This window comes from Engystomops pustulosus, chromosome 5, assembly GCF_040894005.1.
Source record: "Engystomops pustulosus chromosome 5, aEngPut4.maternal, whole genome shotgun sequence".
Lineage (NCBI taxonomy): Eukaryota > Metazoa > Chordata > Amphibia > Anura > Leptodactylidae > Engystomops > Engystomops pustulosus.
Window position 1 is genome coordinate 40,611,337 of NC_092415.1, and position 288,358 is coordinate 40,899,694.

The window sequence follows — 288,358 nt, forward strand, 5'->3', positions numbered from 1 at the left end:
TGTGGTTTTATCATGTTTTTAATATATTTTTGGAGTGTCTATTTGTCGTATAATATAAACTGAATTTATAATAATATGGTATTTGTCTATTGTTAGTGTTAAACTGAACTGATCCTATATACGGTTTTTTGGTATTTATCTCTTGATAGGTATAGGGATTACATTTGATTGTAGAGGGTATCTTTGTTGGTATTCATCATCAGGAGCATGCCTGGGTTTTGGAGGGAGGTCATACAGGCAGGGCCGGCTCCAGGTTTCAGTGGGCCCCTGGGCGAAAGAGCCTCAGTGGGCCCCTAAGCAGTGAAATGTGGTGGCATTAAAAACGCTGAATCTTAAGATACAAATATTGATATACAACATCCCCCACGGCTCCATTAATTACGTATATACAGCCCCTGGTCCATTAATTACGTATATACAGCCCCCTAGTCCATTAATTACGTATATACAGCACCCCAGGCTTCATTAATTAAGTATATAAAGCCCTCCAGGCTCCATTAATTAATATACACCCTAAGCTCCATTAATTAATATACACCGCCCAGGCTCCATTAATTGATTAATATATAACCCCAGGGATCCATTAATTAATATACACCCCCGGGCTCCATTAATCAATGAGTATATATACCCCCCAGGTTCCATTCATTAATATATACCCCCCAGGCTCCATTTATTAATATATACCCCCCGGGCTCCATTAATTTATTAATATATAACCCCCCCAGGGTCCATTAATTAATATATACCCCCTTGAGGCTTCATTAATTAATATATACCCCCCAGGGTCCATTAATTAATATATACCCCCCCCCCCCAGGGTCCATAAATTAATATATACCCCCCCCCCCAGGGTCCATAAATTAATATATACCCCCTTGAGGCTTCATTAATTAATATATACCCCCCCCCCCCAGGGTCCATTAATTAATATATACCCCCTTGAGGCTTCATTAATTAATATATACCCCCTTGAGGCTTCATTAATTAATATATACCCCCAGGGTCCATAAATTAATATATACCCCCCAGGCTCCATTTATTAATATATACCCCCCCACAGGGTCCATTTATTAATATATACCCCCTTGAGGCTTCATTAATTAATATATACCCCCCAGGGTCCATTAATTAATATATAACCCCCCCCCCCAGGGTCCATTAATTAATATATACCTCCTTGAGGCTTCATTAATTAATGTATACCCCCAGGGTCCATTAATTAATATATACCCCCCTTCCCAGCCTCCATTAATTAATTAAATACACATTATTAGTGGCCAGAAAAAAAAATAAACGCTAACTTACCTCAAGGGCTGCATGCGATTTCTTCTTCATCTCTTCTGGGGCTCTTCTGCTACATCTTCAGCACAGCGTCTACTGTGCAGCAGCAGGGACGCTGGTGGCGTGAAGTCATCACGTCCAGCGTCCTGCACAGCAATAGGCGCTGTGCAGCAGAAATACATCGGCAACGCCGATGCACCTATGTTCTGTGACTGCCCGCTTGCGGTGCCGCTCCCTGTCAGCCGCACCGGCAGTGTGAATGAAGCGCTCCTCTCAATTACATCGGCAACAAGCATGCCGATGTAATTGAGTATGCTTGAATTGGCAGTGTGTGCTGTGGGACCCTCTGAGACCTCTGGGGGCCCGGCACTTGCCCGGGTAAGCCGGGTGCTGGTGCCGGCCATGCATACAGGCGACAGAGCCTCAGTGGGCTCCTTTGGAGTGAACTCATGGCAGCATTAAAAATTCAGAAACTAAAGCTCTCCTGTTCCCTGAAATATTCCCCAGTTTATCAGCCTAAATAGCCGTGTCACGGTCAAGGCTGTTTTAAGGTCATTTAACCAACAGAGCGAACCTAAAAAAAAATTGTGCGCCTCCCCTTTGCCAAGTAATAAAACTGAAGCTTCAACTCAGCTGCTGCAGAACCTCATAATTATCAGGCTAGCTGGTGTGGATCCTCTGGACCACAGCAAATGACTCAAGCCACTACCTGGGAACGGAGTCTAAGTGGTACCCGTTTTTCACCAGAGCCCGCTGCAAAGCGGGTTAGACAAGCTACGGCGTGGTACCACCAGATCGTTGACTTGTCTGCAGTGGCGGCCAAGGTCGAGGTACAGAGACGGCAGACAATCTCGAAGTCAAAGTCCAGGCACAGGGTCAGGGCAGGCGGCAGAGATGCAATCAGAGTCTGATCCGGGGTCAGCAATAGGAGGTCCAAGCAGATGGGTACGGGAACACGGCACACAGGACAGCAGCACGGAGGAACACTGGTACACAGGAACACGGAGGAACTCAGGTAACACAGAAAAAAAAAGAGGGACTCAGGAACACAGGAGACACAGGAACGCAGGAGACACAGGAACACAGGAGACACAGGAACACAGGTAAATCGCAGGAGACACAGGAACGCAGATAAATTGCAGAAGACACAGGAACGCAGATAAATCCCAGGTGAGCTTTCTCTCAGGCTGTGAGGCACAAAGATCCGGCAAGGCTGTAAGGAAGGTGCTGGATTTTTAAAGGGGAAGTGATCAGCCAGTGCACCAATTAGCGGTGCGCTGGCCCTTTAAATTTCCTGAAGGTGCCGCGCGCGCCCTAGGAGACGGGCACGCCCGCAGACGGAACTCGGCTGAGATTCCGGAATGGGGAGAGGTGAGCTGCGAGCCCCGGGGAGCAGGGGTGAGCCCGCGACCCGCGATATGGGTCACGGGACCACCTGTGACAGTAATACACACCTCAGCTGCTGCAGAACCTCATAATACACACCTCAGCTTCTGCGGAACCTCATAATACACATCACTGCTGCTGCCGAACATCTGCTGACACAGAATCCTCTCTCCTTCTCATGTACATTGGAGGTCATTAATATTTTTAGTCTATAAACCAGCAACATTCTCACATGCAGCAAGACATATATACAGGCAGACAGCTACATGTAGACAGGTGCAGCTACATGCAGACAGCTGCATACAGACAGTTGCAGCTACATGCAGACAGCTACATACAGACAGGTGCAGCTACATACAGACAGGTGCAGCTACATGCAGACAGGGGCAGCTACATACAGACAGGTGCAGCTACATGCAGACAGCTACATACACACAGGTGCAGCTACATGCAGACAGCTATATACAGACAGTTGCAGCTACATACAGACAGGTGCAGCTACATACAGACAGGTGCAGCTACATGCAGACAGCTAAATACAGACAGGTGCAGCTACATACAGACAGGTGCAGCTACATGCAGACAGCTACATACAGACAGGTACAGCTACATGCAGACAGTTGCAGCTACATACAGACAGGTGCAGCTACATGCAGACAGCTCCATACAGAAAGGTGCAGCTCCATACAGACAGGTGCAGCTACATGAAGGCAGCTCCATACAGACAGCTACATACAGACAGACAGACAAGCATGGAGGAAAACACACACACACACTGACAGACAGATACATGTAAACAGATACACATGCAGGCAAACACATCATCACACATACCATACACTCGCTATATGGATCAGTAATACAAATCCATACATGTCACATACCATCACACACCCTGTGGTGTCTGCAGCAGCCCTAGTATCACACAGAGGAGTCTCCAGGCTTCTCCTCCTCCACCTCTTCGTCCTGATTTCTTAGCTGATAGTCTTCAATTTTACTGCAGCTCAGTGGGAAGAGGAGATGGGGGGAGGGGTTAACCTATTATGTGCTGCATCACACAGGCCGCTCTGCAGCCTCTACCTTTCCTGTATCTTGTCCGAGTGGGGGAGGAACAGTGCAGGACACAGGATACTTCCACAGGACTCTCAGGAAGTGAAGATGTGCACAGCGTGTGTGGGCCCCCGGCAGCTCTCTGGGCCCCGGCACTTGCCCAGGTATGCCGGATGCTGGAGCCGGCCCCGCAGACAGGCACATTTAGGCCACACACAATGCTGAGCCTCATGTCCTTGTCTTGAGTCATTTTTACTGAACTTGCATCAGCATGAAATTTAATATTCCACTTTGATTTTGAGTATCATTCAAAATCCAGACCTCCATTGGATATTCATTTTTATATTCACCCCTCCTCCCACCCAAGTGATATGTTCTTCTACTGTTGTCTTGTGATGATTTAATAGTTTTCAGATTACAATGTTTAATTACTCGGATAGTCTGTACAAAGCAATTTCCCCAGGGTATTAACCCCTACGGGACGCAGCCTCTTTTGGCCTTAAGGACGCGGTCCCATTTTTCAAATCTGACCTGTGTCACTATAAGTGGTTATAGCTTTGGAACGCTATAAGATATCCAGGGGATTTTGAGATTGTTTTCTCGTGACACATTGTACTTCAAATTAGTTTAAAAATTTGGATGAAATCTTTTGCGTTTAGTTATGAAAAAAACCAAAATTTGGCAAAAATTTGGAAAAATTCTTTATTTTCAACATTCTAAATTCTCTACTTTTGATGCAGATAGTCATAGCACCCAAATAAATTCATAACTTACATTTCCCAAATGTCTGCTTTATGTTGGCATGGTTTTTTAAGATTCCACATATTTTACTAGAATGTTATGAGGCTCAGAATTTAGGTATCATTTTTCACATTTTTTGTAAAATCACCAAAACCCGTACTTAGATGGACCTGCTCAACTTCTAATTGACACCGAGAGGCCTAAATAATAGCGAGACTCATAAATTACCCCATTGTGGAAACTACACCACTCAATGTATGAACAACCACTTTTAAGAAGTTTGTTAACCCTTTAGGTGTTTTATAGGGGTTAAAACAAAATGGAGGTGCAGTCTGCAAATTGTAATATTTTTTCACAATACACTCATTTTGGGTGGAAAATTAAACATTTACAATGGATTAAATTAAAAAAGGCTCCACAAAGTTTGTTACCCAATCTCTCCCGAGTACACGGATACCCCATATGTGGTGGTAACCTGCTGTATGGGCGCACGGCCGGGCATAGAAGGGAAGGAGGTGCCATGCAGATCAGATTTGCTATGTCACATTGTACAGGCTAAAATTTTTTTCTTTTTTTAATGTGGACCTTTAGGGGCTTATTTCTTTTGCCACATGAGATGCACTTTTCTGGTACGTAATTTCGGGGAATCTATAGGCTAATTGGTGAGATTTTATTAACTCTTTGTTGGTGGAGGAAATGAAAATCATCACTTTTTAGGAAGATTTTTGTTTGTTTTTTTTTGGCCGTTTACCATACCATAAAAATAGTATATTATTTTTATTCTATGGGTCGCCACGATTACGAAAAGACCTCATTTATATAGATTTTTTATTTTTTCCCATTTTTACTGAATAAAAAGTAATTTGGCAAAAATGTTGTTAATTTTAGCATCACCGACTTTCATATGCATAACTTTTTTATTTTTCGCCTCACAAATCTGTTTAAGGGCTTATTTTTTGCGAGAAGGATGGTTCTTTTTAGTGGTCTTATTTTAGATTGCATAACATTTTTTAAATTAATTTTTAGAGCATTTTTTATAGGGTATTAATTGAAAATTGTCTTTTTTTTGGAGCTTTTTTTGGGTTTTTTTTAACGGGGTTCACTTGGCGAATCTAATAATGATTCTGTTTTATTATTCAGATTGTTACGGACGCAGGGATACCAAATATGTGGGGGTTTTGTGTATTTTATTCAATTGTACTGAATAAAAACCAATTTGGAGAAAATCTTGTTCATTTTAGCATCACCATCTTTTCATATGCATAACTTTTTTATTTTTCGGCTGACAAATCTAGTTAGGGGCTTATTTTTTGCGAGAAGAGTTGTTCTTTTTAGTGGGCTTATTTTGGAGTGCATAACATTTTTTAAATCACTTTTTAGAGCATTTTTTATAGGGTATTAATTAAAAATTATCTTTTTTCGGAACGTTTTTGCGTTTTTTTTTCTACGGCGTTTACCGTGCGGGTCCAGTAACGATTCGGTTTTATTATACAGATTGTTACGGACGCGGCAATACCAAATATGCGGGTTTTTTTTGTGTTTTTGTGTTTTTTATACTTTATTAAGTGTTTTTATAGGAAAGTGACATTTTAGGGGCTTATATTTTAATGTATTTATTTTTTATTTATTGTAATGTGATAACTTTAGTGTTTTTTACTTTTTTTTACTTATACATACTTGAACTTAAACCAGTGATGCTCTGATCACCGGTTTAAGTTCAATACACTGCTCTACAATACTATTTTATTGTAGAGCAGTGTAAACTGTCTGAGCAAGCTTGCGCATGCTCAGACAGTTTACAGTCAGACCCGGAAGGGGTCTGGCTGCCATGGCAACCGGGCAGCTCCGAGGCACATGCCAGTCCTCGGAGCTGCCCAGAAGTGGATCGGATCCCCCGGTAAGCGGCACGGGGGATCCGATTCACGGCGCAGACACCCTTACACGCCGCGGTCATGCTTGACCGCGGCGTGTAAGGGGTTAACACCCGCGATCGGAGCCGGCTCCGATCGCGGGTGTTAGCGCAGGCTGTCAGCTGTACTAGACAGCTGACAGCCGCTGCTTCTGGTGCCGGCTCCGTTCGCGAGCCGGTGCCAGAAGCAGGACGTTATAGAACGTCCCCGTGCGCTAAGCATCTAGCCCCGGGGACGTACTATAACGTCCTGGTGCGCCTAGGGGTTAATAAAGTTGGATTTCATAGACTAAGAATTGTAAATAGAATCTTTCATTAAACAAAAAAAAGTATTTGTAAAAGTAAAAGTATTGCAGGGAGCACCAGCACCAGGAAGTATAGAGAGGCAGCCAGCACCAGGAGTGTCACATCATTATACAGGCTGTCAGTCATGTGTATAGGAGTATCACATACACACACTGGCTGCAGGGGGCGCCAGCACCAGGAAGCACATAGAGGAGCTAGCACCAGGAGTGTCACATCCTTATACAGCTTATACAGCTGGACAGCTATAGATAATGACTCATTGGACCCATCTCAGGTCATTTGCATACAGCTTTTGGATCTGATTATTTAAAGGGGTATTCCAGGATTCAGCATAATTCATATACAAATGGGTCCTTAAAATATAAGCTAATATGCAATTAGTTGTTTTTTAAAATTTTGCTCTTGTTAGCAGAAAATGCTGTGGACATAGACTGTAATGAAAAATTAAAATGCTACTGGCCATTTAATCAGTCCGTTAATTTCCTCCGCACGGTCCGTTGCGAAGTGGACACAGGACAGAAGATGGCCGCTGGTCACATGTCCACATCACATGTCCTGCACCTGCCTGGGCAGGTCATGTGATCACCACTACGTTTGGCTGTAGTCGGTTGGTTGCAATGCAGCCAGTATGGCCAGTGTTGTGGTGATGGCAGTTACACATCATTACTATGGTAACAGAGCAAGAAAACCTGTTAGATCATCACTGGGAGCAGAGCACAAGAGGGAGGAGGAGTTAGTGAGAACTAAAGGATCTTGGGACTTGTAGTTTCCAGTGGCGGCCATCTTGGTGATCACTCCGCATACTTTAGAGAGACCATAAAATTTTGTGAATCATAAAATCAAACAATTTAAGCTCCATTTTGTGACTAATGTAGTAGTAATTAAGTTTTGTTACATTCATTTATTTATAGCATTATGGGTTTTTGTATTAGACGTTCATATTCCCGGAATACCCCTGTAAGTTAATGGGAATGTACTGGGAGGGGGGGGTACTGTATGTATTATATGGGACTATAAAACATTTAATGCTGTATATATCATATGGGGCCATAATTATTTTATACTGGGGGGAGGAATGCTGTATATATTATATGGGGGCCATAATTATTTTATACTGGGGGGGGGGGTGTATATATTATATGGGGCCATAATTGTTTTATTCTGGGGGGATGCAGTATATAATATATGGGGCCAGAATAATTTTATACTGGGGGGCTGTATATATTTTATGAGGTTATATATTTATATGGGGCCAGATTTCAGCTGGGGGGTAAACAGTATATTACTAAGCTGGGGGGCTGTATATGGGATACAGTATATTACTAAGCTGGGGGAGCTGTATATGGGATACAGTATATTACTAAGCTGGGGGGGGGCTGGATATGGGATACAGTATATTACTAAGCTGGGGGGCTGGATATGGGATAGAGTATATTACTAAGCTGGGGGAGCTGTATATGGGATACAGTATATTACTAAGCTGGGGGGGGGTCTGGATATGGGATACAGTATATTACTAAGCTGGGGGGCTGGATATAGGATAGAGTATATTACTAAGCTGGGGGCTGTATATGGGATACAGTATATTACTAAGCTGGGGGAGCTGTATATGGGATACAGTATATTACTAAGCTGGGGGAGCTGTATATGGGATACAGTATATTACTAAGCTGGGGGAGCTGTATATGGGATACAGTATATTACTAAGCTGGGGGCTGTATATGGGATACAGTATATTACTAAGCTGGGGGAGCTGTATATGGGATACAGTATATTACTAAGCTGGGGGGGGGGGCTGGATATGGGATACAGTATATTACTAAGCTGGGGGGCTGGATATGGGATAGAGTATATTACTAAGCTGGGGGAGCTGTATATGGGATACAGTATATTACTAAGCTGGGGGGGGTCTGGATATGGGATACAGTATATTACTAAGCTGGGGGGCTGGATATAGGATAGAGTATATTACTAAGCTGGGGGCTGTATATGGGATACAGTATATTACTAAGCTGGGGGCTGTATATGGGATACAGTATATTACTAAGCTGGGGGATGTATATGGGATACAGTATATTACTAAGCTGGGAGGGGGATGTATATGGGATACAGTATATTACTAAGCTGGGGGGCTGTATATGGGGTACAGTATATTACTAAGCTGGGGGAGCTGTCTATGGGATACAGTATATTACTAAGCTGGGGGAGCTGTATATGGGATACAGTATATTACTAAGCTGGGGGAGCTGTATATGGGATACAGTATATTACTAAGCTGGGGGGGCTGTATATGGGATACAGTATATTACTAAGCTGGGGGCTGTATATGGGATACAGTATATTACTAAGCTGGGGGGCTGTATATGGGATACAGTATATTACTAAGCTGGGGGGCTGTATATGGGATACAGTATATTAATAAGCTGGGGGGCTGTATATAGAATACAGTATATTACTAAGCTGGGGGGCTGTATATGGGATACAGTATATTACTAAGCTGGGGGGCTGTATATGGGATACAGTATATTGCTAATCTGGGGGGGCTATATATTTACATTGATCAGGGGAGCACTGTATATAAAATCATGTAACATAACAGGGTGGGATATATTAGTTATAGGATACAACAGATTACTTTGCATCATTTAAACCAAATTTTATGGGTCTGTATTAATAAATTAGGGTTTTGTATATTGATTGGTGCTGTGTATGCTATAATTCCAGTAGAAATATATATATATATATATATAATAAAGGAATGTTTTATATGTGGGAAGAGTGCGGTCAGTTGTATTGTGAGGGGTATATAATATTTAGGATCGCAGTGTTGTTATCCAGGAGCCTTTATACCGTAAGTGACTGTGGTATTTTTAGGGACGCCGGGTGGAGATGCTGCACGGAGCTGAAGATATCTGGCCGTGAATCCAGCAGTGATACGTCATGGATTGGAGAACCTGGAATAAAGTCCTCCTGATGGAAGAGATTGTCATCTATAAGGTAGCAGATGCCACTAATGTCTCCCAGAACCTGTAGTCAGTCACACAGTGTCAGGGAGCTGCCTGTGGGGATGTTAATTGTTAGTAAAGTTTTCAGCATTTACTTAACGAGGGGGGGGGGGGGGGCAGCATTTTAATATTCGCCTCAGGCAGCAAATATGCTAGAATTGTCCCTGTACTTAGGGATCGCCTCCAACAAAGTCAGGAGAAGGTCCCCGGGGGCACCCGTGACATATACTAAATTCACTTGTACCAGCGATTCATGCTGAATTCTTTGAAAGTTATTAACCATCTAAAGCTGCTGGAATCTGTTTTGAATGGATTAATCTCAAAGCACAGGATGATTTCCCTGTCTTTAGAACAGTCCATTCCCTTCAAAAGAAAGTGTCATACACAGGATCTGTCAGACAGCAGCGATAACCTAAACCTACAGACAAGGACGGATATTGCGGATTCTATAATGAGGCTAGCAGAGACCCTGTTCCTTCTGTGACAGATGTACATTTGAAGGGTAGAGATAATGTAAAGGTGTATTATTCGAGCTGTCATGCTGCTAATGAGGGGGAGAAGTGTTTAGCATTTTCTTATCTTGGATTTTCTTTTGGGAAAACCTTTATAGATCTGTTTGCCAACAGGGAAATCAGAAAGGAAAAATATTCTCTGTCCATCCTCCAGATTTCCTGGTTAGATGACCTTTCCCAGACTCCGCCTCTATTTTCTTTTCCCTGTATATACATTACACTTAAAAGGAACCTGTAACCTCCAAACTACTAAATAAACCCCAAGCAGAAGACTGTAAAGGTGTCTCAGTGTTTGTACTGTGGTCCATCTACGTTGGTGCTGAGCCCAAAAAACGACTTTCAATCCCCCTTTCTTCTTAAGGAAGCAGGAGAGCTTTCGGATCCAATCAAGCTCCTTTGCCTCTATCATGGCTGTTCTGCCTCGGTTCTCAGCCTTAACACAATCCCTTCTACTCTGCCCCTAGCTCCATGTCACTAGACTGCAGAGTGCCAGCAGTGCATTTGTCAGACCGGCGGCAGCCTGCACATCCACTGCCAGCTGCAAAGATACACCGTGCATGCACCAGTAATGTATGTGCCATGTACTTTGGAGAATGGCCAGCGAGCTTTCACTCACACCAACCTATGTGCCAGTAAAGTGCATGGTGCACCTGTGGAGCCAGTGGTGGAGCGCTGAACTGACAGGCACCAAGCCTACACAGGAATTTCAAACTGCAGTGTAGTGACATGGAGTTGTGGCAGAGCGGAGGGGCGTGTGTTGGTTTTGGGTCCAAAGCAGAGAGGCCGTGAGCAGGATTCAATCTGAGAGCTCTCTCGCCTACTGGACTGGACACCTTAAAGAAGATAGGATAATAATTTATTTTTGGAGCTCAGCAGAGACTATAGCAGAAACAATAAAAAACTGTCAGAAGTCACTGAATTGCTTCTCCAGTGTTCTGACTTGTGAGTCACACCGAGGGCTGTCTCATTGACAGCTGCCTTGCAGAGTCTTGTCCCTGGGAAAGCTGGGTGGTGTCATGTTTGAGCTCAGTTGTGTTTCAATTACTTGCTCCTTCCCAACCCAAGTGTTGGTTCTACTAGTCTCCTGGCACTTGTCGTCCTACTTCTGCTTTGCATAATGTTTTACTTCTCTACAGTGTATCCGATCCTAGCTAAATTTTTTTTTCTAATCTCTTGCTACTCAATACTGTACCTCATCACCATCCTGGATTTGACCCGGTTTGCCTGACCTCTCTTGTCAGTCTATTCTCTGTTGTTAGTACCTCTGTGTTTGGTGTCATCTTTTCTGAGCACTTACTAAGAGTAGGGAACGTCTCCTATTTGTCCTCTTTGCCTTTCACAGCCTGGGCAATCAGGCAGGGAACAGTGTTGTGGGTGAATGTAGGCCCAGCACTCCTTTTTCTGTTGTGACAGACATTTATAAGGTACTGATGTGTTTATTTAGTAGTTGGATGTCACAGTTTCTGTCCAAAGAAAAAAAGATAGTATAGCTTTTAGAAAGTGACAATGCTCTGAATGGCGCACCTTTCCTTCAATGCCATGACGTGAGTCCATACAGCACTTTACCAAGAAACTTTTTTTTTTTTTAATACCCTCAATGAGCCAAAAAAATAAAAATTTTAAAATTGCACCTGATTTTGAACTTTGTTTTACATACAATGAGGGGTGTAGTTTCTAAAATGCATTAATTTATGTGAGAGTCGGTAGTGGTGGACCCACTGAACTACCGCAGGCGATGAGTCTAAGTGGCACCCGGTATTCTCCAGGTGGGATACCACCAGGTTGGTCCACAGGCGCGATTTTGCCCACGGTGGCGGCCAAGGCAAGGTACAGAATCGGCAGGCAGAATCGGAGTTGTCGTCAGGCAGACAGTCAGGACAGACAGGGACATAGCAGAAGGTCAAGACAGGCTGCAAGAAATCTTGGTCAGGAACATAGCAGAAGGTCGCAACAGAAATTACAACTGGAACGCTTTCTCAATGGCAACAAGGCACAAAGATCCGGCACAGGAAGAGGTAGGCTATTTTTTAGGGCAGCCGCTGGCCAGCTCCAATTATCGGCCCTCTGGCCCTTTAAATTTTACATAGTCGGGGACGCACGCGCTGGAACAAGGGAGCCGTCACTGGAGCAAGGACAGGTAAGTGAGCCTATGGCTGGGCTCCTGGGGCACATGGAGGCACACAGGTGCTCTTGCGACCCGAGACATGGGTCGCAGGAGCACCTGTGACAATTTATAAGGGTTTTACTATTATTTAGGCCTCTCAAAGTAACTTGAAATTTGAGCAGGTCCTTCAATAGTATAATTTTTTTAATGAAAATGTGAAAAATCGCAACTTAAGTTCAAAGCCTCATATCATCCTAAAAAAATGAGAGGCACCTTAAAAAATTATTCCAGATTAAATCAGATATTCTGTAAATGTTGTTTTTCAAATTATTTTGGTGGTATGTGTCAGAAAAGTCAAAAATTTTTAATTCCGAAATCGAGAATTGAAAACATATCACCCAAATTTTTCAACTAACATGAAGTTCATTTTGTCCTGAGAAAATAATCTCAAAATCACATGGATATGTCAAAGCGTTCCAAATTTATAACCACTTATAGCGACACATGTCCGATTTGGAAAAAAAAAGCTGTATTAGGAAGGTGCAAAATGGTCAAGTTGTTGGTTCCACAAAACAAGTTAGGCCTTATCCACAGGATTGGTGGGGTTCTCAGTTATGGGACACCTAAAAATCATGAGAATATGGGTCAGATGTTCCCCAGTCAGACCCCAAGATGACAAGAGCAGCTGGTTGTTCATGGTCAGACTGCCCCATTCATCTCTATAAAGCTGACGAAGATTGCCAAGTGCGGCGGTCGGCAATCTTTGTTGCCTCCATAGAGATGAGCAGGGCAGTCTGACCATGTGGTATTGGCTGCACCAGGCATCTCAGGCTGCGACAATGGGTCTGACGGGGGAACATCAGACCCCCATTATAGTGATCTGTGGGGACTGAGACCCCCACTGATCAGCAAGTTAGGTCCTATCCTGTGTTTTGCAGGAAAACCCCTTTAAGGGGTTAAAAGCTATTGGACCCTGTCATAAGGTAGAAATGTCAAATACTGAAGACCGGTTACCTTTCAGAACACCTGACACCTGGACCTCTCTGGCCACTGTGACCTCTGGTGATAAACTCTGTATTCTGATAATTTACTGATATTTAGCCTCAAGCTGCAATGGTCAACTGTAAGAGTTATCGACAGTGTCTTTATTGGTAATCCATGTTCTACCTGGACTTACACTTACCTGTTCTGACTTACATGCAAATTCAATTTAAAAACAAACCTAGAGAAATCTATTTTTAAAAGAAGAAAAATAACAAGCGTTTTGTTAAACAGAAACCTAAAGAAATAATTAAATCTTATTATAGAGCCAACATATAGATTAAAACATTCTTACAGAATTCTTGTACAGGAGGTCCCCAACTTAAGAACACAACCGACTTACATATGACCCCTAGTTACAAACGGACCTCAGGATGATGGTAATATACTATACATTAGTCCTAAGATACAATGATCCGCTATAACTGCTATCAAAGGTGTCTGCAATGAAGCTTTATTGTTAATCCTGATTCTTATAACAACTCAAAATTTTTGAAACCCAATTGTCACAGAGACCAAAAAAAAAATGGGGTTGGGTCACAATGATAAAATATACAGTTCCGACTCACATACCAATTTTACAATCCTTATGTCTATCCTGTATGTAACCTGGGGACTACCTGTACTAGAGTTTTCCTTTATAAAAAAGTACTGACAATCAAATCAAACCATTTCATGCCTCCTAATTATCTAAACACCTTTGAGAAATAAACTAAAACTGTATGAAAAAATTGCTACATGAGGCTACATGAACACAAATGTGGGCTGTTCTCAGGCTGCAAACAAGTGTTCTGTGGTCCCTGTGTCATCGGAATGTCAGGTCTGCTTCCATGCCGATGATGGCTTAAAGGGCTTCCCATGAGGGCTTCCATCATGGATGGAACTAAATTGGCGGCTCGACTCATGGATGTGTGGAAACCACAGCCAAAAACAACATTTGTGCACATGGAGCCAAAGTAGAGGAAAGTAAATCTAACTTGGTTTAAGAACTAGTCTAACTTTACAATTTGGTTAGTTTAGTTTTACTCAACAAAATTTGGTGCATTCTTTTGTGCACAATGGTGCATCTATAACAACTTTCTCTTCACTGAAGCTATGCCCATTTTTACTGACATTTTATCGCAATGTTCTATTTATCCATCATTCTTTGTTTCTGCAAGTTGTATTTTCTATATTGTTGTCTTTAGGATGCCTATTGTATCCAATTTCTTAGAATCTTGTGTGGTCTTTAGGCCTTGTGCACACAAATATGCGCACTTTGTGGGCCACAAGCAGTGGAACATGATCCCGTTTGCAACCCATCTGACTTTGGCAAACCAATCTCAATAGAAAATGACTGCTCTATAATTTACTGCACAGGCAGTCACCCCAGGCACCTTGCTATGATGAATCCCGTATACTGGAAAAACACAAAATGGATAGGTCATGGCCAAAAACACCATTCACATGCACAAGACCTTACTGAAATAATAATGATTGCAAATACAAAGCATTAATGAAAAGCTCCTTCATATCATTTGCTTCATAATTAGGCCATCTGTATGGACATTTCAATAATATTTATCCAGACCATATCACTTGGGTAATACAGGCAGTGACTGGGGTACGTACAAGATAGGTTTCATAGGTTTGTTCTTAAAGGGGTTTTCCTCACAAACTAATGTTACATTGATTGTGAAACGAGGGGTCTGTACAGCCATCCGCTTCATTAGTCTGACAGAGCGGCGATGGAGAAGACACACCTCTCGTTTTCGCGATAAGTGGGGGTCTCAGCAGTGAGACCCCCACTGATCAAAAAGTTAGGCCCTATTCCGTGGATCGGGTCTAACTTTAGTTGGTGGGAAAAGCCCTTTAAGTTGAATTTGTATATTTTATGATTGTAGTTCCAGACAAAAAAATTTTTTGGCCCAGCGACAATTGGAGTTTCAAAATTTTTTGCTGTAATGAGACCAAGGATTATCAATAAAGCTTCATTAGACACCTTACATCTGATCATTGCAATCTGGGACTAATGTAAAGCATCCAGAGATCTTCACCAGAGGTCACAGTGGGCAGAGGGTTCGTCTTTAACTTGGGGTCGTCTGTAAGTTGGGTGTCCTTAATTAGGGGACTAGAATGCAATGAGAGATTACAAAATTTGGGGTTATTCAGGTTAATTAAGCTACCATCACCAAATATAGGGATTCTTTACTGTAATGTGAGACAATGGAACTTTCTGCCACAGGATGTTGTTATGATGGACGTTTGTACATTTTCAATAGAGGCCTGGGTGGCTTTTTAGGGAGCAAGTAAACATATGTTTAAGCTTATAGGTTGGACTTGATGGACCTGCATCTTTTTCCACCCCTATCTACTGTGATACAATGTAGCTAATGACTACAGCTCCCTGTAAACACTGGAGATCAAAATTATGTGCTAGAGAACAGTACATAATTTCCTAAATGTCAAGGTCATTGTGTATTCCTATGTGAATATATCCTAACATGAGTAATTTCATGAATTGTATATATTTTAAAACACAGAATAAAAATGTAAATGAGATAAATGAAAAAAAACACTGATCATAATTGGAGAAAACTTTCAGATATTTCCTTAATAATCTGACAAACTGCAGCCTAACTTTCCAGTTTTCACTGACTATGCAAACGGGGTGACCCTATCAGCCATAGCAAGAGAAGTTGGTCTTTTCAAGTCTGTGATTTCTAAAATATCACATCTTTACAACATCACAAACTCATTCAAGTCCTCCAAGAAAGCTGGTCGCCATCAAAAGATAAATGCAAAGGAGGACAGTATAATGCAGAGAATCTCCATGGGTAATCGTTTCAACACTGCAGCTGGAATTGCTCGCGAGTTCAGCACTGAACAGGGTAAGGATCTGTCTTGTCATACAGTGTTTCAACATTTAAGAGAATTTGGATCGATAGCCCATTCTGCAGTGACCAAACCTTTCATTCGTAGAAAGAATCGAAAGGATAGACTCACCTTTGGCAGGGAACATGCTGTGTGAACAGAGGAGAAGTGGTCCACAGTTCATTTTAGTAATGAAAGCAAGGGTCTCATGGCAAATATAATGTTCAACAAATAACTGGGGAAAGACTGAACGAAAAGTGTGTAAAGAAGTCAGTGAAAGGTGTTGGAAAGTGTCATGGTTTGGAGAATGTTTTCTGCAGCAGGAGTTAAAGGGCACCTACCACCCCGATTCTACCTATAAAGGTAGAAGGGGTGGTAGGTGGATGGATGGGACGTGAGGATAGCCCTTTTTGGGGCTAATCCTCACGTCCCAGGTGTCTTTTAGAAAACTTTATTGTAGCTATATACTAATTTTTTTATGCGGCTACTGGGGCGTGGAGTAGCTGGACATGAGGCTACTAGTTGCGGCTAATCCACGCCCCAGTAGCCACGTTACTCCGCCTACCAGATAATCTTCGGCGCGCAGCTCCTGGTAGCTGCGCGCCCTCGTCCGGGGCCTTCGGCTGCGCACCTCCGGGGCCGGAACTACTGCGCATGCGCAGTAGACGGAGGACTCGGACGAGGGCGCGCAGCTACCAGGAGCTGCGTGCCGAAGATTATCTGGTAGGCGGAGTAACGTGGCTACTGGGGCGTGGAGTAGCCGCGACTAGTAGCCTCATGTCCGGCTACTCCACGCCCCAGTATCCGCATAAAAAAATTTGCATATAGCTACAATAAAGTTTTCTAAAAGACACCCGGGACGTGAGGATTAGCCCAAAAAAGGGCTATCCTCACGTCCCATCCATCCACCTACCACCCCTTCTACCTTTATAGGTAGAATCGGGGTGGTAGGTTCCCTTTAAACCTCTCATTCAGCTACATGACAGAGTGAATACAAATGTGTATCAGGACCTTCTTTAACAACATGTGGTTCCTTCCTTGCGTTCATCATTTACTCAGCCAGCAATTTTCATGCAAGACAGTGCCCTATCACACAGCAAAATAGGAAAGTAAAGCAGTTCCTTGAAACAATGAAATGGCCTGTCCAGATATAAACCCAATAGAAAATCTCTGTAAAATCCTGGATGACAAAGTTATGGCCAAGAAACCCACAACAGTCACAAAACTGTGGAAGAGACTGGATACAGATTGGACCAAAGTCACACTAGAGGAGTGTGGGAGACCAGTGATGTCCTGTGGTTGCAGATGTGCTGAGTTCATTCAAAGCAAAAGCCTGTGTACCTCCTACTGATTGTGACTGTTATAACCTTCAGAAAATGTAGTTATAATCTTTCTCTGTTCTACAGTCATTAGTGTTCTCTAATTATGATAATCATATTTTTTGCTAAATAAGGGTTTGATGTTGATACACTTACCTTATTTTGTAAAAGAGTGTTCAAGAGTCATGGTGTACCCCTTACAAAAAATCCTTCCATTATGGATAAATGGAGATTAGATTATTTCTAAAAAATATAATGATGATACATCCTCTAATTTCTATTACACACCTATGACTGTATAATTTAGCCTCACTTCACACCCCCATGTTGGTAGCATGTACATAGAAGTCTATATTCACCATCTTTTAAAGGTAAATGGACAGACATCAGTATACCATAAGTACTACTCTGTTATTTTGCTAACAGAAGGGAGTAATGTATCCCACCAGCACTGGTGTGAATTTAGCCCTATATTAGCAACTATTTGGGCTTAGTTCAAGTTAGGATCTAAAACTTAGTGTTAGGAGAGTTTGCCACCCTCCATTGGTATGAATGATAGAACTATGTTTAATAGAGCCGTACTCTACATACAGTGGGTATGGAAAGTGTATTTGGCAGTTGATGAGCAGTACCTGATTTTCTCCACACTTAGAATTAACACCAAAAAGGTCAATGTTTGTCTCTTTAGACCAGAGAATCTTATTTCTCATAGTCTGGGAGTCCTTCATGTGTTTTTTTGCACTGAGGAGAGGCTTCTGTCAGCACACTCTGCCGTAAAGCGCTGACTGGTGGAGGCTGCAGTGATAGTTTACTTTGTGGACCTTTCTCCCATCTCCCTACTACATCTCTTGAGCTCAATCACAGTGATCTTGGGGTTTTTCGTTACCTTTCGCACAAAAGCTCTTCTGCCACAATTGCTTAGTTTGGCTGGATGGCCAGGTCGAGGAAGAGGTCACCCCAAACTTCTTCCATTTAAGGATTATGGAGGCCATTGTACTCTTAGAAAACTTTGGCCAGATCTGTACCTTTAAACAATTCTGTCTCTGAGCTCCTTGGGCAGTTCCTTACACCTTATGTTTCTTATGTGCTCTGACATGCACTGTGAGCTGTGAGGTCATATATAGACAGGTGTGGGCCTTTCCTAATCAAGTCCAATCAGTTTAATTAAACACAGCTGGACTCCAATGAAGGAGTAGAGCCAACTTAAAGAGGATCAGATGGAAATGGACAGCTTGTGAGTTTAATATGAGTGTCACGGCAAAGGGTCTGATTACTATGACCATTAATAAGTTAGCAAACATATCTACATTTCTGTTTTTTTGGTTGCAGAGTGTTCATTAATGAGCAAAAAAAAAAAAAAAGAATGTTTTTGATCTTACCTATTGGCTGCAGTGAAACAAATAAAGAATCCTCAAATGGGCTACATACTGTTAACCCTTGCATTGTCGAAAATAGTCTTTTCTTTTGCACTTGGGGCTGCTGTTGGTAGGATGGACTTAATGGGATGCTAATGTGAATGACAGAGAATTGAGATGAGACAGAAATGATTCATTTATACATTTATTTCTATCCTGCATATGCATTCAGACTGAAATGAAGAAAATAATGCAGTCATTGTACAGACATTTGACATAAATGTTCAACAATTACATGCATGCATACAGAATTCATAGGACGATTGGTATGGAGGTAATCCACATCCTACTTATTACAAAGTCACATTTCCTCTTCCTGTAAATCAAAGGCAGCAAGAATGGAAACATTGATAAAAGCGCCATTAGATATGTTTGAGAAGAAGCTAATGCAGATTATGTAGATGAAGAAGAGCAAAAAGAAGTGTTTTGGTTCATTTGGCCGGAAGGATGAAGCAGCAGACAGAAGAATGGCTGATATATATGAAACATGCTGGATTCCAGAAATACACAGCAAACAAAGATCTGATCCTTAGAATTGATAGTTACTAACATTAACCTGAGCTCCTTGTAACGATGATGCAACAATATCTAAAAGATTCTTGTGCTCCTCCTGGAACCATACAATGATGCTGAACACTTACAGACCTACTGACATTTGTTGTGATGTTTGTGTACTCGCTGTCCTTAAAAAATACATTACAAACAATATTGAAACTTTATTGAATCTTTCTATCCCGGGAAGGTCAGACAGTTACTGGTAGATATGTGTGAAGATGCAGTTGTGCTTTTTCATTGTTCTTTGCAGCATTCAGGATAGTTACTGAAACGAATATCGTACAAATATAAATTTATATGTATATACATATATATTTACAGAGCAAAAAAATAATCAAACTATCTGACAACAGAAATAAATATACAGAAAAAAGAGAACTTGCACACAAACTCTGTGCTACTGATGCAGTCAAACATCATCAACACTGAAGCTTTGTGTCGGTGCATTCTAGTCTATGAGTAAATTTTAAATCATTTCTGGTCTCACCATAAAAACCGGGACAGGGGTAAAAGAAAAAGATACTTATCTGGCTTCAACTCCCCCTTCTAGACAGGCTAGTCTAAAATTGGCAGGGATCCTGTGACCTTTTGCTCCTGTGACCTCTGAGAAGTGATTGACCACAGTGATCATAGGATCTCTGACACTTCCTGTCCAGACAGGATATTGAAAAAAAAATGGAAACAAGGAGCCAAAGAAGGTAAGTATATTCTTTTTTTAATTTTACAATTGCCCTGACTTCCAAGGGGTTATGGTGCGCCTAGAAAACACTTTTAACCACTGTTGCTAGGTTTAGAGTTGGATCACTCATTATATAAAAGTAAGAATTATTGTGGCTTGTTACCATGTACTTAACATGCTCCCTATTTATCATTGTGCAATTTATATATATATATATGTTTTTTAGCTCACTAAAATCTCTTTTCTACAGAATAAATAAGATCTATAGATATGTTACAGTTATAGTGAAGTATTCTACAGCAGAAGCAGTAGCTGCATTGTTCAGGGTAAGGACTTGTATAAATATATATCTACATTCAGTCTGGTTTATGTGACCCATCTTTTTGCTTAATTGTTATTGTATTATTTATTTGTGTTGTTGCATAGCAACTGTAGTCAACGAATGAGATTTTTTTTTAGAGGAGTAAGGCTACCATTCTGCCTCATAGTTTCCCTGCTGGCCACCACTGGCACCTGACAAGCAAGCAGTGGTATTGTAACTTATCAAGTAACGTAAGTTGATAAAAAGTCCCAGGTGACTCATGTACCATAGATGGCCTTAATTCAAAGTGTTATATATCTTGGATGTGTAGGATAAGTAAAACAAGTCAATAAGGGAATGGAATTTGAAGTTTTTAACAATTTTGTTATACAGTTTAAGAAATTTGCATCCACAAAACTTCTGTTGTGGAATTTGCCGAAATCAGGATGTTCCATATTCAGATTGGCTGTAGAAATGCCAAAAATTTCATCATGCTACATAGAAAAGGGTTAAGATCCACAGTAAAAAGTCAATAACAAAATATTTTTTTTTTATATATATGAAATTCAAAATTTAGTAATTAGAAAAGAAATTCTGAAATTTTAATTTACACCACATGCCAATTTCCCCAGAGCACGAGGATTAGAATCGTATTCACTTTGCTGTTGCTTTAATTTTTTGGAAATTTTAGCTTTCCCAAATTCAAGTAAAAAAAAAAATTAAATCAGTATTACCCCAATGGTTTTCAAATGCCATCCACAGAAACCAACGATCATCATCATTGGGATGATATGTTATTTATCATTTTTCAACTAGAGGGAACGACACACTCTATAGATCACTAACCACAACTGAACCAGAACATTGAAAAATGATGAGTTCCTAAAAAGATTTTATGTATTTTTCCTGAAATATTATACATTGCTTCACTTGATATCCTTTTTAAGATATGTTCATCAAAAGTGTCCATTACTTGGTCCTTTTTTATGTCAGTATTTTCCCATTTTGAAGAGATGATTGTCATGTATCTGTTTGGAAAAGGAATGTTGTTACATATCTACAAGGCTTTCTAGAAGTAAATGTCATATTCACTACACATTTTCAGACTGTAACCAAGTCAAGGGGGAATCCTCTACACCAGTGGTTCTCAACCTTTCTATTGCTGTGACCCCGCAATACAGTTCCTCATGCTGTGGTCACCCCAAACCATGCAACTCGCAGTAAAAACACAGTAAAATTGCAGCTCCGATGACTTTAGGCGACCCCCGGTTTTGGTCGTTCGACCCCCGCTGGGGTCCCGACCCACAGGTTGAGAACCACTGCTCTACACCTAGAGAAAAATGGTTTAACCATCATCATTGATGAGGATTTTTGAGCCTATGGGACTCTCTGCCACATGTTGATCCACTGGACTAGTTCAGAAAGGGTCTGGATGCTGTTCTTAAATGCAAAAATTGGAACAACATTTTTTAAGGGTTGTTAATCCAGGGATCAATTTTGACATATTTGGAAATGTTTTTACCCTACGATAGAGCCAAAGGTCTATCTTTTCATTTTTTTCTTTTAAGCTTTTCCCTCTGGATCAACACTTTAGGACAATAGGTTCGATTTGATGATTTAATATCCTACAAGTGCTGCACAAGGAATAACTTGTAAAAGGATAGAATTCAATGAATAATACTTCCTACATGTTTTCTTCCCTTAAAATTTACATTTGGGAATTTTAATATCATTTAGTGATCAAGAAACATTCAAATTATTTTTCAAAAGCCTTTGAAGCAGCATGTACCTGAATGGGTTATTTGGTAATCCACTCAACTTTAAGAACATTTCTCAAAGTATTTTGTATTACTGTGTTCAGAACAATACAGGCGGTCCCCTACTTAAGAACACCTGACTTACAGACGACCCCTAGTTACAAAAGGACCTCCGGATTTTGGTAATTTACTGTACTTTAGTCCCAGGTTTAAATAAACAACTATAACAGTTATCACAGGTGTCTGCAATTAAGCTTTATTATTGATCCTGGTTCTTATGACAACCCAACATTTTTAAAACCCAATTGTCATAGAGACCAAAAAAAAAATTTGCCTGGAGTTATACAGTTCTAAGAGTATACAGTTCTTACTGCAGACCTGCAGACCCTATCTTGTACGTAACCCGGGGACTGCCTGTAGTAGTGTTTGCATAGCAGCACCCTAGCTTGGTAGCTTAAAAAGTTTTTATAAAACTTTAAACATTTTTGGTGGATGTTACTGTGTAACTTGGGTGGTTAATTTAATAGTTATGACTGCATTATCAATTAAAAAATACTATTAATCATTATAACAGTAAAATGAGTCAATTTTAGTCAGCTAAGCGAACCACCAATACTTCCAAACCTTATCTCCTTTTAACTAAGCAGTGTGTGCACAATTTATTTAGACTTTTTTTTTTACTTGTTTTGTACAGTATTCTAAAGATTTCTTATGTTGTCTAATGGTTATTATCCACGTGTTTGGAGCCTAAAGTATACCTGTGTCAACTTTAAGTATACCTCAACATTAAGTTGACAATATATAACTTAAAGGGGTATTTCCAAAGTGGAAAACTTTGAGGGATTGATACAGAAAGTATATTGGAAATTTGTATAACTTGTCATTATTCAAACAATAGCAATTACTTGTTGAAATAGGAACACCACTTTAATGTACCACAACCTTTTAGAATACATTAAAATGGTTGAGGGCCTACAAACTTTTTTAGTAGATCTACAGCCGTAAAAGCATTAACATCACCGTTGTGGTACATTGTAATGCTATGAATGTAGCGTGTGATTCATAGAGTTACAGTTTAGAACTGCATGCCATAAACAACATTGAGTGGCATGGAGTGCTGTGCTTATAGTGTAGCTGTAATGAAAATATTTAGTACTTCATAAGCTTGATGGTCAACCACCAGACTGAGAGGTAGTTACTTAACAAAACAACCTGTAGTGCCACAACCAATACATTATACTGGAGAAGTGGGGAACTCCATTATACTGGAGATGTATTTGTACTTTCAAGGGGGTCTCTGTCATACAATGTATCCATATCTGATGTCAGGATGTGATTTGACTACAGGACTACAAAAGGTCTTGTGATTTTTTAGGACCATGGTTAGGATCAAGCATGGAAGCTTAAGTGTAGAAGGCACTGGACAGCTTATACTATTAAAAGTTGTCCTCTTATGACTTACGATGTTCTTTAAATATGCTTCTATTATAGTATAAAATATTACATTTAAAACTTTAATGTCATTTATATTTCCATCTATTATAGATATTTCTAAAAAATAGAAATCAGTTTAGCAATTAATTCTATATTTTTACATGGAAACTGCCTATACATCTATTTAGAAGAACACCAGAACTAAGGCCGCACTCACACGACCATATGGGGGATGTTTGGGCGGCCACAGGCTTGCAGCTGTACTTACGTTCCCCATAGACAGTAATGGCCGCACGTGTGGTACCTCACCGCTCCGTACACGGGAAAATGATAGGACATATCCCATCTTTCCCTGTGTGTATGGCTTGTATGCCGTGCATTTCTGTGTTGAGGGTAGGGGGTCAACCCTCCTCCTCTCCATCGCGCCAGATGTATGCCCGCCTGGCTACAGCCCGGCAGGCATATGTTCGTGTAAATTGGGTATAAAGGACAACTCAAACAACAACAAAAAGAGAGAAATTAAACACTGCCCCCTTAGGCCCTGTAGTAGGCATAATACACGGTATACAAGTCCTTTGTAAAGTGCCAGTTAAGGTAATAAAATAATTGCCCTCTTGTTGGTAGAAAAATTATTTCAACATGTTAAATTTTATTGTATTGTCATTCACATTACAGAGTATGGGAGGATAAATATGTTTTTAATTACTAGTTTTTTTTATGTTACTTTTGAGGTACGATATATTTTTTAATATCAGTAAAAATAGTATTTATTTGAAAATATTGGATTCGACAATCGTCTTGGTCATTGTATAAATTTATGTTACATGTGCAAGAATTTTTTTTTTACAAGAATAAGTATTTCTGAGTTTGGGAAATATGCAAATAAGTTTTCCAGGATGGGACTTACTGGAAAACATCAATGGCTATAAGTCTCCACATGCCTGCAAGGCAGCCTTAATTGGCAAAGTCTAGTCAAGTAAGACTCTTACATCCTGACCCTATTGCTGAGTTTAGCAGACTTTATGTATTGTCTTGAAAATAAATTTTTTATAGGGGTTTTATAGAACCTTCTCAACTTCTCAATGTAAGATTGCGTGATGGATTTTTTAAAAAAATGTTTTTCAGGGTATATTTTGTGAACAACAAATTTAATTACTTAACAAACTAATAAAATATATACAGTCGTCACGACTGCTAGTTGTGTGATCCTTCACTGTAGCTGAAATATGGGTCAATCAGCCTGGTAATATGACATATGCAGTATATATTTTTGGATATCTTCTTGTTAGAAATCATATCATCCTGGGATTTGATGCTTGTTGGTGGATTCTGCTGGTGACATTAAAAACTGTGGCCATTTATTTGCTGGCAGCAGATCAGCGCTGAGAGCCAAGCTAGAAAGCTTTAGGTAATAAGACAGGTCAGGAACAGCTTTATGCCCCATTACAAATGATCTATTTGGGATTTGTTTCACATATACCTTGAATAAAGTGTTTAATGCATTTTAATATAGCAATGCATAATACCATATAAAATCTAATTATGGTAATGAAAATATAAATGTAAGATATTTCCCTTTATCTGGAGTCTACTTAAAAAATGGCTGTATGACTGATAGGATACCGTACACCAGGAGATTATTTGTTTTATAGACACACATAGACACTTGGGTACTTGGGTTATTTGATGTTGGTGGAAATACAAGCAATTGGCAAATAGAGGTTAGCTTTTGCATCTTGACTTGACCTTTATAAATATATATTATGGATATATCTAGATAAAACATACTGCCAATGCAAAATAAAAACTTCTTTTAGATCCTTGTGTGCAATACATTGTAGAGCCTTTCCTTTTTTGCAATTCAAAGAAACAGATATTAAATCAATGTCAATCCTGCCATCATCACAGGACGTTGTCAAATTTATACATACACACACATCATCAGAATTCCCTTTTTGGGGTATGATATTCAAGAAATTTGAGCTACATTCATATGGCTTATTTTTAGTTCTACTTTGGACACTTAGATTTATACTTACATGTGCATATCCTAAATGTAAAACCTGTTAATAATCTACCGTATATACTTGAGTATAAGCCAAGTTTTTCAAGTCAAGAGTTATACCCAAGTTATACTCGAATCAAGAAAAAAAAAAGCCTAAAAGTGTACTCTCCTTCCGACACCCCCCCCCAGCAAAGGGGGCTGCCAGGCTATATACTAATGGGGGCTGGTAGGCTATATACTAACGGGGGCTGGCAGGCTATACACTACAGGGTGGCTGGCTTTATACTTCAGGGGGCTGGCAGGCTATATACTACAAGGGGCTGTGGCCAATGTATTTCCCACCCTCTGCTTATACTCGAGTCAATAGGTTTTTCCAGTTTTTTGTGTTAGAATTAGGGGTCTCGGCTTATACTTGGATCGGCTTATACTCGAGTATATACGGTAAATAGAATTTCTTTTATGCATCTTTATTTTTCTTCTAAGTGGTTAAAAAGTTGACTTTATTTTTTTTATAAGACAAACAAATCTGTTGTTCCAATTCTTGTTTTAAAGCTTCCTTTCAAAAATCCTTTCGTTGTCCCATCTGATCGCTTGCTAGCTATTGCATTCAAGCTGTAGATTGATAGCTCCCTAATCCTACCTGTAGAAATTAGAAAAATACAATCAATATATAAAATAAAACTGTAAACTCAGCAACAGGGAACAAATGTCCACCTCACTGTACCTCAACTTATGCTACATAAGATGTCTGTACGCCAGAACATTGTTACACACAGTACCCGTAATTTGCCACAAACAGCTACAATATTTCTATTTACAAATAAAATAGAAGTTATAGAAAAAATATATCTTGAGAGATGAAAAAAAGAACCCATTACCTTTCTGACAAGTAGAAATGGTATCACTGCCACAAAACTATTATTAACATTGGTTATATGTAGCCTCGGAGACGCAAGTTATAATGAACACAAGTTAGTGTTACTAACTTTTCTTTGATTTTACATGAACAAAAATCACAATTCAATACCAGAATGCTAAAAAATGCAGAATCAAAACTTTAATTTTGTAGGAAACATAGGAATTAAAATCTAAAGCTCATTAAAGGTCTCCCACTTTAATGAGCTTTACATTTTAATTCCTATGTTTCCTACAAAATCAAAGTTTTATTGGTGGGGGGGTAGTCAATTATTTGCCATGGCTAACAAGTCTGTGTAATATTTATCATTGCCTAGTCTTTTCTCATGTTCCCTGTTTAGCACTTATTACAATAACAATTGTAATATAACAATTATTACCCTGTTTCCCCGAAAATAAACTGTAGCATGATTTTTTACCCTTTTTTGGAGCAGGGTTAAAAAATAAGTCCTACTCCAAAAATAAGCCCCAGTTACAGGGGGGGGTGGCACATTCCATTTCATTTTAAAGGAAACCTACCATCACAGATCTACATATTAAGGTATATCCAGTGGCAGATTCATCTACTGTATAGCAGGATACCCCTTTTTAGGGCTAATCCTTTGGACCCCTGTAACTTTTATGGACAAGTACAAGGAGCTGCGCGCAGAAGATGTCTTTGTAGGAGGATCAAAAGAGGCTACTGGGGCGTGGAGTAGCCGCACTGTGTAGCTTCAGCTGCCACCGGATCTAACTTAATAGGAAGACCCGTGATGGTAGGTTTCCTTTAAAGAGAGAATATCCCTTTTGATATTGCATAGGAATATTTTTTCTAGGTGTCACATACATAGACATATCCACTGTTAATGTTAGAGTGTGATTTTAAGGTCTTTCTGGTTATGTGGCATCTAGAAACACAATCCTAGTGATTTAGTCAGGGGAAGATTCTTCTCTTTAAAATGAATTGGATTGTTGGAATTTTGGGTTATGAGAATTTTGATGATGTTCTAGAAGATGATGACATGATTACATTTTAAATAAAAATTACTTTTGTTGTTCAAGAATAAATGTGAATTTTTCTTCATGGAAAAAAAAATAAGCCAGCCACTGAAAATCCACCCTAACCCATTTTTTGCAGCAAAAAGTATAAAAATATAATAGCCTGTCTTATTTTCGGAGAAACACAGGGGAGTTGATGTCCCTAATAACTTAGTTTTCTGTCCAGTTTGAAATGGCCAATTTGTAGAGGATTCCCAGTGAATGATACAATGAATGCTGTGTGTGCACATTATAAACCATGTTTCATTTCTCAACATTCCCAAAAAATGTACTAGTTTGAAGGAGAATTCGGAATATCAACATTTTAAATGTCACTTTAAGAAATGCAACAGCTTTCATTGCATCAGCAAGCAAATAGTGTTTAGAATGTGTCTTCATGCAGAAATGCAAGCAGTCATGCACAATGTATATTATAACAAGAAGTCCAAAGTATCACCTGGTGCATCATATAGCAAAGTCCGAGGGAATGAAATTTTGTACATTTACCCTTTTCTCTACATTCATAGAAATATGCTCTTGTTGTGGACACCTTTTGTAATACTATGCAGATATTAATGACATGTGATAAAACGCTCCGCGGCTGCTTTAAAACTTGCCACTTTCATACGGCCAGCACCTAATTCTCTTTTGATTGAAAAACTGATGGCAGGACCTTTTTTAATGTGCTTTTGTGGACTATTAATGTATTCAGAAATACATGATGTCTTTCACATTGCTCCAAATAAGCTTGCATGGGTGTAGGATACCCCAAAACAGTGCGATATTCGTTTTGTAAGCATTTGCGAAATGAAAAAAAAAACCTGGAGGAATTGTAATTAGAACTGTGCATTAAATCATTATATTTAAAAGTTAGTTATCGACTTTGACAGAAATGAGTCTATATCCCCCGTTATGAAGTTATTATTTAAGAACTTGTACCACAAAATAGGATCCACGTGAAATTACCTGTGTAAATGTCATTATAGTCACCGGCAATTACTCTTTTGGTAGCTTAGAGTTGCAAAAACAATTGTTCATATAACTTCTTAATATCTTTTTAAATTATATAGTTTAGTGGTTTTGAGATATTAAAGCATTCAATAGTATTTCCTCCAAACAGATAAAGGCTAGAGAATTGACACCTAAAATATGTAGGTTTTAGGATGTTAGAATACTCCACTGTGTAGGTGCATATGTTTAGCTCAGCGGAGTCATAGCATTATAATATTTCCCTCTAAATTTAGTACATCATTCCACACCACTGGAGGAGACATTCTATAAGAAGGGTCATTAAAGTAGAGCGATCGTTTTTAGCATGACAATCATTCATCTGACATGTTATGCATAAGAAATGGGTATTGGGGGACACTAAATCCTGAGACCTCCCTGAATTAATATTATAAAGCAATTTGCTTCATCCATTAAAGAGTACCAGATCCCATCAGGACCTCTTGGCCATCTCTTGATGCACTGCTGAGCCATCAATTATAGCGTCCTATCTGCACCTTTTTGACAGTAGAAAAATGAAGAAATCCGACAATACCATTTTGAGGCTGAGTATATTTGATCATGAGCTTTCGAGAACATTATTTCTAAGGAGGAGAACTAGTATTCTCGAAAGCTCAACTTAAATATACTCAGCCTCAAAAAGGTATTTGATGTTGAGCTTTCGAGAATACTAGTTGTCTTCTTCAGAAATCACGTCTTACAAAGACATCTATATTCTTGGAAACTCACCATCAACTATACTCAGCCTAATAAAGGTATAGCCTGATTTCTTTACTGTTCTTCTGCACTCTATGGCTAACATGTCTGCACCTTCTTGACAGGCCAGTAGGAGTGTTTTTGGGACTGGCACTTTAAGATGCTTGTATCTGCTTTGTATTAGAAAACAGTAAGAGTTTCAGCAAACATGCCCCCGTTATGACAACATAGAAATCCTCATACACATTGAGAGAATTGATTATAATGGTCAAGTCCATAACTATATCATGTCAATCCTCTTAACATTATAACTTTTTACTTTAAAGATTATTAGTAGCCAGACACAATATTATGAACGAATGATTCTTCTTTTTGGGAGGCAATTGTTATTTTAGTGCCCCCATGGGGTAGAGAGTACATGGGTTCACACTCTATTTTTAGAATAGTGTTAATCAGTGATGTAGAGAGGATGGTGATCAGAAAGACCAAAAATAATTAACTTTTTTATGGTTGCTCTCCCTATAAAAATATTCCAATACTGCGGTGTCCTTTATTCCTCAATACCCTCGAAAGAGTGGAAAAATACAGACTGCAAGGTGAAAAACATGATAATATCCAACAAATATATTGCAGAAGTGAACTTTTTGATGGCAATTGGCACTATTTACGTGGCGATCAATAACTGTACTTGTGTACTCGACAGTGGGACATTATTATTAATAACATTTTTTGGCAAGTTAACACATTAAATATCAGTCTTCACGTTTGTGGTTGTTTATCTTGCCTGATTTTTTTTTTTTTTACTTTATTTTTTTTTTTTTAAATAAGAAATGCAAAAAACAATCTTATGCACAGCAAAATCTGCAGTGGTTTATAGCACAAAAAATAAAAAATATTCTCTTAATTTAAACCAACAATGATCTCTGAACAGAAAGCATTTACTTCAGTTGCATAACAATTCCAGTTTTGGTGAGCTTTCCAACACAGTATCCATGTTGTAACTCTCCCCTCAGTGTGACCGGACCAGCTAACGAAAAAGGTTGCAATTCAGCAACATAATATAAGTCTGTACAAGTCCTCCATACAGTACACTGTGAAGGAAGTACTATACCTGTGTCCCAGAATAATGGGTTTGTTTTATATGCCTTATTTTCAGTCATCCTAGCTAACTTATATACAGATATAGGCTTTCTTAAAGCTCACGGAACCTCATTTCCCTTTTTTTAATGCATGCGTTGACCCATAATCCTTTCTTGAACAAACTCTACTCTGCTTTTAAATGTTCCAAAACACATCTACAATCATGGATTAAAGGATCAAGAATGTCAGGATTTGCAATACACTGGCTCTTAAGAAGGGCTTTCATTATCACACACTGCCGCTGAGTCATTATATGTTTTGTTACAAAAGGTAGTTCCTGAACTATTTTACTAAGCAATTCTTCATGCCATGCAAAATTAATAGTTTATGGATGTCTTTGAGGCTTTTCCTTTTGAGTTCATAGGCTTTACCAACCTTAGTGCTTTTAAGAAAAAAAGTCCTTATTGCTCTTGCAGCTAGTCACATGCTGGTCTCACGTGTCTGACAATAACCTGTTTCACCAGTGTCTGAGTGGATTTCTGGGACAAATAAATGGTTTTCCACTTTGCTTTCCTCCTGATTACTGTCCTGCTTAATGTCCTCTCCTGCCAAGTATATGTCCTGAGTACAATTTTGATTGATTGTTTTCTGCACGGAGAGCACATCCGTTTCTGCCATAGCATAGTTGCCATCATTCTTTTCCTCAATGCAGTTAGTTTTGATGTCCTCCTGAGTATCATGCTTTGACTCACATACCTGCATGAAGTCATCATCTTCCGTGTCTATTTCTGTAAAGCTGCTTCTCTTCTTGGAAGAGAGTGAAACAATTTTGGGATTTCGAGAAGGTGATGTTGGAGGCCTTGAAAATACACTTGGAGACTCCGTTCCTTTCTGTTTTGGTTGCTCTGAGGATGAATAGTCTTGCAGAAAAAGTGTGCTTAGCTGAAGATGAGTGTACAGTGGATGTTCAATTGTCTTAGCTGGCAGTGCGCTCCCAATATTTGCTGGATTTTGAAGAGAACTCCCCTTTGATGGTTTGAAATTGACTTTTAAAGATCTAGACCTAAGTGGGTTATTTAGTTTCACAGAGCCTTGGAGATCATCTCGCTCAGCACCCATTTGTTCATGGAGAAGTATTTTTGGGGTTCCACATTCACTCCTAGTAGTTGGCTCTGATATTTTATACTCAAAAGTGACATCTTTGGGAGCAAAACCTGGGTATTTTGTACGTTGCTGGAAGTGAGACATTCTACCCTCTCTGCCACTTTCTTCGGGAACGGTATATGACGGGAACCTCATTTCAAGGTTACTTCCTTGGAATGGCGTAAGAGGAGACCTTTCTGCTTCAGTAAAGTCTGTAGCACAACTGGCAAAGCTGTCAATGCTCGAGACACTTCTCATATCAGTAATTATATCTTTTGGGGCAACCAACTGGTTTCTCTTTGTTGAAACATCTTCCATTTCTATTTCTTCTTCATATGCCGGAGGGAGGACTGATTGCTCATGATAGCTAGAGTTCACACTGGGATGTGACTGTGCTTTTGTGATCTCGTTGTACAGTTCCTCTAGTTTCTGGGCACTGAGATGTTGTGGGCTGGAAGAAGAATTGTTTAATAGTTCTTGGGAGTCATGTTGACTGACCTCCTGATATTTATTGTCGAATGATTTATTTGAACTTGTCTCAGACATTGTCCTCCTTGCCCATTTCCACCGACTAGGAGACAAATGATTATCATTAGTGTTCTCTACTTTATTAGTTCCGTCGGCAGACTTATCTACAACAATATCGATCAGCTCCATGCTGCGAGCGAATGCATCTTTCAGATTCATAGACACAATGCTGCCATTCCTCTTAGCTCTTTCAAGTGCTTCTCTCCTCTTTATGGCCTTTTCCTGTCTTTTTTGCTCTTTGTAAAATTCTGAGAAATTGTTTACAATGATTGGAATAGGCAACGCAATGACTAATACTCCAGCAATGCAACAAAGACCTCCAACTATTTTACCAAGTAATGTCTTAGGGTAAATATCTCCATACCCAACTGTAGTCATCGTTATGGTTGCCCACCAAAATGACGCAGGTATACTTGTGAATTTTGTAGCATCTTCATCTTTCTCCGCAAAAAACACCAAACTGGAAAATATCATTATTCCCATGGCTAAAAATAATATCAGTAATCCTAATTCATTGTAACTTCTCCTGAGTGTGAAGCCAAGTGACTGCAGACCTGTTGAATGTCTGGCAAGTTTAAGGATACGTAAAATTCTCATAATTCTGAAGATCTGAACCACTCGTCGGACATTTTGAAACTGAAGAACACTCTTGTTGGATTCTGTCAGGAAAATTGTCACATAATATGGTAAAATGGCCAATAAATCAATTATGTTCAGTGGGCCTTTAAAAAACTTCCACTTGTTCGGTGAGGAAAGAAATCTTAGTAGATACTCCATTGTGAACCAAGCAATGCAAACTGCTTCTACATGTGCCAACTGAGGGTTATCGTTTGGTTGCCCAAATTCATCTGGTTCTTGCAGATCAGGTAGTGTGTTCAGCGATAATGCGATAGTTGAAAGTACAATAAACAGAATGGATATAATCGCCAAAATCTGAAAGACAAGAAAGAAAAAAATACTTAATATTAGTTACCCCAGTTGAAGTAGCAGATACATTTTATGAATTCTTTACTTTGTACATATATACTGTACTGAACTATATTTGGAGTAACTGAAATGTCAGAAACCATTCAGATATTACTATCCTTATGTTTTATTATACCAATGGAGGTATCCAATGCATATGTGCTCCTATCTATCATTCTTGCACACTTTTGAATCAATATAATGAATAGAAATTGTTAGTTTGTGCATTACATGGGAGAGTCATTCATTTCACTGGCGTTGTGTAGCACTTTGTTTTTAATTTTAGCAGCTGGACCATTATTATTGTCACATAGGAAACCGATAACAATACCAGTTAATTATTTAATTATATCAGTAGCAGCAAGTCTAAGAAAAAAAGTATGCTTGATACAAGCCAAACTGCTGGCCAGGGCGACTTTTGGTCATATGGTGTGCCATACACTCCAGGATGGGCCAGAAGTGTCAGCGGGAGAGTTTACTGCTCTAATTATCGCGATTGCTGAGGTCCCTGATTGACTGTAGAAGTCATGTGACCACAAATCATTGACTGTAGATGTCACATGACCACCGCTATTTGTAACCCAGCAGGAAGACATCCAAGAGAAATCCAATCAAAATATCACCATCCACTTACTGTGAAGTGTTTTTCATTTTCAGCTCCTATAATAAATCATCATTGTATAATTGGTTGAAATCAGAGGGCAGGGGTCTTATGTTTTGATCATTCCTGGGTCATGGTCAACCACTAATCATACGCTAACGACCTGCCAAGGGGTTATGCCATGAATAGAAAATCACAGACGGACAATATGGGAGATTTATGAAAGTATTGGTGAATAGACCAGTGCAGAGTTAGACTCCTCAGTCTTATTCTGAGCAAGATAAATCATGCTGGATGACTTATCTAGAGTAGTTTAAAAATGTGGCGTCTACTTTAATCTTGTTTACGATTGAATTTTGTCTCTCAGATTGGACCACACCTCCATTTCCTTGACTAAGGGTCCGGAGACTGCGATTCTGTCGGGTTTCCCGTCTATATCTGTTCTGTGCTGAATCGCACGGGGGACTGGTGGTGGTGGTGGGGGGGGGGGGGTTGTTGTCGGACAACCCAACTGATTCAGACAAATTTAAATTTAAAATTCAAATTGTGTCGCAAGATCAGCACTCACATACACGGAGAAGAAGATGGTGAACTCTGGCAGACCTGAGCGGGGAAGCGACACATTCAAGAAATCGGGCGCAAGCTGTAAGTGAATCGCAGCAGCTCCGAATCCTTGTCGGACATTCCGGATCGGCGGACGCAACGGGACAGGTAAGTAAATGTGCCCCATTATCCAAACCATAAACCACCATTTCCTACTCTTTACAGAAAATATGATGTCACTAACTCTAAATTCCTTTAACTGCAGATACTATTGACATCAATAAATTGCTGTAGTTTTTTACTCCACTGCTGTGTCAGTACAATTCATTTTCTAAAACTCTTAAAATGTCATTCAGAGATTTTATAATAACTATACAAAGGAATGAACATGAAGTATCCTAAAACAGTTACTAATCAAGCTTATATGCAGAGTCTATAGAAGCAGAGACCTCATGTACAGAGATTAATTGCATTATTTACATGTATTATTGCAGTCTTACGCCTGCTGGGGAAGCTTAAAACTTAGCATGAGAAAAAAAGCTAAAATATAAATGGCAGATCAATAGCGTCTACCGGATTTGTAAAGTTTAATAACAGCAGTGTGCACACAAGTTTGACTAAGCATTGTGAAAATATAATTAAATACAGCAGATTCCTTGGTGTTAGGAACATAATGTTAGGAAGAAGGAAAAATAGAAACTTCACAGTTGTATCCTGCATTTTAAGACACAGCTCATAATTGAGAATTCTTTTTTTTTTCTTTTTTAGATTTCTGCCCTTTAAAATTTTGATTAAATAAAAAATTGTATTTACACAAATGCATAAAGATAAGAAACTATATTAGGAAGTGTAATAGAATGCATTTGATTAAGACTATTATATGCAGGGTTGATCCTGAAGGGGGCAAAGAAAAAACACAGTTCACACATACTAACATTTTACTGTAGATTTTGTTGTTGATTACTTCATGCATTTACTAATGGATTCTCCATATGCACTGCATAGAAATAGCAGGTCAGGTGAGGGGTAAATGAGCCCTGATACTTACCCTTCACCCCTGGTTGTACCTGCCTACGTAGTGAGCTCTCTTGTCGACAGCCCCCAACTGGACACCAATTCCTTCACTCAGTAACGTAATGGAAAGAGGCGAGTCAAAAAATTTAGCAATCCGAGTCAAAACAGAGTATACATCAGAACAATAAAAAGAACTATAGTACCAGATGGCAACGCAGTACAAAATAAAGATACAAGGGGTGGTCAGAAAAAAAGCTGAAGGTAGGAAACTCAAATCCAGGTCAGGCAGAATAGACACATAGGTACGTAAACCAAATGACTGGCAAAGAAATCAAGCTCTAAGTAATCATTATGCCCAGTGGCATAACTAGAAGCTGATGGGCCCAAGTGCAAAGTCTGTGCCAGGCCCCCGACTATAATGTATGGCTTATAGTACTAGTCTTCTCATATGGGAAAGTGACAACATAAGGGCCACCTAAACCTCTTGGGCCCGGTTGCGATCGCAACCTCTGTACCCCCTCAAGTTACGCCCCTGATTATACCTGGTTAATTAGATGATTGACAAACAAACTGTTAATGTTTTACTTCTCACTACCACTTGCCATTATTGTCAGGCATTCGACATATAAGGGATCCATGAGCGCTATGATAGATCAGTTTGCAATTAATGCCAACAAATCCTTAATGATTTTATTGATTTTGTGTATTTTTTTGTATTTTTGACAGCAAACACAACTCTGCGGACTGTGCTATACCAATAACCACTTTGAAGAGAGCCTAATTTCTTAAATCAGCTTTACTTAAGAAATCAGTGGCTTTTATTTAAGGAAAATCTACCATCAAATCATTGAAGGAAGACTACTTTCACTTACCTGTGCATTTCATCTTCTTTGTGAAAATGTGTCTCTTATATCCTGGAAAGCCCTTACTTTACCTAATTAGCTAGGGGAGCTCAGGATTACGTTGCCTGAACCCCTCTCAACGCCACTGTGTTTTAATTTATTCATACACTCAATCTCAGAGGCCAATGCAGAGAACCGGTCATATCAGCCACGCGCATGCGCCTTACAAGCTTCATTCTCTGCATGGAGTATAGACCGGAGGCAAACTTTCGAGAGAAGCGAGGTGAATAAATGACAAGGTGGTGGTGGAGCAAAATACACCTGAGATGACATAATCCTGAGCCCTTCCAGTTAATTAGCATATTTTTTAATAGCTAATTTTTGGTAAAATGAGGGCTTTCCAGAAGATAAGAGACAGTTCCACAAACAAGAAGAAGTATCGCACAGGTAAGTGAAAGTAGTTTGCCAGCAGTGATTCTGATGGTAAATTTCCTTTCCAGTACATGATGGATAACCTAACATTTAGCCACCATGGCATAAGATGGACTTATTCATTGGTTTAACATTTGGCAGACTACTGGCTTTAAGCTTAATAAGTGCTGCTACTGATTGCAGCAGTTTTAACCCATTAAATAGCACAGTGACTACAAACTGTGGCATCTACTGTCGGTCAGTCGGATTACTCTCGGTCGGTATTGTTTACATTTAGTTTCGGCATCTGTGTAGTTGCTCTTTTGTTCTCTGTGCTTACAAGTGGGATGACGTCACATGTTACTTTTACCTAACAGGTTTTGCTGATGGTTTATGCGGTAGGGCCTGTTGTGGCCATTGTATACAGGCAGTTCCCTGGTTATGTACAAGATAGGTTCTGTAGGTTTGTTTTTAAGTTGAATTTGTATGTACGTTAGAACTGTATACTTTATAATTGTAGCCCCAGCCAAAAATTTTTTGGTCTCTTTGACAATTGGATATAAAAACTTTCGGGTTGTCGTAAGAACCAGGATTAACAATAAATATTAATTGCAGACACCTTTGATAACTCTTAAAGCTGATAATTGTAGCCTAAGGATAAAGTACAGTAAATTACCAACATCCAGAGGTCTGTTTGTAACTAGCGGTCGTCTGTAAGTCGGGTGTTCTTAAGTAGGGGACCGCCTGTAATTCTTGTCCTAATTTTATAGACACTGATGGTAATCTGTACCCTTTTTAGTCTTTATTATGTAATTTTTTACACTTTAAAATGTTATGTAATTTAAATAATAAAGATGGTGAGATATTTTTCTACTGAAAAAGTGTGTTTTCTAGGTTTTTGCTGTCATACTTATAGGATTTAGATGTGTAATTGGCCTAGCACATATGCCATAAGATACTTTGGTGTATTATATTTTTTGGTTGGTTAAACACACATACACTTTTAGATGTTAGATGTTTATCGTAGACTTCCTTAAAAAGACCAACCACTTATCTAGACCAGACTCTCTGCCACAAAATTTTTATTTCACCTTATATTATATATAAACTGGGGCCCTTTTTGAGAAGATCGTTCTTTAAAAAGATCTTATTTATCATGAACAAACTGGATCTATAATATCTTCTCTTCTCTTTCAGATTCTGTGTAACATTTATAGGGATTTTTGATTAAATAAAATGCGGGATTTTATCTTTTCTAGAAGCCACTTAAATGTCTTATACTTAATAGACAGTAGATGGCACTATCTTTTTAAACTTTAGAGACAACAAAGTATGGTTTGGTGTGTATGTTTTTGAAGATATTGTGGAATATATATTATATATTGCTATTGTGTCTTTGTTAGTCTATATTCACACTACCGTTCCTTCCCTCCATTAAAAAAAGTAAAGAATGGAGGTTTAACAGAGGTTTAACATATCAGTTAAAAATCCCATTGACATCAAAGTAAATTTCCAGTCAGTTAGGCAGAGATTCGTTATCCATGCGTTTTTTTTTTGAGCAAAGGAAAAGTACTTCCGGCCTAAAAACCCATGGATAACGGATCCCTGCCTAAACGGAACATAACGGATGACATAAAATTAACATTGTTGTCCATGGGATTTTTAAGTGATACGTTAAACCTCCATTCTTTACTTTTTTTAATGGAGGGAAATCTCTGTACCCCATCAATTTGTTCATTGTTAACAGATTTGACTTGTTCTATTTAGTTTATTCAAATTAGAATTGTAGACTAGAGAACATTTTTGAAAGTAACATTAAAAGCCCTCAATGAATAGATGAGAGGAGCGTTCTGGGCTGTACTAAGTTCTTGTGAATACATAGAAAACAGGCTGTTCAGTAAATAGTGGCGAGGATTCCCCATGGCTTTGTTCTGCAAGCTGCACAAGTGATGATAGAATTCCCTGGTGCTGTAGATGGAAGGCTCGGTCTCACCTGGCTGCTCGGCATATGCTTTGTTTTGTTTGCTTGTGCAAACCATCTTTACATATTCATTGTACCTCTACGCTTATTTCCCAGTGAAATCATCTGTTTGCCTGTGTTCAGTACAGAAAAGCAATGTTTATTCTGCCCGGTTGTCTGTTTCTGAAATTCAAAACTTTGCAGAGTTTTTGGCATCAGAAACATTGTTTCATTAGCTCTAACTATACTTGGCTGATTCCGAAAAGGCATTTATTATTTTTTTTTATTGGCTCATATACAATAAGTATACAATAAGTAGCTGGGAAATGACTTGGCACTTGTGGTGCAGGAAAAGAATTTTGCGAGAACCAATATTATATTATCCTAATTCTCAAATCCTTATGGACATATTCCATTTTTGTAGATGAGATGTATTTAAACACCACTAGCTATCCCCAAGGCCTTCATATGGGAAAAATAGATTCAGTTATTATATTATTTGTTGTATTTTTTTTATATGTAACACTTTTTCAATAGAATCCACCATACTTGTGTACTCACTGTACTTGTTAGCCCATGAACAAAACTTTCATTTTTAATTAAATTGTGAGTAAGTGAACTTTGTATGGTATTAGAGCAGTATGCTTCATTCTATGCTTAATTTGGCTCTTATAATTCAACCTGCTTACCTCCTGATCTGCTTTGCACTGAAATTTCAGATGGAAATCTAGATGTTCTAGAGGTGTCAGATTATATTTATATAGGTTTCCACCCACCAAAAAAAGAAAGGAAATCAAAATAGAGGTACAGAGTGCAGAGATATGAGCAGCATTGTCCATTATTTATCATTAGGTTTGGCGTCCTCCATTCACCATCTTCTCGTAACCAAGACTTATTGCTTGATGGGCTGAAGAGTAGCCAATCAGGCAGCTTTTCCCCCAAGCAATTAGGCATGGCTGTGCTTAATTTCTTGAATTCTTTAATAATAATAATCACATGGACACATGAAGGACACAGCTGACCACTCACAGCCATGCCTAGTTGCTAGGAGTGCAAAACTGCCCATCATGCAACATGACCGGGTTAGGCGGAGCTGGCGAATGAAGGATGCCAAACTTAAGTTTGGGTCCGTTCATCTATAATCAAGAGGCTGCTGCCTCCTGATGTATCCAGTGGGCAACTGTGTCCATCGGCAGATCTAGATAGGGCTAGATTTGTGCCATAACGTGGGACTGTTGAGCCCTATAGCTAGGGGTCAGGAATGCCCCACACTGGGCCACTCTGCCACCAGGCGTGCCTCCCTTCAAGGGGAAAATAACTGCAATTCCTCTAATTTTACATATTTACAGTGACATAACATTTATATGTAGATTTATTTTTGTTTATGGCTCCTTCAGTTTTCCGAGGCATAAAAGATGATATTTGCAAAAATAAAGAATATATTTTTGAATTACAAAATCACTGATGGTGTCAACCTTCAGATTTCTATCTAAACTTCCACCTCTTAGGAGCAGACATAAGAAGACATGAGAACTGTACAGGGTTCAGACGATCAACATTTTTTTTTCTAAGTAAGTGGCAACCAGCTACGAGCACCTCACATAGTATAATAATGTCAGCTCTATTTGTGAATTCAGTAACACAATGGAGAGTATTGTTTCACTCCGCACGCCATCATCTATTGTGCCGCAATTCTACCCCTGTAGCGAATCATTACAAAGTAACGTAGTTCACAGGGAAAACGACATAGGTTTAAATGCTGCCGATTTCCAGACAAACTGATTTATATTCATATGAGGTCTAAGTGAATTCTGATTAATATGTTTCCTCTGTGATAAGTGTATTCTTTGTAACAGTAAATTCAAAGCCTGTTGCCACTTGGGCTTAGTCATTTTGTGTCGTTCGGATGCGTTTTTTTCTATTCCTACATCCATTTTAAATATTCTCTATGCAAACAAGATATTTGAAGCTATCCTTTGAAATGCTTTGTGTGAGTTTGAACCATTGTCTGTGCAGACGAAGCAGGAGTTATTTTAGAAGCGAGAGATTACAGATACAAAGCACTGGCATCTCCACACATCAAGGTTTTTCTATATAGTGTATGAAGAGAGAAAGTATAAGCTGTTTATGTGGAGAAAAGAATGAGGAAGCAAATTGCATATAGAGATCTTACAGAAAATGCTTGAGACTCCCATTTTCTGACTCACAAGGATCCGGTCTGTTCATATATTACTTAGATGGCCATTTCTCCGTGGCTGCACCTAACAAGCCTGGGTGTCTTGGGAGTTGGGTTACATTGTTGGGCTTGATATTCAAAAAGAAGTAGAACCATCTGACCCTTTCCAAGGTATCCTATCACTTTGACACACGCTCACTTTGTCCCAATTTTTATTCCTTAAAGGAAATCTCCCAAAATAATGACAGCATTGTGTCCACAGTCTGTCCCCTCTATACATATCTGAGCTAATCAGTTAATTCTGTCCTACACATAATCTCCGATCCTCATAGGACCTTCTGCTTCACTCTACAACTATCCTCTCTCCTTACAACAGTCTCCAAGACTTCTCCTGTGCATCCCCCATACCCAGACTTTATCCTAACCTTCCAACGTAACATGGAAACCTACCTGTATAGAAATGGCTAGAATACACAACAACCCAACTGCTGCGCATTTTCACATAGTGTTTCCACCTACTCTCCCATATAGATTGCAGAGAATAGAAAAGGCATAGGGAAGAAGACAAAGTCCTCATAGACTAGTGATTTCTGTGATAAGCCATGGCTTGTGTTCAAAGAGGGTGGAAAGAGGCTCACCGGATTTGGTTGTGCTAGAATGCAAGCACATACGGGAACCATTAGGTATTGCCTTCCTTGATAAATTTTCAAGTCTCAGTAGCCACACACTGGACTGGATCACAATAAGAGAACGATAAATGGAAACGTCTGGTGCACAAAAGTAGTAAGGAGCGAATCTTGTATTTGTAGGTAAAATGGATTTTTATTGATATCTCAAACAGCACAAAAAGTTTTGGAATGGCAAAGAACCCCTTTTTTCAAGTGGATAGAGATTAAAATTCGGGCCAAATGGGGTGTATGCCCAATGCGATGTCACAGGAGCCAGGGACTGTCTCTGTAACTTGTGTATTGGCCACAAACGATCATGGGTATCAGGCTGCTTTACATATGGATGGCAGCTTGACAGCCAAGGAAACCATTAATGCAGGTCTTCCAGGACAGGCCACTAATTAGGTATTTAGGGTTTCTTAAGTATAAGACCTAGCTAACTCAAAACTTCTATGTGTCTATAATGGGAACTGGTGTTCTCCTGTGTCACCCCCTTCACCCCTATAGTCTGTAAGCTCTTACAAGCAGGGCCCTCCTATTGTTCCATGTGCCTATTTGTCTGTAATGCAATATTTTATTTGTATCTGTCCCCTATGATTTGTAAGGCACTACAGAATATGATGGTGCTATATAAATAAAGATTATTATTAAAGCTTTCACTTCTTCATTTTTTTAATCAATTTTGTTTGATCGCTTGCAATTTTTAATAGGTGGTGAAATGGTTATTTGGACATGTGGCCGTTTTTCTCTGCTACAGGGTTCAACACATTAAATCATCATTTTTATATTTTGGTTAGTTTTTTCCTAATTTTTAAAAAAATGTTTTTACTTTTAAATATTGTCTTAGGCCTTTGGAGTCTGACCACCTATAAAATATGCTGCATCTATATTAGAATCTGCCTTCTGCAGGATCTATTGTAGAATGTTTTTAGACAGCAAAAGGTCATACAATTCCCAAAGTGGTATTAATGAAAATCCCAGTTTCCCAGACCAAAGTACAAAAAAAATGTTTGGGTGTCAGAAATGGCAATACAAAGACTTTAAAAATATATAAAAATTCGCCAAATATTGGCCAAAGATTAATTGGGGATGTGTAATTTGCATTCTAAAAATCGTAAAAAAAAACTGTGTATTTTTGTCAATTAGGCCACATTTGGATTTTTTTTTCCAAACTTTATTTTTACATAGGACAGACTATTAATGGGTGCCTCTAGAAATACAGTTTCTTGCATGAAGAAATAAACTGCACCCATGTAGTTCTACTCATATCTGCATAATCTTCAGCACTTAAAATCATAGTGTCACAACATTGCAAAGTTTACATACAGATATGCCAATAGTAAGTTGGTTTTGATATACATTATAAAACAATGGGGCTCATTTACTAAGGGCCCCGCGGACCGCACTTTCGTCGGACATCTCGACGATTTCCATTTTGCGCCGCTGGGACAGTGATTTAAAAGGGGTTTTTGGCGCACACGATCGGATTTTGGCACAATTGCGCCGGCTTTCATGCGACACAAATCGGGGGGCGGGCCCTCCCCTTACATGCACCGAGAGGAATATGGTGAACTCCGACGAAGCTGAGGGGGGAAGCGACAGATGCAGGATATCGGGCGCACAATTTAAGTGAATCGCGGTAAAGTGCATTCTCGATGGACAATGCACTTTCGGGAACTCCGAGGGACCGGGTAAGTAAATGTGCCCCAATGTTGTTTGAAAATGGCTTTGTAAGGAAAAGCAGCTCCTTTTATAATAATAATAATTCTTTTATGTACCGTATATACTCGAGTATAAGCCAACCCAAGTATAAGCCGAGGCCCCTAATTTTACCACAAAAACCTGGTAAAACCTATATATTTTTTACTCGAGTATAAGCCGAGTTTGGGGTTTCAGCACATTTTTTTGTGCTGAAAAACTAGGCTTATACTCGAGTATATAAGGTATATAGCGCCTACAGATTACGCAGCGCTGCACAAAGCATGCCAAATCAGTTATCCTTTGTTCAAATAACTTTTACCCTCCTTTAAAAAAAAATCATCCATAAATGTGGCAATGATAATCATAACTAACAATAACAAAGAACATGTCCGCACATTTTATTAAGAGAGACTTATTACTAACATAACTGGATACAGCTCTGCAAAATGGCCAGTAAAATGCATTGATTTATGTGAGATCTATACATAAATATGTAACACTTGCAGTGTGCAATCTGATTTATTCACCGGTGTCAACTGGAAGGCATTATTGTATTTGTGGCCTATTTTGAGAAACACAGAAACCATGAGGATACTGTTACTGGAACAGGTCTCTTGTTGCAGATAAAAATACTGTGTTAACAAGAAAGTGATCCCAGCAAATCATAATTACCGATTAAAGTCACCTGCATACAGAGAGTTGTGTCCAAGCAGAATAACTACAGGGGTGATTATAGTTTTTGTTATTTATGATCGCTTATAAAATTGCCTCAAGCATCTCTATGCTAAGGGATATGCCATGCGTAGCCCACTGTTTATTGGATCCCTAAGGCCTAAGAATTGGATCCCTAAGGCCCTCTGTTTCCGTCCTGTTTTGGATGGATGAAGATGGATAGAGTGAGCACTCCTCATCCATCCCATCTCCATGGGAGCTAAGAGGCTGGGCCGCAAATTGGGGAAGAAATAGGACCTGCCTGGTGAATGTGCGGTGAGACACATTGGGGTTCATTTACTAAGGGTTGCACGCTCTACTTTTGTTGGACTGTTCACATTTTCGGGGCAAAAATTGCTTGCACATCTATTTAAGAAGTGTGTGCGCTGGGACTGTGTCGCACGCAACCCTTTTTGTGGTGCAGCTGCATTGGCTTCCATGCGACACTAATTGGGGGACGTGCCGTCGGACGGTCCGACTGATTCAGACTGAGCGCAGGATTTAACTTTTAAAATGTGTCTCAAGCCCTAACCCTAAGATGCACCACTAAAAGATGGTGAACTGTTGGACCCGAGCGGGGAAGCGGCACATGCATGATTTCAGGCCCACGATCTTAGTGAATTGCGGCACAGTGCATTATAGTCGGACAATGCACTTTCTGTGAACTCCAGTGATCGGGTAAGTAAATGTGCCCCATTGACCTCACTGCACCATGACATCATGTGCATAATCGAATTCAATGGTGGTCACCAGCTAGCTGCAATTTTGATGCTAGCTCATGGAGACTTGTATTCTCATGTGCATGAGGCCTAAGGTCTAATTGCACACGATGTATGCTATGCATGTTTGGCTGATGCTCATTCCTCCCCTCTATATACGGATCCTTGCAGCCCGGCTGTATGTACATGAAAAAATAGAGCATGCTCTTTTTCCAGTCTATGGTACTGTGTGGCGACACACTTGTGTGCTCACCGTACCATGGTTGGGCATCATAGGCTTCTATCAAATTGGTTAGGGGTGTGAGAACAGGAGCATTACAAGGAATTTAAAGCAATTGCTTTATGCCAATGAATTACCAAAAGATGGTGAAAATGTGAATTTGTCTGCTTTCACTTTTAAGAGGCAGAATCTATGGAATATACATCTTATTCAGAAATGTGATCCTTAAAGGGTTATTTTCCAACAGAAAATTCACCATTTATGTTCAAAGTAAATCTACCATTAAAATCAAGCATGATAAACCAGGGACACTTACTCATAGATTCATACAAGGTGACTGTGGTAATATTCTTATATTTGTTATTCATGGCCTCCTTCCTTCTAAAAGGCAACTTTCAAAATTATGCTAATGAGCTACAATCGCTCTGAGGAGCAGAAGCTTCACAGACACCTCACCTCCCACTTTCTGCTGGAACTTCCTGTGCTGCAGTGAAATTACATCAGGCAGAAAAAGTAAGAAGTGCTGAGTAGCAGGAGGGGTTTGGGGAGACCTGTAAAGCTAGAGCACAGAGTGGCTCTGATAAAGCCCCCCAAAACTCTTCTGGGTCAGTAACATAATTTTAAAAGTTGATTGTAGAAGAAGATTACTACCACTCTGAATCTACTGTATGAGTAAGTGTCCCTGGTTTATCGTGCTTGATTGTGATGATGGATTTCCTTTAATAGATGATGACACTAAGCTTAGGACCGTTGAACGAAGAGAGCTGCACTACTTATGCGCCAAGCTCTACATTTTTGGTCTACCGGGTTGCAGAAGTAAGCCATTGATGTGCCAGGTGGAACTAACTCTTTGACTGTACACTTTGAACTCCACACGGTTCGGTTGTTCGCATTTCACTACAAAGTGGATGGGGCCATGAAGGATATGTCTCACAACACTGTAGTGGCTGTGCAGTGTTACTGCAGGCAAGACTAGTATCTGAGCTGCAGTAACTCAGAGCAGCCACTATTCACAGCATAGAGACACCCGGCAACAGGAGGCAATCTGCTTGTTGGTGCAGGGGTCATACATCAGCACCCACATTGATGTTAAAAAGAACACCTTGTCTAAGTAACCCTTTAACCCTATATGGGCCGAGTCAAGCAGCCGTCAGCCCTGTATAACCCTGCCCTTACCCTCCTTGATCTTGCCCTTGTTTCATCCACCGCTATTCTGTAACACATAAGCGATCACAGAAAGGGTTAACATGTAAAAATGTCCCACAAATCTACTCAGTGTCTTAATTGTATATTATTTTACAGGAATCTTGCAGGAGATGCTCACTGAGGATTGGATTTTTACAGATAAATAGAACTTTCCCCCAGTTCTTGAAGACAACAGGATATGTATGTGTAATGTACTTTTCAAGTTCCTTATTAATTACACTTCAGAGAGAAAAGGAGTTGCTATGGCGACTGTTCTACTTTTAGAATATTATGAGGAAGTGCATCTACATTTTGCAGTATTACATATGATGATCTGTTTGTGGCCGGGCAAGTCTGTTCTGCTATTTTTAATCATTTGTTACAGCGAGGAAGAGTGTAATTTAATGTTTATTTCATCAGGATGATTTATCATTAAAAATCCTCAACCGGATCCAGTTCTTGTTGGAATGAGGGGGAGAGGATACAACAGTTTATGGAGGGCATTTATTACACGGATGTCGTGTCAGTGAAAAAAATACTGCAATATGATGAAGGCATCAGTCGCGGGAGAAGAACCTTCAACAGGATCATAGTATCATAGTTTATATGGTTGAAAAAAGACACTTGTCCATCAAGTTCAACCAAGGAAGGGAAGGGATTGGATGAGGAAGTGATTTATGGGAAACAATTCTATATAACATAGCCATCAATGTTATTTAGGTGTAAAAAGGCATCTAGGCCCTTCTTGAAGCTCTCTGCTGTCCCTGCTGTGACCAGCGCCTGAGGCAGGCTATTCCACAGATTGACAGTTCTCATAGTAAAAAAGCCCTGTCGCCTTTGGTGATTAAACCTTGATTTATCCAAATGGAGATGATGTAAAGAGGGACAACCCTTTATAGTACATAAAGAATTTTTCTGTACGTTTCGGTATTACCCTGTTAACCCTGCACGATCCCTGTACATACACATATCAACACATACAGCAATACTATGTGGTAATATTGTCCTCCTTTGTGTGACACACTATACTGGTGCCCCCAAACAGTAAGGCTAAATTCACATTGCTTTTATTCCATCCATTGTAAACATATGTTAGATGAATTTCAGATGTATCATTACAATGGAGGGCTACAATAAGCATACAGTAGAATACTTTTTTCTGCTTTAGCGCCTCCCTCTCATATACAATATCACCAGCCAGTTACTTGCTGCTGCCGATGATCAGGGTGTCTCCTGAGTGACAAAGCCGTCCATCAATGGGAAAACATCCAGACTACACACTCAGTGGAGGCCTGGGATGGATGCTGTACAGTTGCATCTGTCTCCCATAGGTTATGGATTCTGGTACAGCACTTTCCAAGAGGACACATATTTGGACAGGTTCTTGTTGGATGCAATGTATATTGAGCAGGGGAAGGCTAAAAGGAGGCCTCCGCCTGCCAGTGTAAGTCTATAGGCACATTTAGTTAGTTCTCTGAATGTAGCCTAATAGCATTCCTTTGCTGGCACAATGATGTCAGCACATCAGTTGTCCAGTTTTACTGAAAGGAATTGGGACAACCTATACACATTGGAAGGTTAAGAGGTCCAAAAATTGGGGGTTTAGCCTATATTAAACAAATATGTTTGGACAATTCATTCTCCATGTTTGAATGTTTTTACTTTGATTTTCTTATCTCTTTCTACAATCTAAACATATGATTCTTTACAAATAGGCTTCTGTGTCTGTGTGTGTGTGAGATAGGGAAATCAGATTGTAAGTCTCAATGGGGATGGAGACGGAAGTGAATGACTGCTCTGGACGTGCATCAATCTATGGAATGCAATTTCCAGGGTCGTGGCTTTCATTTACTATAATGCTCGGTATACAGTAGATTGTAAGCGCTTACAGCCAGGGTCCCCTCTCCTTTTGTTCCATTGTTAATCGTATGTTTTTTTTTTTTACATGTCTCATTTCGTATGCTGTGTTCTATGTAAGATTTATAACACTGTATATTCACAAATTTTAACATAACAGAACATTTTATTTTTTTACCTAGTTTTTCCATAAGGCAAGTGTCTACATAACAAATGGCTCCTAACATTCATTATTTTTTCTTCACATCTATTGATTTGGAATTTCTGTGCGCTGGTCCCTTGCGACTCTACAAAAGCCTTGACTTGCAAAATTGACTTGCCCTATGAATTCTGTAATGGAATACTAGTGTAACTCTGACATGTCCTTCCTGCACTTGATATGTGGTTGTATATATTTGACACTTTTTACATGTCACCAGCCGCATTGTCCCTTGTAAGTTTCACGCTGTGGAAAGAAAATAGTTAAAGCGGTATTCCCATCTGGGCATTTACATTTAATTTAGTTCATCTGCCACATGTATGCAGTTCTTCAATGAGCCTAGAGAATTGAGGACCCCTACCACCTGGATGTGGGTCATGCAGTAACTTCTGGACATTTCATATAAAAAAACAAACTATTTGCTTGTGCCATTACTACAGCAGCACTGGTCGTGTCCAAGGACAACAATCTCATTTCTAAAGGCCCCTATACCCACATTTATGAAAAATTATCTTCACACGAGTACATTTTTTTTAAAAACATCAGATGAATTAAATTAAACGTCAATGCCCGGATGAGAATGTCGCTTTAAAGCCACATATTAATGAGGTTTAAAGGGGTTGTCTGTAAAAAAAAGAAAAATGATTTGAAACATCACTAAAATGAATAAAAATACAATAAAACAAGGAAAAAATTCAAACAATTTCTCCCTGCCCCTGCGGTGCAGCCACTCCTGAGCCGTTGTGCACTCACTTTTTATGTTTCTCCAGTCAATACTATGTAACACGAGGAAAATCTGTTTGGGAAACACACAGGTGACACCCTGTAACCACTAAACTTGACTCATCTCATGTGAAAATAATGAGATGAGAAGAGTCATATTTGCCTGACTTTGGGGGAGATTTTTTTTTATAGGCAAACTCACTCCTATTGTTCCATATAAATGTTTGTGCTCTGTATTGTAATATTATATTTGTATATGTCCTCTATGACTTGTAAAGCGCTATGGAATTTGATGGCGCTATTTAAATAAAGATTATTATTCGTATTAGGTAAACAGGTGACATTTCACATAAAAGAGGAAATTCTAGAAAGGACTCTTCATACCTTAGCCGAGGGGCTAGACCTGGTGACACATTCACTTTAACCTGTTAATATCCACAGTCTACAGCTGGGAAGGAACTTAGAATAATAGTGATAATTGTATCAATCCAGCCTAATCATTATTAATATACTACATGGGGTTTGTACATTGTACCTTTAATCTACATATGTTCTTCTTCGGTTTGATACAGTACAGGAAGAATGAAACATTTAGTGGCTGAAGCTCCATGGTTACAGATACCGCTCAAAAAAATCAAAGAAAAAAATATGTATATTAACCGCAGCGCTGAGCCCCAGGCTACCGTCTTATGATCCTTAAACTGAAGGCAACAGCGTGTAATAAATACTACAGCATAAATACAATTACCAGCACTGATACTATAGGGTGGAATATTAAATAGAACAAGTGTTGAAGAAGCTCATCTATCTGGTCAACATAACCTGTCACTAGAAGATGCTTTATGTGCCGTTAATGGCCATTGTAGGGATTTCCTGTGCTGTACATAAATCTCAGGAGATTTTAATCATTTTGCTAGTACTATTGCACACAGCATTGTAATGGATGACAAGTCTGTGTGAAATCTGGAGCAGGTTATTCAGGAGTTTAGTCATAAATTATCTTGATAGATACTTGGCAGTAATAAGGAGGGATTACATTGACTGCAACTATTTTTAGTGGTGTCATTGTTATCATCTGTTTGTATAAACATAATCTAGTGTCAGGAAAATGCCACCAGGACGTTCCTCTGCTCCTCTCTAGTGGTTTCAGTCCAAACAGTTATTAAAAGACAATATCTAGCAGCAGACCTTTGGAACCTCCAAGCACTGAGACCACCCAGTATGGTCCTATATCATTAGTGACATGTATACAATTATACACAAGCAGACGAAAAAGTTCCAGCTACAGTCGTAGAGTCCCATAATGAGAACTCCTTTGCCTTGAAAATATTTTTTTTAATAAAGAGGAACTGTCATTGTAGAACATTTTTAATGCTGTGCAGTGCACATTGTTCTGATATACTTCATTAAGAAATCCTTCTAATGTGTAAAGAAACTTACTCACTTCTCTGTTGTCAAGGTTGAAATATCTACCAGTTTGAAGACATAACTGTCTCTCCTATCCTCTTTGTTTACACAACTCTGAGCAGTGAGTGTTAACCGATTCTGCTCTCTCCCTGGCTGTAGTATGCTATGAGTATTATTTTTATACATCAAGATGTAAGTGAATGGGCTAACCCTCACTGCTCACAGCTGTGTAAACAAACACGGGAGATTAGATTAGACTCATACTTAGCTTCCCATGCATCTCTACTAGAGGGACATTTCAGCCTGTTTCTTTACAAACTAAGCAGAATTTCTTAATAGAGTGAAAAACTTTCACACTCAGACCCACACAATATTAAAACCTATCTCATATGACGGTTACGCTTAAGGACCAATCCAGAGAAATAATATTTACTGGTTCTATAGATCTTTTTATATAAAGAATCTACTACAATCCTTATCTGTATGTAAAAGATCGGAATATCAAAAGTATATTGGTGCCTATACACTGAGGCACATGTATCATAAATCTTGCTTTGTTGGTTTTTTGGGGGGACTTTTCTTGTCTTTCAAGCTGCTCGTATTTATCTTAGACTTTTTTTAAGTCTCCAAAAGTCACAATCAGCTCCAAGGTAATTTCTACACCTGGTCACGGGCAGACGTAGATTTGTGCAAAACTTTTTTGCTAATTTTTAAAAAAGTTTTTCATATATGGATTCAGGTGATAACTCACTGAGCACCGCAGAACTAGACAATCGCAAACTTTGGAATATGTCAAAGAGAGAAAAAAGTCGCAAATGAGCACAAGCACCATGAAAAGTCAAAAAAATTAGGGAAAAGGGAAAGCCAAAAGTTTGATACATGTCCCCCACTGACTACAGAACTCTGATTTCTCACATGGACTACCTCCCTCTTTTTCATGGCACCCTGTGCTTCTAATAAGACAAAGAGGGGGTTGTTCCAGGCAGAACTAGCAGTGTTCCAGGTGCTGAGGACACGCCCCAGGAGCACCAACTGTCTTATTAGAATACGGATTAAAATGGGAATATCTTGGAAACAACATAATGGACAGAAATAATAGAGGTGTGTTGGAAATGGGGCTCATTTCCGTACAACATGCTGCTAGTAGTTTATAATGCCTTGGGAAGAGAGTAGACTCCCTTTAACGTTTTGTCTATTCTTCATGCATGACTAAGAACTAGCAGGTATTACTAAACACAATCCCTTAGAAGCTATCAATCTGAATTATCTGCCTACTGACATAAAAGTTGCTGATAGATTCCCTTTAATGTCTTGCTTCTGTGCTTCTGCACTGCTCTTATTAGCGGATGTTGTCATGGTAAGTAGTAAGAACCAATCACCAGATACAATAATACCTATGTGCCTATGAGGAAACATTGTATTCAGGGATTTGATTGCGCACAAAGTATCCATGACAACAGATGTCTCTCAATAGTTTAGCCTCAGGCTCCAAGCCTGTAAAAAAATAATATGTTAACATAATTACAATATTAAAAAAAATCTGTTTGAAATATAGACTTAAGGACCTATTATTAATGTTTGCTGGCTGCTCTTTAATCTACGACAAGAGGGTTTTCGACTACAAAGCGTCACGTATATATATCGCCATAGTACATTGTTGGTGTGTGTCCTGTAAGGCTTGTATAAGAATACCAATAGTGTGGCTTAGCCGGGTTTCTTGTAGTTATCTGCCTAATTATAGATCTCCCTAGACATTTATGCTCCACAAGGCACTAGATTTATTCTTAAAACTCAGGGAGCTGTAGGCTGCGAGATCTCTGCTGCACTACTTCAAGCAAACTTTGCTTTTATACACTGGCCTACTTAGTGTGAAAGTACAATAATGAGGCACTGGCACAGACATGTCAGCTACCGAGCTGAAGGAAGCCGTGGATAAGCCAAGTATTTTACTTGACAGAAAATGCACCTCGTGGTTTAGTATTCAAAGTGCACAGAGATTACTCGGCTTGTGTCATTGATTTTATGAATACAGCTAAGTACTGCACGGCATGAATACAGAGCACAAACATATCATAATGCACAATGCAATGGTCCCTCTGCCAGCCACACAATACTCTGCATAATTTGCCTTTTCATAATTGAGTCATCAAATGGTTCTTTTTCAAAGTAAGCAAAATTTTCAAGACATCTAATAATACAGGACAGTGTGAGGCCAGGGACTTATGTTTTACGGTCACGGGAAACCAGAAATGGTCACTTTAGTATTTTTATTACTGCTGTGCTGCAATTATGGAATTTTTTTTTTTCTTCTATAGGCACTGGAACTCTTGCTCATCTTTTCTTTTCCATTCGGGTTTGTTGTCAAGGTTTTTACAGAAGAAGTATCATAACTAATGTGCAGTATATATCATGGTAATAAGTGACCTATGTGCAGAAGTAAAGCAATCCATCAATTTATAGATACAAAGATACAAAAAATTCAGCAGCAATCCATGTAGTGAATGAAAAAACAAGTGGATTTGTTTGGAATACATCCACTTGTTTTTTCACTCGCTACATGGATTGTTGCTGAATTCTTTGTATCTATTCACATGGAGGATCACCATACTTTGTTGGCTTGCAACCAGGATTAAGTATTTTTGCAGTGCTGCTCTGGACTTTATTTGTATATACTCGAGTATAAGCCTAGTTTTTCAGCACAAAAAATGTACTGAAACCCCAAACGGCTTATACTCGAATAAAAAAAAATATAGGTTTTACCAGGTTTTGTGGTAAAATTAGGGGCCTTGAATTATACTTGGGACGGTTTATACTTGAATATATACGGTATATATAATTTGTTTTTTTTTATTGTAATCCTTTCTAATACACCACATACGCAAGGTAAAACTTGCCCAGATGTCCAAAATAATACAGACAGAGCAGTCTGTATCCTGGCATGGGTGCTGAGCGGTGGGGGGTGATGAGTATCCCATTTAAAGACCTTTAAATAATATGTCTTTAGTATTTAACTGGTTAATTTTGGCACAGGCTTTAGGGTCCCAAATCCCCTCTTGTAGATACATGACTGGTGGTTTGGGTCCCTAAAAGGTCCTGGAGGCGCAAATTACCTTGGTACTGGTTAAAGTGTCTGGAAAGCCCCTTTCCATTTTCAGGATACACATTAGATATTAGTCAGTCGACACAACAGGAGTATGGCACAACCGGATACATCAAGCAGCCTCAGGGCCTCTTAATGTATTGGCTGGACAGCTGTGCAGCATTTTAACTCTACACCAGGTTCTACCACATTTGAGAAGTCACTGACTGCAGCTAGTGCACCAATGTGGGGACAGGAATCCCCCTATCGCCACACCATGCCACTGCCCGCTGTCCCCTTTCACGTCCCTCTATGTGCTAGCATTTGTGATTACTTTATACATCACTTTGTGTTGTAGAAGTCCTGATAAATACCCTCCAATGATCTTATATGTATGAGTATATTTTGAGATGATGTTTTTTTTGGTATGTTGGGAGCAGATTATCACCCCTCTTCTTGGAGGCTTGGTCATTGTCCAACATTTGCTGTGTTACGATTTCTTGCACAGTGGCCTAACAGAAGCACAGAGAAAGGTTGGGAATGAAATGTCTATTGTCCTCATCGGCAGGGGTGTGGCTGAACACAATATTATAGAGAATTAAAGAGATTTTCGATACGTTGAGGCTGTTGTTTTAGACAATGCTGTAGCTGAAACCTAACTAACCTGGCTTTATCTATTGAATTGGCTGCATGCCAAATATGATGACATTGTACTTATAACAAATGGCCCTTACTGTAACCAAGAAAATAGACAGGTTTTGGATTTCAAGAGTTTGTGTGATTACTCATGACTTTTTCCTTCAAGAAATTTCTCATTTCTTATTTACTGAAATCTCATAGAATTGGGCTGATCTTCAGGACCTTACAGACCAAGACCAAAGGTGGTACTTAGCCCTAGAGGTCTGTCCTCTACCAGATAGTAGAGAGGGCAATGCTATGGGTTTTGTTCTAGGACCCATAAGCTCTGCCAACGTTAAATAAATACATCAGGCCTCATACACAAGATCGTGTAGAGCAGCTGTCAACCAGCCACAAAAGATATGTCTCACCTCTCCGAGACAAAGCCGTGTGGATGCAAAAAAAGAGGCATTCTTTTTCTTATCCCATTCAGAATAACGTATTAGCATTTTTCCCAAAATCTCCAAGTGCAGCATCAATGGCTACAAGTCTCCACACACCTACAAGGCAGCCTTAATTGGCAAAGTCTCCATAAGTACTTTGTGACCTTCACATGTCAGTCTGTCCTTTACCCCACTGTGATCCTCTCCAGCATGTGGTCGCATGACTTTGTAGCATGTTCTCATTAGCAGCAATGATGCACTTCTCCATAGTTTTTACTTTTGTAACATATATATAGTATACACATATAAATATACTACAAGTCACAGCATTACCATATTATTCGAACTATAAGGCACACCTGATTATAAGGATGAATGACCAGCAGGTGGCAGACCTAGGCAGAGTTGAAGGCAGTTGTTGTCTGTAAGTACGGTTCATATATAAGGCGCACTGGACTATAAGAATCACCTTTGATTTCTGAGAAAATCAAGGGATTTTTTGTGCACCTTGTAGTCCGGAAAATACAGTATGTTTTATTACATTAAAGGATTCAATATAAGGAACATGTTTAATTGAAATATTTGGTAAAGTCTACCCCTTCATAGGCTCTATAGAAAGTATCACCACAAATGTATGAAGGAAACATTGCACACAATAGATGTGAGGTATCTGATAAATGGGGTCCAAAGACTGAATGTAGCGTTTATGCATATGTATGACATCACACATGAACCATCATGTGAATATATCAAATCAGATACCCCTAATATAGTCTTTATGATTATATATTTTCCCAAAACAGTTTCTTGACATTATTCTACAACTCCGCTTAGCAAAATCCACTTGAGAAAGCAGCCATTCCAGACCCCGAAACGCGTTGTAGTTTTTATACATTTAAGAAAAATAAAGAGATTTTAAGCACCAAATTCGACCTAACACTTTAGGCAGAGCAGGCTAGAGGAGATATAGATGAGGCAGCGCCCACACGGAATAAAGAATCCGTTGACACTAAAGTTGTGCCTAAGGACAAGCATTTGGAGAGCCTTATTATCCCAGATTTTTAGATTAATGAGCCATAATTTATTAACAGTATGATAACTTTTCTCCTTTTCTCCCCTTTTGCCTCCTGCACATGAACCATTCTTCTTGTGGTCACCTGGGGGGTCATTTCATTCAGACATCCATTGATCAGACATTTAGGGGGTATTTATCACGGCTTCTCTGCCACATCAGCATATTGCTGATATTGCTGGCACTTCCGATTATTTTGCCCTTTCTGCCACCTCCACAACAGGGGGAACTGGCCGCGGCAGGCGGGGAGGGTGCCACCATGGGGCCTGGTGTAGATATAAACGCTGCCCAGGCCCCCGCCAGATACATCAAGGGGCGAGGGCCTATTGATGTATCTGGCTGTGCTGGAGCAGCGGGGCTATCATGCGCCCGCGTTTGTACGAATGATAAATCACCCACTTATCCTCTATTCTGTGTAAAAGCAATATTTGTCATTTGTGAAAGCCTGAAAGTCTTGTGGCAGAGATTTCTGGGTGGTTATGGGTATCTAAATTGCCAGCGGCAATTAAAGGCTCTAGTTGAAATCTTTGCCAGCCCCTTAGTATCATAGATTTTAATTCTTTGGCATGTTGGGATGAGATGCACCAGAAATATAAGGAGAGACTCAGGCCTTCAGATGACTAAGAATGCAAAAGAATGCAACAAAATGTTTTGAAATTCTTTTACTGAAAATACACTGGGGCTTTGTTCAATATGTCTACAAGTAACAATACATACTAGGTACAGTTTCCCTTTGGAGTGTGCAGGGTGTGACAGATTCGTGACTTGTGGTGCACGTTCTTCATGAAACTGGCACCCCCTGTACTGCTTCGACAAAGTGCCAACTTTTTTGGTGCACCTTGAACATAGAGCGTGCAACCCACTTCTGATAACTGCATGATAAATGTAGTGCATGGTCCAGCTGTGCACCAGATTGCCCCTTTCAGTGCAGAAATTTGTGTCACGTTGGGTAAAGTGCAGCTGAGATACTGTATCGAGGACACTAGACAATAAACTGGGGCAGGGGCTTTAATAAATGTGGGTCAGTGAGTTGTAAATATACAAAATATTGTACATGTGCACTATGCCTCCTGTTTCGCCCCTTCCTCCTCATAGATTGTAAGCTCTTGTGAGAAGATTGATTTTTTTTTTTTTTCTGCAAGCATGATTTATGAATTTCAATTTATATTTAAAGTTATGTCATCAGCATGAGGCCAGAGGACGGTGACAGAACAATTACACACTGTATGGATACATGATGAGCATTCAATAGACCTAGACATTAATCCCTCACTTGCTGCCATTGGAAAGCTGTTGATGTTTAATTTACAGCCTCAGCTCGAACACATGTGACTCAAGTAGCTATTTTGGGAGATGAATTAACTTTTCTGTCATGGGAAGCCAAGTAGATTTCACATCAGAGATATTGCGTGATCATGGGTAATAATCATGAAGACATATAAAGCAACCATTAAAACTAATAGGTGGTACATTGCAGATAGAACTTCAGCCGACTACTTAGATTTAATAGAAAGTTTAATATGACAAGAAACCGTCTTTAGACTTCAACTAACTTTCCATCATGTTTCCCTTGTGTTTCCATTTAATGCCCTGATCTCCTTACAAAATAAGCTCTTCTGAGCAAGAATATCCTTGCTAAGAGCATCCATACAAAGATACCCTTAAAAACACATATCAGCTCTGCTTTTATCATTTTAGATATTGTATCCGTAGAATGCATAGTAACTCCTCAAAGGAATGGCTACAAATGTAGTAGACTCAAAATATGCTGATAAAAATGCTTAAAAATATTTTTAAGTTGTATAAAAAAAACCCAAGATATAATTTTCTGACATAAAGTCTCCTAAGGTTAACACCAATCATAATTTTAGTTGAAAGCTACATGCTCAATTAGCTGTCAATTATTCCTCCCACCACCACCCTTTCCCAATGCATAGGTTAGACATTACAACTTGGTTTGGTCAGACATGGCCTCAATAAGGCAAGTAGTGTAACCAAATGATAGGAGGGGAAGGTAACCAGGGGGTTGAGTTTACGTGGCGGGAGTTGCTAGAGGGCCTTAGTAAAATTTGGGGGGGTGGGAGGAGAGAAGCACCATATTGTAAGAAGAAAAGTTGGGAGAGCTTCCTGCCAGCCCTTACTGAGGCAGGTGTGTTTCTTTTTTAAGCATTCATTTGTCACCACAGTGGTTTGGGAAAGGAGGAAAGTCCATGGAGTTGGTAGAAATGGGGGAAGGAAAGGGGGGTGGGCAAAATCAAGGAGTGGTTTTCCCTTTGAAATGTATTGGCTACTGTCTGATCACAGTTTTGGACTCCTGCTGGGTGGGGTCCGGGGAGTGGCGATAAGGAATTGGGTTAGTCATCTGCAGCTGAACATGGTGCCCTTGGATCTGTGGTTCTGATTGGGGGTAAAGATGAAAGTTGGGGCAGATTGGCAGCTTCAATTTTGGAGCTCCAAGGACCTCATTCTGATGGTTTCTATGTGGTGGGGGTGAGGGAGGAGTAGTATTGTATGAAATTATGTTTGTATGTTAATAAATTGGCTGCTCTAGGCTAATTATTCTTTCCCTTGACATTTGTCATGGGTTGCACATTGAAAAACCATACAAATATAGGCCAGTCCAACAAAATTGGTGGGTTGGGCCTACATAATCTCATGTGCAAGGCACCCTTAAAGGTTATCTACCACCTCTGGCACCCGTGCCATAGCTACATAGCTATAGAGTAATCACAACTAAAGCAATATTTTTGTATAACTGTTATAACTTGCATGCATATTTTTGTATAAGAACAACATTTGAAGATCTTAAATATTAAATGTCCTCTTGTTTAGAGGAATCAACAATGGTCATTGTGTCTATATACTTTTCAATGACATTTTGCCACAAGGGAGTGCAGCTTTAATTGGCCCTTTAAAATGGCAACTCTCCTCTTCTTAGCAAAATTACACACTGAGATTATAATTGGATAATACCTTGACTTACAAGGGTGTTTGCAGAAGTGCTTAGACACTTTATTAAATGAAGATCTGAAGTATCAATGTCATTGTTTGAAGGACATTCTACCAATTAATACTAAAAATAAAAGACAGTCATGGCTGGATAAGGTCAGCACATTTAACCACATACCGCAGGCAAACTAGACTTAGAAGTAACCGAAAAGTTCTGAAAACACATTTAACATTAATTTACCACAAAGTCATAGCATCAAACAAGGTTTTAATTGTTCTCCAATTATTCATTGTGTAATACTGAGGGAATACATACAAATTTGTCAGAACCACTGAATGATGGGAAATTTTTTTATTTTCTTTAGGGATTAAGCTAATCTCCTCTTTTTACACAAGAAAAGATATTGTAAAAAATATTACATTTTCTCCTTGCTTCTAAGTCCTAAAGAGGTTTTCCATACATGTGTACATTTTTTTTGGCTCAGTGAACTTTGAGTGTATTTTGTACTTATTGTCACCAAAAAATTGTCATCAAAATAATTAGATAATCTCTTTTTATACGGGCAGACCCCTTCTTAAGGACATCTGATTTACAGACAACTCTTAGTTACAGATGGACCCTAGGCTGCATTGATCAGCTGAAAGAGTTACAGAAATGTCTCTGCAATGAAGGTATATTGATAATCCTGGTTCAGTGACAACCCAAAAGTCAGAAAATCCAATTCATGGCTAATTTTCATTGTATTCCTAGAACATTGCTAGATCCTAGAGTCATGCTCCTCCCTTTAGGCCTTGCACAAGGTATAATTCAATGAATCAGCTGTGACTGGAGTGTTCCTTTAAGATAAAGTAGCAGTGTTCCCGCTGGGGTCCCGTTCTTACTAATGGATGAAGCGACAGGCCAAGCATGCATCCTGCTGCTTCATCTAATAGTATGGGAGCAACGGACTGTGCTCAGCTTGGGTTACATTCTCAATGATGGGTGGAGCGGCAGGTTGTGAATCCTGTAGCTTCATCTAATAGTATGGGAGCATCAGAAACTGGCGAGCACAATGCTCAACTGGGGTCCCTCTCTCGTGATCAGTATCAGCTATCCTGTGGATAAGAGATAATGTAAATAATATAAATAATTAGTACATCCCCCTTTAAGGAAGAATTTACACCATTCACAGGATAGATGTTAAGTTTAAGATCACTGAGTGTCCTATCAATGGGACCCCCACTGATATTGAGTCCTGTATCCCTTGTTAAAATAAAGCAATGTATATATAAGCACGCTAATATTCCTTTTAATCTCGTTGGGAATTATGGTGATAAAATGAATGCAATACCTTTCTATATTCATCATTCCTGTAGACTTTTAATGGAGTGTCAGTGCAGAAGCCGGACCATCGCTCTATTCAAACAGAGGACAAGGGACCCTCATTCTTGTGATCCGACTTTAACTACCTTGTAGATAGCCCCTTTAAGATATTGAGACCGATATAGATAATTGCCATTTGCTAGCCAATAATTATTGAATTTCAATATTATAATAAAGCAAAAACATAGGTAATGCTTGAAGAATTGTCCACCACAAAAATTTGAATGCCAGTTTCAGTTATAGTTTTCTAACTTCCAAGAAACTTCAGGATTATACAAATTCATTTTATACTTTCATTGCAACCTCTTCAGTCAAAAACGAAGCAGTGAAGTCCTGATACATTAAATGTGAACAGAGCCTTCTATTCACTTACATGGTACTTATAGTCATAAAGTTACTTTTGTTATTACACTTTGGGATGCAGTATATCTTATGCTTCTTTGACCATTATCAGATGCATTCCCTTAGCTTTATACAAACTTTTACCTGCTTATATTTCTAAGCTTGAACAAAATTGTACAAGGTCTTATTTTCGGGGATATCCTATTTTAGGGTATGTTCCACAAAGACCTCCAGAAAAAGCATACTTTGTTTCAAAGTGGATATACATACAGGGGACTTTGGACCAGATGAGCGTATTGGCTTCTAGGATGCACCATAAAGCCTGAAAACAAGTACAAAATAAATATTATATCAGGTATTTCAGTGCCAATGCTAGGAAAGGGTAAGCCATTAAACTTTTATTAGATTCAGATTCAGTAGAAACAGGAGCCAATGTGATAAATAAGTAAAGTGACTTGAAAATATGTGACTCTTGCTATAATATACAAAAGAATACAGAACGTACAATCTATTTTCAGGGCTTCAAAAATAAAATGCGCTTCAGTATATCATAGCAGTATAACCTTAGATGAAAGTTGATTTTTCAGACAAATAAAAAGCTATCCTGTTATGACAGCAATTGTGGCGAACCTTTGGCACTGATGCCGGAGGTGGCACTCAGAGCCCTTCCTGTGGGCACCCAGGCCTTCACCCCAACACAGGGTTTGCCAGACAGGACTCAAGGCTTCCTCCAGCGGTCCAATACAGCCCAGGACTTGCCATGCTCTGTGCATTTTAAGCAACATCATTGGCTGCCAGAGCTACACGAGGAATGAAAAGGTGTGGAAAGAGAGATTATTGTTGGATTTCCTGTTGTTGTCAGAACCCCGATTCTTCCTCTTCAGGGGACCCTGGGGGGAAGATACAGTCCAAATTTCTCTATGATTTCTATTGTATTGGTGAACTCATGACGCTAAAACGATTGAAACCTGTGATACAGAAGGAATCAATAAGTTACTGCTTATATTGTCACTTTGGCACTTTGCGACATATAAGTGGTTTTGGTTGTACTTTGGGCACTCTATCTCCAAAAAAGGTCGCCATCACTGATCTATATTGTGGTCAGGGGGAAATGGAGATGTCTACTCATCTATCGGATCTGTAAATTAATTTCCTAAAAACAATGCTGATACAGTGGATGACTCTTACTGTGTCTTCTCTGCCAGTTATTTGCTGGAGAAGGTATGTAATAAGCCCTATCCCACCAGTTTTAAAGCTGTTGAGCAGAGCCGTAGCGGGTGGACAGGAGGGGAAGTGTGAAAACCTGCAGAGACTTTTGCTAAAATCTCCACCAAGACAGACTTGGTGGAGAAGGCTTCCAGATCTACTAAGAACTATTAATTAATGCCCCAAGTACATCTAGCAGAAGATATTTTGTCAAGTGGGGTTACTCATTTTGGATTATAACCTGTTTGGTTAATAATCTGTGAGGAATCCTGGCCTCGCAGGAGAATTAAAGCATTGTACTTCCAGGCATCTTCCCAATTAAAGTCTATAATGTATCATTTAAGGCCTCTTGCAGACGAATGTATGTTCACCCGGACTGGAACTTGAACCCTATCAGACCCCTCGTCTTCGTGATCTGTGGGGGTCTCATCACTGAGACCCCCACCAATCGGCAAGTTAGTCCCTATCCTGTGGATAATTTTGATTTATGGGAAAACCCCTTTAATACTGTCCTAAAAGGGAGTTGGAGCCAAAGCAATTTCCTAAATATATCCAGAACTGTAAGTGAATATATACTTAATGCACATTTAAAAAAATGAAGCTACCAGGCAGATGAAAGATGTAATGATCTTCCAGTTTTTAATGTTCATATTTTGCACGTTGTGTGGGTGTATTAGATGAGCACAAACTCAACAAGCATCACATATTTTAATCTGGGAAGAACAATGGCTGTATTTATCAGGCAGGAAAGCTAAGTGCTTGAATGGGGCGGCTCAGTGTACACATGAAGATTTATGTTCCTCTTCTTTCTGTGTCATAATGTTTCTTCTTACTAATTCGAACCAAAGGTTGGATAAAGCTGTTTTGGTTTATGCCCAAGGCGACAAATGGAAATCTTTAGACTCTTTGCATAATGTTAATATGAACCCCATCAGTCTAGAGAACAAAAGAGCAGAAGCACTTTCTGTACTTTTTCTGCACAGTGTGAGCCCCGTCTACATACTGCACAGGGTACCCACAACACTGCCATTTTGTACATAAAATAAAAGTAACAGGAGGGTGATATAATTCTGCGTAAACCGTGATGGAGCCACAACCTTGGGTGATAGTAACGCAGGTTTCAGGACAGTAAAATTTACATTTTAATGTCCACTGGTTGTAATTAGTTTTTGCATTAAACACACCCAACCCCTTCCCTATGTTAATTTTTATTCGTTATCATAGTCTTCAAAAAGTTTAGGCAAGTAATTTATGATATTGAAAAGCCCCATTTTGCATCTTCTTGCATTCTTTAATAGATTCCCTTCCACCAGAGTTTTGAGGTCCCCACTTCCCTGCTGGTCTCTAATGCCTGGTATCTTGTGAAACATGTCTAGTGTCCGGTATTGGCTGAACATAGTATAGTAGAAAAGTTTGAATCAGGTTGCATGTCCATATATTCCATTTGTGATATGTTAGTGTTGATCGAGAGGAAGGCAAATCCTCAGCTATATGTTATATTTTCCATACTAAGGAAAACAGTTCTCTTTATGGAGACTCTGCCTATTAAGGCCTCCTAAGAGGCATGTGGAGACTTATAGCTATTGATGCACTACTAGGAGATTCTGGGAAATTTCCTTAACACCAAGCATGACTTTCAAGAAGCCTAATTACCTGTGGTTTCAAGTATACCAGTACATCTATTCCAGAATGAACAGATTCCTAACTGTAGATAGCACTGTTTCAACCTAGTTGCATTGCTTCAGTACACCGTAGGGAACTGGTTTGACTGAGTGAGAGACTATTTCCTATGGTCAGGAAGTAAGAGTTCTCCTTATGGGGACTTTGCCATTTAAGGCCACCTATGGTTTAATCCCACATCATGTCTTTAGGCTTCTTGAAAGTCGTGCTTGGAGTTAAGAGGGCTGCCTTTCAAGGTGGCAAAAGGGGGCATTGTTTAACTTGTCCCACCCTGGTAAACATATTTGCATTTTCCCAGAATCTCCTAGTGGTGCATCAATGGCTATAAGTCTCCACATGCCTATTAGGTGGTCTTAATTGTAAGAGAACTCTTACTTCCTGACCCTAGTCAAAAGCCTCTCACTCAGTCCGCTGTGCTGAAGAGATGCAACCACATGAAATACTAGTTTGGTTTAATAGATATACTAGTTTGGTTTAACCCCATATCACATCATTAGGCTTCTTGGAAGTCATGCTTGATGCTAAGGGACCTGCCTTTCAAGAGGCAATGTTTTTCTTGTCCCATACTGGAAAACATATTCCAAGTATGGTAGTCAGAATGTGATGTTTTTAATTTCATGGCCTCTCTTGAACATGTAGAGTGTATGGACCACGATGGCAACGAGTTCTATAGTCACACTAGCCTGAACAGTAAAGAAACCCCTTCTATGGTGAAACTATCTTTCCTTTAGACGAAGAGGATACTCATTGTCAGCTAAGCAGGGCACAGACATAAATATTGTACACAATTGTAGGAGGACAAAGAAGAATTAGAGCAGGCCTTAGTGCAAAATCATCATGATATTGTTCTTGGTGCTCTCTGTTCAAGTATTTGTACATTGTAATTAAATCACTTAATAACCTGTCCTTGTACTCTAATCCAACCATTCGCCTGATTTCCACAGTTGCTGTTTCCTGTACCTGTTCTAGTTGTGCTTTGTCCTCCTACAATTGTGTACAATATTTTAGGTACGTGTTTTCCTTAGCTGTCATGCTTTTTATAGGTGATACATTTATAACCAGCCCAACTTTATTTTTTGTTCAGCTACTAGTCTATTAAGAAGCATCTGCTGCAATTACCCCAGAATGGATATACTCAGAAAGAATTTATGTACCAGGTACCAGTTGGGTTCCTATACCAATCATACAAAGTAGGTACCAAAAGTATTTCCAGTAGTCCAGAAGACTTCAATTTGGCAGAACATGACCCTTGTTCTTAGAATCGGTGGGGTTTTAAGAGGTTGAACCACTATAATTTAGAATATAATGCATATACAGTGGATAGGGGATAACAATTAAACCTTGGACAACCCCTTTGAATCTCCCCTTTTAGTCTGATTTGTATCCCAGCAAAATTGGGTTTAGCTTCTCAATCAAATAAAAACATATATTTGGAAACAGCAAATAAGCTTTGTATACTTTTCATGACATTTTGATCAAAAAGACTGCTTTATTGAACTGCAGGGAAACATCAAGGTACCCTGTCAGTTCAAAAACAAACTAAATATAGTTGGGCGAGTATGTAAGTATAGCGCTGACATCTGTGACAGAAATGCTGGTGTTAAATCCAATCAGAGTCATCTATTTCTGTTGGCAGAGGAAGGAAAACAGCTCTATATGGACTGAGGAGGAAACAATTGGATGCAATCCTGTGTAATGGAGCGTCATATCAAACAAAGTATTTTTGTTGAATAATCATTTAAAGCTTCATCAACCAGGACGATCAATTCCTGGAGGTTTTTAAGCTTGTGAAACAGACAGATATTATGGCTTAACGAAAGGTATTACAACCTGCAGGGTATAATATAGTGTATTATTCCCACTTACAGGGCGATTGCTAAGAAAATGTCTTCCACAATCTGCTTTTACAATGAAATATTTCAACTGAGATAACAAGCTCTTAACCTGAACATATATCACTATAATTAAAGAGGTTTCCAGTTAGAATTTTCGTTGTTTAAAATTGGATCAGACGAGAATAGATAACAATAAAAAAACATGGAGCGATTATAAGTAGGAGAGTCTAATTATTTGTACCGAATTCATCAAATGACGCACAATTGAGGGATGTCCTTTCTGAGATGTTGCTTTACTTTCTACACCAAAGTAATTTTGGAAGTAAGTTTGTTAACTTTGGAACATAGCGGCCTACCAAGAGACCATGGTTTGAAACTTTAAAGTTAGCCCTAGATATTGTAAAGCCCCATTTTGCTACTTTTTGGTTTTGCTGACAATGACCGTCTTATAGATTTCCCGCCACTACAGTTGATGCTCTCTCTCCACTGCTGGTCTTTGTTGCCTGATATTCAAAATTTCAAAACACATAGAAGACAATGGTGCTGATGTATTTGGACTGGCATGTTGTGCGCCAGTCCTAATCATCGGCATACCTGGAGCACAAGACAAGATGCTGGAATTACTACGAAGTTCTGACCTCTTCATATTTCCAGCACTCATGCGCCCGAATTGAAGTCTACCATAGCTCCAACCTGGCTCTAATTTCAGCTATAACCTGCCAGGCATGTATCAGGAATTGTAACATTTTCATGCCATGTACGCCAGGTACACAAGGCATGGTACATTAGGTCCACTGTAACCACTAACTAATTTAGTTGGTATATCCATGTATATGGATGTATACCCTATTCTATTTCCATAGGTGTGTTGTCTTCTTGCTGACATTCTATAGGTTCTATATGGTTACTTTCTGTGGTTAAAAATGGGCCCCTGGTCATGTGATATCACACAGGTGCACACCTTGTTATATCCCCGGTCATGTGATGTCACACAGGTGCACATCTTGTTATATCCCCAGTCATGTGATATCACATAGATGCACATTTTGTTATATCCTCAGTCATGTGATGTCACACAGGTGAATGGCTATATTACAGAGAATAGTCAGAGCTTTATGTCATATATATATATATATATATATATATATATCCACTGGAGGTAAACAATGAAGTATATTGTATATAAGTGTACAACTTTTCATTACACAAACAAAATCAATTATTTGCTGAACGAAGACAACCCTTTTAAGATGATGGAAGCTATTCATTATTATGTCACATCTGGCACCAGCTGGTCAAATTATAAAGACAAGCGTATAATATCTCAGCCCCACGGTATAGAAGATAGACACTAAATTATGACGTGCGTCCTTATCTCCAAATACCCTTCCATCCTATTAACATAAAGCAGCTGTATCCATGTTTCCCATTATGGCTGCCCTTGAATTTTCCATGCCACGCAAAAATGCCATGGTCTACGCTCTATGGAACAGTGCATAGATACATTAAAATTTCAGACTGAGCTTTCGATAAATCAGACCATTGTGGAATAATGTACATCATACTGTGCAGTATTAATCCACATTATGGCCTTAGGCTGATGTATATGTCTGTGAATACACTGACTAGGTATCTCTGATGTATAGAATACATACATCTTTGTTGAATAATAAAGTATTTACTTATAGAGCTATAGTTGAAGTGGTAGATATGCTGGATATCTGTAATAACTATTACTACTGGGTACGGTAACCAGAACCTATCATTTTTATGTAGATGTTAAATTACAAACTTTCTTAGAAATGACCTTGAGATGACAAGACTGAGAAGTGCTACAAGATGCTAATGAATAAGACTTAGCAACAGCTCTACAAAGGATGTATATTTGTTTTATGAAGACTCAGCCGAAGATGTATTTGGACACATTCAGACACACTAATATCCCGGCAGCAATGTCGTAATATTTTGGATGAATACAGGTCTGTCCTGGGACTGGAGGAAGGATGAGAAATAGCATTATAAGAGTGGAAAGGGAGATAAACAGAGCGTCTTGTAGATGGAACAATTGGCCCTTATCTTCTGTCAAATTCTATGTTTCTATTATCTCATGTGAAGAACAAATCACGTAATCTCCTCCGTGGTAGCATTACTTGCAAACTGTTGTATAAACAGGCTGATAGCTGTTATCGCTAAGATCCTGGTAACAGCACTTCAGTGTTATTGTAAAAGAAGCCGAAAAGTGCAATTTACAATTCAGCTGAGGAAGCTAAAACGGAACGCAGCGCCACAAGTATAGCGAAGCCTCGCCTTTGCTTTACTGCTCTTGTCTTGATAAATCTGAAGATGACTACACAGAGTCGGATCCTGAGCCGCCACTTATTGGTTTCAGAGAAGACACTTCAGTTGGGTAATAGCCTCACGTACACTTTTTGACAAGGGCTGGATGCTGGTGGATTAATCTACCGCCACAACATATAAAATTAGCCAGGATCTATGTTTCAGCATTAGAGCTACCACGTTTTGAGGTTATAAACATCTATAGCCAGGGCCGGATTAAGACACGGACACTGGGCTGCAAGAATATTATAGCCCCTACAAGTCTGGAATCACTTCCTACATCTGGTACTAGAATCATCTGCTTGGGGAATGGAGGATGCGTCCCTTCTGCTGCTTTCAATCTGCGGTTTCAGGACCTTTGGAGGAACTTCAAAGGTCCTGAAATGGCTCTTGTGTAAATGTGTATTGAGAGAAGTAACAGATGTACATGGATTTCATGGGTAAAGTATAAAATTGGGTGGGTGGTTTTGGTGGCCATGGCCCCCCTAGAAGGCTTTGGTCCCAGGCTACCACCTAAACCGCCTATATTATAATCCACTACTGTCTATAGCTGATAGTTTAGTAAGTGGGTGCCATTGAATAGTCAAAGACCTCCTTCTGTGTCAATATATGTATCACACCACCAATTCTACAATATAGTCTTGCAAATATGTATGTGATCCACATAATTTCTCCCTTTGCAGTACATCCTGGTATATGTAGTGGCTGGCATCAGAAACCGGCATGCAGTTAGATGGCATTAGGTGGGGAGTTGGCTTTCGATTATTTTTTCAATGAGCAACTATACCCTCCAAAAAGCTTAAAGAGAACCTGTCAGCAGGGAACCCTCCACAAACCACACACTGTACCTTCTAGATGTCTTAATACATGTTTGACTGATGCCTCTATCCATGCGATAGAGCCACCATTATTCTAAAAAAGACTTATTGATGTCCTCTGTACACTCTGTATACCCCAACTCCTCACTGTCTACACCCTTGGAAATAAATGACTATATTTGTAACCGAGTGGCGATTCTCTATATTTCTGCCTTTTTTAATCCTATTGTCCACCTCCTCACTGTCACTGATAACCCACCCCATCTAATGGATGAGAGACATGGGACTCTCTAAAGACAATTCCTGAGGGCAGCATGAGGCTTATTTTTATTAAGATTGCCAGATCTCTCCCAACCCGCACCATTCTGAGGGAGTGGTTTATGATGTAGCATTAATGAATCACTGCTCCCTGTGTGTGTTTCTCTCAACGTTCCAGCAAGGAAATGTGTTCAACTTCCTACAGTCCGTGAAGGTAAAAGTAAAGGGAACTATAAATGTCAGTAGTTTAATATTGGCAGACAGTCCTTAAGTACTAGTTCCATAGGGCAGCAGGTTCTATGGCAGCGAGACCTGTCAATCAGGACTATAGAAGCAGGACAGTGCCGTGAACACTGCATATACAGGACTTCATTACTATTATTGGACTCACATCAGGTGAGTTGCATTTAAATTTACAAACTGATTCTTTAACATTGCAGCCATGGAAAGGAACCATTCAGGGATAAGGACAATACTTTTTAATAATAGATTTTAATGAAGTATTTATTTTGGGTGGGTTAATTTGCATGGCAGGTTCTCTTTGACAAACCATCCATAAAAAGCCATCCTTGTGCCGAAACAGAAAACTGCATGTACTATGGCAACCAGAAACTGACATAGAGACTTGAGGTAGCCACACACATTAGATAGATGACAGTCAATGCCACCAATTCCCACAGGACTCCTGGTGGTAGATGTTTGAGAAACAAGAAGTTTGCATGCTTACTACCACTTCTGGCAGAAACGTACTGCCCTCTTCCTACTGAGAATGCATGCACATTTCGCCAAACCAAGGGTAAATGTACTAGTGGCATAAGGAATAATTGTTATCTGAAGTACATATTTTTAGGCAAATGTTCCTCACATGGTTTGTTCATATAGAGTTAAAGCATTTATTTTGTGCCGCCAGCTCACAGCCTACATAGACTTCTATTGTGCTTGCATGTCGCGCAGTGGGGCATGGGGCAAGACTGGGGCATCACCACACCATGACTATGCCAGGCGGCCACGCCACAAAATATAGAGCAGGTTCTACTCCTGCACAGAAACTCATGGACATCAGTGTCGGGAGTTGCCTTTTTAGCACAAACTTTTGTGTGCATGAGGCCTAAGAACAACCCCCCAAAAATAAAGGGAAACTTGTATGATAAGCCTGTCTTTGTCCGTTTTTTTTTCTTTATTGATTTTTTTGCTGGTCAGATCAGTTTTTCACTATTGCTACATGTGGCGTTTGGTGTTTAGTAAATTTGCAACTTTTTAAAACAAAAGTCACAAAAAGTCTCCAAAAGTCTCAATCAGCTCTAATCTAATTTCTATCTTGGTCAGGGACAGCCATAGATTTGCGGCAAACAAGACAATGGTGAACTTTGAAAGGAGACTGTCTTAGGCACAAAAAAGTAAAAATCAGCTCAGAACAAAGTCTCAAAAATTGAGGCCTAAGAACAACCCCCCAAAAATAAAGGGAAACTTGTATGATAAGCCTGTCTTTGTCCGTTTTTTTTTCTTTATTGATTTTTTTGCTGGTCAGATCAGTTTTTCACTATTGCTACATGTGGCGTTTGGTGTTTAGTAAATTTGCAACTTTTTAAAACAAAAGTCACAAAAAGTCTCCAAAAGTCTCAATCAGCTCTAATCTAATTTCTATCTTGGTCAGGGACAGCCATAGATTTGCGGCAAACAAGACAATGGTGAACTTTGAAAGGAGACTGTCTTAGGCACAAAAAAGTAAAAATCAGCTCAGAACAAAGTCTCAAAAATTTTAGTAAAAGGCAAGCCAAAAGTTTGATACATGTTCCCCATTGTACATGACAAATATGAAGACTGAACAGAAGGTGATTAACCATTCAGAGAAATGCACTCATGCATCAGCATTGTAAAAAAATTTGGACGGTAATGCAGGAAATTGCCCAGAGCATTACAGTGTGCTAGAATAAGGAACAGGCAGCTTGCTATTTAGGTTGTGTACAGAGGCACGATAATCTCCAACCAATATTAGTATCATAAACATCTCAAACTTTGCTTCAGAGTTTCTTCTCAAATCACATCTTTGTAGATTATCATACATAATTCAAAACAACTCAATCCTATGGTCCATTTTATTTTATTTAGGGAGACTGATCACCCCTTTAGGAGGTCTCTAAGCACTGGAGAACTTAGTGATTGCAGCTGTAGCCACTGCCTGGTAAGGACACAGTTACCAGGCAGGGAAGGGGGAGGGGGGGGCAGGAGCACATGGTCTTTTTATATAGCCTTCAGAAAGAACCAGACCTCATAGTCTGTGTGTCTGCGCAGGAGAGTGAGAGACTCCATCTTGGATTCAAGTCTAGTCAGAGTGAGCATCACATGTGAGTGCTGTCACAGCAAGTGTCCTTATACCAGGAACCACAGGTGCCTCAGGCCAGTGCCTAATACTCAGGGCAAGTCAGGAAACCTAAGCCCAGGTCTGCAGCTACTACCAGGCTGCGTGTAACATTCCTGTAGACCAGCTCTCCATTACTCTTCCAGCTTGTGAATCTGCTGCTGAAGCTGCTGTTAATCATTTGGCAGTTGCCTACTGTTGAATAAGGAACTCAAAGTTGATTTGCACAACGTTGCCTCCATCCAATACCTGGATACGGCTGCTTACCACCAAGGGCTTTCCCATCATCACCCAGGGATTCATCCTACAGACACCTCAGGGATTGCCCCAGGGAGAAACCATTGCATCAGCCTCTCCTGCCATATTTCTTGCACACACCACTTGCTGGAGATCTTCCAGGCTGTGGGTCAGCCCTCCGGTCCCCATACCAAGCACCGTGACCACAGCGTGCCCAAGACTGCACTAGCCAGCCCTCCCGGTATTCTAGGCCCCAACTGTCTCTAGGCCACCAAGGAAAGGCTAGGCCCCAGGTGGGGATGTTGCAGTTGTAACAATTGATCATTAATAAGACACAACACATCGAAATGTGTTGATCATTGGGCATCTGTATTTGTTTCATGGATTTTCCTTCTCAATAACGAAGAACCGTTTTGATCTATCCCCCGTGAGGATTTGATGTACCGGGCACGCTTTGTGGACTTCGGACTGCATTGCGTGCAGCACGTGCAGTATGGATTAAGTGACAAGATGTGTATCCAGAAGGAGTGAGCTGTTTGTTTTAAATTAGGAAGTTATCAGCTATATGTAGGACACAGGATAACGAAGTGATCGTGAGGGTCCATCTGCTGGGAACCCTACTGACCATAAGAGCAAGACCCCCAGGAAATGGGAGTTCTGTCCTCACTAATGGGTAGAGTAACAGGACGAGCATGCTCCTTGCCACTCCATCCAATTCTGTGGAGGCAGCAAGGTGCATGTCGCTCCACCTATTAGTGAGAACAATGTTTAGCACATACTGGTTTCATTGTATTATCCAGGGGTACAGAGTGTGGACCAAAATTTGGGACCTCTCATCCTGCCAGATTTACTATAAGCTGTGCAAGAAAACCGATATCTTCGTCAGCTTTTGGCTTATTAAGTAAGAATCTCTTAATAAGTCCGGGACAGCCAAAAATGTGGACCATCGTACAAAGGTCTGAATACGTTTTCCCTAATGAACTTCACCCAAAAAGTTGTGCATTTAGAACTGATATCATGATGACTCTATATGAGCTGCTATATCAGCCATACGCTATATGCACTGTTGTCCTTCCCTTTTACTACAGTGTCTAAAGGTAGTCTTAGACACACCTCCTGGCTTATTGGTTCAGATTACTGCCTTCTCCCCTCTGCTGGAAGCTCTGGCTCCTCACACTGGCGGCTGTGTATAAATGCAGGTATGTTTATGGGACGTCAGTACCAGAGCTGATTTCATTAGGTTCGGCCAACTATTAATAAATAACAGAATACTAATAATTAAAAAAAGTAACTGTAAGTTATTGCCAATGAAATATGTCTTAGTAACTGGGAGCCTGCAAATCCGCTCTAAATAAAAAAATACATTACAGAAATGTGCACCAGATCAGTTCTCAACTGAATGCAAAGAAACATCCAAGAAGAAGCTGAAGAAACCCTTGAGGCTTTTAGGATATACCAGAGCCAATTATTTTCTTCACTCTGTTAGAAGCCGCTGCAGTTACCCGACTAGTGGATGGGTTTTCTATAGGCATAAATCTTTTTTGCTTGTATGTATTGCATTCACAATATATGTTCTATGTCATTATTGTAAAAGTCAACACACTGTAAAGAAGAGATGAGGAAGGAGTTGAAGAGGGTTAGTGTACAATTTTAGCTTTTATATGGGTGGGATTTTAAAGATTTGTACTAAGCTTATCCTTAATAAAAAAAATTCCAATAATAAAAAATCTTTTGTAATCCTAAAACTATATGTTACTGTGAGAAAGCAAGTGATTTTCTTTTCAATTTCCCTGGTGAGGCTAATGTGTATAGGTATTAGGGCTCATCCAGAAGGGTGTTTTTGGCATCAGTAATCTATAGTTTTTTTTGCAAGTAGCATACTGACACACTCATTTCTGTTCACATGTCGTTTTTTTTCACTGATCTGCAGACTGAGAAAAAAATTTGCACTATATTTTTCTTGCATACGGACCACGGACCTCCATGAAAGTCAATGGATCAAAAAAAAAAAAAAAAAATAGACGGCACATGGTTGAAAGCCATATGCAATCCATTTTTTTCTCAAATGTTGCTAGGCAACCAGCAGGGCAGGGCAGAAACCATCCCTTAGGCTAAGGCCTTATTCAGACAGCGCATTCACAAAAAATGCAGATGAGTTATATCTATGAGTCTGTATTGTATTTGCATCCGTTTTTTGCACATCCATATGTCATCTGTTTTTGGAGGACGTGAAAGATATGAATGGTTTTCTAATGTATTTTCTGCCACGCCCAGTTGGTTGCCTAGCAACATTTGAGAAAAAACAGATTGTATATCCATTGACTTCTGTGGAGGTCCACGGTCGATGCGACAATTTTTTCTGACAGTCTGCACATCAGTGAAAAAATGGATATGTGAACTGACCCAAAGAAATCAATGCGTCAATATGCTATCTGCAAAAAAAGACCGGATAGCATACTGATGTCAAATACGCCCGTCTGAATGAACCCTACAGCTACTTTATGACTCCTTTTGGGAAATTAATATATTGCAACTGCAACTTCTAGTCACAACACAATTGAGCGCTGAAGGATTTTTTTTTGCTACTAGAAGTTGCCATCACAATATTCTCAGGGTTCCAGTGTGACTCCATTAACTTACTTTTTGTAGAAATATACAGCAACCAACGATCTTGTATGGAGTGGGCTCAGCCCATACAGCGGCAGCCAATGTGTGACGTACTTTTACATCACATGTCGGTAAGGGGTTAAAAGGTCCCAGGTTAAATGGCCATCAGGTGCTGCCATATTTCTCCAGCAGTGGCCACTGCAGTCAATGGGGGACATTTACATAAAGTGTCGATGTCTGCATTGGCTTTGTTACCGACCTGCTCTCGGAAAGAAGATACACCTTTAATATTGTGGAGCTGTGCACAAACATTTCTGGCCCCGAGACCATTTTCTGTCCCCGGGACCAAAATCTGTACCGAGCACCAGAAATGTCGGAGAACAGGCAACAGTGCAATAGCACTGTTTTGTGTCCCTGCTAGACCAAATCTCTTTTGGTCTAATTTCCGCCAGTTTTCAGCGCCCAAATATGGCTGCGACACATATTAATTGTGTCTGAGTTTCCACTCCGCCAAAGCCACGCCCCTTTGCGGAGAAGAGTCGGAACAGGCGGGAAAAGTCATTTTTTCTGGCACCGCCAGCTAATAAATAGGTTGGAGAGCAGAAGATGCGGTGAGAGAGCCACAAAACTGGCGGAAACGCAGTAGTGAATGTCCCCCAATATGTTTGTCTAAATGTGGCACCCACAGTTTTACCAGTTAGGAACAGCTAAAAAGCACCTCTTCTTCACTCTCCCCTTTCATTTGCAAAGCAAACTTTTCAGAGTGGAATAGGCAACTTTACCAACATGTCTGTTTTACTAAATTCTTACATTCTTCATAACAAAACAGTACTGGCTCATCTTGCCTATAGTAAGGACTAGGTACTGTTGACAGTCCATTCATGCAGATATTACCTGTAGGTATAACAGATCTTATTCAAGTCATATGAACAATAATGTATAACTGAAGCCCTTCTGTATGGTGCAGTGAAGGACACTTCAGGAGTGGCGCCACACGATTGTAGGAAATACATTACCTGGTAGTGAGGGGCTGAAACCACTCAGTATCTGTGGCTCTGCATAACACGTAATGGCTTAACAGTTATCAGATGTTTGTTTACTTCCAGTGCTATGAAATTATTCAGTAGATTCAGTGATGGTCTCCATGTGATGATCAATCATCAGATTTTCTCTAGTTCAGAACATTCATTAGTCATGTGAACCATAGACAGGTCCTTAAGGGATTCCAACAATTCTGAAATAACAACGATGGCATCACAATAATCTGATTTTAAAACCCTTTAAGGCCATTTACTGATTATGTAATAAATATCTGCAGATCTTCTGCTCGGACAAAATCGGAGATACACATCAAACATGGTGAATAGAAGCTCCAGCAGACTTGGGCTGTGTTCACCGCACTGATGTCCGCTCCAAATGCTTTTTCATTAATGATTAGTTAGATTAAATAATTAGGTCGCTTTTCTCTTATATCTACTCCAGGCCAGTTAGTCACAAGTTCACAAGTGCATTCCTTGTAGACTCTCCTATTTTACTTGTCTTGTAGAGGATCAGTAAACTTTATTCCGTTTTATTATATACTTGCATTCTCCATTAAAAAATAACTATTCTGGTGTATAGTCCACTTTGTGCTGATTAGGAAACGAATAATGTTCCAATTTCAAGAGCGACTTAAAGGCATCTTGGATCTTGTCAAAACAAACCGCCCAAAATGAAATTTATTAGAAAGCATTGCCCCTATCCCTCTATCTCTTCAGTTCCTAAAGTTTTCTACAAATGACCTAAGGTGAGTCCAATCAATGGGGCACATTTACTTACCCGGTCCTGTCGCGATCCAGCGGCGCCTTCTCAGAGGAGGATTCGGGTCCGGACGGGATTCACTAAGGTAGTGCGCCCGATGTCCACTAGTTGTCGCTGCTTCACTGAAGTCCACTGAAGTTTGCCAGAGTTCACTACCCTGTCCTGGGTGCAGTTAAGCGCGTGTCAAGCAACACATTTTTAAAAAAAATTCCACGTTTTTTTCGCAAATCGGTAATATTCGGGAAACCCGATGAAAAAAAGCGATTAGGGCCCTAAGTAAATGACCCCCAATGTCTTCCCTGAAGCGGAGTCCGGCTAATTCCCAAATTCATGGTGGAATTCTGTAGTGAATGACAATTTGATCAGAAAGAGAGTGAGAGATCAGAAAGAGCAAAGTAAGTGAAGAAAGAAGAACTAATCTACAGTTTCTTGTGGTTACTTGTACTATTGATTTAAAGTTTGTGATAAGTTGGTGGACATTATGAAAGGGCAGACCTGATGGACGGAACAGTAGTAAACTGCCCCACTGACAAGAAGTTATGGAAGACCAGAGTTATATTGCCAGGAAGAGTAATAAAGTAACATCACATTTCAATACCTCATGTGAATGACTAATAAAGCTGTTTTATAATAAGTCATCTCTAAGATGTCTCTACATTTCCATTTTATACATTATCAGAGAGTGGCTCATATGCTTTAGACATTACAAAAGGCAGGGAATTTATTTTGACTTCTATTTTTGATGAATTTGATGTCATGTAGTTTCATACGCTCATCTTTATATGTTATGTATGTATTCCTTATGTACTGCGAGGTACAACCTGGAAGGCAATCATGCTTTATAGAAAATAGATAAGACAGACCAGGCTTTTTCATATGTTAAATAGCTCCACCACTCATATTAAGAAGCACATTTCTCTCAAACAACCTTTTATATATATTATTCATGTTATAAATGAATAACCAAAACATGTTATTTATGCATAATGCATTGTGTACATGGTCAAATAGGTTATTACTAGGGACAGACGTTCCAAATTAACTACACTAAATGAACAGCATTATGTGCCTGTGCCATGAGAATAACACTTTAGTGTCTGATGGATGCTTTCATTTTGCTTCTCATTCACTGTTTGTATGTAAGAGCCACTATATATATACCCACAAAAAAAGGGAAAACAAAGATGCAAAGAAATATGTAAGGCTTTATGGCACCATATATTGTGAATGACTTTATTTATTGAATAAATCCCTGTGTAGATAAAATAAATTGAAAACTCAAACTTTTAATAGTTTCATCATTCCTGTAGAGCTGATCTTGAGATATACTGTAACTCAATACTTGATCGAGGCACTCGGTTGTCTAGTTGTGTCTCCACATGGTGTGTATACACAGCGACTATAGGGGGAGGGTATTTACCCTTTTTTGGACTAAATTTGTGTCTTTTTTAGGTAAAAGTTGCTATTTTAAGTCCGGTACTCGACTAGGACCATATGCCCAAAAACTCAATCACCCCTGCTGTGTTCTTAATCTTATGCATAATCTCTCCCCCACCTGCTGTGACTAAACAAGCATGGAAAATTACTAATTGTAGTGGATTATTTTATAGGCGGTTTGGGCAGTAGCCCAAAGCTGTAGCCACCCAAACCACCCACTAAATTATATCCTGAATAAGATCTTCGCCCGTAAAAATCCTCATACATCTATTCCTGCTCTCAATATACATGTACACATGAGTCATTTCAGGACCTCTGAAGGTCCTCCAAAGGTCCTGAAACTGCGCACAGCAGCAGGCAGAAGGGACACGTCCCCCATTCCCCAAGAAGTTTTGTTCTAGTACCATATGTAGGTAGTGAATTCCAGACTTGTAAGGTTATAATATTCATACAGCCCCCTTATTCGGCCTATGATTACTAGTTACTTTGATACAGTACATCCTAATTTGACTCCAAACAAGGCTAGATTATCAAACCAAATGTTCCTCAATTATCTAAAATTGTTAAGGACATGGTACTATATTCCAGCACCATCACTGAAGACAGTATAAAGTTTATACTTGTCAACTTCAAGAAAGTATCTACTGGGGAACTTGACAGCAAAGCATGCAAGGTGCACCATTGAATGTCTACAGCCATAACATCAAGAACAACACAAAAAGGACAAGAAACTTGATCTCGCAGTCAGGTCCAGAAGCAGGTCCCATGGAGCATACATTTAACCCCTTGTGGGTGGCAAACCAAAGAAATAATACATCGGGAAGCAGAAAGTGGTGTATGGTGACGGCTAACAGGCTGAGCCCTCTCCATACAGACCGTGTATTTTCTGTATATTTCAGCAAAAACCCACCGGAAACACCTGTGATTGGTGCTGGCACCGATTGCTGGTATTAACCCTTACACAAGCCGGCAGAAGCAATCTTGGTTGTGATCGTCACCCCCTGTAACGTCATTGGGAAGTGCCAATATGCCGCCATGAAATTCTGCACAACTGTTACAATGTGCTGATGGCACATTGTAACAGATCATGTGCAAAAACACCATATAATGCTATACTATAGTATGGCAGCATATGGTAAGAACATTCAGACCACTTGAGTACCCTAGGCCTCTTTAACAGATGGCAGGTTGGAATTGGATGAAGAATAAGGAGTATGAGTCCTCAAATAATCGCAATTACTTGCAAAAACGCCACTAATTGTGAATATTTTCCCCTTAACTCCTTGTCCATGCGCAGTAGGCATGAAGGCGGTGTGGCAGGCAACAAAGTGTTCTAGCGCGGGGCGTTCCTGCGGTGCATCTGCGCACTCGCTAATACCTGCAAGCATTTGACGCTGAATCTTTGCAAGTTTTTAAGCATAACTACGGCAGGAAAAGTCCGCTGCCCACCGGATAAATCAGAAGGTCTAAGCCTCTTGATGGCTTGGACATGAAGTTACGGGGAAAATGACTACTACAGTAGGTGGCACGAACGCCTTCATATGATAATAATTTCCCTCCAAATTATGATGCCAAACTGATTGCACATATAATTCTTGCTCAATCTCTTTTTATAGAATATACTTTTTCTGTGCCTCATGGCTATGGCAAAGCTGGCTCGACACCATTAACAATGTAACAGAATCAGTCACAGCATTTAGCATGGCAGATTTCCCAGACTATCACCATAGAAACGGTGGCCTAGACTGTTACCATAGTAACCATAGCCAGACTTTTTTCGCAGACAAAAGAATCTCCAATCAATACAAGCGCGGGTTATATGTCATCAGTTCCAAGCGGCTCCTTTATTTTCCATTCTATTTTCCATGTGCAGTGATAAGGTTTTTTTTCTTCTTGGTCGGTAATAAAGCGTTGTTTCGACCATATACTTGATCTAATTAATGGTATGTTTAAGCTTGGCTATTTTTATCGAGTAAAATGCTTCCCACTCTTATGGAGCTATTTCTGCTGTTACATTTATAGAGCCATGTTCGAGTACTACTCATCCACTTGCATATCACTCCGAGTCAATTAGTCACCAGTGAGCTTCTGTCTGGCACAGCCGTGGGGTATCTGGCACCGATGCCGATGAAAAAAAATATATAAACTGGAACATAAAAGCTAACGCTGTCAGATTATTCTCTTTTATGGATGAACAATAAAGGTGTGTGACATTTGTTATTATACAGTGCACAATTCCTTTCTTGACCCTCCATTCTACTTTCCATTCTGTAAAGGTCTTTTCAGCAGTCGACCCACTATACTGTTGATTGGCACCTTCACCAACAATGTCTTTCTTTGCCGCTGGGTCTATTATGACTTATCCTCTGCCCAAGGCCTTTTTAAGAAGGTCTATAAGGTACAATGTTCCGAACTCAAGAAAACGACGGAACAAAACAATGACCTTCTTCCTTTTGTACATCCCAAACAAAGGCCATGTCGCTTGAAGTATTCCTTGAAGCTAAGGCCTAACAATTCGTTGTGAGAGACATTCTCTACCTAGAAATTGATTTCCTATACTAATACTGTCCATGGTTTCATATTTTGTCAGAAATTTCAATCTCAGAGAAACCACAGATCCCATATATTACTTTATGCAGCTTAACAAACTCATTCACTTCTGGATTAATTTTATGGCGTTGTAGATCCATCATGTAATATGTGGCCAAGTGCTTTACATGTCCATCTGGCAGGCTTAACTAGCTCCCAGTGAAGCATAATGTTTCCCTATATTTCTAGGATTGAATGTAAGTATATAGAGAAATTAAGCTGAACTTCTAAGTGCGCATTAAGTATATTACTGTACATGACCAAAAGCAAATGTATTATGGCAGATTCAATTTTTAAATGCCATTTTACGTGGCCTCTTTTCCACAGTGATTTCTTTTTAATGAATTCCGGATTTTATCTACAGTAAACCAGTACAAAGTGAATTGGAAAATGTGAGAAGGACTCCGCATGACTCTTGGTTCACAGGTTGTAGAGTAAAAGGTTCTTCTTAATTGTAGGTTTTTAAAGAATTACATACAGCATAAATGTGGAACCGTTCCTCGAAATCAATGCATTTCAACACCAAGGCTCACATTTACTAAGGTCTTTGCGCGAGTTTTCTGTTGGACTTTGCATGTTCTTTTAGGTGCAAACAACTTGCACAGGTATTTAAGAAGTGTCCACTCCAGATTTGTGTCGCACGCAACCTTTTGGTGGCTCAGCTGCACTAATGATGCAGCACAAATTTCTGCAGTAAAGGTGGCGCTCCGATGCTAATTGGGACCGTACACAAGATTTAACATGCAAAGTCAACAGAAGTGTGTTGCACACCCTATGTTAAAGGTGCACCAAAATAAAAGTATTGCACTCTGTCGGAGCAGTGCAGAGGGCGCCAGATTCATGAAGAACATGTGCCACAAATCCTGAATCTGGCGCCCCCTGCACACTACACAGGCAACCTGCACATTGTACAAACTGCACTGTTTTTAGTAAATGTGACCCCAAGCATCTTAATCATGCCTTACATTTCCAGCGTGCTTCATTACAATTTAAAACAACCCTCTGTTACGTCAATCAGTCCTAATGACGTATAAGTCACATGACTTAAAAGGCCCATCTATTGCAGACTCCAAATAAGGGTTTGCATATCAATATTAATAATAAATAAGAAACTTTGGGGTAAGTGAGAAAACTATCAGAGAGTGCATGAAATTGTGCCTGAAATGGTTTGTGCCGCATTTATAAAGTATTATAGACAATTTTCAGACAGTAGCATGACAAGATGTGAGTGGCTTCACTAAATCTTCCCCCTATAAAGTGAGAATAGAGAAGGCAAATGATCAAATGGTTGACTAAAGTGAACACACTAAGTTGAATGGTAGCCATCTCAGTTGACTCCCATACAGGTTTGTTCTTAAGTTGAATTTGTATGTAATTCAGAACTGTATATTTTATAACTGCAGCCCCAGTGGCAATAGGATTTTAAAAAGGTTGGGTTGTCTTTTATTACCAACAATGGAATCGTCAACAACCGAATTACCAACATCCAGAGGTCCGTTTGTAACTAGGGGGCTGTCTGTAAGTCGGTTGTTCTTAAGTAGTGGGCCGCCTGTACATGCACGGCTAGCACATGCAGGGAGCATGGAGAGGTCAGGGGCTTATTTTACTAAGACCATATGGATAAGACAGCTCAATTCCTTGATCCTTTTCCTATAAGATATCTACTGTTGGCAGAAACTTAAATGCCAATACCATAGTCCAATTCCATTGACATATACTGGGCCAGTATTCTGTCATACTTTGCACATATAATAACGTCTTTTGAGCTTGCACCAGTTTGGTGGTGCGTCGCCACAAAATTCTGCACATAAAGAGACGTCTTAGTGCAGAGTCGGACCTTGCGCCACATTTTTCAGTTTCAATAGCTTTTATTGGTTTAACAATTAAAAGCTCAAAACCTCCAGTATATTGAAACGAGTACAGAAAAATGTACAAGTACAAGCACGCATCATAAATCCACATTTCAATATATTACAGCGACTCAATAGAAATGTGGTGCACACTGGTTAAAACTGGTGCACTGAATTTAAGCACTATTGGCGTATGTAGGGTACGTTAGATTATTGAAGACCATGCACCGGTATTTAACAATCTGGCACACCCTGCACATTAGTGAGACATGGGAGCAACACTGTTCATTAAAAACAACATGAAATTCATGTATTTTTTATATCGCCTTAGTAAAAACAACACACATGTAAATAATTACAGCAGGTATAATATCAGAGAAAACACTGCAGGCGGTCCCCTACTTAAGAACACCTGACTTACATACAACCCCTAGTTACAAACGGACCTCTGGATGTTGGAAATTTACTGTACTTTAGCCCTAGGCCACAATAAACAGCTATAACAGTTATCAATGATGTCTGCAATGAAGATTTATTGTTAATCCTGGTTCTAATGACAACCCAACATTCCAAAAAATCCAATTGTCACAGAGACCAAAAAAAATTTGGCTGGTATTACAATGATAAAGTATACAGTTCCGACTTACATACAAATTCAACTTAAGAACAAACCTACAGACCCTATCTTGTATGTAACCCGGGGACTGCCTGTAATTGCAGTCCAATGCTCCTCAAACCAAACCACACCACCCGGGCGGTGTCCTAAATTCCTAGGGGGTGAAATTATATCCACAGGGCCAATGCTTATGTTACAAGTAACTAACATAGTCCAACTCATCAGGTACTCTAGATATGGAGGCACATTTACTAAGGGCTTTGCGACACACTTGTTGGACTGTTCACGTTCTTCATGGCTAAAACGGCTTGTACAGATATTTAAAAAGTGTCACGCACGATCCTTTTGTGGCGCATCTGCGCTGGCTTAAAGGGGTATTCCAGGAATCAGCATAATTCACATACAAATGGGTACTCAAAATATAAGCTAATATGTAATTAGTTGTTATTTAAAATTTTGCTCCCCTTAGCAGAAAATGCTGATGACATAGACTGTGATGGAGAATTAAAATGCTACTGGCCCTTTAATCAGTCCGTTAATTTCCTCCACGCAGGACAGAAGATGGCCGCTGGTCACATGTCCACATCACATGGCCTGAACCTGCCTGGGCAGGTCATGTGATCACCACTATGTTTGGCTGTAGTCGGTTGGTTGCAGTGCATCCAGTATGACCGGTGTTGTGGTGATGGCAGTTACACATCATTACTATGGTAATAGAGCAAGACAGTCTGTTATATCATCACTGTTAGCAGAGCATAAGTGGTAGAAGGAGTTACTGAGAACTAAAGGATCATGGAACTTGTAGTTTCCAGTGGCGGCCATCTTAGTGATAACTCCACCTACTTTAGGGAGGCCATAAACTTTGTAAATCATAAAATCAAATTATTTAAGCTTTGTTTTGTGACTAATGACATTGAGTATTGTTGTATTCATTTAGTTATATCATCATGGGTTTTTGTGTCAGACGTTCATATTCCTGGAATACCCCTTTAACATTTAACATTCATATTGTGTCGCACGCCCTATGTTAAAGATGCACCACAAAAAAGATGGTGAACTCTGTTGGACCTGATCATGATTTCAGGCACATGATCTTAGTGAATCTCCTCCCCACAGCATTATAGACGGACAATGACCTTTCTGTGAACTCGAGTGACCGACTAAGTAAATGTGCCCCATTTTGTTTAGACGTTACAGCAAATGGACACCCCAAAAACATTTTCCCAATGCTTCTACAGGGGGTACAAACGAATACATTGGGAAGTCGGGTTTAAATAATGTCGCATTATGGCACCAGAGGTCTGGAGCGCATGCGGCATGACATCATTCGAATTGCTGCATTCCGGCACTACAACTCTATTGCGCATGTGTGAAATCTGACAGGGCTATTGGAGATCCGCACATGCACAGTGTGTGAAGCGGCACCTCACTGGGACACAGGCAAATATTTAGATTCTACTGTGCATCCGCAATCTCTGCACCATAGCGATCTCATCAGGAAAGGCATAAGTGAAAGGAGAAGACGGAGTATATATTGGTGAATTCAAAAAAACAGGCACCGGTGGAGCAAAAAGAAATGGGGAAACATGTATCTATATCTTAGTATATAAAAATAAGTAAATTGTACAATTAATTACCTCAGTTTTTTCATATATATTTTCTGTCAAGGATATTAGTCCATTAAGTGAATAAATGTACAGAAAGTATATATAGCTCCCCACTTACTACCAATTAATTCATGTTAATAATAATAAAAGTTACGGTAGAAAAATAAAAATAAAAAAATAAGAAAAACTAGAGAATGGAAAAAGAAACAATAGTGCATATTAAAGTGCATATACAGGCAGTCCTTGGGTTACGTATAAGATAGTTTCCGTAGGTTTGTTCTTAAGTTGAATTTGTATGTAAGTCGGAACTCTATATTTTATAATTGTAACTCCAGACAAATTTTTTTTGGTCTCTGTGACATAAGAACCAGGATTAACAATATATGTTAATTGTAGACACCTTTGATAACTATTACAGCTGTTTATTGTAGCCTAGGGCTAAAGTACTGTAAATTACCAAAATCCAGAGGTCCGTTTGTAACTAGGGGTCGTCTGTAAGTCGGGTATTCTTAAGTAGGGGACCTACTGTATATTACATTGCAGTGCATACTGGATATCCCAACTAGAGGTATTCCATTTTTGATAGATTAAGTCTTGAAGAGGCCAAATGAAAATGTCAGTCACATCTTCTACAGTCCACATGTGCCAAATATTCAGCTCTGTGTAGTCTCATCACACGTCCTAAGCTCCAATCCTCTCTCGATCTTCATCTTTCCAATCCGCATAAGCCTATTGGTCGCCCAGATTGGAGACATTTTACATATACTGTATGTGTTTATACAAACATTCAATTAATTGAGGACACATCTTTCTACTTACATTCTAAAAGTAGTTCCCCCTACGGCTTTTCACACATAGGTCCCTCCTATGGGCAGCATGCATTATCAGAGTCATGGATAAAGAACACACATTGTCACCTGGCATAATCATTTGGGGTTAATTACATAATGATTTAATTTTTATTTGCCAGGCTCTAAAATAGATTGTAATGGTCTTTTTTTCCTTTTGGATTAGTGTTACTCAGCATGTCACAAGCTAATTACGTGTTTGATATTTGACTCAGATCATTAAATAGAGGATTTATGCCAATTCAAATGTGCCTGAAAAAGGTGAATGACGGATGAACGGTCATTGGGGCTTACATATTTGTGCCAGCCTACTCACTAATTTCAAGAAAACCAAACTATTCACAAAATTAAAGAGATGCTGTCCAAAGCAAAACAATTGCGTCCAAATTGCATCTAATGCGATAGATTTTTGTCCTGGATAGTTCTGGAAGTTTCTTTCCACCAAGATCGGAAAGTTTAAGGTCAACCATATCAAAGATTATTATCCTAGAGGAGCAACCAACAAATTATCAAAACTAATGATTTAGGTCATCAATTAACCCAGTCTAAAATAATTCTATGTTCAGGCCTGACATGGCCTGAATCCTGCAACATCCTGAAAAACCCAATTAGTATGATTTTGCTATGGATTTAATTCATAAAATGCTACAAATTTTTGCATATTTTCTTCTCCCCCCCAATTTCCTCTTAATTTTTTGTGATGAGATTAACTAAATCAATTTGTGCCTTTTTGTCTCTGTCCTAAGGTGTAATTGGCTGATCTAGCCTCTCTTAGTGTTTCCTGAGGTGTCTAGAGATGGCAGGGGCAGCAGGAACCAGGAGTTAAGGTTACAGTGTGGCTGAGTGTCGTAGGTAAGTCCCTAGTGCCTGTCTCAGTTTTTGATACTAGACAACCCCTTGAAGGAGAAGTTTTTGTTACCGACTGTAACTTCACCTCTTTACATTATCTAATAAAGTATTGGTCCACTTATTCCAAAGTGATACACTTTTTGCCGGGTCTCACCATTCCAGAGCAATATGCTAATTAGTCCAGGTGGGTGATCCTGGGCTTGTCAAGACATCCTCCCACCAGCTAATATTCAAACCACCTTGGTATAGATGTTGAAGGGACTTCTGTCAGAACTCCTGGAGGATCTAGGTCAGCAGTTTGAGTCTCATGGATGAAGTACCACACCCAGGTGTATGCTCTGAAGAGGGCTGCTTGATTGTAGTCAGTAGCCTCCATCAGCTGGGAATGTGTATGCACACAGTCCTATCAGTGTGCAGGGTGTTTTACCAATTAGCTAAGGCAGTGTCCATTGACAGGGTTATTCTTCCTTAAAACATATACAGGTGCTTGTTGGACCACCCTTCTGGATCTTGGTAATTCCTTTATACCTTACTGTTCTTTACTGTTATGCTGACCTTTCGCTTGTACTTAGACTGTTCTGCAGTCTTACAATTTTGTACCTCGCCACCATCTTGCTTTTGACTCAGTTTGCCTCCCCTTTCTGTTTATCTGTCTCTCTTCTTTGTTTGTTGTACTGTTCTGTGCATATACCCAGCTGATGCCTGCAGTTTAGTGCAGGGCTGGTAAGTAGGCAAGGACAGAGATCGTGGGAAGCACAAAGCTCAAACTTTTTCCCTGTCTTGAAATTCTCTTTAATAATTTAGTTCTAGTCTTTATTAAAAACTGAACCTTTGGTTTTTAGATAGAGATTGTGGAAACAATGATGAAAATCAAAACCTATAAATTCAAAGCTTGAAATTTATTTAGCGCAGAGAGATATGCAATCCTCTTAGCTGTAATTTTAGTGTGATACAGTAGGAATATATGTTTTAGAAATAATATGCTATTTGACTAGTACAGACTTTGCTCTTATACATTATTAAGGAAGCAGAAGATTTCCCGTAGCATCTGAGCGCTTTGGTCTTTTCATTAATGTACTGTTTTTTTTTTCCTGTCTACAACAGCAGTATTGAAGCAAAGCTTTAAAAGCCTTGCTTTCTTATGTAGATGACTTTTATCTGAAATCCGGCTACTGCGCGCCATCCCTTTTAGCTCTTCTTCCCTTTTATGTTCGCTTAACAACATAAATGAATTTAATAATAAGTAGAGCTTTATGATGGGAATAGCACCTATAGCTGTGAACAGTCATCTCCAAATACCACGATTATGATGTACAGCCTCTCATTATGATGGCCTGATGAGGATGACCTATGGGTCGTAGAGCCGCTCGTTCTCGATTAGCCTTGTCTTTGCAGGTATTTAGGTTGTAAAGTATTTTTTTCATCCTCCAGTGTATTTTTACCCTGTATTTTATGTTAAGTACAAGGTGCATAGTCTATTTCTGCTGGTGGTTAAAATGATGTCATGCTTCAGTGATTATTAGGTGGCAGCCATTCATTTGTCTATAGGGCCGCGTCTACTAGGCAATAATTAGTGTCACAAAGCTCAGCTGGCAATATAAGTGGATATGATTATGATCACCTACAGCTCGGATAGGCAACATTGCAGCTGCTGCTGAGGAATCAAAGAGCTGAACATCCTCATTTACTGTATACTGGCTTCATAGGATAATGCAGAGATTCAGGGAGTCCTTATCTCATAGCCAAAGATGTATTTCATCATAAACGATGTAATTTCTGAGTGAAGGACATTTGCTGTTGGTGTAAAGCAGCAATGCATGAAAGAATAGAGTTATATATATATAACTATATATATATATTTAAAACTTGTCCTATTTTTATCCTATATTTGGGGTGTGACAGCTGTCAATGCAGCCTGAAAATATCAGCAGCCCTTCTGTGATTGTGTATGTCTTTGACTCATATCTGCGGTCGTCATATTGGCAAAATGGAGCTGAGAAAAGAAAAATACAAAATGACACAACATGGCGCTGCCGGAGAAATAAGAGCAATCTGTGTCATGTCTGTATTCAGGTTCATGTTTTATAGATATAACCCCCTGCAGTCTTCTGTAAAATTACTGTGTGAATTGCGGCACTGGCAATGTCCTGAGATTAAATCAGCTCTTGTAGATGTATAAGAGAATCTTCAACGCTTGCTACAGTACATTGAGGTAATTTACCAATATACATCTAGTAATAGTTCTGCACTGCTTTCTTGATATGTAAAGCCTCCTGTCTTTTACCTCATCAGCCAAACATTCCTGTCCATAAAATGGCTGCAGATGGAAGGTCATGTGATCTCTAACTGGTGCTTTTTCATGGACAGTTAGAGATCACATGACCCTCCATCTGCAGCCATTTTATGGACAGGAATATCTGACTGATGAGGTAAAAGACAGGAGGCTTCTCTTTACATATGAAGAAAGCGAAGCAGAACTATTACTAGATGTATATTGGTAAAAAACCTAATATCCTGCCCCCCCCAACACTTACACACACATTACAAAATACATGAGGTAAAGTGGCCTTGCACCATGGTCAGACTTCTGTCTACTGGAAGTACACATAAAAGCAAGCAGAGATCTGGAAAACCGTGTGGAATTGATAAAGAAAGTATAGTGGAAAATTGGAAAAAATTACAAACAATTAATTTGCTGTAGTTTGAATACCCTTTAAATACTGAAATAGGGATACCCCTTTAAGCTTCTTGTAATGCCATGTGGTCTAATGAACTATGGGCTGTCCTATAGTTTGACAGTATAAATGTAGTGTAGACCGTGTTATACTAACCAGAATTATTTCAGTTTTGCTAATTCTTCTCTGCACCATGGAGCTTCCCCCGGCCAGCAATGCAGAGTGAAAGTTAACAGATGATGCCACCACTGCTACAAAAAAGTGTGTTTGGACAAAAAGTCTGCTTTTTTTTGGTGCGCCTTTAACACAAAAGTGTCACAGACACTCTATAATACATGACCAAGCAGTTTGCATACAACTCGGACAAAAAAAATGGTGCAGGGGCTTTAACTCTTCTCGGACCGCAGGTCTTATAGATGCCTCAGTTAGGGGAAAACTTGAAAAAGAAAAAAAATAAAGTAAAATTTAAATAAAAAAAAAAGTGAAAATGTCCCCCAGGGGTCTTTTATGACATCATGGGGGACATATTAAGTAAAAATACTCCCGTAAAAATTCCCCCGCCACACTACTAAAAGCACCATCATAAGGAGTTCATTAGTAATGTTCATTTTTAGTTTATTTGAAATTTTTTTAAAAAAGTACTATAAATTACAAAAAAAAACCCTTTTTCCTCTTTTGACTTTCAAAAATAGTAAGGTAGCACGCAAAAAAAAAAAAGTTATGGCCCTTTAACCGGCCCTTATGAAAATTCGCTAAAAACGCCCGGTCACTAGAGCCTTTTCAGGCCGCGTCGCTAAGGGGTTAATAAATGTGGGCAACTGTATGTTTCAACCAAAGTTCATCATCAATATCCATAAGCGGGAAACCCCTTTAAGTGATGGTACTTAGGAGTTGTCAGCATGTAATAAGTGTGCCAATGCAGATTACAATGTACCTGGGACATATCTCCATCCACTTTCGCATAACTCATATCTCCTTGTAATTACTGAAAGCTTTGAAATTGTGTCAGTGATTTATTTCCAAAGTTATATAACAAGATGACAAGAATAACTTGGCAAAGTGTTATCGCAGAATTCAGCTACAATAGGAAGCCAAGAAATCAAAAACCCAAAGGCGCCATGTAATATTAATAACACTGCGCTGTCATCCATTACAGGGAACGCGACCGGACATTCATTATTTTACTTTGATAAATTAATAAAAAAGAAACAGTATAATAAAGAGATATTAAGTACAAATAACGGATGTAATAAAACACAGGGCTGGCGTGTAGTGGCGGGCTGAATTACTGCACTGTATAACACAGAGCAACCACAATATAGGGGCAGATTTATCAAGCTGTCTGAAAGTCAGAATATTTCTAGTTGCCCATGGCAACCAATCACAGCTCAGCTTTCATTTTCCCAATGCTCATGAATATTTCAAAGGGGAGCTGTGATTGGTTGCCATGGGCAACTAGACATATTCTGACTTTCGGACAGCTTGATAAATCTGCCCCATAGTGTCTATACCGCATGCAATGTGCAGCATACACAGGCTTCAAAGCAAAAGTATCAGATGTATCAGATGTATGAATACTGTTCACTGGAATTCTGTATTCCCCTTTTTGTTTCTGTGGACAAATAAAACATTTTTGTTTCCTAAAGACTCCCATATCACTACAGGAGTGGGTAACTTTTAATTACCGGAAGTTGCCCAAAATGTGTTCCACTCCGTGACGATGCCACGGCAAGATGAAACCGGATGACCAAAATTCTTCATTGTGAAACTGTAGTATAATTTTGTAGGGGGGGGGTTGGGGTCTTCTCTAACATGGCTGATATAACTTTCCTATAATTTAATAATTCTTTTATTTCTACAGAGCACACAGATTACACAGAGCTTGCCAAATCAGTACTTGTCCCCAATGGGGCTCACAATCTATTCAACCTACCAGTATGTTTTTGGAGTGTGGTAGGAAACCAGAGGACCCAGAGGAAACCCACACAAACATGGAGAGAACATACAAACTCTTTGCAGATGTTGACCCTGGGACTTGAACCCAGGACCCCAGCGCTGCAAGGCTGTAGTGCTAACATAAATTGTAAGCCACAATGCTTCTCAAATATCAAAACTATAATTTAAGAGTCTTAACGAATGTAAGTTGACAGTCAACAGTATTTAGGGTTACATCTGTATTTGTAAGCCAAAACCAGAAGTGGATTCTACGTAAAGAAAAGGTATAATAGAGTAATCTGTATCTGTTACATGCAGGTGGCTGAGCTGTGAAAGAGCTTCTACAAAATAGCATTTTTACCGTTGGGTGAGAAACATTCTGCTCATTGTAACAGCCTGTGCAGCACTGAGGGGCTCCAGTAACGCCCCTAGAGTCCTACAGGCTCGTTAGCAGAAATTTAAAAGTTGATTTTCGAAGGATGTTGGCCATGGATAACAAATACATGAAGATCACCACAGTCTCGGTGCCTGGATCTATGAGTATATGTCAAGATAGATATTGATGATGTTATTTTACAGTTTCTTGCAGAATTTACATTTTTTCTCTAGCCCCTATGATTTCTGGGCAAGCAGTGCCAATAATCTTTGCACTTAATATGCTAATTCGGTTTTCTACCATCAAAATGGTAGCCTTTTGTTGGAGTAGCCAGATTGGCACCACCCAACTGATAGTAAAGAGCCTAATTTTGGGCACATATTTGAAGCACTGATGGCTTAGGAACGGTGGAGCCAGAGAAAATATGCCAATATTGCGGAATCACAGCAGTGGCCCCTATTAAAGGATGAAAACAGTTGGAGTTGGTTCAGGTGAAAAAAGTTCCTCTTCATCTGAGAAATTTGACTGTACAAGATGCAACAACTAAGAATGTTGTTCATTACATTGACTGAATCATCAATATGCATCTTGTGTACATTAGCACCTTATGGAGCCACATCTAGTGAGCTAGTGAGTTGGTTGTTTACATATATCTCATCCATATGGATTGACAGCACACATCTATGTATAGCAGTGCGGAATATGTCCGTTCTATATCAGCGCCAGGTAATAAATACCTGATAACTCATCATTTGTCTTGGCGACAATAATTTTGCAAGACAATATATTAGGTAATAAGATCCCACCCGTTGCGCTGTTGTTTTCAGTCCTCGTTATATATTCCTGGAGAAACCCATTAATACTTCATCAAAAACTAATGCATAAACAACACATTCATCCGAATATGCAAAAATTCCTTGCTGAATGGCAGCATAGGGCGTTACAATCAATCAGGAGGCAGGTTCAGGCAGGAATAACAGATTCATAAAACACAAATCAGACAGCTACAACCTACACTTACATATCAGAATAAAGTAATAGGGTCCTCCAAGGTTTTCTATTCACAATCTAGTTGCTATTCTTGTATTATCCAGACTCCTCTTCTGATCTTCCTCAGTTATGTAAGGCTCTGTTCACACTTCCTCTGTCGAGATTCCATCAGGAGCTCTGTCAATATATTGGTAAACTCCCCCCCCCCACACACACACACATACATACACACACATACATACATACACACACATACAATACAGCACTATTCCTGGTGTCAAAATGGAAGAAACTTCACTGGATCCTTCACAGAGCCCATTAAATGTCAAAGGTCTGTCAGCTGCTATTCAGTCTGCTGTATGATGGATCTGGTGGAACCATAGTCTGTAGGTGGACAAAGTGTAAGCTATATGATCCTTCAACACTTAATGAGAACATGTATTACAGACTTTAAGGGATTCTCCAGTGTTTTCTTAATAATCAGCATTTGAATCCTGAAAATCTGAGTTGGTAATCTGAAACTTGGCACTCCAACTCTCTACGTTTTTTTACCATATACATCAGTTGTGGTTGGTACTGAAGCTCAATCCTAATACAGGCAGTGCCCAAGTTGAATTTGTATGTAAGTCGGAACTGTATATTTATAATTGTAACCCCATACAGAATTTTTTTGGTCTCTGTGACAATTGGATTTTAAAAATTTTGGGTTGACATAAGAACCAGGAGTAACAATAAAGCTTCATTACAGACACCTGTGATAACTGTTACAGCTGATCATTGTATCCTAAAGCTAAAGTACAGTAAATTACCAATATCCAGACGTCCGTTTGTAACTAGGGGTCGTCTGTAAGTCGGGTGTTCGTAAGTAGGGGACCACCTGTAACTTAAATAGAACTGATTCCAAAGCAGACTTTGGATGTGAGATCACAGGCATGTAAGGCGTATTGGAAAGATGTAACAACTCCAAACCAGTGATGATCACCCATAAAAGATATGTGAATAAAAAGCATGGAGAAGCCCTTTAAATCACCTTACCCTTAATTTAGATCTTAGGTCATCTACCATTACTTGTCTCTCTATATAAGTGAAACCAGTTCTTCTCATAATATGGAAAACCCATGCACAACAACTTAAACTAGCAACCATCTCATGTAGGGTATGAAATGTCCTTTCTATAATCCCCTCTTTAAGTTAAATCTCACCCATTTACTTTTTTGTCAGAGATTATCAGGCTGAGATGCTAGAGCAGTTAGAACCATAGTTCTGGTATCATATTAAAGAAGAGAAACTCATATTTCAAATCACAATGTTTGTGGTTCTCAGAAAGTTAAGCTAAAGAACATATGGTGCCTTAAAACCAAACAAATGTGCCATCTGAAATGGTGCCACCTTTCCAGTCTCTCAACCTGACTCCGATATAGATACCTATATCTTAGGTTCTTTAGCAGCAATAACCATCATTCTGGTATCAGATTAAAGATAAAAAAAATCTTATATCAGGCCTTAACATCAGGCCTTTGGTTCTGTAAGCTACATTGGATTTATATCGGCAGCTTACATTCCCAACTGCCCATAGCTCAGACCCACAAGCCTGATGTGGTTGGAAAGATAAAATGTTCTTCTTTTTTCTGATAGCAGAACTATGGTTCTCTTTAGACACCTATACAGAACCCAATATATAGGTGTCTAAAGTGACGCTTCCCCTCCAGCCTCTACGCCTGACTGAATTCTGACAAATTCTTGAAATTGGGAGTTTTCTGTTAAATTTCTTGTGACCTTGGAGGTGATTTTATTTTATATTGGTCATCAGAGACATTGGGACAGATTTACTTACCCGGTCCATTCGCGATCCAGCGGCGCGTTCTCTGCGCTGGATTCTGGTCCGGACGGGATTTATTAAGGCAGTTCCTCCGACGTCCACTAGCTGGCGCTGCTGCTCTGAAGTTCCCCGGAACACACTGGAATACAAGGTAAGTGCAAGCTCCGCGACACATTTTTTTTTTTAATTTTTTTTTTTTAAATGTGGCGGTTTCTCCGAATCCGTCGGGTTTTCGTTCGGCCACGCCCCCCGATTTCCGTCGCGTGCATGCCAGCGCCGATGCGCCACAATCCGATCGCGTGCGCCAAAATCCCGGGGCAATTCAGGGGAAATCGGCGCAAAACGGAAATATTCGGGTAACACGTCGGGAAAACGCGAATCGGGCCCTTAGTAAATGACCCCCATTGAAACTTAAAAGAGGGAATACAACAAAGGACATTTCATACCCTACCTGAGTGCGCTAGTAGTTTAGTGGGGTAAAATCTTCCATTCAAACTTATAGTTGACAGAACTGTCAATGTAGTTACGGTATATTCTTTATATTAAAATACTTTAACCTGTATGAAAACCTAAATGTGAACATCAATGGAAGCAGACGACAACCCAATTGTCAGACACTTCAATAACAGCTTAGCTGAGCTCCTATGAAGCAGTGAGACAGTTTTTCCTACATCAGATTAGCGTACAATGCCTTGGGTAAAGATGACACCTCCCAGAATGGATATCACAAGGGCGAACAGTGTGCAGACACTGTGCCCCCTAAAGAATGCCTGAAGATTCCGGCTGTGAAGCCAGACAAATGTTCAATGCCGCACTGAACTATGCTACTGGCTGTAAGCACCAAATATTATATGGTAATGAATACATTGTATCTTTAAAGTACAAGATTACAGTCCTAAATTCTCTGCCTAAATTGTAAGCCTCATCCATCTGCAATGGAATTCCCACCTTCTCCTTTTTGCAGTACAGGCAGTCCCTGTGATAGTTTCTGGAGGTTTGTTCTTTAGTTGAGTTTGTATGTAAGTCGAAACTATATTTTATAATTGTAGATCCAGACAATTGCCCCAGTGACAATTGGAGTTTAAACATTTTTTGCTGTAATGGGACCAAGGATTATCAATAAACCGTCATTACAGACACCTTACAGCTGATCATTGCAGTCTGGGACTATAGTAAAGCATTCAGAGAGCTTCACCAGAGGTCAGAGGGGTCTGTCTGTAACTATGGGTTGTCTGTAAGTCGGGTGTCCTTAAGTAGGGGACCGACTGTACTGTCTTTTGAGAGAATCCTATGAAAATAGGAACAATTGGTACCTGTATTCAACATACACAGGTCATATATGTGCGGAATATTATAAGTGGGGTTTTCCTTTAAGAGTTCAGAGCCCCCTTTTGCATTGCTATGGTTTGTCTTCTGTAGGATGGTAACAAATGCAAGGAATATAAATTGTGGATTGTACAAAAAGCAGACAGATCCATTCATTTGAAGGAGGGCTGTGATGCGTGTATCATAGCAACAGGCTTGCCAACATCATATAGGATTCGCTGCAAATGATTTTTCTTCTTATGAAATACTTTGTAATACACTGTGAATTTCACCTATTACTTACTGTGAAACATTAACTGTTTGTGCAACCTGAAATCTATTTAAAGAGGACCTGCCACTTCTTCTGGCATAACTTTATAGCAGAACTTGTAATAACCATAAAATATTGATTCTGGAGTCCAATCTTCTGTGTCCACCCCCTATTTTGCCTTCTGAATAAATTGACAACTGGTATATACACAGACATTGCCTCTTGATAAGGGGAATAGTAATCTAAGTTACCAATTTATTTTTATATTACTAGGAGAAATAACAAAAGAACATGGTGGAGGGAGATGATAAAAGTGCTTATCTGTTGAATGTCGCCTTCTCAACTATTTTTACCCAGGAAAATCCCCTGGTGGAAGACACAATGAGGAATAATGTAAATTATTTTTGGAATGTCAACAGTTTAACCCAGAAAGAGGTACAGCACTGCCTCACAACCACTAAGATAGATAAATCACCGGGGCCAGATGGCATACAGCCCTGTGCACTGCGTGCACTATGTACTGTGATAGACAGACCGTTATTTTTAATATTTGAAGATTCCCTAAGGAACGGTTCTGTTCCACAGGACTGGCGCATAGCAAATGTGGTACCAATATACAAAAAAGCGATCCTGGAAACTACAGACCTGTGAGCCTAACTTCTGTTGTGGGGAAAATATTTAAGAGTTTGTTAGAGATGCTGTCCTCAAGTATCTCACTGTACATAACCTTATAACCAAGCAACAGCATGGGTTTACTAGGGATCGGTCCTGGCAGACTAATCTGATTGGCTTCTATGAGGAAGTAAGTTCCTGACTGAACCTGGGGGAGGCTGTATATCTGGACTCTTCCAAGGCGTTTGACACCGTGCTGCATAAAAGGTTTGTACATAAAATGAGACTGCTGGGACTAAGGGAAAATCTGTGTATTTGGGTAAGTAATTGGCTTAGTGATACAAAACAGAGGGTCGTCATTCATGGCACATTCTCAGATTGGGTTGATGTTACCAGTGCAGTGCAGCAGGGGTCAGTATTGGGGCCACTTCTTTTTAATATTTTTATTAATGACCTTGTAGTGGGTTTACACAGTTAAGATTTAATATTTTCAGTTGATACTATGCCGTGTAAATAATTAATACTGAGGCTGATAGTATAATATTACAGAGGGATTTGTGGAAGCTTGAGGAGTGGGCAGAGAAATGGTTGATGAGGTTTAATGTAGATAAATGTAAATTTTTGCACTTGGGCCATAGAAATAAAAAGTACAATTATGTTTAAAACATCAAATTACTTGGTAAAACTGCAGCTGAAAAAGACTTGGGGGTATTAGTAGATCGTAAACTTAATTTTACTAACCAGAGCCAGGCGGCTGCTGCTAAAGCAAATAGAATAATGGGATGCATCAAGAGAGGAATTAATTCTCATGATAAGGACATAGTTTTCCCCTTATACAAATCCCTGGTCAGACCACACATGGAATATTGTGTACAGTTTTGGGCACCAGTGTATAAAAAGCACATAGTAGAACTGGAACGGGTGCAGAGGAGAGCAACCAGGATTATTAGGGGAATGGGGGGACTAGGATACACTGACAGATTATAGAATTTGGGATTATTTACAATGAACAAGTACCTGAACGGGCAGTAGAAGGATCTCTCCAAAGATCTTTTTATACCTGGGCCTGTCATCAGGACAAGGGGGCGTCCTCTACGCCTAGAGGAGAGACAATTCTACCATCACTATAGACAGCGGGCATCCTCTACGCCTAGAGGAGAAATGGTTCTACTATCACCATAGACAGGGGGCATCCTCTACACCTAGAGGAGAGGTGATTCTACCATCACCATAGACAGGGGGCATCCACTACACCTAGAGGAAAGGCGATTCTACCATCACCATAGACAGGGGTCATCACCTACACCTAGAGGAGAGGCGGCTCTACCATCACCATAGACAGGGGGCATCCTCTACACCTAGAGGAGAGGCGATTCTACCATCACCATAGCCAGGGGGCATTCACTACACCTAGAGGAAAGGCGATTCTACCATCACCATAGACAGGGGGCATCCTCTACACCTAGAGGAGAGGCGATTCTACCATCACCATAGACAGGGGGCATCCTCTATGCCTAGAGGAGAGGCGATACTACCATCACCATAGACAGGGGGCATCCTCTACACCTAGAGGAGAGGTCGATTCTACCATCACCATAGACAGGGGGCATCCTCTACACCTAGAGGAGAGGCGATTCTACCATCACCATAGACAGGGGTCATCACCTACACCTAGAGGAGAGGCGGCTCTACCATCACCATAGATAGGGGGCATCCTTTACGCCTAGAGGAGAGGCGATACTACCATCACCATAGACAGGGGGCATCCTCAACGCCTAGAGGAGAGGCGGTTCTGCCATCACTATAGACAGGGGGCATCCTCTGCGCCTAGAGGAGAGGCGATTTTACCATCAACATAGACAAAGGTTCTTTACTGTAAGAGCAGTGAGACTGTGGAACTCTCTGCCGCAGGAGGTTGTTATGGCGGACTCTATGTACATGTTCAAGAGAGGCCTGGGTGACTTTCTGGAGAGCAAAAATATCATAGGTTATGGGGAAAAAACATTTGTTTAATTCTTAAAGGGAACCTGTCACCAGGAGAGCCATTTTTAGCACTCCCCAGTCCCCACAGAACATAGTACATACGCTGCCAAAGTGTTTTTGTATTAAAAATAGGTTTTACAGAAAAAAAGATATGTTATATTGTACCTTTCATTAGCATCTGCTGTGTGACTATGCAGTTGCCCACTGGGAGGGGCTGGAAAGGAGCAGTCCCCCCCACCCCCCCCCCACCCTTGGGGAACAGCTACTCCATGTGACCTTTTCAAATATATGAAAACACCCATCACTTGGCTTAGCGACGCCCCCTGCTCCTCTACAGCCAATCCCGAGTGTGGGGAGTTATTCATATATTTGAAAAGGTCACATGTTTCCCAAGGGTGGGGGGGAAACTGCTCCTTTCCAGTCCCTCCCAGTGGGCAACTGCCTAGTCTCACAGCAGATGCTAATGAAAGGTACAATATAACATATCTTTTTTTCTGTAAAACCAATTTTTAATACAAAAACACCTTGGCAGTGTATGTATGCTCTGTGGGGACTGGGGGAGTGCTAAAAATTGGTCTCCAGGTGACAGGTTCCCTTTAAAGGTTGGACTTGATGGACTTGTGTCTTTTTCCAGCTTTATATACTATGATACTATGAACACAAATAGATGTCTAAGAAAAAGAAACTACAGTACCTGAGGATATTCATTTGTGAAACTAATGAAAAAATGACAGCTCTGAAAACCCCAGCAAGTAATGGATAAGATGGCAATCTTTTATGCTATTTTTTCCAATGAGGAGGTGGTCATGTAGAATATTAAATATGCAGCTATACTCTCCCCAAGAGTGCAGTTGAATATATTTTAATGAAGCCTATTGAAGTTATTGTATATGATCATCACTGAGGTTCTTCAATATCCACCATACATACAATACTGAACATCCTGAAAATCCTATGTAATTGTTTTTCTTTCTCTCTCTCAATCTAATTTCATTTAGTTGATTTATTATATGTAACATTTATTTTGATCCACTGGATGTTATATAAAGAAAATAGTAAAAGCATGAAAAGTTAATGACGCTGATAAAAGAAGAAAAAATAGAAGGAACGCACTTTCCAGAAGTGGCACCTGAACACAGGGTGTGGCTCAGCCACAAATCACATTACTAATGTCTACGTCTCCTGACCTGAATGATAATGTGAAAATTGTGACAATAACGAAATTTGATTAATTCCCTGTTATGTGAGAGACAGCTCATCACAATGCTGTCGAGTTGCAATTCATTAAATATGCTTGTCTTATGTCAAAACGGACAAATCTCGGGGCAGTATTGCAGCTTTTCCAACACTCACACGTTTTTTTTTTGGTCACAAAAGTTGGCCGCAGTTGCAGAATCCTGACACTGGTCTACCAATGAAAAAAACAGATGGTTGTTGTATGGCTGTTTTTGGGCATCATAATGACCTGAGATACTGCCATGCTATTAATCCCACATAGTGAACATCACTATTAATAATTAAGAATAACTTTTTATGATCCATTGAATACTGAATTTTTTTTATATAAAATCCAATCAAAAAGTTAAATGTATCCCAAAACCAAGAACCAAGAAAATAACCGATTTTTTACGCAAATCTAAAAACTCACACATCTCTGATGTGAGAAAAATTAAAATTATAATGATCCTACAAAGGAATAAGGCAAAAACTAAAAAAAGGGAGGAGGAGGGGTGAGTGCTGCTCATTCCTCCCCCCTCCATAGCCAGGCATGGCACCCGGCACGCTCTTTCCTGTGCGCATCGTACCAAAAACCATGGCGTCTATGGGAATGTATATATATATCCCCACAATGCCTGTGTGAAACGGAACTTATAGTGCAAAAAACTATTACAGAATTACTGTATTCTATACCTTCTGCAAAGAAGAAGAGTTAAAGGGGTTGTCCAGTCACCACAAGTTAGCCCCCATCCACAGGTTAGGGGACAACTTGCTCAATGGTGGGACCCCCAAGGATTCTGAGTTGATCGCACATGCACTTTGCTGCTCCATTCTTTTGGGGTGCAGCATGGGTACAACGGATCTCATTCTTATGATGGGAGACCCCCAACGATCAGCAAATTATCCCCTTTCCTGTGAATAAGGGCTAGCTAGTTTTGACAATTCTTTCAATCAGTGAGATCTATGTCCCCTAAAATGTTAACTTGTCCTGTAAAAACAAGCCCTCATAGAGCTAAACTGGTCGAAAAGTTACCTTCTTTTGTATGTAATAACTCTGTAGGGGAGATTTATCAAGCACTTGATGTTATCCCCTCCCAGTTCGTCCCGGCGAATATTTCAAGAGGCTCCGTATTTATTAAGGCCCTCACACCAGTACAAGCCTTGGTAAATCCCCCCTTGCCTCTATGTCGATAACAGGAAAGGACCATGGTTTGAAAGTGATAGTAGATTTGTGATGATGTACTGTTCCCACCAGCATATAATATCAAATATTCCTTTGATAGTATTATTTAGGTCATTTAGTATAAAGTGCACTCTTTTTTTGAAGAATGTTAAAAATGACAATGAGTAATGGCCGGCTTCACTGTTCCATTGCAAATCTACTTTTGAATATGACCCACATAATGTTGCCAACTTTATATTAGGAAAGAAAGATAAATCTTCTTTGCTCAGTTCTATAAATTTTACATGGATAAAACATTCAATATTGTTCACAGTTTCTGGCACTGTAACCATTCCAGTAATCAAGGTTATTATATACAGATCTTAAAGGGAAACTGTCAACACATTTTTCACATATGTAGCATGTGACAGGTTCTCAATAGAGATCTATTAACTAAATGCCACTCTTCTTTTAGCTAAAAATGGTTTCCATCAAATCCCCATAAAATCAACTTTGTTATCTTACCTGCCATATAGCCAGATCTAGCAGGAATCGGAGGGCGCATGTCCTGCTCAGCCAAGTCCAGCAGCTCCTCCCCATGCCACATTCCTCCTTCTTAGGTCAACTACCATTTGCGAAATCAACCGGATCAATCACATAAAAATCACAAGACCCTCTATGGAGGATAGGGAGTTTTAGAAGTCCATCAAGGCTGCTATGATTTCATGTGATTAAATACATACATGGAGTTGATTTTGTAAATGTTAGTGGATAAAGGACCTTAGATGACATCATCCTGGTCACATGACATGAAGTGCCGAATGGTAAAAAGATGGCATGTAACATAGGGACTTGCTGCTGGACTCAGCTGAGCAGTACATACCCATCTTACATCTGCTAGATCTAACTGTATGCCAGATAACAAAGTTGATTTTATGGGGATGTGAGGAAAACAATTTTAACTAAAGGAAGAGTGGCATTTAGGGCTCTATGGAAACTTGTCACTAGCTGTTTTTTGTGAAAAATCTGGTGACAAGTTTTCTTTAAATTTCATTTTGGGCAGAGCCAAGTTTGCTTCTCCAGCCCTGGGCCACCCATCTGACATGAAAGAGTCTAATTAGCATAGTTTCAGTACGCAAAATGCTGATTGGCTTCTATATTGTCAAATTGGTGGTCCTGGATTAGAGCAGTCATTTGACAGTATGACTGGCCATTTGACAGCGCCCATTTGACAGTACAGATGAAAATAATGTCCACACTTAATAACAGCGAGGACTAGAGAGAAAATTCCGACTCTACTGGATCAGTAAAGTGGTTCCTATAAACGGATTTAAAGCATTGGAGTCAAAGGAGGAGTTAGAAGATCCCATTTAAGAACATTTTAAATACTGTATATGACCCAAAAATAAAGTTATGCATCTCATTGACGCTGCATATATTCGTTTGAAGAATTTCTTATACTGCGCTCCTGAAGAAGATGTAAAGCATCTTGACCTAGTTTTTATAGGATTTAACACAGTAATATCAGCAATCATAATTTACTACATAGAACATAAATGCCATCTGCTCCGAAAAGCCATTTTCTGTTTAACTTCTTGGTGTGTACGGCGAGGCTGGAGGGTTTGCCTGCCTAATGGGCCTGTAACTGCTTTATAAATTATTAACACATTTTTAATTGTGTGTTGCTTGGTGCCGTAGGATGAGGCTTTCACATCTTTATTAAAGTTGATTCCAAAAAGCTGAGGATCATGCTAATGCGTTCTGTCACTGCATTCCTCATTCAGCGGAGAGACTAAAATAGGTATTATGTATTTTTCAGGCGCAGGGCAGAATTATGATCATACTTGTTAACAGATTGGGGCTTTGATTGATAATCTTGACACTGTGCATTAGACTTTCATTAATCCTACTAGCAGTAGTCTCAAGGTTTCTGTTAAACCAGCAAAAAAAAAGGAAGATTTTACCATGTGGTCAACTCAACTTCAGGGGCTGTGTGAATTAAGTATTTAGGATTAAAGGGGTTGTCCAGGATTAAAGGGCATCTACCACCAGGATGAAGGACTGTATGCAAATGCGTCTGACGGGCTCCAGGCTCCATAGGTGTTAATGGAGCCTGGTGCCCCTCAGGCTCATTTGCATACAGTCTTTCATCCTGTTGGTAGATGTGCTTTAAGTTATTGATGACCTCTTAGGGTAGTTATTTAAAGGGAACCTGTCACCAGGAGACCCATTTTTAGAACTCCCCCAGTCCCCACAGAGCATAGTACATACACTGCCAAAGTGTTTTTGTATTAAAAATTGGTTTTACAGAAAAAAAGATATGTTATATTGTACCTTTCATTAGCATCTGCTGTGTGACTAGGCAGTTGCCAAATGGGAGGGGCTGGAAAGGAGCAGTTCCCCCACTACCCTTGGGATTCAGCTACTCCAAGTGACCTTTTCAAATATATGAAAACACCCATCACTTGGCTTAGCCCCCTGCTCCTCTACAGCCAATCCCGAGTGAGGGGAGTTATTCATATATTTGAAAAGGTCACATGTTTCCCAAAGGTGGGGGGGAACTGCTCCTTTCCAGCCCCTCCCAATTGGCAACTGCCTAGTCACACAGCAGATGCTAATGAAAGGTACAATATAACATATCTTTTTTTTCTGTAAAACCTATTTTTTATACAAAAACACTTTGGCAGTGTATGTACTGTGGGGACTGGGGGATTGCTAAAAATGGGTCTCCTGGTGACAGGTTCCCTTTAAGAACAGTGGGGATCACCGATTACCTGATATCAGAAGGTGCAGATTCTGAAGCAGTATAACATATGAAATCAGAAGCAAAAAACTTGATAAACTGTGTAATGGCAGTGCTGTGGTTTTGTATTCTGACTGTCACCTTCTGTCTCAATTCACTGTGCAGAGCAGGCTGTTCATATGGGGGTGTCAGGTGTCAAACCCCACATATATGATAAGTGTGATTTATCTTAAGGATAGTTCACACATGTCTACAAGACTTCTTCCGAGCTGCACCAATTCTCTAGAATAACATACCCTGGATTAATACAGATTAATACCCAACTACCAAAGCTCCAAACATTCTCTTAAACCCCATCTCTTTAGACAGGCCTATCACACTCCCTAACTTCATGTAACTCCACTCTCTTATTCACCAACCATCCCTCTCATTATGTTATCTGTTTCACTGAACTTCCACTGAACCGCACTGCTTGTGCCCGTATATCACCCCCATGAAGGTCGTGTGAATGTAGCCTAATAGATACTATGTGACCGATACAATAGCAGTATATATGGGGCCTATTTTAAAAGCTCAAGTCACACTTTAGGCTATGCCTGAGTGCTGCACCAATATGTGTCGCTCTTAAATGAAAAATGAATAATTTTAAGGACAATTCACAAGCTCTAAAAACCACACAATCCACCCACACCTTGCCTATGGTATGTAAAGTCACTTACAGGCAACTTTTATTGCAGTTTTATGAGCCTATGGCTACTTGCTCACAAAAAGTGCTTTACACAGCCTACAAAGAGGTCCATGGTCATCGGGGTGTGAGGTCCACTTACATGCCGATGACAATACAAAAGGTCTGTTCTGAAAAGCAAACACTTACAGGAATACAACCTGCTCTATAATATTTGCCCCGACAGTCAGAATATACACAGGGCATTGGAAACAAGGACTAGCACACATACACAATATACTTTCGTGTGTATGTGTCCTAAGTCACTAAGGTTTTATTCACACCTTCACATTGCTCTGTTATGGGAGAGAAAAACAAAAACCAAAGCAAAAATCAAAGAGAATAACGAAGACCAAAGCCCTTCCTTTTCCATCAGTCCCCATGGACTTGTATGGTTAGTGTGGTTAAAAGCACAAGTTTCACCAGTCGGAGCAAATCTAACTTCTCCATCTATGACAGAAAACCTCCTGAAGATCTGAGCGTCCACAATACCGTATGCAATATGGTTCAGCTTTGCTATCTATATCACAGCTCAAAATGTAGAATCCTGTGATGTCGAGGGACTTACACTGCCGCCTTCCAGACAGCTTTAGATCCATAGACTGAAATCCACCAGTTTCCTCTTTAAAGCCAAAACATACTTAGGTTAATTGGCTTCCTATGAAATAAGCCCTAGTGTGGAAGTATTTGCGGCAAAGGGGAAATAGGATTTTAAGCAAGGCCAGAGGGCAGGGGCTTGACTCTATTATGTACACTATAGAAATGGAGGCAGAAAATAAGCAGTGGTTACTGTATCTATGTCTGTTGTAGAAGATGTATATACACAATTAGATGTTTAATTTGTTGTTCTCGGACGGATATTTAGACATTTTCACAAATTTTTGTGATCTGAATTCAATGCACATTTTTATTTTTCATGTGTTGAGTCCCATTGTATATAACAAACAAAATTGATAAATGTGGCTCTTTGGGGGGCATTTATTGTCATTTTTTTCCTCGCTGTGTCTGTTGTGCCTTATTTATGAAGTGTTGGCGCCACAATATTTGTCCTTCTCCGGCACTCACGCCTTCTCTTTGAAATCTGGACACTTTGGGGGACATTAATCATAGTGGGTCTCAGGTTCGCCTATTTTTGCGCCTGGTTTGCTCTTCTTTTTGGCTCCTGATCTATGATGGATCTGGTTCTGCCTTAGTAAATGCACTTTGGAATTGTCGCATGTCCCATTCATTTGCGCCTAAATTAGCGCCAAATTTGGCGCAAATTGTTAGATCTCATTTGTGAGCAATAATGAAAGGAGACTGAGAAAAGATGACAGATCGTTCAGGGCTTCATCTCTGCACAAAAAAATTATTATTGTGATGTAACTGCATGGACTAAAAGTTACAGATATGTAAAAAAAAAATAAAAAATTCTTGCTGAAATGAGTCTTTGCCTTTTTTATTAGAATTTACATGAAATGGAGTCTGATAATATTCTCAGATCTGTACAATAAGACAATAATCACTCCCAGAGATGATCCCATAGACAATGATGAAGTCGTTACTGGAGAAATTTTACATTTTAAAACTGCTCCAAAGTATTTTCCATGTTGCATGGAGGTTATTCTTCATTTGGGAACCTAAAATGTATGTTTTTAGTAATGAAAAGGAAAGTTTTTTGGAAGTGCACCTGCTGAGAGGAGGTGCATTTTCTGCGCCTATTTTGTGCCTTTTTAGGTGCAAAATAGTGATAGATCCCGTGCAAACATCTGTATAGGACGCACTCACTGGGGGTCATTTACTAAGGGCCCGATTCGTGTTTTTCCGACGTGTTACCCGAATATTTCCGATTTGCACCGATTGTACCTGAATTGCCCCGGGATTTTGGCGCACGCGATCGGATTGTGGTGCATCGGCGCTGGCATGCACGCGACGGAAACCGGGGGGGCGTGGCCGAACGAAAACCTGACGGATTCGGAAAAAACGCCGCATTTAAGACAAAAAATGTGTCGCGAAAATTACACTTACCTTCACCAGGTATAGGCCGGTGAATTTCAGGGCATTCCAGCACGCCTCCGGGGAACTTCAGCGCAGCAGCGCCACCTGGTGGACGGCGGAGGAACTACCTTAGTGAATCCCGGCCGGACCCGAATCCACCGCAGAGAACGTGCCGCTGGATCGCGAACGGACCGGGTAAGTAAATCTGCCCCACTATGTCAGATAAGGTGCAGGGACTCAAATCCACTAAGTGCCGAACTTTGCAGTGCGCCAGAAAATGGTGCATAAATGCGCCTAATTAACGAGATGCGCCAGATTTTTGCGCTACAAGACGCTCAAAACAGTCTAACAGACTATGATTAATGTCCCCCTTTGACTCCCTTCTAGTTTCCCAATACTTTTTTTGGAGCAAACTGAGAGCTCCAAAAAGATGTTCTACGGAGTTCTATTTAACCTTCATGAATGTGAAGAGAATTCTAAACCTTTTCACTAGTGTGCCAATTCATTTACACGTGATAAAGCTACAGGGTTCTTTTCTCTGTGGATTGTACACAATAAGGCTCATATAGCGGCCTTGTGCCGACATTTAACAGGACTAATGCAAAATGCACTAGGAGCAGTTTGCCTGTGAAGTTTGCAGGCTATGCCAGATTCATGAAAAGTGGTGTATATTCTTCATGAATCTGGCGCCCCCTGCACTGCTCCCACACAGTCCACCAACTTTTTTTGGTGCACATTTAACATAGGGCATGTGACACAATTCTGTCGAGTCACGGTAATAAATGTGGTGCACTGTTTGCATGTGCACCGGAACTCCCCTTTTTGTGCACAAATTTGTGTGGCGTCCGACATAGTGCAGTCACGGACACAATGTAAATACCTATGCAAGCAGTTTGAAAAGAATGTGCAAAGTCAGACAAAACCTGGCACAGCCAGCCAGAAGGAGGTCTAAACTAGGACTAGTGTTATCTAACTCTAGACTGGTGGACCTTGCGACACATTGATAAATCCCCCCAGTGTAAAGTTAGAATAGACAGTCTTATACTGCGCCAAAGTGTTTGATGCTGAATGATAAATCTAAATACATTTAAGCTCCTGATTTCAAGGATATTATTCCTGTTAGATGAACATTTGCCCCTTTGCGGGATCAAATTGAACCGATCATAATGTTAAAACGACATACCATCATATTTTAACATGGCATAACCCTTCACCTTTTGGTGAACTAAACTGGAAAACTTGTGAACTTAAAAAAGCTTATAAACTTTTTTACATTTTTTGAATTTGTCCCTATATCTCCCTATAGAATGTAATAGAAAAACAAAGTGGTGGAGCGGCACCGTGTAAAAAGTCGTAGGGTGCAGGTCTTCGTCGGGGTCCGACAAACCCCTCCAGTATTGAAAATGTCTTTATGGAAAAGACGAAACGTCGCATCTATGTGGTGGAATAAAAAGTTTTCACTTTTCTTTCCTTGGAGTGCTGCTTCATCCGTTCACTTTACATCCCTATAGAATGTAATATAAACATTATTTACCATGTCTAAATGAAAAAGAAGGCTGAACAAGAAAAGTGATATTTTGTATTATCACCGCACCATTTGCCTTATCCCAATGGTGGCATCTGCCAACCATATTGTAGGCCCAGTGAAAATTATCTGATGTTTTGATTCTTTAAAAAAATGCTGTTCTTAATGATGCAATCTCCTGGCTGTGCAGCTCCATAGAAATTAAATACTGTTGGAGGCAGCCTAATCTCCCTTCGAGATTGATTCATCACAAGGAATAAGGCGCTGTTGCTGAGAAAGCCTTCAGGTTAACTATGACCTCTGGTCTACCACAGTCCTTGGAACATCTGGCTCTGGGAGATTTAAGAAGCTTAACCCAGTGCTTTGCATTCTTCTCCTGTAAACAGCTTATGAGTTGCTGTTTAAATATCATGGCACAAGATGGTTAAATGCCTAACGTTTCAACTCTTCTTTCCATCGCACTTTTGATGACCAAGCTTGTCCTGCTTGTTGGGGAGATATCATAACATTCAAACAATTGGAGGAATTATTTGGGATCAGATTGAGCTAAATATGCTAATTTCTTCTCCCAGAATTCTGCAGCACTTGCTGGGATACTGTTGCAGATAAGATAAATTTGATACAACATTAAAACTTAAAAATTGTCCCCTTCTCATTATTGTGGCTTCATACAAAAACAGAATAATATGGAACAAAGGTATAAGAGGGCAATAATAATAATCTTTGCTTTTATAGCACCAATATACTCTTCAGCACTTTAGCAGCGAAGAAGAACCAGAAGAGCTTGCAATCTAGGGAAGAGAGGTCCCTGCCTATTAGAATTTATACCCTACTGGAGAAGAGAGTTCATAATAGCTTATACTGTAAAGGAAACAGGTGGTTTACACGCTGCAAGTTGATCTGTGGGTACATGCCCATTTTGGGCACCTGTATCTTTTCCCAAGCTGCTCTCTTCATTTGGGGTATAACATACCCCTGTTCTTGTGATCCATGGGGGTGCGACTACTGGAAGCACCACCAATCAGCACGTTATCACCTAATCTGCAGATAGGGGGAACTTGTTGTGACCTGTCACCAGTCATTGAAATTTAGTACTCTACAACTGAGACAAATCCATAGGAGAGCAACTGTTCTTTCACACGAACATTTTTTTTTATGACCGTGTACTACCAGTACTATACCGTTTTAATATGGGTAGCACACAGCCACATTCACTTCAATGGGCAATGCAGTCCTCCATATGAATGGCTGTACTGCCCACCATACCGCATCAGAGCTTTGCAACTGCCCGTTTTCCCATGGAGAAGGGTGGGGTCAGGAGCTCCCCTCCCTCCTGAACCGGGCCATATGCTACATCCAGGAATGGCCCGGGTGAGCACAAGCCCTCTATATGGGTCTGATTGTGTACAATCCACAGAGATAAGAGCCCTGTAGCTTTTTCAATCTACAGTGGACTCTTTCCATAGGAGATCACAATCTGCAAGAGGGGTCCATAATACTTTACAATTTACATAAGAGACTCATGCCCATAAGAGTCTATAATCTACTGGAAAAAGGTTCATAATCTACAGGAGTGAGGTCCTTGTCCATAAGCAAGTGATGAAATGTCTAATTCATTAATGTGCTTGCGTTTTTTTGTAGAAACGTAACCAAAATTCTAGAGTATTTAGCTCACTCCATCCTGGAGTTTTCAGTAAAAATTCAATTACTAAAACAGACATTAGAAGAATAAACAGTAAAAGAATCTTGTACTTCCATAGGTAATTCCCATTGATATGAATGGGCTCCATAGAGTGATGTGTTGCATAAGCGAAGAGTGAACACCAGAAATGTAAGTGTGAACCCAGCCCTAATTCAGTTTTGTCGAAAATAGTTCATTATTTAGCTGAAACCGCTCTACATATGATGAAGACATTGTGCACGGGATGGAGTGACATGAAGAGCAGCGGTTATAAATACCTCTATTTTATCTCAGAACTTAATTACGTCGTGTACAGAAGTTTCCTCTCCAGATGACAGAACTGCGCAGGTCGAAACAAGAATCTTATTTTAAATGTGTCACCATAATGTACTATACATGTTACAGCAGGCAAAAAGCCGTTCATTAAATTTTTATCCATCGCTTCCCAGTGGAGGGAAGAAGCATTAAGATCGTGCAGCCATCTCTTACCTTCAATCGATACAAGTTTCACACTACAAACAGTGACTTTGGTGTTTCTACCTCTAGATCTGCATCACTCGTGTCATACAGAGGACAGAATTTTCGGCCATTTATAATATGTTTCTTCAAAAGTTTTGAAAAGTGTAGAGAAAAACGAATGTCGATAAAAGGGTCACGTGAAGGTCAGGCCGTATGTATCGTGCACCCAGGGCCGGCTCCAGGTGTCAGTAGGCCCCTGGGTGAAAGCACCTCAGTAGGCCCCTTTGCAGTGAATTCAGAAACTAAAACAGTCTAATGTTCCCTAAAATATTTCCTAGTTTATACCCCAAACAGTCCCCTCATGGTATTTTATATAAAGCCCCCTCACTCCCTGTGGATTCATTAGATACAGAGCCCCACCAACCCCATGGGTTGTGTACAGCCTTGTATGGGCCCCCCTAGCAGCCCTGGGCCCCAGCACTTGCCCGGAAAAGCCCAGTGCTGGCGCCGGCCCTGTGTGCACCTATGTGAAAGTGCTACCACATGTATGTCTCAGCACATGGGCTTCCCAAGATGTGCCACACTTAATTCTGCGTCATTTATATAGGTTTTCCAGACTGGCAGTCATTTTGATACTGATGACTGGACAAGGTAGGCCCCATCAGCCATATACTGGTAATTCAGGTTATCTGCAGATCAGCTCCAATGTGGATGAGTGGGGTCTTATCTACAGTACTGTGGAGTGGCCAAGTGGATATAGAGAAGTGCAGGACCCCCACCAATGTGATACTGAAAACTGAGGTCATCAATATAATAAATAATCACTTGTGAAAAACACATTCATGTGTTGTATATGACATTTCTCTTCTGTGGTTTGCTGACTGCACTGAATGCGCCACAGTTTCTGGATGCACATCACTGCTTGTTCTGTGGAAATGGTACAGTTTGATGCTGCTTTCCACTAGCAAACAGGGACTCCTTGCATCATATTTCACTTTGATGCAATGACTCCTGTCCCCAGCACTGCCTATTTAATCTGTCCCGTTTCCACGGACCGAAGATCGCTTGTAGGTGGTCTAAGAAAAGTTGTGGTGCATTCAGCAGATCAGTAGTCAGCAGACCACAGATTACAAATAGCATATTCAAAAATATGAATGTGTCCAAACTGTGGCTAGAAAGAAGGAGCAGAAAAAGGCACGAGAAGCTGTTTTATGTCATAAAGTATATCACAAAGATTATTTTGGCCAAAAATTACTATATTACCTATACTATAAAAAAACTATAAAACTACTTTCCATAACTTCCTGCTTCACAAAGCCTTTGATATAATCCCTTGTAGTTTTACAGATACTGGGGGAGATTATGCTCCACGTTGCACCATAGTGCATAAAATTAGATGCCTCTCTTACACTTCATGCACTAGAACAGTGATGGCGAACCTTTTAGAGACTGAGTGCCCAAACTACAACCAAGACCCACTTATTTATCGCAAAGTGCCAACACAGAAATTTAATTTGTGATTTATACTCCCTTCTCTGTCACAGTTTTCATTGATATCAGCCCCCTGAGGACACCAATAAAGCAGAAAATAGTCCCAGTTAGAGCTGTCACTTTAAAATACCTCTCCACAGCAAGTCCTGGGCTGTCTGGGACTGCAGGAATATACCTGGAGTCATCTGCAGCATAGGGCCTAGGGTACATCCCCGCTCCCCCAATGCTGCAGCAATGCTCTTCTTTGCTATATGCAGTTTGGAAGCTGACGGGATGATGTCATCTCTGGTGTCTTCTGACTTCAGGGCTGCGTAGAGACAGGGACACCACTAGGAGGCAAATCTAGCCCTGTGTGCATAGTGAGTTCCCTGCCCCTGGGAAGGGAAGAGGGTTTTCTGTGAGTTGGGGCCCCTTTTCCTCCTTGGGGCAGCCTGAACACAGTCAAACTAAACCTCCCTTTATGGCGGCCCTGTGTACAGCCGTCCCAAAGAGGAGAAGAGAGGAAGACTGTTGCTACTTTGGGGGTGCAGAGAAAGGCGAGTATATGATTTTATTCACAGCAAAACATTTAACTTAAAAACTCAAATTTATTGTAGAAAACAGGGCACATTTACTAACGGTCCGAACAGCGCATTTTCGTCAGTTTTCACATTTTTTTCGTTTTGCCCTGAATTGCCCCGGGTTTTTGTCGCACGCGATCGGATTGTGGCGCACCGGTGGCGACTTGCATGAGACACAAATCGGGGAGCGGGACCTCGGACAACCCGACTGATTCATACAAACTGCGGAATTTAAAAAGCAAATTCTGTCGCAAGATCAGCACTTACATGCACCGGAAAGAAGAAGGTGAACCCGAGTGGACCTCAGCGGGGAAGCGACACATGCAGGAAATTGGACGCACGATCTTAGTGAATCTTCGTCGGACACGGCGGGGATCGCGACGAGACGGGTAAGTAAATGTGCCCCAATATGTCAGTCTGCAGAGGCCATGCCCATCTAACACGGCCAAATTTTTGTTAATGAATTGTTACTGAGTACATGTAACCAGATGCATGTAACCAGATTTGTACTAATCTTTTCCACCTTTTTTATGGCATGTAGAGGAACTGTCTCCCACATTTACAATGATTTAGTCCAGTCTGATGGGACTTGGGTGAAAAGGATTTATATTTGCATTCACATATTATAAGCAGAACACAGAAAGAGAACAAAGTATTAAAGGGAAATAAAAAATGAGGTTTAGCAGCACACAGCATTCCTAATAGATATAAGCACAAACTGAATGTAAAACTGCAAACAACAAATCCCATAAAACCACGTTTACTCTGAATTCATATTCTCTTAGCTAATTGCTACCTAAGCTACTGGCCAATCCGGGCTAATGGTATAGGATGGAGCCCATTGTATCTATGGATACGGCATAGCAACTATATCTCAGTGCTGCTAAAAATACTGCATTGACTTCTGCAAGGCGTAGTATTAGGAGGAAGGAGGATGCTCGGCACTGAAGATAACATGTTGTGTTCTAGGTTTAGTTATTGGTAGACATTTTGGCTTTTATAAGCATCTAACCTTGTGCTGCAGATTAAATAAATCCTGCATGCCCAGAATAATACCCACATTGTACTCCTATGATAATGGCTCTTTTGTAGGTATATGTTTGAGTAGCTTCTGCTCTTGCCTTGATAATCTCTGCTGTAGTATACATTACAGATACACGGCCAGGGCAGGGATTTGGGGGTGGCCTTGTACAGTGTGTGAGAGGATGGTGAAGATAGCTATTCCAAAGATCTAGGCTGACATTCATAGCAGGATGAAAAAAAGCTAACGCAGAGTTCTACGCGTTGATCAAAGTCAGTACTTAAAAATTGTGACACCTTCTAAGTCGTCTTCTCATTTTTCCGGTTCAGTCTTAGTGGAAAATTGAAGTTTCTGGGCCAAGTTGCAAAAAACTTAAAGGGGTGTTTCAATTACAGCAAATAGAATGTTATTGTTTTTATGATAAAAAGTTACCCAATTTTCCAATATACTTTCTGTATCAGTTCTTCATGGTTTTCTAGATCTCTGCTTGCTGACATGCTATAGAATACATCTATGTTTACTTCCAATGGGCAGAAATCGGACCATGGTCACACAGGTGCACGACTCGTTATATCACAGACAGTAATCAGATTTTCTTGGCTCTATTTCAACTTGGTCATGTGATGATTTTCTGCAAGTGTGTGCTGTATCATAGTAACAGATCCCAAAAACAAACGAAAAATGCTGTCCGCAAAAACGTGAGATCCATACACTTCAATGGAAAGGAACTAGACACATAAACAGCTAAAAATAGGGACTGATACAGGACCAAACACAGCACCATGAAAAAATGTCAAGGAGTATGAATCTATTACACAAAATAGAGACCTAAGTCATCCGCAAAGGCGTGGATGAGAAAACAGAGAGCGAAAATGTTTTTTTTTCTGCACCAGATAATCATGCTGGATATGGAGTCTCTTTTAGAAGATCTATTAGTAGGTCCAGCTTATGTCTGAATTTTCTGGCAGAGGGGTGAGATCACACCACTTTTTTTAAAGTCCAGGCCCTTTTTGGACAAGTTGGATAAAATGCCTAAAAGTTATTCCACTACTGTGGCTGTAGACTGACTGATAAATCTACCCAATAGTAGCTGGGCGCTAGTGTTAGAGGACCGGTTACAAGACCTGTTATAGGTTTTGCCCAAGAGCTTCAATTTGCACCATAACATCATATGAACTACAGATATCACGTATAAAGGCTTTGTATGCACCAAAAATTTTTTACATTTTTAAGGCTAATTCCGATGGTTTGAGAAAGATGGCTTGGATAATATTTGATGGCTGTGTGTACCTTGTTCATTATTATGGGGCATCAATATGTAGTCATCCTAAACCTGGTAACTTTGATGGTGAATATTTGAGTTATGGTTGCAGCCTCTTCAGCACCCGCAAAATGCCATTCATTGTATAGTGGCAGTTTCTGGTACTGCATGTTGTTCTGACCCACTCACATGAATAGGACTGAGATGCAGTAAACCTTGGTGTCAGGTACAGTTGTTGACATATCAATAATGATCAACCTTGTTAATGGCAAAGAGGCTACAGTACTTTCCTAAGCGCCAGAAGCCCTACATGCATCTGATCTGTGCGGTATCCAAGTTTAACCCAAGTCATATGAAATCATTAATAGGTCATCAATTGTAAAATCCTGAAAATTCCCTTTAATGTGTTAAAGGAAAACTACCATCAAAATCCAGCATAATAATCCAGGGACACTTACTCATACATCCAGGCACTATGACTGTTGTAGCCTTCTTATATTTGTTATTCATGGCCCCCTTCCTTCTAAAATCAACATTTAATTATGCTAATGAGCCATAAGGGCTCCCGGGGGTATTACCAGAGATCCTCCATGCTTTGGTTTCATATGCTGTTTTAGCTCCATTAGCACTTGGGAAGGGGAAGTGCTCCTGCACAGTGTAACAGCCTGTGAAGCTTCAGCAGGGTGGGGACTCTGGTAACACCTCCAGGAGCCCTTCAGACTCATTAGCATAATTTTAAAAGTTGATTTTAGAAAGGAAAGGAGGCCATGGATAACACATATAAGAAGATTAGCAGTTTCGGGGTGCCTGGTTCTATGAGTAAGTAAGTGCCCCTGGTTTATACATGCTTGATTTTAATGGTAGATTTCCTTTAAATCCTGTAAAACCCTTTAATAACTATTATCATATTACCATACAGTGTGTTCACTGTCAATCACATAGGTCTATTATAATGTTTGCAACATCACACTATTTGGATCATTTATGTATCCACAAAAAAAAAAACTATACAAAACAAAAACCTAAAAACTTTACAAAACTGTCTTGTACTGATCACCTTTTCAGACTTGTAAAACCTGAGTGTGTTCCTGCACTGGAGTATAGATGAGTCATGGTAAGGAATCTGACTATATATACTAGTATAGTACTTTGCTGTTGGTATACTCTAAAGGCTATAATACATTGAATGGAAAGGTATCAGCACATTTTCATCTTTGTTTAGTCAAGCTAATGCTTCCATTGAACAATCTATAAATCCACTTAAGTGCTGGTTACATTTTCTGTTAAAAAGAAATGAAATCATACATAGTTGTTGTATTAATCACCACTAATTATTCCGCTAGAGGAAATGGAACATTACGTTTCAGCTTATGTACATTCGCTTCCTGCTATGCTGTTCTTTTAGGCACTTGTTTTACAATGACATTATATTGCTGGCATCATTTCCAAACAGAAAACAAAAAAAAAAAATGTATAAGCACATACAAGAGAAATATGGTATGGAAGGGTATAGAATTACAAATGTAGAAGAGGGCTGCAGTGCAATAGAATGGAAAACTGCATAGAGATGGTTCTAATGGCAAAACAAAAGGAACCAAATATAAGAATTACTGCAAGGTCAGACTACACCGGGTTTCCTGTAGTCTGTTGCCAAGGAGACAAATAGGAGCTTTTATGGGATTTTATTCTCTATTAATTAAGATGCGTTGGAGCAATACACAACTACATAAATCTATCTATTTTTGAAATATTTAAAGGAGTATCCTGGATTTAAAGAGGATTCCATTTCAATATCTAATATTAGATATCACTGCCCCGCCCGCAAACTGATAAACTGTGCAGGTCTTCTACTTGGTCATTCAATTCTCAGTCATCTTTTGGCTCCTTCCATTCTGCATTGAACAGCCAGATGAAAGAGTGCATGGCTGATTCATGCATAATCGAATATTGCCTATGCTTAAAAGGAACCTGGGATCAGGATTTCACTATTAAACCTGATGACAGGTTCCCATAGCACTTTTCTAGCTTGTGTACAGGCAGTTTTTAGCTAAAAAATCCATAGTTCCTGTAGATACAAAAATAAACTTTTGAAAAGCTCTGATCCCTGGTCTGACACTACAGTCAAACATGGACCATCTGCCTAAGAAGGCGCAGAGGGAATGAGCTCCCTCCGCACTTATCAGCACCCCACAGCAATTATGGAGGGATGCCGATGATGTCACAGCCAGTCCAGGGATCCTCTGTAGCAGAGGTGTGGCCTAATAGAAAGCCTGTCAGTAACTGACAGGATAATGCACTGCACTACATAAGTTAGCCCTTTGTAAGGCAAAGTAATTAAAAAGTCATAAAAAATGTAAAAAAAAAAAAATTTGTTATATAAAATAAGTTTATATATAAAAAAAAAAACACCAGCAAACAAAAATCACCCACTCGTTTTGAAATAAAAACATAAAATCACAAATATTTTTTACTTTCGCACCTGTACCAACCCAGGCTAAAATTCTAAAATAGTATTTATCCTATACGATAAAAAACTTAAAAAAAATAAAGCAAAAACAAGGCCTTTTTAAAAAGACATTTTAAAGACAAAAAGACAAATCATCCGTCACACAAAGAATTATATGAAATGTGATTAAAAAGCTTTGTGAACCCAAATGTGAACAACAAAAAAAAAACTAAGCAAAAAATAAGCCCTCAAAAGTTATGGCACCTGGAAAGTGAGGACAGAAAATTTATTTTATTATGCAAATGAAGGTAATTAAAAAACTATGTTAGATTTCAAAAGTAAGATATATGAAACCCAAAATTGTGCTAATAAAACTCACGCTTGTCTCGAAAAAAAAACAAGATCCCATACAGCTACGATGACCAGAAAATAAAAAAGTTATAGCTGGTATAAAGTGCTTAAAAAATTAAAAATAACATTAAACAACATCTACCACCAGGATGAAGGATTGCAAACCAAGCACAATGACATCCTGGTGTGAGCCCCCTCAGGTTCTGCTCTTCTTTTAGCTTCTAATGCCCTTCTTTAAAAAAACTATGTTTAAAAAATATGCAAATAAACCTGAGGGGCTCTGTGCTCTATAGATGTCAATGCAGCCTGGAGCCCCTTGGGCTCATTTACAAAATTTGTAAAAGCTTTATTTCTTTAAAAAAAGGGCATAAGACACTACATGAAGAGAGGATCCTGCCAGAGGGGTCACATAGGAGTATATCAGTGTGCTTGGTTTACAATCCTTCATCCTGGTGGTAGATGTAGTTTAAATTGGAAAATAGGTTCGGAGATAAGGGGTTCACAATAGAAGATATATAACGGCATAGAGCCGGCTGTTTTAAGCCTTTCATCTAATATATACTCTGATGTTCATTGATGCTTCTAATAAAGATGCATAGTGCAGTTATTTCGCATGACTGCAGATTTCAGTCAAGACCCATTGTTAATTGTTATTTGTTTAATTTCTTAATTTGTTTGCAATGTGTTATATAATCAAGAACATCAGTTATTGTAATTATCCGTCTGTTCACACAGCAGCTAAAAAGCAGCTATGATTGATTTTATTTTCAATAAAAAAAAATCTGTTTTTTATATTAGCGGACTACTCTGAAAACTTGATATATTATCGTAAGAATTAAAACATGTGGGGAGGATAGTATTGTGGTTACATGTTATGGAGGTTTAAAGAGGACTTTATAACATCTACTCCAAGAATAAAATATTCTAGAATATCTGAGACACTAAAATAAACACATTGGGGCACATTTACCACACGATCGGATTTTGGCGCAAATGCGCCAACTTGCCTGTGACACAAATCAGGGGCGTGGCCAACCGACAACCCGACTGATTCAGACTAAGAGCAGGATTTACAATTCAAATTGTGTTGCAAGACAATGCACTCACATACACTGGGAAGAAGAAGGTGAACTCCGGCGTACCTCAGCAGGGAAGCGACAGATGCAGGAAAATGGACGCACGATGTTGAAGAATCACGCCAGACTTAATCCTCGTCGGATAACGCACTTCGAGGATGGCGACCGGACTAGGTAAGTAAATCTGCCCCATTTACTTACCTGGAGAAGAATCCGATGACCTGCATGGAATCCACCCCTGATACGCCATAGTGCACCCATGTGCCACGCCTACGCTGGGTGCTCTGTGAAACCTTAGTGTACTACACCAACTTTGCTGAATGACTGTGCAAGCTCTGGGAGTAGAAGTGTTTTATTAAACTCTGTAATGGGCATTTACTTAATTCACTAATGACAAAAGATGATGTCACAGTTTATCTCCTCCCCCTCCCTGTACAATGACCTCTATATAGATAACACTGACCGATCATTACATCACTACTAACAATAGATGATGTTACAGCTTATCTCCTCCCCCCTCCCTGTACAATGACCTCTATATAGATAACACTGACCGATCATTACATCACTACTGACAATAGATGATGTCACAGCTTGTCTCCTTCTCCCTGTACAATGACCTCTATATAGATAACACTGACCCATCATTACATCACTACTGACAATATAAGATGTCACAGTTTATCTCCTCCCCCCTCCCTGTACAATGACTTCTATATAGATAACACTGACCCATCATTTCATCACTACTGACAATAGATGATGTCACAGTTTATCTCCTGCCCCTCCCTGTACAATGACCTCTATATAGATAACACTGACCCATCATCACATCACTACTGACAATAGATGATGTCACAGCTTATCTCCTCCCCCTCCCTGTACAATGACCTCTATATAGATAACACTGACCCATCATTACATCACTACTGACAATAAATGATGTCACAGCTTATCTCCTCCCCTCCCTGTACAATGACCTCTATATAGATAACACTGACCCATCATCACATCACTACTGACAATAGATGATGTCACAGCTTATCTCCTCCCCCTCCCTGTACAATGACCTCTATATAGATAACACTGACCCATCATTACATCACTACTGACAATAGGTGATGTCACAGCTTATCTCCTCCTCCTCCCTGTACAATGACCTCTATATAGATAACACTTACCCATCATTACATCATTACTGACAATATATAATGTCACGGCTTATCTCCTCCCCCTCCCTGTACAATGACCTCTATATAGATAACACTGACCCATCATTACATCACTACTGACAATAGATGATGTCACAGCATATCCCCTCCTCCCTGTACAATGACCTCTATATAGATAACACTGACCTATCATTACATCACTACTGACAATAGAGGATGTCACAGCTCATCTCCTCCCCCTCCCTGTACAATGACCTCTATATAGATAGCACTGACCTATCATTACATCACTACTGACAATAGATGATGTCACAGCTTATCTCCCCCCTCCCTGTACAATGACTTCTATATAGATAACACTTACCCATCATTACATCATTACTGACAATAGATGATGTCACAGCTTATCTCCTCCCCCTCCCTGTACAATGACCTCTATATAGATAACACTGACCCATCATTACATCATTACTGACAATAGATGATGTCACAGCTTATCCCCCCCTCCCTGTACAATGACTTCTATATAGATAACACTTACCCATCATTACATCATTACTGACAATAGATGATGTCACAGCTTATCTCCTCCCCCTCCCTGTACAATGACCTCTATATAGATAACACTGACCCATCATTACATCATTACTGACAATAGATGATGTCACAGCTTATCTCCTCCCCCTCCCTGTACAATGACCTCTATATAGATAACACTGACCCATCATTACATCACTACTGACAATAGATGATGTCACAGCTTGTCTCCTTCTCCCTGTACAATGACCTCTATATAGATAACACTGACCCATCATTACATCACTACTGACAATATAAGATGTCACAGTTTATCTCCTCCCCCCTCCCTGTACAATGACTTTTATATAGATAACACTTACCCATCATTACATCATTACTGACAATATATAATGTCACGGCTTATCTCCTCCCCCTCCCTGTACAATGACCTCTATATAGATAACACTGACCCATCATTACATCACTACTGACAATAGATGATGTCACAGCATATCCCCTCCTCCCTGTACAATGACCTCTATATAGATAACACTGACCTATCATTACATCACTACTGACAATAGATGATGTAACAGCTTAATCCCCCCCTCCCTGTACAATGACTTCTATATAGATAACACTTACCCATCATTACATCATTACTGACAATAGATGATGTCACAGCTTATCTCCTCCCCCTCCCTGTACAATGACCTCTATATAGATAACACTGACCCATCATTACATCATTACTGACAATAGATGATGTCACAGCTTATCTCCTCCCCCTCCCTGTACAATGACCTCTATATAGATAACACTGACCCATCATTACATCACTACTGACAATAGATGATGTCACAGCATATCCCCTCCTCCCTGTACAATGACCTCTATATAGATAACACTGACCTATCATTACATCACTACTGACAATAGATGATGTCACAGCTTGTCTCCTCCCTCTCCCTGTACAATGACCTCTGTATAGATAACACTGACCCATCATTACATCACTACTGACAATAGATGATGTCACAGCTTATCTCCTCCCCCTCCCTGTACAATGACCTCTATATAGATAACACTGACCCATCATTACATCACTACTGACAATAAAAAATTGTTTCATGGTGAATATGCATTTTAACAGTAATAAATTAGAAACAGATCATGAAAATATGTTTGCATATTACCAAAGGCTATGGTCCAGCTGTCTCCACCACATATTAGGATGTAACTATTTTTCTTCAGTGCTGATGAATTTTCAGCCCATGTCTTAAGTGCTAAAACCTTGCATTTCTTATGGCAATGGTAAGACTTGACTCTCTGCTCATATTCTAATTGGCTCTGACATTGCAGTGTATGGACAGATGCTCCCAAGAGGGACGATCCACTGAGTTCATTCTATACACAACCATGCATCAGTTCCCCATTAAGTCATCTGAAATACCGAGAACGGACGGCTTCTGGCAACTCTCTAGTAACAATGAAAGACAGGAATTAGAGCTAAGTGATGTATACAATACCAATAAAGTCTCCTTGATGGATTTTTGCAGCACATTATTTTAACGCTTTTTTAATTGTTATATCTATTGATTTTTCTCATGCAGAATGTGTTGGAAAGCCATAAATCTTATTGAAATTAGATGCTGATCACACAACTCTTATATTCCTCATCACAGTTTCGAGTAGAATCATGACCAGTTACATGAGGTCGCATTAAAGGGGCTTCCTTAAAGTATTGATAATGTATCCATAAAATAGGCTCTCAATATGAGATTGGTGGGTGCCCATTACCCAGCACCCCACAGAACAGATCATTGTTGATTTATCGGTTAAAAAGGACCTGTCACCTCAATTTTCGACACCAGGAGCTGCTTACTAAAGTAAGCAGCTCCTAGTGCTTGAACAGCACAACAAACACTGCGGCGGAGTACAATTTAATCATCGGACAGCTCGGGAAGCTGTTCGATGTATTTATGAGGGGGCGGTCCACAGGCCGGCAGTGACTGCCGCGCGCTAGGCGGCAGTCACCGCCCCTAGCCACGCCCCCGCCCCCTCATGAATACGTTGGACAGCTTTGCGAGCTGTCCGACAATTACACTGTACCCCGCCACAGTGTTAGATAGCGCTACCGGAGGTTTCCGGTAACGCTATCACTCTAACACTGGGGCGTTTGGTCAAGCACTAGGAGCTGCTTACTTTAGTAAGCAGCTCCTAGTGCTGATAAATTGGGTGACAGGTCCTCTTTAAGGCGAACAACTAAACTATAGGAGTAGTGGCGATTGGACATATACCAATCTGATATTGAGGACTTATCAGTATTTTCAGGCTGGAAACTCCATTACGGCCTCATGCACATGAACGGATACTCGCCCGGGCTGTAGCATCCAGCTGGGTGCTGGAGAGAAGAGGGGTGAGCGCTCTCACCCCTCTCCATATAAAGACTAGCAGACGGTGCCGTAGTACAGCAAAATATAGGACATAGAATGTGCAACGCAATTCTGTCGGACTCTGCATGATACCGTATTTTTCGGACTATAAGGCGCACCATCAATAAATGCCAGCTAGATTATCTAGGTTCATATATAAAGTGCACCGCATTATAAGGCTCACCTGATTATAAGGATGAATGAGCAGCAGGTGGCAGACCTGTGCACAGTTCTAGGCAGCTGTTGTCTGTAAGTACGGTTCATATATAAGGCGCAATGGACCGAAAAATATGGTAAATGCGGTGCACCAAATGTGGTCTTTAAGAAATGTCTACCAGTTTGTGCTCACCGCACGCTGACCAGGTACCATAGAGATCTAGGGGACTGTGATCCGGCTGCCAATTGTGCGGCAAGATCACGGTCCCCATTACGCTTGTGTGCAATCGACCTAAGTCGAATCCCAACATATCTGGTACTGAAGAAGGATAGATCATCAAAGTCAACTTCCACCAGTGTTGGGGACAGTTAGATCATTTTAGTAGGTGTTGGATACACTAGCAATAAAAGCATCTAGCTAAAATCCTCTAAGACTAAGTTCTCTTCATGTCTTTAATATTCTATATCTATACACTATTCATTTTAATTCTCCATAGTCTGAAATACTATCAATGGGAGATGCTACCTGGAGTATATTTCCAAAGAAGTGTTCACGTTTTCAAGGGAAAAAAACGTAATTTTTCCCATGCCTGCTTCTCAATCTTAATGCTGAATAGTCTGACCTTGACATGTGACATTTTAACATATGATTCCGCATACAAACGAAGACTTACCCTTTAAGATTCTGCACACAGAGAGCTCAGAAAGGAGAAGATAGAGCAATTTAGTTGTATCATCATAAAATGGAAATCAGTCATTTGTTCTATTTCAGGTGCAGGTAGCCTTAGTAAGAGAGACCCATCATAGGTTCTTTTAGGGTTCAACTTGTTATCACTTTAAATGGTCATGCAAAATCTTGGCCAATTGCATTACTGTTCAAATATTTGAGTTTGTAAAAAAAACTCCTTTAAATGTAATGGAAAATCTACATCATCAGCAAAAGAGTTATAGATACTGGAAGCAAAGTTTGGCAACATTTGCTTGCTGAAGTCAGTAATGGGAGAAGACAGTCCAAACTATAAGACGATGCTTATACACGACAGCCCTACTGCTTAGAGCGAAAGTAGTAGACAGCGAGTTGTGCTGCAGACATTAATTGTATGGACGAGTAACACTGACATATTTATTGAACCTAAAAAAAAGACACCTGTTATCAAGTGTCTACATTGTAAATGCTGATGCAGAGGAAGAAAGTCTTCCATCAAGTCTTCCATCTACTAGAGCCATATAGAATGTTTTCTTATGACATTTTATATGGTGTACTGTATGGTATATCTCCTGAACCTTGCTCAGTAGTGTTTCTCACATACACACAAGAATAGGAGAGGAAACTGTTACAAAATTCTAGCTTTGGGCCCCAGCACAACTTATTACACCTACTAGCTCCAAACAGATGCAGCACCAGCTAACATGGCTCAGCTCAGCAGCTCAATGAATGGGATATAACTCTATAATATTATTTAGATACCAGCGTAAGAAATGAATATTTTTTGGACTATAAGGCGCACCGGATTATAAGGCGCACCTTGAATAAATGCCTTCTAAAATGTCATATATTAGGCGCACCTGATTATAAGGATGAATGACCAGTAGGTGGCAGACCTGTGCACAGTTCAAGGCAGCTGTTGTCTGTAAGTACGGTTCATATATAAGGCGCACTGGACTGTAAGGCGCACTTTTGATTTTTGAGAAAATCAAAGGATTTTTTTGTGCACCTTATAGTCCAAAAAATACGGTAATAACGTTAGATCTGGTGAGATCTTCTCTACTTGTAGCATTGGGAATGTAATGACATCTCCTGTAGAATTCTCTATTCTATTCTGTACCGATATGTGCTAAGGAAATTCTATCACCATTGCAGGAACAATTTTCTCTTTCTTTTTCTATTCAAAGGTTAATAGTCTCCGGGCCTTTGTTTTATAAATCTCAGTGAAGAAAGCAAAGGAAGAATTTGTGATATTTTACAAAGATAGACAGCTTTCAGCAAATAATTGATATTGTTTGTATAATAAAAAGTTATACAGTTTTCCAATATACTTTCTGCATCACTTTCTCACGGTTTTCTAGATCTCTGCTTCCTGTCATTCTACAGGAAGCTTTATTGTTTACTTCCTGTTTCTAAAAACCGATCCATGGTCATATAATGACACATATGTGCACGCCTGTTCTGTTACACAATTCTGATTACCCTAACGAGCCATGCAACTCCATGACATCACATGACCACGGACCATTTTTTAAACACAGGAAGTAAACAATGAAGCTTAATCTTCATAAACAATCTAATTATTTGCTGAAAGTCGACAACCCCTTTAACATTTGGAACTTATCATTATTATTAAATAATGGAAAGGAATTGCTGCAGAATCTGTGTGCGCTATATAAATAAAGGAATTATTATTATTATTAGTATTACAGGGACCCCTACAATTCCATTAGCTATGCCTCTCGTATGTTTCCTTTTTCACTACACAAACAATATCAATTATTTGCTCTAAGCGGACAACCCCTTAAATGTAAGGATAGGGGCCTTTGGGTCCCCCGACTTATGGGACTGATACAACTCCAATAGTAATGCCTCTGGATGGAATTGCATGTGCAGTAGAGTGCATGATTGTGGAGCACAGAAGATACCTGCAGTTGTCACTAGGGGCGCTCATGACCTTCACATTGCTACACATTGCTACGTATATAGCTCCACTTAGCCATGGCTGCATTTTGCCACAATTCTATAATTCAGGTAAAGAGTTTCTCTATGAAGATATAATGTATAATATATAACATAAAATGAGTAGGAATGGTCCATAACTATTCTCTGGTGTTCATCCGCCTCCTGGTCGTCCCATTTCCTTTGGGCCAGCAGATATTTTTAGTCCCACATGGTAAGGTAAGGGCACAGATGCTACTATTACAATAGGTCGCATTAAAGAGCCTTTTCCGGGCGAAAAGTATTGACATCATATCCCTAGAATAGCTCCTAAATATGAGATTGGTGGGTGATTAACACCCAGCACCCCAAAGATCAGACAACTCTATTTTCTGTGTAGTGGTCAGACCAGGTTACTGCAGGTCAGCTTCTGTTCATTTAAATGGAAGCTATGCTACATTAACTCAATTACATCAGAACAAAGATGCAACAAAAAAGCCCAAATATACGTACGGAAGACCTGGGTACGTATATTTGGGCTTTTTTGTTGCATCAAGACAGCCTCCTCGATTTCGAGCGCTACAAGGTGAGCACATTAATTATACCTTTATCTACTTCCTGTTTTTACCTGGCCTACTACACTAGGATAGCACCTGTTGTCTTCCCTTTCTCTCTCCCCTATATCTGACTCCATCTCGAAGAACAACAGTCTTGAGGGGATGTCATAGAGGGGTTCCACATTTACCTGATCAGAACAAAGATGTCTCCATTCTCTTCCATTGTTTAGCTATCCATTAAGGAGAATGGGTAACCTGTGGGGATGCTGGCTGTTGGACCTTCACCAATCTGATTTGATGTGTATTTTATACATTTATAACTGTGTAGTATAGTAATTTATAAAAAAATAAATCCAATCCACTGTATCCAAAAATCCATATACTCCATGTGTAACACATGACATGACACATTCCTTTAGAGATACTAAGCAGGAGCTATCTACACTCACTGGCCACTTTATTAGGTACACCTGTCCAACTGCTCGTTAACACTTAATTTCTAATCAGCCAATCACATGGCGGCAACTCAGTGCATTTAGGCATGTAGACATGGTCAAGACAATCTCCTGCAGTTCAAACCGAGCATCAGTATGGGGAAGAAAGGTGATTTGAGTGCCTTTGAACGTGGCATGGTTGTTGGTGCCAGAAGGGCTGGTCTGAGTATTTCAGAAACTGCTGATCTACTGGGATTTTCACGCACAACCATCACTAGGGTTTACAGAGAATGGTCCGAAAAAGAAAAAACATCCAGTGAGTGGCAGTTCTGTGGGCAGAAATGCCTTGTTGATGCCAGAGGTCAGAGGAGAATGGGCAGACTGGTTCGAGCTGATAGAAAGGCAACAGTGACTCAAATCGCCACCCGTTACAACCAAGGTAGGCAGAAGAGTATCTCTGAACGCACAGTACATCGAACTTTGAGGCAGATGGGCTACAGCAGCAGAAGACCACACCGGGTGCCACTCCTTTCAGCTAAGAACAGGAAACTGAGGCCACAATTTGCACAAGCTCATCGAAATTGGACAGTAGAAGATTGGAAAAACGTTGCCTGCTCTGATGAGTCTCGATTTCTGGTGCGACATTCGGATGGTAGGGTCAGAATTTGGCGTCAACAACATGAAAGCATGGATCCATCCTGCCTTGTATCAACGGTTCAGGCTGGTGGTGGTGGTGTCATGGTGTGGGGAATATTTTCTTGGCACTCTTTGGGCCCCTTGTTACCAATTGAGCATCGCTGCAACGCCACAGCCTACCTAAGTATTGTTGCTTACCATGTCCATCCCTTTATGACCACAATGTACCCTGTAACATCTGATGGCTACTTTCAGGAGGATAATGCGCCATGTCATAAAGCTGGAATCATCTCAGACTGGTTTCTTGAACATGACAATGAGTTCACTGTACTCAAATGGCCTCCACAGTCACCAGATCTCAATCCAATAGAGCATCTTTGGGATGTGGTGGAACGGGAGATTCGCATCATGGATGTGCAGCCATCATGTCAATATGGACCAAAATCTCTGAGGAATGCTTCCAGCACCTTGTTGAATCTATGCCACGAAGAAATGAGGCAGTTCTGAAAGCAAAAGGGGGTCCAACCCGTTACTAGCATGGTGTACCTAATAAAGTGGCCGGTGAGTGTATTTCCAGAATATACTAGGGGCCCCGGAAGTTCTTAGACAATATGTTAGCAAAGCTCTTGGCATCCTATGCTTCTCTGCCACTGAACTATGGGTCTGATCCACAGGATGGCATAATAGTTTAACAGCAGTCACCTGTTTTACATAGTTGTCAGAAGCCCAGAGCTCTCAAGAACCTATTTTTAATGTCTATTAGGGGTGGCTAATGACATTGTGAACATACCTTATTAAGCTTCTGCTTATATGTATTTGTAATGTCATGTGCCTCCGTCCCCTATGTTACACTATTAAAGGAAACTGCTGGCAGAGTGTCCTAACTAGACTGCTTGTTCAATCTAGGGGATAGGGGGGTCCATTTAACACGTTTTCTGGCATCTTTAGTAATGAAATATGAACTTTGTAAAACAACCAGAGGCACTCAGGCTGAGGGTGCCTGAGCACCACTTAGCTTTCCCGGCTTTTCCCCACGTTGCAGGCCTCCTCCTAACTCCTCCTGCTAACTCCTTGGCTGGGAGCAGGAAGAGGCTTGCAGCGGGGCATGCATAAATTAAAAGTCAGGGAAGCCGAGAGGAACTTGGGTGACGTCAGCTTGAGCACCTCTGGCTGTTTTAGAAAGTTATTATTTCAATACTATAGATGCCACAAAATGTGTTAAAATTAGCCCCCCCCCCCTTCATCCCCTAGACTAAAAGAGCAATCTAATTAGGACACTTTACCATTGATAAATCTGTGGCTTTGTCAAAAAATTTAAGACTTTATATCTTGTTGCATTATTTTTTCAGTTCTCCAGCTTGTTGAGTTGCAAGTTCAGAGCTCAGTTGTCATCACTTGTAAAGCTCTTACCCTTGTAAAGGCAGCACTCTAGTAGTATTACTAGTTTTATTCCATGGCTACGTTTCGGTGTTAGGAAGCCAAAACATAACCATGGAATAAAACCAGCTGTTTTTTACTACTGGAGCGCTGCCTTTCTACTTTTTGTTTTATATTTAAGCTGCATTTTTCTGAATCTTTTCCCAAAAACTACATATTAAGTAGCTCCTCCTGCTCTATAATATGCCACTGTGTACAATATGACAGTTTCCAGGGAACTTTTGGGACATAATGGGGCACATTTACTTACCCGGTCCTGTCGTTATCCCCAAAGTGCGTTGTCCGATGAGGATGAAGCCCGGCGAGATGCCTTCACCTTCACTTTCTTCCTCCCGGTGTATGTGAGTGCATGTCTTCCGACGCAATTTGAATTTTAAATCCCGCGCTTAGTCCGAATCAGTCAGGTTGTCTGACGACCACGCCCCCGATTTGTGTCGCATGAAAGTCGGCGCCAAATAGTTGGGAGACCCGGCGGAAATGCGGTCCGTGGACCCTTAGTAAATAAGCCCCAATAATATAACAGATTCTTAGACCTTCAGTGTTTGACTGGTTTTCCAGGACTGGTACCTAGAGGTCAAACTTGCCTAGTAGTTGATGGAAGTTTGGCCTCCATAAAAAAACTCAGCCAGCAGAGCAAGTAATAACATATGATTTTGGTTATTTTATTGCACTCCTCTTTGGTTGGTGGTTTAGTGTCCCAAAAGTCATCAATAGGTTCCCTTCTGATTCCATGTGATGATCAGACTGGATCAGTATCAAAACCTTAATTCTATACATTTACACACATGTTTATGTTATTTTGTACCATGAATGTATTAGCAGTAAAAGGATATTCTAATCTCTAATATACAGGCGTTGGTCTTTCTATGGCGACCAGCACTAAATCCTAAATGTTAGCTCCTGACTAATACTCGCTAGCTGCAACAATACATAGTTTTCTTCTAAATAGATAGAAACGCAAACCAGACAACAAACAAATGGAGATAAGCGGAGATGTGTTTCATTTAAATGTGGCCAGCAATTGTGCATCATGATACTCGGGGGCTAAAAATAGACAGCATGACATTTCCAAATGCCTTTCTTTCTAGGGTGAATTGTGCTGAATGTCACACAATGTAACCCACAAAATGAAAATGGACTATTGAAGCAGGCAGCACAATTGATGGGGGTTAGGAGAAAGAACAAAGCAAATGCCATGACAACCTGTCGTAATGAATGGTGTAAGTGTAACAAGGAAGCTTTTCTTTTGTGAAGCTGCACACAAAATGGCACTTTACATCTGCAGTGCCAGGAGAGGTGTCGAATGAGACTTCAGATATGAGTCACTGTGCTGGTGGACCTCTTGGTACTGATCTTTGTAATTTGCTTTTAAAGATAAAATGTAAGCAAAATATTAACCCTTGTTACTTGAGGTTTGCTAACAACATTTTAGTGGCTTATCAATTGATGACCCAATAAAAAGTCTAAAAAACTTTGGTCAACCAACTGGTGGAGAATACTTTGTAGATTCTTTGAGGTACAGCTGTTTTTTATCCATTTACTCCAATAGTGGCTGAGCAGCAATACTTCAACATGACCACTACACCATGGATGGAGCCATCTGCCATTGGCTTCCTTTAATGTATAGTTGCATTTCCATAGAGTGCCATGGAATTATGGTGTTGTGCCCCCACCACGATCTGATACTCATGATTAGAGATGCGCGGACCTGGCGGACTGGTTTGGGTTTGGCCACCTGACCCAAACATATAACTGGATTGGCGGTGGAACAGTCAATCATGCAAATTGAAATCAACTAGCCACAGCCAATATGTCCATGTCAGATGGGAAACCTGAACACCTAACATGAACCCAACCATCGTGTCTGCTCAACTCTGCTGATGATCCTTTCGATAGGTTATCAATATCAAAAGAGTGGATAACCTGTTTAAAGCTTCAATAAGATAATCACAATTATATAGGTACTCATCCCCAAACAACTACTATGGTCAATTTTAATAGGCACACTTTTGTCTCTAAAGGAAAATCTACAAAAACATAGGAAGAGAATACCAACTTTATGCAGATATATCCGTGGGTCAGCAACTCTACATTTGAAAGCAACAACTACTGAGATAGTATAGAAAAATTTCCTTGAGCTAACCGCTCACTCACGTGAACCATCAGATCCGATGACTGTGTAGTCTGGTGCACAAGTCATCAGGGAGATATGTCGGAGATCTCAATGAATATTCAAAAGTAGTAGGTACAAGACAGGCACTCCAATTCTCTAAAAAATCTTGATTTTCAAGATTTTTTAGCGAATTGGAGTGCCAGTCTTGCACCTACTACTTTGGAACAAATACTAAGACCCAAGCTCAGATGTATGCAACAAAAGGTCCTGTATGACACCTACTACAAAGACTATCACCTGGCCACAATAAGGTACATATTTGACTTAAACTTACTATCGATAGACCTATATAGCTGGTTCAATGGATACAGTAGGTTGCAAAAGCATTGACATGTCTTAAACTTTTCCCCAAATTAAGATTTTACAGCCACAGATTTAAATGCATTTTATTACTAGAGCAACACAAAAAAGGATTATGAAGAGTAAAGAAAATGATACATACTTTTGTAAAAAAAAAAAAAAAAGTATATATTCAGTATGTAACTTTCTGGTGTAAAGTAAGTCAACTAATAGGAGGCGAGAGTACAACTAGACAGTCTTATACTAGGACAGATTTATCATCCAGCATTAGACACTTTCATAAATCTGGTGCAGAATAAGACTGTCTAGTCTAACTCTGCACTGTCTAACCTTAGGACTCTTTTTATAAATCTGCCCCAATATTTTTTTTTTTATTTAGACTTTGCTTGTATCTGCAACTCTGGTCCATTAACTTGCCATTTTTTTTAATCTGATTAGTTATTTGTCACATACATATTTGTAACCAATCTAATACAGTACATTGAACAATCATTGGACAAAAAGACTTAACACTCTGTCTACTAATAGTTATTTTATGTTTTTTTTTCCTGGTGGCACAATAAATTAACTAAATTGAAGAGGTTCCTCCACATTCACTTTCATTGACAGAAGTTCAACAATGGAAGCACTTAGTGATCAATTGTTATCAGTATGCCCTTATTATAGAGTAGCTGTCTACAGGCAAGAGACTAGGCTTCCAAGCATCCAAGTTGATGATATGGGCCTGGAAAATTTTTGACATTCAAAAACTTCTTGCTGAAAAGTTATGGACATAAGGACTATTAAATAACAGAAAAAGACAGCAGACCAAACCAAATACAGGCGGTCCCCTACTTAAGAACACTCGACTTACATACGACCCCTAGTTACAAACGGACCTCTGGATATTGGTAATTTATTGTACTTTAGTCCTAGGCTACAATGATCAGCTCTAACAGTTATCAAATGTGTCTGTAATGAAGCTTTAGTGTTAATCTTGATTCTTATGACAACCAAACATTTTTAAAATCCAATTGTCACAGAGACCAAAAAAGTTCTGGCTGGGATTACAATGATAAAATATACAGTTCCAACTTACATACAAATTCAACTTAAGAACAAACCTACAGACCCTATCTTGTATGTAACCCCGGGACTGCTTGTACATGTCTTTGTATTATGGCATCTCACATAAAATATGTCGTATATGAACTAAAGCTGCTCTCGGCTATTCTCACACCCCCATTATCACATATTACCGACCTCCTGTAGATAGGTAATTTCTATTTTTGGCCTGAAAAACCATTGGCCAGTTTTCAAGGCTACTTTAGACTAAATAATTTAGACTATCTATTACAATATATGAAATGTGTTCATCTGCAGAATATGAAGTACCATAACTTGGGAGACTCCTACTAAACCCTAGTTATACAGTGCATCTCACATTTCCCATTAACTCTAGAAAATAAAATATCTTTACTCTCTTGGAGAAAAAATAAATAAAGATTTCCCTTTGGTGTGTCATCCTTTTTAAGTTGGCTTTAAGAAATTCCCTCTGATGTTATTTAAATTTTTTTTCCTGAGATTTCCACCCCGTAAACCTGCCAGAGTTTCAAATGTTGACCCTGTAGCTTACCCCTGCATAACATCAAACAGGTTGACAGATCTATATTTTATAATCCAGACTTAACCTGTATATACATCACATAAAACATCTACAGATATACAGCATGAAGTGCTTCCACGAAGCACAGGAGCCTTTCAGAACCCAAATGGTATTATGCATCTTCTAATATGTGGAGATGAGTGCAGTAATAAGGCATAACACTAAATTATACAATATAATGTATTAAAGGGGTTGGCTACTCTTTTACATAAATGTGTCTTTACTGCCTTAATAATAATCCCTGAATGTTGAACAACTGATTTATGATCCCTGGTGCTTCCTTTAGTGCTGTCTGCAAACTCATTGTGGATCTATGGTTACATGTGTGAGCACTGATAAATAGTAGGGACCTGCAGCAGGAGATGATGACCCATCCTGCTCTCCTACTCTCTTTTCCCTGTTTCTGCATGTGAGATGAACTCACATGGTTATTTATGTATATTTATATATGCAGAGGGAAGCATGGTGAGAACAGGGAAAGGGAAACAGGGAAAGGCTGAAGCTCTCACAGGAGGCAAAGACACAGGTACATATACATGCATAGACATTTCTATTGGAAGAGATGTATTGAAAAGTGTTCAACCCCTTTAAGGTTGAATTGCTTTGGGTTAAACAAGTTGAGTAAAAATGATCATGTTGTTTTACTTCATAGGGTTCCTATTAAAAAAACGTTATTAAAATGCCACTGCAGACATCTTTTTTAAGGTTTTAAAAAATATATATTACCATTATTCTTTAAAGAATTACTGTTACTTATGAAATCTATATATCCAGAGTAAGTGAGAGAACATTACCAAAATATAAAAGCTTCTTATTGTTATATACTGAGAAAATAAAATCTGGAAGAAATGTGTGGAAGCATTTGTGGACAAATATTGCACATAGTAAAAAAGCTATAAAGCTTTAAAGTTCTGCTCCGCTTTCGTGATATGTGAAGTGAAGCCTCCTGTGTTTCACCTCATCAGTCAGACATTCCTGACCATAATATGGCCGCTAATGGAGGGTCATGTGATCTCTAACTGTCCATGAAAAATTGCCCTGCCAGGACCTTATGATAGTATTCATGAATATAACATAAAGGTCCTGGCAGGGCGATTGCTCATTGACAGTTAGAGATCACATGACCCTCCATTCTGCAGCCATTTTATGGACAGGAATGTCTGACTGATGAGGTAAAATACAGGAGGCTTTGCTTTACATATCAAGAAAGTGGAGCAGAACTTTTAATAGATGTATATTGGTAAATTACCTGATATCCTGCCCCCACCCCACACACACATTACAAAATACCTGAGGTAAAGTGGCCAACCCCTTTATTGTTGCTTAATGTTTAATGTTTTTCACTGTGTTTAACCCCGTAACAGAAAATCGCGCCCAAAGTCAAAAATGGCACTTTTTTGCCCTTAAAAAAAAAAAATTCTATAAAAAGCGATCAAAAGAACGCACAGTCCTAAAAATGATAACATTGTAAACGTCATCAAAATCCTCAAAAAACGACACCTCCAAAAGATCCGTACACCAAAGTATAAAAAAGTTAGTGCCAGAAATCGGCAAAATCCCCCCCAAAATTTTTGTACAGGAGTTTTTAATTTTTTTAAATGTATGAAAACATTATAAAACCTATACTAATTTGGTATCCCCGTAATCGTAGCGACCCAAAGAATGAAGTAGACATGTCATTTGGGGCGTACAGTGAAATCCGTAAAATCCAAGCCCTCAAATGCGCTTTTTCACCAATTTCACTGCATTTGGAATTTTTTTCCCGCTTCCCAGTACACTGCATGGAATATTAAATACCACCATTTTGAAGTGTAATTTGTTACACAGAAAACAATGTAATTTGTTACACAGAAAACAAGCCATCACACAGCTCTGTACATGAAAAAATAAAAAAGTTATAGATTTTTGAAGGTGGGGAGTGAAAAATGAAAACGCAAAAAAACGAAAAAGGGCTGCGGCGTTAAGGGGTTTAACAGCCAATCGTCTACGCCTTGACCAATCTGATATTTTGGGTTTATAGATAAGGAAACTTTATGTATTTACATGTGGTATCCAAAAAGTTCCCCCTACTGCCTACAGTTCACACACCACAGCCCTTCCCAGCACAGCCGATCCCGGATCAGAAAATCCCCGACCCCCCCTATGGCTTTATGACAATAAGACAATTCCAGATAGAAGATGGCAATAATACGTAATCCGGTGTCATGTGCGGGTTCATAAGCCAATAAGAAAACCACAAGACCAAGTAAAACGTGACCCTCCTATCCTGACAACCTGTACCAGTCGCCAAGTCTGCCAAATGGTAGTAACAGTGTATAAGAGTATTGACGGCGCAATCCATTCTCATCCTTTGACATCACATAAGTCACTCACAATGCGAAAATTTGCATGAATTCAATGCAGAGTCAATGGAAGGTTAATTGACAATGTCTATTCACACACCCAACTTTCCCACCTTTGAAGACACGAAGTAGCATAAGCTGAATTGACCCTTTTTCCTGTAATAATTAAAACCTAAGTACCTATAGTATAAGCAGATCTCTGGAAGCAGATGACAATGCTGTAGCCTGCAGTTAATGTACCGCGGTGCGCTGAACAGCTTGCATTTTTTTACTTTAAATTTTAATGAGAATTTTGATAAGTTGTTTGAAAGTAGCCTCCGGCTTCTTTTAAAAGTCTATTAATTTGCTTCCTTCAAATGAAAGAAATAACACAAAAAAGGGATTAAAGTCCTATAGTATTGGATCCTAAACTTGACTACCAAGTGGAACGCGAGGAGGTAGAGTAAAGTCAAACGTCGGAAAGTTTTCTTTCTTTTGTTAAATATCGAGTTGATACATAGATTACAAATGGAAGCTTCCCAGGGGGGACATAAAAATAGGTTCAGAACACTTAATTCCATTACTGCGGGGTCGCTAAGACTCATTTTATACATATGGAGTAACACCAAAACATGTTATACGGTGTATATATAATCTCTGCTGACGTGCTGGAGACATCATTACAATGGGACTTATAGGACAGGATTAAAACTTAAAGGGATATTTCAATTTCATCACATAAATATTATTGTTTGTGTAATGAAAAGTTATACAATTTTACATTAGAGACAGTCCCCCAGTTACGTACAAGATAGGGTCCATAATTTTGTTCTTAAGTTGAATTTGTATGTAAGTTGAAACTGTATATTTTATCATTGTAGATCCAGACAAATTTTTTTTTTGCCCCAGTGACAATTGGAGTTTCAAAATTTTTTGCTGTAGTTGGACCAAAGATAATCAATAAAGCTTCATTACAGATACCTTGCAGGTGATTATTGCCGCCTGGGACTATAGCAACATACAGCTATGTTCACCATAAGTCACAGTGGACGTCTATAACTAGGGGTCGTCTGTAAGTCGGGTGTCCTTAAGTAAGGGACCGCCTGTATACTTTCTGTATCAATTCCTCCTGGAATTTCTAGATCTCTACTTTCTGTCATTTTACAGGAAGCTTCATTGTTACTTCCAGTAGATGAAATCTGTTTCATGCAAAAATGTAAATGAATCTTTTTTAGGCTTTCAAATACAGTTTTTTTTAGGCTTTCAAATACAGTTTCAATGTAATTTTTGTTCACTTCTACTCAAAACACTACTACTGTTAACTTCTATGCATTTCACTTTCAGGGCCCGGATCAGATACTGTGCAATTGTGTTTAATATACATTAGTTTCATGACTACAGCATTTTTATTTGTTAGATATTAAAAGGATTTTATATTACGGTAAATAGTTTTTTATATGCACAAAATAATTGTTTTTCTTTAGTTTTTAGTAAAATTTTCTAAATTTTCTAAATTATTTACTACATGTCCAAATGCATTTTTATTTTTTACTTAATTGATGGTTATGGGCCTTCACTCAATATAAAAAAAACCTCAGGGACTTTTAATATCTATCTATTCTTTATATCTGCTATTTATCATGTAATACTATTTTTCTGCAACTTAAGTGAAACTTGCCCCTGACTTCTTTCCACGGTACCCATTAATCTCCAAAAAAACACCCAAAATATAGCTTCCCGCCTGCTATATATATATTGGATGGACTATGTATAGATTAGGGTTTAAGCGGGGTGTATATTGTCATGCCCTATCTAGATGATAGGGGGTTACAGTCTGATTGTGGGGGTCTGACTGCGGACAGGCAGTCCCGGGTTACGTACAAGATAGGTTCCATAGGTTTGTTCTTAAGTTGAATTTGTATGTAAGTCAAAACTGTATATTTTATAATTGTAGATCCAGACAATTTTTTTTTTGTCCCAGTGACAATTGGAGTTTCAAATTTTTTTGCTGTGATTGGACCAAGGATTATCAATAAAGCTTCTTATAGACATTTTACAGCTGATCATTGCAGCCTGGGACTATAGTAACATCCACAGAGCTTCACCAGAGGTCAGTCTTTAACTAGGCGTCATCTGTAAGTCGGGTGTTCTTAAGTAGGGGACCACCTGTACTGTGAAATTACTCTGCTCTAAAGATGGCGTCTGTGTCTGAGACTGCACCCAAAGATGGCGTCAGCATCTGAGATAAGACTGGAATGTGCTCAACCTGAAGACTTAGTCATTTTCTATCAAGAAGAGACACAGAACAAAACTGGCAACACCTCCTCTTGTTTCTATATGAGTTTGTCTACTTCTCTAATAAAGCTGAATTGTCTTTGCCTCTGACCAAGAGGGAGTTACACCGGAATACTTTTTTTCTGTTGGGTGTAATCCTTATGCATGCACTTGGTATAAATACATTTGGACGGGAGCAACAACTCATATAAAAAGGCTGTCTCCTGAGATCGTCCACTTTAACACTACGACCCCCACAGACCACAAGAACGGGGCCTTGTTCTCATTAATTGACGGAGCGGCTGGTCAAGTATGTGTCCTGCCTCACTATCCAATAATATGAGAGCACATTACACGGTTATCACTGACACTCTCATAGACAGTAAATTGGAGCGCTGTGCTCAGCAATTTAAGCCACTCCCCACTCCTACTGAATGTAACAGCAGGAGGAATGCACAACCAGCCATTCCATCAATTATGATCATCTGGGTCCATTAATTATGAAATCCCAGCAGGTGGGATGACCCCACAGTCAGATTTTTGGGGATAATAATATAATTTAGTACAACCCCTTTAGTATCTGGAAGACATCCTGTCTAGAGATGAGCGAGCACTAAAATGCTCGAGTGCTCGTTATTCGAGACGAACTTTTCCAGATGCTCGAGTGCTCGTCTCGAATAACGAGCCCCATTGAAGTCAATGGGAGACTCGAGCATTTTTCAAAGGGACCATGGTTCGGGAATAAAATGTGTTAATTAATTGAAAAAGAATGTCTTCTGATAAGTTAGCAGATGTATGCAAACATCTGCAATCTATTCTTCACTGTTCCGCGCGTATATTATCTCCCGACAAGTTAGCAGATGTGAAGAACAGTGAAGAATAGAATAAAAACAGTGAACACAGGATGATTTAAGTGAAAAACGCAGTGAAGAATAGATTACAGATGTTCTGCACATCTGCTTACTTGTCGGGAGATACGCTGTCCCGTGCCCCGCTGCTCTCCGTGCCCCGCTGCTCTCCGTGCCCCGCTGCTCTCCGTGCCCATGTCTCCGTGCCCCATGTCTCCGTGCCCCATGTCTCCGTGCCCCGCTGCTCTCCGTGCCCCGCTGCTCTCCGTGCCCCGCTGCTCTCCGTGCCCATGTCTCCGTGCCCCATGTCTCCGTGCCCCATGTCTCCGTGCCCCGCTGCTCTCCGTGCCCCGCTGCTCTCCGTGCCCATGTCTCCGTGCCCCATGTCTCCGTGCCCCATGTCTCCGTGCCCCGCTGCTCTCCGTGCCCCGCTGCTCTCCGTGCCCCGCTGCTCTCCGTGCCCATGTCTCCGTGCCCCATGTCTCCGTGCCCCGCTGCTCTCCGTGCCCATGTCTCCGTGCCCCATGTCTCCGTGCCCCGCTGCTCTCCGTGCCCATGTCTCCGTGCCCCATGTCTCCGTGCCCCGCTGCTCTCCGTGCCCCGCTGCTCTCCGTGCCCCGCTGCTCTCCGTGCCCCGCTGCTCTCCGTGCCCATGTCTCCGTGCCCCATGTCTCCGTGCCCCGCTGCTCTCCGTGCCCCGCTGCTCTCCGTGCCCCGCTGCTCTCCGTGTCCATGTCTCCGTGCCCCATGTCTCCGTGCCCCGCTGCTCTCCATGCCCCGCTGCTCTCCGTGCCCCGCTGCTCTCCGTGCCCATGTCTCCGTGCCCCATGTCTCCGTGCCCCGCTGCTCTCCGTGCCCATGTCTCCGTGCCCCGCTGCTCTCCGTGCCCATGTCTCCGTGCCCCATGTCTCGGTGCTGCCGCTGCCCCATGTCTCTGTGCTGCCGCTGCCCCATGTCTCTGTGCTGCCGCTGCCCGATGTCTCCGTGCTGCTCCCCGGTGTCTCTGTGCTGCTCCCCGGTGTCTCTGTGCTGCTCCCCGTTGTCTCTGTCCTGCTCCCCGTGTTCTTCAATGTGTTCTTCACACATATATATTGTTCTTCACATGCTATTTTGTTCGCACCGTTCCGCGGGTATCTTCCGACAAGTAAGCAGATGTGCCGAACATCTGTAATCTATTCTTCACTGTGTTCTTCACTGTGTTTTTCACTTAAATGATCCTGTGTTCACTGTGTTCACTGTTTTTATTCTATTCTTCATTGTTCTTCACTGTGTTTTTTTAATTAAATGCTCGATCTCGAGCAGGGGAAATACTCGTCCGAGCAACGAGCCGTCTCGAGTACCTTAATACTCGAACGAGCATCAAGCTCGGACGAGCATGTTCGCTCATCTCTAATCCTGTCATATCTTTTGTATTTCTTGTATTTCTCACAAAATCATTTTTAAGATTCTAAATTTAAGCTTTTTTCATATTCCAATGCCTTTTATTTTGTGTCTATTTTTTTTACCTTGTGTCTACATTCAGTAACTAGTGCTCCCCCTATGTAATGATACTGAGCTACAAGGCAGCGGTGACAGATCGGGTCCATCGGTGATGCATGCGCTGTAGGTCCAGACTTGCAATGTGCTGGTCTATTCCGTGTGTCAGCAAAAATCACCTGCAATTATTATCTTTCACAAAAAAGTGAAGGTTACTAAAAATTAGTTTGCTTTTTGACATAGTAAATTGATGTACACAGAGGTGTCTGGCACATGCTTGGACGATTCTGCAGGATTCATATCAGTCTAATCTCATCACTTACTTTGGTGTTTGCAAAGTTTCCGCTTTCAGGTTTTCAGACTTGATAAAAAAAAGTAATGGCAGTAAGAAAATAACATTTTCAGGCACATCATTTACATGTGAAATTATTCGATGAAACGAATGTTACTGTAATTAAAGACATGAATGGGCAATGCTCCAGGGGGAACTACCTACTTTATATTGTGCTCATGTTCAGTAAATTGGGGGAAACTTTCTGCACAGCTCCCTCTGTCTCATTAATATTAAATTATCATTTCCATGCTATGTTAGGTCGGCTGCACCTGAGTGTGTTCAGCACGTGGAATCGGACCCATAAATTGGTAAAATTTTACAGACTGCACATATTGCACAGGACAATAGCCCTTACATTATACAGAAATATGATGCAAGGACTCCCTGTCTGTCAGTAGAACTGCAGCCACAAGATGGTGAGAACTGTATCAGTGCCGGCGCTGCAGTTCAGCACAGGACGCGAGTCCTTGAATCATACAGATATATGATGCAAGGACTCCCTGTGTGTCAGCAGAACTGCATTAAAGAGAAAGTGAGAACTGTATCAGTGCTGGCGCTGCAGTGCAGCACAGGACAGGAGTCCTTGAATCATACAGATATATGATGCAAGGACTTCCTGTCTGTCAGCAGAACTTCACCACCGAGATAGCGAGATCTGTATCAGTGCTGGCACTGTAGTTCAGCAGAGGAAGGGAGTCCTTGCATCATAAAGAAATATCATGCAAGGATTCCTTGTCTGCCAACAGAACTGCTGGGATGGTGAGAACTGTGACGGCACTGAAGTTCTCCAGAGGAAGGGAGCCCTTATGTTATTAATGTTTCAGTGCCAGTACTGCGGTTCGGCAGAGGAAGGGAGTCCTTGCATCATACAGAAATGCCAACAGAACTGCCAGGAGGATGCTGGGAACTGTATCAATGCCAGCACTGCAGCTCATCAGTCCTTACATTATACAGAAATATTATGCAAGGACTCTCCAACAGAACTCAGTGCAAGGATGGTGAGTGCTACTGGGGTTCAGTACAGGATGGGAGTCATTGCATCATACAGAAATATGATGCAAGGACTCTTTGTCTGCCAGAAAAACTGCTGAGCTGGTATGGTGATTACTGTATCAGTGCCGGTGTTGCAGTGCAGCTGGTAGATACAGAGTCCTGTCCTGTAATTGTCCTGTACAATTTGTGCACTCTCTGGGTGCAGCCGGCCTAACATAGCATGACAATGATAATTTCAAGTTAGTGAAACAAAAGGGAACTATGCAGCAGTATGCAGGATCGGACCAACCTGTGGGTGTAGACAGCTTACAGGTTTAGTGTAGTTACAGCCTAGTCACCAGTCATCATTTCGACTTTCCTGCTTGCACATAATACACTTGTTCTCCTCTGTTATCATCTGTTAACACACTCTTGTAAAATACTTAACCTCTGCCAAGGCTGCTGAAATCACAAGAAAATGTGCAAATTCCCTCTACAGCACCCACCAGCAGGGGGCAGTAAAGGGCTGCTATAATTCATTTATTTTACTTTGGCTAAGGGCTCTTTCACATTGGCTTTGTTTTTCACGTCTATGGTTGAGACCTCTCAAAGGCATTGTTTTATAGGAGATTTGATTTCATGCATTATGAAGCAAACATACCTTGTGAATGCTGTAGCTATACTAATGCAGAAACATATCTTGTTTAATCCCTGAGCTGAGTGGTTTTGCTGAAAAAACTATTATAGAATTGAGGATAATGAGGCTCTGTAGCTCCTGTGCCTGGCTTGGTGCTTCTCCTTTTACACTACTTCAGAGAATAATGTAATCACTGTGTTCTCCGTGACAGGCAGAAGTAATCAATCACTGCACCGTCCCCCAGCTGCTGTGTATGAGTCATCCAGCTCAGGTTGATTAATCCTGTCTGGACAGTTCAGGAAGCTCAGTGTAATGTGTTTATGAACAACAAGGAGCATGCAACCCAGCTTTCCAAGTTCTTGAATTTTATAATTGTTTTTTCAACAAAACTATTCAGATCAGGGATTAAACAAGATTTGTTTCTGCATCAGTGTTGCTAAAGCATTCTCAAGGTGTGTTTGCTTCATAATGGGGGTCATTTACTAAGGGCCCGATTCGCGTTTTCCCGACGTGTTACCCGAATATTTCCGATTTGCGCCGATTGTACTTGAATTGCCCCGGGATTGTGGCGCACGCCATCGTATTGTGGCGCATCGGCGCCAGCATGCGCGCGACGGAAATCGGGGGGCGTGGCCGAACGAAAACCCGACGTATTCGGAAAAACCGCCGCATTTAAAAACCGAAAAAGTGCCGCTTGGGGAGCGCTTACCTTCACCTGGTCCGAGGTGGTGCATTCCGGCGCGATGAGATGACTTTCAGCGCAGCAACGCCACCTGGTGGACGGCGGAGGAACTACCTTCTTAAATCCCGGCCGGACCCGAATCCAGAGCAGAGAACGCGCCGCTGGATCGCGAATGGGCCGGGTAAGTAAATTTGCCCCAATGGGGGTCATTTACTAACGGCCCGATTCGCGTTTTCCCGACGTGTTACCCGAATATTTCCGATTTGCGCCGCTTGTACATGAATTGCCCCGGGTTTTTGGCGCACGCGATCGGATTGTGGCGCATCGGGGCCGGCATGCGCGCGACAGAAATCGGGGGGCGTGGCCGAACGAAAACCCGACGTATTCGGAAAAACCGCCGCATTTAAAAACCGAAATGTGTCGCTTGGGAAGCGCTCACCTTCACCTGCTATGGGATGGTGCATTCCGGGGCGTTAAGATTATTTTCGGCGCAGCAGCGCCACCTGGTGGACGGCGGAGGAACTACCTTCTTAAATCCCGGCCGGACCCGAATCCTGTGCAGAGAACGCGCCGCGGGATCGCGAATGGGCCGGGTAAGTAAATCTGCCCCAATGTGTCAATGGTAGATTTGGGTGTTTTCACATTGGCTTGTATTTTCACTGATCCATTGTCTGTGGAAAAAAATATGAAACTAATGCGGAACACGGGCCAGATGGAAGAAAACAGAAACGGAGACAAAACGCAATGGTTAGGCAACTGAATCTGAAAGTCAACGCCAATGTGAAGAGCCCTAAGGCTACAAGTTGTAAACAGGCAAGTGATCCCTTGTTTTCATCCCATCTTGCACCGTGACCGCGTGGGGGCTGTAAATTAGCCGCCATATTTGGCATGAGGCTTTACACTATATTGTATCAGGGTTCAGCTAATGCAAGTCAATAAAGCTACCAGGCTGAATACATTACCCAGATGTCACAGATCTGACATGCACAGTCATGATTTTTGTTTTTCATTTCATTGTCAATTAATGGGACCGGAGAGATGGGAAAACTCCTAGTAAAAAATCTTTTATATTACAGCGACATTTGGCAAATCAGCCTGACAGAGAATTGTTTTGGTGACGCTTATTTGCCGCAAGCGCCCTGACAGACACGGCTTCCCTCACACTGCATTGCTCAGACATCAAACCCATCTGTTCTGTGAACTCCCGTACACAACCTCCCACACGACCAGCGGCCACTTGCTTAACCCTTGCAGGCCTTTATTCCGCCACGATAGTCACTATCTGCTGAATTTCTTTTGGATGATATATTATAGCATACAGTATTTACAATAAAACAATGTAGTGGGAAGTTGTTATAGGAAGAGACAGAGCGAGCTAATGTCAATGACCTAAAGTTGAATAATTTATATCACATGATGTTATAAGTGTATGCCCAGTCGTGGAAGTACTGCCAATGCTTGGCCTGGGGAGCAGATACGGTCTGTTGTACTCCAGCAGGCAACATCCTTTCAAGAATGATTTATAGGAAAAACCACAACGTACTGTACAGGGTCGGCGGCAGCACTGGGCATACCGGGACAAGTGCCTGGGCCCAGGGCTGCTGGGGGGGCCCACATAAGGCTGTACATAAGGAATCCATGGGGGTGAGCAGGGCTGTTTCTAATGAACCCAAAGGGTGTGAGGGGGGCTTTATATAAAATAACCATAAGGGGGCTGTTTGGGATGATAAACTAGGAAATATTTTAGGGAACAGGAGACTGTTTAAGTTTCTGAATTTTTAATGCCAACACGTGAGTTCACCGTAAAGGGGCCCACTGTCGCCAAGGGGCCTACTGAGGCTCTGTCACTCAGGGGCCACCTGAAACCCTGGTACTATATGTGTTTAGTAGTTTCAAGAATATTTTACTAATTTTGTAATTTGAATACCTTATTAAACGGTGTGTTCTATGACAAACTGACCACAGCTCATCTAACAACAGCTGAATGAGAGCTGCCAGGACAAGGAGTCCACTGCTGGAATGGGGGAGGATTTAACTTATTCTAACAGTATTATTCTATCAGTGACTTATTCTTTCAGTAAAGTAGCTTTGTTTTAGAGTTGGACTTCCCTTTTAAGGTTTATGTCTGGAATATTTAGTTATTTGGAATATTTATATATATAATTGTCTCCAGCTTATATACAAGCATCACGGTCTGTATAACAGATATATATATATAGAACCAATACAATTTCTATGTAGAGTGAGCTAAAAATAAATTGCCCCCTCTATACAGGTCACAGCGCCGTGTTGAAAAGTCTGCCACTGTGTCCCAATATTAACCCTTTCACCACTGCCATATGGCTATAGGCTTCTATATATGCAGAGAGCACATATATATAGATGATGATATTGTCAAAAGTTAAACATTCATTTCTCCAGAGCCCTGGCACCTAGAAACACTGTTCTAGTAATATTGGGACTGTTTTCTAGGTCAAACAGAAGATATACACTGTTACAGTCACAGTAAAAAATGTGATTTTTAAATACAGAGATCAATTCCCGACTGTATCTTAAAGAGTGGATATCTCCGGTTCTGCTTCACCTAAAAACACAATCATAATATATTATATTAAAGGACATTCTCCCCTTTCCACCAGAATTGTGTTTGTAGGTTCCGGGGTTCTGGAGATATGACTGTTTGAAGTAAGCTCCTCTCCAGCCTGTCAGATGAAGGCATAATGCAGATGGAGCTGGGGAGGATACTTTTCTTATGTACATGCACCCTCTGCGCCTGTCTCTGAACCTGGAAAATGGTGATAAATTGACATTGTACATATTTAAAAACATATGTTGGTAAATGTTTATACAATTTTATTGCTTATTAAAAAAGTTTTAATGGGAAAAAATGACAGACAAGGCTCTGGACGGGATGGATGCGGGGAGGGAGGTCACCAGTGATGTCACTGTCCATATAAGGTCAGTGACATCACTGGGGGAAACTCCCTGAACATCAGGAGCAGTCAGTGATTGTTTAATCCTCATCCCTCTTTAAGGGGAAGAGTGAGGATCAGGACAATGTATCCCTCTACAGGCGGTCCCCTACTTAAGAACACCCGACTTACAGACGACCCCTAGTTGCAAATGGATCTCTGGATGTTGGTAATTTACTGTACTTTAGCTTTAAACTACAATAAACAGCTATAACAGTGATTAAAGATGTCTGCAATGAAGTTTTATTGTTAATCTTATTTCTTATGACAATCCAACATTTATAAAATCCAATTGTCACAGAGACCAAATAAATTTGGCTGGAGCTGCATTTATAAAGTGTACAGTTCCGACTTATATACAAACTCAACTTAAGAACAAACCTACAGAACCGATCTTGTACATAACCCGGGGACTACCTGTATATGATTATACAGTGGGATACATGTTAGCCTTCCGAGTTATCCTTACAACGGAGATACTAATCAAGCTTAGCCTTAGAAACATCCATGCGTGCGGCCCCCTTAACGTTCTATAGAGATGAGCTCCATGGTTTAGTCAGCTAATATAAAGATCTAAAAGACTCCCTTATGTATCCATACTCATAATCAAACATGACCATATTAAAACTCTGCCAGATAAGACAGTATATTTCATGGAGCTATCCTTTGACCGTTTATTAACGAAGTTGTGTATTTTAACGGACATTTTTGTTTTCTTTGATCTTTTACTGTTTTGGTCTGGTCTCAAGCAAGTCTATGAGCATAGGAAAAAAATTAGTCTTCTTGTGTTAAAGAATTTCAGGGCAGGAAAAGCTGTGTGCTTCATAAAAACTGTGGATTGATCCTTTCTGTCCGATAAGATACAGAATGTAAAACAACACAGCCACAGGCAAGACAATAAGACAATGGGGATGATTCGTCACATGACCATAGCTGTGATTGGCCATAGTGGTCATGTGGAAGGATATGACATCATCAGGGCTTTCCTTTCAGGGATTTCATTTTTTTTATTACATTTCCTGTTTTTTGGCTCTTTTAAAAATAAAAATCACAGACATCCGGTTTAGCCCCTTACCGACATGTGACGTAATAGTAGTCACATGTCGGTTTTGGGTGTATGGAGAGAGCCTACAGGCCCAATCCAGCAAATTGAAAGCCCTTGCAACAAGCCATGGCTATAATTGGCCAGGAAGGTCAAAGCCCGAACACGGACATCTCTACTTATCAAAACACACAGCTCTGGTCACTTTCTGTTATTCTGAGTTGTCCATCTGTGTGACATCACATGACAAGGGACCATTTTTATCAAGAGGAAGTAACAATGAAGTTTCCTGTGGAGTGACAGCAAGCAGAGATTTAAAAAATTGTGATGAATTCATCTATAAAGTATATGGAAAACTGTATAGTTTTATAGCTGTATAGCTTTTTATTAGAAAAACAATATTGATCAATCAATTTAATGCTACAGACTTTTATTGTCATTACTTTCAATACGTTTTAGTCTTATTGTAATATATTTTATTCTTCATGCACTGTTAAAAAGTATATCTAATTTTTTGAAAAATCGCATCATCAATTGCCTTGTGCTTCAGCCAAGAGGCTTGTAGGATGATGGAGTAAGGTTTATGTACTAGATCCCATCAGAGAAACTAGCCAGAGGCTCTGCCGCTTCCTTTTCGTCATATGTGTACCTCAAGAAGAATTGTCAGAATTGAGTGATTTCTCAGTAATAATAGAGTTTGAGCTTTATTTATTAGAAAAAAAAACACCTGGGAGTGCAGATGAAAGCAAAATCTATGGAATATGTCAAAAGTTCTTATATACTGTATACAATTTATTAATTTTAAAAGATTTATTAAAGGGGCACTGTCATCAGTTTTTACAGCACTAAACTGCCAGCACCCTCAGGTAGAGCCAGCACCCTCAGGTAGAGCCAGCACCCTCAGGTAAAGCCAGCACACTCAGGTAGAGCCAGCACCCTCAGGTAAAGCCAGCACCCTCAGGTAAAGCCAGCACACTCAGGTAGAGCCAGCACCCTCAGGTAAAGCCAGCACCCTCAGGTAGAGCCAGCACCCTCAGGTAGAGCCTTTCTAGAATACCTTCTTTTATGTTAATAGCTACCTGGTTATCTACAAAATTAAGTTTTTCCTTTTACCATTACATTTTTATTGAAGTATTTATTTCAGAACAATGGGAGGAGGTAAGCAAATAACAGTAGAAAACAACAAAAATCCTGTTCGATGGATCAAAGTCAAAACACAAATTGCTTCCAATGTCTTATGTAAATGAACTGAGAAGAATCACTTTTAGGAGCAGCGTCGCTTCAGATCCCCTTATTATAGGCTGTATAGCAGCCAGAATCATGACAATATCATCTTTCAAAATGCATCATGATTGCGATTCTGATTGTGATTCATGATTGTGCTATATAACCGGAGATACAATGTTATGTAAACTTTAGATAATAATTCTCCACTACATTTGTAACTGCACATACCTCTGGTTCTGTAGTGTTATTGTCTGTGTAAAGTAATCAATACCAATGCCGATAGTATAATATTACAGAGGGATTTCTGGAAGCTTCAGGAGTGGGCGGAGAAATGATTGGTGAGGTTTAATGTAGATAAATGTAACGTTATGCACTTGGGCCATGGAAACAAAAAAACCAATTATGTTCTAAACATGTTCTAAAGCTGAAAAAGACTTGGGGTGTTGGTGGATGGTAAACTTAATTTTAGTGAGCAGAACCATATCCCATAAAATTATGGGATATATCAAGAGAGGAATTGATTCATGATAAGGACATAGTTTTGCCCTTATACAAATCCTTGGTCAGACCACACATGGAATATTGTGTACAGTTTTGGGCACCGGTGTAGAAAAAGTACATAGTAGAATTGGAATGGGTGCAGAGGAGAGCAACCAAGATTATTAGGGGAATGGGGAACTAGAACACAATTACAAAACAGATTACAAAACAGATAACAGATAACAGTTTTGAAAAAAGACGACTGAGGGGAAACCCCATGTACAAATACCTGAACGGGCAGTACAAGGATCTCTTCAAAGATTTTTTTTAAACCTAGGCCATACTTCTATGTTTTGGAGTTTGGGAGGAAACCGGAGGACCCGGAGGAAACCCTCACAAACATGGAGAGAACATACAAACTCTTCGCAGAAAAAAACAAAAAGGTTGGACTTGATGGACTTGCGTCTGTTTCCAGCCTTGTACACTTTGATACAATGATACACTTGATGATAATTTTTGAAAGATGAAATTCTTATCGTTACAATGACACCAGAACAGAACCATGGTTCTAGCTTCCACAGTGACTAATATATGGGGGTCTTAACTGATGCTCCGCCTTAGGCCTCTAATCCACTCAACTCACACAAAAGGTAATTTCATTTGCATTTATAAGTGATTTTTTAATAAGAAAATGGTCAAGATTTATTATAAAAGAGGTTTTGCTAAAATAGGAAACATCATACTCCAATTGGGGATTCTGTTAGTATAATGGTGTAGAAGCTGATGACACAATCCCTTCAAACTATTGTTTCAGAAATATTATTTAACCGCAGGAACTAGTATACCCCATCCTTGCAGTCAAACTGAGTGATGGAAAACGAGTACCCACAGATGGAAGGCAGGAAAAAGCAAATAAAATATAAATTTTTGTGATCACTTTTTTTGCACATTTTCTTGAAACACTGGCGACCACTCCAGTTGTTCCTCCCTTTTTTTTCCCCTATTGTCTAGTTGGGGACAAAGAGATTCTAAAACCTTATAATAAATCAAGGCTTGCACACAAGATAACATATAAGGATTCAGGCCTATCTAGCTCAATAGATTTCCACTTTTAAACCAGGGTCCTTTGTGGATAAGCCATATTAGTATATTACTGATAAATCAGATTGTATATTTGAATAAGAATGTCTGTTGATATGTTTCCCATCCTTTCACTACATCGAGCTTGTTCTTGTATTAGATACTGACCCTAATAAAGGTGGTAGCGGCTGCTGGATAAGCAGCTTTCCGATGTGGCTAGTCCGTCTTTACTTCCATGTACTCACATCCTGAAATAGTTTTATCTGCTCACCAGGACAGCAGAAGAATCCTGCAAACATTTTGTCAAAGACTTTGGCATTAGCCTCTGACTACAGATAATGTACACGTGGGAGTACAGTGTAAATACAATTTGGCTCCTATTTAGTTAATTTGCAAGACATATCTGCAAACAATTGGATTAGCTTTACTTTAGTACATTAAGATGTAATGATGCTGACTGGAGCTAAAGGCTGCTAGATGGGATGTGTCAGGAGTCATGAACCAGAGGTGGGAAAAATGCGTGGAGAGCAATTACAAAAGCCGTGGGGTATTGTACCAAAACTAAAGGTGAAAAGTTCTCAGAAATATTATCTTTGAAAGACGTTTGCAGTATATTAACTGCTATTTCATAATTATATACTATCTATTGTCTTTATGATAACTATTTGTATATTATCTATCTATCTACTAATGGAAAATAGGCTGCACACCCAAGAGTCCAGGCATAGATGAATAAGTGGTCCTCTTTATTCCACATATTCAAAATACAGCGATGTTTCAGCTCAATGTGAGACTTTTTCAAGCCAAGTGATAAGTGTGGAAGACACACATATATATTAACATATTGCATAATTACAACAGTCTCTAATATACAATAGATTGCACAATTCATCCTCAAATGTGTGAGCAGCAAAGATATTCCATTGTTTGAAACTTTAAAAAAAGGCTCACATGGAATAAAGAGGACCACTTACACAGCTATGCCTGGACTCTTGGGAGTGCTGCTTATTTTCGATTTTGTAGAATTGGAGGACCTAAGGCCTGGTTCTGGAGAGCTTGCACCCACTGCTACTTTGTTTGGACTTCCTTGAGTATCTATCTATCTAAAATATGGAAAGTCCAGAGCAGCACAAGCCAACAGTCGGTGCAGTAGCCGATGATCCCTTGGCATGGGTCCCCTATATAAATAGTGAAGAGGCAGCACTCCGATAATTGTAGAAAAATGGTGATCTATCTATCTACATGGGTGGCATGGATAAAAGCCTGGGGTTCAAGGTTCCTAGGGGTCCCAAGGGCAGGGACCTCTAGTCTTGAAATTGAAATTTGTGTGGATCTCAACACATAAGTATACAAGAGCCCTTTCATAACCTCCTCCAAAGATACTTAAAGGGGTTATTAAGTAACAAAAAGTAATCACCTATCATGTGAATAATGGCTAACTTGCTTATCAGTTGGAGTCTTGGTGATGAGATCCCCACAGATAATGAGAACTGGGGTCTGTTGTGCTCCTGTTGCATCCCAAAGGAATGGAGCAGCTGGTTGCTGCATTCACTGCCTATGGAACTGACAAAGATAGCTGTGAGCAGGCTTGGCTATGTCCATCAGCACCATAGAGTTGAATAGAGCAGCAGGACACATGACTCGGTGCTCTATTCATCTGGCGTAAAACAGGGTTACAACGGACCCCCGTCCTCATGATCCGTGGATAGGGGATAACTTGTTGTCACTGGACAACCCCTTTAAACTGAAGAACTGAAAATCAACAGACGGGACCACCATGCCTTTCGCAAAAAGGCAGAAATTGTCAAATCATTAAAAATTTGGAGACCGACAATTTGGGAATTTGTGCCTAGACATCCACAAACCATTAGTTAGTTTCAATATTTCCTAAATGTGCAAAAAATACATATGATCAGTTCTCCTTGTTAAATGAACCCACCTCCATTGTGAAGAGTTATGCGCCTCTGCCTCTCATCAGTCCTGTCTTTTAAAGGGATTCTGCAAAGCTTTTTAAATAAGTCAGCATTTACAGCATTTTCACCCTATTTAATGCTGCAAGCGGTCAAATGGGGTCATTTCCCTTGTCCTACCCCATTTCACTTGCCCTGTCAAAGTGAAATCTTTAATATTCCACTAAGAGACATCTACAGGCATCACACGAAAGGGCAGGGATAGCAGAACAGATCACTGTAGCTGAGATAACTCACTGTCTCTGTCTTTTTATCCAAGACAGTGATAGATTTGCAAGGATGTACTATATTCTAGGAAATATAGCACTAGGCAGAAATCTTTAAATGCTTTTTTTTCAAATGACCTGTAGAGTCACAGGTCGGAGAAGACTCATGCTGGGATGTCTCTCCAATCTTGATTGATGTCCCATAGGCTTGTTGTATCATCACAAGGTGGCAGCTGCTGAAGATAAGCTAATATAATAAATAACCAGGCCTATGGAACATTGTTCATGCTAAGAGGGGTACAGACCAGCATAGCTCTTCTTCAGGCATCTGAATCCTTTTTACCTCCCTTCAAAGTTCTTTATTTTAGGAGGTCAAGATCTACCTCATTTCGAACCTATCCCTGCTCTGTCTAAGTGGTTTTGAAGCCTTGTTGGCCTAAACCCTCACTAAGTGATGGAGCAGCAGGTCAAGTATCCATCCTGACGCTCCCTTCAATACTATGGGATCATTGGAAATTGGATAGCACAGGCACTCTTATTGGCATGGAATGGGCGTGCATAAAATCCCCAAAAACTGTGCTTGGCAATGTCTGATGCAACAGGATGTATGCTTGACCCTTAGCTCCAAGTGAGAACTGGACCACCATTCTCATGATCTGTGATGGTCCATTCTCATAACCTTTAAGGCCCCCTAAATCAAATATTGGATAACAATCAAACTGGAAGCAGCCCCTTTAACCCCTTCTAGACCCAGAACCATGATTTTACTTATTTATTTTTATGTGTTCTAGGGAAAGGGGGTGATTTTATTATTTTTTTTGTTTATTACGGAGGGTGCTGATTGATGCCATCACCGACTGCAGCAGTTCCGGCAGGTGTCAGCTGTGTAAGGCTACATTCACACTGCCGTTGCCCGCTGTACCCTAGCACGGCGGGCAACAGCAGAGCGCGGGGAGAGGAGGAGGAGGTGAGCGCAGCTCACCCTCACCCCTCTCCATAGGGATGTATGGCGCACGGCACCTTACTACGGAGAAAGATAGGACATGTCCTATCTTTTTCCGGGGTACGGAGCGGTATGCCCATTGCCATCTATGGATGAAGTATATCGGCCGTATATACGTCCCCCATACGGCAGTGTGAATGTAGCCTAATGTTGTATATTTACGTTGGACGGTCGTGACTTGTTTTAGGGAATGATGCACAGTGGGGAAAAGCTTCTCTTTCACTGTGATGTTGATAATAAAACAAACAGCTCTATCCTTATTTTACAGGTCACACGGGTCCAAGAAACAGGGTTGCCAGAACCTATAATGTCCATGTAGGACCAGAAATAATGACACTATGAACCATTAGAAAGATTTGATAGAGGACCTCTCGGTTCTTCTCTTTTCATACCTTTACCTATACACTGGGGCGATAAGAGGCCTCAAAGGTAAAACATTTATACTTTGACCTTCAGGATTGTTGTCTTAATTGGTGTTTTTGGTATTTATGCTATTTTTGCTATTTGGGGATACATCTACATGATTCACCATGGGTCTTGAAAGGAGATTCATTGTGAAAGAAGATCACGATTAAAAGAAATAATAAAGTTCATTCGATCTATTTTGGTGGCAACAGAATCAAAGACAATGCACAATTTAGACATCTTTTAGTAACCATATGCTGTTCCCTCATGATAGAATCATAATGTGCTGCTAGATCTCTGACCACATCATGTGTAATTGCCTGTGAGTCACCATTTTACAGAATAGAAAATTGTATGTTTTGATTTAGAGCTTTAATATAACAGTTTCAGCCGCACTATTTATGTATATACACAATACTTAACAAAAAGTCCTTTGCTTAAATACAGTTTCATTCAAAATTATGCACTCTGGCACAGTTAACAAAAAGTTAAAGTGTGACTTTTCTTCGAAAAATATGTTCATGTTGAGCTGAAAATCTATTTTCGGGATTGGATAGTATGAAATTATTTATGAGGGAAGGTACAATTCTAATTCTCCAGGGTTTGCAAGAAGTGCTCTTGTCAGTAGACTAGTAAGGTGAGGTTGGGTAGCGGCAAAAATCTGCACGAGGCCTAATGCTTGCAGGAACTGTGAGTATTATTGTACAGGTTATGGATTCTTTGCATTGCAGAGGTGACATTTTCCTTACTGCAAACTTAAGGATTAATGAGTGAGAGGATATGGCCAAAAGAAGGAATTTGACACGGCATCAAATTCTGTCGGACTTTGTGTAAAGTTTTGCCCCTAGATATACGACCCTCGGGATAATACTACGTATCGATCAAGGATTGTCTGTTGTGGGTTCATCATTCATTGGACGCAACTGGGGCTTATAAGGTGTCTTTTCCCTATATAATAAAAAAGATTTCGATATCCAGCCTTGTCAGGAACAACTCCATTTCTTTATTTAGGCAAGTAGCATAGCAAGTAATCTTTGCCAACGCGTTTCCCTATATGCCAGTGTTAAGCGAGAAATCTCGAGAATATGCTTGTGTGCACAAAATACATTTATTAACCTTTCATCATGTGATCAGATAACTGTCTACAACTACTGTGAAATTGGTTGGCTTCAAAGAGGGCGTCTGTCTGAAAACTGCTCCTAAAGATGGCGTTTGTGTCTGAGACTGATCCCGAAAAATTGTGTCGACATCTGAGATAAGACTGGAATGTGACCAACCTGAAGTCCTTGGACAAAGAGAATCTTTACGCATGCACTTGGTTTAGATCAATTTGGACAGGAGCAACAACTCATATAAAGAGGGGATCTCCTCATAAGGAGGTCTTCCACCTCAACACCAGTACGATAAATAATAAATCATAGTTGGGGGGCTGGTACAAATTGCGCGCTCTAGCCAAGCAGACTCAAGTGAGGCTTTATGCACACAACAGTGTGAAACAGGCATTTTGGCTACACACTGAACATTGTTTAATTGTGCTTGTAAACCAAAATTGAGCTGACAGTCTCTACACACCATAAAGCAAACACTCCTTTTTTATATTACACTTTGGGGCAGATTTACTTACCCGGTCCATTCGCGATCCAGCGGCGCGTTCTCTGCGGTGGATTCGGGTCTTCCGGCGATTCACTAAGGCAGTTCCTCCGACGTCCACCAGGTGTCGCTGCTGCGCTGAAGTCCGCCGAGTCCCGCCGGAGTTCACGATGCTATACTTGGTGAAGGTAAGTGCGTGTCCCATGACACTTTTTTTTTTAAATGCGGCGGTTTCTCCGAATCCGTCAGGTTTTCGTTCGGCCACGCCCCCCAGTTTCCGTCGCGTACATTCCGGCGCTGATACACCACAATCCGATTGCGTGCACCAAAAACCCGGGACAATTTAGGGAAAATCGGCGCAAAACGCAAAAATTCGGGTAACCCGCCGTAAAAACACGATTCGGGCCCTTAGTAAATGACCCCCATTATATCACATTATAGTCTTAAGTATCCTAAAAATATTGTTGGAATCACAGGAATAGTGGTTCTAACTTCTAAACATCATAACTGGATATATAATTTATTTATGTCCACTATTAATAATATACAGTAAAATATGTATGTGGTTTTTCATAGGATACACCCTGAATACCCTTATTTAATAAAATTTAAAGAATAAAATGTTCTTTTTTTTGCCCCTGAAACTATGAATAGATTTTGAATCTATTATATAGCGGATTGAAATATCTTTAATCTTAGCATTTTTATGTCACAATGATTTCTACTTCATTCTCCTTCCATTCCTCACCACACATTGAAGCTCACTGTAAATAGAGGCAGCAAATATATAATTATTAGAGCAAATATAAAAGATTTTAGTAAAGTAATTGCTTGTCATAATTTTAGCTAGCGGAGCATGCCTGTTCTGAATGCAAAGAAAGGAAATCAGCCACAAAAAAAAATGTGGAAGAAATAAACTCAATTCATTGCAACGAGTGCCAGTAAAAATGCGAACGTTAAACATAAATTGTATAGAATGTTACATGTTTGGTTGAACTCCTTCTGTACAGTACAAACAATAATACAGATTTTAAGGATTTTACTTTTGTTCTGTGGCGGCAGAGCACAACATTAAAGTGGTATTACAGATAAGGACTACTCTAGGGGGCATTCCGGCATGAGACCACCCCTGCCAGACGGATTTGAAAGCTGCTAACAAGCAATGTCTCAATGTCAGGCCATTTTAGTAAATATATGAATAACCAAATGTCCCCCATGTAATAATAGAGTAGCAAGGCTTCCACAGTGGTACTAGTCAATTACAAAGTCCCTCTCCAGGTCTTGGAAGCTGAACCAGGAGTGATTGTGACCCGATCTCCCCCTTGACGCCATCTCCATGCCAAATAGGCATGGAGGGGTGTGAAGGGGCGCACATGCCGATTATGGGCACGATAAAGTGTAATTCAACACCAGGTAGGTCGGCAGTCTGTTTTACTAAGGCCTTATGCACACAACCATCTTGACTGGGTGGCATTGGGAGGGCTGAGCGATTCTCTCGGTTTCATCTCCATATGAGTTGAGCAGACGTACATTCCGACCAGGAATGGGACCTGATCTATAATCTGAGGTGTGGCTGCCGGACTCGGTCACGGTTTGTTGAAAAATGGCCTACTCTCTGCACCGTGACCGTGCATAATAGAAGTCAATGGTGCAAAAATGGCAGCTAACTCACAGATATTTGCTATTGTGTGCATGAGGCCTAAGATTACAGGGTTTTCTTATTTTTTCTGTTAAGTCAATGATGTACAAATCCTTAAAACCTGCAGGAATTTGAACTCCTATGTAAATGATGAATTCATGAGAGTTGGAGGAACCATTGACCACCAGAACTCCATTACTCACATATCCTTTGAACGAACTATCCACACACATGCGTGAGCGATGCTACAAAGTTTAACTAAAATTTTGACAAAATTGCAAAAATTCATAGTGCAGATGATACCAAACTTTGTAATATACTTTTCCCTTTGCCTTTCTTTGTCAAACATCATGTGTAAATTAGCTTTCTGTGCTGTTCTCCACTGACAGCTGAGAGATAAAAGAACTTGATAAAGTGTCTAATGACTTAACATTTTCCAGACAGTGCCTAATCTCCTCAGAGAGCTGAATCATTAAGGGAAATGTGCTTCAGGTGTAGAAAAAGTTACAAATCCTACCCTTATCTATCTGATGTGTAGTAACTGCAGAAAGCTTTGTGCTACACTGCTCACTACAGGAGAAAGAAGTAAAAAAAGGCATAACAACATTTTTCTTAATGAAATATATTACAAAATTTATTTTCACTTTTTCTAGTCACTTCTGAAATAAAATTTCAGGTATTGTAGCGCTTTAAAATTCTTATTTGGTTTTAGTCATCCGTAGTGGTCCCCGCAGTGGAGAATACCACTTTATATATGGATTTTAGAGAGTGCCCTTTCTTTATCTTAGCTTTGGCGCTTGGCATGACTTGATCTAAAATGTTTTTTATCCTTTATCTCTAATAAAAATGACAGTAAATTATTGGACATAAATACCAATATTAGATTCACAAGAGTGAAGTCATGCTATAATTGAATACTGGTTCTTGCGTGTAGCTGAAATTAAAATTGCATTATTTTTTTACAAGCTAGGCAGAGATTTTACTGCAGGAGTACATTTACTTATTAAATAGGAATTAAAGAGCAGTATATAAAATGGCAATTATTACAGATCTGAGCCGTACCGACGCTACAACAGATGAGCTACACTTTATAACATTGCTCACATTTTATGGAAGTATAATCAGCCCCGATGCATAAGGCATTGAGGCTTTAAAAAAAAATTCTCGTAAGTACATATTTTACTTTGATTGCCAAAGCGTCAATTAGTGCATGTACTTTTTATTTTACTAATCAAAATTTCTGCACTTGACCTCGGAGGACATTTTGGAATCTAAAAGTCCAAATGATAATTGAAGCTTTAGTTGGCTTCTATGCTTACAGCCAACATTTAAATTAAATTTGAAACATCTTTGGGTCTCTCGTTGGCATTTTCCATGGGGAGAATTCATGTTCTAGATAAAATTAGTGCACAGCAGGAGATAAGAAATGAGTTTCTTTAAAATGATCAAGAAAATCTGTTGACATTGGAAATACAACAGACCAAATCTGTCTTACAAATGTGACCTACGCTACCCATAATAAGTTTCTGTGTTAGTCTATGGAGTTTTAGACACAAAGATCTGATTAACCCTTGCTCTTGATTTATTATTAAAGGGGATGTCAGGTTTGTTTTAACTTGCGTTTATTGTTTTTTTTTTAACAATTAATGGAACTATACTTCAGGTGTGGAAATAGTTAAAGAAATTGTCCTTATCTATCTGAAGAGTAATGACGGCAGAAGGTTTTCAGATAAACTGCTCACTATAGGAGAAAGAAGCCAAAAAGGGCACATTAACATTTTTAGTCCATGGGGATAAGATACAAAAATATAAATAACCCTTAATCATTAATTTATTATTAAAGGTGATGTCTATATTTTTTAACAGTTATTTTAAACTGTTTATTGCTCTAGCACTTATCAGAAGCGTCTGAGAGCAAACAGAGCTCAGTTTTGATTATATAAACAGTTGTGGGAAAATGAAAGCTGATCTCTGATTGGTTGCCATGATCAACTATAACACATTTACTCTCAGACACTTGTGATAAATCTCCCCATAATTTAGAAATTAACAGAAAAAACTGTTAGTGGCCACCATAAGGTTTAAAAAAAAATATTGTTGCAAGTTCAAAAAACAAAAATTAAAAAAAAAAAAAAACTCAAAATGCCACCACCCCAGCTAAGCTTCCAATTTTTGTGTACAGATGGGCATCATGTGACCAATGCAGCCAATCAGAAGCTACATTCTGTAATACTGGCATTACTAGAGCAGTCATGTTGGTAATATGACACATGGCCACTCCATGAGAGTGTCGACACTGGATTGCAGACAACCCACTTAACTTTAATAGAATTTTGTTTTCTCATGCCGCTCAGGATAATACTATGACATGATCATTTTCATCAATCATTATATTATATTTACATTATATTATCTTCACTGCTTTCACTGCTGAATTCCTTCTTGCTAGCGAAAGGGAAAAAAGCTCCATGAACTGTCAGAAGCTTTATGGAAAAGGGAAGGCTAGAAGTAAGTCACAGCAACTATGTATCCCTGTGCCATACATTTTAAGGACACGTCGGAATCCTTCTGACGTGTCCTTACAACATATGGCAAGTAACGAGGTGTGAACCCAGGCTAAGGTTGCATTATAACCCTATGTCAAAGATGACCTTACTTCTACCTTTTCTATTGTTTCAGATCTTATAAAAAATTTTATTCCTCTATGTAGAGAAGACATCGAAAGCTGCTATTAAGAACTTCAACTAGGTACTGATGAGTTTAATGCTTTTCTAATTAACAATAAATTAATCAATTAAACCAGTTGAAATGTTCGCTTTTTACCATTACCATGAAAATGAGACTTCTTGGTAGCTGTTAATTATTGACATTATAAGACGGGTAAATTTGTCTCATTTATTATTTAACTTCAACATTCGTTAAATTATTTAGGCTTTAAAACACAGCTGGATATTGTCAGGGAAATTTCCTCTTAATGGAGGAAGAACCCGTCCTGGTTGGGCCACACTGTACACGTCATTGAAATGAAATCCTGGAATCTGGCCTTTTTGCCAGGAATTACATGGAGAGCAAAAGGGCAGTGGTAGATGCAAAATGAAGTGTGGTACTTATTTATGCCCTTTCATCAGAGTCCTAGAATTATTTTAACCGTTTGGTTATGGTGGTCTATAATCTGCCTACATGGAATAGACTACGGATCCCTAGTTGTTGCCAAAATCGTGTTAGGCCTCATGAACATGACTGTTAGAGTTCTATGGCACCCGGTAGCGGTGCAGTGAGCACTCTGTGTCTCACCACACTGTGACCTGGGTGGACAGCCGCCGAGTAGGGTACAAAGCCAACTGTTGCATGAAGAGGGAACCAATATGATGATGTCACAATTGCAAAAAAGTTTTTATTCATCAGTGGTCAGAATTACATTTTTATATTTATAATACTGCCATATCTGCACCTCTTTGTAGAAAAAAAGTGTTAAAGGGGTATTCCAGGAATTTGCAGAATTCATATTCAAATAGGTCATTAAAAAATAAGCTAATGGGTAATTAGTTGTTATTTAAAATTTTGCTTCCCTTAGCTGAAAAATGTTGCGGACATACACTGTAATGAAGAAATAAAATACTACTGGCCCCTTAATCAGTCAGTTGATGTACTCCACGCGGAGTAGACACAGGACAGAAGATGGTTGCTGGTCACATGTCCACATCACATGTCCTGTACCTGCCTGGGCAGGTCATGTGATTCCTACTATGTTTGGCTGTAGTCGGTTGGTTGCAGTGCATCAAGTACGGCCAGTGTTGAGGTGAGACACTAGTGCAATTTGCAGTGTTGGCAGTTACACACATGATTACTATGGTAACAGAACAGGACAGTCTGTTATATCATCACTGGGAGCAGAGCATAAGAGGGAGGAGCTGTTACTGAGAACTAAATAATCATGGGACTTGTAGTTTCCAGTGGCAGCCATCTTAGAAATAACTTCTCCAACTTTAGAAAGCCCATAAAGTTTTGTAAAGTTTTAGGCTCCATTTTGTAAATTAATGTCATTGAGTTTTGTTGTCTGCATTTATTCAAAGCATTATGGGTTTTTGTACTTATGAACTTACTGTTGAAAAACTGATCTAATGTTTTTTTCAATTGGGGGTTTAGAGGTTTATGGGGCAATCTTGTGGCCCCCATACACATTTGATGAAGATTTGCCAAATCCCATGATTTCATCAGGTTCAGCTGACTTTCTTATGTGTATGGGAGATTTGGGGGTAAATAAGGATTGGAAAAAGTAGAATTTAACACAGCTTTTCTTCTGAAAGTATAAGCCACAACCAGAAGTCTGTGGCAGCAGCTTTCTCAATTCATTACATGTGCACTTTTGGCTGAACTAATTGTGTATGCTGAAGTTGGGATAGCTATGTTATCCCTCTTTACCTAAAGGAATATTCCAGTAAAATTAAGTTAATCCCATTCCACAGTAGATTGAAGTTTTTAAACAATAAATGACAACTAAAACACTGGCCCACAATGATTAAAGAGTTTTCTGCCTGACTTTGCACCGAAAAGAATGTGCAAACTGCTTGTACATGTAACACTTTTTATTAATCTGCTGCACTCCACACAGGCAAACTGCACCTTGTACAGTGTGCACTGCTTTTTTATAAATGTGGCCCATTATGTGAATGCGCTCAACACCTCCTGCTCTATAATAAGCTACCTACAAATCAGACAACATGTTCAGTGTGACAGGTTCCCTTTAATTCCCTTAGCTGTAGGAAAAGTGTGGGCTGAGCTTTGGCCAGTGTCATGTAACATAGACAGATTTGCTGGGGATGGCAGGCTTGTCACAGTAGCTGCCTTTGCATCTGGAGGATAATTTGGGTTGGGAGGTTGTTGAATGAGCATCTGTCCTCCGCTTAGTAATTAAATATGTTGGCAGCATAAAGTGTCTAACTCCAGTATGAGAAGCTGATTTGTGTTGTGCTAGATGAATTGTATTAGCCTGGATACTGCTCCACTCTCCCCACCAGGGAGTGATTGATATCCAGTACCTTTTAATTGATCGGCTTTATGGCCCATAGTGGCTATAAACCTTAAGCTTCAGGCATAGCTATGGAATATCTTGACCATTTAGCTGTTACAGAGGCCAGAAAGTCAAGGCATAGCATTTACTAATAGTTCACAATACAAGACAAGTGTCACAGACAGGTACGAGGGTCATTTATCAAAGCTTGTACTGACTTAACACATCCCTCTGACCAGACCTAATAGTCACCATCATGGCTTCACACTCCCCCAGGTCCCAATAGTCCACTGCGTTGAAGTAATCTTTGACTCTGCCGCACATCCAGGCCCTTACTACCACCTGCCGCCTCCATCTTAAGAGAATCTCTGGCATACAATCCTTCCTGAACCCGGAGTGTAAGATTTGAGGTTGAGAATTGAACAGAAATGGGAATAGAGTCATATAGCAAATTCCAATAAAGTTATAGAAATAAACAGGGAGTAGAGGAAGAATCTGTACCTGCCACCAGGGCCGATGCCAGTGCCAGGGCCCAGGTCTGCTAGGAGGGCCCACATAAGGTTGTACGTATGGAATCCATAGGGGTGAGGGGGCTTAATATAAAATAACCATGAGGCTGCCATGTGAGTTCAGTTCAAATAGGCCCACTGGGGCTCTGTTGCCCAGGGGCCTACTGCAACCTGGAGCCGAGCTTGCCTGCCATGTCTCTATTCTTGTCCACTATAATAATAACTATATTTCTCATTAAATAATGATTCTCGCTCTTCACTTCCTCTATGCCTATGAATTGATAATAGTTGTAATAAATTGAAGACTAACTGTTACTATTTCTCTTGCCTTTACTGTGTATCCCTAGAGGAACACATAAAATAAAAAAAAAACATAAAAATATTTCCAAAAATATATCTTTCCAGGGTGCTTATCCAGTAACAAGCCAAGGACTTCCCTTTGTCACAGATTTCTGCTTCTTTACCTCATGTCATCTTCTCTAACAAGGTGAAAGGTTGTTTTTGTAAGTGCAAAAATGTGTTCACATCTGCACTCGAAGAAATTCTGATAGAATGCCCTTGGCCCGTTCATCACCTGCCCTTGGATGTCTGCTCCCTGAAGATGCTGCAATCCTAGCCTGGCAATCAATGTGCTTTAACTCCATATTCCAGATACTCTCTGTGACATGACATTTCTGCATGGAGCTCAGACTATTTTGAGATGTGAATGAAGTCTGTGCCATTGTGATTAGGATTGCCGAAAATTCCTGGGAACTCCTTTAGTACTTAGCTCCCGAAATCTGTCACTGCTATACATTACTACTGAGTATTAGGTGATGCCAATATGTATGTAGGATAGAGGATGGCCCCAGTGTCTTATAGGGTAAAGCAAATACACGTCAACATGGAAATCATAATATGGAAACAGGAACGACTATTTGGTCACTGGGTAAGAAGTAGCTTGCAGACCCCCCAGTCATGATTAGTACTGCACTTAATAAAATATGCTCAAAAAGGACTGCATGAAGAAAAGAAAAATTGCACTTAACGCTTCTGATGCACAATATGCTAAGGAATGGTGGATGGTAATGGGATCATGTCCGTTATTATCCTTTTACCATGTCAATGCCAAGTGGCCATGAAAGGATATGAAGTGGGCCATACCAGGTTATGGAATGGACCAGTATGCTATGTCAACTATAGCTGCATTTGTTCTTTGCCCAGATTGTAGGTCATTTCTAAAAACAGAAGCGCGGACTCACGACTAAACAATGGAGGGGATGGGATCACTGTTGCTCTCTTAGGGTAACTATCCTCTTTTGCGGAATAGCTGTGGGATGTAACCATCGTTGGCTCCAAGTTTTAGTAGGCCCCTGGGTGACAGAGCCTCAGTCGGTCCCTTTCCAGTGAACTGACGTGGCAGCATTAAAAATTCTGAAACACAGTCTCCTGTTCCCTAAAATATTCTCCAGTTTATCAACCCAAATAGCCCCTCATGGTTCTTTTATATAAAGCCCCCCTGACCCCCTATGGATTTATTAGATACAGCCACCCTCGCCAGCATGGATTCCCTATGTACAGCCTACTGTGCCCAGGTATGCCCTGTGCTGGCGCCAGCCCTGGAAGTGACCCAGCTTCAACCCCATAAGCATCAGAAATAAACTGCAATTGATAAGCTGATGCTTATGATTCTGCCGTGGATGGGGGGACAAGCTCATTGCATTGCAAAGGTTGATATCCACTATGAAATCCACGGTAATTAGTGACAAGTAAGTTATTTACTGTGGATGAAAGATCCACAATGGAAAGGTGTTTCTATTACATATTTTTCAGCCTTGTGTGTATGGGATTTTGTGAGTGTATTACCAATCACACATTGATGGTCTATCCTTCATCCAGTTCCGGCTGATTTTCCATAATATTAGCAATGCGGTGCACAAGCACAATGCATCCAATAAAACGTTTGCCAACTGTTTGCTTAGATAAACACCTTCTAATTTAATCACCCTGTTAGTATAAAGACTCTCTCTATAATCAATCCCTCCAGAAGGCTGTAAGATAACATAAACATTCAGAGCAAATAAAACTTAATTTTATTGTATCCCAAGAAAATAAAAGCATAAAAATAGTGAAGACAACAATCAGGTTTGTGTTTCAGTATCCGCCCTTTCTTTTCTGTTTTATAAGCCATCTGTTCATTTATGATTTATATGTTCGGGACATATGTGTCATTTCCGTGTATATTACCAAAGTACAAAATTGAATTTGTTACAAAACACTGAGATAATGGATAAATGTCATTCGATGATGAGATCTAATGAGGCTGAAGCTGGCTGCATGGAAGTTAGATTGATAGCTGCAAATTTTGCTGTCTTCAAGACCTTGGGTTGGGATGAATGAATGGTAAACAGGGTCAAAGAACAAGTAAAGATGTTATTTATGATATCAAGCTGACGTCGAACAGCACCTATGAAATAATTGGATTCTTACTATTTTACTAAATTTGTCCATGTTTTCAGATAAACCAGGAGAGCAAAGGAGTTAGAAAATCAGGATCTGCAGCGATCAGCTGATCACTAGGGGTTTGAGAAGTCACATAGGGTTAAAGAAGCTACATAGAGGTTAAATAAGCCAGAGAAGCACAATCAGCTGATCACCAGGGATTAGAGAAGATACACTTGCAGCAATCAGGTGATCACATGGGGTTAAAGAAGGTGGACCTGCAGTGATCAGCTGATCACCTGGGATTACAGTAGCTACACAGGGGTCAGAGAGGCCAGACCTGTACAATCAGCTGATCATCAGGGATTAGAGAATCTACACAGGGGTCAGACAAGCTACACAGGGGTCAGACAAGCTATACTGTATACTGAAAAGTCATTATCAATACATTTTTTCCTTTAGTTTGTAATATTTTCAAGATATGTGTCAGTGCATTGATTGAGTCTTATTCTAATGTTTAGATTAAAAGGCAGCAAACAATACCTAATATATTTTATGGATGAAACATATGACTTACCCAGGTACATTTTAGCTGTTGTTTATGCCTTTAACTCACGATTAATTGCTTAGACTAAACAAAACTTAAGCAAAGCGTGGGGTCACACTTGATGGGCTTTGCCAGGTCACAGTGCTTTGCAGATGAATTCATTGTCAACTTGTTACATTAACAATCAATTCATTCATTAATTGCACTGACCTGATGTTTTTGGCCAGATGATGGACTCCCCTTGGCTGACACCACCCTTAGCTTCTTAGACTTTTCAGCAATTGGCAGCAAATCCAATTATTGACATTTTTGACCCCATCATTGTGCTGTTAAACTTGGCTGATGTGGCCAAGAGGCAAGAGGGCAGAGAATCGGGAGACATCTGCACTTCTGTCCACTGTAATCTATGGAACCGCATGCATTGGTAATATAATTTAACCCTATTGAAGCGAGCTGTCGCTTCATTCATGAGGCCTAGTCATTTAGCTATCCATGTTTATAGGTTAATTTTGGTTGTCCTCTAATATAGAGCTCTGCATAGCTCCATCTTGAAGACGTTATCAGTGGCGTACCTAGAAACTGGTGGGCCCCAGTGCAAACTCTGTCCCAGGCCCCCGACTATAATGTATGGTTTATAGTAATAGTCTTATTAAATGGGGAAGTGACACCATAAGGGCCCCCTTAACCTCTTGGGCCCAAGTGCGATCTCAACCTCTGCACCCCCTAAAGTTACGCCCCTGAACGTCATTGTGGATCCCCTCTGATCTCCTGCACCTCAAGTAATTGCCTGGTTTGCTTCATGAAAGAACCTGTCCCTACATATTATATAGCCATATTATAATATTTTTATCATTCTATTGATAAATGTAATAAAAAATGTAATATAATTTTGTGTATTACCTCTAAAATACGCTTTAAAACATAATTTTCCTTCTATTTTATCTACTGCAGTCTTGGGGGAACAACAATCAGTGGCCATAAATAGCACAATTAGCATCACAAGTCTTCCTGTTCCTAGAATACTTTTTTCAAATTTCTTCCATAGCCGGCCAATGTTTTATAGCACAAACAATCAATAGGGCGTCCTGAAATGAAATCCACTGCTCTATACTTAAGCTTTATTTTACAAGTTTCCAAAATATAAACCTGCTTAAACCAAAGTGGCAAAGACTTTATACGGTAATAAAAAAAAACTAATCATGAAAACTTTCTTTAAAGGGAACCTACCACCATGATTCTACCTATAAAGGTAGATTGGGTGGTAGGTGGATGTAAGGGACGTGAGGATAGCTCTTTTTAGAGCTAATCCTCACGTCCCCGCTAACTTTTGGTACACTTTATTGAACGAATATGTAAATTTCATTATGCGGCTACTGGGGCGTGGAGTAGCCGGGCACAAGGCTACACAGCGCGGCTACTCCACACCCCAGTAGCCACATTACTCCTCCTACCCTGTTGCGTGCGGCGCGTGCGCAGTAGCTCCGGCCTCGGAGCTGGGGCTGCTCAGCCGCCGGCCTGCGTTCTGCGCATGCTCAGAACCCCATCATGACGGACGAGGGCGCGCAGCTGCGCGCCAACAGGGTAGGAGGAGTAATGTGGCTACTGGGGCGTGGAGTAGCCGCGCTGTGTAGCCTCGTGCCCGGCTACTCCACGCCCTAGTAGCCGCATAACGAAATTTACATATTAGTTCAATAAAGTGTACCAAAAGTTAGCGGGGACGTGAGGATTAGCTCTCCTTGCACTCCTTGCAAGGAAAACTTGTACCAGTCATTACAAGTTTTCCTTATTATACCCTGCCAGTGCCAGTGCCAGTGTATAGTGGCCATCCAAAAAACAGTTCTGGCCTGGGGTCTATTTTTTTCTCTCTCCTGTTTTGGTCTGTGAACTGAGGCATGTTACTCTAAAGGTCCATGCACACTAACGTATGGGGGATGTATATACTCAGAGAAAAGACAATGATCAGACTTTTGCATAGGTGACTTAACTTTGTGAACAGACTATAGAACTTTGCCGGAATGGAAAGGAACAATATAGGGATAGTTGTACTTCTGCAGAAGTTTTCAAAGATTCTTAGTTAGTATAGGTTAATTTGACAAATTCCTAAATTATCTGACAAATTCCCTTTAAGGATGTAAAGTTTTATATTTCAAAAGCCATTTCTTCTGTACCCTTTTGTTTCTGTGGCTATTGCTTCTTTTTTTTAGTAGGATGAGTTGTATTTTGTAATTGTAATGGGAGAACCTAATGTGCTGTTCACATGACACAACTGAGGACCACAATGAAAGGGATAACAGTACAGGCTCCAGTAAGAAGATTATCTTTATTGCAATTAACCTCATGGAATTTGCCAGTAAAAAAAATTTGTGGGAGTGCTACTAAGTTTCCTATAAATGTGCTGTCTGCAACTGACATGTGTGAAAGCATGAATAATGAATTTGAGAAAGTGACCACAAGAACAGATAATTGTGTAGATATATTCTCTAAAGTGTTAAACATAAGTGCAAAAAAAATCTAAGCACTTATCACTGGTTCCTGTGCAGATCCTCTTCTAGTAAGTCATTTGTAAGAAAAAGCGAAATAGCTAATGGTAATGGGAGTGTAAATGGCTAAACATTCTCATAGGCATTTCTAAGAAACAAACAAACCTCTCTAGAGCACAGTGAATATGAATCCGGTACAAACAATGAATATACTGCAAAGAGAAATAGAAATGGAATATTTGTATTGCATCCATTAAAGGGTACTTTTCATTTTAAAAGTGTATGAAATGTGTGTGGGGGGGGGGGGCAACGAAAAAGTAGATATTTGTAATGTAGTTAAACAATTAGTACCTGTCCATTACACAATTGCATCTAGAGTGTTGCTAAGTAGAGCCTGTTCCATTCACTTCACTACTCTACACATTGGGGCACATTTACTAAGGGTCCGAGGACCGCATTTTCATCGGGTTTCCCGACTTTTTACATTTTGCAGATATTTGTAATGTAGTTAAACAATTAGTACCTGTCTATTACACAATTGCATCTAGAGTGTTGCTAAGTAGAGCCTGTTCCATTCACTTCACTACTCTACACATTGGGGCACATTTACTAAGGGTACACAGACTGCATTTTCATCGGGTTTCCCGACTTTTTACATTTTGCACCGCATTAAACTGGGGATTTTGGTGCACGCAATTGGATTTTGGTGTAATCGCGCCAACTTTCATGCGCCACAAATCAGGGGCGTGGACCAATTGTGTCGCAAGTCATACACTCACATACTCCGGGAATAAGATATTGAACTCCGGCGGACCTGAGCGGGGAAGTGACACATGCAGGAAATTGGACGCACGATCTTAGTGAATCGCGGCAGCTCCGTATCCTCGTCGGACGACGCACCTCGGGGATCGCGTTGGGACAGGTGGGTTAATCTGCCCCATTGTGTACGGCTCATTGTATCATTAAGCAAAAGGCTTCTCTGCCTGTGAAAAAAAACTTTGGGCCCATTTAAAAAAATTTTTATTCTTTTTGTAAACATTTTCTATAAGAATATATGTAGTTGAAATACACAACAGGTAGGATTGCCGACAGTGATGCAGCTACTGAACAGACAATCTCACAATACACAAACAAGAGAAACTATTTTTAACTAAAATAAGGATGTCATTGGTTAATAGGCCTCTATGGGAACCTATCACTAAGGGTGAGATGATTTTCTTGCTTTAGTGTAACTGACTGTGCTAAATATCTTTTCCACTAGGTGGTGCACTACCTTACAGTATCAACGAAATATGCTAATACATTTTAAAGGATGGGACAAGGAATACAATGCCTCTTTTGCTATCTTGTAAGGCAGCTCCATTAACATCAAGCATGACTTTAAGGAAGCCTAATTACATGATGTAGGATGAAAGTCAAACCAGTATATCTATTCCAAAAGCTACAGATTCTCAACTGTAGACAACTGTAGACAGTCTCTTTAGTACAGTGTAGGGAACTGGTTTAGCTTCCTAGTGAAAAGCCTCTCACTCAACTCAACCTGTTCCCTACACCGTACTGAAGAGATGTAACCACGTGGAAACATTAATGTCTACAGTTGGGAATCTGGACCTTCTGGAATAGATAACATCCTGATAGTCATTCTTGATGTTAAGGGGGCTGCCTTACAAGATAGCAAAAGAGGCAATGTTTTCATTGTTACATCCCGGAAAACATATTTGCATATTTCCCAGAATCCCATAGTGGAGCATCAATGGCTATAAGTATCCACATGCCTGCAATGTGGCCTTTATTGGCAAAGTCTCCATAAGGAGAGCTCTTGCTTCCCAAACCTTACAGTATCAACCACATTATAAAATTAGGGATGCATTTCTTTTAACTCCTTTGTACGGGTCCGGAGTCTGACGTCTTTAAACGCCACTACAGTTTTCTACTGCCCCAGTGCTAGTCTTGGAGCAGTACCAGGCCTCTCTGACACTCAGAGACCCTAGATAGAAGGGAGATGTGGTTTCTCCACTCCTCACTGCATCAATCTGAAGTAGCGCAAGGAGGACAGTTACGTGACCACTGGGTCTAAAAGGGTTAATCAGAGCTGCTTGGTCTGATAGGACCCAGTACAGCTATGATCAACAGAGCTGTACCCCCTTTAACTGAGGCTCTTATAGATGCCCCAGTTACAGGGGACAATTTGGGAAAGAAAATAAATAAATACAAAACTGTGAAAATGTCTCCTAGGGGTGTTTTCTGACCTAATTGGGGACATATATACAAAAAACACATATACACAAATAAATATTCATAAAAATACATTCACATTTCCCAGGATAATAAATCTTTTTTTTAAAAAAAAAACCTGCTACTCTACAAAAAAGAATCGGCAAAAAACCCGCCATGGTTCAAAAAATGTTAAGGTAGCACGTAAAAAAAAGTTATGGCCCTTAAACCTTAAATTTGCCCTGGTCATTAGAGCCTCTTAAGGCTGCGTCACTAAGGGGTTAAACAGCAACCCTTTTGGTTATAAAAGGTATTGCAAGTAAAAAAACATCAATTATTTGACATTAAAAAACAAGATAATTATGACATATAAACTACTAATGGCAACAGAATCCCAAGGTGTTATAAAAGAAGGATTCATGCTGGATGTGTTCAGACTAACAAAGTCATTTAAAAGTTTTATACTTTACCCCGTGTGTGTTGCTATTGTATTCAAACAATTCCAAAGCCTTTAAAAGCTAAACACTACTTTCCCTGTTCAATCTAGGAACGGTAAAAGATAGCGGAACACAGCGTGCGCAAATGTGATGAGCTTATTTTCCTGGGAAGTGCAAAATGAAAACCTGAAACAGCAGGACTGGCCTACTGCATATCTTTGTAGTGGAACATTTGTAATAACGTTTTTATTCTTAATTTCATAGACCATAAAGCAGAAATGCTGGTGTGAAATGAAATAAGGTGATGAACACAAAATGAGTCTGGGGTGAAGTAATTATTACATGCAAGGCTTTCCTTGTAGACTTGGTATTAAATCTATATTTCAGTTTCCATATACAGGTTAAGAACACCCGACTTACAGACGACCCCTAGTAACAAACGGACCTCAGGATATTGATAATTTACTGTACTTTAGCCCTAGGCTACAATAATCAGCTATAGCAGTTATCAGAGGTGTCTGCAATGAAGCTTTATTGTTAATCCTGGTTCCTATGAGAATCCAGAATTTTGAAAATCCAATTGTCACAGAGACCAAAAAAAATTTGTCTGGGGTTACAATGATAAAGTATACAGTTCCGACTTACATACAAATTCAACTTAAGAACTAGCCTATGGAACCTATCTTTTACATAACCCGGGAACTGCCTGTATTCTATGTGATCCTGTGTGCTCAATACTGCCTTTTTTAAGATTTGAGATCCTACTTGGAAAAATATGTGTCTAGGAAACTGAGCTGCCCATTAATCCAGTTCTTAAGTGTAGAACATATACCATATATACTCGAGTATAAGCCGACCCAAGTATAAGCTGAGGCCCCTAATTTTACCACCAAAACCTGGGAAAACCTATTGACTCGAGTATAAGCCGAGGGTGGGAAATGCATTGGTCACAGCCTCCCCATTATATAGCCTGCCGGACCCTGCCCCATAGTATATAGCCATCACCTGCCCCCCAGTATATTGCCTTTCAGCTCATATCCCCAAGTATATAGCCAGCAGCGGGGGAAGCCGGAAAGGTGAGTTTTGATATATTTTATTCACTTGAGTATAAGCCGAGTTTGGGTTTTCAGCACCTTTTTATGTGCTGAAAAACTAGGCTTATACTCGAGTATATATGGTACTTAATTTTTAATACTTTTTAAAATACTTTTGAAACTGTTTGAATTCAAAAACGGAGCCATGGGTCAATCAGGGCCCTGCAAACAAGTATTTTTCTAAATGTAATGTCATGAACTTGAACATTTAACATCCAAACTGAGTCTTGTAGAGTCTGAGTTGTAGCCCTTGGGTTTTTCTCATTTTCCTTTACCATTGTAGAGTCTGACCTAGGAAGGAATTTGCTGGGACACTCATAGAAAGATTGTCTGCCATTATTAAATACAGGATGAGCCATTTATATGGACACACCTAAATAATATCACCAACCATTCCTGTTTTATTTAGGTGTATCCATATAAATGGCCAACCCTGTATAACTGCCTTCCACTATGAAAAATCTTTCATTCTGTAAAATGATGGACTTCAAATTGAATGAAAAACAACATTTGCTTCTCTATGATCATAACTGATATTATTCCTATGTGGCATATGTTGTCCTCCAGGAAATTTCTGCTTTTATAGAGGTGGTCACACTTTCTGATGTTCTATAAATCACAGAAATATGTTTAAATATGTTGTTAATTTTTCATTCACTGCTTCATACTCTACACTGCTTCTTCATTATGTCCCAGTTTTTGTTAAATGAATAATGACAGAGTGGAATTTGATGAGTGACGTTGACCTAATTTTAAGACTTTCTTTTCTTTATACAGGCTGTCCCTTACTTAAGGACACCCGACTTAATAACTCCTAGTTACAGACGGACCCCTCTGCCCACTGTGACCTCTGGTGAATCTCTCTGGATGTTACTATAGCCCCAGGCTGCAATGATCAGCTGTAAGGTGTCTGTAATGAAGCTTTATTGATAATACTTGGTCCAATTACAGCAAAAAATTTTGAAATTCCAATTGTCACTGGGGCAAAAAAAATTTTTGTCTGGATCTACAATTATAAAAGATACGGTTTCGACTTACATACAAATTCAAGTTGAGAATGAAGCTCCAGAACCTACTTGTATCTAACCTGGGGACTGCCTGTACCCTGATATGTAAGACCATAGCTTGTAAAGATATTTACTTATTTAATATAATGGTAACTTGTTCTTATCAATAGATATGAGAAATGGCTTGTACCCTAAAGCCTATTCCAAGTACCACTGAATAAAAAAGAAATGAAGAAAAAGAGAAAACCCGCTATGATGATCTGATGTAGGTCAGAATCTTTGAAAAAATCCTTAAAAATTAAAATCTTAAACCATTATACATAGTCTGAGCTTATCTGCCAAGTCCGACAGCCATAATGGCTTTTGTGTCAAAACGATGGCATTATAATGAACATAGTCTGAAACTAATCAGCGACTTATTGTATTAGGTGACATTAAAGAACAGATAAAACACTAGAGGAATATATATAAATGCAGGCTATGTATCCCGCAGAATCTTCCTAAATTACACTACATTGTCTTCATGTAATCGGTCAGTCAAAGGCCATGGCACCTACTGACCTGGAAGTCGGCTGAAAATGAGTATGCCAACTTCTTTCAAAGAATGACGCCAACTTGTTCTCATATTTTTTCCATGAAACATGTGGTTGAGTGTGTGGGGTAGATGATGATATAAGACCTAAAACTATGACAGAACACGGAAAACATTGCCCCAGGTCAAGAAAAGTTTAATAACGAGAGAGACTTGAAGGAAATTTACCATCAAAATTAAGCAAGATAAACAAGAGACACTTACTCATGGATCCTGGCACCGTGACTGTAGTACCATATACCTCAGTGCGCCTTATATATGAACCACACTTACAGACAACAGCTGCCTTGAACTGTGCACAGGACTGCCACCTGCTGGTCATTCATCCTTATAATCAGGTTCGCCTTATAATCCGGTGTGCCTTATATATGAACCTAGACGTTTATTGATGATGCGCCTTATACTCTGGTGCACCTTATAGTCCGAAAAATACTGTAATCTTCTTATATTTGTTATCCATAGTCTCCTTCCTTCTAAAATCAACTTTTACAGTTAATGACGGTCAACATTTACAGGCTAATGAGCCAGAAGATCTCTTGCAGGAGTTACCAGAGCCCCTCCATGCTGCAAATTCACAGGATGTTACACTGTGCAGGAGAATTTTCTCCCTCCAATTGTGTGCTTAAACATCCCCTGTTAGATAAGAGCAGGCAAAGGAAGTGGGAAATTCTCAGAAGAAAGGGGCAGACAGTGTAACAGTTTGTGAAGTCTGCAGCATAGAGGGGCTCTGATAATAAACCCCAAAGGCCTACTGGCACATTAGCATAATTGTAAAAGTTGATTCTAGAAAGAAGTAGATCATGGATAACAAATATAGGAAGATGAGCACAGTCACGGTGCCTGGATCTATGAGTAAGTGTCCCTGGTTTATCATGATGGAGTTGGTGTTAGATTTCCTTTATATGGTATATGCAAATGGTACCAGAAGTAGGCATTTCTAGCTGCTTTGAGGGCATGCCCTGGTGGACTAGGGGCCGGAAGATGGAGATTTGATCATTGACTATACATCAGACTATAGAGGAAGAAAAAGGAAGTCCCAAAATTTCTGCTCCAGTTAATCTGCAAGTAAATTTAGTTCAAGAGAAAGGAGAATCCAGGAAAATCAGAATTTTCAATTGACCTCTAAAGAAAGAAAATAAAAGTAGGCTTTAATTATCATCCTATAAGTAGTGTTGAGCGAATCGATCTTTGCAAGTTCGGGCCCAAAACCTGGACACAAACTCCAGTTCAGTTCAAAATGGTGATAACTCCTGCGATAGGTGCCAGCACAGATTGTCTGTGTTTAATTTGCTTTGGGTCTGGATCTAACACCAGGATGAAGGATTGTAAACCAAGCATACTGACATACTGGTGTGTGCCTTCTCCGGCGGGATCTGCTCTTCTTTTAGATTCTTATGCATTTTATTTACAAAAAAAGGTTTTTAAAATTATGCAAATGAGCCTGGGCTTAAGAAGCTAAGAGAAGAGCTGATCCTGCCAAAGGGTGCCGCACACAAGTATGTCAGTGTACTTGGTTTACAATCCTTCATCCTGGTGGTAGATGTCCTTTAATTGAGTCTGTTTATCACTACCCATAAGTCATTAGAACAACATCTTACAGCTTAAGGATGTCTTGAGTTAGAGTCAGAAGTGTACTGGCACAATTTCCATGTGCCATATATTTTTATTTTTTGTATGTATGAGGATCTTAGAATCAATTTTGAATTGTTTGTGAACATAAATGTATATAGCTGGAATGTATACACTCAGCCATGGCAAAGGATAACATGGCGGACATCTGACGTGCATCATGTGTTTTTTTGGTGATAAATAATATATAACAATGAAGCTATAAGTAATTGGTAAGTCATCATTCCTTGTTATATCATTAATTATTACTGATAGGCAACGGGACAATGAACAAGGTTATTACAAAATCATTGTAATTGCAGCTAGTAATGCTTGACCCATGTGTATATTTTCCATATGTTTCCATCTATTAACCGATACAGAGAGCGATACAGATTGAAATGAAACAAATGTGTGTAATTTCCCGAATGCTCAGGCTCTGATACACAGATATGGGGCTATTTATCATTAGGCGGCTCCTTGGGACATTTCTATGTCTGTTTTTGGAGCTCTGCTGCCAGTCAGATCCATTAAAGGGGCGGGGGTCCTTTACTACCGTATATACTCGTGTATAAGCCGAGTTTTTCAGCACAAAAAAATGTGCTGAAAAACCTCACCCGGGTTATACACGCGTCAATAAAAACAAAAATTATATACTCACCCTCCAGCGGCCCCGACGTTCAGAGTGGCTCCCCAATGTCGGCGCGGCTCCTCTTGTGTCTTCTCCGCTGCACCTCTTCTGTCTTCGGTCTTCTGTAAAGGCTGCAGGGTGCGGCCATGTTATCTTCCAGCCGTCCGGCGCATACTATGACGTCAGCAACGGCCGCGTCGCAGTATGTGCCTGTCGGAAGATGACATGACCGCGCCCTGCAGCCTTTTACAGAAGACCGAAGACAGAAGAGGAGCCGCGGAGAAGCCAGAAGAGGAGCTGCACTGAGCATCAGGGCCGCCAGAGGATGAGTATATAAGCCAAGTGCTGGCTGTATAATGCAGGGGGCTGGCTGTATACCACAGGGGGCTGGCTGGGCTGGCTGTATACCACAAGGGGCTGGCTTGGCTGGCTGTATACCACAGGGGGCTGGCTGGGCTGGCTGTATACCACAGGGGGCAGGCTGGGCTGGCTGTATACCACAGGGGGCAGGCTGGGCTGGCTGTATACCACAGGGGGCTGGCTGGGCTGGCTGTATACTACAGGGGGCTGGCTGGCTGTATACTACAGGGGGCTGGCTGTATACTACAGCCAGAATAGTGAAGTGGCGGAAATAGTCCTGTGTGACTTTTAGCAGGGAAAAGTCACTAAATACCTCAATGCGACAATTTTGAGACTTTTTTTACGCCAAAAAAGCTAGACAAACAATTGATAGATAACCCCCACAGATACATATGAAATAAATATAGCAATATAAATGGGAACAGCTAGAGGAGGTATCAGCCATGTAGTATAACTGGTGTCATATAGTATAACTGGTGTCAGGACCCTTCATCTGTGGATAAGTATTATTTATCGCTCATGAATGCTGGACGTCTGTAACAGTAATGCATTAGGATCCATAAGCGTAAAGCAGGTATTTTTAATTGATCCCCCTATCGACAGGATATGCTATAAATTCATTATTGATGGGCATCTGTCTGCTGCAATCCTGGATCATGAAAATGGGGGTCCCTTTGGTATCAGAAGCTCAGTTGTGGATTATGACAGTATTGTCCACAGTAATGCACTAGGATTCATAAGCTTTACGGTCTATCCACAGGATAGGCTATAAATTGGTGATCGATGGGGATCCAACTGCTGCAATTCCCAGCTCCCGTGCAATGTGTAAACCAGTCTGTCCCAGCTTTCCCAAGGTCCTAAATTGAATAATTGTTTTATCAGCAAAACCACTCAGATGGTTAAGCAAGATATGATCCTGCATCAGTGTGGCTACAGCATTCTCACGGTATGTTTGGTTCATACTGCATCAAATGGTAGGTTTCCTTTAAGGTATATCCACAGGATAGGCTATAAATTAATGATCGATGAGAATCCGACTGTTGCAACCCCTAGATCTTGAAAATGCGGAACCCTTGTGTAAATCAATGGATCGGCTATTTTACTTGCATGGCCACTCTATTCACTACCAATGGACTATCAGAGATACTCGGCTATCTCCAGCAGTCCCATATAGAAGTCCCATCCAGCAGTCCTATATAAGCAGAGTTTAGCAATTTTAAAATCAATACTATTTGGAATACCCCTTTAAGTCACACATCGAATGGTAAGGGAAAGATACTAAATAGCTGGATAGAAAAACCCAGATCTGTGTAGATAGATTGTTCCTTGTCCTTTCTATCCACCAGAGGACACCTTCGGAATACCATGTGACATTGGGGGGTATATTACCGGGGCTGGGGCGCTGCAGTGACTGCTATGTGCTGCTGTACACAGCTATTTATAGAGCACTGACTTATGATTACATAAGGACTCAATAGACGTTGTGTAATCGATATGTAGGATGCACAGAAATACATAATGTTCCGAAAATAGACCACTTGTTTATAGGTGAGGAAGAGGAGCGCTGTAAATCAGGGATTGCCAAATTACAAGCACACATTTCCAGCTCGGAGACATTCAGAACTCCCTACACAAGCCATCATTTTCCCTCCCTGCTCTTTATATCAAAAATAACAACCAGCGCTGAATGTCAAACTACATTATTCCAGCATTTTATATGACTCCATCACATCTTTCCACGGATTCAAACGACCTTGCCATCAAGTAATTCTAACAGCGAGGACTCCATAGATTTCCCTCAGCCTGCCATGTCCCAGGGGCACACTTGTATAACTAGCAGAAAGTAGTTAAACCTCGGGCAGCCATAGGGGCTTATTCCTGAGAAAAGGTTAAAGAGTTCTGGTTGGAAATAGCTACAACCTTCTATTAGCATTTACTGTTACACTATTGCCTGGGGTGGATGTTTCTACCACTGTACTATGCAATCATTGATGATGTCCAGATCTAGTTTATAAAAAGAAATCTACTCTTGAAGAACGCGAGGAGCTTTATCGTATACATCTTGCCTTATGTAGGGTAAAAAAAAAAGATTCCTTCAATATTTTATTCCATTGGTGCAAGGTAGATAGGAGCCCAATGCAAGAAATGTGTTTAGTGTGCCTCTGCAGGTTTTACAGTGGTGGGAGATATTGATAATTTATAAGCAAACCCTTTAAGAATAAATCATCAGTATCTTTAACCCAGGATATGTTTTATATCAAGAGTCAATTCATTTCTGCAATTCAGATGTTTTTATGCTTATGAGTCAGGTGGTTCGCTCTTATATGGTGACTGACAGCTATGACTCCGTTTATACATATAAGGAGAAGGCTGTCAATCAGTAAGAAGTGCTGCCCACAGGACTCCTTAGCACATAAGGAACATAGAGCTAAGTAAATGCAATAAGTGTTTTACTGAATGTTTTCTCATAAAACCATACATCAATTTGCTATATATCATGCTGCCGGCAGATAGAACATTGTACAATCTGATCAGCTCCTCCTGGTCTATAACATGCTGCCTGCATATAGGATGCTATGTACAATCTGTTCACCCCCTCCTGCTCTATAACATGCTGCCTGTAGATAGGACACTATGTACAATCTGCTCAACTCCTCATGCTCTATAACATGCTGCCTGCAGATAGGACACTATGTACAATCTGCTCAGATCTTCATGCTCTATAACATGCTGCCTGCAGATAGGACAGTGTACAATCTGCTCATCTTCTGCTGCTCTATAACATGCTGCCTACCGATAGGACACTATGTACAATCTGCACAGCTCCTCCTGCTCTATAACATGCTGCCTGCAGATAGGACACTATGTACAATCTTCACAGCTCCTCCTGCTCTATAACATGCTGCCTGCAGATAGGACACTATGTACAATCTGCTCTACTCTTTCTGCTCTATAACATGCTGCCTGCAGATAGGACACTATGTAAAATATATATTTTGTGAGCAGGGCCCTCATTCCTATTGTTTCACCTGACTATGTTATTACTGTGAAATGTCTTGTTTTATTTGTATATGTATACCATGATCTGAACAGCACTGCGGAATGTGATGGTGCTATATAAATAAAGTGTTATTATTATTAGTAGTAGTAGTAGTACAATCTGCTCAGCTCCTCCTGCTCTATAACATGCTACCTGCAGATAGGACACTATATACAATCTGCTCAGCTACTCCTGCTCTATAACATGCTACCTGCAGATAGGACACTATATACAATCTGCCCAGCTCCTCCTGCTCTATAACATGCTGCCTGCAGATAGGACACTATGTACAATCTGCTCTGTTACTACTGCTCTATAACATGCTATCTGCAAATAGGACAATATGTTCAATCTACTCTGCTACTTCTGCTCTATAACATGCTGCCTGCAGATAGGACACTTTGTACAATCTACTCATTTCTTCCTGCTCTATAAACTAAATGATAGAGACTCTAAAGTCGGCTGAGGCCTTATACTTTTATTCTTTCTAGTTCCTGACCCTGGACATATCTATTCAATATGAATAGGGATGACATAGTGTAACTACAGTGTAAAGCCCTTAATAGGGCAAATTTCCTCAGTATGATATATGTTATGTTTGGTTTAATATCCCTAGTAAAAGAAGGCCATGAGTATATGTGGAACTGCTGAATTGTAAAATAACAAACAAGCCCGGACTGATAAAATCCAACATGTCCATCCTCCCCAATAACAACAGTTTACGGCCAACCATGAGACATGTTATCATTAGATCCTTCTAAGGTCAGCAGGATCGGCTGACAGGTAGCTGATGTTTACTGGCAGCATTAAATAAAGCTCGAGGTCTGTTTCTAGATGGAATTAACCATTAACCTAATGAATTGCTATGTTATAGTCCTACCAGTCAAGACTGAGCGGGCTGAATAGTTCTAGAAGAGGATGAAGTGGGATTCCTGAAGGACATATTCTCTCCGTCAGTATTTGTAGGGTTGTGTCAGCCACGATGAGGGTAGATTAAGCACATGACAATTTGAAGGTTGGAAACAAGGGACCAGCAATTTCAATAACGAAATTTGTAACATAGTAGACATTTTCTGCAGAGGACATCACAGCCCACAACTGTTCCTACATGGTCTATGTGACCCATATCATGTGCAGGAGATCAAACAATGATTCACCACGGAGGCTGGAACTTTTCCAGGACCAGTAAAGATCAACGATTGTTGGAAGATATTGTTTCAGGATATTTCAAGATCTTTAAAATAACAGAATCAATAGTTACATGATACTAGATGTCATAGCTGGGCTTCATATAAATCATGCTGCTAAAAGAAACCTCGTTGTTATTGCCGGCATGACCTTTAAGGGACACGCTGCTCTACATTCAAACAGAACATTGTAATGTCTTATTTTATGTCTTGGTATTGATACTAATACAAGCATTGCTTACGATATGCTCTTACAGGAAAATAATGCATGTAGTCTGGAGTGACGGTCTACCAGTAAACCTCACTATACGGTAAGATCCACCTTTTTAAAAACACCACCCTAGAAACCAGACCATATTTCCTGTAACAGCGTTCCAGTATATATTATATAGTCATGCAGCCAATATGGAGGTATGGACAACAGACCCAAGGGTTATACCACGGCAACAGGGAGCTAGAAGGAGTAAGTTGGTTTAATTTATTTTTCTTGCCCTTGCCCGGTCATCCAGGAGTTTGACTGTAAACCCCTTTAAATTAGAGCCTTACAATGGATCATATATACCTTAATTACTAAGAGTCCTACACAAACTTGTGAGGCCCAGTTCAGACCTCCATTGGGGGTTCTGTTATGCTCTCAGTTTCGGAAACTAGAAACAGAAAGTGATCGGAGGGTCTATCGTTTGCTAAGTTGCTTATATTTCCTATACTTGCTCAGGTCATCCAGGAGTTTTCAAGAATGACTTTAAACTTTAAGTTAGAATTTTATAATGGACCATATATACCCCAATTACAGTTATACACAGAAAATGTAAATATTTATATGGCCCAGTTCAGACCTCCATTGGGGGGGTCTTCATTTCGTGAGAGCATAGCGGAAACTAGAAACAGAAGGTGAACAAAACTAGAAACAGTAGGTGAACGAAAGGTCTTCCGTTCCCCTTCCGTTTCACATTGTGTACAGTAGGTTACCTTCCATTGGGCTACTGCTCTATGTTGTCAAATTTTTGATAATGGAACGGGGGACAAAAAGCTGCTGAACGCAGATGTGAACATGACCCATATTGTATATGCGGCATACTGTGAATTTTGTATTTCCAGCTATGAAATATGGTTAGGCAGTAGCTTTCCCATTGGCAAATGTTAATTTGAGATCTACTAAGCAATGGCTCTTGGCCAGAATGAAATCCTTATTATTGCTGGCAACGCACTAATAGTCATAATACAGACAGTAACACTCCATAACTAATTAAAAATACACATAAAAACCTAAAAATTAATGAGTGTGCAAAGTTTTTTTCCAAAAATCCTCAATCTCAGTAGTATAATGTTCTGAAGTGCTTTATGTATTATACATCTTAAATGAATAAAAAGCTCATATTTGGATAACAATAATCACATGGGTCTTTCTGCAGTCCGCTTTCTCTGGACAATAATATGGGGGCCCAGGGATTAGCACTGTTGCTTTGCACTTTGTCTTCCTAGTTGTAAACTTGGCCAACGGCAACATCCACATAGAGTTTTTGCTAATATTCTTTGTGACTTTTTAAAATTTCTGCTCCACCCACCACCTTTAAAAAAAAATTGGTGTACTGCCCGGTTCCTGACTCCGAGCTCGGACTGACCCACAGGTGAACAGGTGGATCTACCGGTGGGTCCCTGAGTTAGGTTGGCCCCCAAGCCCTGGTCAAGGTACCCTCTCTGTAAGGAATATATATATTTAGCATAGAGCATCTGAACTATCCTGTGTATTTATACGATTATAATAATTATGTCACAAACTTATAGCTGTGGTGGGCCCCAAGATCAGATTTTACTGGTGGGCCCAAGGTATCCCAGTCCGACACTGCCCGACTCCAACTTTATGTGAGTACTTTGGCCATTATGTGATCTCCTCCACATGACTAAATTTCTTTGAACATCATAAGGGATGTCCCATGGTCCGAGAAAGACAGAAAGATACTGGAACTGAGACCCAGAACAAAGTATTTTTGCCACCCCCCACCCTGTACATGATAGCAACTGAAACACAGAACAATTATTGCTCATATTCTGCTCATTCAACATTTGTGCAATTCCCCAAAATAGTTGCATCCATATAGTGCATGCATCATCATGAAGTACTCCAATAGTACATGATGAGTCCTATTTTTAGAATAATGCACCAATAATATATATAGTATAAAAGGTACCAGCATTAAATTTGGCAGCGTTCCCAGAATGTCACTATACAAATTATAGTTGTGATTTCATTGACTGAACTACTGGAACTGCAATCAATCAAGAACACACAAGACAAGGAAATCAATACAGGTTATTCGAAGCAAGATCTGCAGACATGATCCACCAAATGCTAGATTTTACATGTGCCTCTGCATTCCTATCCAATGGGGGCATGTATTTGCCTTTTTCTTTTTGCATTACGCCAGGGTTTTAAAGGACATCTACCACCAGGATGAAGGATTGTAAACCAAGAACACTGACATCCTGGTGTGTGCACTCTCTGGTAGGATTCTCTCTTCTTTTAGTTTCTTATGCCCTTGTTTTTACAAAAAAATCCTTTAAAATTATGCAAATGAGCACAAGTGCTTCAAGGCTCCATAGCTGTTAATTGAGCTCGGAGCCCCTCAGGCTCATTTGCATAATTTTCAATGTCTTTTTTTTTAAACCAAGGGCATAAGAAGGGAGGATCCTGCCCGTGGGTGCACTTACCTGCTTGTAAGTGTGCTTCGTTTACAATCCTTGATCTTGGTGGTAGGTTTCCCTTTAAGAAGTCGGTGTATGTGTTGCAGTCTTTCTAATGTATCCTTGCACATCAGATGTTTTCTTTTTCACCACCAATTTTTGAGCAAATTAGAGACTTTTTAGGAGCAACTCAAAGTACAACTGACCCATGCTCACTTCCATACATGTTTTAAAATACACCTAAAAAGTGCAAAAAAAGTGTGCAAACAGTAGACAACTTTGAAAAGAGGCAGTAATCCAATGATACACGTGGCTCAATATAAAATTTAATTGGGGCACAATTTGATCGAGGAAACCTACCATCTCGGATTTATCTATTAAGACAGATCTGGTGGCAGGTTCATCTAATAAATACCATCAAAGCCATTTTTAGAGCTAACCCTTCAGTGACCGCTAAGTTTTGAAATATTTTATAACCCTAATATGCAAATGCCGTATATACTCGAGTATAAGCTGACCCAAGTATAAGCAGAGATCCCTAATTTTGAAACAAAAGACTGACAAAACCTTTTGACTTGAGTATAAGCCATGAGTGGGAAATGCATTTGTCACAGCCCCCCCCAGTATATAGTCAGCAAGTCCCCTGTAGTACATAGCCTGCCAGTCCCCTGTAGTATATAGCCAGCCTGTCACCTGTAGTATATAGCCTGCCACCCCCTGTAGTATATAGCCTACCAGCCCCCTGTAGTATATAGCCTGCCAGCCCCCTGTAGTATATAGCATGCCAGCCCCCTGTAGTATATAGCCTGCCAACCAACGGGAGTATATAGACGGCCCCCCCCTGTAATATATAGCCTGCCAGCCCCCAATAGTATATATCCTGCCAGCTCCCAATAGTATATAGCCTGCCAGCCCCCAGTAGTAAATAGTCAGCCAACCCCCTGTAGTGTATAGCCTCCCAACCCCTGTAGTATATAGACTGCCACCCCCCTGTAGTACATAGCGTGCCAGCCCCCTGTAGTATATAGCCTGCCAGCCCACTGTACTGTATAGTCTGCCAGCCCCCTGTAGTATATAGCCAGCCAGCCCCCTGTAGTGTATAGCCTGTTAGCCCCTGTAGTATATAGCCTGCCAGGCCCTGGAGTATATAGCTGCCAGGCCCCTGGAGTATATAGCCTGTCAGCACCCTCGCATATGTAGTCTGCCAGTCCCCTCAAGTATAGGAAAAAAACAAAAAGTGAACTCACCTTCTGACGCCCCCCAGCATTCATCGCTGCTCCAACATCGTCTCCCAGTCTGTCGCAGGCACCATGACGTCACAAAGACTGCGACGGACCAGGAGCCAATGTCGGAGCCGCCATGGATGCCGGGGGACGTCGGAAAGGGAGTTCACTTTTTGTTTTTTTTTCTTGACTAAAGTATAAGCCGAGTTAGGGTTTTTCAGCACATTTTTTGTTCTGAAAAACTTGGCTTGTACTCGGGTATATATACGGTATGGGGCATGGAGTAGCCAGAGCTAAAGCAACATGGCACGCTACTCCACACCCTAGTAGCCTCTTTCAATCCTCCTACTATGCGATCTTCAGGCGCAGCTCCAAGTATCTGCATGCACTTGTACATTTGACCAAATATTTTTGGTGTCTGTGACAATTGGATTTTAAAAATGTTGGGTTGTCATCAGAACCAGGATTAACAATAAAGCTTCATTACAGACACCTGTGATAATTGTAATAGATGTTTATTGTAAAGTATAGTAAATTACCAACATGCAGAGGTCCCTTTGTAACTAGGGGTCGTCTGTAAGTCAGGTGTTCTTAAGTAGGGGACCGCCTGCATACTATTTCTATAAGTGCTTGCAATCGCAAGTTACTAAAAGACCAGGGGTATGACACCTGTAACACTAGTTACAATACATTGTAGATGTATCTATCTGTCTATCTAGAGCTTAATACATAACTATATTCTGTATCTTGGGGTAGTTGCATATATCTGCAGAGCTAAGGGAATGACATCGCTTGTTATGATAGTTGCATATGTCTATTACGCTAAGTGCATGCCATAAAATGCTTTGTTACCATATATGTAGGGCTAAGTGAATGCCATTAAACGTTAAGACTAAGTATGTGCCTCGCTATGTTAAGTGCAGACTGCGGCTAAGTGTGTCATTGTTTGTCATCTTAGTTGCACATGAAATAGTTTGCAGTAGAGACACATTACCTACAATCACACATTGGAGACGTTTTACAAAATAAATTGTTGCAAACTGTCATCTAATCAAAACACAACAACCTTAACACAAGCCGTGACATTAGCCCTGGGTAAGTAATCCTGCATGCATTCCTATCCGATGGGATCAGGCTTCATTACTGCATATTTATCACCACATTATGCAGGCCTGACATTGTTTGGAGATACCTTACTACTCTGCTATTTCCATCATCACTGGACCTTTTTCTAAGGACATTTACAAACCAAATGTATGCAAAGTAGTATATCCATGCGATAAGTAAACACTGGAAACTTATTCAACATTCATAGCACAGCGCACGGTGAATGTGTCTCCATGTCCTCCCTGACCTTTCACCCCCCCTATTCCTCAACAGTTCTGTGAAAGTTCACAGTAGTACAGATCTATTACTGAACTCTTAATGGGTCTGCAATCCCATAAGAAATTGGATCTACAGGATATGGTATCTGCAATTTTATAATGTTTAAATCAGGGGTGTAACTTGGAGAGGCTGGGCCCCATAGCACACTTCTGAATGGGGCCCCCTAACACCTTTGCCCGGCACTATTCTTATCCCAGGTTGGTTGAGGGCACATATTTGTCCCAGTAACTGGGGAAAGTAGATGGCAGGAAGCTATAGATGAGGATTCCTAGTCCTGCCGTCCCCTCCCCTGACGTTTCTTATCTGAATTCTGATTGTTGTTGTTGAGTAGTTTTCAGTAGTTTACTGTAGAAGATTTTACTGTTACATACAAATTATGATGTACAATATAAAACATAATATCTATGTAATGGTGCACATTCGCCATTTATTAGTGTGTCAGGTTTCAAATGCCATGGCCCCCTGACACTGTGGGCCCCGTAGCAGCCGTTATGGCTATTACTGCTGTAGTTACGCCCGTGGTTTAAATATCATGCGAAACGTTCACCTTAAAGGAGTTTGATCACTTAAAGCTAACTTTAACAGAGTAAGTATAGGACTATAATAGAGGCACCCATCTTATGCTTACCATAGTAAGGTTTGCTGTTCACTGCAGGTCATGTGACCTCTTGACTTCCTCTGATGTCCCATTTCCCACTGGCTTCTGGTAGATGCAGGGGGAGATCAATTATTACTGTATGCATGCCCCCCTCCTTCATTATCCCTCCCTTATCAGTGGTTGGAGTGGAGTACAGGGTAAGTATAACATGGGTGACGCTATTAGGGTCTTATATTAACCATGCAAAAAGTTTGCTATATGTCACAAACCTCTGTAATGGACACCTGTTAGGGAAATTTGGAACACTAAACCACCAGTTCATAACAACCTCTGGGTGGTTTAGTGTCCCAAAGCGCCCTTTGGTTGTCCCTTAACTTGGTCCACAACTCCCTGCGCCTATGCAGTTTCCCAGTGAAGCCGGCGTACTACATCTCGGCTTCAGTGCACTTGTGCCGTGGGTGTACTGCTCCGATTTTACTGAATTACTGCGCAGGTGCAGGGTGCACCCCATGGGAGCCTCATCGGACTTAGCCCTAGCTAACTATAAAGGTTTATATTTTAATAGTGGGCACAAATGGACTAGCTAAAGGCCAATAAGGGACACCAAACCACCTGTCCATATGGACCTGTGAGTGTTTTGGTGTCCAAATAGCCCTGACTGGTCCTCCTTAAGTCAGTTTTTTACTTGAAGCAGGTAATAACTTTTAGACCAATTTGTACAACCAGATCAAACTGATGACCTTCTTACATAATATATAACCACCACCATCTGCATATACCAGTAGCGCAATGTGCCCTTAGATTTACTGTAAGTATAAATATCTAGGAGGCTTGACTGAAAACACCAAAGAGGTATATGTGAATATGAAAAATAATGTAGATTGTTTTCGCATTTTCTGACTTTATGTGACTAGGACACATTGAATATAGACTTAGATATCATAAGTGATGACATAACCTTATGTGAGCAGGCACTTCATAATGTGGAATAATGCCCCTTTCCCTCACATGAGTACAAATTCATTTCTTCGAGCTGTCAGCACCCACTTAGTGGTACTGATAAATGGTTCCTGTCATCAGTCCAGTGGTGACTTTTCTGCTTCCTGGGCATAACATGCAGCGTGGGTAGTGTTTTCCTGTGGGCAGTGTTAAACGCAAATATATTGTACAGGATTGTATCATTATATGCACATATGGAATTTACATACAGTGGGGGGAATTTATTAAAATGCCCCCCGCTGGTGGTCCGGCACCCTTATCTACAAAAAAGCTCAGAGTTCTTAGCAAATATGGGTGCAAACGTTTTTGCTATAGTCTCCGAAGGCAGATAATATAGTAAATCTGCTGGACCGGCCATTCATGTCCCTCCCCATTTCATATTGATGGACCATCCATCTAGACAGGCCAATGTTGTTTTGCTGTAAGAAAATGTCTAGACCCTTCTTCAAGCTGTCTGCTGTCCCTGCTGTGACCAGCGCCTTAGCTCGGCTATTGCACAAATTCACAGTTCTTATGGTAAGGAAACCTTGTCTCCTGGAGATTAAACCAAACTTACAGAGGGACCTACTTTTTTGAGCTGGTTTAACATTGAACAACTTTTCATAAAATTGAGAGTGGGTGACACTTGTCCCTCATGCTCAGATGAAGGTATATCTTCAGTAAATAAATAACGGACAATCCCTTTAAATGCCTTGACAATGCCAATAAATAAGTGATAAATATATACTCAGGCATATTAAAGGTCATTAAAAGTCATCTTGTGAGGAAACCATGATCTAACAATCCTAATCCTTTACAGTGGTCATTTTAAACTAAATCTGCAATCATTTGGCCAGGGACATTCTCCCTAAATATAAAAGTGTCCCCTCACTACAAACAAATAGCATCTTAACTTTTACAAAAATCTCTCAGTAAAGCATTTCCCATTGTAGAAATCATGGGGCATATTTTTTCTTTTCACTAGAAGCAATTCAGAGCCATTGCTTCTATTACATTCATGGCTTTTTATGTAAATGATCCACCTCCGTATGTCATCTTTCTAAGCAGTCCTGTTCTATTATTCTACATTTCCACCCACCATTCTTTTTTCAATTGCTAAAGGCGAGAGCTTGGTAATAATAATGCCCCTCTGTCATGTGATCGTGCTGAGATTTTTGGGTCACACATTATACACAATATTGACTGCTTAAACTGTTGACCTAAAGAGGTTTTTTTTTGCAGGAAACCTATCATCAGAAATATACATATTAAGGTAGATCTTATGGTAGGTTCCAGCATCAGTGCCAGCGGGAGCCGCCATACACATGCGTATCGGCACTAGTGCCGGAGCTACTGCACAGGTGCGGAGCTCCGATGGAGCAGTGACGGCAGAGCGGTCTAAATAGCTTGCCGTGAATTCACAGGTAGGGAGGGATCGGAGAGGCTACTGGGGTGTAGAGTAGTCTTTGCTCCCAGTGCTTGGAAAGGTTACACCCCAACCCAGTAGCCTCTCTGGAAAATGTACATATTAGATAAAGTTTAGCTTAGTTTAGAAAGCATTAGGTAAAAAGGAAAAAATAGATAAGGGTTTAGTAGGTTAAAAGGCACCTTCTACCCATTGGTAGATTTTTGATGGTAGGTTTCCTTTAATTTATATACAAGTCACCAATCCTACAGGAGATCTTGGCAGATTCCTCATTGTAGAGTGAATACAAAAATGTATTGTAAGTATTTTTTGCAACTCTGAAATCCAGAAATACCTAGAGTAGTCACGTTGGTGATGGTTCCATCTTCTGTTACGTACTTGGTACATTACATATTGTGGCTGTGACAGTACAAGTAAATGCTTAGTGTCTCCAGAACACTCAGACTCTCTTAGCGATCCCGGCAATAATATAAATATTTATTTACACAGCTCTGGGCAAAGTACATTTTTGAAAAGCTTGCAAAAGAATATTCCCATTAGACAAATAAAAGAGGTGCTGAAAGTCAGATACGGCACGAAATTCATCAAGAAAATAAGGTTTATTTGGCATCCGGCTGACAAACCCATCAGTAATCCAACTAGTTGATATAGTACAGACCCAATACCAACTCAATTATTTACAACTTAGTGGACTCGTACGTCAACCGCTTTTATTCTTTTATTGACTAATGAGTTGAAAGTGAGAGTATGAGATGAATAAATGATGGATTCTGCCATTTACTCCTGGACTGTACTTAAAAGGGACCTATCAGAATCCAATGTGAAATGAATACTCATAGTGCCCTATGTGTAATACATACTGTATTATGGTGATGACTGGTTTTTGGCCAACAGTTACACTCATCGTTCTTTTGCAGTACGAATGCCCATGGAAATATAATGCAGTATGATCACTTTGAAAAGAGGTTTCCTGGATAACAAATTTATGACTTATCCATAATAGATGGTGTTCCAGATTTGAATGGAAATGTTCTAGGCCCAGCTACTACACAGATAAAGAAGCTGTGCCTATGACTCCATTCTCTTGGTGGCTTCAAGTGGTAGCAGGGAATAGCTGATCAGTGGGGACGTCAGGGTTGGCTGACTAACATGGAGAAAATGGTGTGCCAACAATCAAACTATGTTTTTCCTTGTTTTTTTTAGAAAGCTTAAAGGGAACCTGTCACCAGATACCCTTTTGGGCCTCATCCATGTCAATAGACAATAAATAGCATATCTCCAAACTGTTTTTATGAAGCTTCTGGCATTAGTTAAAATAATAACTTCATTAAAGTTTACCTGCCTCCCTGCCAGCTTTTGTCCTGTGTCCCTGGGTAGTATCCAGCATAGAGCAGAGTTCTCCCCTCTCGACTTCTCCTCTGCAAAATACTCATCTGTGAGTTTAAAAAAAAAACTCCTCCCAGTTACTCTTTGCTTCCTGCTTTGTCAGATACAGTAGAGAGGTGCTGGCATGAGGTGACTGGAAGGAGGGACACAGGACACAAGCTGGCAGGGAGCTAGGTAAACTTTAATATAAGTTATTGTTTTAACCACTAATGCCAGAAGTTGTATAAAACTTTGGGGATAACCTATTTATTTATTGTGGGGACATAGAGGAGGCTCAAAAAAGGTGTCTGGCGACAGGTTCTTTTTAATGTGGTTGTCCCGTTTTGGTAATTTTTATACTATGGGTCTCAGGTTGTCTATAATAAAAACGTAATATTTCAGTATTTGTCTCAGGTACAGCTTGATGCCTCCTGTCACCACTGGCCTCTGTTAGTATACAGAAGTTGTCTTTGGGATACGAAGTCTTAAAAACTTCACCACTTGGCCTCTATATACCAATAGAGACCAGTACAGAGGCGCTGCATTGGAGTGCAGACAGCGGCCAAGGTAAATGATGCTTCTTTATTATCTTAAGACCACCTGGGACCCATAGTATATTATCAGTACTATACAAACCATTGAAAAGAGATTTCTGGGTTATATATGCTGATAACCTATCCACAACCCCCCCCCCCCCAAAAAAAAAAAAAAGATTGGATGCTGACATGCAGTTTACTCCATGTTAGTCAGATAAGAAATCCAAAACTAAAGAGATTTCAATTTATACATGTTCTTTTATTTTATTGCATATTGCTGTCCATATTTGGCTATTGCATGATATTTGAAGGGAACCTTTCATCACAGACATCTCCCACAAACCCCAAACAGTACCTTGTTCTATACATTCTAAGTGTTCCATTGATTTTTTTTATAACAGCTTTTTATACTATTCCTCCGAAAATAACTTTTATTATTTAGCTGACTGCCCTAAGCTAAAGTCAAGGAGGCTCTTCCGCTTCTGCTCTTCTCCTCCACTGAGAGCTCTCAAGCATGCGTAGTGGCCTGTGAGCACCAGCTCTCTTTATCCCCGAGTGGTGCTGGTGAGATACCCAGGTGCACCATGCATGCATCATTTCTTGATCAAGTGTTGGCTCCAGCTTGCACAACATGGATGAGCATCAGACTGTCTACCTAATAATCACACTCACAGGCCCGCTGCACGTGTGCGAGTGTGACGTCGGCAAAGGTGCAGGGTTAAAAGGCGGTGGGATCTTAACTGCATGGATGAGCGGGCGTCTCCTTAGAACATGTAGATGAAGGTATATGTTGGCGGGTTCCATTTAAAGGAAATCTTTAATGCTGGGACTTAGGCTGCCATTATTGTTGGACATTTTAGATGATCAGCCTTTATGCTTTGCTTTACATTTTTTACCAATGGAAGTATAGTCTAAATGAAAAAATAAAGAAACCTTCATAAACGCAGTGCCAAGAATTAGAAAACCAAGTCTTATTTCCCACCTGGTATTGTAAATCAGATCCATTGAAGTGAAAAAGTTAGGCTTACCTGGGCTTCTTAACAATCCTAGACAGCATCATCAGAAATATTTGTTTTCCATCATTTTTTACGAAAATTTTTGATGATCCTTAAAAATTGCTTTTTCCAGCAATTCTCACTCTGGCCACTAAGACTGATAATAGATGTACAGCTTATTTTCAACTGCTACCTATACACCGCACGCTTAGCAAACTCTTCATAGACCTCAATGATTTGGCTCCTGACTTGTTCTGCCTATGGTCATGAGACTGATGTAAAGCATGTCACTAAATGCCATTAATAAGACTGGATCAGAAATTAATTGTGTGGTTAAATTTATATATTAATGATGAGTCAGAGAAAATCTGGGATACATTCCCTTTAAGTAGAATGTTGTGGACACTAGACTGTCAGCAGTCACATAATACTGAATATTACATTCCCTTTATAGTTCCACTTTAATTCGACTCTTAGCTTTTAGTGCTGGAGATTTTTGGAGCATGGTGTCCCCGAGCAGTGACAAGTAAAATGTGACTGGTCCGGTCATTTATAAGATGTGGCCTTTATCAGGCTCACTGCTTAAATGTCACTACGGGAAATGGTTTTCTAAATGCAAAATATTAGGTTTTACTTTTCTGGGGATGATTTCAGTAATGAGTTCCTGTGTCTCACCAGCCTTGTAATGGAAAATAACTATTTGGTTTTTCTTTTCTTTTCAATTTTTCCCTGACACCTTAACACAGACGTTTCTGCTTTTCAGGAGCTGAAACATTGCTTTCTTTCTGTATTTTATCATGATTACTATCTAATATGTAGCACATACAGTTGTAAAATGTGTTGTAAGTCTCTGACCAATTTGCACTAATTTGCTTCCTAGTTGGGTAGAGGAGACCCAATGGGACCCAATTTGGCGTTTGTGTTCAGTCGCTTTACTCGGACGTATCGTCAAGTTGGTGACCGCACAGCCAATCTGATAAACTGGCGCCCCTAGCAATTAGCCATGACTATGACCGGCCAGCGGGACTCCCAATAGTCAGACGCCTTAAACCCAACATTGAACCCGAACCCGACCATCAGATCCGCTCACCTGTACATCTTTGTTACCTCGTTATAAGTTATACTAAAGGAGAAATGGGAAAGGGTACCACCCAACAGTTGATCCATGGGCTCCCCTATTAAAACTGTTTATAAATTTCTAAATAATTACATTTTTACGCAGACCCATAGTTGTGGATACTGGCTCATACGTCATTGAGGTGGCAGGTATTTTCAAACGCTGATGAATATACGAAAAGACTGCCCAAGCCCCAAACACAGGCAGGAATAGGATTTTCTCTATAATTTGTGGCTCAGGTGACGACTCATACACGTGATAACGGATAACATAGAGTCTTGTTGGTATACACATAGGCTAAGGCCTCAGGTTGTAAACAGGTCGCAAACTTTTGGCCAGGTGCAATCAGGCAGCTGGGGCTCAATACAGGCAGGAATAGGACCTGCTCTATCATTTTCAGCACTGCCACATGAGTAGGTCACAATGCAAAGGCACATGACTGTGTGCATGAAGCCTTAGAATGTGTAATTGTGTTACCCCAATTAGTAACACCCAGTTGTCAATTTAAAAATAGTGCTGTCAAATTATGAATAAATTGACAACATAATTCAACATGCTTACTCTTACTTGACAGGATAACATTGTAATCATTTAGTATATTAAAGGAACAATCCAGTCACAGCTGATTCACTTCATTCATTGAATACCTTGTAAAGGGAGGAGCATGACTCTAGCTTCTAGCAAATACAATGAAAAGAGTTATAAAAATTATGATAATTAGTCTGGGGCTACATTCAAGGTCTCAGGCTACATCAACCGAGTGCCTCAGGGAGCCTCATTGTAGCATAATTTTATAATCTATATTGACTAAATCGCGGCATATGGAGTTTTAATAAAAGTCCTGAGGAACATTGTTCCTTGGGAACTTCTTACCAGGACAAGTCTACCACCAGTAAAACTGATGGCAGTAATGCCCCTACATCAAACCAATCCATACTTCCACATTTTAACCAAAACTGTCTCAAAGTGTAGGGTCGGAGAGACTTTTTAGCCCATTCATAGATAAATACAAAGGCAAATACAACATAGAGAAGAACTAGAGGGCAAGAAAAATATTTTTTCTAACTTGGGGAACCATGGGTTTCTGCTAAGGGCCTGTAAAGTGTCATCAGTTATTAAGAAATGTCATGATAAAGTATGTTACTCAATGCTGTTACTAGAGCTCAGGAAAGATATCAACCTCTATTCAAACCACAGTGTCCAAAAGTCGAATGAACAAGAACTTTTCAGACTATTTCTCATTTATGACATCTGCCTATTGTTCACATCAGGTCCTGTTGTAATCACATGTATAGAACAGATTCTTATGGACAGTATTTATGACATATCCACAGATACATGATAGATGCACATCCCACCTATTTTGTTGGCTATCCTCATTGCTCCAGTAAACTTTGGTGAGCCTTTGTGGCCACCTCTCCATTTGACCTGGCCTTGATAGGTGGACCCCTGTTCTCCTCTCAGAGGTGAGACCTGCATCTAGCATAGATTTATGATATGTTCTTTAAAATTACCCTTACATACCAACAGGAAAATTCTTTGATGGAAAATCACTTTAAACAAAGCCATTTTAGAATAAAATGGTTTTAAATTATTAAAATATTCTCATCTGGAATAAAAGAAAAGGATATACATTGGATTTACAGTTTATATTACCTTTGCAGCTACTGATGAGTTTGGCTTTTCCAGTAGGTCCCAAAGCTTTTTCCGCTTCTCGGGGCAGCAAGTGTTATCAAACTCTTCTCCTTCCCTCTCTCTCAAAGTCTCTGCTTCTCTTCTCAGCTCCTCATTCATTTGTTCTTTCTTCTGATGATATCTGGCCTGGCAGCAAGACTCCAAATATATCTCATCTATTCCCCAGTAGTCCAGCTCCTGGCCAAACGACAGTGCACACATCTCCTCCATCATATGCAGCTTCCCTGTCCTATAAAAATTTAATATGGAAGTAAAAGCTCCTGGGTGCCGGTCAAAAAAATACTCATTCTCGTTTAGATTGTAGTCATCACATACTTCCAGTAGGCTCTCATGAGTGTTACAATCTCTCAGTTTTCCTAGTCTAGTCCTTGGCAGACGGTCTAAAGTCCTCCATAAGACCTCATGGTTTAAGCCTCCTACATTTATTTTCACTCTCCGAGAACATGCCTTGCTTCGAATTATCTCCACTGGTTCTGGTGGAAGAGAAAGAGTGGACCTTGAGGACTTTCTGTTCAGCCCTGGAGGAACCTTTTCTGCCATATTGTGTAAAACACAGGGCTTAGTCAAGCTTCTTGAAGTAGGTACTCATGGGAAATGCAGAAGATTTCACAAAACTCAAGGTGATTTCCGATGTTAAAGAGAGACCCACAATTCAAGCTGCAATGCATAGAGAAAAGGATTAATGTCACAACACTATAAAGATTGTAATAAAGATTTTGCAGAAAAAACAAGGTTTTATATAAATATTGATCGACAAAGTACAATAGATGGAAATTGTGACTCACGAAAGGTCAGCTTTAGATATGAACGGACCCAAGCTTCCCATTCAGGTTCAGATGCGCCCCACGTGACCCAGACATTTTCTCAAATTGGCTGCCGAACCGGCCAATTCGACATGTTAACTACTCTAGATACTAGCCATGGCATTGATTGGCTAGGGATGTGCCATGGCTGGTAGCTAGGGGCATTCATTTTCTGCAAATCCGGCAATATGTCTCAGTCGATCGCACCCAAACCTGAACAGGAAGTTCGAGTCTGCTCATCTCTAGTCCGCTTACAAATAAGGCACCAGTATTTTATATAACCTACTGGTACTGGTCCAGAAATGCTCTTGCTATACACAGTAAGTTCCATGCTGTTTCAGAGAAAGACAAAAACCCATAAAGGTCGTATCAGAAGAACCCAAAAAATCTGAATACTACCCAGGATCAGCATACAATCTTCAGTTTACAGTATATGATTTATGTGTGGATGACCAATGATGTTTATAGAGTCCAATTTATGTTTTTAGCATGACTATTGATTTTTCAAGGATTCATCCCATGATAATATTTGCCTTGACAGGAGCCGCCTGGCACTGGTTGCTAAAGTTGATTTTAATGTCCACCAGTATCTCTGGGTAATGACACTATTACTCAGTATGTACTACTTAAAGGGAGACAATTTGTTCCAAAAGTATTCCAAGAGTAATCACCGCATAAGAAAATATTCATATAATGTATTCATAATAGATGTTATAGTTACTACCAGTTTCCTATCTAACTTTTTGAATTTTGGTACCAAGGCCAATTGAGATGTATAAAATAATTTTCCATCCGTATAAATAAAATGTATTCTAATTCTAAATACAGGCGGTTCCCTACTTAAGAGCACCTGACATGCAGACGACCCCTACTTACAAACGGACCTATGGATGTTGCTAATTTACTGTACGATTAGTCCTAGGCTACAATGATCAGCTGTAGCAAATCAAATGTATCTGCAATTAAGATTTATCATGAATCCTTGTTTTTATGACAATAAAACATTTTTAAAATCCAATTTTCACAGAGACCAAAAAAATTCTGTCTGGGATTACAATTATAACATATATAGTTCCAACTTACATACAAATTAAACTTAAGAAAAAACCTACAGAACCTATCCTGTATGTAACCCGGGGACTGCCTGTACTTATAAATCAGTACTGTGGAACAGACCCCATTAACATCCTTAAAAATACTGCTCCCATTTTGGATGTCTATGGCATATCCAAGGTCTGTTCATCATCAGGCCTCTTAATTCACGCAGAGCTCGGGGGTGAATGTCATCAGGTCCTGGGGATTTATCTATTTTAGTGGTTTTAAGGCGGTGCTGCACTTGTTCCTGGGTTAAGCAGGTGGCGTTTAATGAAGAATGTACGTTACCTCTAATCATGTCATCTGTCATTGGATTTCTCTGTTTAAATACAGTAGAGGAGAAGACATTTAATAGATTGGCCTTCTCCTCATCCCTCTCAGATTATTCCGAAAGGAGTGAGGTCTGCAGGAAAGTGTTGAATATCAACTTTGTTCACCAAAAAAGAGAACAACTATAAATGCATGAAGGGAGCATGAGAAAATTTCTATTAGCAGATGCTGTGATGACTCTTCCAGCCCATGGATGAGCACCGGTAGTGTCTGGGTAATGCTTGCCCTTAGACTCTACAGATCTACAGAGTACAGAGTGTTCTCTACAGAGTATAGGGGCGGAAACAACCTAACTCAGCTTTCATACCAATACATTGGAGCTACTCGGAAGGGCTAATCTGTGTGGGTACACAGCTTGGGACTCCCGCCAATCTGACATTGAGGAATCATTGGAGCTCATTTACTTAGGGCCCGATCGGATTTTGGTTTCATGCGACACAAATCGGGGGGCGGGCCGTCGGACGTTCTGATGGATTCGGACAAACTGCGGGATTTAACTTAAAATTTGTATCACAAGCCAAGCACTTACATGCACCAGGAAGAAGAAGGTGAACTCCGGCGGACCTGATCGGGGAAGCGACACATGCAGGATATCGGGCGCATGATCTTCATGAATCGCGGCAGAGTTCATCGTCGTCGGACAATCCGGATGGGGGATTGCGCAGGGACCAGGTAAGTAAATGTGCCCCATTATCTGGATATATTATGAACACCCTTCAAGCTCACAACAATGCACAATACGTATGCACAATGACTGATCCATAACCCTGTATGTAGAAGGCTCTACCCCTAGGTTTTAAACAGTATACCGACGGGTTAGGGGGGTGGTCTTACAAAATCATAAAAACCTAAATTAAAATAGCATAAAAATTAAAATCAGCACTTTAGAATGCACATGCGAATAAATAAACCAAATCATAAACATCAGTCAGTAGTATTGACCATACAAAGCTGCCGACTGGGTTAGGAAGCAGCCCTTGAGATCTGTGTAATCATACCTTTGTGTGTATTATTAGTAGCAGCAGGACTGTGAAAAAGTATTTGCATTCCAGTATTGTAGCCGCACTGGGGCACTCGGTACACTCCTTTGTTATATTTAACAGCACAGCCCATTCTCTCATATGTGAGTAAGAGCAATTGCAGGCTTCTGGTTAAATATTACAGCAGAGGGGAGGGGCTGTTAAATGCATACATCAAAGAACAGAGCTGTGTGAAGAGTCTCCCAAGTCTCACAAGTCCAGCTACAATACTGGAATATAAATCAATTACAATACACAAATGATCTCTAGGGATGCAACTTTTCACTGTCTACTCCCTCTAGATTTTCTTATTAAAAAAAAATTACATTTTTTAAAACTTTTTAAAATATAACAAAATGTCTAATTTTGTTGGTATATGTACTCCATGATTGTAAAGCACTGCAGAATATGTTGGCGCTGTATAAAGATTTAGTATTATTTTTATTATATTACAAGAAAAAAAAAGGAAAAGGAGGGGAAACATTAAAAGGTTAAAGTGAAGGAATAGCAAAAGAATCCATTGTTTATAAAAATAACCAGGGAGGATATTAATATGCAGGCTCACTTTTTAGGAACCAACTAGGATATAATGTTATTTTTGGAATAACTCCCCATAGCGGCAGAAGCATACTGATAATAACATGCGGGGCTGCTGGGAATATCAAATCCCCCAACACAGTACTGTTAGTGGACTACCGGCTGCTGCATAACAGACACTAATATATAAGATTTCTATTCCGGGATTTTTTTTAAATAACATAAAAATACATATATTTTTTAGCTGACTGTTTATTTCTAGAATGCTGTCATGCCCTTCTATGTCTGTCTCATGAACATCTAAAGCAAGGTATAGAAATGCAACTGATCAACCACTAAGGGTATGTTCACACAATAATGTCTTTTCCATCAAAATGGAACTTGCACCTGAGACAACCACATTCAGATGAACTTTCACTTAAATAGGAGGAGCTGTGCAGGTTATGGGTGTTATTAACATATTCAATTACCTACATATTTAAATAATACCTATACATTAATACACACACATTTATACATTCTTACACACATACACACACATATAGAGCATATACACATTACATATACACACACATACAGTGCCATATACAGATGTACAACATATATACACACACCATATACACATAAAGCACATATACACCATATACCCAACACACATATACACACACACACACATATATAATATTATGTACTGAAGGAGGAGAAATTTGGATTATCATAGTAGCTTCCCTCCAGGGCCCCCTGAACAGGATGAATCACAGGACTGGTGTAGGAGCTTCAATGAATATCTGACCCTATCCACTGACTGCATTGAATCCTGGCCTGGGGGCAGAATTCTGTGCTGGGGCATTGGCCCACTTGCCCCCAGAAAGGATTCTGGGTGCCACATCTGACAATCATGTCAAAGGTTCGCCACCACTGCCATATACAGTGGATAGGGAATAACAATCAAACCTTGCAAGACCCCTTTAAGGCAGGGAAAACATGATGTGGAATGGATGTGGAATGTACAGTCTATAGACATTGTGCAACAATTCCGACTGTAGCAGAATCTATCCAGGGCTGGTTTCTCCCATAGCTTTTAGAAGCGATTTGCCTTTATGGGAGGTTTGAAGTTCAACCTTAACATTTTAAAGATTGTGTAGATAAAACAAGGGCAGCTGTGAGTGCAATGATGCTGAATAATCTAGTAGGGCATCATACAAAGTATGGAGCTGGCCAGTATTCCCTGTAGGTCTGCAAAGAAGATGACATATGGAAAATTTACTCATATTTTTCCAAACCAGTGAAGAATAAAATCTGAGTTGTTTCTTATTGTAATTCACCACTTCTATTTTATTTGACTAGAATAAAAAACAGAAGCAGAAAACCATCATTTTATCTGGACTGGTTTTGGGGGATAACACTTTAGGTTTTCCAATGCTAATAGTAAAGGGAGTGCAGCCGTGTGATGATATTAGTGCACAGGCCAGGGGCCAAGTACTCCGCCTGTACTCTACAGGTCTCTGATTTCTAATTTCCATTACAAAATACATGGCGCACACTCTCCTAATGGATGCTGAAGTCATATCAACAAGATTTAGGCAGCGTAAAGCAATAATTACAATGCCTTAATACAAACAATAAAAGTACAGTCCAACAGAGCAAAGAGGCCATAAAAGGTGCACTGTATCCAGCATTTCCTGTATAACCTAGAAAATTCTCCTGATAATAAGAATAAATATTAACATTATTAGATCTCGTCTACAGAAACCAGTGCAAAAAAAAAAAAGTAGACACCCCCCCCTTCTTCCAACATAAAACAACGGCCTGGATAATAATGCCTGGATTGTTCCCAGCACATTAACAACTGACCCATAGGTGCTATCAAGCAAAAGTGCCTCTGTATTACGGTATCCACTGGTCTGATTTTTAAAGGGTTCAGAATTCTCGCAGAAACATTCACATTAAATGCACATATGTGTTTTATATCTGAGCCTACGGGTGCAAAAGTTGAAAAATGGGACCGTGCAGTGCAAAAAGCCCATTATAGGACATTAAAACCATAAAAAATTTTCCATTCTCTTTAATAAATGATATTTGTCTGGATAGCTCTATGTCTTGTGAAAAATCTTCTGTTCCTATAAATAGCATGGGAACTGAGGACCAGAGACGCATCATGTTTTTAATGTAGATGACCCTAGGACAAGCCATCTGCAGATCATAAATAAAAGAAGTTATCCAAACAGACAACATTCTCCCTCTCCTATAGTGACGCATTTCTGCGTATATATTCTATTATTAGGCTGAACACTATGGAAGATGATAGGATTTCATATTTTTGTAGAAATTCTCATTTAAGAACAGCTACAAATAGCAATAAACAATAATGTAGGTAATGTAATGAAAAAAATGAAGAGCCCTGGAGAGCTGCGCAGATGGGAATTAAATTACATTTTTACAGAGTGACTGGAATATGAGGGATAAATAAGGTTTTACTGGCATTTCTGTCACTGATCCCTTTTTGAGCGGAGTAGGTTTCCTGGGCTTTCCGATGGCTGGATTTACCTATAGTCGGCCTGTGCCAAGAGGAAGCCATGGGAAAAGGGCAATTGCTTAAAAGAATGGATCCATTTCAATGTATCCCATCTAAAGAGCGGACCAAAACTTTCCATTCTAGTTCTGGGTTCGCGTCCCTCGAGACCCGGACATATTGTTGGGCTTGCAACCAAACTGCCAACTCAGCAAATTGACGCCCCTCCTCAATCAGTTGTAATTTTGATAAGCCACAGTTGTCCATAATCAATTGTCCATTTGCGAATTGGCCACCAATCGGGCAATGTGTCTTGGTCACGAAAGACACAACCGAACTCTGAACATGAGTGTAAAGTTCAGATCCGCTCATCACATAAAATACACTTTGTCCTTTTTAAATTGCCTTCACTACTAGTGGGCAGAGAGAGTTGGGGATCAAGTTAGGTCAGGGCGGCCAACAAACAAAATATTAAATGGCTGACATGAGCTGAAACCTTTGACAGTCATCACTGGTCTAGATATCAATCTTGGTGCACAAGATCTTCTGAGATACACAAGAATTATTAAGGGACTGGATACACTTAAAAAAATCTGGAGCATTATAAGTTTACAGAGGAATGGATTAAGATTGACTTAAAAAGAAAGGTCGACCTCAACCCTCCCAACAGTACACAGAGAAAGTAGAAAAAAGCAGTGGCAATCACCAACTCAGGTGAATTTGAGTTGAACATTGGGCTTGAGAAAGCGCACAGATGCGCAAAACAGTCCGTAGCCTGCCATGTTTGGCGTCCTCCCCGCACTGTCACATGGAATAAATAAAGAGTTGGTAAGTGTCACTGCTTTTTTCTACTTTCTCTGTATATGGACTCTGGTCTTGAAGTTGAGCACCACCATGGGTGTTGCACCCAAATAATGTTTCTATGCTCCCCTGATGCAGCCAGAGGGTCCATCTGAGCTCCACTACTTGGTCTTGCTGTGTAGCAATTATATATTCAACAAAGGTACCACTGGAAGACAATAGAAGAAATATAGGGGCACTGCTCGTAGCCTCGATTTTTAGTGCTAGCCTCTGGCATGTGGGGCTAACAAATAATATTTCTTAGAGAGTCCATTTTTACTGGGGGAGAAAACACAGATGGTGCTCTGACTTAGTAAAAATTAAAGGAGTCTGAAACACGTCAAAGAGATAGAAAAATAGTCGGCACTCACCGTTTTTCTTTAAAAATTACTTTTTCTTTTATTTCATATCGTTTAAAAATTGTTTTGTTTCACAGGGAGAGACATCTGACAGCAGGAAAAAAGTGAGGGTTGGAGGGACGAATCGTTTCGCGCTAACCTAGCGCTTCATCTTGCAAGTATATATTCATGTACCTATACATTCACAGAGCCACGGTGAGAAGAAGCTGGAGGTTAGTATGGCAGGTTTTAAGGGGGTTCTGCTGTGGAAATTTCATTTGTGGGTGGCGGCTGTGGACATTTCATTAAAGGGGGACTCTACTGTGGACATTTTATTAAAGGGGGCTCTGCTGTGAACATATCACTAAAGGTGGGGTCTGCTGTGGACATTTCATTAAAGGGGGGCACTGCTGTGGCCATTTCTGTAAAGGGGGGCTCTGCAGTGGGCATTTCTTTAAAGGGGTGCTCTACTGTGGCCCGTTCTATAAAGGGGGGCTGTTTCTGTCTTAATAACTGCTAGACAATCTATACTGTACCTTGGATCTGAGATGTGGATTTGGAACTGATGCGGTTTGAGTACCCTCATGTGAGCATGTTCAGTGGCAATCGAGTGGACATCGCCTCACACCAACTTGACTTTGAAGGTTTAGACTTTATTGAATTTAGGTTTTGGTTATATTGAGATAAGCCTCCTGGCAATAACCTTCAGTATCATCAACTTTATGTCAACAACAAGACCTTCTCTATCCCAAGACAATCTCCAGCAGTTAGGCCTTGTCATTTCATTAATGACAGAACTATCTTAATTATATATACATACTTCTTATAATTAAGTTTTGTCAGCTTTTAATCATTGCATTTGCCCTTTAGGATGTCTATTTCTGATGGAAAATGACTCCTACTGCTTCTGTGCCCTTCTGCGTCCTATAGTGGTTGCATGATTGATGAGCTGTGGGTATAGTCATTCTCTGGGGCTGTTGATGAAAAGTAAGATGGAGACTTCTGTTCTTTCATTTGGCAATGGGTATTTAGCAAAATAAAAAAAAACGGAAAAGCGCTGCTATTGTGTAGTGATTTCTATTATCCACTTACGGTGTATTTGTATAGTATTGTACTCACCTTCTTCTGTTGTGTTCCAAGCCACAACCACTTTGTATAGCTTTGCAATGAATGGCTTTAAATCCATAGGGCATCTTTGGATAACCCAAAGTGAATGGAAAAATTACAAGCCTTTTATTTAAAATAAGTATTCAAAAACATCCATTAAAAATCATGTATAGATACAGACAGTCCCCAGGTGACGTACAAGATAGGTTCCATAAGTCTGTTCTTAAGTCTAATTTATATGTAAGTCGAAACTGCATGTTTTATGATTGCAGTTCCAGACAAATTCTTATTTTGCCCCAGTGATAATTGGAGTTCAAAATTTTGTGCTGTCATGGGAACAAGGATTATCAATAAAGCTTCATTACAGACACCTTACAGCTGACCATTGCAAGCTGGGACTATAGTAATATCCAGAGAGCTTCACCAGAGGTCACAGGGGGCAGAGGGGTCCGTCTTTAACTAGGGGTCGTCTGTAAGTTGGGTGTCTTTAGGTAGGGGACCACCTGTAATGTTAAAATGATACGCGTTTCGAGCCCTGAACTGGGCTCGTCCTCAGTCAATTAAATTTTTTGGAGCTATGTCATAGCAACAAACGCTTTTGCCCGTTCATTTGGCAATGTAAACTTTGAGATGAGGACTAAACCTCTCTACGTAGTTATCACATAGATATCTCTGGACTTTCCATATTAATCTGATGTTTTACCTAGTAATTCTCTCTTACCTTGTGACTACCTCTAAGTTGTACTTAGGTCTTCCTGGTGGGTGACTTAGCCATTAATTGCAGAATAACCTTTGTATAATATATTTTTTGGAGTGTCGGAGGAAACCTGCGCAAACACAGAGAGAACATACAAACTCTTTGTAGATGTTAGCCCTGGGACTTGAACCCAGGTCCCCAGCGCTGCAAGGCTGTAATGCTAACCACTAAGCCACCATGCTGCACTTTCCTTGACAACAACAGGCTCTGAATTATTGACAAGTGAGACACAAGAATCTGTCATTAGGTTAATAGGTCAAACCCTCGGTGACCAGTTGCATTTAAGTTACATGTTAACTACTCTTGTACGAAGTTCTGTTTTCTTATATCACAATAACCACTAGAGAAGGGTCTATGATGGCATTCAATAGGACAAATAACAAGGGATTATTTTCAGCAGACATCCCCTTTAATTGTATTAGGTGTCTCTATATTATAAATAGCCATGATTTGTATTTTACATTGCTTACTAATAGTGGATAACTCAAAGAGTGTAAATTTCTCACCCACAACATTCATTCCGTGGGCTGCAAAGCTATACAGGAGAATAAAAGGCATGGCTCTTGGCTTAGCCCTACTACACGTTCCCACTGAATTGATAGGCTCCATAGTAATGAATAATGAATCCTTTGCAAAGTGGCAGCCGCTGTTATATTTAAGAGACAGGTACAGTTTCAGTGCCGTGTTATTTACTCTGTAAGTTCACTTATTGCTAATTTATTGTTGCTTGTCCTCAGCTTACCCGTGTAACATTACAACTCTGGAGGTTTATCGGATATTATGAAAATTTTTGAAGAAAAAGCACAGTACTGATGTAGGTTAAGGTAGAACTGCCATACTATCTGTTTTTCTAGGAGCATGTTGATCGGAGACCATTACTCAGATTATGAGAGAGTAATGTAGACTTAAAACAACCATCAGGACCTTCCCACCCATACCATTCTTGAAGGGGCTACTACACAGATTCAGGGGCACTTTTTTTTTCCTCCTAGGTTGCTGAGATATTAGTCACTGGGGCTCATTTACTAAGGGCTCCACGGCCGCACTTTCGTCAGGTTTCCCGAAATATTCAGTTTTGCGTCGAATTCCGCTGGGATTTTGGCGCACGCGATCAAATTTTGGCGCAATCGCAATCTTTATAACCATTACTTCAATTGCAATCTTTATAACCATTACTTTAAAAAATATGGTTTTATTAGTTATCGCAGAATACAATACATTTTCTTATTTCTAAAAAAGGAAAACTGGGCCTTCAGCTCCTCCTTTTAGAAAGTACCTTCCTAGAAGTCAATGCCCGACTTTCAATAATTTTTTTGATACAGCCTGGCAGGAGGAAGGGGGAACCAAAAGGCGAGTTGAGCATCTTGCCTGAGGCAGCATCAACTGCTGCAGGATAAGGGCAGAATCGAGGCGCATATAAAAAGAAAGCCTCTTCATACCTGATGTCAGCATTGAAGCAGCATCGAGAAGCCACCTACTAAAAAAATAACCTGTCTATAGCTCGCCTAAGGCAGCAGAAGGTTTAGGTTCAACCCTGTGAACCCACCAGTTATTGCTTCTCATAAGTAGAATTTTTGCTACTTCTTTGGAAATTACTACTTCATCTGAAAAATATGCAACCCGAAGGTTGGAGCAGACAACACAGAGTTTGTTTGTAGTCTGTTTCCATGGAGATTCTCATCTCCTCATAGCATTTGTAAACACAAAAAAAGAACAGTTTCTTAACATACAGAACATATCTATGCAAACTAAACCTGTACCAAAGCAGAGAGAAATATAGCAACAAGACTCAAGGTGATGGACTGTAAATAAAATTAAAACAACCTGCTTTGGCTAAGACAAGAATCCCAATGTACAAATTTTTATGTTGGAATATTATATGTATGCCTATGAAAAAATAAATAAAAACAAGTTTAAAAAAGAACCGTTTCTAAAGTTTTTTCTCAATTGCAAACTGTCATTTCTTTTTCATTTTGCATGCATTGGAGTAACAAAAAAAAAAATATTCACATAGTATTTTCCCAAGTCCTCAAAATATACATTTACAAAAATGTCCCTATTTGAAGATCCTTTGCATATAAAACCTATATGTCCAATTTAATAAAGTCAGACAAAAATAGAAAGCCATCTGTTTGTTTTTTTTACAAGAAGAACTTTTTTTTGTGATCCTCTGACAGATCCGAACGATGGAAAAGGCAATGTTAGTGTCAACACAGCGTAAAAACCCAGCATTTGCAGGAATATATTAGACTGGTGCCAAATGTCTGAGCATTCTGTCCAAACTTAGCTAAATGCCCTGTACTCACAAGATCCCAAGTTTAAACATACAACGCCAACAAAGCGTACAGTAATGTTAGCAGCGATGACCAGATTAAGAGCGCGGTATAACAAACTTTGATATGTTTTATTTACAGGATTTTTAATGTTTTAATCTTCTATTTTTATGCTTTGAGTTGTAATCTGATGTTTCCTAAGCATTTGCATCGTCTAATACTCCCCTACGCGCTGTGCTCTGACTACAACACTCGCTATGTTAATGACCTACTTGTATATATTTATGACAGCAGAACTTCTGTACAATCTCCTCTAAACAACATCCTAAAATGGAATTCGTGCTTTATTGTTATAATGACTTAATTTTTTTTGGCAAAAATTCTCCCTAGTCTCTGGATAGCATGCATTCCTATTCAGGGCATACTTGTAGTACAGCATCACAATGTTTGCAGTGTAAGTCGGTAGCTTAGTACTATGCAAGAAGGCTCCAGCGTCAATGTAAAAAAACATCAGTAATATGTAAATAGATTGAAATTGTTCTCCAGAACTGCCAAGCCAAGGCCATGAGTCTGATTATAAGCTCATTACTGTATTATTATGTTTTTTTTTTTTTTTGACAGAAGATCAATTCTTGGCTAACGTCATGTGACTTTTACAAAATGACTGTACACAAGTAGTTTTGGAACTGTACTAAGACTAATGATCACTCAAGTCCCGGCGATGGTGCTGGGTAATGTATGAGTTGTTTTACCATCTGAGGGAATTGTGAGGAGGTTGTGCATGTAGCTATAGTCATAAAAACACTCAGCGTGATGGTCTGATGCCAATACAGGCCAGCACGGTGGCTGAGTAAGTAGCACTTCTGCCTTGCAGCACTGGGGTCCTGGGTTCGAATCCCACCCAGGTCAGCATCTGCAAAGAGTTTGTATGTTCTCTCCTACCAAAAACATACTGGTAGGTTGTTCCATGGGGACAGGGACCAATTTGGCATGCTTTGTGCAGTGGTGCCGAATCTGTGTGCGCTCTATAAATAAAGAATTATTATTATTAATACAATTTCGGAGAAGCTCACCAGAATGTAGCCGTTTCTCTGTCTACAATAAATGTAATGTACAATAGCCTTTTCTAGGCCATCATGACATTGTGCAATATGGACATGTACTATTGTGTTTTCTTCCTAAACTACATGTACTGTACTGCTCCCTACCTGTACTACATGTCCTCTACTGCTCCCTATCTGTACTACATGTCCTCTAAAGCTCTCTACCTGTACTACTTGTACTGTACTGCCCTCTTCTTGTACTACATGTACTATACTGCCCTCTACCTGTACTACATGTACTGTACTGCCCTCTACTTGTACTACATGTACTATACTGCTCTCTACCTGTACTACATGTTCTGTACTGCTCTCTACCTGTGCTGCTTTTTCTCTCCTGCTTCCTACCTGTACTACAAGTACTGTACTGCTTCCTACCAGTGCTGCATGTACTGTACTGCTCCTTACCTGCACTACATGTTCTGTACTGCCCTCTACCTGGACTACATGTACTGTGCTGTCCTTTACCTGTACTACTTGTACTGTACCGCTTGCTCCCTACCTGTACTTCATGTACTGTACTACTCTACCTGTACTACATGTCCTCTACTGCTCTCTACCTGTACTACATGTACTGTACTGTCCTCTACCTGTACTACATTTACTGTACTGCCCTCTACCGGTCCTACATGTACTGTACTGCTCTCTACCTGTACTACATGTACTGTACTGCCCATTACCTGTACTACATGTATTGTACTGTCCTGTACCTGTACTACATGTACTGTACTGCCCATTACCTGTACTACATGTATTGTACTGTCCTCTACCTGTACTACATGTACTGTACTGCCCTCTACCTGTACTACATGTCCTCTACTGCTCTCTACCTGTACTACATGTACTGTACTGCTCTCTACCTGTACTACATGTACTGCCCTCTACCTGTACTACATGTACTGTACTGCTTCCTACCTGTACTACATGCACTGTACTGCCTTCTACCTGTACTACATGCACTGTACTGCCCTCTACCTGTACTACATGTACTGTACTGCTCTCTACCTGTTCTACATGTACTGTACTGCTCTCTACCTGTGTTGTTTGTTCTCTCATACTTCCTACTTGTACTACAAGTACTGTACTGCTTCCTAACAGCGCTACATGCTCTGAACTGCCCTCTACCTGTACTACATGTACTGTACTGCTCTCTACCTGTACTGCATGTACTGTACTGCCCTCTACCTGTACTACATGTACTGTACTGCTCTCTACCTGTGTTGTTTATTCTCTCATACTTCCTACTTGTACTACAAGTACTGTACTGCTTCCTAACAGCGCTACATGTTCTGAACTGCCCTCTACCTGTACTACATGTACTGTACTGCCCTCTACCTGTACTACATGTACTGTACTGCTCCTTACCTGTACTACATGTTCTTTACTGCTCCCTACCTGTACTACATGTATTGTACTACTCTACCTGTACTACATGTCCTCTACTGCTCTCTACCTGTACTACATGTCCTCTACTGCTCTCTACATCTACTGCATGTTCTGTACTGCTTCCTACTGTGCTGCTTCTTCTCTCCTGTTCCCTACCTGTACTACAAGTACTGTACTGCTTCCTACCGGTGCTACATGTTCTGAACTGCCCTCTACCTGTACTACATGTACTGTACTGCCCTATACCTGTACTACATGTACTGTACTGCCCTATACCTGTACTACATGTACTGTACTGCCATATACCTGTACTATGTGTACTGTACAGCTCTCTACCTGTACTACTTATGCTATACTACTTGTACTGTACTACTTGTCCAGTACTGCTATTTACCTGTACTAAATGTACTGCACTGCTCCCTACTTGTACTTCATGTACCAAACCACTCAATCTGTACTACATGTTCTGTACTACATGTTCTGTACTACTCTATTCTTTTTTCCATGATGGGAAACTTCTTTAACCTCATTAGAACCAAGTACCATAAATATATGACACTTAGTCGGGTGCTTCAAACCCACACTGTGTCCACAGGGCAGACCAAGATCAGCTCTGCCACTTACTGTTTACGCCTGAAACTGATCTCATGGATGTCACTGTGACAGTGAAAAGCTGGCAACTAAAAAAAAAAATTATAATGTGTAAATTCACACAATAAACTTTTATGACTTCTATGTAACTAAAATATACAACAATAAGCAAAAAAAATTAAATGAGAACAAAATGCAAATAAAGGAGAAAAAAAGCGCCACTCATGCAAAATGCAAACTGTCACCAAAGCCGTCCTGTTCACCCGAGACTACACATATAAGGTGTCAAAATGACACATAATAGGGAAACCATTTTAATAATTTATTTAGGTGTCAATTTGCAAATTTAAAAAACAAAAAGTTCTAATTAGAATTTTTTTTTTATACCTTAAACAGTCTATCCCAAATTACAAGAAAACACTTACCTAAAAAAAAAAAAAACAGAAACCAGAGCCATATGTGTTAAGCAAAAGATGCTGCAAAATCTGATTGGTCACTCAACAAACAAATACATACGGGCTTTTAAGCTATGACGTGAGCCACATTAATGAAAAGTGTTGGCTGCTAAAGAGGATTTCCCAGAAAAAATAATAAAAAAGCTATCCCACTCAATCATTCTCCTGCTCCCATGTTTCCTAAGATGCCCGATTCTCCGGATGTTTCACACTTCCCGCTAATCATTGATATTGACCTGCAACGACCCATCATTGATTGGCTACAACCACCATATCGGGATGTCACACCTGGACCAGAGTACAGAACAGTGAGAGAAATGGTGTTGGAAACAGAGGTGATCCATTAGGTGAGTATGATTTTTTTTTAATATACTGTATATATTATCTGAAGGAGAGAATGGTCCACCAGAATTCAGGAGAATCTTCTGGTTAACTATTACACAATAATAAGCTCCTAAGATCAAAGGGTGGGTTCATATTGTGCTTTTCTTTTCATAGGAGGATTCCCTATATGCCCTTATAATGGAGGGTTACGAAGTATCTCATTGATACACATACACATGTTCTTCCCTCTCCTCCCTAAGTAGGAGGAGGAGTAAAGCCAGTGATTGGCTGCTGCCAATGTTAAGGGTGTTTCCTCAGTAATATAATTGTCCTTATAAGGACAACTGCATGATGTTGGACCCAATATTTTACATCCGTTCCCCATTTCCTTCAATGGCCTCATGATGAGCATATACATCCCCCAAAGGGAAGGAGCAGAATGAACGGATGCAGCTTGCTACCTCTTTCCATCCTGTGTTTCTCACAGTAAATATGACATATACTGTTCAAGCGGAGGATGACTCCATCTGCCAATATATGTCTAAGGATATGCTCATCGTATGGGCTGGGTGCTTTATATATAAAAAATACAACATGTGAATGTAGCCTAAGGCCAGTCCATTTAGAAGCAGATGTCTGCCACCAGGGAATTGCTTTGATGAGCTGATTCCCAAATTACCTAATAGATCTCCTTCAGCTCATGTCCCGTGTGGGCAATGATTACAATGTCTTTAAAAGTGGATGTACACATGTCCTGTCCTTAAGGATAATGGGTCATCAATATGATTCATTCTGGTGGGACCAATGCACCATAAAAACTATTATGTGTTGTAGCCTTTAATAATCATTTACAGGATAAACTACCGTATATGCCGGCGTATAAGACGACCCCCAACTTCTGCCCTAAAAATATAGAATTTGGTATATACTCACTGTATAAGACTACCCCTCTCCCAAATGAAAAAAAGTCTGCTTAAAACTTTGCAAAACAAACAAGAGAGCAAGTGCCTGGTGATCATAACTGTAAGCTGCGATATTAATGAAGATCCGACATGCTTCTGTAAGTGCCGCCTGTGACCCCCAGCTCTGTGACGCCGACCGCTGTGACAGGGTGGCTGCATTAGCATACAGCGCGCCGCCCCGTCAGCGCGTACTAAGCCTCTTCTAGTGACTGTGAGAGGCGGACTGCCGCGCATGCGCGGCGGTCCCAGGAAGCGGCTCTCTGCGCGCTGACGGGGAAAAAAACACCTCACACAGTGCGGCCCCCGTATTTCCGACGTATAAGACGACCCCCCACTGTAGCCATTATTTTAAGGGGTTAAAAAGTAGTCTTATACGCCAGTATATACATGTGAATGTAGCCTAAGACCATCCCATTAAGAAGCAGATGTCTGCCGCCAGGGAATTGCTTTGATGAGCTGATTCCCAAATTACCTAATAGATCTCCTTCAGCTCATGTGGACTATGTTTTTTCGGGACTGGACTATGACATAGGGATAAGAAGCTACAATTATGTCAATAACCCATTTTTTCATCATACCTAAGGAAACTATTACAATAAGACACGAACTGTGACACTTCTGTGCCCCAAAATCAACATTAGCATAATGAATGGAGTTGTGATCCGGACTCCAATGGAATATCCCTACAAGGTCCCCAAATCTAATATATTGTTCATAATTATGGTCTCCATATTAGAAAGTGATGCCCCCTAAGATCCCTTGGACCTGATACAACTTCACCTCCAAGTTATACCCCTGGCTGCAGCCACAAATCTACAGCTGCCAAAAGGCCCCAAAAAGGTCCATTCCCAAGTTATGTTGTGAGATGCAGGTGAAGTCCTCCATCATTTAGCCACCAAGTATCAAATGTGTTATCCATACGATGTAGACTTTACAAAACTGTGTATTCTTAGGTCCGTTTTACCTCCATCAGCACTTCTTACCAAGTGAAGCGTCTCTTAGGAGAAAGAGCTGCTATATCCAATGTTCATTATATTCTCCATTTTACTAGCATCAGCCTATCATGCACAGTTAAGCACCAGCGTGAAACTGATATCTAGAGGTCAACACGTAAATGGACACACACAGTTTCCATGTAAGATTTTGCAATACTAGAGACAGAAGGGACAAAACCAGTGTAACCTAGGGATCTGCCAGTCTCATCAATCTGCAACCTACAGAGGATTTTATCTCGGCCCTGTTGATTTGTTAGGATGTGTCCAAAGTCCCTGCATCTTCTCTGTGACCTGAGAAGAATAGGTCCAAGTATCTGTTTAAACCTGTTTAAATCTGTTTAAAGCTGTAATTCTGGTCCAATTACTATTCATGTAAACAGAAATTGCTTACGAACCCATAGTAATCCATGCCTTTAATCACACAACTGTGGGGTCCTGTGGAAATATTAGCGTTTTGCCCTTTTTTAGTGGGGGACCATTAGTGCTTAAGATTTTTGACGTCCCCTACAGACTCCCTAACACTACTAAGGCCATCCGTTTTATTTCCAATATATTATTGTATGCACAGCAGAAGACTGGAGTGCAAGGCATGAAAAAAGTCACAATTTCTGGCATACATCATGCAAATTGCTTAACTTTTCAAAAAAGTATGTGGAGCAAAGTGGGAATCAAGGTATAAGTTTATCTGCCCGTGAAAAGTGGCCATGATTATAGTTGTAATCGACACCAGTCCGTGACTATTGTAGACTTTGAAGTAGTCACACCAAGATTTGTTAAAGGGAGGCTAGCACAAGGTTTAACCCCACTAAATGACGAGCCCCCTTAGGTAGGGGATGAAATGTCCTTTCTAGAATTCCCTCTTTTATGTGAAATCTCACCTGGTTATCTAAAAAAAATCTCTCCTAAGTCAGGTAAATATGACTCTTCTCATCCCATTTTCACATGAGATGAGTCAAGTTTAGTGGTTGCAGAGGTAACTGGTTCCATAGTACCTAGAAACATCCTAGGCGGGAACTGGATCTTTATCTGCAGCTAGTATTTCCAATTATGTTTTTAGCTGCCTGTATCTCCTGTTCTGTAGCGGGATGTAATTTGAAAGACGGAAACTTTAGCTTCAATATGACACATGTGCTATGGAACAGAAGATGAACAGAAGAAGTAACATCACCAGCCATGTTTAACTAGAATTACTACTCTATGAGCGCTACCCGGTCTTTCCTTGTTTGCCTTTCTATCTTCTTACATGGAACAGAAGATAGCGGCTTATGAGGCGACACTACCAATGCCACCACTAAAATTGACTCATCTCATGTGAAAATTCGGTGGGAAGAGACATAGTTGCCTGACTCTGGTAGAGATATTTTATGGGTAAATGGTTATATTTCACATAAAAGAGGAAATTCTAGAAAGGACATTTCACACACTTGCTCAGGGTGCTAGTAGTTTAGTGGGTTAAAACCTGGTGACAGGTTCTCTTTAAATAGCCAGAATTCTGTCACCAGATGAACCAGCCTTAATGCTTTTGCCGTTAGTATTTACAAAGTGACAGCAATGTAGATATAGTTAGTCTTGGCGGCCACAAAAACATTCATAGTCTTAATTTCAGTGCTAATGTTTTTTGTCATCCTCCATCAACACGTAGGCCTCATGTCCACCAGTGAGTTACAGATCCTCGTATAATCCTTATCTTTAGTATCCAGACTTCTCCACGTCATAAGCAATGTCCTTCTTATCCGTCAGGTCTTCTGACCATAATTTACACAGTAAGGTCCTTTTTATTACTTAATGAGAATTACCAATGTTCACACCCAAAATATTAAGGTACAAAAAGACAAGGCTGCTGTTCAAGTAAGAACACCCAAGGTTGGGAGCAACAATCTTCCAAATATCAAAGTTATATTTTCTCCAGACCTACTCGAATGGTCAGTCTTCCATTGACTAGATGCATGTTATTCTGATTGTCAATGCGGCTTGTACTCTGTGTACAAACACATCATCCAGATGTAGCAGGGCTCAACATCGCAACACGTCAAACCCTTGAGCAATGTCAACAGGTTTTTAGAAATGGATAGATAAGACATAAAAGCCAATTGTTGCTATGTCTCCAAATTAGTAAAGGACGATGATGTCATTGTGTCGCCTCTCTATAAAGCCTAAGAAATGGATCTCTGGTGACATAAGCTACTGTAGTGTCTGGTTACCCTTGGTTACAGATCTTCGCACCATGTTTTGGATATGGTTATGGTAGTGATGTGCATTGGACATCATAGTGTGCACACCCTATGGACAATCAAATTCCCGTAGGAATGACTGGAGATAGCCACCTTGGGATGAAGGTCACCACCTGACCATGACCACCCTACCATAGATGCTCTTTCATTGGATGTCTACCTGCTCTGGTTGATAACACATCTTATCGGCCTTGGAAATGTTGCTTAGCGATGACAGATCTTATCACTAACACAAAGCCACATGTTTATAAAACTTTTTTTGTTTTATTTTGTTTTGTTTTTTTAGGCCAGTACATTTTGTTCCGGCATATTTTTTTTCACTGGCTCTGCCAGCTTCTTAGCAGCACCGGATAGGATTATTATTGATTGAAATCATCTCTCCTGTAGACTTCTTTTTTTCGTCTTACATTTTCGTATCGAACTTTCATTACTGCTCGTTTGCTCAGGATCCACCATTTCACTTTAGCCTCAACATCATGAGAAGAAGAAACTATTAAAAGACTTTCATTGTATAACCTCCACAAAACAGCAGCTTCTTCAAGATTAAATGTTACATAACTTGATTTGTCGGGATTACAGTAACGGAACGGTCTACTCCTTCTACATACATGTATACATACGTATATGATAGATTAGGACACCCTGGACACTGCCTCATCCGTGTTTCATTAATAAATCACCACCACGTTTTATACTCCCGGATTAATCTGGATGAAGTATAAATAGATCTAATACTCAGGGCTCTGTGGCACAGGGATTGAAACGGTTAAAGGGCACGACACATGCTACAGTATATCCTCTTTGCATGGCACTGTATATAGAACCAACTGATGACAAAAATGATACATAATGACAATAAGAATAAAATCAATAATAGATACATTATCAGATAAACAAATAAATAACAATCTATAACGGAGAGAACAAGGTGTTCATAATGGGAGGTTTAATATAAATCATATTTCTATACATGCTAATATAATACTCTTCTTCCCCTCAAGTCATTCAAGTTGGTGCCATTTAGCCCCATGTTGTTGTTGGCCTCCTTACGAACTAGGCACAGATGACTTCAGAGTTAGAGGAGAAATACCCCATCTACTTACCTTGCTTAAAAGGGATTATAGACAAGCTGACCAGCTCCAGGAAGGTTGGGTTCATGTCTTAAGCAGAGCTTGCTAGATGTTCTCCAGGAGAAGACACTTCACACTGAGCTGGGAGATGTTGTTTTGTCCCATGTCTTGCTTGTTGGAGCTATCCCAGGGCTCTACAAGTCAGTATCTCCTCAGTGCCATGAAGCTGAATCTTGAAGATTCAGTGCATCCTCCTCCAGAGATGATGTTGATGATGATGATGGTGGTGGTGATGATGATGGGCTGCTCAGTGCTGCGGCTGTGGATGGATTGTGCAATGGAAGAGCTGAGCAGAGCCTAGTGCAGAGACATTGCCACCATCACACACACTCACTGTACAGAGAGCAGCCTCACAAGCACAAGGGATGGACCGGCCTGGATCTTCCACAATCTGGCTCAGAGGATCTAGAGGTGAAAGCTAATTGGATTGAGCTCTGCATCACCAAGGACAGCAGCAACAGATCGGCAAGTGCTCCTCGCCAAAGCCAAGAAATCCCGAGGAGAACAAGCACAGGGAGGAGAGGAGGGGGTCGGGGGAATCCTATTCTCAGCACAGCCTTAACCCTTCACTGCTGCAGCTTTCCAGCTCCTCTCACATACACGCATGTAGATGACACATTATATGCCCCCCCTCTACGCCGTCAATCACCCTTTACCTGCCTGCAGCACTTTAACACGTTATCTCCCACCCAGTCATCAAAAGCGCAACAGAATGTTCCAAAATCTATCAAATCCTATCCTCATTTCCAGGCACTCAGCACTCACTGTAAGCCTTTCCGTATTAAAATGATCATTAGACGCAGCTGACGTTTTTTCCACGGAGAGCAGATCGACAGCAGGGTGCAGCTGCTTCCCTACCACAAAGGGTTAAGACATATCTGCCTTTTTATAGCTTATGTGCGCCGTTGTTATGGTTCCCCAGAGTAGGACGGGAAACGTCCGTGTGAACGCTCGGCGACGGCATATAGGGGACGCCAGTGACAGGCATGGCGGTGAGCTTGTTGTTCGTCTATAAATAAGAAGGGGTCACGCACACACGACACACACACACACGTCGCCTGCGAGCTGCCGGAGGACTCAGTCTACTTCTGTGAAATATGGAGAGGCAGTAACACAATACCATCCCCAGAAGACAGAAGCACATCCTTAGGCTGCGTCTGAACACACAGCTAATTGTTTAAATGCCTTAGAAGACTCAATCCAGTCATTCCGGCTCTCTAGTCTTATTCAAATATCTGATATGGATGAGGGTAGACCCTTAAAGGGGCGGTTTTTTTACAACCCCTGACCTGTGGCGGCAATAACTGATTTATCAAAATTCTTGGAATCCTTATATTTTGAATGGTTAAAAAAACAATAACACTATCATATAGTCAAAGGAGGTGATAATATCAATATCCGATTTTATGTTGGATTATAAAAAATATCTTCAATCGCTATGATAATTGCTTCAATAGAAAATGATTGTTTGGAAAACAGGACGCAGGATATAGATTACAAGTATAATGATTTTATTGAATTAATATAAAAAATAAACATAAGTGTAATCTATTAATGAATAAATAAAAATAACGTAAAGTGTATTAAGATGAAAAACATAGTCATAAAAATCTAAAAGTAATAAAATAACTTAAATGTAAGTGTATAATAATGACATACACATAAAATAATCATACAAATCTAAAAAATAATAAAAGAACAGAAATAAAAGTATATAATGATGACATAAACATAAAATAATCATAAAAATCTAAAAATAATAAAAGAACATAAATAAAAGTACCGTATATAATGATGTCATCAACATAAAATAGCCATAAACATCTAAAAATAATAAAATATCATAAATAAAAGTATATACTAATGATATAAAAGTAAAATAATCCAAAAAATCTAAAATAATAAAATAACAAGCATATAACGATATAATAATAACATAAACCTAAAATAATCCGATACATTTCAAAGTAATAACATTACATTAATATAAGTATGTAATAATCACATGAAACATAAATCAATCCTATAAATCTAAAAATAATCAAATAACATAAGTAGAAGTATATAATAATGACATAAATGTAAAATAATCTGATAAATATAAAAATATAAAAAATAAGTATAAATGATTAAAAATAAAAACATAATAAATATAATTACCTAATAATATAAACATGAAATAAGCATAATATAAAAAAATGTAAAAAAAAATGATTTCATTATCTAATAATATAAACATGAAATGATGGAATAAGGATAATTATATCATTTGACGTAACAGGAAATGACAATTTTATCCAACAATATCGATCCCTTTGCTCAATTACGCAGAACGACTTATGGCTAAGACCCTGGTCCTGGTTTACATTGCACAGAGGCCGGTTGGGTGTTGGATGGAAGTGACTGTGTAACCTAGCTGCGTGTATACAATTCTAGATTTCACATGGGCAAGGCTTGCTTATGCTAGGCCGCAGGTGGAGGGGAGTAGTAGACGTGGTTATTTGCAGTATAAAGGTCACATGCAGGGACATTCATATGAGAACACTGTAAATAAGCTCAGTTTACTGGCGGGGTAAGTGCGATATTGATTTTCCGGAGGAAGAAGAGGGGGAAAAAAGACAACGTGTGTCAGGAATGATGACACAGTGGATGAGGCTCTGCCGCTTCACTGCTAATCAGTCTGAGCACTGGGAGGAGGAGGAGGAGGAGGAATCCCGGTGTTAAGGTTGCTAGGAAAACCCCACTGGCTCACTGTGCTGTAGGAGAGTGTGTGCAGCAGCCATTTATCAGGGACGTGATATCTCATCAGCACCAGGCTCTAGCCCCGGCCTCCCCGCATCGCCCTGCTCTTATATCATATTTGTTATTGTAGCTGCTGTGCACATTAATATTGTATGACTGTGTTTATAGAAGCACATTATTGGTGCATGCAATGTTTTATGTAGTCAGTGCCGGTGGCTTCTGGGGGGTGTGCGTGTTAACCCTTTGCCGCTGCCGCTGTAGTGAATCATAAAATGAGACAAGAAAATAGACAGATACGAAGATACAATTAAAATGAATGGATATTTGCTAGAGAGGCGTAGCTGGCTGAGTCAGGGAGGGATGCTAAGAGATTCGGAGGACTAAACACGGGGAAATGCTGAAATATAAAAAATATCTCATCATTCCAGCATCTTTGCCCTGCAAATTTTCCTTTTACCCAATTTTTTTCTTGTTGCAATCAACATAGAAATATGTATAAAGAAAAAAAAAAAATATATATATATAATGACATCCATAAAATATGACATCCTAGATCTCAATGAATGACATATTACTGTTGCATTTCTTTATTGATTACATAGTAGAATGCATTGAGAATAATAAAACATAAAAATGGTCAATAAAAAAATCTAAATTAATATCACAAGGAGGTTTGTGGTCAGAATGATACTCAAACTCAAAGTGGAAAATCACATTTCAGCTGATCCATCTTCAGTGGAAAGCCTCAAGACAAGGAAAAGAGGCTGAGTATGTGTGGCCTCCACATGCCTGTATGACCTCCGTACAACACTAAGACATGCTCCTGATGAGCCAGTGGATATTCTCCTGAAGGATCTTCTACCAAACCTGGATTAAAGCATCAGTAATGTCCCTGACACGGTCGCCATCATGGGGGGAATTGTTGAACTGCAGTCCCAGGCCCAGCCACTAGATGTGGCCCCAGCCGCAGTCCGACTCTTGGCCCTCAATATCAAACAGCGCTATGATCAACATCCTCCAACTGGGGCTTGACCTAATGCCTTGCTGGATTCCCCTGGTACCTAAATGGCTGGTTTTAACGTGGTATTGCGCTTGACCTGACAACATCGTTGGGTCCAGGTGGAACAGTCCTCACCTACGCTGGACAGGTCTGGTTAGGGGATCCAAGAAGAGGAAGAGACCGCAATAAGATGGAAGGGTCCCCCTGGGGCACTCCCTGCGTATGTGTTAGGGATCCCTGGGGAGATGGTAGAGGGAAGGCCATGATGTTAGCGGCAGCCAGGGATCACACATGGAGGCAAGATCTAGAACATCAAACTTACAGTATCTTTATTCCAAGATGCAACAATGGTACCAGTCTGAGGTAGTGGCCCTATCTGCCAGGTCCAGGGTTTGTGCTTGAATGCAGTCTAGTAAAGGAAGGTCACAGCCCTGATTAAGAAACTTGGGGCTGTCGAAGGTAGAAGCTGCTTAGATAGCAAGGTTAGAGTAGGCCTGATGGAGGGAGATACAGAAGCAGGTTGCTGGTCTGCAGGCCGCATGGAGATCACATGGAGATCTAAGAAAAACCCTCTGGAACTTCAGCCAGAGGGAGTATATGTAAAACTTCCCTCTGGGTGGAGCTCCAGGCATCCCCCAATTAGGAACCTCAAGGCAGAACAGGATTGACATTAACAAAACACAACTTATCCTTGGTTAATAACTAAACCCTCCCTTCCCTGGCAGATAATAGGTTCAGCTGCATTACCAGTTATGTTCAGTAGATGGTTTCAATAGCAAGGAATTAAAATAAAATTAGAATAAAAATAAATAACTATATAATTAAGGCAACTTTATAGAGGACCTGTCCTGCGGACCATTACAATTGCTCGACACAGGCAGTGATGTTACCGTCACCATTGTTGTTGCGATGAAACTTGGGTCATAGAAAGAAGTAGACAGCAGCATCCACCAGCTTCCTGAAGAGCACTGGAGCAAGTAGGAGCCAGCTGCAGGGAGCGCAGGCAGGTGAGTATTAATTTTTTTGTATTGATGTGACTTACTATATACTGGGGGTGCATGTGCTGTGGCTAACTGTCTATTGGGGGCATGTATGGTGGCTACCTATCTGAAGGGGGGCATATGCTGTGGTGGCTACCTATCTACTGTGGGGCATTTGTGGGGCTACCTATTTACTGGGCATGTGCAGTGAATCCATACAGTATATACTGTATATGCATTGATAAGATATTTAGATTTTTATGTTAAATGAACACACCCTTAAAGGAAACCTACTGGTAATCTACCTTTTACGGTAGATCTGATGGTAAATTCCCTTTAATAACCAGATAACACTCCGCCTCAATGCCAGTCAAGCACACATAGCTGCTTGTGCCTGGCACTGAAGACAGTGCGACTGCGCATACGCAGGGACAGCAGAGGCTACCTGGGTGTGCAGTAGCCTTTGCTCCCACTCCACAGAGTGGTTACTCCATGCACCAGTAGCCTCTCTGAAAAAAATAGCATATTAGATAGATAAACTCTAGATTAGGTTAGACATTGCTATAGGGTTAGGCAAGCTTAGTTTAGGGTTTTAAAGGGAACCTACCATAAAATCTACCTTTATATGTAGATTCCCGATGTTAGGTGTCCTTTAATTAACAAATTAGGGGGGGGTGCAGGGGGTACAATGTATATATAATAAATTGGAGGTGTTGTACTCACTATAATTCATTCCAGGGAACTATATATAGGACAATAAAATTATGAAGCACTTATATACGATGTGGCATTATAGTATAAGTAAGGTAACTAAAGTGTGGGGGGCTCAAAAATCCTAGTGGCGACCTTGGGCCCAGATATGCTCAATGGGATTTAGGTGTGGGGAACAGGCAGGTCAGTCCATAGCATCACAGTCTTTATCATGGTGCAACTACTGACACACTCCAGCCACATGAGGCCTAGAAGTGCCATGAATCAGAAGGCACCCAGGCTTCACTGCACCTGCATATGGTCTCACACTGGGACTAAGAATCTCATCCCGGTACCTAATGGCAGTCAGGCTACCTCTGCCGAGCCTATGGAGGGCTCTGAAGAACTATCTCCCCACACCATTACTGACCTGCTGCCAAACCAGTCATTCTGAAGGACGGTGAAGGCAGCAGGACGTTCTCGAGGCTCGTCTGTCACAAGTGCTCAGTGTGAACCTGCTCTCATCCATGAAGAGCACAGGGGCACAGGGTGTATTGAATCTCTGTGTCCTCTGAATAATGTCACATGCCCTGTATAGTCTTGAGCTGTAAGCACAAGACCGACCCGCGGACATCTGGTGGACGTTGAGCTGTCCCAACACTCTTACATTTCTGATAGTTTGAGCAGACACATGGATATTGGTGGCCTTCTGAGTGTTATTTTGGCATTGCTCTTCTTGTTCCTTTTATTAAAAAGGGGGATGTAGTGGTCCTGTGGCTACTTGTGAACCTACCTATTTACATGGGCATTATCCTGCCCGCTATATTATCCACTCAGAACATTGTTGTTGGCTGTTATCATATTTCATGTCGTCCTCTGTCATATATACATATACTACCCTAAAGGGGCACTTGTCTTATATATGTGTAGGTTCACAAAGCTGAACTGCTATGTAAAAACTCATGGGGGAACCTTTGCTCATATAAAAGTCTTAAGGTTTATATTAAAGCCCCTCTGGGCAGATTAAAGTGTCACGGTCCAGTTTTATTACAGAGATGAATGTCCTGGGTTACAATGACTTATTTTTTACTCGCCTGTAAATGGAGTCTTAGCTCTGCTTTTTTGGTGGAGAGATTATTTTATTTATGTAGAACCCCCAAAAATAACCGATCTGGAACATATTTTCATATATTTATGTTGTACTATATTATTTCTCATAGAAATATATTGGGAAATTGATAACAAGGTGTTACCTTTCCTCTTATTAACCCCGTAACGACTTGGCCATTTTGCACCTTCCTGACACGGCCTATTTTTAAAATCTGCCCTGTGTCCCTATAAGTGGTTATAACTTTAAAGAGCTTTAACATATCCAGGTGGTTTTGAGACTGTTTTCTCATGACACATTGCACTAAGTGTTAGCGGAAAAATTTGGGTGCTATGTTATGTGTTTGTTTATTAAAGAAACTGATATTCTGCAAAAATGTGGAAAAATTCTACCTTTGCGAAATGCAATTTTTTTTTTTACTTTTCTGAAATTAGAACTTTAGAACTTTTGGGCGTAGAAGGCACGATTTTTCACATTTTTCTTAAAAATGCAAAAACATACTTTTCGGTATGCTGTGAGGGACTTTAAGGGGCCTAAATAATAGTACAACCCCATAAATTATCTGATTATAGGAATTACGATCCTTAACGCATGTAAAATTACTTTTATGAAGTTTGTTTACCCTTTAAGTGTTTTACAGGGGTTAAAACAAAGTGGAGGTACAATTTTGCCTAAATGTGGTGGTAACCTGCTGTATGGGCACACGCCAGGGCATCGAAGGGAAGCTGTGCCATTCAGAGCAGATTTGAATTATCACTTTTTAAAGGCTATAAAATGTTTATTCTTTTTAGCAATTTGGACATGTGAGATGACTTTATAAATACTTCATTTTAGGCCATCTTTCGCTCATTGATCAGATTTTATTAACTCCTGAATGTATAGAGGAAAAGAAAATCATTCATTTTTCTTTAGGATTTTTAGCATTTTTGGATCGTTTACTGTACCGTAAAAATAATATAATATCTTTATTCTATGGATTACTACGATTATGGCCCCCTGTGGTCATGTAAGGGGTTAAGACTTAGGAACGGACGTCACTGGCTCCATTTGAGAGCTGGTGCCAGAAGCTTGACATAATAGTACTGCATGGGAGGGGCAAGTCATCTTGGCCCATGCAGCACTATTATGTCCTGCTTCAGGAAGGACTCCTATTTGCAGGACTTACTGGATGGTATTCCACTGTGCATGGAGCCCCCTCCAAATTGGCAATACCCAAATATCTCCTTTAAATACATTTTTGCATATAAGTTTATATACATTTTTTTTATAAATAGTCATAGTATCTGTCATGGAACTTATACCACTGCGAGAGTTCTTATAGGGCTCTTGGTGACCTCTCGAAATCTTATTAGATGTTGATTCATCCCTTTTTGCGAATTCCAATGTATCTATATGACCAATAGTTTCAGCTTCTAGATCTAGAAAAACAACTTTCATGATGTCACTAAACTAACTGCTATATGGTGCAGAAATACCCTTATTTGTGCAGTGTATTGTATAGTATATATTTGTGTGATGATATTGATGGTCTAGTTTATAATTACATAAGGTAAATGGAAATACAACCCACTGTCCATGGTACTGAAAACCCATTAGTCAAATGTGATTTTTGTGGGGTTCACAGTCATAGGCAGTCTGACAATTGGGGGCTGCAAACAATAGACCTATCGCCTGTAGTTTGCGGCCCGTGTGTCATCAGCAGTTTGTGCACTGAGGAGAATCGAAAAAGACTGCCCGATCCACAAACAGGACAGGAACAGGACCTAATCTATATTTTTTACCTAAATGCAGAGAATTCTTCACTTTTATTGATTGGCAAATGTTTTTGCATGCCAACAAGGTCCAGTGGGCCCTCTCTTTTTTTCCATCCAGCACCTTCCGTGAAGCCTTAAAAGGGTTTTCCCCATGAACACAAGTTAGGACCTATCCTGTGGATATCCTAACCTGCTGATCAGTGGGGTCTGAGTGATGAGACCCCAACAGATCACAAAAACACGGGGTCCGATAGGGTCGTGCGTACCTCGGCCGGACCCCTCGTTGCCAGAGTAATAGAGCAGATGGCTGCACATGACCGTTCTGCTCCATTAATCTCTATGGAGCTGACGGAAATTGTCTCTACTGAGCTAGATAGGGAGCATCAGACCTTGCTGCCACAACCACAACCTTGCGCTGAAAAGTTATGCATTCAAGCCACAAAAAAAAAATATATATATACCTCTGGCGCAAACCACTTCACATACACAACTATATTTTCAGTTTATTTGTGCCAGGTTCATTTTAATTAAGAATGCAATTTCCACTTAAAGAATTACAATTGTTTGTTTTTTTCACATTTCTCATTTTCACGTTGCAATCATTGATCATTTTGTTGTCTATCTAAGACAACAGCATCTATCAGCAAGTTTTTATTGTTACAGTTGGTTCCAGAATTCTGTAGTAACCCTGTATTACCATATAAAAGGGATCTGATGATAATTATATCTTCCTATCATATATAGGTCATAAGAGAAGAGTTCCTTTAGATTGGTTTCCTGTGTTAGCAAGTTCCAGTCTGCTCAAGCATGACATAAATTGTTCTGGCAGATGGCTCCTGACACACATAGTATGATGTATGTTGACATACTTGTATACCTTAGCGCTTGTTTCACCTCTACGACCTTGTTATACCATCAGCTGTGTATTGTTCACTCATCCAAAACTGCCAAAGCACCAGTGTAACATGTCACAAGGCTGCACCCATAAGAATACACACGGTAGTGAGCTATATAGGTGGCCTGTCACAGCCGTATCCCCAAAAATGACGGAAAATCAGATTAAATTCTATAAGAAATTTTTATAAATCTCTGTAGTTGGCTCAAAGTGTTCATAAAAAGTGAGGAAGATGATGTGGCTACTATGGGGCCTTGGGTGGCCCTATCTCATTTCTGTATTATTACATGTAGCACTCCTTTCTAGAGGTCCTGTAGTACCCAGGAGTATAATCCAGGACCATTTAGATATGTCTTTGCTCAGTAAATCTTTGGAACATATTCAGTCCCTCTCGTATTATTTTGTTCTTTGTCATATGAAATATTGACAGTCTGCTGGCGGCCATCCCTAAATGTTTTCCATCCTGGGTGTCTTAATATTCAATGGATGTGCTGGTCACGATTGTCATGCTACTAGGAAAGTCCTGTGTGATTTTCTAAACTACAAAGGTAATAATTTTTAGCTTTTAATATTAAATTTGCACATTTCATATGTACAGATACACCTCACTTGGGGCAAAGAACAAAAGCGTTACAATCGCTTGGAAGTCCATTTCTTCTACCTGCAATTCTGTCTTAAAGAAGCAGCAGGTGGCTCAAGCAGCCAGCCCTGGGGCTAATTCTATCTTTCGCAGCCCATCATTGTAGAGCAGTAGATCTCTGGCCGTCCTCGAGCACAGCTAAGGATGTGACAGGCTGTCATCTCGGCGTCTTTTATAATCCGCACACACAGTGCTAGTTCTTAGGCGTCCTACAGATCTCTGTCTATTGTGCACTACAGGCCTCAGCGTGCCGTGGCTTTCTGCTGGGTGGCTCCAATTAACAGTTCTCTCAGTAAACCAAACATCTAATTGGTTTCTTGATGGTGAATACAGTCGGTTCTTTCAGTACATACCTGAGATTAGCACAGTATATTTTTGGAAGGTTTGCCATCTTTTGATTGATTTAGTATAGGCAAAGAAACATAGGCTCCAATTATGGCTTTGAACAAGTTGCATGGAGCCGGCGGACGGCACCTGTAGATATATGTGGGGTCAAATTGTACCTCTGAATGATTCCAACTAAAGGTACCAGCATGTTCTATTGAATTTTATAGAAACATAGGGGGTTATTTACTATACGCCGCCTCTCGGGCCTGCGCAGGCAGGGACTGGAGTAGAAATAAATGCAGCCAGAGAATTTTCATGGATAAAAAAATTTGTGGGCTGCAGAACGCTCCACGCCGGCCCACTCCCTGCCGACTACGCCATCCTCCGGCCACGCCCCCATCCACGCCCCCCCTGGTGTAGTAGTGATGGAAATGGGGAAATAATCGCAAGTGCTAACAACAAAATAGCATTTGCGATTATTTAAGGGCTTCTAGGCCACTGGCGTGGTGCAGAGGCCCTGATAAATATCCTCCATATTCTATTTCAGAGACATTTTCCCACATTTGTTAAAGTGTTTTTGCCAGTTTTCTGTTTGACTTTGCACTGAAAAGAAAATGCAAATTGCTTGCACATGTATTTTTTAAGTGTCTGTGCCAGTTTTGTGTCGTGGCTGCACTGTGTCCATTGGCCATTGGCCATTGGCCCAAACTTATCAAAACTAGGTCTGTATTTGTTATATATGTTACCATTCTAACAGCATTACATGAAATAGAGGCTCTCCCCATGTAACATATGATTAATGGTGCATTTTGTAATATTAATTGGATTCTTACTAATTACGGGAGATGAAAACTTGCACAGTTAGAACTTTTTTATTTATATATAAAAAGGTACTAATGTAGATGTTAAAAGTAAACTGAGTGGAACCTGTAAAGTGTGAAACATGAGCAAGTCAATGTCACTTCTCAATCATCAGTCATATAGTAGAGGCTAATGTGCGTATATTATTTATAAGGGTGATACTCTACCTAGACTGGATTTGCCCTTTACTGAGTTATCGTGCGCTTCTGTCAACACGTAGGTCATGACTTATTGATAGAATAGCTTTCGGATTTGTAAACTCTTCTTACTATTTCCATTTGCTAATTTCATTTTATTACATTCAGTACATTTATGTATAGTAAATCCTTCCAATTTCATTGCCTCTTTCCTATGGTAAAGCAATTATTTAGTGCTGGTTTATGTGTTCAGTCAGTTTTTTTATTCCACTTACCAATACCCTTTCTATGGAATGAGAGACATTTTCATTTACTGAGATAACTTGGTTTATAGGGCGACTTTATTATTATATAAAATGGAAAAAATAACTGTTTTAGCTACTTCTAATGTTCTGTCTCTAAATAACAGAAAAATGTCTCCAGATGACCTGGCTCCCGTATCCAGACCAGATATCCTGGCAGATTTTCAGTTTCACTACATACTTTGTTTCCTCATCCAATCCAATCCCTTCCTTGGTTGAATTTGATAGACATTTGTCTTCTTTCATACATATTAAGGCTACATGTAAACATCCAGGAGACCATAGACGTGCCTCATGCATTGACACCATGGGGCATATTTACTTACAGGGTCACCAGAGTTCATAGAAACTGTATTGTCCGACTATAATTCACCGTGCCGCGATTCACTAAGATCGTGCACCCGAAGTCACTTCACTTGTCACATCCCCGCTCAGGTCTGACAGAGTTCACCATCTTTTTAGTGGTGCATCTAAATGCTTGGGAGTGCGACACAAATTGAAAGCTAAATCCTGTGGCACAAAAAAAAAAAAGGGGCGTACACAATCCCAGCGTACACACTTATTAAATACCTATGCAACCCGTTTTAGCCCCGAAAACGGTGCACAGTCCAACAAAAGTAACAACCCTTAGGCCCATTCCACACTTGCGAGTGTGATGCGATGAACTCGCATCACACTCGCAACGCAAGCTGCCGGGAACGCACGGCCTGAACGCTGCACGCGGGAGTGAACTCAGCACTCCCTGTACTATGTGCAGGTTGCCTGTGCAGTGTGGAGAGGGCACCAGATTCATGAATTGTGACGCCCGTTCTTCATGAATCTGCTCCAACAGAGTGCACCAACTTATATTTGACCATGACATATATTCCTGTAGGACTTTGCTGACTAATGTTACGTGGAGTCCGACTGAGCACCGGAACGCCTCTTTCAGTGCAGAAATTGATGTTGCGTGAAGTATAATGCAGCCACGACACAAATTAGTTGTGTGCAACACATATGTGGTGTGGACACTTCTTAAATACACGCGCAAGCAGTTTGCACCACATAAAAGAATGTGCAAACTCCGACAGAAAACTGCCGCAGGGGCTTTTGTAAATGTGGTCCATGGTGTCTAACCAAACTATGTCCTAGCGGTGCGGCAGCTCTGCAGAAAATAAGAGCCGGTTCAATATCTGCCTGATTTGGCGGAGCTGCCGCTTAGCTTGCTATGAAGGGAGGACGGGTGAGTAGCGCTCACCCTTCCCCTCTCCTCTGGACTCGCTGCTCACAGCACACATCCGCTGCTGGGGACATCTGCATTGAGCCTTACTATGTAACTAATAGGGTCATAGTCCATTGGAATGGTACAAGAAGTTACAGTATTTAGGAGTGGGGTCTAATCTACATGATCACAAGTTATAGTTTTATATCTCATAGTGACCACTAACTAATAATTGACTTGCTTATTTGCATGGTACTACCCGTACAAGAAAAGGCCATTAGTGATCTGAGTCATTATTAAAGGAGATCTACTACCAGATTAGAGTATCCTAAATAGGCTGCTTGTTATATGTGGGGGTGGGAGAACCGTGATTTAAATGTATTTCGGCATTTTTATTGCCGAAATAATAACTTTGTAAGAGTGCCAGAGGCGCTCAGGCAGACGCCGCACAAGTGCCTCTCGGCTTCCCCGGACTTTCATTAATACCCACCCCCTGCTGCAAGACTCTTCCTGCCACCGACCAGGGAACTTACTAGGATCTGGTGACATCAGAGGGCCGGGTGTGGAGAGAGTGAGGCTGTGCTCTCTCCTAGTGGCAGGAGGCGGCAATAAAAATGCTGAAATACATGATAATCATGGTCCTCCCATCCCCTACGCATAACGAGCAGCTTATTTAGGACACTCTACCACCAGTAATCTTATGGTAGATCTCCTTTAACTATCCACCTTCACACAAATGTTCTATACAGTCTTCATGTGAAATAAAGAAGTGCTCCATCTGATGAAAGTGAGAAGTAAAATAGATTTTATAACTAAGACTATTTCCCCCGTTTCCCCAAAGTGGGTGTGGAGGTGATTGAAGGTGGACAGTCCCTACTGTAGAGTAGACAGACAAGGGGTGTTCCTGCTGCACGTTTTCCCATTGTCGATAGCCTGTGCCAGGACCTGGCATAGAATTGACCGGCCGCATAATGCCCACTATATATATTGGAGGCCGCAGCTTCTACATATATTGGATGAGGTTCAAGGGACAGGAAAAGTATATTTTACCCCTTATCATTTAGGTTAGACATGTAGCAGAAAATTTGGAATAAATAATCTAGCAATTGTCTGTATTGATTATTTATTGATAAACTTGTCAAATCCTGCCTCTTTACAGTAGCACATCGGGTATCTGTAATTCGATATAATGGACCTGGATGCAATCCAAGTGCCATGCTATATTGACTCTGCAAGGCCACATCATCTTGTATTACTTTTATGCGATTTACAGATTACTAAGCATGAGATATCCCTGACACTATACATTTCGAGCTGGAATCTCTAGCATTGTGTGCCTAGTTGTGGGCACCAAATTATAGAGCTTTACTACACATCCGTAATATATCAGTACACACCATTTTATTTAGAAAGGATGAAAAATGCTGTATTTGTACAAGGAATATTTGCAAGGAATGTATAACGGCTTATGTAATATAAAGATTCTTGTGGCAGAGATAAAAACCTTTTAAGGATCCAAAAATAGAAAAACAATGTGTTGAATTGCCCAGCGAACCATTAGTCAAACCAAGAAAATCAATGGATTAATAGTAAGTGCAGAAATACAGAGAGAAAATTCGGCAGAAATCCACATAAAATATGACAACAAGTTGGAGAAAAATGTCCTTGTATAGCCACACAATCTATTATTTTGCCATAAAAGTCAAACACTAAAATAGTCTATTAAATTTGTCCTTCAAGTTCACAGTAGTTATTTTCATTGAATTGTGTATTTAGATCATTTTCTGTGTAGAGTTTTCCTGTCTACCTGAATTCATTACCATTATTATGACCACAGACGCATCTTCATTTATTGCTAATGGAAGCCGTTTTTTCGGTTCATACCAGGGGTATAGTGACTGCCTAAGCCACTTTCATCTTCCTGCTTCCTCATTAATGGAAAGATTTGTTGCAGAGTCCCCTGATAATAAGCCGATCACAGGACATCCTTCTGATGTGATCACCGGTGATCTGCTGTAAAATTTGGAGACACTTTGTCTCAAAATTAGTGATGCATAGAACTGATGAAATAAATGAGATGCCCATTGATCCTTGAATCCTTAAAGGTAACCTACCATCTCGGATCTAACTATTAAGGTAGATCCGGTGGCAGGTTCAACTAATGAATGACATGGGAGCCCTTTTTAGAGAGAAAGAGGCATGGAGTAGCTGGAGCTAAAGCTACATGGCGCGGCTACTCAACGCCCCAGTAGCCTTTTTGGATCCTCCTACTACAAGACCTTCAGCGCGCAGCTTCTGGTACCTGCGTGTACTCGTCCGCACTCTGCATAGACTATCTATGCAGAGCTGGCAGCTGCTCGTACTTGGCTGCGAAGCCAGAGCTATTAAGCATGCGCCGTAGCTCCGGCTGCGCAGCCGAGTACGCGCAGTCACCACAAGTGTGCGCTGAAGGTTTCGTAGTAGGAGGATCCAAAGAGGCTACTAGGGCCTGGAGTAGCCGCACCATGTAGCTTCAGCTCCGGCTACTCCACGCCCCAGTAGCCTCTTTCAGATATTTGCATATTAGGGCAACAAAAGATTTATAAAGTTACAGGCCACTCAAGGAATAGCCCTAAAAAGGGCTCCCATGTCATTCATTAGTTGAACCTGCCACCTGCTCTGCCTTAATAGGTAGATCCGAGATGGTAGGTTCCCTTTAACGACCAGGCCCTTGTTAGTTTTTACGTTTCCATTTTTCAGTCCCCACCCAGTAAAAGGGTATGTTTCCTTCATTACAAATTACACATCATAGTGAAGGTATTTTGGTATTTAATATTCCATGCCGTGTATTGGGAAGTGGGTATGGGAAAAATTCACAATGCAATGGTGGAAAAAAGCATTTGCGACATTTTCTTGTGGGCTTCTATTTTTACGGCTTTCACTGTGTGCCCCAGATGACCTGTTTATTCTATGGGTTGGTATGATGACGGGGTTACTAAATTTATATAGGTTTTATTGTGTTTTAATACATTTAGAAAAATTAAAACATTCTTTAAAAAAATAATTCTCCATTTTGGCTTTTATGTTGCTATTTTTCATACTTTTTTCAGGGCTTAGTGTGGTGCCATTTTTTGCGAGATGAGCAGATGTTTTCATTGCTGCCATTTTGAAGACTGTGTGACCTTTTAATCACTTTAAATAAAATATTTTATATGTTTTCAAATGGCAAAAAAAATGTGTTTTGGACATTTGGGCAATATTTTCCCTAACGAGGTTTAAATGTGGGGAATAACCGATATTATATTTTGATAGATCACACATTTCGGAACTCGGCGATACCTAATATGTTTATGGTTATTACTGTTTATTTATTTTTATATCAGTTTTAGGGAAAGGGAGTTGATTAGAATTTTTTGATTATTTAAATGTGTTTTTTCCTTTTTTTAACCTTTTTTTATTCTTTTTTTAAATATTTTTCAGACACCCCTACTTTAACCCTAGATTTTGTGATTGATCCTACCATAAACTACTACAGTATGGCAGTATATGGTGACTCTACTGATTACTTATCACAATGTGCTACTGGCACATTGTAACAAATGATCAAAAACTATACAGCCATGGGTCTTACAAGTGCTCTGGGGGTCATTAACAGAGCCCATATCTTGCAGCAGCACAGAGTTAATATTGTTTGTTGCTGCGATATTTCTGGCAGAATTAGCACAGACTAGGGGGAGAAGTGCTCCAGGAAGGGGGGTGAAGATCTGAAGTGACACTACCCCTGCAGCCTCTAAATTTTCTTAATCCCGGGCAAATATGAATCTTCTCTGCTCATTTTCACATGACTTTAGAGTAGATTTTTTAAAATAGGTAAATGGGTCAGATTTCATACACCTAGAAAGGGCATTTCATACCCTATGTAGTAGGGTAGTAGTTAAATGGGGTAAAATCAATAGTACAGTAGTAGGAAAATAGTAGTAATAGGAAAAATGGAATATACCTTATTAAAGAAAATGTTTTGAAAATGTTCCACTATCAATGTATCAGATGTCTGTGTACAGAGGTAAAACTAATTCCGACACAGTGATAAATGCAGAAAGAAAGGGAGAAAAAAAGTATTTTTCTGTAATAATGCTTTTAAAAAGTTAAATAGGCAGTAACACTAGTTATTTGTCAAAATTAATCGGTTTCACTTTAAGATATGCCTTAAAGCACAACTATAAAGTTTTTTTTCCCACAAATCAGTAGCCTGGCTCTTGCACTAGGTCCTCTCCTGTTTGTTTGGGTCTGTCTTATGAATGAAAGAGGGGGAGGGGGCTCCTGCTCTTTGTAACAGTGCTCTATGTGTGTATAGCAGGGCTGAATTTGTTCAGTGCTGTGGATACATATGTCTCCTGCACAAAATAGTGAGGTACAAGATCTCCCCTGTTTCCTATCAATCCCTCCATCCCAGTCTGTGATTCTATAGAACTTTCTCTGTCTCTCTCTTCGTCTTATCCTGCAGCCCCTTCCCACATCTTGCACTTTCTGCACAATTTAGAGAATTTAGTAATTCTTAATACTCAGAACACAGCACAGTTACACTTCATGTAACCATTTTACTTATGATTTCTACCACTTATTACATGTCCCATGCTCCTCCATATGATGAAAGCTGCCAGGCTGGTCACCATATATATTCACTTTGCAGTGTTCAGTGGATTTACTTGTAGGAATCTCACTGGGTTTTGCTGATGAATTATTTAATGAGAGAACACAAGATAGCATAGGAATTGTGGACAGACTGATTTAGACTCAGCTTCAGGGCAGATAAAGGACGAAGTCAGTCTCTGCCTACTTCATCTCTGGTAAGAAAACCCTTTCAGAAAAGAAAATGCCATAGCTTTGGAAATAAAGGGGCATACATTACAATATGGGCGTGGTTCTGTTCAAGAATTTGGTAAAATCATCATAAAGTTGCCTTAAATTTGTATCAAGAATACTTTTGAAAGGATCTTATCTGTTGTGTCACCTCACAGGGTACATAGGATCTATCTGCTATCACTCTATCTGGAACCGTGGTAAAGTATTCAGTTTTAAGTGCTGTTTATCTCTATTTTCTATGCACATTGTCAGTATAAGTGTACTGTGGCCCACATTTATCAAAAACAGTGCATGGTGTGCCAGATTCAGGAGTTCTGGTTCTTCATGTGGCACCCTTATGCTGCTCCAACAGAGCACACCAACTTTTTTTGGTGCACATTTAACATAGAGAGTGCAACACAGTTCTGTCGGAACCTGCATGATAAATGTGGCACATGGTTTGACTGTGCACTGGAATGCCCCTTTCAGTGCACAAACTTGAGTTGCGTCAGGCATAGTGCAGCCTAGATGCATATGTGTCGTGCACACTTTTAAAATACATGTGCAACAATTTGCACTGAAAAGAGCATGGAAAGAAAACTGGTGCAAGGGCTTCAATAAATCTGGGCCTGTATGTTATTCAAAATAAAAAAAGGGCTACAGCATACGGATAAAAGAAAAAAGGAAAAGATAAACCAGAAAGCGCCAATAGCAAAATGATAGTACATCAGTCTCTCTGTACTGTGTACGATACATGGGCTGTAAAACCCCAAAGTCAAATAACAGAACATGTAGTTCTGTAAACTCGCTCTCTCCCTGCAACATTTCCAGACATCATCACCATGGAGACTGCTCCAACATGACGGTAGCACCAATCCAACGTGTACATTGCCCATCGAGAAGCGGAGATTACGCTACAGCCTTATTGAATTAGAAGCCGGAGAGACTTACTGGATTCTAACTTTAAAAACAAGGTCACCTTATGGTCTCATTATTAAGACTGATCTCATATACTTTTACTAACTTTTTGGTATTATTACTTACCTGTCTTCACCCTGTCCCTGTGACCATTTTTCTGAAAAATGCAAAGTGAGAGGACCAGACCAAACCCAGTCCTTCAAGCCATTACATATGCTATGACAAGGAACTTGTCCTGGAACTCCTGTTTGTAACTCGTTCCAACCATCCACTGACTTTAGCGGGCGCGGGCCCCCAGTCAGCAGTGACGTCTTTTGATGCCGCTGCAGTTTTCTTCTGCTCCCACACTAATCCCAGGAGCAGGACCAGGTCTCTGCCTGTCTGAGGCAGCTGGAGACCTTTAGGAGAAGGGAGAAGCCATTTCTTACCTCTTCTTCCTTATCCGATCCTCACATCACCGCGCTGAGAGGAGAGCCGGCACTGCCATATGTGCCAGATCTGTAGGGGTTAATCAGAGCTGCTGGGTCTGAGCAAGCATCTGCCCCCAAACATCTGCTCTTACAGATGCCCCTGTTACAGGTGAAAAATCAAAAGTAGAAAAAAAAATCTCCAAAAAAAAAGAAAAAGCGAAAGTGTGGAAATGTCCCTCGGGGTCTTTATGACCTCATGGCGGACCTATAAAATTAAAACACACATGATATATTAATAAATATTTGAAAATATGAATTAATATTCCCCAATAAAATGTAAAAAAAATCCCCCGCTACACTATATGTATCGCACAAAAAAAAACACTGGCCAGTTAAGACTTTTATGGCCTGGTTACAAAGGGGTTAATCTACATGAATGAAACTTGCACTTCTTTTTGATGTCTGCAGCTGTGGCACCGGATGAAGGGGTAAAGCTGAGACAAATATTTTATGGCTTTTCTGACCTTTTTGTATGTTCCTTTTACTGTATGTTATTACAAGCTCCATATATCACAGCTGTTATATCCAGATTGTTATTTCTAGAAAATCTTCAGTCAATCTAATATTAACTTGCATCGAAAATATCTGTCTGAATCAGTCAGAGACCTTGTCATTACTTTAGTGATGGTCTGATATACAAGTCCTAGTGTGTCTGGACACAAATGTTGGTCTAGTGAACAATCTATGCCTTACTGGAAACAAGTAATGCAGCTCTTCCCGGAGGTATACAGCCGAGACCAGTGTTTTCCACTGTTATCATATCTTAGGGTAGTACAGGACTGGTAGCAGAGAAATGATATTTTGTTAGGACACAAGGCAGAATGCTCTCATAGATCTTGTCATGTCATCATTGGGAAATAGAATATAATTTTGGTTTATCGAGTGGTTGATTTCCTTTAAGTCACCAGATATTTGTAAACCACAAGTCCACCAAGTCCTTAAAAGGAACCTGTCACCCCATTTTTCACAAATACAGCTAGTGACAGGCTTCCATGGAGCCCTATCTCTTTTTTTATCTACAAGTTGTTTTCATCACATCCACAGAAAATCAACTGTATCATCTTATCTGACATGTCCTGCCCCTGTGTCAAGTCCAGTGGCACCTCACATCCTCACTCACTTCTAGTTTTCACCATACCTCACTGTTGATCACTTTGTGTCATGTGACCAGGACAATGTCATCTAAGGTCCTTTACCCACTAAGATTAGCAAAATCTACTCTATGTATATATCCTGATTAAATGAAATGGATGTCCGTGGAGGCATGCTATGATTTCATGTGATAGTGTCGTGGTGTCATGTACACACAATAGTTTTCCCTGAACTTACAGTAAAATATAGGTATGCTTTAGGGTAAATGATGTTTTGCTCATGCTTTTCTAAGTTAATTTTAGTTCATGGTCTACTATGAACAAGATCCAGCTCCTCATCAGCAAAAAAAAAAAAAAATAGACAAATAATCCACAAATAAGTAGATTTTGCAAAAAGATAGCTATTGGTAAAGTATTTTATTGTTGCATACACTATAACAATGTAAAATAAAGATGAATACTTTGAAAGACATCCATTTAGCCTAAAGAGATAAACATAGAAACAAGATGTATTGAACCAGAAAAGTAGATTGAGCTCTAAAGCAATTACATGTTTTGAGGCAATTTCCTTCTAAATAAATACATTACATGATGATGCTTCAGGTTACTTACTTCTATGTCTTACCTGAGGCTACAGCTGCCATGGCAGTCACTTCACTTCATTCCTGTACACTTCATTATTTGTGGCTGGGACACTAAGTGGAAATGATTGGAATAAACCCTCAACTAGGTTTTCTCAAAAGAAAATGAATTTTGTAAACATTTAGAAGTAAGTGAAGAAATGGATCTGAACCTGAAGAGGGGTTTGGTTGCAGTATGGAAACAGACTATCTTGGACAGGGATGAATCATAGGGACAGCCCCGGGCGTGCAACCCGGGGCCCCCACCACTTTATTCATAAGGAGTCCCCCACCAGCAGTGCCACTAGCCACACTTGAGCCGACTTCCAAGCTGTGACGGTGACTTATTGACTCTTTCAGTGAGAGTGCGCCACCCAGCCTGCCCATACTCAATCGCACTCTGCATGCATTTCAGGAGCTGCGCTGCATGCAGAGATACTCCTGTTCCCATCTTCTTAGTACCTAACACTGGTTGGCTGAACTGGTTTCCAGCCAAGTCCTAGCCTAGACATCAGTGTGTGTTAGGTTTACTTCCTCACAGATCACTCGGCCCGGTCTGTTAGAGGAGGAGAGAAAACTCTCAGGGAAGAAGTGTTAATAAGAAGTTAAGAATATTAATAATTTACACTCACAGGCCACTTTATTAGGTACACCATGCTAGTAACGGGTTGGACCCCCTTTTGCCTTCAGAAGTGCCTCAATTCTTCGTGGCATAGATTCAACAAGGTGCTGGAAGCATTACTCAGAGATTTTGGTCCATATTGACATGATGGCATCACACAGTTGCCGCAGATTTGTCGGCTGCACATCCATGATGTGAATCTCCCGTTCCACCACATCCCAAAGATGCTCTATTGGATTGAGATCTGGTGGCTGTGGAGGCCATTTGAGTACAGTGAACTCATTGTCATGTTCAAGAAACCAGTCTGAGATGATTCCAGCTTTATGACATGGCGCATTATCCTGCTGAAAATAGCCATCAGATGTTGGGTACATTGTGGTCATAAAGGGATGGACATGGTCAGCAACAATACTCAGGTAGGCTGTGGCATTGCAACGATGCTCAATTGGTACCAAGGGGCCCAAAGAGTGCCAAGAAAATATTCCCCACACCATGACACCACCACCACCAGCCTGAACCGTTGATACAAGACAGGATGGATCCATGCTTTCATGTTGTTGACGCCAAATTCTGACCCTACCATCCGAATGTCGCAGCAGAAATCGAGACTCATCAGACCAGGCAACGTTTTTCCAATCTTCTACTGTCCAATTTCGATGAGCTTGTGCAAATTGTAGCCTCAGTTTCCTGTTCTTAGCTGAAAGGAATGGCACCCGGTGTGGTCTTCTGCTGCTGTAGCCCATCTGCCTCAACGTTCGACGTACTGTTCATTCAGAGATGCTCTTCTGCCTACCTTGGTTGTAACGGGTGGCGATTTTAGTCACTGTTGCCTTTCTATCAGCTCGAACCAGTCTGCCCATTCTCCTCTGACCTCTGGCATCAACAAGGCATTTCCGCCCACAGAACTGCCGCTCACTGTATGTTTTTTATTTTTCGGACCATTCTCTGTAAAACCTAGAGATGGTTGTGCCTGGAAATCCCAGTAGATCAGCAGTTTCTGAAATACTCAGACCAGCCCTTCTGGCACCAACAACCATGCCACGTTCAAAGGCACTCAACTCACCTTTCTTCCCCATACTGATGCTCGGTTTGAACTGCAGGAGATTGTCTTGACCATGTCTACTTACCTAAATGCACTGAGTTGCTGCCATGTGATTGGCTGATTAGAAATTAAGTGTTAACGAGCAGTTGGACAGGTGTACCTAATAAAGTGGCCGGTGAGTGTAAATTTGCAATGCATACAACTTTCTGAGCTACATTCAGTGGGGGCCCCCACTATATTTTATGCCCAGGGGCCTCCACCTACCTTAATCCAACCCAGATCCTCTGTCAGGATCAGGGGTAGTGGGAGCGGAGTCTAAGTGGTACCTGGTTTTCACCAGGGCCCGCCGCAAAACGGGTTGGACTTACTGCGGCATCGTACAACTTTTTTCTCGGTAATGGCCAAGGTGAGGTACAAAGTCGTGAGGCAGAACCATGGTCAAGGACAGGCCGGAGGTCAAGGCAGGCAGCACATGATCAACGTCAAAGGAAAAGCAGAAGGTCACGGCTGACAGCAAAGGAGCGTAGTCAGGGATGGAACCGGGGTTACAACGGAATTCACAACACAAGCACAAGGCATCAGTAACACAACTTTCTCAGAGGCATGAGGCACAAATATCCGGTGGGGTATGAGGGAAAAGGTTGGCTCTTTATAGACTGCCAGGTGACCAGCACCAATTAGCAGAGACGCTGGAGCGTGGTGAGGTAAGTGAACCTGTTGCTGGCCTGAGGGGCCACAGGGAGGCACACAGATGTGACTGTGACCTAAGACATGGGTCGCAGGAGCACCTGTGACAGCCTCAAGCTGATTTTCTGAGAAAGAATCTCCATGCCAAAATCCTTTCCAAGTACCAGAAGTGGTAATTCCATGCACCATTCTGCGTCTTTACAAAGCAGCGGCTTTGGAAAAATCTTTATTTCATATTGAATCAATTATGTTTATTTTTTTTTTTCACTGCAAAGTTGAGGAGCAGCAGTTCCTAGAGTCAATATGATGTCAACTAGAGATGAGCGAGCACTAAAATGCTCGAGTGCTCGTTATTCGAGACAAACTTTTCCAGATGCTCGAGTGCTCGTCTCGAATAACGAGCCCCATTGAAGTCAATGGGAGACTCGAGCATTTTTCAAAGGGACCATGGTTCGGGAATAAAATGTGTTAATTAATTGAAAAAGAATGTCTTCTGATAAGTTAGCAGATGTATGCAAACATCTGCAATCTATTCTTCACTGTTCCGCGCGTATATTATCTCCCGACAAGTTAGCAGATGTGAAGAACAGTGAAGAATAGAATAAAAACAGTGAACACAGTGAACACAGGATCATTTAAGTGAAAAACACAATGAAAAACACAGTGAAGAATAGATTGCAGATGTTCGGCACATCTGCTTACTTGTCGGGAGATACGTTGTCCCGGGATCCGTTGCTCTTCTTCCACTGAAGTCTCCCCGATGTCTCCGTGCCGCTGCCCAATGTCTCCGTGCCGCTGCCCGATGTCTCCGTGCCCTGATGTCTCTGTGCCGCTCCCCGATGTCTCCGTGCCCCGATGTCTCCGTGCCGCTCCCCGATGTCTCCGTGCTGCTCCCCGATGTCTCCGTGCCGCTCCCCGATGTCTCCGTCCCTTGATGTCTCCGTGCCGCTCCCCGATGTCTCCGTGCCTATCCGTGCCACTGCCCGATGTCTCCGTGCCCCAATGTCTCTGTGCCGCTCCCCGATGTCTCCGTGCCCCGATGTCTCTGTGCCGCTCCCCGATGTCTCCGTGTCCTGATGTCTCCGTGCCACTCCCCGATGTCTCCGTGCCCTGATGTCTCCGTGCCGCTGCCCGATGTCTCCGTGCTGCCGCTGCCCCTTGTCTCCGTGCTGCTCCCCGGTGTTCTGTGCTGCTCCCCGGTGTCTCTGTGCTGCTCCCCGTTGTCTCTGTCCTGCTCACCGTGTTCTTCAATGTGTTCTTCACACATATATATTGTTCTTCACATACTATTTTGTTCGCACCGTTCCGCGCGTATCTTCCGACAAGTAAGCAGATGTGCCGAACATCTGTAATCTATTCTTCACTGTGTTCTTCACTGTGTTTTTCACTTAAATGATCCTGTGTTCACTGTCTTCACTGTTTTTATTCTATTCTTCATTGTTCTTCACTGTGTTTTTTTAATTAAATGCTCGATCTCGAGCAGGGGAAATACTCGTCCGAGCAACGAGCCGTTTCGAGTACCTTAATACTCGAACGAGCATCAGGCTCGGACGAGTATACTCGCTCATCTCTAATGTCAACATAATGTTTTATTTTTTTTATATTTATAAAAAATTTAAAAAAACATCACGTTCATGTCCACCTATGTTTCTATTGGGAACTTTCTTGTTACCATTATATGCATATCATCAATAAGATAATATAGGTAAATGATGAATCAGTTCATTAGAAACTGACCCTATTTACCAGTTAACTGCTCTAAAGTCCAGCCCAGTAATAGGTCTGTTGCTGTGTCTATGGTATCCCGATCTGATCTGAAATTGCTTGTTGTTCTGGTGGTCCAAACCAATTCTGGACTGCAGATTCTGGAAGTACCATAGTCTGGTATTTGATCCTGAAGTATCGTATTCAAGTATAAGCCGAGGCCCCTAATTTTATCACAAAAAACCTAGCAAATTAATCTTTTATTAAAAAGTTGCATAAAAGTTGCACAAAAGTCTCAAACTGTCCTGTAACTTCTTCTAAAGTTTTTCCTCTGCCTGACAAGGACTAGAGCTTATTTGCAAATTTTTCACTTAGATTTATGCCAAAATTCGGAAATGAAGCCGCTACAATTTAATAAATTTAAGCAGATTCCCCTCATTAATTAAATGTACAGTATGAAGGCCCCCTCAATTTAAGTGGCAGAGCCCCCTCATTAATGAAATGACAAGTAGCAGAGCCCCCTCTTTAATCAAATTCCCAGGAGCTGAGCCCCCTCATTTATAAAATGTCCAGTAGCAGAGCCCCCTCATCAATGAAATGTTCAGTGGCAGAGCCCCCTCATTAATGAAATGTCCAGTTGCAGAGCCCCCTAATAAATGAAATGTCTATAGGCAGAGCCCCTCATTAATGAAATGACCAGTAGCAGAGCACCCTCAGTAATGAAATTTCCAGTAGCTGAGCCCCCTCAGTAATGAAATTTCCAGTAGCTGAGCCCCCTCATTAATAAAATGTCCAGTTGAAGCGCCCCCTCATTAATGAAATTTTCAGTGGCAGACCCCCCTTCATCAATAAAATGGCCAGTAGCAAAGCCCCCTCATTATTAAAAAGTCCAGTAGCAGAGCCTCTTTGTTATTAAAATGCCCAGTAGCCTCCCCTGATTGATGAAATGTCCAGTGGCAGAACCCACTCATTAATGAAATGTCCAGTAACAGAGCCCCCTATTAATGAATTATCTATAGGCAGAGCCCCTTATTAATGTAATGACCAGTAGTAGAGCCCCCTCATTAATAAAATGTAGCCTCCCCTCATTTATGAATTGTCCAGTGACAGAACCCCACATTAAAAAAATGTCTATAAGCAGAGACTTCTTATTAAGGAAATTCCATTGGCAGGGCTCCCTCATTAAGGAAATGCCTAGCATGGCCCCCTTAAAAATAATAAACTTACTACTTACCCACCGGTGCTCCCCGCAGGTCCTCTTGTCCTTGCTGCTCCTCCCAGCTTATTCTTCTTGCTGCTCCTGTAGTCTTCCTATTAGTGCAAGTAGAGGCACGTTTATGCACTCTGCCGTGCACATACTATCACACCAGGCAGCAGCAAAAAGAAAAGCCTCTGCCTCAAGGATCACTGTCCGGTGAACTATATTTTCAAGTGCTTTGTTTCAGAAGTGACAAATAGGACAACATGTTTAAAGGGAACCTGTCACCCCCTGTTTGAAAAAATTAAGTTGCGGACAGGTTCCTATAGAGCCCTTATAGCATAAGGGCAACCTTTCTTCAGCTAATAAAAGAAAAGGAAAAATTGACATTTCAGTGAATCAAGGTGGGCGTATACATATATGTGCGAGTCCCGTGGCTTACTCACACCTCCTTTCCCTACATCCGGCTGTCGGCTGAATTAAAACACATTTACCTATGGCTGCCATGCACAGAAGGAGGAAGCAGCAAAGCTGCACATGTGCCATAGACATTTGTGTTATAATTCAGCCGACACCCGGATGATGTAGAGCAAGGAGGTGTGAGCAAGCCGCGGGACTCGCACGTATGGATCCGCCCACCTCGACTCGCTAGACTCTCTTCCTGGTTACCTTGCAGAGAATAAATGTAAATTTTTTCCTTTGCTGTGCTGCGATTTTATCGAAAAGTTGCCCTTATGCTATAAGGGCTCTATGGGAACCAAGTTGCCTGCAATTTTTCAAACAGCGGGGGCAGGTTTCCTTTGAAGGAAACCTACCATTTGATTTAATGCATTATGAAGCAAACATACCTTGAGAATGCTGTAGAATGCTGTACACTGATGCAGGATCATATCTTGGTTAATCCCAGTGCTGAGTGGTTTTGTCGATAAAACAATTATAAAATTATGATAATGAAGCTCTCTCGCTTCTGTGGCTGGCTCAGCGCTTCTCCTAGTACATTAGTTATTCACAGCACCAGAGGATGATGTAATCACTGGGTTGTGCCTGGAGGCAGAATAAACAATTGCTGCACCGTCCCCCAGCTGCTGTCTATGAGTCATCCAGCTCAGGTTCATGTCTTGACTAAGCTCCATGTGTAATACACGCGCTGTGTGTAATGTGTTTATGTAGCCAGCCAGCCTAACCCAGCTTTCCCAAGGTCCTGAAGGTTATAATTGTTTTTTCAGCAAAACTACTCAACTCAGGGATTAACCAATATATGATCCTGCATCAGTGTAGCCACAGCATTCTCAAGGTACGTTTGCTTCATAATGCATCAAATCAAATGGTAGGTTTCCTTTAAGTAATGGACTGCTCTCTTCATCAGGAGGGGGCGGAATACACTGTGAATTGTATTAACCCCTTAGCGCTCTGCGCCGTAGCTGTACTGCGCTGAGTCCCGCGAATAGCGCTCAGCGCAGTACAGCTACTGCGCAGAGACGATGCCGGTTCAGCGCTGTATAGCAGCCGAACCGGCATCGTTAGCCGCGGGATTTCAACGGTAATCTACCGTTGACATCCCCGGCTATCACCCGCGGTCGGAGTGGGCTCCGATCGCGGGTGTTTAACCCGTTAAATGCCGCGGTCAACGCGACCGCGGCATTTAACATGCCTTCTGGGGGTCTTTACCCCACGATCGGCCCCCCCGCACCGTTTTCGGGGGGGCCGATCGCTGTTTTGGCTCCTCTGGGGTCCGATCGGGACCCCAGAGAAGCCTGGAGGGTTTACCTTTAAGATGGCGTCTGTGACGTCATCTTAAAGGCAAAGTGTCAGCCTATGCATCTGCATAGGCTGGCACTGATAATACCCTGCAATACATTAGTATTGCAGAGTATTATCAAGAACAAGCAATCAGATGATTGCTTGTTCATATCCCATGGTGGATCATGAAAAAAAATGTAAAAAATAATGTTTTTCAATAAAAAATTACTTTATAAATCACTAAAAATGCCCATAAGCCCCAAAACATATAAAGAGACATATAACGCTCAAAAAAGTCTAAATCATAACACAAACCCCACATATATAGTATCACCGCGTCCGTAACAATCCATAGAATAAAACTAAATAACTATTGAACCCATATGATGAACGCCGTAAAAAAAAAACGTCAAAAACCCGCCAAAAATTATGATTTTTACCTATTATATCCCACTAAAAATGCAATAAAAAGTGATCAACAAAACATATGTACTCCAGAATGATATTGTTGCAAAGAACAACATGTCCCGCAAAAAACAAGCCATCAACCAGCTCTGTAGCCAAAAACGTAACAATGTTATGCCACTTGGAAGACGGCGATGCAAAAATGATAGATTTTTCCCCACATTAGGGTTTTATTTGGCAAATTTAGTAAAACATAAGAAAAAATATTCATGTCTGGTATCCCCGTAATCGTATCGACCCATAGAATAAAGATAACAGGATTATTAGGATATATGGTGAACACGGAAAAAAAAAAAAGTAAAAAATCCAGTACAGAATTGATGCTTTTCTACTCATGACCTCAAAAAAAGTTCCAAAATTTTCAACAATAGGTGATACCAACCCCAAAATGGTAACACTGGAAAAAGCATCTCGTCCCGCAAAAAAATGCCGTCACATGGCCCAAATAACGGAAAAGCGAAAATTTTATAGCCTTCAAAAGGGGGCAACCAGAAAACTAAAATCCTGGCAGCTGCAGGGTGCTCCTTCCCTTCTGCGCCTCGCTGTGCGCCCATAACACAAGTAACGGCCCCGTGTGGGGGGTCACTACACTCAGGAGAAATTGTAGAACAAATTTTATGGTGAGTTTTCTCTTTTTCTCTTTTGGAAATGTGTAAATTTTAGGGCTAAATGAACGTATAAACGACAAAATTTGATAAATTTGAAATTTCTCAATTTCACCGCCATTTTGATTCAATTACTATGAAGATCTCAAGGGGTTAATAATCTTTGTAAATGCTGTTTCTGATAGTTTGAGGGGTGCAGATTTGAAAATGGGTTGGTTATATAGGGGGTTTTGTTGCTAAATATGTAAAATTTGATTTCAAACAGTATTTATCCCCAAAATAGTCAATTCCGAAAATACGGAAAATCGCTATTCGATTTGTAGGCCGCGTGACGTCAAAATAAATTATCCAAACATTTCAAAAATTATGAAAATGTAAAGTAGACAAATGGGAAATGTTATTCTGCAAGTTATTTAGGTGGTAAATCTATCTGCCTGAAAACGCGGTGATTTTGAATTTCGAAAATGGCAAATTTTTCTAAAAATTCATCATTTTTTCCCTTTTTTTGTAAATAAACGCAAAACTTATCAGCCAAAATTTACCACTAAAATGAAGTACAACATGTGGGGAAAAAACAATCTCAGAATCGCTTTGATAAGTAACAGCGTTCAAAAGTTATTACCACAGGAAGAGACACTGGTCAAATTTCAAAAAAAAGTTGCGAGCCTTAACCTGCAAACAGGCTGCGTCCTTAAGGGGTTAAAAACAATAAACAAACATTCATTCTGAACAATAGTAAAGGGACCGCCATTATCCAGATAATCCTTGATGGACATTCATGATATGGGATACTCATCTGATGATCCAGATATGATGCAGGTTTCGCCGTTTGGCAGCTGTCAAACAAGTGACCATAGTTACTTTTTTTCAGAAACATTATTTTGACTTGTAGGAGCCACATCACTGCATTATATTGGTAGAACGTGGATTATTATTATATTTCTGTGGAAAGCATTGAAATCCAAACCGTTGTTTTGTTTAGAAGGCGCAGACACAGATTTGTTGCTCGGCTCCACACAGCATGAAACCAATTAAAAGCCACTCACAAAGTGAAAGGAGCAAAATGGAAAGTCATAAGGTCATAATGTTAAACAGCACCGAGCATTCAGCCTGATGCCAAGAATACACATGCAACTGAGAAGCCTTTGATCAATGTGATTGAAGAACAACATTACTTAAAATCAAGCTAATTATGTTTCAATAGATTGCATTTGCATATTATGGAAAAGGAGATTGAGAACATGTACTGCATTAATATGACCTGTGCAGAGCATTGACTAGCAATCAAGGTAAAACAATGCAGACGTTCAAAAACTTCTTCTGGCTACCTCAGACTTTTTCAAATGTTCTGCGCCGTCATCACATACGTTTTGATTGTAAGTGTTAATATCTTATTAAGCTGCAGCTGCTTTATGGTCCATTATACCAACAATTGCAGATATTGTTGAATATCAATGCGTCCGCTGTTCATTCTAGAAGCATATGTTAAGAACTTTTACTCTGAATTTTATATTGAAGGCAACCTTTAGATGGCAGACAGTAAGGCTACTTGCTTTAGGTATTGACAATAAACTAATTAGAAATTGTTCACCTGTTTGGCTTTCAACAATGCAGCACCCCCACAGGAGATATGTAGTATTACAGTAGGCCAATTCAAATCACTAAGTCATCTCATAAGGTCCTCCAGAGCTAAAGATACTCTTTGTAACCCCTCTGGCCAGGAGATTAGGTGACCTTTCTCTTAATTACAATAATTTTCTAATAGACTACATAAGTTTGTCGATTCTAAACTAGTCAAACACTGTGTTATTAAATTATAATTTCTTGCATATTTACTATTGTGTAGAGGGAAGTAACCAGGACATTATTGTAATATATTTAGAGAGCATGGTAGAGTTTAAACAAAAACATACTTTACAGTGTCACCTTAGCAACATACTGATTGAGTGTTGCTAAGCAGAGCCCATATAGTGCATGTGTTATGTGTGCCTAAACAGACTTAACACTGTCAGCATTACATGCAGAATCAGGAAATATAACATGACTCTGCTCACATTGGTCTTGTGATGGTAAAACATTTGTAACACATCTAATCTAATTTGTAAATGACTTTTCTTGTCAGGTGTCATTCCTGGCACGTCCTTGTAGCCATTCAATTTACAGCCAACAGGGACAGATAAATCAAGCTTAATGTGATGTTGTCACTATGCTTTACATTGACTTACATTTTTTACAATGTGCATTTTTTTGGATGTTAGTAGGTTTGGAAATGTTTATGCTATTTACTAAAATGTCTAAGAAAATTTCCCAAAAACAATTTTAAGGGACAAATTCAGTTCTGAATGGACTTTAAAAGACCTAACTTAAAAGTTTGTTCATCCATTAGACTTTTCACTGGGATTAAAACATTTAATTTCTGGCATTTCAACGTTTATTAAGACCCCAAATTCACAGTCACAAATGGTGAAAAAAACTTTTTTTGACAAGAGAGAACTAGGGTTCAATATTCTTAGTTGTATCCTGCAAACATATTTTTAAAATGTTTATAGCTTCTCAATATATGAGATGAGGTTTTGAAAAATTTTATTTACTTAAATCATATTGTAATGGGGAAGACTGGGAATTTAAAGATGGCCACACCCTAAAACTGAACCTAACAGGCTTTCCCTACCTACTTATTCGAAAACCACCCTAGGCAGTAGCCAATAACTGGATGACATTTCATGCTTATCTCAAAGCAACAGCAACAGTCAAGGACAAGACTCGACATAGCTCAGTTAAAACCTAGAGGACTACAAAGTACCAAATCGATAGACAAAGGGATAAACAGGAAGATAATCCAAGAGACAGAAGATACCAGGTATAAGCAGACAGAATACACACAATAAACTTGTCACGTCCGTGCCAAAACGCTGCACTATCCGTAGGTGGCGGTAATATGTGTGTGTACTGTGCCTTAATGTTTGTTTATGTCTGCCACACCCCTCAGATTCTTTCCTGCAAGAGTTAATACTCTGGACCTGTAATTGCTTGCTCCTTCCACCTGACCCGTGTATCCTGCCAAGCCTGCCTTAGACCACCATGTATCCTGCCAAGCCTGCCTTGGACCATCGTGTATCCTGCCAAGGCTGCCTTGGACCCCCGTGTATCCTGCCAACCCTGCCTTTGATCCCTGTGTATCCTGCCAAGCCTGCCTTGGACCCCCGTATACCCTGACAAGGCTGCCTTGGACCCCCGTGTATCCTGCCACCCTGCCTTTGATCCCCGTGTATCCTGCCAAGCCTGCCTTGGACCACTGTGTATCCTGCCAAGCCTGCCTTGGACTATCGTGTATCCTGCCAAGCCTGCCTTGGACCATCGTGTACCCTGCCAACCCTGCCTTTGATCCCCGTGTATCCTGCCAAGCCTGCCTTGGACCCCAGTGTACCCTGCCAAGGCTGCCTTGGACCCCCGTGTATCCTGCCAAGCCTGCCTTTGATCTCCGTGTATCCTGCCAAGCCTGCCTTGGACCCCCGTATACCCTGCCAAGGCTGCCTTGGACCCCCGTGTATCCTGCCAACCCTGCCTTTGATCCCCGTGTATCCTGCCAAGCCTGCCTTGGACCCCCGTGTACCCTGCCAAGGCTGCCTTGGACCCCCGTGTATCCTGCCAAGCCTGCCTTTGATCCCTGTGTATCCTGCCAAGCCTGCCTTGGACCCCCGTATACCCTGCCAAGCCTGCCTTGGACCATCGTGTATCCTGCCAACCCTGCCTTTGATCCCCGTGTATCCTGCCAAGCCTGCCTTGGACCCCCGTGTACCCTGCCAAGGCTGCCTTGGACCCCCGTGTATCCTGCCAAGCCTGCCTTTGATCCCCGTGTATCCTGCCAAGCCTGCCTTGGACCCCTGTGTACCCTGCCAAGCCTGCCTTGGACCACCGTGTATCCTGCCAAGCCTGCCTTGGACCTCCTGTATCCTGCCAAGCCTGCCTTGGACTATTGTGTATCCTGCCAAGCCAGCCTTGGACCATCGTGTATCCTGCCAAGCCTGCCTTGGACAACCGTGTATCCTGCCTAGCCTGCATTGGACCCCCTTGTATCCTGCCAAGCTTGCCTTGGACCCCCGTGTATCCTGCCAAGCCTGCCTTGGACTATCATGTTTCCTGCCAAGCCTGCCTTGGACCATCGTGTATCCTGCCAAGCCTGCCTTGGACAACTGTGTATCCTGCCTAACCTGCCTTGGACCCCCTTGTATCCTGCCAAGCTTGCCTTGGACCCCCGTGTATCCTGCCAAGCCTGCCTTGGACCATCATGTATCCTGCCAAGCCTGCCTTGGGCCCCCATGTATCCTGCCATGGCTGACTTGGACCACCGTGTATCCTGCCAAACCTTTCATGCCTGCTTTGTACTTATATGTGTTTCCTAAGTATACTTTGTATTGTGTTAAAGTTCTGGACAAAGAATCTGTAGTGTCACTAACCCCACACAAGCCTTTCAACTGTGAGACTGATATTTCACCAGGGACTAAGTGCCCCAAGGAAGGGGATTTCAGCTTATCTCATCCAGTGCATGAAGCTGTGCAAGATGATGCTCAGACCAATTGCTCTGAAAAAACCTTGTGCTCTGATAATGTTCTTGCTACCATTGATAATGGACCATTGCCCCCTCCCAATTTCTGTGGGAATGGTGAGGGTCCGGTGTCCCCTCTTAAAAGGGGGGGTACTGTCACGTGTGTGCCAAAACGCTGCACTATCCGTAGGTGGCGGTAATATGTGTGTGAACTGTGCCTTAATGTTTGTTTATGTCTGCCACACCCCTCAGATTCTGTCGTGCAAGAGTTAATACTCTGGACCTGTAATTGCTTGCTCCTTCCACCTGAGACAGGGCCTAGTTCCTATAAGTGCCCAGTTTATCATGGACTTCTTGCTGGTTAATGTTTTTTTCTGTCTCCTGTGATCTCTAGATCTCTAGTTTCATTCCCCTGTGATATCTAGTTCAGTCTTAACCGTTTATCTAGTTGGTGGTGATTGCGCAGTTGCTGACAAAACTATAACAAGCATTGAGGATAAATTATCAGAAGCTTTTATGTGATGTCAGAATCCAGGGTTCCAATGTTGTTAGGATAAGGATTCTGTCCATCACATCAGGTTAACTTTTAGTGAATCAGACATAAGAATAACTCAGGATGATGCTAGATAAGATATTACACATATTCTTGCTTGGGTATCATTAATATATATTAGCTAAAACATTTCTGATAGTTGCCCTGACTGTCTGTCCTGCTAAGTGCCATGGCCTACGGAATAGGAATGGCCGTGCATAAGTTGCTGTCTCCATTTCATTGTATGACAATTTAGGATGCAGTAAAGCATTGTTCACAAATGCAGAGAGGGAGACAAACATGCATTACCATCACGTACACAACTCACCTGACTTTAACCCTATTTCAAGAATTTTTGATGACCACGATCTTGATTTTGGTTATGTGGATAGACTTGACTATGACAGGTAGTTATTAGAGATGAGCGAACATGCTCGTCCGAGCTTGATGCTCGGTCGAGCATTAGGGTACTCGAAACTGCTCGTTGCTCGGACGAATACTTTGCCCGCTCGAGAAAATGGCAGCTCCCGCCGTTTTGCTTTTTGGCGGCCAGAAACAGAGCCAATCACAAGCCAGGAGACTCTGCACTCCACCCAGCATGACGTGGTACCCTTACACGTCGATAGCAGTGGTTGGCTGGCCAGATCAGGTGACCCTGGGATAGACTAGCCGCTGGCCGCGCTGCTCGGATCATTCTGTCTCTGGATGCCGCTAGGGAGAGAGCTGCTGCTGGTCAGGGAAAGCGTTAGGGTGTTCTATTAGCTTACTGTTAGGCAGGAGTGATTCTCAAAGAACCCAACAGCCCTTCTTAGGGCTACAATAACGTTCTACTTTTTTTATTTTAATTTGCATCTTTTACCATTTTGTGAGGAATTAGCAGGGGGACTTGCTACCGTTGTGTTTAGCTCTTAGTGGCACACATATCCATAGCAAAGACCGAAGTGGGAAAATTCAGTAGGGGTTGGATTTCTATTAGGCAATAACTCAGTGTCATCTCATCTGGCATAGTAGTGTGCTTCCTTTGATACTTGGCTAGAAAATAGCCATAGGAGAATACAAATAGCTTCTTGAAGCCTACAGTAGCGTTCTATATATTTGATTTCTGGTTGATCTGCTGGTGGCTGTAGTTTCTGCAGTGCATGTACTTGCCAATTCTGAGCAATTTGTAGTGAGACTTGCGACCGCTGTGTTCTGCGCTTAGTGGCGCACATATCCATAGCAAAGGCTGAAGTGGGAAAATTCAGTAGGGGTTGGATTTCTATTAGGCAATAACTCAGTGTCATCTCATCTGGCATAGTAGTGTGCTTCCTTTGATACTTGGCTAGAAAATAGCCATAGGAGAATACAAATAGCTTCTTGAAGCCTACAGTAGCGTTCTATATATTTGATTTCTGGTTGATCTGCTGGTGGCTGTAGTTTCTGCAGTGCATGTACTTGCCAATTCTGAGCAATTTGTAGTGAGACTTGCGACCGCTGTGTTCTGCGCTTAGTGGCGCACATATCCATAGCAAAGGCTGAAGTGGGAAAATTCAGTAGGGGTTGGATTTCTATTAGGCAATAACTCAGTGTCATCTCATCTGGCATAGTAGTGTGCTTCCTTTGATACTTGGCTAGAAAATAGCCATAGGAGAATACAAATAGCTTCTTGAAGCCTACAGTAGCGTTCTATATATTTGATTTCTGGTTGATCTGCTGGTGGCTGTAGTTTCTGCAGTGCATGTACTTGCCAATTCTGAGCAATTTGTAGTGAGACTTGCGACCGCTGTGTTCTGCGCTTAGTGGCGCACATATCCATAGCAAAGGCTGAAGTGGCAAAATTCAGTAGGGGTTGGATTTCTATTAGGCAATAACTCAGTGTCATCTCATCTGGCATAGTAGTGTGCTTCCTTTGATACTTGGCTAGAAAATAGCCATAGCAATAGGATAGGATTGTTTGGTTCTAAAAACTCAAAAAAAAACAAAAAACACAAAAAAAAACAAAAAACACAAAAAAAACACACAAAAAAAAAAAAAAAAAGTAAAAAAAAAAAAAAAGTTATAACTCTCATTTTAAAAATGTTTAACCCCAGGGCTAGGGGTAGAGGACGAGGGCGGGGACGTGGGCGTCCAACTACTGCAGGGGTCAGAGGCCGTGGTCCTGGGCGGGGTGAGACACCACCTGCTGATGAGGGAGCAGGGGAACGCCGCAGAGCTACACTCCCTAGGTTCATGTCTGAAGTTACTGGGACTCGTGGTAGAGCACTGTTGAGGCCAGAACAGTGCGAACAGGTGATGTCGTGGATTGCTGACAATGCTTCGAGCAATTTGTCCACCACCAGTCAGTCTTCCACGCAGTCCACCCATGTCACCGAAATCCCCACTCCTCCAGCTCCTGCACCTCAGCCTCCTCCCCCCCAGTCTGCCCCCTCCCAGGAAAATTTGCCATTTGAACCGGCATACTCTGAGGAACTGTTTTCTGGACCCTTCCCACAGTCACAAACCACTTGTCCGGTTGCTGCTGAGCAATTTTCCGATGCCCAGGTTTTCCACCAGTCACAGTCTGTGGGTGATGATGACCTTCTTGACGTAGTGGAAGTGTGTAAAGAGGTGTCCGACGATGAGGAGACACGGTTGTCAGACAGTGGGGAAGTTGTTGTCAGGGCAGGAAGTCCGAGGGGGGAGCAGACTGAGGGATCGGAGGATGATGAGGTGACAGACCCAAGCTGGGTTGAGAGGCCGGGTGAACACAGTGCTTCTGAGACGGAGGAGAGTCCTCGACCTGAACAGGTTGGAAGAGGCAGTGGTGGGGCCAGACGGAGAGGCAGGGCCAGAGCTGGTGCATCAGCGCCACTGTCAACTAGTGAAGCTCCCGTGGTGAGGGCTCTTGCGGCGAGGGCTAGATCTTCAGAAGTGTGGAGGTTCTTTAAGGAAACACCGGATGACCGACGGACTGTGGTGTGCAACATTTGCCAAACCAGGCTCAGCAGGGGTTCCACCACTACTAGCTTAACTACCACCAGTATGCGCAGGCATATGAATGCTAAGCACCCCACTCAGTGGCAACAAGCCCGTTCACCTCCGGCCGTGCACACCACTGCTCCTTCCCCTGTGTCAGCTGCTAGTCAGCCCCCTGCCCAGGACCCTGGCCCAAAAACCCCATCGTCGCCTCCACGATCCTCCACAGCATCCACCAGCGTTCAGCTCTCCATACCCCAGACGCTGGAGCGGAAACGCAAATATAGTGCAACCCACCCGCACGCCCAAGCCCTTAATGTGCACATCTCCAGATTGCTTAGCCTGGAGATGCTGCCCTATAGGCTAGTAGAGACCGAGGCCTTTCGCAACCTCATGGCGGCGGCCGCCCCTCGGTATTCGGTCCCCAGCCGCCACTACTTTTCCCGATGTGCCGTCCCAGCCCTGCACCAGCACGTGTCAGACAACATCATCCGTGCCCTGACCAACGCCGTTTCTGACAAGGTCCACCTGACCACGGACACGTGGACGAGTGCTGCCGGGCAGGGCCACTATATATCGCTGACGGCACATTGGGTTAACTTGGTGGAGGCTGGGACCGAGACTGACCCTGGGGCTGCTCATATACTGCCGACGCCGAGGATTGCGGGGCCTACCTCGGTCCAGGTGTTTCAGGCCTACTATGCCTCCTCCTCCTCCCACCCCTCCTCCACCTCCTCCTCCGAACTACCATCCGTGGGCACGGCGCCATCAGTCGGTAGCTCTAGGCACAGCAGCAGTGCCGTCGCTAAGCGACAGCAGGCGGTGCTCAAACTGCTGAGCCTAGGCGACAAAAGGCACACCGCCCAAGAGCTATTACAGGGCATCACGGCGCAGACTGATCTGTGGCTGGCACCGCTGAACCTCAAGCCGGGAATGGTTGTGTGTGACAACGGCCGTAACCTGGTGGCGGCTCTGCAACTCGGCAGACTGACACATGTGCCATGCCTGGCCCATGTGTTAAATCTGATAGTGCAGCGTTTCCTCAAGACATACCCCAATCTGTCTGATTTGCTCACGAAGGTGCGCCGCATCTGTGCGCATTTCAGGAAGTCCAGCACAGATGCTGCCACTCTCAGGGCAGCGCAGCGCCGCCTCCAACTGCCCGCTCACCGACTGTTGTGCGACGTGCCCACGAGGTGGAATTCAACACTGACCATGTTATCCAGAGTTTACCAGCAGCGCAGAGCGATTGTAGACTGCCAGATGTCAACTTCCACCAGAACTGGTAGTCAGGTCAGTCAGCTTCCTCAAGTCTACAATGAGGAGTGGACGTGGATGTCTGATATCTGTCAGGTGCTGAGTAACTTTGAGGAGTCAACACAGATGGTCAGTGGCGATGCCGCCATCATCAGCCTCACCATCCCGCTGCTTGGCCTGTTGAAAAACTCTCTGGTCAGCATGAAGTCGGAAGCTTTGCGCTCGTCACAAGAGACGGGGGAAGAATATTCCCTTGTTGATAGCCAAAGCACCCTGAGGTCTGTTTCTCAGCGCATATCGGAGGAGGTGGAGGTGGAGGAGGATGAGGAGGAAGAGGAGGAGAATGTTGGCGAGACACAAGAGGGGACCATTGTTGAGTCCTTCACTGTTCAGCGTGTATGGGCAGAAGAAGAGGAGTTGGAGGAGTTGGAGGAGGAGGAAATGGACAGTCAGGCCAGTGAGGGGAGTGAATTCTTACGCGTTGGTACTCTGGCGCATATGGCAGATTTCATGCTAGGCTGCCTATCCCGTGACCCTCGCGTTCAAAGAATTTATTCCAGCACCGATTACTGGGTGTTCACTCTCCTGGACCCACGGTACAAGCAAAATCTTGCCACTCTCATCCCTGCAGAGGAAAGGAGTGTGAGAATGCATGAATACCAGCAGGCCCTGGTGCACAAGCTGAAACAGTATTTCCCTTCTGACAGCGCTAGCGGCAGAGTGCGTAGTTCTGCGGGACAAGTAGCGAGGGAGAGTAGGCGAGCAGGCAGCTTGTCCAGCACTGGCAAGGGTACGCTTTACAAGGCTTTTGCCAGCTTTATGTCACCCCAGCAAGACACTGTCACCTGTCCCCAGTCTCGGCAGAGTAGGGCTGATCTTTACAGAAAGATGGTGAGGGAGTACGTAGCTGACCATACCATCGTCCTAAATGATCACACAGCTCCCTACAACTACTGGGTTTCAAAGCTGGACATGTGGCACGAACTGGCGCTGTACGCCTTGGAGGTTCTTGCCTGCCCTGCCGCTAGCGTCTTGTCCGAGCGGGTTTTCAGTGCAGCTGGTGGCATCATCACCGATAAGCGTACACGCCTGTCGACTGACAGCGCTGACAGGCTGACGCTTATTAAAATGAATAAAGGCTGGATTTCTCAGAATTTCCAATCTCCACCAGGTGAAGGAAGCTCAACCTGAATAATTGATCCACTCCTCCTCCTCCTCCTCATTTTCCTCCTTCTCCTCCTCTTTGTACAGTAAAGCAGAGGAAAATGGCTATTTTTTGACAGGGCCCACTGGCTCTTGCTATACTTCATGCATTTAATTTTTCTGGAGGGCCACCTACCCGGTCCTCTGTTTGAAACAATTTTTGTGAGTGCCACATACAGGCACTCAATCTATTCCATTTTTCTGGAGGGCCACCTACCCGGTCCTCTGGTTTGAACAATTTTTGGGACTGCCACATACAGGCACTCAATCTATTCCATTTTACTGGAGGGCCACCTACCTGCTCCTCTGGTTTGAAGAATTTTTGGGACTGCCACATACAGGCACTCAATCTATTCCATTTTACTGGAGGGCCACCTACCTGCTCCTCTGGTTTGAAACATTTTTGGGACTGCCACATACAGGCACTCAATCTATCCCATTTTACTGGAGGGCCACCTACCTGCTCCTCTGGTTTGAACAATTTTTGGGACTGCCACATACAGGCACTCAATCTATTCCATTTTACTGGAGGGCCACCTACCTGCTCCTCTGGTTTGAAACATTTTTGGGACTGCCACATACAGGCACTCAATCTATCCCATTTTACTGGAGGGCCACCTACCTGCTCCTCTGGTTTGAAACATTTTTGGGACTGCCACATACAGGCACTCAATCTATCCCATTTTACTGGAGGGCCACCTACCTGCTCCTCTGGTTTGAAACATTTTTGGGACTGCCACATACAGGCACTCAATCTATTCCATTTTACTGCAGGGCCACCTACCTGCTCCTCTGGTTTGAACAATTTTTGGGACTGCCACATACAGGCACTCAATCTATTCCATTTTACTGGAGGGCCACCTACCTGCTCCTCTGGTTTGAACAATTTTTGGGACTGCCACATACAGGCACTCAATCTATCCCATTTTACTGGAGGGCCACCTACCTGCTCCTCTGGTTTGAAAAATGTTTGGGACTGCCACATACAGGCACTATCCAAATTAAATTGTCTCCATAGCAGCCTCCACACGTTGTCTCCATTCCTACCTCCAAAAGTCGTCCATATAGCTGCCTCCATACATCGTCCCTTTATCAAACGAGGTGTGTCAGGCAGAAATTTGGGTTGTTTTCATGGATTCCACATCAAAGTTGTTAACTTTGTCGCCACCCTGCTGTGTAATCCACAAAATATACTTGCAAACTTTTACCATTTAGGGATATTATTTCAGCGCTTCTTGCGCATCTGTTTACATTCCCCTCACCCGCCATATCCTAAACTTATAAGAACGCTACTACACTTGATCTTATACAAAAGTGCTGTTTGGGGAGTAGCCTAGAGACAGGGGCTTGGATTTGCGAAAGCTCGCCTGGCAGCGGAGCGCCAGCTCCATGCGCATCATGCGCTTCTTGCGCATCTGTTTACATTCCCCTCACCCGGCATATCCTAAACTTATAAGAACGCTACTACACTTGATCTTATACAAAAGGTTCTTAGAAGTGCTGTTTGGGGAGTAGCCTAGAGACAGGGGCTTGGATTGGCGAAAGCTCGCCTGGCAGCGGAGCGCCAGCTCCATGCCAAGATCCAACTAACATAGTTTTAACTGCAGCACCTTTAATCTACTACTAGTTCACTGCCTCCATACATGGTCCCCTTATCAAACGAGCTGTGTCAGGCAGAATTTTGGGTTGTTTTCATGGCTTCCATGTTAACTTTGTCGCCACCCTGCTGTGTAATCCACAAAATATACTGGCAAACTTTTATCATGTACCGATATTATTTGAGCACTTCTTGCTCACCTCCTTTGGTTCCTCTCTGCCACCCATTGGTTTGAAGCCTGAGTCCATTTAGGGTATGTCGCCATGACACTCTCTAGCCTGCTGCCGCTGCCTCTGCATGCCGTCCCCTATAGTGTCAGGGTCAATTATTGCATGTTTTAGATGCTATCTAGCTTCATTCTGTCACTCTGTCATGGCCATGCTGTTGCCCATAATTTTGGCATAATGGTGCGTTTAAGCAGCCTCAGAGGCATCCATGCATGCTGCCCCTGCTGTTTCCTGTCCATTTCCGTGGTGTTTCCATCCTTTTCTGAGGTTCCCAGGTGTTTGGCCAAGCTTCCCTGTGCAGAGCCTTGGTCCCCTTGAAAAATGCTCGAGTCTCCCATTGACTTCAATGGGGTTCGTTATTCGAGACGAGCACTCGAGCATCGGGAAAAGTTCGTCTCGAATAACGAGTACCCGAGCATTTTAGTGTTCGCTCATCTCTAGTAGTTATCAATAGGGGACAAGTTGACAGAGACATGACATAATTTTGAGCAGAAAAATATCACAGAGGAACATGTCTGCTATCATGCCACATGGCATCTTGTAAGTCGATGCACTCAAGCTTTTCTAGGAATTCTGGAAAAACCCCCAGGGGCTCGGACAGATCCGACTCCCGGTTTCAGGGTCGCGGTGGCCGTCAGTTGTATAAATGATTCATATACTTTTAGCTATCTGAGCATGAAAATAAAATCATATCGGAACAATGTCTAGAAGGAGTTAAGCTGACTGACTTCTGAAATGCAAATCCCTGCATATGGGTGACACAGTTACTTGAGAACATATGATAAAAGTTTCTGGTCATGTTTTCCACCCACAAGAAATCTCACCCTAAAAATAGTATAGTCATTTTCATGAACGTCATCATTGTTCCTCCAGAGCCGCAGTACGTGACAGCGCCAGCACACCGCTAGGAATCCCATGTTTATGAACTGGAGGGAAAAACAATGACATATTTTTGGTGGGATTTGTTGACATAGTCAACTGTTTAAAGGGGAAAGGCACTGTTCATACTGGCGACATAGTAATCATAGCTTATGTTGCTGTCCCTTCAATGATGGATAGAAATGATGACTGACACTCTCCATTGATTTGTACTGTTATCCTTTTTGGTTCAGTTAAGTTTTCCATTATTTTGACAGCAGCAAAGGCTTTGCATGCTGTGCTGCTCTTACAATCAAATGTGATCCAAACATCATTAGTTTCCCAAGCGATGTTCATAGTACAGTATATTTATTACTAGGTCCTTTTTTAAGTTTAGAACTAAAATGAAGCAGATTATGTATCAGTGGTTGACCAGTGGCTTACAGTTTATTGCATGTCTGATCAGCCAATTCTTTATCAACAATGATTTGGAAGTAAAGACCACTGGAGACCAGAGAACCATGGTATTAGGAGTTGGATCTGATCAAAGTAATACATATTGCTTTTTCTAATTCTTACGCCCATTCTGAACCATTGTCAAAACATTATTACCAAGTAGACATTTCCTTTAACCAACTTTAACTCATATGACACAGTTCTGGGACATGTATTGGAAAGAGTTGTTGTAACATCTGTATTGGCCCCATCTTTGGTCCATGGTGCGCGATTGAGGAGGTGATGACTTTATCTTTTGCCTTCTTGTAATCCTGTAGTGTGAACACAGATTTTACTTGCTATGATGTTTTGATTCATCTGCCCCACATTTGCCTCTTCCTGAACTGGTCCTTAACTCATGGTGATTGACAAGCTTCACACTCCTCGCCTGTTCTATGTGCTGTCTGGATCTCTTAGGTATTACCTAATCACTAGCTGAGATCACATTCACGTTCTGTCTACCTGTCCTTCACTGCTGGTGATAGTTTATCTTAGCTAGCTCCTGCCCTCTCTCCTATCTAGTGCTTTTGTACTGCGTTGTATGTTATGACCAAGCTCTCTTGTGCACTATTTATTTTTTTGTTTATATCGTTTTACCGGTGTTCATGTTTTGCACTTTGGCGTAGTGAGGGATTGTGTCTAGTTGTCCCCTACTGCCTAGAGAACAGAAGGCAAATAGGTAGGGCCTTTGGTGGGTTCAGTGCTCACTGTCTTCTGTGTTTCTGTATCTTGTCCCTGCATTGCAGTTGAAAGCTCTCATTCTTTTAGATCTACAGTAACTTTTTGTAACTTTATGGATACTTAAATTAAGAAGACTTTCTTTTAACTACATAATACAGGAACATAATTGATGGCATTCCTCCGGATCTATGCATCAGAATGACAAATTTGTATTACACACAGTCCTTTAATAGAGATGTAAAAAAAAAATTACCAGTATACATTAAATGGTCTCACCCTGATAAAGATTCTGTGTATTTGTCAGGGCCGGTGTGTCACATGACCCTCTGGCTGCAGGACCTAGGACTTCCTTTGACACCATGGGGGTCATTTACTAAGGGCCCGATTCGCGTTTTCCCGACGTGTTACCCGAATATTTCCGATTTGCGCCGATTGTACCTGAATTGCCCCGAGATTGTGGCGCACGCGATCGGATTGTGGCGCATCGGCGCCGGCATGCGCGCGACGGAAATCGGGGGGCGTTGCCGAACGAAAACCCGACGTATTTGGAAAAACCGCCGCATTTAAAAACCGAAAAAGTGTCGGTTGGGGAGCGCTTACCTTCACCTGGTCCGAGGTGGTGCATTCCGGCGCGATGAGATGACTTTCAGCGCAGCAGCGCCACCTGGTGGACGGCGGAGGAACTACCTTCTTAAATCCCGGCCGGACCCGAATCCAGAGCAGAGAACGCGCCGCTGGATCGCGAATGGGCCGGGTAAGTAAATTTGCCCCCATGTGTCCAGCTTCCTGCCAGCCGATGGAGCCATGCAGTCAGTTTTTATGCACACCACCTCTGTGATAACCACTCCCATATCAGTGGTTGAAGGGACGTGCCAAAGATATCTACACACCTCTCTATCCAATCATATGGGAGGGGTTATCACAGATGTGCATACAGCCATGACTGCACGGCTCCCTCAAACTACTAGAAGCCGGCAGGACACAGGAAGTCCTGAGTCTTGTTGCCTCTTGTCATGTGACTTGCCCGCTTGGTACAAAAGCTTGGTAGACATCAGAGTAGGCCCCCACCCAAGTATATGAACCATACAGAGACCATATATTGGCAGATGAACATAAAAGTATGAATAGAACTTCCAGCTTGTTTGTCGATTAAGAATGAGCCATGACTAAGAGCGCATTAGGCTTCAGAAAAGCATTGTTTTTTTTTAACTGAACTCTGTGGAGATTTCAATAAAAGTAGTTTTTTTTATAATATGCTGAGCTGGATTGTGGAATCCATTATTGAATATAGCAGTATATACTGAGTTTACACAGGATCTCTGCGGTGAATATGTAGTGACTCACCGGTGAAGTTTCTTCCATCCAAACAGGGTCGTTAAATGATATGTCTGATAGCCGTGCATGATGATGGATACAGAATAAAGGCTTTTGTTTGTATCTGTCCATCAGTCACTGGGAATGGAGCTGTCACCTTCCTGTTCTATTCTCTATTTATCAGGATTAGAATAGATGATCTCAAGGGGTGTTGGGTGTCAGACCTCCACTAATTTCATATAGAGGACCGGTTTTGTAAAGGAAATGTGTTTAGAACCAAAGAAGGATTTAGTACCAAAGCCGAGATGATCCATATTTAAAAATTGGCTTCCACTACAATTATAAAATATACAGTTCTGACTTACATACAAATTCAATTTAAGAACAAACCTACAAAACCTATCTTGTACGTAACCTGGGGACTGCCTGTATGTAGTCTCACAGGTTCCTTTTAAAGTCAGTGCTGGTTATATTCATCAAATTACCAGATTACAATGAAAGGACCCCAAAGGTCCTGTAGAAAAGTGATTCCTTTCTCTTTCCTTTTGTACGCCAATATATTTTCATTTCATGTGTGAATTATTTTAAATTGATAACATCATTTTTACAATTTTTTTCACCCATTAAAAAGGATAAACATATTGCATTTAATTACAGCCATCACTAACATGGATTTTTCAATCTGTGATTCCTTCGGTTTGATCCATTTACAATGATATATGGAAACTGTTGAACACAAATTATCAGCTCCATTCATTTTGTCTGACATCCTGGGTCAGGCCCGGAATAATCTATGGATTTACTGTCATTATATGGTTTTGTTTACAGCCATTTCATATGATGAATTGCAATATTCTCGGTATACAACCTTGTCTCACAGCAGGAGCGAGAGCAGGCAAAATAAATGGATAATTTGTATCCTCAAAGTTATTTTACAAAATACTCAATTTGTAGATGATGTTAATTGACAGTATAAGGACTCGTTCACACTGTGAGCATCTATGCTCCAGCTTTGTGTTTTTTCCTACTCAATTTATGCAAAAACTTTTACTTTTACCACCTTCAATCACTTCCGGAAAAGAGGCTGTAATGAAGGACCAAAGTTGCAGTTTGGGCCCCTCCTTATTTACCAACTAATCAGATTGCTACAATGGGGCACATTACCGTACCTGTTCCCTGCGTGATCCCCGGGGTGCGTTGTCCGCCGGAATCCACATCTTCCTCGATTCATGAAGATTATGCACCCAAGTTCCTGCATCTGTCGCTTCCCCGCTCAGGTCCGCCAGGGTTCACCATCTTCTTCCCGGTGCATGTAAGTGCATGACTTGCGACACAAATTGCTTTGCTAAATCCTGCGCATAGTCCAAATCCGTCGGATCGTCCCCCTCAATTTGTGTCGCGTGAAAGCCGGAGCCGATGCGCCAAAATCCGATTGGATCTCACCTGAACAGGAAGTTTGGATTTGCTCATCTCTTCTGGTAGGCAACCCTCCATGAAATAAACAGTATATGGTGGGGTTTGCACATCCTCATATATTAGGTGCACGCTGGTTAGGATGTATCTATATTTAAAAGGCCGATCATGATAGATTGGTGCCATTCTGTTTGTATTTTGCTGCAAATAACTGATGCAAAAATAACTGAGGTATGAACTGGCACCAACATTTGTATAAGCAAATTTCCACATAATACTAAACCATGTTCACATATTAACTGTAGACATGTTGTGTTATGTGTTTGGTGAGTTCCATCATGTTTTATAGTCATGTTTTATGTCCATGAGAGCTGCTGCAGGTTTCTGAGCTCTCATCTCTTGGCTTTCCCAGCAGGTTCAGGGTCTGTAGGAGATGTCTGTACTGGGACCTCCATTCTCCACGCCAGACGCTATAGGGTAATCTGACTGCAGATAAGCTGCACTGAGTATTTCTGTCAGGAGTATTGACTGATTGTGAAGGAATCCACCTTGGGACTATAAGACACGTTATAATTAAAGCAACTCTCTTGTCCACAATAAAAATTTGACAGTAAGTACAAGATGCATCGTTGAAATACCTACTGCTCCTTGTGATGTGGTTTGTTGAACCACCTTAAAGCTGATCATACAAAGCTGCACTCGGTAGTCAATGGGGGTCATTTATTAAGGGCCCGATTCGCGTTTTCCCGACGTGTTACCCGAATATTTCCGATTTGCGCCAATTTTCCCTGAATTCCCCCAGGTTTTCGGTGCACGCGATCGGATTGTGGCGCATCGGCGCCGGCATGCACGCGACGGAAATGGGGGGGGGGGCGTGGCCGAACGAAAACCCGACGGATTTGGAGAAACCAGTCGCATTTAAAAAAAAAAAGTGTCGCGGGACACGTGCTTACCTTCACCTGGCAATGGATCGTGCACTCCGGTGGACCTCGGCGGACTTCAGCGCAGCAACGACACCTGGTGGACGTCGGAGGAACTGCCTTCATAAATCCCGGAAGACCCGAATCCACCGCAGAGAACGCGCCGCTGGATCGCGAATGGACCGGGTAAGTAAATCTGCCCCAATGTCTGACTTGGGGGACCCCCTCACCTCCCCATTTTATTGTGGACCCGCTCTCATCTCCACTACATCTGGTGGGCCACTTTCATCCCCCCCTCAAATTATAGCCCCTCTTATCTAATCTCTCATATAGTGGTGCCCTTTTATTTCTACCTCATATTCTTGCCTCCTTTTACCTCCCCCTCATATTTTGGACCCTTTTCATCTCCCAATCACATTGTGGTACCCCTCTCATCTACCAATCACAATGTGGTCCTCCTTTGATTCCCCCCCCCCCCCTCACCTTTAATATCCCCCTTATATTGGGGTCCCTTCTTATCTCCCCTTCATATTGGGGTACTCTCTTACCTCCCCCTCATATTGTTGCTCCCTTTCCCTTTCCCCTTCTCCTGCTTTCTTTGTTGCTCTGTAATAAAAAGAAAATCAGGTGCTCACCCTGTTTCCAAGCAGCTTTTGTCTTCTTTCTTCTCTGCTGCTGCTCTGTGCCGCTGTGATGCCAGCAGGTGTGATGACATCATGACAACATACCTGCCAGGCTGTGCTGCGCCCAACAGCAGACAAGTCACAAACAGAATCAGAAGATGTTGGGTGGGATCTAAAACTGAAGGTATGGGAGTGGAAGGAGTGGGTCTCACGGGCCCACCAGTGGGCCAGTCCAAGACTGATATTAGTCCTGGAGATCTGTTCATTCTGTCAGTTGTTACTAGCAGCTGGACTGTGAAAAATACATTTATATTTCAGGATTGTAACTGCACTGGACAAGAGCAAGGTTGCACTCTGTAGGAGAGCTCTTTACTGAGCTGTACAGTTCCCCAATTGTGTTCTGCAGGCTATAGCAGGCTTCTGATTGGACATTTTGGTCAGTTTTAGGATACTCCCTCAGTTCTCCAAGTCCAGCTACAATCCTGTTATATAAATACATTTTTCACTCAGTCTTGCTGCTACTAACAAGGTAAGATTACACAGATCTCATGGGCCAATACATAACACTGCCTGCAACTTTGTATGAACTTCTAGAAGTCTCCATTTACAGTGTACACATCAAAAACCATTGCAGAAATCATTAGTTCGGCGAGTGTCCATGAGAAATCACAGTTTCATAAGCTTTTCCATCTGCAGGTTCTATGTATAAATTGCAATCCTCTCTAAGTCCGATACCTCACTCCTTCAAATTTGTTGAAAAGTTACTGACCATTTTAGGACAAGTGCAACAACATTTTTTGTGAATACAGCTGAAGCGATTATCATATTCATTGTTGCTTCCAATCTATTTAGTGTTGAAATATTAGCAAAAAAGTGGGGACAAAAAAGAATAATAATCAAAAAACGTATTTGTACAAATTTATATAGTGATGCATATTAATCTTTGGGAGTGTGGTACAAGCCTCTTGAACTTGTAAGGACCAGCTGTGAGCAAGGAGGGAATGACAATGAGAACACTCAGAGACAGATTTATCAAAAGCACAAGTAGACTAGACCGCCTTAGGCTGGGTTCACATTACGTTTTGGCTATACGTAGTAAGAAAACATCGGGTGCATTCCCGACATGTGCTTACAACATGTAGCACAGATGTATTATGATTATGCTTATACAATGGAATATATCACCCGTTACCCCTCACCCTGAATGTGGGGGGAGGTGTGATTAGTTACTGCCGATGTCAGGGGCGTTTCCCCAACAATGTAACTTCCTTATATGGACAATGACATCCGCTCCCCATAGGCTTTTGTTGCCAGAAGGAAAGGATAGAAAGGTGTAGGCTGCTAGGTCTTTCCATCCACTTTTTTCCACAAGATACGTCATATACTGAGTGGATAAGGGCAGCAACTATACCTCTGACTGATTCGGAGTGAGCACGAAATTACACTTACATACACCAGGGAGAAGAAGGTGAACTCTATCGGACCTGAGCGGGGAACCAACACAAGCAGGATATCGGGTGCACGATCTTAGTGAATCACGGCAGAGTGCATTCCGGGTGGACAATGCACTTTTGGGAATGCATCAGGACAGGTTAGTAAATGTGCCCCATTGACTAATGCTGGATGATAAATCTGGCGTATTTTAAGACTGTCTACCCTTACTTTGCACATCCTATTAGTTGGCCTAGTTTAGACCAGTAGACTTCACCAAAATTCTGCTGCATTTGCATAGTTTTTGGTAACCCCCCCCCCCATTGTCTCCCAGAGGTCGTGAGCTGGCAGCTGTCTGTGCAGCCAACTCATGGCCAAAAAATTCAGATGTGTGCATGAGGCCTACAATGGAAGACAAAAACATAGTATGAATTTAGCCTAAAGCTCTTATGTATATACATTATAGGAATTGTTCCCTGGAATAGGGTGAAGGGATATCCATGCTCATTGCCAGATCTGCTCCTTCCTTAAAAGTTAAAGGGGTATTCTGGCAATATGAACGTGTGATACAAAAACCTCCCGATGCTATAAATAAATGAATACAACAAAACTCAATGTCATTAGTCACAAAATGGAGCTTAACTAGTTTGATTTTATGATTCACAACATTTTATGGCCTCTCTAAAGTATACAGAGTTATAACCAAGATGGCTGCCACTGGAAACTACAAGTCCCATGATCCTTTAGTTTTCAGTAACTCCTCCTTCCTCTGATGCTCTGCTCCCAGTGATGATGTAACAGACTGTCCTGCTCTGTTACCATAGTAATGATGTGTAACTGCCATCACTGCACATCACCATAACACTGGCCATACTGGATGCATTGCAACCAACTGACTACATCCAAATGTAGCGGTGATCACATGACCTGCCTAGGTGATGTGGACATGTGACCAGCGGCCATATTCTGTCTTGTGTCTGCTCCGCGCGGAGGAAATCAACAGACTGATTAAAGGGCCAGTAGTATTTTAATTCTTCATTACAGTCTATGTCACCAGCATTTTTCTGCTAAGGGGAGAAAAATTTTAAATAACAACTAATTACATATTAAATTATATTTTAAGGACCGATTTGTATATGAATTATGCTGATTCCTGGAATACCCCTTTAACATTATTCCAGCATCTAACGCCGCTGTCAGTGTACTACAGTCCTGTCATATATAGATTAATAGCCAGCTGTCTTGAAATCCTAATAGATCTTTACCTTTAATACAGCAATCGCTATGTAGACCATGTCAGCATCATTTACAAAACAGCTTCTGCACTTGACCTCACTGTATCAATGCATCAGTAGTTTAAGGATTGGACGACCTTGTAAATCGTCTCTTTTCCTTGCTTTTTCCTAATGGTCATTGTTGTTACATGCTCAGGGGCGGATTAAGACTGCAATGGGCCCTGGGCTGTTTGAGTTTTATAGCCCCTACAAGTCTGGAATCACTTCCCACATATGGTACTAGAATCAGTCTGCTTTCAATCTGCTTTCAATCTGTGATTTCAGGACATTTAGAGGACCTTCAAAGGTCCTGAAATGGCTCTTGTGTACATGTGTTCATTGTGAGTAGAAACAGATGTATGAGGATTTCATGGGTGAAGGTCTTCAATTTGGTGGGTGTTTTGGGTGTCCACGGCCCCCTAAAGAAGGCTTAGGCCCAGCACTACCGCTCAAACCGCCTATAATATTATACTCCACTATTGCCTGATGTGTAAGATGGCATCGTTGTAGGTAGATGATGTCTATTGTTGTTAAACAGGTAGAAGCTATTCAGAATACTGCCCTCATCTCCTGGGTCACATACACACTGAGCATATGGCATTGTAGGTGACGTGTCCTGCTCACAAACACGTCTGTGACATAAATGTAGACAAATCTTAATTTTTAATTATTTTTAGAGCGGAGTCCGGGGCACCTTTTATTGCCCAGAAATTACACCCAACACAGCGTTGATGTAAAATGCTCTTTTCTCTCTATGAAACTGCACAAGAGAGGATGCACCTGACCTTGTGACCACACCCACAGTGCACTAGAATGCTCATTTGCATATAAGAAAATATAGAATTTCTAGTATTAAGGCCACAGATTCTCTTAAGGCTTCCTTATGATGCCCCTTACCATCAAGGCCATATATTTAGTTGATTTGTGACTCTTAGGAATAGAAGCGCAGTTGTAATAATATATGTACATATAACTTGTCTATGGATGAAAATTATAAAACATAGGAGCACTGAAATAATCACAAATTTGCAATTATTATTGCGAGTACGCCTCCTCCATGCCTTGAGGGGGCGTGGACACCGAAGGAGTGGGTGGGCACAGGGCCTTCCTGCCCCTTGCCAGCAAACTTTTGTTGCATGTTTTTACCCAAAACTTAGGCATAAAGGCCTAAACCTCTTGATGTACCCGCCGGGACACGGAGGTGGGGGTGTGGACTATCATCAGCGTATGATAAATTCCTCCCACAGTCCCTAAGGTCATCTCTAAGGACTAAGGAACTAATTGGTAAAAAACCCCAGTATATCAGAGTATATCATGAGTTTACATGATGTGAATAAAGAACCGGAGACACTTACAACATCTGTTGACGTCCTTCGGAATAAAAGGCACAACCAATTGTCATATAACAAAAATATATAGTGATAAGCACTTAACAGATTGACTTGGGCAAGAAATTACTTTGGGATTATATATTACAAGGAAAGACAGATGATGATTGATAGATATTGATTGAAGGCTTCTAAATAAGTCACCATAATATAGTTTATGGGTCCCCACAGACTCTTCATAACTACCTACAATTAGTGCTCCGATCATTTTATTGCCTCAGGGTAGTGATAATTGTTGCTTGTAAAGTGTGACAGAAGACAAAAGTATAGAGTTACACAGACTTTAGATGCATTCTCTTATGAATTTAATACCTGCCCAAGCTTCAGAAACCCCTGGTGAGACCTCAGACAGCCAGGCAGTTCTCCTGCAGCGACCGTCTACCATCTCCCAAATCATCCGCTGAGTAATTCCAGCACTTTAGGACACTTTATAAGCTACTTTATAATACACTTTAATCTAGCACTCCGTTATTTTTATGAAAACTCTTCTCAATACACCATGGGTGGGATTGTCGCTACTACTATACCTGTTTTTCCCTGACACCTAACCATTGTCACTATTACCTAGCCATCGAAAGGCCTCAAGTAGGAAGTACTCAAATGGAAGTGGTTCCTGAGCTGAAAATGTCACAAAGTGTCATCAGTAAGTCGTAACAGAGACACATTGGGGCACATTTACTTACCCGTTCCTGCGCGATCCCCGAGGTGCGTTGTCCCACAAGGATTCAGAGCCGGAGTTCCCCTTCTCTTCCCGGTGCATGTAAGTGCATGGCTTGCGACACAATTCTGAATGTTAAATTCCGCTCTTAGTCCGAATCAGTCGGGTTGTCCAAGGCCCCCGATTTGTGTTGCATGAAAGTCGGCACAATTGCTCCAAAATCCAATTGCGTGCGCCAAAAACCCCAGTTAAATGCCGACCCTTAGTAAATGTGTCCCATAGAGACAGGTATAGAAGTGGGCATACTTTGGCCACATTCTGCACTGATACCTGCTTTATTGCATTTCCCTCACGTCAGACTATTTGAAACCAATTACATCCTTGTGATGTGCATGCTAGAGCATCTGCAAGAGTACCTGACCACTCTACCAGGCCCAGGTATAATGGTTTTGCATGGGCCAGGAAGTATTTGTACTGGCTAAACGACATCAACAATGGTTGCCAACAATGTCGGAGATATTTAGAAGAGAGTGCCACTATTGCCACTAGATGAGCCTTTGGTGATGTAACAGTGTGAGCAGGTGTGTCTTGTAAATTCCAGACTGCCCTACACTGAATGGTACAGTTACAAGCCCATACTACTAGAATAAGATCATTAAAGAACTTGCGCCTCTGCTTGAAAAACAGACTTCTAATTACATCTTCATGGGTGACACCATCGAAATCACATCATAAGGGAACAGCCTTTGGAGACTGGAGAACCTTAAATGGAGTGGCCTCCACTTCTTGCAGACCTGAATACCTATGGAATCTACTGGATCGCCATAAAGGCTTGTCATAACTCTGTACACCAGCATCTTAATGACATGAGGGCTTTCCTTCAAAAATAGTGGGATGCCGTCTCAGCAGACAATTAGACTTGTAAACAGCATGAGACGTCGTTGTCCAGATGTAATTGATGTTCAATACCCACCACTGGTGTTGACTCTTGTTTCAATAAATTGTTTGAGGGGAGTTAATCACTATTGCAGCTTCTACTTAAATGCCCAACTTTCATGATTTAATGCAATATAAATACTTTTATGATGTCCATAAATTTCACCAGAAATCCAAATATCCATACATTTTTGTGAGCAGTGTATGGTGTGAATACTTTTTTTGTACCTAATATATCAGCAATCTGATTGTTGTTTGACATGTCTTTTGCACCATAAGTTTTCGACTGTTGAAGCATACCGGTCCACTTTTAAATTCCTGACACCTACCAACGTAACACTTTTGGATGAGTACCTTGAGTGGATTCAGCTTTTGAAAAATAATCATATTCCCCTGAACCTATTTATTTAAAATGTACCATTCACTGTGTTGTCCCTGACAGGCAGAAAAAATCAATCGCTGCACCATCGTCCAGCTGCTTTATATGAGTTATTCATAGATTGATTAGTCCTTTCTGGACAGTTCAGGATCCAGCTTTCCCATGGTCCTGAATTTTATAATTTTTTTTGAGCAAAGAAACAAGATATGTTTCTGCATTAGTGTAGCTACAGCATTATCAAGGTATGTTTGGGTCACAATACATAAAAACAAATGGTAGATTTCCTTTAAGATGTCTCCCCAAAAGGGAAATTAACAACTAAATTACTCTTGCACATTGTCAAACATCTCGGTGCTCAAAATATTGGAAATGTAAGAAGTCATCCATGCCCTCTACCAAGATGAATCCTTGATGGAGAAACTACTCGAATGCATTGCTGAGGTGTAATTTTGGTCCATTCTTGATGTTGGGTGCATCTCTTCATAATTTCTCTGAAATAGTCATAATTGCTCATTCCAGGTCTTTTTTTTTAAACCTGGTCATAGCCGTTTTATGGTGAAATTATGTTCTTTGTGCTTCTGGATTATGTACTCAAAAGTGGAAGCTTCAAAAGTTTAGAAATTCTTCTGTAACCAATGCCATCAGTGTGTTTTGAAACAATAATCTTGCCGAGGTATTGATACAACTCACCATGAGATGTTTCTTTCATGGTACCTTGGTAATGAGACACCTTGAACCAGCTGATATCATTTTTCAGGAAGAAGAACATGGAGAGAAGGGGCGCTCCTTGGGTTTATTATACTCTAGTATATAGAATTTAAATGAAAGAAAAATAGGCTAGCCGGATGGGGTTGTGCTGCTGGGCTCTGTTGCCCAGGGGGCTACTGAAACCCGGAGTCGACCCTGTCCAACACGTATCCAAATATTGCACTTTACACGATTAGAAATCTCCAGCATCGGTGATATACGTCCAAAGGTTCTTATTTGTGTAAAGTGCAAGATTGCTTTAAATTACTGATGGATTTCAGCTGGTGTCATGACTTTCCATGTCTTTTTAAGACCTGTATAACATATATGACATACATTTCGGGTGTCTTCATGGAAAAGTTGGCATTCCTTAATGTTAACATGCAAACATTGTAGTCGGTTAGGGGAGAGGGTGTGAGAAATTGGAATCCTTAAAGAGGACCTGTCAACAAATACAACATTCTTAATGACATTCCTCATTTAATTACAGCTGTGTCCCTGATCAATTTTGTCTTGTTAAATAGCTCTTACAAGCCTTTGGGGTGGAGGAGGACATTTATTTTTTCCATGTGTGTGTTTCTGTGTGTTGTATAAAGAATATAAGGTTACCCTTGGCTAGTATGGTCTACTTCACATAAACACCTCCCGGCCGTATGGGTAGATGGATTTGATGGGTTGGTTGAACAGAGGCGTGTTGACAATGAAATATGTCATTCAGCATTCAGAGAGGACAATGGTATCATTTTGTAATATCCATACAGTACAACTCATTTGATGTATCCTACAATGCAGTCGTAAAAAAGTTTTAAATACAACTAAATATAGGAAGGGCCTAATTGGCGATGTGTATGTTAGGGTACTTCAGTCAAGTCCTTTGAAGAAACCTGGGAATTTGTTATTTTTGGTCAAGAAGGAAAAATTCTGAAAAAACACTGTGGTCCAAAAAAGCCAAAAAGACAAAAGTGTCCTTACCTTCCAGCTCTGGCTCTTGGATCTCTCTAGTAATTTGATGTTTCAGCAACTACAAGAGCCAGGGGGTCCACCAATCAGTGGCCTCTTCAGACCACAGAAACTTGTGACAGAAACTGATGTCCTATGGTCCAAGGAGCCCCCCCCCCCTCATTACTACCCTAGTAACAGGAACTGGTAACATGAACCAATAAGGCCACTAGTACCCCTTAAAAAGATAACAAATGAAGGGTTTAGATGATCCCACTGCCTATTTGATAAGACATGGCAAAAATAAACTGTAATATATTTTGGCAGATTTTGCATTAGGGCACAGGAAACCATTTCTGTTGCTTCTGTAGATGTGTAATGAAATATTGGGGCACATTTACTTACCCGGTCCCCCTGAGGTCTCCGATCCGGACTGTCCGACGAGGATGAGTGTGCGCCCGATATCCTGCATGTGTCACTTCCCCTATCAGGTTCGCTGGAGTTCACCTTCTTCCTCCCGGTGTATGTAAGTGCTTGGCTTGCGAAACAATTTTAATTGTTAAATCCCGCAGTTTGTCCAAATCCGTCAGATCGTCCGACGGCCCGGCCCCCGATATGTGTCTCGTGAAAGCCGACGCGATTGCGACACAGACCGATCACGTGCGACACAATCCCCGGCGCGATCCCCGAAAAGACGGGAAACCTGGCATAAATTCGGCCGCGGGACCTTAAGTAAATAAGCCCCATCAGTTATACAAAACTCCTACAGATGTCTCTTCAGTACCAACAGGTTAAGCAGACAATACAGATGCACAGTCTTTTACAAAATTGTGTCTTGCACACTTCACCGGTTTTACTCATTTGAATGATGAACAAATGTTATTCATCATATCATAGAGGAAATTTGCTAAGTAAATTACCAGATGCGATTCCTACTCTGAATATTATCCTGGAATCACCTTCAATGTGTTGTTTCAAGTACAGTTGTTTGGCACACACCATTTTACCTGACAAAATCCAGAGATGTTGAGATTTATTGTGTTCATCAGAGACGGTACAAGACATCTAGCAATTAGCAAATGGTGTAAGCTGAAGAAAAATGCAAATATGTTTCCAGGATGGGACAGCAAAGACATCAAACAAGCGCTGACTACAGTTAGGAATCTGTTCCTTATGGAATAGATATACTGGTGTAGCCTTTATCCTTCATCATGTCATTAGGCCTCCTAAAAAAGCTATGCATGATGTTAAGAGGCTGCCCTACTATGTAGACAAGAGGCAATGTTTTTCTTATCCAATCCTGGAAAACATATTTGTATATTTCCGAGAATCCCGCAGTGCAGCATCAATGGCTCGTGAATGTATAAGTAGTTTTCTTTTTCCTGAACCTAAGTTGGAGAAAGACACATACAAGTTCAGAAACATTCTATATTCACATTTAGGTGTCAGCACTTACCCATATAAATGTCTTTGAAAACATGAAGCTCACAGTCACAAACCGGTCCTTCAGTTCAAATTTGCAAGAAATATCATGATTAGAGATGAGCGAGCACTAAAATGCTCGGGTACTCGTTATTCGAGACAAACTTTTCCCGATGCTCGAGTGCTCGTCTCGAATAACGAGCCCCATTGAAGTCAATGGGAGACTCGAGCATTTTTCAAGGGGACCAAGGCTCTGCACAGGGAAGCTTGGCCAAGCACCTGGGAACCTCAGAAAAGGATGGAAACACCACGGAAATGGACAGGAAACAGCAGGGGCAGCGCTCTGAGGCTGCTTAATCGCACCATTATGCCAAAATTATGGGCAACAGCATGGCCATGACAGAGTGACCGAATGAGGCTAGATAGCATCTAAAACATCCAATAATTGACCCTGACACTATAGGGGACTATGCAGAGGCAGCGGCAGCAGCGGCAGGCTAGAGAGTGGCATGGCGACATACCCTAAATGGACTCAGGCTTCAAACCAATGGGTGGCAGAGAGGAACCAAAGGAGGTGAGCAAGAAGTGCTGAATTATTTCCTCTGTGAACAAAAGGTTGACGGTATATTTAGTCGATAACACAGCATGGTGGCGACATAGTGACCAAGTTCCATAACGTATCTGGTGAAACACCCGAAAAATGAGCCTGACACAGCTCGTTTGATAAGGGGACGACATTTGGAGGCAGCCATGGAGAGGACTTCCATGATTAAGAGCGACAGTATGGGGCATCCATATTGCGCTTCTATGATTGCAACTGCAGGTCTCCAGCATGGCGGCGACAGACGCGCCGAGTTCCACTATGTATCTGGTGAAACACCTGAAAATTCTGCCTGACACAGATCGTTTGATAAGGGGACCATGTATGGAGGCAGTGAACTAGTAGTAGATTAAAGGTGCTGTAGTTAAAACTATGTTAGTTGGATCTTGGGATGGAGCTGGCGCTCCGCTGCCAGGCGAGCTTTCGCCAATCCAAGCCCCTGTCTCTAGGCTACTTCCCAAACAGCACTTCTAAGAACCTTTTGTATAAGATCAAGTGTAGTAGCGTTCTTATAAGTTTGGGATATGGCGGGTGAGGGGAATGTAAACAGATGCGCAAGAAGCGCTGAAATAATATCGGTAAATGATAAAAGTTTGCCAGTGTATTTTGTGAATTACACAGCAGGGTGGCGACAAAGTTAACAAGTTTGATCGCCTAGGCTCAGCAGTTTGAGCACCGCCTGCTGTCGCTTAGCGACGGCACTGCTGCTGTGCCTAGAGCTACCGACTGATGGCGCCATGCCCACGGATGGTAATTCGGAGGAGGAGGAGGTGGAGGAGGGGTGGGAGGAGGAGGAGGTATAGTAGGCCTTTGAGACCTGGAATGAGGTAAGCCCCGCAATCCTCGGCGTCGGCAGTATATGACCAGCCCCAGGGTCAGACTCGGTCCCAGCCTCCACCAAGTTAAGTGTAGTAGCGTTCTTATAAGTTTGGGATATGGCGGGTGAGGGGAATGTAAACAGATGCGCAAGAAGCGCTGAAATAATATCGGTTAATCATAAAAGTTTGCCAGTATATTTTGTGGATAACACAGCAGGGTGGCGACAAAGTTAACAACTTTGATGTGGAATCCATGAAAACAACACAAATTTCTGCCTGACGCACCTCGTTTGATAAGGGGACGATGTATGGAGGCAGCTATATGGACGACTTTTGGAGGTAGCAATGGAGACAACGTGTGGAGGCTGCTATGGAGACAATTTAATTTGGATAGTGCCTGTATGTGGCAGTCCAAAAAAGTTTTCAAACCAGAGGAGCAGGTAGGTGGCCCTCCAGAAAAATTGAGTAGATTGAGTGCCTGTATGTGGCAGTCCCAAAAATTGTTTAAAACAGAGGACCGGGTAGGTGGCCCTCCAGAAAAATTAAATGCATAGAGTACTATAGCTAGAGCCAGTGGGCCCTGTCAAAAAATAGCCAGTTTCCTCTGCTTTAGTGTACAAAGAGGAGGAGAAGGAGGAAAATGAGGTGGAGGAGTGCATAAATTATTCAGGTTGAGCTTCCTTCACCTGGTGGAGATTGGAAATTATGAGAAATCCAGGCTTTATTCATCTTAATAAGCGTCAGCCTGTCAGCGCTGTCAGTCAACAGGCGTGTACGCTTATCGGTGATGATGCCACCAGCTGCACTGAAAACCCACTCGGACAACACGCTAGCGGCAGGGCAGGCAAGAACCTCCAAGGCGTACAGCGCCAGTTCGTGCCACATGTCCAGCTTTGAAACCCAGTAGTTGTAGGGGGCTGTGTGATCATTTAGGACGATGGTATGGTCAGCTACGTACTCCCTCACCATCTTTCTGTAAAGATCAGCCCTACTCTGCCGAGACTGGGGACAGGTGACAGTGTCTTGCTGGGGTGACATAAAGCTGGCAAAAGCCTTGTAAAGCGTACCCTTGCCAGTGCTGGACAAGCTGCCTGCTCGCCTACTCTCCCTCGCTACTTGTCCCGCAGAACTACGCACTCTGCCGCTAGCGCTGTCAGAAGGGAAATACTGTTTCAGCTTGTGCACCAGGGCCTGCTGGTATTCATGCATTCTCACACTCCTTTCCTCTCCAGGGATGAGAGTGGAAAGATTTTGCTTGTACCGTGGGTCCAGGAGAGTGAATACCCAGTAATCGGTGCTGGAATAAATTCTTTGAACGCGAGGGTCACGGGATAGGCAGCCTAGCATGAAATCTGCCATATGCGCCAGAGTACCAAAGCGCAAGAATTCACTCCCCTCACTGGCCTGACTGTCCATTTCCTCCTCCTCCAACTCCTCCAACTCCTCTTCTTCTGCCCATACACGCTGAACAGTGAAGGACTCAACAATGGTCCCCTCTTGTGTCTCGCCAACATTCTCCTCCTCTTCCTCCTCATCCTCCTCCACCTCCTCCGATATGCGCTGAGAAACAGACCTGAGGGTGCTTTGGCTATCAACAAGGGAATCTTCTTCCCCCGTCTCTTGTGACGAGCGCAAAGCTTCCGACTTCATGCTGATCAGAGAGTTTTTCAACAGGCCAAGCAGCGGGATGGTGAGGCTGATGATGGCGGCATCGCCACTGGCCATCTGTGTTGACTCCTCAAAGTTACTCAGCACCTGACAGATATCAGACATCCACGTCCACTCCTCATTGTAGACTTAAGGAAGCTGACTGACCTGACTACCAGTTCTGGTGGCAGTTGACATCTGGCAGTCTACAATCGCTCTGCGCTGCTGGTAAACTCTGAATAACATGGTTAATGTTGAATTCCACCTGGTGGGCACGTCGCACAACAGTCGGTGAGCGGGCAGTTGGAGGCGGTGCTGCGCTGCCCTGAGAGTGGCAGCATCTGTGCTGGACTTCCTGAAATGCGCACAGATGCGGCGCACCTTCGTGAGCAAATCAGACAGATTGGGGTATGTCTTGAGGAAACGCTGAACTATCAGATTTAACACATGGGCCAGGCATGGCACATGTGTCAGTCTGCCGAGTTGCAGAGCCGCCACCAGGTTACGGCCGTTGTCACACACAACCATGCCTGGCTTCAGGTTCAGCGGTGCCAGCCACAGATCAGTCTGCGCCGTGATGCCCTGTAATAGTTCTTGGGCGGTGTGCCTTTTATCGCCTAGGCTGAGCAGTTTGAGCACCGCCTGCTGTCGCTTAGCGACGGCACTGCTGCTGTGCCTAGACCACGGATGGTAGTTCGGAGAAAGAGGTGGAGGAGGCATAGTAGGCCTGAAAGACCTGGACCGAGGTAGGCCCCGCAATCCTCGGCGTCGGCAGTATATGACCAGCCGCAGGGTCAGACTCGGTCCCAGCCTCCACCAAGTTAACCCAATGTGCCGTCAGCGATATATAGTGGCCCTGCCCGGCAGCACTCGTCCACGTGTCCGTGGTCAGGTGGACCTTGTCAGAAACGGCGTTAGTCAGGGCACGGATGATGTTGTCTGACACGTGCTGGTGCAGGGCTGGAACGGCACATCGGGAAAAGTAGTGGCGGCTGGGGACTGAATACCGAGGGGCGGCTGCCGCCATGAGGTTGCAAAAGGCCTTGGTCTCTACCAGCCTATAGGGCAGCATCTCCAGGCTAAGCAATCTGGAGATGTGGACATTGAGGGCTTGGGCGTGCGGGTGGGTTGCACTATATTTCCTTTTCCGCTCCAGCGTCTGGGGTATGGAGAGCTGAACACTGGTGGATGCTGTGAAGGATCGTGGAGGCGACAATGGGGTTTTTGGGCCAGGGTCCTGGGCAGGGGGCTGACTATCAGCTGACACAAGGGAAGGAGCAGTGGTGTGCACGGCCGGAGGTGAACGGGCTTGGTGCCACTGAGTGGGGTGTTGAGCGTTCATATGCCTGCGCATACTGGTGGTAGTTAAGCTAGTAGTGGTGGAACCCCTGCTGATCCTGGTTTAGCAAAGGTTGCACACCACAGTCCGTCGGTCATCCGGTGTTTCCTTAAAGAACCTCCAGACTTCTGAAAATCTAGCCCTCGCCGCGGGAGCCCTCGCCACGGGAGCTTTACTACGTGACACATTTGGCGCTGATGCACCAGCTCTGGCCCTGCCTCTCCGTCTGGCCCCACCACTGCCTCTTCCAACCTGTTCTGGTCGAGGACTCTCCTCCGTCTCAGAAGCACTGTGTTCACCCGGCCTCTCAACCCAGCTTGGGTCTGTCACCTCATCATCCTCCGATCCCTCAGTCTGCTCCCCCCTCGGACTTCCTGCCCTGACAACAACTTCACCACTGTCTGACAACCGTGTCTCCTCATCGTCGGACACCTCTTTACACACTTCTTCCACTACGTCAAGAAGGTCATCATCACCCACAGACTGCGACTGGTGGAAAACCTGGGCATCGGAAAATTGCTCAGCAGTAACCGGACAAGTGGTTTGTGACTGTGGGAAGGGTCCAGAAAACAGTTCCTCAGAGTATGCCGGTTCAAATGACAAATTGCTCGAAGCATTGTCGGCAATCCACGACATCACCTGTTCGCACTGTTCTGGCCTCAACAGTGCTCTACCACGAGTCCCAGTAACTTCAGACATGAACCTAGGGACCATAACCATGGGTGACATCTGTCACACTGTAAAACATTTTTTTAACTGTAAATCACAGTACGTGGTGTATGCCATTTTTTGTCCTTGTCGAAGATTTTATATTGGGAAAACGATTAGACATTTACATACCCGGTTTCGTGAACACATCAGCTCCGTTAGAACCGGACACGGTTCTCCTCGATTCATAGAACACATTAGAAAAGCCCATTCGGGACGCACAGAAGCATTGCGCTTCATGGGCATTGATAAGATTAATATGAACCCGTTAGGCGGAGATAGGAACAGAGAACTTATGAGATGTGAGGCCAGATGGATTATGCGCACTAAAGCGACGGGACCGATAGGTCTCAACGATCGCAACGAACTAAGCGTATTTTTATAATCCGCGATAAGGAAACATGAAGGAATTATTTAACTTTCTCTCCAGTACGGTAATTGCAAAGTAACCTGTGTTTGTTGATCATTTTATTATGTGGTGGAGGGTCACTGTTTATCGTTCCCTTGGTAACCTGGCCGGAACTCGTCTTATACGAAGTACCAGCCCATTGCATGATGTCACAGACTTGAGAAAGCGCGTTACGCGCGAAACAGCCTGTTGTTTGTGGCGTGCCCGGCACCTCTCTCTGTCATCCTGCTGGCGTGAATAAAAAGACTGCATCTTCGGTGAGTGACCCGTCTACTGTTTCCTTCTTTATCTATTGGATATTATATGAACCTAGGGAGTGTAGCTCTGCGGCGTTCCCCTGCTCCCTCATCAGCAGGTGGTGTCTCACCCCGCCCAGGACCACAACCTCTGACCCCTGCAGTAGTTGGACGCCCACGTCCCCGCCCTCGTCCTCTACCCCTAGCCCTCGGGTTAAACATTTTGAAAATGAAAGTTATAACTTTAATTTTTTTTTTTACTTTTTTTTGTGTTTTTTTTTTTTTTTTTTTGTGTTTTTTAGTTTTTAACCCCTTAAGGACGGAGGGTTTTTCGGCTAATTTCTCGCTCTCCAACTTCAAAAATCCATAACTTTTTCATTTTTACGTATACAGACCTGTGTGAGGGCTTATTTTGTGCGTAACAAATTTTACTTTCCCGTAATGTTATTTATTTTAACATGCCGTGTACTGCGAAGCTGAAAAAAAATTCCAAATGTGGAAAAATTGAAAAAAAAACGCACGTGCGTCACGTTCTTGTGGGCTCAGTTTTTACGACTTTCACTCTTCGTTCCAAATAACACGCCTACTTTATTCTTTGGTTCGGTGCGATCGCGGTGATACCAAATTTATATAGGTTTTATTGTGTTTTAATACATTTTCAAAAATTAAACGAATGTGTACAAAAAAGAAAAAAAATTTTTTGCCATCTTCTGACGCTAATAACTTTTTCATACTTTGGCGCACGGAGATGTGTGAGGGGTAATTTTTTGCGAAATGAGGCGACGTTTTCATTGCTACCATTTTGAGGTCTGTGCGACATTTTGATCATTTTTTATTTCATTTTTTATGTTATGTAAAAAGGTGTAAAAGTCGCATTTCGGACATTTGGGCGCCATTTCCCGCCTCGGAGGTCACCGCCGGCCGTAACCGTTTTTATATTTTGATAGATCGGGCATTTTGGGACGCGGCGATACCTAATATGTCTGTGATTTTTACTGTTTGTTATGTTTTATATCCGTTCTAGGGAAAGGGGGGTGATTTGAACTTTTAATATTTTATTAATTTTTTTTATTTTTTAAACTTTTTTTTTTCTTTTTTTTTTCACTATTTTTTAGACCATCTAGGGTACATTAACCCTAGATGGTCAGATCGCTCCTACCATATACTGCAATACTACAGTATTGCAATATATGGCGTTTTTGCAGGTCTTACATTACAATGAGCCACTGGCTCATTGTAACGAACCTGCATAAACCATGTAGCCTCGTGTCAAAAGAAGACCCGAGGCTACCATGGTAACCGATCGCCGCCCCCCGATGACGTTCGGGGGCGTGGCGATCGAAAAAAAGATGGCGGCGCCCGCGCGCCGCCGTCTTTTAAACGCCGCCCGCGACTTTGCGGGCGGCGTTTAGAGGGTTAATAGCCGCGATCGGTGCTAGCACCGACCGCGGTTATTAGCGGTGGGGGTTTTGTGCAAAATGCAAAAACCCCCACCTCTGTATGAAGAGGACTCAGCCCGTGAGCCCTCTTCATACATCCCTTATACCTCTGCGCCGTAGAGCTACGGCGCAGAGCGTTAAGGGGTTAAAACCAAACGATGCTATCCTATTGCTATGGCTATTTTCTAGCCAAGTATGAAAGCACACTGCTATGCCAGATGAGATGACGCTGAGTTATCAAAAAATAAACGTAAAATAAAAAGAAACTGGCAGACTGTGCCTAATTGAAATCAAGCCCCTAATAAATTGTCCCACTTTGGTGTTTGAGGTGGATATGTGTGTCACTAAGAGCTAAACACAACGGTAGCAAGTCCCCCTGCAAATTCCTCACAATATGGTACTAGCTGCAAATAAAAAAAAAAAATGTATAACGTTATTGTAGCCCTAAGAAGGGCTGTTGGGTTCTTGTAGAATCACTCCTGCCTAACAGTAAGCTAATAGAACACCCTAACGCTTTCCCTGACCAGCAGCAGCTCTCTCCCTAGCGGCATCCAGACACAGAATGATCCGAGCAGCGCAGGCAGGGGCTAGTCTATCCCAGGGTCACCTGATCTGGCCAGCCAACCACTGCTATCGACGTGTAAGGGTACCACGTCATGCTGGGTGGAGTGCAGAGTCTCCTGGCTTGTGATTGGCTCTGTTTCTGGCCGCCAAAAAGCAAAACGGCGGGAGATGCCATTTTCTCGAGCGGGCGAAGTATTCGTCCGAGCAACGAGCAGTTTCGAGTACGCTAATGCTCAAACGAGCATCAAGCTCGGACGAGTATGTTCGCTCATCTCTAATCATGATTAAAAAGGCTGAAGCTCAACGTAAAACGGTGTCAGCTCTTTTCCTAGATCGGTTATATATTTCCACAAGGACGCCAAGACTTCATATAGAAATAGGCTTCAAACTTGAGGCATTAGCTGCAGTGTTCTATTTCCCTCCAAGTGTCAATAAAGTATTTGCCATATTGTAGGGAATAATGCACACACAAAGCATAGCCCATAATAATATAAGATACTCTTTTCACATTCATTGAAACAAAATCCAGCATATCTAAAAACACATCTATGCGTTGGCTAGTCCATCATGCTTGACCACGGGTTTCGCCAATGCAGCTTTTTCCGGGGCTTCTTCTTCTTCTTGTTGCCCCAAAAATCTACGACTAAAGTAAAGTAAATGAAAATTAGTTAGAAAAAGCAGTCCAGAGCACAGGGATGTGATGTCTGGCACCCGGTTCTGTTAATCATTCACGCCTTCTTCGTGACATCACCTCCCAACATGGGAGACGTAGGTGATGTCACGTAAGGGGAGTGAATAATTAACAACCCAGAGTTGCCAGATAGGGCTCTTGGGAACCTCTATCGCAAAGCTGGCTCTGGGTTGAATCATGCAGCCGACTGCTTCTCAGTTGCCAATCACGCATGTGCAGGAGTTCCCACGAACCGGGTGACATCACCAGCTCTCGGGAACTGCATAAGGGAAGGTGTGGGTATAATACAGAGCACGCAGGAGGCGTGAATAATAAGAAGCAGCTGGAGCACTGTCACGGCTGTCCCCACAACCCACATCTCGGGTTGCGGGTCCTCCACGGCCCCCAGCTTCCCCCCGTTCTTTATTACCTCTCCACACTCCTGCTCAGGATTCGGGAGCGCGGCGTGCATGGCCTTGGTCACTCGAAGATTTAGAGGGCCAGCACACCGCTAACTGGTGCTCTGCATTTCCAGGAATTTTATAAAAGCCGGCCACTTCCTGCATTCCCCGCCGGATCTTTGTGCTTCAGAGAAAGCTCGTTTCGTTGCCATGTCTGCTGATTTCCCATTGTGACCCAGGTTCCGTTCCCGACTTTGACTCCGTGCTGCCTGCCTTGAACTCCTGCTTTGTTCCTGACATTGATCCTGGCTGCCTGTCTCCCCCTCTTGCCTGTCCCTGACCACGACTCTGCCTCATGACTTTGTACCATGCCTTGGCGACCACCGCAGGTGAAATCGCGCCTGTGGGGTGACCATGTGATACCCTGCAGCAGCAAGTCCATCCTGCTTTGTTGCGGGCTCTGGTAAAAAACAGGTGCCACTTAGACTCCGCTCCCAGGCGTCGGCTTACGTCATCGCTCGTGGTGGTACAGAGGATCCATTACCTCAGATCCTGACATGCGCACTGTTTGATATGCACAGAAGTGCCCAGTGTTAATTTGCATCATTTTAAAAGCTATTTTTCTCAGACCATACAAGGTTGTATAAACATTCTGCATGTGTGCAGGCGGCTATACAGAGCTATGCTTGGTTTAACTTGCGATTTCCAAAGTGGTAGATTTCCTCTAAAAAAAGACCAGCACCGGGATCGAGGTGAAGAGGACAATGGCTGAGTATGTTTTGTTTTACTTTATTATAGTGGTAGATTTCCTTTATCAATCATATCATGTTATAATGATACAGTGACTGCTTCACGGCTGCAGACTTGATATTTACGATAATGGATTTATTGAAACTGTAGTTGAGCTTCACATATACGTTATATAACGTTATATTTTATTTACAGTTTATGTTATGATTCATTGTCTTAGATAAGAACTGGACAATATTTCATGTTCAGGTCCCTTTTGAATTGCATAACACTGTGGGCATGTATCCCCAAAATAGGTGTAAACAGCTATTGTCAGGCAAATGAGCTTCTAGTTACTGAATCAGTTTGGGCCAAAATGCTGCATTAATATGCACTTTCTGTATGTTATTGAATGGATTCATGACTACGAAAGGCTAGTCTTCTTTCTAAAATGTTCTGTATTCAGCAGCGAGCACATCTCACAGCGTTGTTGGAGCAGCTGTTTCCAGCAGTCTCTCACCAATCCATTATGCATTCTGTTTGATAAAGAATTTACAACATATGTTCCCGTTGATTGAACATGTTATAAAGACGTGGACATGGAAAAGTACTGCACAGAGACATCCCAAAAATTTTTTTTCAGAAAGTGCTGACATTATTTTTACCCTCATAAACGTTTCAGCCAGGGTTATTGTTGGTGTTTGAACAACAGATATTTCCTAGGGAGAGACCAGCATTGTTTCAAGTGCCTGCACCAAAGTAGAAGGAGCTATCTGCACCACTACTTTGATGAAAGAAAACTTTCCCAAGTCATGGCAGCTGCTTTGGAAATATATTCGGTTTTGGAATGGCCGCATTTTAGGTTTCATAAGGGAGGTGTCGTGATGTTGTAATTTTTGCCTGTAAAACCCGAATGTAATATGGGACCAAAGTGGTCAACCGCTGGCCGGTACACCAACTACAAGCCAGTGGCTGTAGATGGAGTGCCTTGTTGAGGTTCCACCCTGGACAGGAGACACAGGCCAAGGACTGTGTAAAAAATTACTTTTTTAAACCACTTTGGGACCATAGTATGAAACTTAGAACCCCCTTTCAACAAGTCATACACAAAGCAGCATATCTTTAATTCATTCATATACTTAACTGTATCTTTTTTCTACAAGATAATGGGCCACACCTTATTTTGATGGCCATACAGGGGTCGGAAATGAATTTTTTCCACTTTGTGCCTATTGGTATTAACCATATAGGGTTGTTTTGCCTTCCTCTTCATCTATGACTAATAGGTTGGAATTGACGGACCAGCATCTTTTTCCAATCTTATCTACAATTGCAGATGGAATTGCAGGAAGAGCATTCGGTTACCTGTAGATGCTTCATCTTACCTTGTTCTTGTAACTTGTAACTTTAGTGCACATGTTCTTGTAGTACATTGCTCTGTCTCATGTTTAAGCTACCAATCCTTCCTACTCACTTTCATTTAGGTCCAGGAAGGGATAATTTCTTATATGGTCAGTAATCTATTAACAAGCCAATAGCATACGTGAAGTTAGACTTTAGGTTTGTTATTTTGCATGTAAAACACAAGAGGTATATTTTGTAAGTGTAACCCCAGTCAAAATTTTTTCCCCTGTGAAAGTGGGATTTTGAATTGAATTTTGGGGTTGTCATAGGAACAAAGATTAACAATAAAGTTTCAATACATACACCTTTGCATAAAATTTCATCATCCAGGGCGCTTCACTAGAGGTCACAGTAGGCAGAGAGGTCTGTAACTTTGATGTTGTATATAAGTTGGATGTTCTTAAGTTGGGGACTGTCTGTTAAAGAAACTTTGGAATATTTCCTAACAAAAAACTTCCTAATCTACCAATGTTCCTTTTACTTCCTAAACTTTCTCTTCTACAATCTATCCTCAATGTAGCATTCAGGGTTATCTTTCAATACAGACAATACACAGATGCCTCCACTCTGTGCCCTTCATTTTACAGATTCAATTTAAACATATCACTCTCATCCACAAAGTTCTGCACAGTGCTGCATATCCCTTCATAACCTCCCTCATTGCAGTCTATCCTTCTAATCATGCTCTTCGGTAAACCAAATTTATGATTATTATTTTTCTTAATCCAAATGCCTTGTCCAGGACTTCTCCTGAGCTGCACATATTCTTTTGAACAATCTACCCCTGACAATCACACTGATAATCATCTTCTGAAGTTTGTCTAGTAAAAGTATTACTTACTATGTACATACAGGACACCGGATGATTTCTGAAACATTTGTTGAAATAGAAATGCTTAAAGCTCCAGCTTCCAAACTACATGCTCTATATTTTTTATGGATTGGACTCTTGGGCCAAACAGTGTGAACAGGCCCTTAAATAATAATAACGATTTCTTTTAAAAGCATATGTACATAATATTACTATGAGGGCTTCTTTGGGTTCTTCTTCTTGCCATATTCAAGGCAAAATATGACAAGGTAGACTCATAGTGCGTGAAGGCTAAGAAGCAGTAGGTAAATATCAAAAATGTCCTAAATATTGTTTTAAGGTAACATCATTCTCAGTGAAAATGCAAACAATTTCACTTTAATAAGCAACAAAGTGTTGTTTCAACAACAGGGGCGGATTAAGACTGAGCTGTATGAATATTATCGCCCCTACAGGTACATATGGTAGTACAATCAAGCCTGCTGGGGATGTGTCCTTCTGCCTGTTTTCAAACTGCTGTTTCAGGTCCTTCAGATGACCTTCCATCTGAAGGTCAATGGATTCGCTTTCAAGCTACTTTTGCTCCCCAGTTCATATATTGCTTTTAGTCAATACACAGAAAAAAACCAATTCTATGCATATTATTCATTCATTTTGATTATTTAGTACAATGATTTTCAAAAATTTAAAAAATTTTAAAAGTGGTAAAATAAGCTTTCTTCAAACTACCTTCCTGGTTCTTTTCCATTACTTGATGAAGTCTTTGCCCCCGCCCCAAAGGGAGAGTTACATCCCTTAGGCTGCTGCCGATGTTCATTCCTCCCACCACTGGACTAGAAGACATTTCCCACATTATGAGCATAGAGTGGGAAACGTGGTAGCCCTCTCCACCGACGGAAAAAACATGATTGAGAATGGGCTTCTAAAAAATGGCCGCCGCAAGGTGCTGTGCGCATGTCTGGAGTCCTGTGGTCCCTTCCGCTTCCGGCGGGTGTCAATTAGGACCTCGTGATACCCTCTTGGAGTCGCGGATTCCCCGACGCTGACGACCGGAGGCGGGACAGCCGTGGTCTCCGCACATGCGCCGACTTGCGGTATGCACTAATTGCGGTATGTAGTTCACCGGTCCACTTTAGATTTAAGGTTGAGTGTTACACACGGACCACACACCCCCTGACGAATCAGGGTGCGAAACGTGCGTTGGGGTGTCGGACAGTGTGTACTGGTAGGGCTGTCATGGCGTCTGGTGGGTACTGGTTAATACTTTTGTGTTTGTGACATATGTTTAAATATGTGTTAATACATTGTACAATATTAATTTTCTAAATAGGGCATGTCGCAATAGCAGTACCTGTCATATATAATGTTACATTGGCCTGGATAGTGTTAGGCCAACACAAGCACCAGAGGCAGCACCTGCCCACAGCTCTCCAGCACCACCATCTGCCCGGTCATCTCACACAGAAGAGAGAACAAGCGCTTTAGTACCACGGTCGGAATCAGCACTACATCTCTCCCCAGGAGCTCAGCCCTTCTCACCTGGTTCTGCTGCGCCAGAACCAGCCTCACCTACTCCTCTCATGCTGCCTACTGTGAGTACTAGTGCAACCCCTAGGACCTGGGGAACAGGCCATACCTACCCCTGCTCTCAGTATCCCAGCATCTATGGAGATGACTCCCTCCTCCCCCATACACCTGGTCTACCTGAGACCACTATGACCCGGGAGGCCCCTGCATGTGCCAGCCACAACCTCTGGCCAGTGTCAACCTCATCCCATGCCCCTTACCTCCCTCCTGTGAGATCATTCTCTCCTCTTCCCCCTCCCTCTCCCATACCCTTTTTAGCTAGCCCCTCCCACCCCCTCCCCCAACAACCCCTGGTGGCAGCCGGGCTGCTGTGATCTCCCACTGCAGATTCACCCACCCTACGGATTGCATGCCTCAATTCCCAGGGTCTAAACTCTCCTTCAAAGTGCTTGCCATTTCCACAGACACAGAGTTCAGATCCTCCTTACAGGAGACCCATTTCAAAATGGGCCTTGCCCCCACAATCAAACATAAATATTTCACCACATGGTTCTATGTCAACAACCCACTGTCACGTTCCGGCAGTGTAGCTATCGTCATTACTCAAGTAATGAGTGGAGGACAGAGGAGCCATTACTACAGGTAGTGAGAGGAGGACAGAGGAGCCATTACTACAGGCAATGAGTGGAGGACAGAGGAGCCATTACTACTGGAAATGAGTGGGGCACAGAGGAGCCATTACTACAGGTAATGAGTGGAGGACAGAGGAGCCATTACTACAGGTAATGAGTGGAGGACAGAGGAGCCATTACTACAGGTAATGAGTGGAGGACAGAGGAGCCATTACTACAGGGAATGAGAGGAGGACAGAGGAGCCATTACTACAGGTAGTGAGTGGAGGACACAGGAGCCATTACTACAGGCAATGAGAGGAGGACAGAGGAGCCATTACTACAGGTAGTGAGAGGAGGACAGAGGAGCCATTACTACAGGTAATGAGAGGAGGACAGAAGAGCCATTACTACAGGTAATGAGGGGAGGACAGAGGAGCCATTACTACAGGTAATGAGAGGAGGACAGAGGAGCCATTACTACAGGTAATAAGAGGAGGACACAGGAGCCATTACTACAGGTAATGAGAGGAGGACACAGGAGCCATTACTACAGGTAATGAGTGGAGGACACAGGAGCCATTACTACAGGTAATGAGGGGAGGACACAGGAGCCATTACTACAGGTAATGAGAGGAGGACACAGGAGCCATTACTACAGGTAATGAGAGGAGGACAGAGGAGCCATTACTACAGGTAATGAGAGGAGGACACAGGAGCCATTACTACAGGTAATGAGTGGGGGACAGAGGAGCCATTACTAGAGAGAATGAGAGGAGGACAGAGGAGCCATTACTACAGGTAAAGAGTGGAAGACAAAGGAGCCATTACTACAGGTAATGAGAGGAGGACAGAGGAGCCATTACTACAGGTAATTAGGGGAGGACAGAGGAGCCGTTACTACAGGTAATGAGTGGGGGACAGAGGAGCCATTACTACAGGTAATGAGAGGAGGACAGAGGAGCCATGACTACAGGTAATGAGGGGAGGACACAGGAGCCATTACTACAGGTAATGAGAGGAGGACAGAGGAGCCATTACTACAGGTAATTAGGGGAGGACAGAGGAGCCATTACTACAGGTACTGAGGGGGGAGGACAGAGGAGCCATTACTACAGGTACTGAGGGGGGAGGACAGAGGAGCCATTACTACAGGTAATGAGAGGAGGACAGAGGAGCCATTACTACAGGTAATGAGTGGAGGATACAGGAGCCATTACTATAGGTAATGAGAGGAGGACAGAGGAGCCATTACTACAGGTAATAAGAGGAGGACAGAGGAGCCGTTACTAGAGGTAATAAGAGGAGGACAGAGGAGCCATTACTACAGGTAAAGAGTGGAAGACAGAGGAGCCATTACTACAGGTAGTGAGAGGAGGACACCGGAGCCATTACTACAGGTAATGAGAGGAGGACACAGGAGCCATTACTACAGGCAATGAGTGGAGGACAGAGGAGCCATTACTACAGGTAATGAGAGGAGGACAGAGGAGCTATTACTACAGGTAATGAGAGGAGGACAGAGGAGCCATTACTACAGGCAATGAGTGGAGGGCACAGGAGCCATTACTACAGGTAATGAGAGGAGGACACAGGAGCCATTACTACAGGTAATGTGGGGAGGACAGAGGAGCCATTACTACAGGTAATGAGGGGAGGACAGAGGAGCCATTACTACAGGTCATGAGAGGAGGACAGAGGAGCCATTACTACAGGTAGTGAGAGGAGGACACAGGAGCCATTACTACAGGTAATGAGAGGAGGACAGAGGAGCCATTACTACAGGTCATGAGAGGAGGACAGAGGAGCCATTACTACAGGTAGTGAGAGGAGGACAGAGGAGCCATTACTACAGGTAATGAGGGGAGGACACAGGAGCCATTACTACAGGTCATGAGAGGAGGACAGAGGAGCCATTACTACAGGTAGTGAGAGGAGGACAGAGGAGCCATTACTACAGGTAATGAGGGGAGGACAGAGGAGCCATTACTACAGGTAATGAGAGGAGGACACAGGAGCCATTACTACAGGTAATGGGAGGAGGACACAGGAGCCATTACTACAGGTAATGAGAGGAGGACAGAGGAGCCATTACTACAGGTAATGAGAGGAGGACAGAGGAGCCATTACTACAGGTAATGAGGGGAGGACACAGGAGCCATTACTACAGGTAATGAGAGGAGGACACAGGAGCCATTACTACAGGCAATGAGTGGAGGACACAGGAGCCATTACTACAGGTAATGAGTGGGGGACAGAAAAGCCATTACTACAGGTAATGAGGGGAGGACAGAGGAGCCATTACTACAGGTAATGAGAGGAGGACAGAGGAGCCATTACTACAGGTAATGAGAGGAGGACAGAGGAGCCATTACTACAGGTAATGAGAGGAGGACAGAGGAGCCATTACTACAGGTAATGAGAGGAGGACAGAGGAGCCATTACTACAGGTAATGAGGGGAGGACAGAGGAGCCATTACTACAGGTAATGAGAGGAGAACAGAGGAGCCATTACTACAGGTAATGAGTGGGGGACAGAGGAGCCATTACTACAGGTAATGAGAGGAGGACACAGGAGCCATTACTACAGGCAATGAGTGGAGGACACAGGAGCCATTACTACAGGTAATGAGTGGGGGACAGAGGAGCCATTACTACAGGTAATGAGGGGAGGACAGAGGAGCCATTACTACAGGTAATGAGAGGAGGACAGAGGAGCCATTACTACAGGTAATGAGAGGAGGACAGAGGAGCCATTACTACAGGTAATGAGAGGAGGACAGAGGAGCCATTACTACAGGTAATGAGAGGAGGACAGAGGAGCCATTACTACAGGTAATGAGGGGAGGACAGAGGAGCCATTACTACAGGTAATGAGGATAGGACAGAGGAGCCATTACTACAGGTAATGAGGGGAGGACAGAGGAGCCATTACTACAGGTAATGAGAGGAGGACAGAGGAGCCATTACTACAGGTAATGAGGGGAGGACACAGGAGCCATTACTACAGGTAATGAGGGGAGGACAGAGGGGCCATTACTACAGGTAATGAGAGGACAGAGGAGCCATTACTACAGGTAATGAGGGGAGGACAGAGGAGCCATTACTACAGGTAATGAGAGGAGGACAGAGGAGCCATTACTACAGGTAATGAGAGGAGGACAGAGGAGCCATTACTACAGGTAATGAGAGGAGGACAGAGGAGCCATTACTACAGGTAATGAGAGGAGGACAGAGGAGCCATTACTACAGGTAATGAGGGGAGGACAGAGGAGCCATTACTACAGGTAATGAGAGGAGAACAGAGGAGCCATTACTACAGGTAATGAGTGGGGGACAGAGGAGCCTATTAAAGAAGAATTGTCAGGTTGTTTAGTCATAGTTGAGGCATATATATAAACTCAATGATGGACCTTGCACAATTGGTTTCTGACTGAATTAGTTTTTCCCCACTGTAAAAGAAGACATACAGTTCATACTTACTGTTTAGCATCTATCCCTGCCAACTCTACCTTGAATCCTGTGCCCTGGGTACTCAAGTCAGGTGTAGCTAAAGCTGGTCTTGTCGGAAAAGTATTCATAAAAATACACAATTACAATGAAAAATACACAATGAATAATGCAGGTCATATAAGACACATGGATTCTCTTTTATACCAGCAGAACCTATGGTCTTCTCCTTGTCTAAGTCCTGTCCTGTCTTGTAGCTGCCTTATATTTCGGTCCAGGAGGTGCATTATCCCATATATAAATATCACATTAATCATGTATGACTCATACTTCTGGAGCTTCATTCAGGGCTCAGTGACGGCTGTTTCATAACAACCACCGTGTCATTGACATTGTGAAGGTAGAGTGTTTCTTCACTCCCTAAATCATCTTCAAGGTTCTCTGTCTAGGAACATCAACCCGTGATGGAAGAAAACAAGTTGGTTCACGACGAATTACATGCAAAATATTGTATATGTTATAATGTAACGGGAAGTGCTGACAGATAATTATTTTATGACATATGTTTTAAATTTTTATATATTGTACTTTATACATGGTTATTTGTATTTGTGTCTATGTGTTTTTGTATGTATTTGATGTTGTACTTTGTATGTAAATGGAGGTCTATTTTAGTGACACAAATAATTTCCCCTGTGGGGATAATAAAGTTATTCTATTCTAATGTGTATATATAATGAGGAACTTATTAAAGCACAAATTAATTTTGTAATTCCTCCTGTATTTTTATACCCTAGGGTATAAAACCCTCAGTTAAAGGACATCAATATTCTATATGAACAACTGTACGTTTTATTGTCATTTAGTCTAGTTTTGGCAGAATGTGACTATTTAATATGAACACAAACTTAACCTTTAGCAAGAGCATGGCAATTTATTAGGTGTTGTACCATATAAAAAGCAGGAATATAATGTATTCTTATTATTGGAATGGCTTCCTTTACTAGAAGGATTGCCCATAAAATACATCTATAGAGCTGTAATACAGAAATGTTAAACAATTCCTTTTCAGTAGGAGAATATAGTAGGGGAGTTAAGCAGAAGGTTTTGTGAAGATCAGAGATAATGGGGGTCATTTACTAAGGGCCGATTCGCGTTTTCCCGACGTGTTACCCGAATATTTCCGATTTGCGCCGATTTTCCCTGTATTGGCCCGCGATTTTGGTGCACGCAACTGGATTTTGGCGCATCGGCGCCGGCATGCACGCAATGGAAATCGGGGGGCGTGGCCGAACGAAAACCCGACGGATTCTGAAAAACCGCCGCATTTAAAAAAAAAAATGTGTCGCGAAACTTGCACTTACCTTCACCAGGAATAGGCCGGTGAATTTCAGGGCATTCCAGCGGGCCTCGGGGAACTTCAGCGCAGAAGCGACATCTGGTGGACGTAGGAGGAACTACCTTAGTGAATCGCCGGAAGACCCGAATCCACCGCAGAGAACGCGCCGCTGGATCGCGAATGGGCTGGGTAAGTAAATCTGCCCCATTGAGGGGGTAATTATCAGGCCTTCTATGCCACTAAAGTGGCGTTGAATCCTTTCTCCCTGTGGGACATGGAGGGAAGCGAACGGGGGTGGGGCTGGCGGGGCAGTGGCATTCCTGTCACCGCGCCGGCCACTGCCCCGCCAGCCCCACCCCCGTTCGCTTCCCTCCATGTCCCACAGGGAGAAAGGATTCAACGCCACTTTAGTGGCATAGAAGGCTGAAGCCTCTAGATGTATCTGGCTGTGCCGGAGGGTCAGCAGGGCTGTAAAACATAATAAATACCCTCCTATGTATAGGACAGTATTAATTAATAAGACCAGTTGTGGATAGCTTTGTGAGTAAGTCCCTTACGTGACTTGTGCATTGGGTAAGTAGTGTGGAGAGAGATGGATTAGGCAGAAGTGTTAAAGTTGTTCGCCATTATCGCACAACTTTAGAAGGGTAAGTACAAGACACTAATAGGGTCACCCATATCGCACCAACCCTGGTAATGTTTCTGTAAAATTGCCAGGACTTCTGGTGATGTTCCATGTCCTCCTCTCTTCTGGTGGAAGGAGTGGCCCAAGTGATTATTACTATTTGCATGCCTCGTCCGTCATATTAGTGGTTGGAACTGTGTGCCAAGGACATCTACCGACATCATTCTAGGCATGCCCCCCCCCCCCACCTTCCATCCTCCAGAAGTCAGCAGGAAATGCAACGTCACAGGAAGTCCCAAGTTCTTCTGCCAGTGGTTTACAGAAGCTCTGCAGGGGAAGGTACTAAAAAGGTAACTCTGTACATACCCCAAAGTTTTGGGATGGTTCGTAGGGATGTTAGAGAGAAAAATGTTGCAGTAGTCCAAGTGGGAGATGTTGAGCGTATATACTAGCAATTGGGTAGACTATGGATTTCGGACAGATAGCATGTGGGAGATGTCTTTGAGGTAGCAGAATGAAGTGATGGCTTTGATCTGGGGCCTAAATGATAGAAACCATAAAAAGAAAAGAAATGTGTAATGCCCTAAAGGAAAGGACACAACTTAATAATAATGAGGGATGAGCACATAATAATTAGGGGTGTTTGTCCATAGAGTGCACCTATATGGGCTTATTACAGATTCCCATGCTATTAGGTATTCACTACATATCCTATTAATGTGCTCTACATTTTTTGTAGCTTGAAAACACTTTTAGATTCAATCTGTCACATCTGTGTTTTTCAGTTTCCGTAATATTGGCGAAATTAGCAAAATACTTGAACCTGTGCTGGGAAGGTCTGACTAAAACAAGAGACCATGTAGGAAATGTTCTTGGCACTATATGAAACAAATATTAATGAAGGATAATGAAAATGCAAAGTGTAGTCTTGATTGAAGTGGAAACAGACCAGAATAGTGCAGATAATATATGCTGAGCTCAGGTTTAAATGCTGGAAGCAGATGTTTTCACTAGTCCATGCAAATCTAAGGAGCTGT

At 41.2% G+C, this 288,358-nt stretch overlaps 1 protein-coding gene across 1 annotated transcript; it reads right to left on the minus strand.

The window, feature by feature from the left end:
• Nucleotides 1-25,882: 25,882 nt before the first annotated feature.
• KCNB2 (potassium voltage-gated channel subfamily B member 2) lies at nt 25,883-212,608 on the minus strand. Its single transcript, XM_072151725.1, has 3 exons — nt 211,573-212,608; nt 190,776-191,471; nt 25,883-32,976 (listed from the first exon to the last, which is right to left on the minus strand). Exons 2-3 carry the CDS (start codon nt 191,352-191,354, stop codon nt 30,853-30,855), a joined length of 2,703 nt encoding a protein of 900 aa, XP_072007826.1. The 5' UTR covers nt 191,355-191,471; nt 211,573-212,608; the 3' UTR covers nt 25,883-30,852.
• Between the last annotated feature and the right edge of the window lie 75,750 nt (nt 212,609-288,358).

What these genes read in the sequence shown, in the direction of transcription:
- KCNB2 (XM_072151725.1), bottom strand. Translation starts at nt 191,354, where the DNA reads ATGGCAGAAAAGGTTCCTCCAGGGCTGAACAGAAAGTCCTCAAGGTCC. An exon ending in ACTCATCAGTAGCTGCAAAG is followed by an intron (nt 32,977 to 190,775) that starts GTAATATAAACT and finishes CTTGTCTTTCAG; the next exon opens with ATTTTGGCGATTATATCCAT.